Source organism: Limanda limanda, chromosome 1 (genome assembly GCF_963576545.1).
Source record: "Limanda limanda chromosome 1, fLimLim1.1, whole genome shotgun sequence".
NCBI lineage: Eukaryota > Metazoa > Chordata > Actinopteri > Pleuronectiformes > Pleuronectidae > Limanda > Limanda limanda.
Window position 1 is genome coordinate 10426706 of NC_083636.1, and position 264913 is coordinate 10691618.

General features: G+C 40.9%; 11 protein-coding genes across 12 annotated transcripts in view; 4 read left to right on the forward strand and 7 right to left on the reverse strand.

Moving 5' to 3' along the window:
- Window positions 1-16418, reverse strand: part of etnk1 (ethanolamine kinase 1) — a 17246-nt gene extending 828 nt beyond the window's left edge. The window contains exons 1-8 of the mRNA XM_061076116.1: window positions 16091-16418; window positions 14272-14531; window positions 13785-13925; window positions 8548-8690; window positions 3640-3723; window positions 3379-3539; window positions 2170-2243; window positions 1-1958 (exon numbers count right to left, since the gene is read on the reverse strand). The exon at window positions 1-1958 is cut by the window's left edge and continues 828 nt beyond it. Coding sequence (XP_060932099.1) covers window positions 1886-1958; window positions 2170-2243; window positions 3379-3539; window positions 3640-3723; window positions 8548-8690; window positions 13785-13925; window positions 14272-14531; window positions 16091-16237 — 1083 coding nt within the window. The 5' untranslated portion in view covers window positions 16238-16418 and the 3' untranslated portion in view covers window positions 1-1885. The remainder of the gene's footprint in view (window positions 1959-2169; window positions 2244-3378; window positions 3540-3639; window positions 3724-8547; window positions 8691-13784; window positions 13926-14271; window positions 14532-16090) is intronic.
- Window positions 16419-18261: 1843 nt separating this feature from the next.
- pyroxd1 (pyridine nucleotide-disulphide oxidoreductase domain 1) lies at window positions 18262-25313 on the reverse strand. The gene is made up of 13 exons (XM_061073181.1): window positions 25001-25313; window positions 24796-24876; window positions 24071-24190; window positions 23450-23578; window positions 22735-22808; window positions 22326-22522; window positions 22149-22246; window positions 21930-22032; window positions 21732-21847; window positions 20994-21116; window positions 20001-20138; window positions 19711-19800; window positions 18262-19272 (listed from the first exon to the last, which is right to left on the reverse strand). Exons 1-13 carry the CDS (start codon window positions 25076-25078, stop codon window positions 19114-19116), a joined length of 1506 nt encoding a protein of 501 aa, XP_060929164.1. The 5' UTR covers window positions 25079-25313; the 3' UTR covers window positions 18262-19113.
- A 5862-nt stretch (window positions 25314-31175) lies between these two features.
- Window positions 31176-33253, reverse strand: LOC133012994 (calcitonin gene-related peptide 2). The gene is made up of 4 exons (XM_061080361.1): window positions 33241-33253; window positions 32264-32359; window positions 31728-31868; window positions 31176-31644 (listed from the first exon to the last, which is right to left on the reverse strand). The coding sequence occupies exons 2-4, from the start codon at window positions 32341-32343 to the stop codon at window positions 31470-31472; spliced, it is 396 nt and encodes a 131-aa protein (XP_060936344.1). The 5' UTR covers window positions 32344-32359; window positions 33241-33253; the 3' UTR covers window positions 31176-31469.
- A 1840-nt stretch (window positions 33254-35093) lies between these two features.
- LOC133001893 (solute carrier organic anion transporter family member 1C1-like) lies at window positions 35094-45355 on the reverse strand. The gene is made up of 16 exons (XM_061071606.1): window positions 45197-45355; window positions 44592-44792; window positions 43652-43837; window positions 42544-42685; window positions 42275-42407; window positions 42065-42183; window positions 41139-41285; window positions 40892-40990; window positions 39631-39873; window positions 39364-39528; window positions 38882-39077; window positions 38585-38750; window positions 37332-37516; window positions 37135-37199; window positions 36860-36977; window positions 35094-36740 (listed from the first exon to the last, which is right to left on the reverse strand). Exons 3-16 carry the CDS (start codon window positions 43742-43744, stop codon window positions 36248-36250), a joined length of 2364 nt encoding a protein of 787 aa, XP_060927589.1. The 5' UTR covers window positions 43745-43837; window positions 44592-44792; window positions 45197-45355; the 3' UTR covers window positions 35094-36247.
- An 845-nt stretch (window positions 45356-46200) lies between these two features.
- On the reverse strand, window positions 46201-59818 carry LOC133001904 (solute carrier organic anion transporter family member 1C1-like). Its single transcript, XM_061071617.1, has 15 exons — window positions 58809-59818; window positions 58187-58288; window positions 56304-56445; window positions 55596-55728; window positions 54561-54685; window positions 54249-54395; window positions 54009-54107; window positions 53610-53870; window positions 52662-52826; window positions 51278-51473; window positions 51011-51176; window positions 49960-50144; window positions 49344-49408; window positions 49145-49262; window positions 46201-48634 (listed from the first exon to the last, which is right to left on the reverse strand). The coding sequence occupies exons 2-15, from the start codon at window positions 58235-58237 to the stop codon at window positions 48421-48423; spliced, it is 2067 nt and encodes a 688-aa protein (XP_060927600.1). The 5' UTR covers window positions 58238-58288; window positions 58809-59818; the 3' UTR covers window positions 46201-48420.
- Window positions 59819-59848: 30 nt separating this feature from the next.
- LOC133013230 (mucin-19-like) lies at window positions 59849-78128 on the reverse strand. The gene is made up of 42 exons (XM_061080378.1): window positions 78080-78128; window positions 76752-76977; window positions 76171-76294; window positions 75991-76060; window positions 75646-75728; window positions 74298-74493; window positions 74080-74205; window positions 73878-73998; window positions 73648-73783; window positions 73273-73350; window positions 73106-73175; window positions 72850-72987; window positions 72535-72684; window positions 72331-72425; window positions 72105-72237; window positions 71615-71858; window positions 71410-71450; window positions 71114-71202; window positions 70737-70891; window positions 70512-70650; window positions 70087-70191; window positions 69704-69898; window positions 69490-69562; window positions 69230-69399; window positions 68814-68970; window positions 68382-68492; window positions 68096-68237; window positions 67640-67791; window positions 65199-65423; window positions 64646-64887; window positions 64361-64547; window positions 63864-64074; window positions 62761-62933; window positions 62540-62609; window positions 62173-62282; window positions 62051-62082; window positions 61834-61948; window positions 61548-61585; window positions 61328-61435; window positions 61017-61056; window positions 60295-60403; window positions 59849-60201 (listed from the first exon to the last, which is right to left on the reverse strand). Exons 1-42 carry the CDS (start codon window positions 78126-78128, stop codon window positions 60033-60035), a joined length of 5397 nt encoding a protein of 1798 aa, XP_060936361.1. The 3' UTR covers window positions 59849-60032.
- Window positions 78129-85017: 6889 nt separating this feature from the next.
- LOC133011717 (proton myo-inositol cotransporter-like) lies at window positions 85018-140442 on the forward strand. Its single transcript, XM_061079555.1, has 10 exons — window positions 85018-85663; window positions 96409-96568; window positions 97862-98070; window positions 117591-117699; window positions 133377-133540; window positions 133633-133753; window positions 136828-136953; window positions 137102-137220; window positions 138448-138600; window positions 140216-140442. The coding sequence occupies exons 1-10, from the start codon at window positions 85060-85062 to the stop codon at window positions 140440-140442; spliced, it is 1992 nt and encodes a 663-aa protein (XP_060935538.1). The 5' UTR covers window positions 85018-85059.
- Window positions 140443-143644: 3202 nt separating this feature from the next.
- Window positions 143645-148685, reverse strand: LOC133013262 (uncharacterized). The gene is made up of 16 exons (XM_061080380.1): window positions 148663-148685; window positions 148516-148555; window positions 148271-148424; window positions 147413-147542; window positions 147250-147316; window positions 146923-147037; window positions 146689-146783; window positions 145778-145905; window positions 145522-145691; window positions 145374-145446; window positions 145227-145260; window positions 145114-145141; window positions 144909-145000; window positions 144558-144735; window positions 144069-144461; window positions 143645-143992 (listed from the first exon to the last, which is right to left on the reverse strand). Exons 1-16 carry the CDS (start codon window positions 148683-148685, stop codon window positions 143817-143819), a joined length of 1896 nt encoding a protein of 631 aa, XP_060936363.1. The 3' UTR covers window positions 143645-143816.
- Window positions 148686-150616: 1931 nt separating this feature from the next.
- On the forward strand, window positions 150617-166047 carry LOC133001566 (ATP-binding cassette sub-family D member 2-like). The gene is made up of 10 exons (XM_061071176.1): window positions 150617-151699; window positions 152331-152511; window positions 153022-153143; window positions 155953-156115; window positions 156880-156974; window positions 157728-157873; window positions 158808-158953; window positions 160442-160526; window positions 160962-161087; window positions 161170-166047. The coding sequence occupies exons 1-10, from the start codon at window positions 150758-150760 to the stop codon at window positions 161372-161374; spliced, it is 2211 nt and encodes a 736-aa protein (XP_060927159.1). The 5' UTR covers window positions 150617-150757; the 3' UTR covers window positions 161375-166047.
- A 3086-nt stretch (window positions 166048-169133) lies between these two features.
- LOC133001548 (kinesin-like protein KIF21A) lies at window positions 169134-205646 on the forward strand. 2 transcript variants are annotated; one of them, XM_061071157.1, is made up of 37 exons: window positions 169134-169236; window positions 181392-181614; window positions 182978-183154; window positions 183597-183746; window positions 184283-184417; window positions 184548-184712; window positions 185069-185184; window positions 185521-185716; window positions 185793-185982; window positions 186573-186636; window positions 186805-187002; window positions 187389-187436; window positions 188521-188581; window positions 188672-188783; window positions 188886-189074; window positions 189184-189383; window positions 189486-189593; window positions 189875-189943; window positions 190048-190193; window positions 190296-190440; window positions 190576-190770; window positions 191448-191549; window positions 192069-192234; window positions 193843-193900; window positions 194794-194848; window positions 195018-195226; window positions 195378-195551; window positions 196519-196551; window positions 196669-196805; window positions 196937-197021; window positions 197138-197227; window positions 197320-197478; window positions 197584-197701; window positions 198315-198485; window positions 198627-198826; window positions 199009-199102; window positions 205463-205646. In XM_061071157.1, the coding sequence occupies exons 1-36, from the start codon at window positions 169193-169195 to the stop codon at window positions 199064-199066; spliced, it is 4746 nt and encodes a 1581-aa protein (XP_060927140.1). In that variant the 5' UTR covers window positions 169134-169192; the 3' UTR covers window positions 199067-199102; window positions 205463-205646. The 2 variants fall into 2 exon arrangements, with proteins under 2 accessions (XP_060927140.1, XP_060927148.1); XM_061071165.1 differs by lacking the exons at window positions 187389-187436; window positions 205463-205646 and having other exon boundaries at window positions 199009-201599.
- Window positions 205647-208614: 2968 nt separating this feature from the next.
- Window positions 208615-240980, forward strand: LOC133001576 (copine-8-like). Its single transcript, XM_061071187.1, has 6 exons — window positions 208615-208790; window positions 226853-226893; window positions 230335-230381; window positions 232475-232578; window positions 237570-237609; window positions 240900-240980. Exons 1-6 carry the CDS (start codon window positions 208693-208695, stop codon window positions 240978-240980), a joined length of 411 nt encoding a protein of 136 aa, XP_060927170.1. The 5' UTR covers window positions 208615-208692.
- The last annotated feature ends 23933 nt before the right edge of the window (window positions 240981-264913 follow it).

A 264913-nucleotide genomic window follows, 5' to 3' on the forward strand; every position in this document is an offset into this window, starting at 1 on the left:
GCTTTGCAAACTTGTTACAGCAGCAGGCACCTGAGCAAATGTGTTATAAGCAAATTAGTTTTTCACATTTTACATCATGTTGCCCTTTTCACACCTAACATTTTTAAACTCTTTACTAAAAACACTATATGCCCAGATGCCACGTGTAACTGCACCATCAAACATCCACACACTCTCAAAGACCTCAACCCTAACATTTCCATTTAAATAAGTATAAAAAGTCATTTTTAATAAGTCTATATAAAAGTCTGTCTAGTCCTCTTTGTGCTATATGGAAAACGATACTGTGTGCATTATGTACAAGCAAAAAAACAAGTCAGCACTTTGGTGTAGGCTTGTAAGGGGCTCCTAAAGCTTTTTTATAAACCTAATATGAATATCAAGAAAGACTGACAGCAGCTTTCTTTTTACACTCCAACAGATGGCGCTATTGCTCATTGGGTCCCACTAACAGCTGACTTCCATTCATATATATATATATATATATATATATATATATGTATATATATATATATATACACACTCACACATCATTTCAACCTATATGCACCAACTTCAACGTCACTTTCTTTTTAGCCCAAATTCCACTTGTCTACAGACTTTTATGTTGAAATTGGATGCTTCAGATGGTGAGTGCTGTCAATGCAATCTGGCATAGGAGCAAGGCCATAATAACATTCATTTGTGAATGAAAACTGGTCTAGAGATGTAAAATGGTCAGGCCTAAGTTCAATGAACACGGTGTAATATGTAGGTGATTTCCTGACTTTCCCTGACATGGAGTGGACAGTATAATGGTTTGGTCTCTTTCTAGTCCAGCATGGTTTACAGTTGAGGTCACAGTGAAAAACTGACACTGCTAACGTATCATGTGACCTACAACCACATTCCCCGTCTAGCGTTATGAACATGGAATGTTCAAATTACAGTGAGTTGCCTTTTTGTCCCCAGTTAGAATGTAGACAAAAAAAACTTAAATAACAGTGAAAGTCTCTCTCAAGTAAAACGGCTGCTCAGTGATACTGCCATTTCAGCTCGAGGGAGAGGTTAGTATGTAAACACAAGATGCTTTACTACAACTTTGTGTCGCTACCTTCAGCCTAGAAAGCCAAAACACAAACCCTTAGCGCACACTACGCAGCAACAACAATGAGATGGCTATTCTGGTGCACCACCCATGCACAGTATGCTGGAGGAAAATAAGGGTGAAAACAAGAGTCACAAGGCAGGCCACAAGTATTTGTTCCTCTTGTGGTGTGGCTCGTATCACATGGGACTGAAAGGATAGCACTGGCCTTTTCCATCTCGACTTTTTCATCTTGGTTTCTTGGTAAACAAAGTGGGCTTTGTTTCGATATCATATTAATTTGATCATTTGAAGGGCAGGCTCTCAAGGGGTTTCCCCATGAATGTGCATATGAGAAAGGGGGATCTCCCGGCGATCAGATTAGTGTTTGGGCCACTTGTCAGTCATGTTGAGTTGTTGCTATGTAATGGTTTATAAATGAGGCATTACTGCTTTACTATTTATAGTTATTTGACCCTAACCCTAAAGCTGTTAATACATATGCTGATTTCATGTTAATATCATAATTGATATTAGAACTGAAATCACCACAATAATGTGAACTTCACATGAAACCCATCATATTAATTTGTTTTACAAAGATGTGACTGCATATGATGACCAAGACTATGGTTCCTTCAATCTCTAAGGGTTAAGGGCCCTGGAGGGGACCTGCAGGCACTGAACGGGACAGACTGTCAGTCTGGCTCTTCCCCAAACAGACCCCTAGACGGCGCTCAACTGTTGGTACGAGAGGCGCAGAGGAGGTTGGAAGGGAGGACGGGCGGGGCGGAAGAGAACATGAGGTGGCGAGGGCTTTTACTCAGGTAAGGTCAACTCAAGAACCTCAGGTTTCATCTTTAAGTACTGGTTGAACCGCAGGACGGCATATCTGAGAGAAGGGACACACAGATAAATGGCACGATAAGATACATGAAATGTTATCCGAAAAAAAGTATTAAGACTACTCAGGCACACTATGTACTGATGACACACCTATTAATCTGCATGCTTAACATTTTGTTCTTAAACATATGATTAAATGGCTAAAGGCTGAGCAGACTTAGATAGTTCATGATAAAGTTTGCTTGTTGGCTACATACCCCAAGAAGTCAAAGTCGATGGTTGAGAACTTGGCCTGAATCAGAGCCCAGAGACCCCAGACGAAATGAGACGCCTTGAAACAGGGGGGAAAGCAACAGGGAGGATTAGCAGGTACTCACGACTAAATGTTAAATTGTGCTAATTGCCCAACACAGCACAAGCATGTAATAAGCCGCCCGCAGCCCTATAGCAACAACAACAAACACACAGGTGCTTCACTCGCCCATCCTCCACAATGCCCTCCTTTCCTCTTGACAGTAAACAAGGCAGCCTGCTGCCCAGGGGAGAGTGCCCTGGTCCCAATGTTGTCATAAAGCGTGACTCCCTTATACAGGTATGCATCAGTGAGCGCATCACAAATATCCCTCTCAGAGCAGGTAGCACAGGTTATAGCAAGTCACTCGGTGCTCTGTTTAACCCACATCACATTGTAAGTGGTGTTTGCTGGGCCAACACCTGTGGCAGCAGGGATGGAAAAGTCTGCTCATAAAAAGCCCAGGCGCTCATACTCTTACAAGTGTTACTTTTTCACAGTGCAGCAGTTATGGAATGGGACCGAATGGACAGCGTAGAGCAATACCTTAAAATCACTGTATATATTAACGCCAAAATATATCTTACTTGTTAACTAACTTTAGCTATGATTATTTACTTTTCATCAGCCTTCACTATGTCACAGTACATCAAGTAGGCAAATAGAAAGATAAAAAGACGTAATCGGACAATATTTTTGCATCAAAAAGGTCAACTCGACTTGGTTGTAGACGTTTCGCCTGTCTTGCCTGGCCAAAATGTGGACATTGTTGTCTTCAAATGAATGTCCTTTGTCCTTTAGATGTAGGTGGACTGCTGATCCCTGACATGAGGAGCTGGCTTTCCTGTACTGTGCCATGCGTTTGTAAAGGGGTTGTTTAGTTTCTCTAATGTACAGGTCTAAGCATTCCTCACTACATTCAACTGCATATACCAAATAGCTCTGCTCTTGGATGAGAGGCAACACATTGAAACTCAACAAAGTCCAGTTGACCAGTATTTAGCATTTGGATATTGATTTGGATTATTTGGACATGACTAAGAATCTCCACATACATAATCATACAACCCATAAGTCAAGGCTCTTTTCCTGACAAATATTTAACATAAAAATTATCGAAGTATATATATTCTTTATCATGTGGGATTTAAAAATAAACATGTCTTATGCTCACCAGTGCAAATCGGTTTACTTGGACGTAAAGGATCTCCACCTCTCTGTCAGTCACGTCGATGCCCTGGGCTTTGTGGTCCTTATAGGCCTCCAAGTAGGAGCGGAGCCACTGCAGCTGAAAGGCCCGATCTGGGTAGTGACTATAATCCACCTCATTCAGACCTGAAACCAATAAAACACACACACACAAGTTGAAAGACTCATATTTCTGTGGACATTGCACACGTTTTTTTCATTGATGTGTACCAGGAAGTGTTCTTACCAGCAAACTCATTGAAATGGTTCCCAATGTCGTAGGCTTGGTAATTGTACCCAGCATATTCGTAGTCAATGAACTTTACATTGCCTGGAAAGAGAAGCGGAATTGTTTAGACAAAGACACGGGCAGCAGACCAAATGATTATGTTGAGTTTTCCCTTTTGATAACTGAGAATATCAAGGCTAAATTATTCCTAACTTTCTTCCTGTCTGACTGGACTGACTCGCGAGGTAGCCGATTGCGGGGCAAGGAGTAAGAGTTTGCATTTTGAGGGAAGTAGACTATAGAGAATTTAGCACGGGGAAAAAATAAAATAAGGGGAATTACAGAGAAACACATTTAGACTAGAGATACACTTCCAAAAACAATTACTGGCAAACCTATAATAAGCATGCAGTTGAGAAAAAAGATTCAATACATATGTTTAGAAATAAAGCTGTTAATCAAAGGAGAGAATTGCTATGACTTCTATGTTTTTAAATTAGATATATCTAGGGACTACATGAAAAGCAATCCAGATAGCTTGCACATCTTCATTGGGTTTGAGCAGTCCGCATCCAATGGTATCTTAACAGTGGATTTACGAGTAACTGAGTTAACAGCCTTTATCCAAGCAACCACAAAATAGGCAGCTGGGATATATTAGCAAAGATGAAAATGTGCAAAGCCTGATGCAAGACATGGAGCACATACAAGCATGAAGGGGTAAAAAGAAGTGCAGATGTCTTTTCAAAGAATGTTTTGAACACATGCAAAGAATAAATGGAAACAAAATTCTGTTAAAGTTCCTTTTTGGAGGGATGGAGGAAAGGTGAAAAGGTAAAATGAGGAGAAAGCAGAGGGGCCACGAACAGAAGATAGTGATATACAAAGTGGATTTTAGAAAAGTAAAGTTCCAAAACAGATGTACAGCAACACACTCTTTATTGACTTACATTTAACAATGCACCTGATGCTAAGAGTAAGTGACAGCCAACTGGAGATAGAGTTCTTGGCTACAGATTGTAAAATACATTCTAAGCAACCATGAGTCTCTAAGTGCCGCTGAAATTTGAGTGCAGATTAAAGCCGACCATTTCCTTGTAACTTCAAATCCGATGTTAAAGTACAGCGAGGAAAGGTCCAAGAATGTGTTGCTGTCCGACTTCCTTTGTAGGTCTATGACTGGATTTACACCGGGCATTGAAATGTGTTTTTATATACAGTTTGTATCCAGATGAATTTAATCTAATTACATATATGAATATGCATTAATTAGCAGCTGCAGTGTCCAGATCCTGTTAAAATCTGTCAAGCTCACATCACACCCTCCACTCATTTGCACTATTCCAAAAGATAAACTAAAAATAGAGGAAGGGTAAAAGGACATGGTAGCCATTTGTGATGCTCAAGGTCGGCTTATAATATAACCATGGGACAGAATTTGTTTTCTTGCTCGTCTGATAAACCGGGTTACAATCAGTCCTCAGTGCATCTTGGGTACATTAACACCTGTATTTTCATGTTGTCAAGCGATTTGCGATTGCAATCTTAATACCAAAAATGCATTTTAATGCCAGGTGTAAATGGGGTAAATAAAAAAAAACAAGAGGTACCTGTGGGAAGCACAGAAAAAGTGGTTGAAGAGGTTGACCTCAAAATACAAACCCTTACGTTTACAAGCCCGATTCTTAGTGGCATTAACACAAACAAGGGATTTTGAAGAAATATTTATTAAATTAAATGTTTTTATTTTGGCCTTAGCTAACTTCTTTTCCCTTACATATGAAACATTATTTTTTTAAGGTGTTGCTTGACTACAAGAAAGACACTTTGAGGTGGGTTACCAGCCGGCGTGTAGGTCCTAGCGGGACACAACTGAACACCTCCGGACAGTGGCTATAGCCCCCCTGTGCAGCAGATGAAAAGGTTGGGGCAAACACATCTTTCACACATGCTAACTCTCTCACTGACACATTTGTCTTTTATCCATTCTTGCTCCCACGCACAATGGCGAAACATCAGGCCTGCAGCCAATCTCCAATGCCTTTTCTCTCCCCCCGCCTCCACCCTCACACATGCAACCTCACATCCCCTTCGCGCAACACTCCCCTTCAATGCTCCCTTCCCATTGGTCAGCTGTGAACCCAATAGCGTGACAACTCTGCTGCTTCTGCAAATGAAAGAAACTTTGAGCGGCTTCCTGGCTGCTGACCTGCAGATTTTGTGGCTCTTGGGACCAAGTAAAATGAGTGCAGATTTTGTTTTTCTTTTCTTTGCAAACAGCTGAGTAAGTGAGATGGAAGAAGGCAAACTTAGTCTGTGATTGAGGCTGCTAGTTTAGACAGAAGAAAAGTAATGCAGCACTTTGTTGGCAGTGTTTTTTTTAACAGAAAGTAAGAAAACTAAGAATAATAATTGAGCTTCAACCACCTCTGTTGACAGTTTAATCAATACAGGAAGTGGTGGCTTCTCTTCGCAGGGTAGCGGTTTTAACTCAGCTGACAAAGCTGAGCAGAAGTGACAGGAAGAAGTGTTGTAGCTTTTTACTTTCTTTTCCTGCCTAGTCTGTTTTCAACAAAACACTGTAAGTGCTGGGTACTACAAGGATTACTACGACGATGGTTCAGACAGCCTGAGTGGACAGTCAGAAATGTAGTGATCAAGACTTAAAGCTGAAGTGCCTAGACTCTTCTGTGGGTTTCCTTCCACTGTGGTTGTCAGTTGAAAGCATGGTGTTAAAAGTGTGTGAGATTACAGTTGATGCACTGGAATATTGGAAAGTCCCTTTCTATCCTTGCTCTTAATAATACAATAGATGTACAGATAACCACTGTCTTGTTTATTGAAGCATGAAACATGATTCTGCAAGTCTGCAAACTATTTAATTTCCTACAGAGAATTACGTGTCTGTACATGGGATATATTCTATACATTAACTCTGTAAAATGCTACAGTTTCAAAGGACTTGGTGTAAAGGTAAGAATGCGAGCCTCACAGTGGGCGATGGCCCACTCTTACTGACACTAAATACATGTTTTCTTGCTGAAGCAGTCAGAACTTGTTTGCTATACTATAGATTCAAATGAGATTTTGCAGTTGTGCATGTCAAATTCAAATACCAAATACTCCTGGTCTGTGTGCTAAGGCAAAAAGCTTTCCCTGCATTTTGGCAGAAGCATGTTTCGGCTTTGAAAAGAATAAGGCTGATGATCTTCTATATGATTGTTAATGTCAACAAATCCAATGAAATAACCTAAACCAACATGTTAGTTTATCTTGTACTTCCCAAAAACTGTGCCATTCATTCTTAAAGGGTCATATTTTATTTAAAATAAATGATGAATATCCCTTGTATGTTTGATGGTCTTCTAGATTTCTCGGATCACCAGCAGCTGTTAGCGACCACTAGCAGACCACATCATCAGCTGTGTACCTTAATGACAACCTCAATGTATTCTTTTAATTGAAAAAAAGAATTATTCAATTTAATGGTTATCAAAGGTTACTTCAACAGGAGTTAAAAGTGACTATGTCTTCATCATAATGTAATAGTCACATATCACCCTGTGAAACTGGCGGACTGGTGCATTTTTAATAGTTACACAACACTCTTTTGCTCAGAGGAAATAGCTGTATGAAGCAATATTTGTTAGTTGAATATATTCATTGTTGGTTTTGGATCGATTTTTGGACAATTAAAAGCCTAAAGAATATCATCAGACATATCATTTCACTCATATTGTCTGCCAAGAGAAAGATATTGGTGCTTTGAAATGGAAAATTGCAGCGTAAGGAGAAGTGACGAAAAGTAGCTTTGTATTTAAGGCATTTGAATGGCGCTCAGAGTGACTCAAAGCAAATGCAAATCATAAAAAGAAACAGTTGTAAACAGTATTGTAAGGAGCCTAGCAACAAGAAGTCAGAGGGAACTGGTGGCCAGGTAGCATTGGAGGGTGATAAGTAGATACGTGGCTCCTACTGATGCCATGAACTCATCCCGATTAGCCTGAGCAGTGGGCAGACTACGTGAGGGCCCTCACAGCCGACTGTGCGTGAGGTTTGTCTCCCTCCATTGCCTCCCCAGGGGCAGGGCGGCGCAGGGCAGCCACAGCCTCGGCTGTCATTCCTAGGGGAGAAAGGCTAGACACAAGGAGCTGTGAGAAGGGCCCCGCCCCTCGCCGCACACCGACGAGGGGGCTGACAGCTCTAAACCCCCCCATAAACACCCACACCCCACCTCCCACATTCATAATATATACCCTATACTTTCACCCCTTTGCTTTGTGTTTCTCACCCATTTCACCCCACCATTCCTCCGTTATAGTTTTCACTCAAGGACCGCTACAATTAAAGTCACTTAGAGCAAAAGTAAGCTAACAAGTTTGCCTGAGGACATGGTGCTAAAGCACCAAACACATGTGCTATCAATAAGACTTGGTATGATGTAATGGCATTGTCTGTTGTTGGTTTTCCTTCTTTCAGGTTTCAGCACAGAATTAGAACGACAGATCAGAAAGAAAAATTTGGAAATGAATAAAATCCAAATTAAAAAAGTTTTAACTGAGAACTAATTTACAAACAACAATGGTTAGGATCTAACATGTAATTACTGAAATCTGTGACAAATGCAATGTTTCAATCCATCTTTGTGTTCACAAATATTACTGCGGTGAAGTTTATTGGTGGTTTATATGTGTTGTGTTGGCCTTATTTCAAATAAGAATTCTATCTGGAGCATTAGCAGAACATCCAAATGATAGGACTGTCTGACTGTTCTAATTCTATGCCTGCAGCCCGATGCAAACACTGACAATGAGAGAAGCATGTCAACTAAGGTTTAGGAAGTGCACATAATGCAATCCTACCTGAGCGTAGGGACCAAATGCAGATAACACTACAACACAGTACAGGCATATATGGGATACTCACCTTCGTCCTGGTTGAAGATTATATTTTTGCAGAGCAGGTCGTTGTGGCAGAAAACTACAGGGGAGCCCAGCACCGACAGACTCTGCTGAAGCCACACCAGCTCTTCTCTGAGGGAGCGGGGGCTGGGCACCTCAGTGTGCAACCTGGAGGGGGCAGAGAGTTACAGAGGGTGAGGATATTGAAAAGAAGTAGGAGTTATAATTCTAAGAGAGATGGAGGTAGTCAGTATGGGCAACTTAAAAGTAAACACAAAACAAAAGATTAATCCACGGAGAGTGCGTACAATTCTTAGTCTTTAAGTTAAATAAACCACATTTCCCCAAAGATGCCTCACATATCATTGACCTGAGCAAAAGATTGAGTCAACCCAAACTCTCCTTATTTCACTAATAGAAATATAGTTATTAAGTATTATTACAGTTGTTCAACATAAAATGACACAAACTGGGTTGTGTGAGGGACATTTTTGTCTATTTCAATTTTCTTTAGACTGCCTTTATTAAAAACTATCCAAAACAACTTCAAAAATATGTATTTTTTCCTGGCTGCACCATTAAGTTTAATTCAATTACTATATTTGTCAGGTTATGCTCACATTCAGTCATACCAGACAATTACGATAAAGTTAACTATCCTTACTCGGTTCTAATCAGGTGATGACGTAATGTGAAAAATAATATTGGAAATGAAAAGAATCAGTCCTCATTTATACTTCACGTATTTTTGACTTCAATATACAAGAACCCTGAGATACTGCAGGTGTCACTGTCTCACAGGCATCAGCATTTCTGGCACTGTGTTCATTTGAATGTCAACCATGGAAATAAAAACAGGTTGAAAAAGTCCATGTTTGTTTTGGATTCATTTGGGCACCGCGATACCTGAAGGTAGTTGTTATTGGCAATGCAACTGTCAGTCCAGTGTTTCCCCTACCATTCTATTAGGGGGGCGCTGCGCCACCCAACGGCACCTCTCGCCCCCCCTGGAAGGTCAAGTTAATTATTTTTTTTATTTTTTATTTTTTAATATAGCGCCAGATCTCTATATAAATCATTTTAAGGTTACATTTCCTATAAAACAGGTCTATAGCTTGCATTTGTCTCGACATGGTCGCGCGGTTAGAGTTCTCCTCTGCTTTCTGTATCGCGCACAGCGGAGTTCCATCCAAATGTGCGCACACACAGGTGAGCAACCTCCCACCAGCGGACAGAGAGCATCCATCTGAAAACATGTCGTATGAACCACCTGAGAAGCAGTTAAAAATATTCGCGTTTTTTAAACGCTCCCAGGTGGATGAGGATGGTAACACCCACTCTCCTGCGAGTAGCAGCCGGAGCAGCTCGTCCAAGTTCAGAGAAGAGTCCACGTGTTGCACGCCCTGCCCCAGACAAGCATCGGTTCAGTCACCACTGGATGACAGGTTCTGACCCAGCTTGGCTGTCAGAGGGGAAATACTCCCCCCTGGTTTTACAAGACTGATCTTGGTAACTTAAATATTACACCAGACGCCGAAGCTCCGCGCCACGCATTTCTCTAGCGCGCATGCGCCTGGCTGTTCTCACGGGACGCACATTTCTCAGCGCCGGTCAGCCCGCGATTCTGCTTTCTCTGCTTGTTGTATTTAACCGTGAACGCACCTTGCCTCTCAACCTCAGCCTTAACCATTATTAACTGATTATTAACCCCGCTGCGTCCCTTCCTTCTATCACTGTTTAATCTATTTTCGTCGGACCATTGTTCAAAACCGGCAAATCTGACGTGAAAAGATTTTTATTATAGACGGAAGTTTCCAAACGGTAACTTAACACAAACGAGGGTTATGGCGAGGTGCTCTATTCTAACTAGTCCTGTTTGATTGCTGTGGTAACAGTGATTTCAGGTGGTAGAGAAGTCGTTACTGGAAGATAGCTAGTAAGATCTCGACTTTAGTCTTCTTTCACTTTAAGCGCATGCTCCATAATGTCTTTACAGCGATTTCAACCACTCCGCTGCAGCGTTTCCTTGTTTTCGTGACAGGGCTTCGTGTAGACGCAATAAACGTACAGGATCCAAAACATTTTCCGGATTCCGGCAATCCAGGTTACTTATGGAAGTCAGTAAATACATACATTACATACATACATATATACATGCATGCATGGATAAATAGATAGCCAGATAGATAGATAGATAAATTACAGTTCATAGAGAATGAATAGGGGATTATTTCAGTTTTCTTTTTGGTTTTAGGCAGTGGTGGGAAGTAACAAAGTAGAAATACTTCGTTACTGTACTTAAGTAGATTTTTCACATATCTGTACTTTACTTGAGTATTTATTTTCCTGACCACTTTTAACTTTTACTCGCTACATTTGAGCACAAATATCTGTACTTTATACTTCTTACATTCTCAAAACTGGCTCGTTACTTGAGCAGCGGAGGTTGGCGGAACGTGCACCTTTAAACACGGCGCACCTCTCTCTCGCCTTCTCGCTCCTGCAGGAGCTCGGTTCAGATTTTATTATTAGGGCCCGAGCACTGACAGACGTGAGGCCCTATTGAAATTGTAAGGATTATTATTCAGGCAAATTAATTTTCTTTTTCTTTTTGGGCTTTTATTAGGTGACTTAACATAATTTTTTGAAGGTATTCCTTTTTCGATTCACATTCGTTTACCCTTTCCTGCTTCGTGTCAACATCTGCACATAAATACATAGCTCGAAGCAGCAAGTGGTTAACTTTTCTTAAAGAAAATATTGGAAGTAGTTGGTTTAAACAAAAACTGTTGGCAAATAGACTATCAATGATAAATAAACAGGCTTACATGTAGATACGTGGACAAGCTGGCGGGCAGGTATACAGGCAGGTAACCACCCAGGCAATTACAAAATACAGCTAATAGACACAAAAGGTTAATTTGGTCTATTAGTGTTCTTAGGTAGAATAAAGAGGCACTTGTGTTGATTTTCTGTTGATTCTTTGTTGTCTCTAGAAGTTCAGATGCACTTGTCCAATACTATTTTAACCTCAGCATCTCGGGTTCAAAATTTGTAAAATTATACATTATATATATAGTGTTGTTATAATTTTTCAGTCAGTTGAAATAAATCCTGAACTGAACAATTTTGCGTTGTTTTGTGTCTGTATAGGCCTACTATAAAAAGCACTTAGCATTTTAAATGTTGGTACTTGTGCTTTTACTTTTGATACTTAAGTTCATTTCAACACCAGATACTTTTGATACTTAAGTACATTTAATATGAGCAACTCTAAGACTTTTTACTCAAGTCATTTTGACGGGTGAATTTTACTTTAACCGGAGTCACTTTCAAGTAAGATATCTGTACTTTTACTCAAGTATGGCTTTTAAGTACTTAATACACCACTGGTTTTAGGAATGTTCTGTCGAATACGTAGACAGCATAAACAGGCAGTTGTGAGGGGAAACCAGACCCGGCCATTTATAGAGTCTCCCTGCCAGTCCTACAGAAGGGACAAACTGGACAAACACATGACGTCTGAGCATCACAGAATAGCCTGTCAGCGCCGGTCAGAAATCCAATGTACAGTTAATCACTAAAAGAAACACATTAACATCATGATTCATTTAATTTTTTTTAAGCTTTATAGACAAGTCAGTGAAAACCTTTCAAATCCATTCTGAAGGGGGCAAGTAGTCTGAGCAGTGTCTTACACAGTGGGGTAGTATGATCCTTTTCTTTGTTTTGGTGAAGACTAGCATATTGAGCTGAGTTTGTTTCGTAGTTTTTTCCGTAAGACTTTACAGTGAAAAGGGAACTACAATAATCAAAAAAATCTGGTAACAAAGATGTAATGAGCATTTCTATATCGTTACAATGAAAAATGGGATGTTTTAATGACCTTGTTAAAGAGTTAAATGAAGTTCTGAGTCTAAAATCACTCCTATTACTTTCAAAGTATTTTCCCCATCTATGTATTTTTTCAGGGAGAAATGTGAGCAACAGAGAACTAGTTTTTTTTTTTAGATAATAGATACAAAGCTGTTTTGTCATGACCATACAAATTTGGAGTTGACACCCAAGTAGGAGCATATATAATACAAACAAAAGTGGATCAAGAATGCCTCTTTGAGGAATGCCCAAAAATTCTACTCTGATATTCGGATGAAATGTAATGGACATTTAATAATGAAAAACACTTTAAGAAAACTATTTAGGCTTACATAAGAGTGATGCAAGAAATTTAGAGTCATGGTGCTGACTAGCTGAGGTGGTATTTACAACCCCCTCCCCTGGTAGCAAGTATGAAGTAACAATCTCTCACATTTCCAAGGTGCTGCTCTTTAAGTTTTCACTGTTTCACTGAGAAAGCATCATAAACTCTTACATTATCTCTTTGGAATGCAATAGCTACAGTAGTAAACACGTGTGTCAAGACGGTTGAGAACATGAAAGGGATTCCATGCACTTCCTCAGTCATGTGAGGCATGTCGAACACTGATAATGAATACTCTTGTGTTGTGCCATTGAACCTTGCGGTTGTTAAGATAATTTATGACACTGAGGTTGGGGGTCATAATTCTATATGGAGGTAACTGAGAACAGATACACAAGACAGAGTCAAATGTCAATTTATCTATTTTTTTGAGCAATTAGAAGTAAAGTATTGTAAAAGGTCTAAAAACAAAATTCCTTTGATTATATAGTCCATCGGATCCATTCATTGTAGGGCTTGATTTAGCATTTGCAATCCATGTCAATGACAATAATATTATTATTAATTTCATCCCTTCCAAATTCATATTTCAAATCACTACACTTTGGTTATGACAGCTGTTACTAAAGTGTGTTTTGTTCATCTATTAAATTGAATTGGTGAGGAATTCAGAGCTTACTTCTGTTATACTTTTTTATCAGTCCGTATTATTGGGATATAAAACCTACAGATAACCTGTAGTTGAGTCATGTTGGAAAAGTGACTGATACAAATTTCCATGATCTTTATGAGCTCCAACACATACTATAAAATAAAAACTGGATGAGACTTGAAGAAGTACTGAACCTCTCTCTCTCTCTGAGAGGCATAATTTGCATACATATTTGTTTATTTAAGAGGGCCTTTATAGGAAAGCTGCCTTCATACATTACTTCCCTGTTAGTTTGCTTCAAAGGTACGCAATAATAATTTATCTAGGGAAGAAAATGTTTTAAAAATGCTAATCGGCCACATAGGTGGGCCTGGCAGTTTTCAATAACCATTATACTAAAGGGTCTCACCTGGCGTTCCGCTCAGGGTCCTTGAAGTGCTTGGGGATGAGAGCAAAGTACTTGCCCATCTTTAGCCACATGTCCGACTGGGGCACCCAGCCATTGTGGGCATGAATGGCATGGTACTTGGCCAGCTGCCTGGCAATGAGCCTGTAAGTACAGCAAGCAAAATGGGAAAATTTGAGTTAGAGCATGAAGCGATAAGGTGGAAGGTGAGTCCAGGCTTCAGTCGTCATAAACTAAAAGTTATAATCTTGTCAAGAAGTGAAATCTGAACAAGACTCAGGTTACAGCCAAAAACCTTTATTTAGGTCATACTTTTGTGGATTAAGGGAAGAAAGGGAAAGCAGAAATAGAAAGGATAGTGGAGCAGGAGAAAAATAAATGCAGGTAAAACTCTTGAGTATATTTGTGTTTGTGTCTGTAAAGGATACGTGAGTAGGGCGTAGACAAACCGATGCATTAAGTCATATGACTTGCCAACAATGTGTTTTACCTGAAAACAGGTTTGCTGCGAATGTGTTCAGGCTCCAGGGCAGTTCCTTGCAGAAATTCATAACACAAGCCATTATTGAAGGTACAGAAGAGGCGCGGGGCACAGCGATGTGCTTGTAGTACTCTGAAGCTTTTAATCTCATTCTCCCGGTCCACCAGCAGTTCGGTTTTGTTGCCGTAAATACGGACCAGCACCACATCCAGCATGACTGGACCCACATAGCAGCCCAGCAGCTTATTGGTTATTCCATCTGTGAAAAACTGTGTGTACAAATAGAAGAAAGAGTGAATACATATTCTGGCCAGTGTTTTTTTAAGTATGTCACTTGAGGCCTATGGTTTGACGATAATGGGACCATCCTATGCCTAAGCTCAAAGAGATTCAGTGTCTGGCAAACAACAGGAAAAAGAGGAGGACTTCATGTTGCCCTAAAAAAGCTGGGGGTGTCTGTCTCTGTTGTGAAGCCAGGGACATTTCTGTATTGAGTGAGGACCCAACATACCAGCCCTAATTGTTCACTCTCGGAGGGATTGGCTGAGAACGACAGGATCGTGAGGAATTTTATTTTTTGCGTGATGAAGCAATGGCTGGCATTTCGCTGAGTTCTCACTTTGCTCCCATTGACGAGAGTAGGCAAGGGTTGCGGAGCATGTGATCGTCCTCGGTATGTTTACCAAGCAAAGCCACACACCCTAGTTTGTTTTGGGGAACTGGAAGTACTGAGCTTTCAGGGGATTCAAGGAATCCAGAAACTTTAATCTTTTCGGCTTAACACGTGTATTATTAAGGAAGCGCAGTGTCAAATTTAGTGTGATTTAATGGATTCGATTACATTTCACTGGGCTTTAAAGAATCCTCAAAGACAATTTACAGTGGTTAAATAACAGAGAAAGGAAATATAAACTAATAAATAACAATACAAAATGTCTTCCATAAACACACATTAAATCCTTTCAAATACAAAATACACGTCAGAAATCGGTAAAATTTCCACATTAATATCAACATTTTGAATACGTCATAATCATACATTTGAATATAAATAGGCACCATGACAGACACACATTAAAAGCAGCTGTGAAGAGGTGGGTATTAACTCATGTGACCTTACTTGACACAGGGACTGGAAATACTGTTCCCTTTGTTCCCTTCTCAGTTTGTTTCACTGTCATGTTCCTCATCCCAAAAGTAAATAGTCTATAGGTCATGTTATATAAAACAAACATGTGGAATCTTTATGTCAGTCAGTGTGGGAGGTTCCCCAAGTTGTCATCAAACTCTAGTCTAGAAGAACATTAGAAATTAGGAGGGGGGTGGGGACTGCTGCATGATTATGATATAAACTGACGGACCCCCCCCCCCCTTAATAAAGCTGTGTAACCCCCCCAGCCAAGTCGCAGCACGGGTCGGTCGTTTCCCCACCGACACCGACATTACGTAAGGTTCAGGTTAAGTATAGCGTAGACTAGGAAGCTGCGCCACAAGCGTAGAGACTCGGAGCTGACGCAGACGTAATTTTTTTTTTTTAAACACCGTATTACCTTACAGGAGATAGTTAGCTAACACCTGTTCGGAAATATCCTCTGCGCATCTGCTACGGCTGCTAGCTGTCCGCGACATTACACCCCGGGAGGTCCTTCTGCGTGAGAATAAGCTTACTCGACTGTGGGGGGGGGGGTGGGGGTGGGCACCTTGCTAGCTTAACTTGTAGCTACGCAGAGATGAATGTTGAAGCTAGGGGCAACACGGAGGCGTGTCGCACCGGGCGGACAGGCTGTAACAACACCATCAATCACACGAATAAAGACATGAACCGCACCTTTATTTTAACCTCCGCCGGCTTCCAGCTGGGCCGCAGCTCCTTGAGCAGTGCCAGGGCTCCGGGGCGGTAGTCCGCCTCGTCGACTGTCACGGCTATTTTGGGTACAGCTGGAGCCTCGTCCGGGACGTGGATGTAGTTGGCCATGTTGCTTTCTCTGGAGTGCTCGGGAAGCGGAGTGATACTCGGGCGGTGTTTGAGTCGGTGGTGGTGTTTGAGTCGGTGTTGGTGCACACAGCGGCAGGAGATGTGCGCAGTGTGTGGAGTGCTTGAGCGGCGGCGGGTGTCTGATCCTCAAGTGTTCGATCCCTCCTCTGCTGCTGCTGCTGCTGCTGGTTTGCGACAACGCCCTCTCGACAAGCCACACCCACCTGGAACACCAGGTCAGCCCCGATGCATGCCGGTCGCCGGATGACTCACTGAAACCACGTGTTGGTTTATTCCATCGTTGCACACCGCCGGCAGAAGCAATTAAAAGGGCTTTATGTACATTTCCATTAGTATTCTATGAATGCCCATTTCCGCCACAGTGATGAAGGAAAAAAAAAATCTGTATCTCATAATTATGACTTAGCATCTCATTATTATAAGATAGTATCTCATTATAATGACAGTATCTCCTAATTATGAGATACTTAGTCATAATAAGGAGATACTGTAGTATTCCCTGTGCAGAATATGTTTGGTTTTAGGTTCAGTTTTCTTCATTTGAGCTTTAGTGTTTTATATAATAATATAATAACTAACATCCATCCATCTTTCTTATTTGAACATGCATTTTTACATGCATACTGTTTTGTCATTCCATTCTGTTCACTGTTCTTGTCCTAGTCCTGCAAAGTTAAATAAAATAGAATAGAATCAAACAACACAAGAATAGCTCTACGCCTAAAATAACTGATTACATCCATCCAACTACAAAGAAACATTTAAATTCCTGAGACATAAAATTCATTTAAACGTCTGTGTGCCCTGGTGACTACAAACCAAAAAAAACACCTGCCAGCATCCACAGCACACTATGCTGCTGACGTCACGTCAGCAGCCCGTCTGGAATGAAATGAGCTTTGTGTCACGACTGAATTGTAAGTGTCGGAGAGTAGATCCACTCAGACTCCAGTTAATCCACTTCTCTGCTCTCAGACACACACAGGGGTATAAGCTTGTTGTAAAAATGGAAACCGAGACAGTAGCTGATTAAGCCGCCTCTATTAGTGGTTGAGATCTGCTCTCTCTTTTATCCCTTAGTCGATTTCTCTCAGCAGTCCCTAGTCTTTTTTCAAAGGCCACATATTAGAAGAAGCCCGTACTCACCACAAAATAAAGCTAGACGTTGATTTTGAAGGGTAATGTGACTTCTGTATTCTGCACATTTGTTTCTCCATACATGCGAAACCTGTAAGGAATTAGCCTTAGGCTATAGTCACTCAAGTGAGGAAACACTCCCTCACCTCAGGGAAAGACACAAGGCGTAGTCCCTCTAAATAAACGGGTGACCAATTGAAACAAAGTAAAAATAAACAAGTAGTGCAACGGGAAACCAGACGTGCAAGGGAGGACAAAAAACATTTAACTACGATGCAGATATGGTGGAACTGTGAAAAAAGGAGTGCAGAGTGCAAAGATGCTCAAACAAATATAGATCATAAACGCACAGGCTGCTCACTTTGACTTTCTGCTACTGTAACAAGTCAATTTCACCAGTGTGGGATCCATAAAGTTGATCTTATCCAATCTTATCTTGCTTTTAGCTTTGTATACAATTCATGCCAGTTCCGACTTTTTGCTTGCCTGTTTGAAATCAGCGCATGGGATCTCATTGCACCAGCTGCCCTGCCTTCTTTTCTAGCAGCAGCCACCATATCCAGCTGGGATTTTGAATTTTATCTCAATGCATGTGCTGCTCTGTCCTGCCTGGATTCACCCAGTAAATAATGCCTTTGCTCTCCACCCACACAGGTACATGCACAATACCCAGTGCAATCAGTCAGCCACACAGATGTTTCCTGCTGACCACTGGTCCAGTTGAATTAAATGGAAGGTGTCATCTTGCACAGGCGAACCTTATCAGCAGCTCTTAAGGAAAAAGCCTTTCTTCTCTCTCTACAGTCGTAAATAAGGTGAAAGAAGGGCAGCACGTCCCAGTTTCCCCCAACTCTGCTATGGTGGTTTATTGCAGTTTAGTTGCTTTGCACACACACACACACACATTGTTGATTTTACTAATTTTGCACAACGCTCAGTGAGTAAAACCAAAAAGTTGCCATAACAACATTACCTGACGTGAGAAGCTGAATCCAGGTTGGGAGGCTCATGTGGGTCAGCCCACTGGCCCAAATAAAACACAAATCTATAAAGCACAAACCACAATTTGAAATGGGAGGTTGACTTCTTTTATCATTAGATATCTCTTTTACACTTCTAATGTTTCGTGTCCTTACAAAAGGTGGGTTTGCAAATAGCAGCATCCCCAAGAGCAACGAGTCCTCGGGAAAATAGACGGCATTATGTGAGCTCCACAATGTCTATTGTTGTTACGTCTTCTGCGCACAGGAGGAGCCGTGTGTGCTGTTGAGATGGAAACTTGATCGAGAGTCACTAAGACAACGTGGCAACAAAAGGATGTTCCCTTTTTTTCACAAGCAAGTATCGCTGACCAGATCCCATTCTTCTGCACAGACGACTGTGTTTGCCTATCAAAACAGTGGGTCACTTTGACAGTGTCTTATTGTATTGCATAGCCTCCTCTAATCATACCAATCATATGCCTGGTTTTGAAAATAATTTAATTGAAAGCATAAATAAAGTCTTAAATGTACATGTACATTAGTAAAAAACAAAATCTCTTTGTATCTTCTCTTCATTGCCAAGACAAACAAATCTAACACAGCCAACAGTTTGTGCATTATAGAATGCTGGGCCCCACCCATACACATTCCAATGGCATTACTTCTACATCTCTCTACTTGAATGATTTTTGCGCTTGAACCGGTTAGTGTTCTCCAAAGTCTCAACCCCTGTCCTCAGTCAAAGTAGTCCTCGATATCAACATCGGGGTTGAGCAGATCCTCTCCGTACCGAGTCAGATCCATCTGGTTGAGTATTAGGTTCTCAAATGTCTCCTCTAGGTCCGTTTCCCCGATCAGCACCGCTCCTACCATCCTGCCTCCGCTGAGAACGACCTGGCACAAAGAAGGAGGAATCAGCGCAAGAAAACTAAATTAAAAGTGAGGATGTTGTCTCCCCCAATTTTCACAACTCATCAAAAATGTTGAAGTCATCCCAAGCTCCTGCCTCAAACCCAGGAGCACATACATAATGCATAGTTCTTACACATACAGGAACAGTGGCTCTTTTCATACACTGACAAAAGTATGTATCACATGGAATATTTTCAAAATGCCAGCGGCAATACAAGAATGTCCCACAGCTTTCTAACTGCTGGACTTTTTGATACCATTCACAAAGAAGTGAATGTGCAGAATAGCAAATCCTTTGTTTTCTTGAGTGGATCAGCGTTTGGTTATGAGTCACCAGTAGAAAATAGACTGACACACTATACACTGGAAGAATCAACACAAATTACATTTACACTGTACGATCTTGTTCTACTTATTCACCTTCACATACTCGTGACCTTTAGTGCAGCGGACCAGCAGTTCCTGGTTGGACCCCAACCCCTGCCCATTAAACTTCCCCAGCAGGACCACCTGTGGAATAACCAGCATACAGGAAATGGTTTCAATGCAGAGCTCAGAGTGAGAGAGAGGATAACGCCATGCAGCACTGTGGGAAATGACCTTGAACCCTCCTGAAGGTAATGGAAACCAGCTATAATTTGCATAGTAGATTATTAACATATTGGTTATCATTAAACAACTTCACTCCGCTGCAGTACGATATCACGCACCTTGAAGTTGAAGAATTTAGTGATGTGAGAGAAGAGCTCGAAGCAGAAGTCCAGCTCGATTGGTTCTGACAGGACATGCGCCGCCATGCAGCGGCCAGCGTACCAGCCCATCTGACGGGCCTGGGTCCACAAACGCATCTGAACACAACCCACAAGTACAAAACTCAAAATTATAACGGAAAAAAACTGTATGGCCTCTACATGGACCCTTATGGCTCATTGTCTAATCTTTAACTGCAGTCAGGAAATATTTTTGAATAGTACACAGAATAAATCAGGCAAACAGGATTCTCAAAGGCAAAATTATGTTAGAGGCTGTGTGGTAAATCAACGGCAGATAATTTCCATATGTTTTGGGACTGTCTCCTTATTACTTCACTGTGAAGGAGAATGCAAAAGATCAAGGATAGTTTAAGGAACGAAATCATTTGCTCTTTTGTCGGGCTACATCCTGGCCAAAACCTGGAAATCTCATGGTCCAAGATGAAAATATTTAAGTTTCTTTGATTGCAGGCAGAGAGATATCACACAGAAGTGGCAACAGGCAAACCTGGCATCGAAGAACAACTGGATCGTACTTGTCAACGTGTATGGAAATGGCCCTTTACCTTAAGACTTGATAGATACAAGATTCTGGCTAAAAATGGACTTTGTCTGTTTCTTGTTTTAAAAATACTAATAAAATGAAAGTTAAACAAAAGAAAATATCAGGCACCAGGACAGAATCCTTTGTTATATTGTATATGTATCCTCATTTCAAGGAAATCAAAACGAGCTTTAGTAAAATTATTACAGAGCATGTGTTTCATTATTGATGACAGGATGAGTTTATATACATGGAGCTCTGATAGCTGTTAAATGTTGTTTTCAGTATAAAAGAAGTGATGATGATCAGATGTGGACGCAGACATGATTCGGTGTGAGGGAAGAATCCTTCACAAAGAAAACAAAGTCATTCTCCAGACTGATGCAAACATTTGTCAGTCTGTTTACCTGCTGCCAAAGTGCACTGTGTTCCCAGCATGCTGTGCACACATCTCCTGCGGCGTAGACGTCTGGCTCTGAAGTCATCATGTGTTCATCCACTCGCAGGCCAGCATCATCTGCCAGTGCAAACTGAACAGATACAAATAAGGATTAAAACCAAAATTGGAGTCATATTTGCTGTTCTGCTCATTTTGATGAGGTGGTTTTACAGTGAAAAACCAATAAGACGAAAGTAAATATGTACTTTATTGACACCTAGAGCCATTAGTTACCAGTAGTTTACTTTTCGCTTTTAACATCAAACAGAGGGACTCAGTACCAACAGTTATACATAACCACATCAGTAATTCTCAATCTGGGGGGCCCAACCCTCAAAGGGGTTGCAAGATAATATCTGGGGGTTGTCAGATGGTTGTGGAGAAACAAATAACACAATATATTATATATATATATATATATAACTATTACACATGATAAATACATTTCAACAATGGTGGTACTTTTTGAGGTGAGACTTTTTAAGAGTTGCTCAGAACCTACAGGCATCTATATGATGTTACTTTGCCTGTGCACAGGGACAAACAACTGAATCTGTGCTGCCCTCTAGTGGATATATTGTTTTACACCCACACCAAGATACCAGCTACCTTGCTTGAAACAGACTCATCTCTTTTCGTACGTAAAGGCTGGATAAATGAGCCTTTGCAGCTGTCACTTAATTTGCATACGGATGAGTTTACTTACTTTGTTGCCATGGAGAAATGGCTCTGTGTTTGGCACAACCCCGGTTGCGCTGACGACAAAATCGCAGCCAAAAGTCTTGCCATTGGTCAGCTGGATGTAAACTGGCCAGGCTCCAGCTGAGAGGGGAAGAAAAGCTGAAGCAATGAAAAGGTGGGAGGAAGAAAAGGAAGAAGGTTGAGCAGCAAATCTAGTTCTCACCATTCTCAGGTTTGAGTGTTTGCTGTTGGGAATTGAGCAGCTCCTCAGAGGTGAAGATCTTTTCCACCTCACACTGGTATTCCACTGAAACTCTGCGGGACACCTGAGCACACGCCAGCAAAGAGAGAAGAGACTCAGGAGAACACAAACAGCATCGCGGTGGATTTTTCCCACACCAGCCGACCTTCAGGTTTAAAGCAACAAAAGGTGCAGCCTCACCTGTTCTCCTCCTCTGAGAGCTATTCCTTCATGCCAGTCTGGACCGAGGGCACTACCAGACTCTGTGGGCCCAACACCATGCCCTCGCGGATTTCTATCTGATAACAGATGAACAGATTAACACATCCGTAATGTCTGAGTTGCAATAAAACAAGAGCCAAACTCCGGGATGTAGACCTGCGGTGAAGGTGTGTGACGTCCCGACTGCCGGTTCCTCTGTGGTGTAGCGCGACCTCTTAACCAGAGCGTCTCTCTCAGGTTTGTCAGCCTCCAGCGACGGGATGAGGAACTGGGCCGCCCCCGCGTCAAAAAACGTGTTTCCTATGGCCTTGTCCTTCACAGCCCAGATCACCTCGCAGCCTTCCACCTCATATCTGCACGGTTTACATGTATTAACACAGAATGGACGAATGTGAATAATGAGTCTGACTAAACACTGAGCATTTTGGTAAGATCAAATGTAGGGGTTTCATACTGTAAAGGTTTATCGTTCTTCGGTTGGTGTGTCAAAGAAATAACAATAAACTCTATATTGCCCCAGATCAATTAAATGTATCCCTCAACTTTCTTGCGATACTTTACTCACACTAATTCCAAGGCAATTCCACCATTTCCAACAACGATGATTCTCTTGGCATTGGATAACCGCTTCTGAAGCTCCTGAAATACAAGCACAAGCATCAATGAAAAAAATATTTTTAAACTTAGCAGCTTATGTTTTAAGTGCATCCACAGTATCCTAAAAATGACCAATGATTTCAGTGGTGGAAACTTAGGCCATGTGAAAAGGAGCAGGAATAGATTATTGTGTCCAGAATTTAGTTTACTTCACAAGGTGAAGCCAATTGGAACATTTCACAATGTTATACTTAAACATACACTCAGTGGTCATTATATAAGATACAAGTGTACAATCTGCTACAACAGGCCTCCAACAAATTCCACCTTTACATGGATACAGTGATCGGGTTTCCATGACACTTTAAATTCAATTATAGGTTTACATCTCAGGTCATCGTTAAAAGGTTGTTTTATACTGAGATACACTATATAATCCTTTTGTCCTTCACTTTTACAAATATGTTGGAGGCGGAAGGGGAAATATAGGGCTGGATATTATTGAAAAAATGAACATCGATGGGTGGATGACACATTTAAAAAAAAAAACATAATGTGAGGATGATCCTTCTCTTGGATAAATCGTTTCTTCTTGAAGTGTGAAGGTCTTGCTGGTTCAATGTCAGCATGAACTTTGGACCACCTTGTCAATAAGAGAAACATCCAGAGGGATGTGGTCATACCTGGGCACTGTCTGTATCCCTTATCCCCAACACATGAGGGTTTTCCTGGGTTAGGAGCTTAGGTCTGCCCCCGCTGCAGATACACAGCTTCTCATAGCCAAACACCCGGCCATCTGCAGTTTCCACACTCTGAGAGGAAATAATGTGAAACAGAGATTCATTGAAACACCCAATTTTAATAGTTAAATAGCTAACTCACCTCTTATTTTGAGAAAAAATTGTGTTTTTATAAACTGAGGTTATGGTTTTCAGCATTAAGGCACATTTTTATGTCTTAATCTTCAAAGTATTACATTGTTTTCAGACTACATGCTGTAGCCACATGTCCACAGGGTGGCAGTAGTAGACAGACAGTAACAGTCACCAAACAGCATATATTGAGCTCTGTTGCAAGGAATCACTGTCCACTTTCAAATATGATGTAATTACCAGTGAGTAAAGAGCGAATTAGAATTTTGTGCCGTTACCTACAGTAGATACAGGATTGCTTTTTACAAGCAGTCATAAATGAAATGTCCTTCCCTGTAAAACACAGTATTTACCAACAATTCTAAGTAACTTTCTTAATGTACCTCTTTAAAGTCAATGTATTTAAACTACTCTCTGCAAACAACTACTTACATGTGACTGTGTGTGAAGGGATTTGACAGCAGACTGGATAACAGTCAGGTTGGGAAACTTCTCCTCCAGAACACTGGATGGACGCTCCTCCACATCAAACTCTTCCAGCGTCTGTGACACCTTCCCAAGAACGACAAAGAACAATGATGAAGGATTCAGTTGCTGACACTCAATTTAAAATGACTAATGTTTGTCAAATGAACATAAATATGGACCGTCAAAGCTCTTATGACAAAGCTGTTGGCTGCATGTAAGAAAAACCGTAACTTGTATGTGACTGAAGCCCCAAGCTCCCTCGATTGAGAACTGTATGGACAAAGTTAATTAAATTTAATAATGGAGAAGTTGAAACATTCCCAAAGAATGCACCAAGAGAAGTTTGTGGTCGGGGTGGATTGACTTTATCCGGCCGCTAAAACAAGATTTAATTTGAGAGAGATTCATTACTTGAATTCTACTACTCCCCCCAGTGATATATGCAACTGTTGTGGTGTATAATTGTATACAGGCACAAACTTAAACATCTGTAATTTTCTTTTGTAAAATCTCTGGCAAATGAAAAAACAAAATACAAAGCAAAATATGTTATTTTTCTGAGTGGCACTTTTGATCTTGCAATTGTTGTTGGCATATCGCCTCAAATACATGAGTGCATGTGGAGGTGGAGACTCAGTAGAAAAACAAAACCATATCACTTTCATCATCCTCCTCATCCTCATGCTGACCTGTTTAAAGTTGGTCACTGCCTTGATCTGAGGACCTGCTGTGATCAGAGCCACCTCAGCTGACGGGATCTGGGATGACAGCTGTCAATAGAGGATAGATTTGTGTTATGTAGCTACATTACGTTCATTAAGGCGATGGAGCATCGGTACACACGTTAATAAACAACACATCTATTCAGCACAGAGCTGAGTTGTTTCTTTTCACCTGCTCAACACACGTCACACCCGCGATGCCTCCGCCCACGATCACGAACTGAAACGTTTTCGCCACTGTAGCTGCCATTCCACTAAGCTAAGCTAAAGGGCTAAGCTACCTAGCTAACACTGGCTGCCAGGCACTCTCCAACAGCAAAAACACTCCTCTTGAACAATACACTGTGTCTGTGTGTCAACATAGACACGCTAATAAACAGGTAAGACCCAGATATTTGTAGTTTAGTCTACATGCTGACAGGGAATTCTTTTGAGAGCGTGTTAGCTAAATGTTTCTGAGGCACATGAGGGTGAGGAGTGAAGGAGCCGTTTACTTCCGTGTTTACAATTAGCTACGGCAAGCAGCAGGGATATAAACCGCACAACTCTGCAGGTCCATCTTTATATACAGTCCATGGTTCATCTTCTGCTCTTCAGAATAATCTGATCTGTTTTTCAGAATTAACTATGAGATTATGAAATCGTTTATTCAGATAAACAGAGCAGATTTCTTTCTCAAGTGAATGTAATACACTTCCGTACAAAGCTGCAAGTAGACCGTAAAAGCATGAATATGATATCAAGTCAAACAATTGTTTCCAAGGTCAATAATTTCCACTGTCATATTCAATTGTTTTTTTTCAAGTGCTAATTTAGTATTTTCTTTAACCTGTCAGCAAGGCTGGTGGGGTTTCTCAAATACCAGACAGTGCTCTTTGATTTATCATTAGTAATAATTACAATGCAGTAAGTTTATTCCCTCTGTTCTCACACTACTTATGCAGACCCATAAGAAATTAGAATCACTGTCCCTGTTTTCACTCCACATCAAAGCTAAACATATAATGTCCCAGTTGTCACGATGGGGGAAAAAAAACAGCCTTCTGTGTCATTAATAATTGAAAATATTGATATGTTCAACCAATACAAACAGAATCAGACTTACTGGACACTAGGCCAATCCATATTACATTACATTACATTACATTTCATTTAGCTGACGCTGTTATCCAAAGCGACTTACAATAAGTGCATTCAACCCTGAGGGTACAAACCAAGAACAACAAGAATCAAGACAGTAAAATTTCTTCGAAATAAAGCAAAACTACAAAGCGCTATAAGTAAGTGCCATTTTAGTGCTACCAAAGTGTTAGTTTTCAAAAGTGGTTAGTAGTTTTTTTTTAATTTTTTTTTTATTATTTTTATTATTTTTATTTTTTATTCAAGGTACAGTCGGAAGAGGTGTGTTTTTAGTTTTCGGCGAAAGATGTGTAAACTTTCAGATGTCCGGATGTCGAGTGGGAGCTCATTCCACCATTTAGGAGCTAGGACAGCAAACAGTCGTGATTTTGATGAGTGTTTAGCTCGCAGTGAAGGAGCAACGAGTCGTTTAGCTGAAGCAGAGCGGAGTGAACGTGCTGGTGTGTAGTGTTTGACCATGTCCTGGATGTAAACTGGACCTGATCTGTTTACAGCATGGTATGCGAGTACTAGTGTTTTGAACCGGATGCGGGCAGCCACTGGTAGCCAGTGTAGGGAGCGGAGGAGCGGAGTAGTGCGAGTGAATTTAGGTTGGTTAAAAACCAGTCGAGCTGCTGCATTCTGGATGAGCTGCAAAGGTCGGATGGCAGTAGCAGGTAGACCTGCCAGGAGGGAGTTACAGTAGTCGAGGCGTGAGATGACCAGGGCCTGGACCAGAACCTGCACCGCCTTCTGAGTGAGAAGGGGGCGTATTCTCCGGATGTTGTAAAGCATGAATCTACAGGACCGCGTTGTTGCAGTAATGTTGGCAGAAAGGGAGAGTTGGCAGTCGAGTGTCACACCCAGATTCCTAGCAGTCTGAGTGGGGGTCAGCACGGAGTTGTCAAAGTTAATAGTCAGGTCATGGGTGGGAGAGTTTGTCCCTTGAAGGAAAAGTATTTCAGTCTTGTCAAGATTAATCTGCTGCTGCAGCTCTAGCAGTGTGAAGCTGCTCAGAGACAGCAAGGAGGGCAGTCTCAGTTGAGTGACCTGCCTTGAAACCAGACTGGCGAGGGTCAAGAAGATTATTGTGGTTCAGATAGGAGGAGAGTTGATTAAAGATTGCTCGCTCGAGAGTTTTGGAAACAAAGGGAAGAAGAGAGACAGGTCTGTAGTTATTTACTGCAGACGGGTCGAGGATGGGTTTCTTCAGGAGAGGATTTACTCTTGCCTCCTTCAGAGAATTAGGGAAACAACCATTTGAGAGGGAAGTGTTGATAAGATGAGTAAGAAAAGGAAGAAGGTCAGGAGCAATAAACTGGAGAATGTGAGAAGGGATGGGGTCAAGGGGGCAGGTGGTCGGGCGGGCAGAGGTTACCAAGGTCAGAACTTGATTGGGAGACAGAGGGCTGAAAGAGGAGAGCGAAGGGGATGAAGATGAAGTTGATGGAAGTGTGGTTCTAGAAGGGGGATCAGAAAAAGAAGATCGTATGTCATCAATCTTTTTTGTAAAGTAGTTGACAAAGTGGCTTGGTAGAAGGGAGGAGGGAGGAGGGGGACTGGGGGGGTCGAGGAGGTTTGAAAAGATGGAGAAGAGTTTTTTGGGGTTAGAAAATGAGGATTGAATAGTAGTTTGGTAAAAAGTGCTTTTGGCTGTGGAGATAGAGGCAGAAAAAGAGGAGAGAAGAGACTGATAGGCGAGCAGGTCGTCCAGGTGTTTAGATTTCCGCCATTTCCTTTCTGATGCTCGCATAGTGGCTCTGTCGGCACGCACCGAGTCAGTCAACCACGGAGCTGGGGAGGACTGGCGGACCTGTCGTGACATAAGAGGGCAGAGAAAGTCAAGAGAGGAGGACAGAGTAGAAAGGAGAATGTCTGTGGCAGAGTTAGGATGCATGAGTGAGAAGGAGTCAGTGGAAGGGAGAGCTGACAAAACACAGGATGCTAGAGAGGCAGGAGAGAGGGAACGAATGTTGCGACGGACAGGAACAGACTCTGTTGATGTGGTAGGATTGTTGTTTTGAGACAGTGGGAGAGAGTAGGAGATAAAGAAGTGGTCGGAGACATGAAGTGGAGTTACAGTGAGGTTAGATGTTGAGCATTTTCTGGTGAAAATATAGTCAAGGTGGTTACCGGCTTTGTGAGTAGGAGGGGAAGGACTGAGTGAGAGAGCAAAAGAAGACATTAAAAGTAAAAGATCAGATGACTTGTCTGTCTGGATGTTAAAGTCACCCAGGAGGATGAGTGCAGGGCCATTTTCTGGGAAGTTTGAAAGGAGAATGTCTAATTCCTCCAAGAAATCTCCCAAAGAACCTGGTGGACGGTAGAGAACAACAATAGTTAATTGTACCGGATGAGAAACTGTCACAGCATGAAATTCAAAAGACGTTGGGGTAAAAAGTGGAAGCGAGTAGACAGAAGAAGTCCATTTGCGGGAAATTAGTAAACCTGTGCCACCACCCCTACCAGTGGGTCTGGGTGTGTGGGTGAAGGAGAAGGCAGAGGAGAGAGCAGCTGGGGTGGAGGTGTTGTCAGCTGTGATCCAAGTCTCAGTGAGAGCAAGGAAGTCAAGCGATTGCTGTGTAGCAAAGCCCGAGATGAAGTCTGCCTTGCGGGTAGCTGACTGGCAGTTCCATAGGCCCCCTGTGACAAGGTGTTGGGTATGTGTGGAACGGGTGGGATAGATAAGAGAGGAAAGGTTACGGTGTCTGTGTGACCGAGTGCAAGGCCTATAGTATCTACGAGAAGAAATTCGCACGGAAACTTTACATATTCAAAAATTAAAAATAAAAAAAATAAAAAATAAAAATCATATATAGCTCCTAATACTGAATGTAGCGTATGAAGAGACTGTATGTATAATAAATATATATATATATAACCAGGATTTTGGCCTCATTTCAGGATAGTTGCAGGAAATGGAGACTTGTGGTCCATCTTTACATACAGTCTATGATACAGAGGATGTTATAGTAAAGTTTAGTCCGTTGGAGGAATGTTAAAGGCTGTTATATACATTGAGCCGTCAGTATCACAGAGCATTGCTAGCTTGAGTTGACTCAGTTGTTGTCTAGTGTATGTCGGTTTGTCAGTGAGAGCAGGTTACAGTGCTCTGTTTTGAATTTAGCTGGCAGGGACGACCTTTTTGTCATTATTTAGATCACAACTGTACCTTAAATGTCAAAGATTAACGGGGTCATCCGGCCATGAATCAGACCCAAAATTCCATCAAAACATGCATCAGACATCATTACCGTGGTGATAAACAACTCGACACTGGATAACAGCTGAAGTACAGAGCCATTTGTTATTGTACATGAAATAATCGACAGATCTTGATCCCCCGTTCGCTGTCACGGCGTTGTTGCGCATAATGGCTGCATTGTTTTTGGATTCGTCAGCAAGAGCCGGCACTCGTTCTATTTTTGAAAAACCTTTTATGAAGGTTTTCAGCATGCATGGGAGTATTGATGTCAATGTCTGAGATGATCAGGTCACAGGTAATTAAAGTCAGGTTAATGGCGTGCGTCATACTTCCCCTCTTGATTTCCATAACATTACCGATTGACAGCAAGACAACACAAGAATACTGATCTGTAATCAAAATTTTGTCTCAAAAAGGAGGAAAAGGTGTTTTTGTAAATTAATCATATAGTTTTTTCTTTACTCTAATTGAAATCCGACCAAAGGACCCATTCAATTGTTACAACACATGTAACCAGGTGCTGGAAGAGGAAACTTCACATTCTCAACTTAACAGCTTCTGTTGTTGATCACATAGAATTAAACTTTACTACGTTTATGTGGGAGTAAAAGCTAAGGGTTTTAATGAACTGATGTAACATGTGAAATATAAAAAGAACCATAACTTTAAAAAGCATACTTCATCATAGAAAACAATTGAGGAAACTACAGTTTTCATAATGCAACATTGAGAAAAAGATAAGTGAAAAAAATCATAAAACAACAAAGAAGTATTGCTGATATCTGCTCTCCACCAACGGGGAGTTATCAGTTAATGATTCCGTGTGAACAACATCTAAACTTTCTTATTTCAGTCACAGTTTAACCACTTATACTGTAAGGTGCTGCAAGATAATATGATAAATACGTTACGTAACCTTAGTCTGTCTAATGATAACATGAATGCCCTGAAATCCTATTTTCTTAATCAGCCTCTTTTTAAGGTTGAAGGAAGCATTTACATGAACTTAACATAGTAACAGGATATACAGAGATAGATGTTTGATATTTTATAGCAAACTGTATTTGAAAGCCAATTCATTTCAACATTGAATTTCAAAACTATAGATTTTTGAACAGTTTCAGTTTAGCTCTGAAATAATTTAGGAAGTATTTTATACATTCACATACAAAATGTAAGAAAATGACATGAAGCCTCACCAGCAGCTGGTTAACTTAGCAAGTGAAAACAGGGGAAACAGCCAACCTGCTCCGATTGCTACAGAATCCTCCAACCAGCACTTCTTAAAAGCGTCATTTAAATGATTACATATCTTTGGTTCAGGACCTTGCACTTTGGGGGGCAGGTGCTCAAGTTAAAAAAAGTACACCCCTTTCATAACTATTTATAAAAGCTAGTCCAGTACCCATTCTAAACCTGCCTGTTTGGAATGGTCTGTTTGCGTGTCCTGTGGTAATAGTCACTTGTCATTAGCGAGTGTTCCTCAAACAGTTCTACAACATACTGTCACTTTTTTATTGTTTGTGTGCTGGATGTTGTGCCCAGAGCTTTTTATAGTAACAGTATATGGTGCAGAATAAAGTTATCTGGTTTATCTGCAGTTTTCTTGTTTTTTTTTTAAAATTTAATTACACCAAAATCAACACTGCATTTTTTCAAGCTATTTGCAATACACATGCAATATGTAAAACTGATTAGATGAACCGGTCAAATTAAACACAGTAGCGGATCTTTTAACCCCTTGAAACCCAGCTGGCTACTGGTGACCTCCGAGCAGAGCAAGGAAAAGTTAGCCTGGAGCTGATTAAAAAGGAAAAGATTTTTAACCGTTTTAATGAACATTTCCTTCAGGATTATTCTGATGGAACCCATCAAATAGATGCTCATAGCTCACAGCCCCTGCATGGAGCTGTCATGATAATCAATAATGTGGCTTGAAACAAATGAAGAGTTTTAAAAACATACTTTTTTCAAATTTTATTATCAAAAACACAGATTAATACATTTATTCAGCATGGCTTTACATCTGTTTCATTTTATTTATTGTTTTATTACTACTTTTATATTCACATCATGCCATAGTGGGATAACACACATAAATAACAGAGCCACAACGCAAAGAACTGACATTAACTTTGATCTGTCAAATTAAAGGCACTGTTTCTTAAAGTATAAAATAAACAAGAACATGGTGATGCTCATAATCATTACCATCATTTTCATCCTTAACACCATTCTCACAGCCGTTGTTACATAAGATGACTGGTTATATCACCAGAGCACTGGGAGTGCTAGTGTGAGGAGTCCACATTTGTTACTAGAGAGGCAGATAGCTGGGCGGCTGCAGTAGGTCCCTCTTGCCGTAAGTGGCAGATCCCACGTTGGTCGGGGCGTAGACGGTACCGATGGTGTTACTGGAGCGCACCAAGAAGTCTGCTAGCCTCTGGGTAACGCAGGTGGCTGTGTTGCACTTCCTCTTCTCTATGCGGTGGCTGGGAAAACACGAGAAACTGAGAGGTGACGTCAAGACAACATATTCATAGGTGATCATACAGATTTCTGTCCATGCTGTTACCTGTTCATAGCTGTGAGCCCCCTTCGTAGCCTCGCACCCATGAAGTCGAGGAATGGGTTAGACATTAGCCCCGGTGCTAACCAGCCTTCACCGTATGGGAGAGCACTTTCCTGCTCGCTGGATGAGCTGGGACTGAAGTACCTGAATCACACAGGGGAGAAGGGGCCAAAGCGTTTTACACTGATAACTGATGATACCCTCTTCAAAGATCCACTAGTCCTGAGAGCAAGAAGAAAAAGTGGCCACTTGGCTGCCCCCTGACATGAACATGAAGCACTCTCACAACTGGCTTCTATCTCCAGAGTTGCCCTGATGCTCTTCTCAGAGATGAACCTTTCTTATTGCACAATTTCCATGATATTCAGCTACTTGTCTGCAGGTTAACCTAAGGTTAAATATTGGTTTCCTTGCTGTCGAGACAATACGATTCAAGAAATAACTATCCCTACTGGTATCCAATCTGATATCATCAACAGTTTTACGTAATGAAACTTGCAAATACACATATTTTATACGTTGCAGTCATTGCAGTTTACCTGTGGCTTGGGGCAGTGGTGACACAGCGCAGCAACACAAGCAGCATGAGGACGAGCCCAGGCACCCTCAGGTGATACATAGTGAATGGTGTTAACCTGAATCAACACAGTAGATAGAATAAAATTAAGTATTTAGCTTCAGACACTTACTGGGCAAAACAGTAAATGCATTTGGTTTTAATTTGTCCTTTTTCATTTTTATCTCAATAGAAAGATATGACCAAAACAACAGCACAATAGAAACTTACTGTTCATATGTGCATAATATAAACATAGAGTTTCATTTATGAGAAAAATTATGAATATCAAGTCATCAATCTGAAAAAAAAGTGTTAAATATACAATATTTGTTTCTAATTTCAGTAATTAGTCATCCGCACACCCCTACCAGGCATTATTCAGCTTCAATTAATAGGCTATTTATTTTCAATTAATATTCTAGTCAATGAAATGTCAGAGGACAGTGAAAATAATTCTCAGACTCCCTGCAGACTGAAATTTATTTACTGATCTATTTACATAACAGGACAAAGAAAAGCAAATCCCACAGATATTTGTTCTATTCCATTGTGCTTCACTAATAATTTATTGCAATAAATCATAGTTCTTATTAACATTTTTATGTGTGCATCCTCAATACAAAAAAATGAAATAATAACAACATATTAAAACACAATAGAAATTAAGTAGAAATAACCCATATCACTTCTGCATCATTTTGTGCCCTTGATCCCTGTAATGCAGCCATAGTGTATGATCTTCAATTAAGAAAATACAAAAGTAACATTTATTTAAACACCAAAGTTGAGTCGTCAAGTTTGGCGGAATATAAAATCAGAAAGATACAAGACAACTATTGTCATTCAAACTAAAACCATTATCCATCTATAGCTCCCCTTCGGTTTAAATGTAACTCTCAGTCATGGATACTGTCCTGTGATAAAGATACTAAAGCCCTGAAGTGAAAGCATACTTACTTTCCGTTTTGTTGGCAGCAGATCCCGTCTGTCGGTGCAGCAGTGCAGGGTTTGTCCGACTGTCACACAAACCGACTCCAACAGTTATAGGCTCCCTGCTCAAACCACTTGTGACATCAGCTCCATCCAAATATAGCCTTGCATTTTCATTTACACCCAATGGAGAGGGGTGGGGGTGTAAGGAAATAACTGGAGAGTCTTATCTACTGTATGTCGCACACACCCTCTGCAATGTGGACTCGTAAATCAGTACACGCACACACAAAAAATTAAAACTTTGACGCTTACATAAATACACACACACACATTTTTGTTCGTCACCACCCTCATCATCGCCTTCGTCATCATTGTCATCAACATCCGTGATGGACCTGACCCGTCGTAAACCCACGCCCGGGAGAGGAGCACTGTCAAAGAGGAAAACTGTCTTCGTATTTACCTTGAGACACTTAATGAAGTTTGAGGTCGTCAAACTTCTGGCCTTGGTTCCTCCCGACGGGTTTTAATGGTGATGAATAATAAATCTGAGGATGAATTATTATCAATAATAAATGGTGTCTCATTAGTTTGCTGGGACACGTCACAAACAATTTAGAAAGTGCTAATTAATGAAGTGATGGTAAAACACGAGAGTTAACAAGCATGTGACCTGGGAATGTGACTAATTCAAAAGTGGATTAGCTAACACGTCTCTTTGCGATTGTTTCCTGAAAACTTGATTTCAAGTGTTGAATATTTCCCCCGTAACATTAATATAATAATTATATCGTGAAGCTGGATTTGTTCAACCAATCATGAATCAGTCTTTTATACTGTATTTATATAAATAACTAATTTAAGACAAGACTTATCCATCAGCTAACATGGAGGACGCAGGGTTTATGATCTATACTGTAACCAGCCACCAGGGGCTGGTCAAGATGCTTTGGCTTCACTTATGGGAAGATAATAGGTTGTTCGGGGCATTATCTGTTGTTTTCAGTTTGATGTGTAGCTAGAAATACCCTCTGTTATATGGTATATGATGTGTTCTCAACAGAAACTGGGACTTGGTTGGAGTGAAAAGAAGATGAACAGTTCATTGGATATATTCTATAGATGCAGTGGTAATAAGAAAGGTGCTCATAAAAATGTATTTACGGGAGAAGGCATGAGAAAAACACCACACGTAATTCAAATTGATGACTATGACTGTAGCTTTCATAACATCACAAGCCATGCTTCTTAATGTCGTGATGATTTGTGTCCATCGAGATCATCCCACTGGCTCACTGGGGGAAATGCCACCACAGGCTGCTGGTAAGTGCAGGTGGTTTTCACCACAGCTTTGAGCTAACAGATGCAGTGCAGTCCTAATGGATGTGTAACACCCCCAAAACCACCAAGGTCCAACCAACACCTCCCTGTGTTTCCTGGAAACTCCACAAGGACGTCTGCAGCAATTTAAAGCATCACACAACTATAACTTTTAAATATACACAGTCAAGGACACACTTAATACTCCAACATTTGCGAAGACCCCTATGGCTAAGACTCTTATTTGTCATTTTAAACCTGATTTCTACTGATGAACACTTAACAAACAATACTTAATATTTAATTGCAGTAATGCCGTAATTGCCAGTGCATAATATATAATAAACCCATTAAATATTTAACCTCATTGGATGTGATGAGGATCTTTAGATATGTTAATATGCAGAAATTTGGAATAACAAGGTGGACAAGGTGGAAAGAAAAAGGAAAAGAGAAATAATACAGTGGGTGATGTCAACGACTAGGCCGTCGTAGGCACGTACAGGACTCAAAAGTCTATTTCTGTAAGTTATAGTCAAGGGAAAATCAACCCTGTGTCACATGCCTTGATTTATTTTACTAATTGCAACGAAACAGATTTTGCATCACAGTTTAATTTGCTGCCTCGTGTCACAGAGATAAAACCATTTATACCACAGAGGATAAAGGATAAAGTCTGGTCTGAATGAGACTTCACGAGGAACAGCTCCTGCCCTATTGGTTTCATGCTCCTCCATTTACAATGGCAGCATTGCCTCTGTTTACATTCAGTGATGCTGAATTTCTGTTCCTCGAGCTTTGGACATAAGAGGGATCAAATGTTAGCAGTGATTTGATTAACAGACATGTGGTCAGTGTCTGTAAAGGGGATCGGTGCTTTGACCTGTAAATGACGGCTCATACTGAAAGCATCCACACCTGGAGGGTAACAGTGTTTGCACTTAACCAGAAATGTGTCCAAAGGGTCAAAAGCACAGTAACACACTGAGCTGAAAAAGTCTGTTCAGTACAGAGAGGCAATAGATTCCAGTCGTTAATGAAATGCATGGAAATGATAAACTCTTTGGTCAGAGATGCTGGTGGTGTGTTTCATTGTTTCATATTGTACTATTTTCCCTCCAGATTAACATATATAAAGTATTTTGAAAGCTTGTAAACGTTATGTGTATTCAGTAACAGAACTGGTTGGAAGAAAGCGATTCTCTATATAAACATCATTTTGAATGCCTCGTGCAACAAGTGAATTACATCGATTTTTAAAATTTGCACTTAAGTACATGACACTTGATATGAAGGAACTTGACAAAAATTATACATTCCATCTTATTTTGTTGTAATTTTACGATGAAGAGCTGAGCGTGAGTCTGACACTGCACGCCCACCTACAAATGCGACCTAGTAGCTTTCAATCACACGGTATCCAGGCCCCAATGCCGATTGTCCTATATTGTCTTCTCTAAACGGGATCATCTTTTACAAATTGATCATCACACTGTGTCGAAGAAGACTTGAAAGTAGAAAATGCGATCATAAAGTCCGTATGAAAATGTTTAATGACGTTACAAATCAAGTGAGACGTCATTTTCTCATCGACTTCTTTTTGCAACCAGTGGAGTTTGAGAGAATGCAGGTTTCAGGCACTTCCACGCCGGCTTTACTCTCTGAACCTTGAGTCTACGTCCATTTTCATATGCAGTTGATGGTGAACACTTTATCCTTGTGGTCCATCAGCTTCTTTGCCATGTTGTGTCTCGTCCTTGTCCTCTGCGCTCTCTTTATCCACCTGTATATTTGACTCAGAGGAGACCTCGTCTTTCTGCTCTCTCTCCTCCTCCTCGGACTGAGGCCCTAACATTGCTCCATTAGCAGGAGAAGGAGAGGGTTCTACTGTGGCCTCTGTCAGGCAGAGGGACTGTTGCTGTCCGCCATCTTTGGCAAGCTGCTCTGTTCTCTGAATGTCCCCTTCCTCTTCCAGCTCTGACGCCATCCTCACCAAAACTCTTGGGATGTGACTTTTGGGAGCGTTGAGCTGGTCCTCAGTGGCGCTCGATGAGGTCTTAAGTTCGATTTCCTTACCTTTCGATTGCTGTCTCTCTGTTTCCCGCTCTGGCTTTCGAAACTGTCTTCTGAGGAGGAGGATGACGGCGATGATGAATATGTATGAGGAGCCACTGAGACAAGTGATCAGACCCAGGAAGATGACCCTGAAAATACAGACAAAAGATGCACAGAGGGCGACACAGAAATAAATACGTGCTGCTGTGTAAGGTGGTGCTGATGGATAATTATGTTCTATTTCCACATTTCATCCAGTGACATATACCTGTACATGTTAGAGTCATAAATGCGGCAGGCTCCTCTGCCGCCGCACTTCTTGATCGACCACTTCAGGCACGTAGAATCAATCAGGGCCCCAAAATACATCGGTGCAGGAATTCCACCTAAAAGGTATCAGCCAGATGTGAACTCTTACTATTATTACCAAATAAATGAGATTCAGATCAGGATCTAACAGATCAAACTTAAACAAATCAAAATCAAATCAATAAAACTACTACTAAAGCTACTTTTCATGAAACGGGCAGTAATGAGGCTCACCAAGAGTCCTGGTTGCCAAGGTTTGAATACCCAGAGCAAGTGATTTGAGCTCTGGTGTGATGCATCTGTAAATAGAAAACAGCACCAGGTCACTCATATCAATCATCCTGCAAGATGCTGCCAATACCATCAAAAGAATGGTATATATGCAGATCTAAAATGGTTAGGAAGAATATTTCCGTCCGGGGTGCACAGACCGTATGATGACCATGTAGCCGGGTGTTGCTCCCAGAGAGTTGATGAAGGAGCTGATCACAGACACGGCCATGTAGGAGATGAAGCTACGGCTGCAGTCCTGGGCATGGGGACACCGACCCAGCTTCACCGATGTACTGCTGCCTGTTGGGAAGGAGGCGGACACGCAACTGCAGTTCTGAAAAACCTGGGAGAAAAAAAACAGAGATAAGTAAAGTAACATCCAGTTATACTGTAATTTCAAACTCCAGTCAGGCTGATATATATTTTTTCAGGGATTTCTTACGTTTTGCATAAAGAAATTCTAGGAACAACTAATTAGATCTCTAGATTGGCTATTTACACACTCACAAAGTAACACTGCATATTTTTGACCCAGATATTAGATGTATATATCTTGACTGTAATGTAAAGCAAGTTGATTCTCATAGGCTACAGTATTTGGATAAAAGGGTCACAGGATAACATTTTTTAAAATGGAGGAACAACAACAAGCAACAAATGTGATAAGGACTGTTTATTTGCTGTATGAAGACGAGAGAGCTGCAGCTGGGAGCTGTAATAGACGACCTTTGACCTTAGTTTATTTTGGTACACACAGTGAACCTAACGTGTGTTGCTGAACCCATTAGCTGCTGTTGTCAAACGTATATATGTTTCAGAGAATAATAGGAAAATAGCTTCCCCTTCATATGTGTACATATGAATATAGTATTATATTGATTTACATGATGTCAGCCCTTAAACAAATAAAAATGAATACAATGATTCGACTTTTATGTTATAAGGTATAATGGATTTTGTAAAAAAAAAAACTGAATTCAACTCCACATTTGGAACTGCACCAAAATTGGATGGATTATTTCCTGACCCAAACCACATCCTTTCCCCAAGTTCCATGGTAATCTGTCCAATAGTTTTTGCATAATTCTGCTAACAAACAAACAAACGCAAATGAAAACCTGACCTCCTTGGCGGCGGTCATTGACAGTGAAGGTAAACTGGATTTTTCCCTGAGAGAGAGAGCATAAATTAATTCTGAGATAAAATAATATATAACTGGTTACTTTATTTAGCTGACATGCAGGAAAAACCTGTCGAGTGAGTTTACTGCAGGTTGCTCAGGCTCAAATAAGTTTTGCATTATTTAAATTGTGAAACCTCAGTAGCCAAGTAACTCATCAAACCCAAATATCTCCAGCTTCTTGTCTGATAAAGGTGAACAGTGTACATTTGTGTGTTCTTGTAGCCCTACTGTGTTTTTGCCGTATCCACTGGAGCCGAGGCAGCCAGCCAAACACGGAGAGATGTAGGTGATGCCGCTGTCTGAGCACACGGGATCCCACTCCTCTGCCGAACACGAGCAGTCTCTGTTACACTCTGAGATGAGCATCTCTCTGTCGTGTGCGACACTCTGCGTCCTGTAGGGAAAATATCACCTATATTTTAGACTCAGAATGAAAATATCCAAACAAGATGGAGAAAATACACATTTACATTTATTCTTTTAAAGCTGAAGTCGTCTTTATCTTTCCACATGTTCATGTCTGACCCGTTGTATGAAATGGTGAGCCCAGCCACGGGAATGTTGTCGCACTTGGTGCCGAACTGCAGCAGCAGGAGGAGGTAGGCCATGAAGGAGGTGGCGAAGGAGAGCTGAGCCCCCGCCACCACGCTCAGTTTGTAGCGCTTCATCAGCAGCCCTCCCAAGAAGATCCCCAACGCCACCACGGGCAGGTTCAACACACCTGGAAGAGAAAGTCCAAGGGGTGTGGACACTGTTGATGCCTAGTTATAGACTTTCTTACAGAATATGTATAAATATATTTATCAATGTTTTTTTATGTATTTGAGCACTTTTCTCAATGGTTTTGGTGGCCTTGTCTTCTGTCTGTGTGTTTATAATTTTGTACTGTTTTGGATGGATGCCTTCTCTTTCTGTTGCTGCAAAAAAAATCTACCTATGGGTTCATATAAAGTAAGCTTAACCTAACCTTGTCTCTAACTGTGAGTTTGAAGTCGTTTTTATTTTACCTATGAGGAAGTTGGCTCTGGATGCAGACTGTCCGAATTGCTGCTCCATGTATTTGGCTTTGAAGGTGAAGAGGCCGATGAAGGAGTTGAACTTCAGGACGCTGCCACAAAGCAGCAAGAAGTAAGCAGGAGTTCCCAACAGGCGCTTCAGCGACGGAACAAACCCTGTGACAGGACATCATCCAGCAAAGTAAAACACCTAATCTGTATCGAGCAGGAAACTAAATGTCTACAGTGCCACAAAGAGGACGATTTTCTCCACTGTACCTTTGGCGATTTCGGTCAACTTGAGGTTGTGGTGGTTGTTGTTGTTACTGTTGTTGAGGGCGACGTCTGTCCCACCCGGGGTTGAGCTGGCCGGCGGGCCCTCGTCTCCCTCCTGCTCGGGCAGAGAGCGGGGCAGGAACCAGAAGGGGACGCTGGAGACCAGCAGGAGAGCAGAGGACACCATGAAGCCCATCCACCAGGCGCCCACCCAGCGGGCGTCTTGAGGAGTGATGGTCACACTGTCTATGAAGAACAAGCGTAAAATGTGTGTGCTTCAATTTTGATCTGCTACTTCCTTTGTGTGTAGTCAACATATTAGACACCAGAGTTTATCTGGAAGACAGTTCCTCACAGGGACAGTTAAAGACCTCCTCACCTGTTAATGTCAAACCTTTGGACTATGAGCAGCAGGGCTGGTCCAAATGAAGCAGAACCAAAGCTCCAGCCTTGGTCACAAGCTCAAAAAAATAAAAGTTCCAAAAACAACATTTTCTGAGAAGCTTTTAGAGTCCAACCCAAATTTGTACAGCAACTTTAACTGAACAGGCAAATGACCCTCCGACCACTAGTGCCTGCATATTTGTTTTGTATGTTAGCTTTTATAATAACAAGGTGGTTAAACATTTTACTTAAGCAAGAGTCGAATATGTTCACATATATCAATATTCAACCACATCAATATGGCTGAGTCTGGACGTTGGCAAATCTAATGGAGCCTGTCCACTCTGATTGGATCATTGAACCAAATCCCCTCTCGTTGTTTATAATCTTTAAACATTTTAAAAACAAGTAATATGTATGGGCATGTAACACATTGCATTGTAAAACTGTAGTGGAGAGGTGAGGTGAGATATTTGAGGATATTTGTGATGGAGTAAAAGTAAAAGGTCCCAAAAAGTATATACTGTACATAAGTAAAGTACAAATACATGAACAATGTTATGAAGTGCAGTGTAAGGTAAATGTATTAATTGTTTTTTTTATGTTAGAATACTAGATCAGACTAGATCAGACTTTAGAAGAGAGCATTGATGGATTAGCATGAAATCAAGATGCAATAAGCCCCCCCCCCCCCCGCTGTTATGCTGTATATAAAGATTGAAAGATTGATTAGATATTTGATGCTATGAAAAAGAGGTGAAACTTTATGATTGACAGCTAAGACCGACTCTCAATTGGTCAACACATTAGGGCAACATGGACGTGATGTAATGAATTTATGCTCTGTATACTTATTGCAAAAGCAACGCATTAAACTTACCCATATCAACATATCCAATGTCAACATACAGTCTGGCACAGTAGGAGCCCAGGAGGAAACCGAACATGGGGCCCAGGAGAGTAATGGTCTGGAGACATGCTGCAAAAACAATCACAAGATTAACATTTTGTATGAAGTTGAAGTGAGGGTAAGAGTCAACTGCATCTTCATTCAATTTAATTTCATCACTACATCTAGTGTTTCTTCAAATGCCACTGGAGACCCAGAAGCAGCCATAATGTCTCACCTATATAGAATGGAGAGTTTTCAGCTTTAGCAAAGTCATCGATGTAGGAGATGCCCAGAGGTGTGACCGGGGTTTCTCCTATGCCGCGCAGAGCGTTCCCCAGGAACACGTAGATCCACATGTGGGAGCCGGACTCCCTCACACAGGCTGCAAAGTCACACACCATACACATCAACTAGTGTGTGACACTAGTTCTAAACAAAAATAGATACATCAAACTTATAAAACCACTCTCTTGACTGTCCTTGTATTTCATTCAGAAAGAGGAAAATAATGTCCGCTACCTCACACTCTGAATAATAGGATTGGTTTTAGCTTTGCATACCACTGCATTGTTCTCCATGAATACATCTCATCTGAACAGCCTAGATCAATATATTGCATTCTCTGGTTGCATGATATGTCTTTTTTCTGTGAGAATAAGATCGAATTATGGCTCAACTATAGAAAGGCTAAAGATACATTTCATCTCAAGGAAACCAGAATTAATAAGATAAAAAAGTGGCATCTCAACATGGTGAAAAACACACGAATAGATGACTAAACTGGATCTGTTACCATTATTATCCCAGACGTCGGCACACACATTCTCAGCTCTTGCTCTGTTTGCTCCGCCGTCTGCATACAGAGTGATCATTGGCTCGGTTGAAAACTGCGTCTGACTTTTCCTATTACAAGGGCCACCATTTTCCAAAAGCAGCTCACCAACAAGGGGAGCTTTGGATTTGATATTTTCTGAAGCTGCTGCACGGGAGGCAAGTTGCTTTAAAGGTCAGACCGGGATCAGTGCATTCCAGGGCCGGTTGAGAGGAAGCCGGTGACTGAAGGGTTTTAACCCGGTTTTATGTTAAATTAGACTCTTTGTTTACGCCACCTCTTTGTGTTTATGTGTTTTACTAAGGTCACCATAGTTATTAGAGTCTCACCTTTCTTGTCCTCTAAAGAAGGTTCTACTAGAATTGCAGGTTCTTCCGGTGGACCCACACAGGCAGCGATGTTTACGCTGTCGTTCTGGAAAAGCTTTATGACCGTGTCATACTTGTAGCTGCAGAAGAAAAGGGTGCCACACTCAGACATTAAACATGTTTTTTTACAAAAGTTTTTAAAATCGAGTGTTGTTCTTTTTTGACATCTACCTGCCCATGAAGAAGTGGGTGAGGCCGGTGAGAAAGGCCCCCACTGCCATGAGCATACAGCCCATGGCAATGAGTCTGGGCCGATGCAGCTTGGCACCAAAATGGCTGACCACAGCGAGGAACAGCAGGTTGCCTGCGTCCAGAGGAAGGGAAACCCAAGAGAGCAAGTGGAGGAAGAGAAGCGTCATAGAAAATCTGCAGCTATAAAATATCCAGAACAGAAGTGAGGCCTGATCGGTGAGGATTAGAGTGAGAGTTGTAGACGGTACCCATCTCGAAACTGCCATCGATGAGTCCGATGTGCGTGCTGGAGAGGTCGAAGCGTCTCTCGATCTGAGTGATGGAGCTCTTCATGTAGGTCCCTGTAAGGGCCTTGGAGAAATAGGCGAAGGACAGCGCCACAATAAACAACTAGGAGACAAAAAGGAAGAAGGAGAATTAATAGATTTTTTTTTTTTAAATGCAACACACAATGGCATGGATCTAATCCTGAGCTCTGACTGTGGGTACGGATGTGATTACAAACCACCACAGGATATTCATCTAAACTTTGAAACTGCTCCACCTCCTCCACCCGCTGTGTGGGGGGGCACCCTGGAGGTTCTTTATTACGAAATTCATTCCCATCAGGGGTTACTGCAGTGCTCCTGCATGGTTTTCATGGACTGTATTTAATATATAATGTCTAATGGCTTTGATACTGCATATGTATGAATAGGAGAGCTCAAATAAATATTGCTCGGGTGTATTTGTTGTGGAGTGTCACTTTACACCCCGACATCTCCACACTGAAATAAACCTACGTAGAGAGAGAAAGTATAAATGTGTTTTGGATGCTCCATTAACTTGCGGGTGATGATGACTTCTGTGCTGTGCTGCAATCAGTCTGAGTCCAAGCTCACTGTCTGATACCGAAGTGTTCCCCACACTGTGATGTGTTGACCTGGAGTGGGATTTATAGATGGGCAACATTTTCCAAAACAACTTCAGATTGGCTCTTGGCTTGATTCTATCTACTTTTGGGGAAATAAACAGATTTTCTCTCCATCATCTATACCAGGGTCAAAGGGGGGGACTGGTGAAAGGTTGTCAGTCTGTAGAACGGGGCTGACACACACAACAAGTAACACCAACAGGGTATTAACAATCAATCAATTTACTTCTCTTGCATGTAAACTTTCAATCAAATCTGCTCAGTAGTTTTTGCATAATCATGCTCAGAGACACACAACAATGAAAACGTAACAACTGCACCACTGCACCGTCTCTTTAGCATCCGTGATGTTCATATCAGTAGAACGAACTTCAGCCCTTAAAGAAATGTAAGTGTTCATAACCAGGCCTGAGAGAAGGGTTGATTAGTCGCAGCTTCAGCACCTTGAGAGTGGAGATTCTGGGCCGTTTGCTGGTCGTCTCGTCTGGGACACAGAGAGCCTGCTGGGAGGTCATCTTGTCTATGTCCTCTTCCATCCTACTGTATGGTCGCACTGCACTGTACTGTACTGTAGTGCACTTTATTGTACTGTACTGCCGGTGTATGCGCAGGTATCAGCTCTCAGGCCACTGCAAGACAAGCGTGTACAGACAAAGATAGACAGCATTAATAGATCTGCTAAGATATAGGACAGATCTGAGGTTCCTGTACTGTATTTGATTATTTCTGCTTTATGTTACCTCATACTTCATGAGTAAGTATGAGCAATGAGTAACAGCAATGATTAATTTGACTTTAGATACTTGAAGTACAAGTTTTTATTTTCCCAGCTCAAACATGAATAGACGATATCTCTGCAACCACAGGGTCTACATGAATAATCTTGGTATAAGGTAACATGAGTTTTCTACAAATACATCACTACTAACATTTCATTCCGTAACAATAACAAAAAATATTGAACTCGAAATTATCCAAAACACTTAAACCTAATAACCCAAGTCAGAACATTAACCAATTACTAAAATAACATCTAAAACAGCTTTATTTAATTTAAACAATCCCATGAATCTTTGGGCACATATTGTCTAGTTCATGTTTATTCTTAAAGATTTATTGTATACCTTATGTCTTTAAGAATTAAGCTGGAGTGTAGAGTGGAACCATTTGATTGATAATTAACCCTTGTTAGGTATCACAGATTAAAACTTCAGACAAAGAAAAACAAGAATATGCGTCAAAATGGGTTAGGACTTAAATTCATCGACCGTTTCTCTGTTTGAACTGAAACATTTCATCAGGTGCCAACGTAAAAGGCAGAGTCTCTCACTTTGTAAAATCACACCTGAGGGGAAACAGAGGGCCGACAGTATGAGACAGTACCTGTGTGAACTCCACCAGTGTCCTCTCGTCACCGTGCTCTCAGCTCAGTAAACGTCAGGAGCTGCTTGTCGAGTCCATGTCACAGAGAAAACCTGATTCCAGTAACTTCATTTGTTCTGAGAGAAAGTTTTCAGCTCCTACAATATCAACAACCAGGTCTGTCCAGGTTACAGCTCCCACTCAGAGTCAGAGGCAAACATCCTGCCACCACAAGAAATAGAAAAGTCACGACTGCAAAGCCCCCGCTGAGGAAGTTTTTTTTAAGCACCTGCTGCATCTCCAGGCTCGGGGAGCTGGAGTCTCCCCTCTCCCTCTATTTCTCCCGTCTGGGTTTAGAGCTGTTCCTCGACTCCAGTGGGACAAAAGGCCTCACACATTTCTATTCTACACACATGCCAGCCAGGAGGGGCACAGCAACAAGAGAACAGCAGGGAGGGTAGAAGTGAAGAATGATTAATAATTCCTAACAAAGGCCTGTGGTATTTTTTTTTTCTCTCTCACAAGGTAAAATATAACTTCCTGTTGCTTTTACATAGGATTTAAAGAAAGGTTTTATTTTGATAAGTCAAGTGTCATGAATGTCCTATCCACCTCTCGTGCATCACCTGATTCTGGACTGGATGTGTTGGTCTAGTAACCCGTGGGGAGCGTTCAGGCAGCCAAGCAACAGGTCATGCAATCAAGCTTTGGCCCCCGCAAATTCCAAAGATTAAGATTTAGCGTCGTCACATTCCTGTACAGAAACAGCAAAGGACGTATTTACCACTTTCCCTCTGTGAGAAACTCAGTGCAGGTCTGTTGTGACTGGATGTGGTTCCAGGTACATCTAGAGACAGGTTTGTATCACAGCAGTTCACCATCACTTTGAAGTGACCTCATGTGATTTGTTTAAAACTCTACAAGACATATTTGCTGATTCTGACTGACTATAATAATAAACGTATGCAACGATAGAGTCTTGGTGGCCTTGCAGTGATATTTTGTTGTGTTGTGCACAGCCCGCTGGAGAAATCAGTCACTGCACTGAATGCTCACATGTTCATCAATGACAAGACATTTTGTAAAAAATAAATGAGTGTTTTGATAATAAAATAAATGCAAAGGAGATAATGTCATTTCCATTTCAAGCTTAGAACAGGCACGTTAACAGCTTGTTCGATCTTATCTACAAAAAGCAAATCTTAATCATGAAAGCAATAAAAGTGACTACCAATTATAAAATATCATAAACACAGCTCATAACTGTTGTAATAAATTATATGACATGCTAAAAGTTTGTTTAAGGAAAAGGAACCATCACTTTTGGTTTAGTTTTTTTCAGAGGAGAAAACCTATATCACAGAGTAATCACACAAAGTTTGATCAGGTCAGGTTATGTAATCGGCTACAACCTTCAACTTTGAGCCTGCATGTGCTGGCGTGAATATCCACATGTGCAAATAGTATGTAACACAGGGAATCTGTGTATTAAAGGGGTGAGTGTGTTTTCGTGGGGTGGCACAAAGTTAAGTGGAAGCATGGAGCATATTGAAACTCTATAACTTGCCATAGTGAGACAACATGATAACAGGTGTAATGCAGCATCAACGGAACACGTTAAAAAAGAAAATGCATAAAAACGGTTTATTGTGAATATTTGGCTTACATATATTTTCAAGGACAATCAATAAAATTGTAAAAATGCAAAGATGAAGATGAAACAAAAATACAACAATATGCATTTTTTCGTATTAACAGTTGTTAATAGTACATATAAATTGGTTTCTCTACAACTATACGGTCAGTGTCTAACAGAGTTAAAACTTACAGTAGCAGAGCGACAATGCACCGGCTCTTAGACCACTGTGCAAACTTTAGTGAACTTTCCAAAACAAACAGCGGAGACTCAGAGGATTGTGTGAATGTTGACCTCTTGTTTTTGTGTTAAATGATGTGATGTAACAAGAAGTGTGTGACAGGACATCCCATAATAGGCATCTCAAATATGCACAACGATTCATGAAGATGATTCCATATGGTTTATTCAAAACCTTTAGGAAAATATAGTATGAGTGAGTTTAAACTAAGGAAAAGGTTGAGCCAACATTTCCTGAAAGATTTGAAATATATTTCAGTGCCTGTATTGATTAGAAAAATGTAAATACAGGGTTCAGTGCCCGAGTTGATCAATGTTGTGTTACAGTCAGAATAATCCTCCTGACATCTGGTGCAATGGACTCAATTCCTCCATTTATATGAGTATATGTGTGTGTGTGTGTGTCTGTGCTTTTTAGAAGAATGTCAGATTTCCTTTACAAAGAACATTTTGAGAATAAATCAACTTGGCTTCCTCCTTAAACACTGTACCAACGACAATGTATCCACCCTTCAAATTTTTACCAGACATGTACACCGATCTATCCTTATGTTTTATTCATTTTAGCAAAGTTTCCGGGTACATTTTCATGAGGGATTCTGTTACAGACTTCGGGAATGTGGTGTAGAGGGCAAATAAATGAATATTTGTAAAAAAGGTGAGCTGTTCAAAGTGGAGACAAACAAACTGAACTGTTCATCCTGAGATAAGGTGTTCATTGGGATTGCAATTTAAGTCTGACATTATTTAATATGAGTTTAAATAAAATTGCTATTATTGTTTTTAACCTTAATGCCAATAAAGCAGATTTCTCTGAATTAATAAATCCCACCAAACATCATGTCCTTTTTTTCCAGAGGCCAAAGCTATCACAGGGGACTCAGCTAATATCCATAGAAAAGTAGTTTGGAAAACACAACTAGATATTTTTAAACCTAATTTTTTCAATTAATTACAAAGATAACCCACCATCCATCCACTATGAGTGATTTCTTACTTCCCTACTGGTCGAGTTGTGTACATTGTACATCACAAGTCTGACGCTCCCTATTCAACACGTTACATACATTCTACGACATGAACAAAGTTTTTACAATTGACTTTTTGAGCAGACTAAACAAACTAACCAGTGTTGAGCCTCTGTGTGCTAAGCTGAGCTGAGCTAACAAATGGCAGTCTGTAGTTGCATTTGTCTTAATCCTCCAGCAGAAGTATTCGTTTTTAGGTGACCCATATATGGGTACCGACTAAAGTGGGATTGAGCTGTAAATATAAAATGGTGATTTAAAAAGATGTGTCTGGATCTCCTCCTCCTTGTTCAAGTATTACACATCTGGTCAATATTCTTTAATAATAAACTAAATATATTTCATTTTTGTGTTGCCTTCAAGGACTGGATCGTTCTTCAGCAATCACAGACTTCACTTACTCTGATGGGTACATGTACCATCTATAATAACTGAATGTACAGTAAGTGATGTTTTTTTCTTAAAACAAAAATAATCATCTGTATGGGAAATCAAATATCTGCCTCTTATAGTGATCCTTGTGAATTTAAGCCGCTTCATTTACTCATCTTGTCTAAACTGGACGCTTTTACTAAACTATCACACATGATTCCCTCAACCACCCTCAGTGTCTTCATTATAGTATAGTTCATTGAAGACAAAGCAGAGGGATCCATAATCCCACAAAGTGTCGGCCGTATATTCAAAAATACTTTGTCAGTAACTCATAACAACACTTTTGTCTTGAACTAGTATTTAAAACAATGTACTGTACATACACTATACTGAGCATATACTGCATGTATGAATACAGCATCTATACACATACTACATAGAAAAAGAGGTATACAATTCTGACACTGTACCATTACTGCATCTGGTCCAGTCCGGGTGCAGCACAGTAGTTAAGTAATGGGAAATACTGCATGTGTCATTCAACTGTATTATGGTTTGATGTCATACCAGCTTAAATGGTGCTCTCCTTGTCTGCGTCCTCTTTGTCTTTGGCGATGCTGATGGTGGCGTGTCCGTTGACCTGTCCGTTCGCCTCTAGTCCGTTCTCTTTAGCCTGATTCCTCAACGCTAACTTCTTCTGTCGCTTGACAATTCGGAGGTAGAGACCCACCCACAGCATGTTGGACAGGAAGTAGAGTCCATTTATCAAGCCCATGTATGTCACCCTGGGGAAGAAGTATGTTGGAACAGGTGAGGTGAAACAGTGTCAATGTCACTTCTTTTATTTGTCTTTCCTTGTAAATCTCTTCAAAACACTAATGTAGGAGCTGAACCCCCGACTGAAGAATCAGTTGCCATTATCGTGAACATGCTGTTGTTGTGATCGTCAACAGTCGCCTGTCTATTCAAAGTTTATTCATATTGAAAGGGTCCAAATCGCACCAAATTTGATGCTGCACTCCCTTGGGCGCTGAAAAATACACTTGTGTGCATCTAAATTTACGTTTGAATAATCCATAAACTTAAATTTTATATTTAAGTAGGTGATGATGAAAAAAGACCCAAGATGATAGAAGATATTGAGTTCCATAAGATGCATAAATGTAAATGCAACAAAAGTAATTTGACACAAACTTTTGGACACACTTGACAAATATAAATATCCTGCTTAAATATGAATACTAGGTTGGTCTAGCAGGAAAATAAAAGATCATAAAATAAAAGCTTCACTGTACCTAAAGGCGTTAGCATCATAGAGCCTACAAGCTCCTCGACCTCCACACTGCTTGGTACCCCACTTCAGACAGGTTCGGTCGATGAGTGCCCCGAAGTAAATAGGAGGAGGGATCCCACCTGGAAGGACACAGAGTCATGCGTACTTACACTTGAACACATGGGATGAATATGATGTTTATCACTCTGTCCTGTACTCACCCAGACTTCTTACGATCAGTGTCTGCATTCCCAATGCCAGGGATTTCAGGTCTTGCTGTATGGATCTGGAACATGTGATGAAAGTCATATTAAAGACTGATGTCAATGTATGTCCCCTTTAACCTTAATTATAACTTAACACAACATATGTTCGATGTCTAAATCCAACAACCTTGGACACTTGAATTCCCCATAGCTAAAGTGGCACGACACTGTTTACATCATATCACTCCACCAATGTTACACATCACTCATATTTCATGCATGTAAGGTGCGCCACATTAAACTGCCATATATAAATTAAATAAAAGAGTTCAATATGTTTACTTTATATTATATATATAAAAACCATTGATTAAATTATTTAAATTGGATAAATTGGGGAATCTACAAAATAAATCTCCACAAAAATTAATAAAGTTTATATTCTTAATGTTTTTTTTTACAAGGTAATCAGACGGTAAAACTAAGCAGCCATGAAAACCACTGTTCTCTATTCACTTCATGAGTTTTGTGTCTCATCGTCTAAAGTGGACTTAGATACATGACATACGTATAAAATGATGAATGTAATGACAGGAGAAATATTAGCTCCTTCAGATTTAGAGTCTCTGACCTGAGCAGCACTATATATCCTGGCGTTGCCCCGCATGCAGAGATGAAGGATCCAATCACAGACAGAGCCATGTAGATTTTAAACATGCCGTCACAGTCACTTCTCCTGGGGCACTGGCCCAGCACTGCAGACATGTTCACAGCTGATGTCATCTTGTCTTCGACACAGCTACAGTTATGAAACATCTGAAGAACCAGAGAAAAGAGAGGAAATGTGAGTTGTTCTATGTTTATGAGTTAGTAATGATCCTGTGGCCCGAACATCACCAACTAGACAAACTTCTGGTGAGGCTTTAACAACATTATAAGCAGGTTATTCATTCCATTCCAACAGCCTTGACAGTTTGTTCAATTTAGCTTGTTATCTCTCCCAAGGAGGTTAACTCCTGTCTGTTAGTTTGTTTGTAAGCAGGATTACACAATAAAGGCCTGAACTGCTTACTATTTAACTTGGTGGAAGGATGAGGTTTGAGTTAAGGAAGAACCCATTCAATTTTGATGAAGAACAAGATCAGAAGAATTTTAACACTTTCTTTAACATCATGGGATTTTCATTTTTGTTGCCTTCTCATAGATTAATTAATGGATCTTGATGGAAAAAAATCTGTCATGTGTATGGGTCTGACATTTCAGAGTGTGAGCAATTTTCTCCAGATCTAGTGACTTTAAATCTGGTTTTACAGGGGGAATTTTGGTCATTTTGTTTTCAAAATTTTCTCGAAACTAAGAAGAGTGCGCTTGAATCAAATGTGGGTTTGTGACAAGAGATAGACACACACATGAAGTGTAATCCTCATGTCTGGTCACATTGCGTTCTGGACTGTGGAGCCAGTGTCGGTGCAGAAAACAGTATCTGTGATGTCTCTCTGCCCTTTTTCGTGCTCTTTTCCTCTGTGACTACTCAGTGTCACTGAAAAATGGTCAGAGTATCATCACAGAACCACAATGATATCAAGCTTATACATCTTGTAAAAGTGATCTCTTGTCATTTCCATTTTGCAAGGTTGTTTGTTTTCCCTCTACAAGTTGCATCACTTCTGTGAGGGTCTCACCATGTCCCTGCCAATGCCAGTGGAGGTCTGGCAGCCGGCCAGGCATGGCGAGGTGTACGTCATCCCGTTGTAGGCACACACCGGGTCCCAGTGCTTCACCGAGCAGGAGCAGCCCACATTGCACTGCGACAGCAAAGTCTGATGGTCGTGTGACACCTGAGGAGCCCTGGTGCACACGCAAACACAGACATGGATCAAATTAAACATACTGTTAAGAATCTTTATTACAATCATACAGCATTGAGAGATGGTTAGTGCTCTACTCACCCCTGATATGAGACAGTGAGACCAGCCACGTCTGCTTGTCCACAGTGCATGAAGACCTGCATGGAAAGCAGACAGAAGGACACCATGGTGGCAGTAATGGACACCCTGGCTGCTCCGACGATGCCCAGCTTGAAGCGTTTCAACACAAACCCTCCGGTGATGATGCCCATGGCTACAGCCGGCAGGTTCAGGATACCTGGAGGGATCAACACGTTGGAATTACTTAAGCATGAAATGGTACTACTGGTCATGTAATTTACACTGGGCAACACATAAACCTGTGAACTGTAGGAGATTAGAAATCTAAAGGGAACCGTAGAGTTTTAAGACCTTTGAAGGTATTTTAGCTTAGGTCCCACCATTATTTGACAGATGAGCATCATCACAAAAGTTGAATAATTGCATCTAGATGTCTTTAACACTATAGAGATGATATAAGATGGATATGGTTTAAATGTTTTTTATATTTTCCGTGACAAGGTCGGTTTGGTGTTTGCATCTGAAGTGGCAGACGCTAGATGCTTGTCTAGGTGGTTTTATGTCGCTTTTACAATTTGTCATCATATATTTGTAGAGTACTTTGAATTGCCTTGTTAAAATGGGTTATACAAATAAACTTTATAACAAGCCTTTTACTAGCAATCCATTTCTCAGAGCAGCATGTTCTCTCCATCATAATCACTTTTCTATTTTTGCATTGGTTTTATCTAACTATTCTGACAGTGCTCTAATGGTTTTTGGTTTATTATAAATACATTAATCAATGAATTAATGATTTATTCAATCTTTTAACAACTCTTAAATTACCTATATCTCCCTATTTGAATAAATACTTTTCATTTTCTTTGATAATTTGATTTTATGTTGCGCTTCACCACAATCTTTCCACATTACAACAGCAGAAGTACTCCATGGAATCTTAGTAATTATGGTTGGTATATAGCTCAGATAAATTACTTCATGCAGGCTCATTAACAATGTTAAAATACCGTGTGTTGCGTTCATGTGTCAGTAAGACGTTCCAGTGAGATAACACTACATATAAGAGCTGTGTTTCAAAGGATTTTTCATTCAAACCTGTTCAGCTGTTCTTCCTGCTACTTTTCATAATCAAGGGTAATTGAACGACAATGGATCTAAATCTATAAATGTTCAAACAGCTAACAGTGTTTACTTGCCTTGCAGGTAAACAGTCATAAAAAGTTAATCATAGCTCAAGCTGATACTTTACAGACACACTCACACACACAAAAGGAGAGTCCACAGTGGGCTACTTGGTTCTCACATTCCACGTTAGCTTTGTCTCTCAAAATCACACTTCCCTTCAATAACATCATTGTTTCAGTCGCCTCTGGCTACAAAGTGCAGAGTTATGGCTCCGTACCTATGAGGAAAGTGGCCCTGGAGGCGGATTGGCCAAAGACTTGCTCCAAGTACTTGGGCTTGAAGGTGATGAGGCCCATGAAGCCATTGACGGCCACGAGGTGCGTTAGGATCATCAGTACGTAGATGCTGTTCCTGAAGAGTCGTCTCAGAGACGGTATGAAATCTGGTGAAGGACAAAGCACAGCGAAAGGTGATGGAAAAGTTTTACTAAGATGTACAATGGTTTCCTTACTATGACTGCGAGAGTAGAAATGTATGATTCTGGTAGAGCAGCCTTTGGAAGGTGTCACATCAATCAAAATTCGTATTATTCTATATATTACAGCTGTATGTCTGTATATTTGTATGGTAACACATTTAGAAATACCTTTATCTATACATACTCAAGTCATACATTTATATACATATAAATCTACTATAGCCTAAAATAATAATAAATATATTAAATCTTTTAATTTAACAGCTGCCCTTATTTCCTCTGACATATGGATGTTGTTAACCTATTGAAATTCAGCAACATAGATTGATTTCACACACATTAAACAGCATCATTAAAAGTATAACTTTTATATTTCCTTTTCCATGGGTTTGTTTGTCATAATTTACCTTTTTGCTGCAAAAAAAACCTCTTCAAATATTGTCATTGTAATATATTGAATAGCATGTTTGCCTTTGCTTTAGCAGCAGGTCCCACATCATTATCTTGACTCTTGCTCAGGTTTCAGGTATCAGGGTTATTGGTCTGGGTTGAGGTTTTACTGGGCTTTACCTTGTTAATGATTCAATGCTTTTATTCCTAAACCTGTTAATATAGTGACACAATTCTCATAAGTCTGAGACTTGGTTTATGCTCATTGTAGGTGAAGCCTTATCTGAAATAACATTCCTACATTCTTGCTAAAATGTTAAGGTAACTACAAGTTAGATGGGGCAGGCTACATGTTACCTTTAGCCATCTCGTGGAACGAGACCGGCTTCTCTTTCTCGTCCTGCTCCTGGTTTTCCTCTGCCAGGAATTTCTCCTGCTCTCCCACTGTGGCCAGCTCGGTACTCTTACTCTGACTCTCCTCCTGGCCCTGCTTGGGCAGAGACTTGGGCAGGAACCAGAATGGGATACTGGACAGCAGCAGCACGATGCCGGTCACTATGAAGCCCAGCCACCAGGCCCCCACCCAGCGGGAGTCCTTGTGGTTAATGCTGATGCTGTCTGTGAGAAGGAGAAGGGAGATAACAGCAGCTTTTGAAAGACGGTTCGAGCTTTCAGACCTCTTGATCAGTGACTGTCAGAAGTTCTAATGTGATGTCGTCCGGCTATGCAATGTCGTAACACCACATGAACACATACCTAAATCCACAGATCCAATGTCTACATAGATCTTTGCCAGGAAGGAGCCAAGCATGTACCCAAACATAGGTCCTAAGATTCCCACTGTGTGGATACAAGCTGGAACAATGGAGAAACAGAAAGGTTAAATATTCCTGTACTGTGACATTAATGGAGCAGGAAGAAGATCAGAGTGTTATAAGATGGAAGATGATGTAGCTAAGATCCACAGCAGAGTATAAATCAACAAAAGAAACTAACCCAAATAGAAAGGAGTGTTCTCCTCTCTGGAGAAATCATCCAGGTAGGACACACCCAGAGGCATGATGGGAGTCTCGCCAATCCCCCGCAGCATGTTTCCCAGGAAAATGTAGATCCACATGGACGAGCCAGCTGCCTTCTCACAAGCTAAGGGAGGTGGACTTAGAATGTGAACTGAAATCTCATGTAAGGTCCAACATACTTATCTTTAAGTGTTTTTAAAACAATGTTCATCCTCGGCTCACGTAAATGTATTGATTTGAACTTATGACTCATGTTAAGGATGCTTAACAGACGGGAGTTGACTTGTACCTGCTTGAGGCCCTAAATCAACCGTCTCATCTGCTTCAGGGATGCTGTGGTTGGACAAGCAGGGCAGGATGTTCTCGGTGCTGTTTATGTCTTTGCTGTGAGTCATACTTGTCTCATATTTATACCTGGAAAACATTGAGGATTATTAAACAACTGTTCAGTTAAGTTCAGTAAACACACTGTAAAACAGTTTTAACTGAATTGAAAGCATTCAGGGTTTGTGCATAAGGTAAACCCTGTGCTCACATGCTACATAGGCACATTGTTGTTGAGTACATATTTGTATATTATCTTATCTGTTGGTTTAAGCTCTTTAAATTTGGGTGACAGTGCAGATCTTATAACTGGAGTTAAACTGGGGCAGGAAAGTAGCATGACCTCTGTCAAGCCACATGCAATGTATTGTCTTCATAGATTTAATATCTTCTTAACAACAATATAATACAACATATAATACTAATTCAAGGCTGGATTATGAATAAGGTGACTGGTGCAGGGCCTCTGACCTCCAGGGGCCCAAACGCCCCTGCGTGTAAATTTAATGAACAGCATGTTTGTCAAGGGATTACTTCACTAAAGCAGAATAACAACTTATGTGGGTCATGCATGATGTCTGACCCTGTCTTATTAAATCTGATTGTTGTGTCAACATCTAATTTTAGTGTCATGTTAACATGTTTGTTTGAAAAATAATTGCATTAATGTGGGACAATTTAAATTATGCACGAGAGGTACAAACGGGGTCCCAAACAAGTTAATCCTGCAGTGCAATTTAAACTCTAATAAATTATATTTCGCTACAGTTTTTTATATTTCGCTTCAGTTTAACAAACAAATAATAACTCATTATTGGATCCAGGCCAATGTGGTTTAATATTACTTTATTTCTGCCTCCACAGCAGCTCTGCCTCCAAGAGCTGGCGTCGCTGCTATATTATTCTAACTGATGTGTATGATTACTGCAGGATATACCTTGATAAGTCTTAACTGTGTAAAAGTCGAATATCGAGAATGAAAAGCAAACTGTGTTCTTACAATCCCTGGAAGAAGTGGGGCATGGCGATGAGGAAAGATCCAGCAGCCATGATCAGACAGCCGATACCGATCAGCCGTGGACGATGGAGCTTCGCACCGAAGTAGCTCACAACGGCTATGACCAACAGGTTGCCTGGGAATGAGATGAATGAATTGTTGGCTGAACAAAGTGCTTTGACATTTTGGCAAAAATGCTTTTTCGCACTTTCTTGCTGAGAGTTTGATGATTCAGCAGATGTGATTGTCACGTTTGTAGTTTAAATTTGTTACTGCACTACCAGCTAGCCGAGCTTAGCAGGCTCAAATGAAACATATCCTGCCTACCACCACCTCTAAAGCTCACTAATTAAAAAAAAATTATTTATTATTATTTGTTCAATTCCTATAAAAACCAGAGCAGAGGACAACATGCTGTGGTTTTACAGGAGTTATGAGACAGTTCTTCTCTTATTTCTCTATATCGTAAACAAACAAACAAAGAGTATATTCACTGTTAATTAGTGAGCTTGAGTAGCTTGATGTTCTGCTGCCATACAGACACAGTGGTATAGATCTAACTCGTGGCAAGAAAGCAAATAAGCTCATGTCTCGATACATCAAATTATTCTTTTAAGAGGGACATTTAGTGGCTTCATCCCCCAATATTTTCACTTTTTATAAAAATTTTATTCAACAAACAAAACATCCCATATCTAACATTGCACATACCCATTTCAAAGCTGCCATCGATAACCCCGATGAGGGAGCTCGGGATGTCGAAGCGTCTCTCAATCTGAGTGATGGAGCTCTTCATGTAGGCTCCACAAAAGGCTTTGGCAAAATACACAAATGCAAGCGAGGCTAGGAAGAGCTGAAAAACACACAAGGAGTTGATGGATGAACCTTTTTTCCAGTGAAACATGTTCAGTGGAAGCAAATTAAATAAGGATAAGAGAAAAGACTACTCAATATACTTAGAATAATGACTGTTGTAAAATGACTATCTTAAAAATAATCTCTCGGCTAAGGATTTTGAGTGAGAGGAGTAAACTACTTTTTTGCAGTTACACTAATCAAATCAGAGGATTTCTTTTCTAAACAAAGTCTCAAAGGTTGTAACTCCCACAGTGAAAGGATCAATGTTGTATTATCACGTGGACGCTTCCCTTCCTTTGATTGATTCCTTGATTGACTAGACTCGTCTATTAATCTATTTATCTTCATCCATGTCTAAGCCATTTGTCTTTGATTTGCAATGATGGCCAAATATCAGCTTGTTGAAATTTCTTATTAGTTTCCCATTTGTCATTTTTACTTGAACACTGACATGTTGTAGAGTCATTAATTGAAGAAAAATGTTTTGCTCTGAGAGACACAGCTCACTAAGTGTTTATTGTGTGGATCAAAACAACAACCACCATCATGAATGGCCGAGGCCTTAGCCACTATATCACAGATTTTTGACAATATGACAAGTTCACAATAAATAAAAGGATTTATTGGAATTTTAATGTTCAGCTCAAACACCAGGTCAATGTTGGCCTTCCATCATGGATGAAATTAATCCATAGGTATCTTCCAATATCTGGCTTTACAATAGGCCACTTCAGAATTGGCTTCAACATTGATCTGATTACCCTCATTTACATTAGAATAAGCCTTTTAAAGATAGAAACCATTAGCGTAATTAAAGAGTAATTACTCAATCACTAAACAGGGGCAATCATAGCCTGACATGTTGCATACTGTCTGTCTAAAAGTTAAGAGTTTTCAGGCTCAAATCTTCTACAGTTATCTTACTAAAAACAGGAATTTCCAACAAGTTATTATTTAACAGCAGCTTAAAACTTTAACATTAGTCACACGATTATATTTTGTGATGGACAAATGAAGAGGGTTTTGGATCGCATTGGACAAATACAATCACCCGGTATTTTTGTGGTTAATTTGCTTTACCAGTACAAATACGGCTTGCGTGCAGTCGTATCCTTGCCCCCAACAAAGTTAAAAATTGAAAGGGACTCACTCTGGGCTGTAGGTCATGGACTAGTGTGTTATATATAGATATGTGCCACTACTTACCTAAGAGTTAACGTTCCCAGAGTTAAGCAACATGGAAGGCTTTGTACTTGAGGATGACTGGGAATTTCCTCCAAGAAATCAACATCATCAACAACTCTAAAATAAATATTTAAAGAATGTCCCCCTTCACTTGTATAGTTAGTCGGATATTATAGAGTGTCTTGTAAACATTCATCATACTGACAAAGAAGTCAATGATATGAATCCAGGTCAAAACAACCATTTCACTGTTATTTTTTTCCCATTTACCAACTATCTGCCTTATCTATTGTCGGAGATTAACCTGCATTTTAGTGACTTTACTGTGTTAATGCTTTACTTTTTTACTGCCCAATCAGGTGCAGCATTAGTAGGACACAGACAATAAAGACAAAGAAATACCACACAGAGACAAGATGGAAATCAACACATTTGGCTTGGTTAGTTTTTTTGTCATTGCACGGTCTCAACACTGATTAGGACGCGAATATGAAGCAGTGAGTGATCAACCTAAAGGTTTCAACACAGGGAGAGGGTGACATTTCACCTACCTTGAGCTTGGAGCAGCAGGCCTCACGTGTTTTTTTGGACTCTACACTCATGATGCTGTTCTCGATAGATGCGAGGAGGCAGAAAACACAACTCTGAGAGGCCTGCAGAAACAGACACAAGGAGATTAGGAGCAAACTCATTTCTATGTTGTGATAAATCTGGGAACTGGAAACACACAAAGACACAAATTAAACACAAAGTAAATAAGTGAAGTTGATTCATATACCACTTTTCAAAGACAAGAGTCACAAGTGGATACGCAGGGCCAAATAATTTAAAAACAGAGTTAGAAAAATACTAATGTAAAAAAAGAAACAAACAAACACAAGAACTAAAAAGAAAAATACAGAGTCCAGTAAAGTGCATAAAGAGACAGACCTGGTACACATACCTCACCTTAATGCCTGTTTAAAGATGTTGATTGATGAAGATTCGTTGATTGCTCACACACACTTTAAGATGCTAAACAAATTAACTTTTGCACTCGGTTTACTGATCATAATACACATATTACACTAAATCAATCCTTTTATATAACAATGTTTCCTCATTGAGTGTAAAAGAAAAATGTGCAGATTTAAAAAGGAATAAAAAGGAATAAAAAGTAGAGTCAGTATTTACCTGAGCAGCAGCAGTGGTCCTGAGAGGGATGGGTGGGATGTGCTGAAGTAACCGATGGCTTGTTATACCTGACAGGACTTTGTTCTCAAAGCGAGAGTCTTATCACAAACAAACTACAGCATCACCTGTAATGAGTAACCCGGCTACTAATGTGCACTTGTTGGTCATGTCAATAAAAAGTCATGAAACCCCTAAAGCCACTGAGCACATAGGCACGCGCACACGCACACCCTGCACTGGTTGGCTAACGTCCAACAGGAGATGTGTGTCCGACCAGCACCGGAAGCCTCAGGAGGTTCACTGAACGCAAACGCACACGCAGACAATCACGACTCGCTTGCACTCGTACATCCTCCTCTGTGAACATCACAATGCCTCCAGAGTATCCATCCTTTTGAACGCACAACAAACAGCAGCAGCGTGAAGCTGGTCAAAGCTTATTTTACAAGCCCACTGTTCCTGGTAGTTTGCTGTTTTCAAAGAGTGAAATGCTTTCCTCTCCTGAAGAAAGTCAGCTTTTGTAAGACTGGGTGTTTCCTAAGCCTGATCAAAGTCTTCCTGTCCTATTGATAGTTGCTAACAATGGCTTTCTCTCTGAGACCCTATGGCTGATAAACTCACATCAACTCACCTGATTAGACTTGCTAAGAGTATACAAGATATTCAGTCATTGATTTACATTTATACTTAATGATACAACACAAGAGAAATGTCCTATAAAGATAATAGACACGTATTAAAAACATTTTCACCATGTCAACACCGAATACCCATATAACATGATCATTTTATGGTGAAATGGTAAGTAGAGGTGAAGGGGCAATTTTGGGTTCAGTATCTTAATAACAAATGACAAATAAACCTCAAACAAATGAAACGAATGAAACAAACATGACCCTTTACCCTCTAGAAACAGGCCACTTGCATAAAAATGAGAGCGATCAATCCAGAGCTGACTTGCTGCCAACAGGTACTTAAGGTGAAAAAGTTGGTAGTTTTATAACATTAAACTTGAAAAATGATACAAACAGCCAGCAAACTTTGGTGATTATGATGATTCATTTTATTTGATAGAAAACAGATTCTGTTATTCTTTAAAATCCCAAAACATTGTTTTGTGGAATTATCTATTGAATTAAAAAATAGACAAATTGTATCCGGAGATCAAATGGATATTTTCCCTAATGATTCACTCCTGGTTTTGGTGTGTGCTGTCTGTCCTCCTCAGTACACTACACTACAGGCTCTACACTCACAGCTGGTGATATGCTTGTAGTGGTAGCGTCTGGTGGTGAGGCCGAGGCACTGCAGGGTTAATGATCTCCTCTCTGCGCTCTGCTCCAGACAGCATCGGCTATTATGCTCCACCTGAAGGTCACTGTGTAGCACCACCCTGAGCGAGTCAAAGAACAAATAAACACATGAGTCCAGCATTGTCATAATCATTTCTATTGATCAGTGATAGATACAATGGAATTATTCTCACCTGGGCTGAGACACACACAGGCCCTGGCACACAGGCATCTCTATGATCGTGGTGCAGTTTTCGATGGTGATGTTGAAGCTGGACAGCTTAGGAGCACAAATCTGATTACCTGGAGTTGAAGGAGATACATTTGCAAGTCAGTTAATGTGTGCAATTCAAATTATTTGAATCAAAAATGTCAAGTAATCTTTGATTTATAGGCTGATTCCTCAATGTTTGTTCCATTCTTTGGCTGTTATTTCCGCATTGATAAACAGTAAAAATTCAAAATGTACAGCAAAATAATCGTTCTACAATTGACAGTGTTGTTTTATACTTACAGCATTTATAGCTGACAGATTTTATTCATCTGGAGTATGGTTAGGTGGTTATTATTTATAATTTAACTTATTGTTTTAGTGTTTATGTGTTTTGTTTAATCGTTTATGTGCTTTTGCTTGATAAGTCTGTCTTTACATTGTTTCAATTATCACTTGTACTTTCATGGGCTACATGGCTTTTTCCATGTTTTCATTTGACATTGATTTATAATGTCTTTCTATGTTTTTCATACATGCTTCTATATGTCATTGAATGTTTGGTTACCATCAACCTGCCAGGGACTGCAGATGAAACAGGCCTGTGTGGCAAAATCTGGCCTATTTACATGTTGGACCTGAGTACAAATCTGCATTGTCCCTAAAATAAACAAACATACATAAATATATTTCATCTCAACTCACACGTAAAGCAGCAGTGCTGGTCGTCCCAAACTCTGTCGCCCTGTAGAACAACAGATGGAGTTCATGGGTAAAGAAGTACTTCACTATTATTATCATCATGTCCTTGCATCAGCTTTCTAAGTGTATTATTGGAAAAAAAAAACATTCTTCATTTATAATAAACAGTTGTCATTTTACAGGAGAAGCCTTCCTCCCTGTGCAGTTTTTTCAGTTGTACTATTAAAAACTGTTCATAATACATAATCACCCTCAATTAAATCGTATATGATGTTACAGGTATTAGTTTAGATGAGAGATGAGGGGTCCAGTACCTCAGAACAGTTTTCTTTGGGACAGTTTCTTCTCTCAGTCTGAATGCCCTCAATGCTACAGCTGAATGACATGCAGGGATGGGCAGCGTCTTTCCATGTGTCCCCCACCTACACACACAAAGACAGATATCATGACAAGTGACAAATCAAATAATTGATCGATGTCAGAGACTCTTATACAGGACCTACAGTATAATAACATGAGATCCACTCATCATACCTTGTATGTCTTTTCATTGTAACTGCAATTCTTCTCAGCTGAAAAACATCAAAATAAGACACAGAGGGTTAAATATTTACTAGTATTCAAGGAAAGTCTGATTTAAGCATTAAATCTTTAAAAAAAAATCTTTAAAACTGACTAAGATTATCAACTTAATGTGTCAAAGATCCTCTTGGTGGGAAAAATAAGTTTACTCAGCAAGTATGTTGCAAAAGCAAATACTATACATAAAGCAACTTTCTACAACCTCTATTTTGAAACGTGATGAAAGGCCAGTACTCACGACCACAATTGTAACAACGAGGCGCCAACAAGGGTAATTTTGGAAAACACTCCTCTGTCCAAGTCTGGTTGTTACATGAACACTGGTGACAGTTGGACTGCCACACCTCACCAGGCTGGACGACAGGTCAAAGAAATACATTTATATGAAAATAAATTAAATCTAAAGTTACCGATATGACTGTTTATTTTTCCATTGACGAGACAACCATTCTTACCAGTCTGGGCTCTCCGAGAGGTCCTTTACAATCTGTGGAAGAGATTATAAAACATATAATTTACCTGTTTAAGAGTTGAAATGAAAATATTCTAGAGGTCTCTTATAGACCATGTTACTCACATCGACAGTCAGACACACAGTTGTTTGAGTGATTTCCTGCCCTGAAGAGGCTGCTGGGACAGAAACAACCTATGGTGTTTTTTTCGAGGGAGGCTCCTGTATATCGTACTCTGTGCAGTCAAAGCAGAGAAGAGGAGATGTGAGGATGGAAATAATCAACATCTTGACAATCTCAAATATTCTGGGTAATGTGAAATTAATGTGAAAGGACATTATTACTTCTGCCAAGCAGGTTATGTTTTCATATTTTTTCTCTTTGCACAATCTTTTCTGCTGCCTGATTCAATTTAAGTGGACTGTTGGGCCTTGGCAGAGGTATTCACATTACTGAGTATCATTCCAGTGTGTAAGAGTAAAGTCTCCAAACCCTCCATAGCAGAAGTCATCCAGCTTGTCATGACATTCTCTGTAAACCAATCCTTCTGGACATTGCACATCTGAAACATGAAGAATGAAACGTCAGGATCTGTCAGAGCAATCAGGTCCATAAAACAGAAAAGTGTGAAATACATCAAGTCAACAATTCATCTCCTGCTTTGACTGGCTTTGCTTTAAAGAGGATGATTAAATTTAAAAAAAGATAAATACCACAAGTTCCATTAGTCAGTTCTCTCCAGTTAATGCAGATACCGGCTTTCTTGCATTCCTCAGCAGCTTGCTCTAGTGAAGAGCAAGGACTGCTTTTGCTCCCGCATGAATCAAACTCACAGTTCTTCTTTTTAAGTTGCAGATTGACATATGTCCTGCAGTTCTGAAAGACTCTAAGGAAACAGATTAGACCAGATTTCAGTCAATAGATAAGAATATACGAGTCAAAATGTACCTTACAAGAAAATCAGCTACCTCCATTCAACCAATGAGATGTTACAACAGCTACACTGCTGATTAATTATTGGACCAACCGCAGGTTGGGTTAATCCAACACACCAGGATTGGTTGCTGGTTCAACACCATAAGACGTGTGAAATATTGTACAAAGAGTTGATTCATATTAACTCAAATGTTGGGTTCATTCAACCTCAGAAATAGGTTAATATAATTTAATTTAGTTATAGGTTTAACCTTAATCTTCAATTCAAAGTCACCCATTCAATCACACATCATTCATATATGGCACAACTGTCAGGGGCAGTCTGTGCTGCAGTGCCTAAGGACACGTATGCAGACTGGAGAAAGCATGGATTAAACCAACAACTCTTGAGGTAACTCATCTCCTGGTTCAAAGCTGCCCATTTCAGACTTCACCCTAGTGAACTGATAAATGACTTGTACTAATGTACTCATCTATACAAAATACACCCAAGGTTCAGTGAAAAACACAAGTTTTAAAACATGGTGGAAGCTTTTAATCATTTTTTTCTCAAAAAGCTTCTGAACTATGCAGAAGAGAACACTGCAGCTGGCTGTAGATCTGCTACACCAGCATTTGGGTCAAAAGCTACCCACCCCCCGATTCATGACCCAGAAAAATTGCCAAACATGCTTAATCCAGTATTTTTGCACAAGATGAGAAGCTATGAAGACTCATTGTTTGATATTATGTATCAGCATTAGTCACAAAGGTAGTTCTTGAGTAAAGAAAAAGCTTTGGGACTCACTTCCATACCATATATTTTCACCCAGAATTCTCTTATTAGCATTTCTGACATCAAGCTCCTGATAAGAAGTGTGTAGTAGTGTGTAGAGCTTACGGGTGGTCTAGCAGGTCACATGGTGGGCTCGGAGGGCCCCTGGTGGGGGGTACCGGAGGTGGCCCATCAAGACAGGTTACATCCCTCGGCTGAGAAACACATGCTGAGTTCAGAGGGTCTGCAAACACCCAGTCATAGGCCGTCTTATCACAGCAATTGTTGTCCTCGATCTGCCCTCCTCTGCGGATACACGATCCACCGCCACATACACCTAGAGAGGAGATGGAGAGTAGAGTCAACAAAGAAGATCCTTGATCTGCTAACTAAAACATTTAAATACACATTTAATAAACGCAGGTTTGTATTTACATCTTTTTTTTAGTAGTTTGATGTCTGAGAGGAGACAACTCAATTAAACCTTCATTAATTATAACACTGGATCGAAGGACTCTAAAAATATCAACACCATCTAAGCTTAACATGTTTTTGGTTCCCTGGCTCCTACTTAGAATAGTTGTATTACCCTTTTCCATTATAATTTTCAATATGGTACCTACCACATTGTCCCTGGGTGTTGTTGAGGAAATGTTCCATTGCTAGATTGACCACCAAGGTATAAGACGGACTGAGGGAGACATAAGAGCGAACCTCAGGGAGATAGATTGACACAGCGTACCCTGTGGTTTCAAACCTCAACCCCTGCTCCTCGTATGGTGGCTGTATGGTCACATTGTTCAGAGTGGCCTAAGGAAGATTAGATTGGTATCAAACCAACTGTATTTGAAACAAACATGTCCTATATCACAGAAAAGCCTTACATACATGCTTTATATTGTATCTACCTTTACTGCATTCATTTCTGGGACCTTACTAAGTGTAGCCACATTGTCCTGATATTTGAGGATGATGCCTTTAGCACAGGACCCATGGAGGCCTGGGACACAGTAGAAGTTGTCCACAGCTATGGACAGAAGATGTTGTGGTGACTGCTCCTCTACCAGGATGTAGGTGCATTCGTCAAGGAAATCAAAGGTTACACCTGCAAAGGAGATGTAGTGGGGGTCCCCATATAGCTCACAGCGACCTGGGGATATGGGAAATGATCAAATATGATTTTAGTAGATATTGGTCACAAACAAGACATAGAGGCTGAACCCGAGAGATCGAGATCGTCCCTCCATCAATCACTCTCCTGGTCATGAGCATGTTAGCATTTGGGTTAAAGCAGCCTTACAGGGGCACAAACTTAGCATAGACAGCCTATTTAACAGGACAAATGGCTTCTTTTGGATTGTTTTAAGGGAACTGAAAAGGAACAATATATATGTATAACGACATGTTACTGTAAACACAAATGAAAGCAAAAGACAAGGAAAGTCGTTGAGATACACTTACAGTCACATTTCCATGTTTCGCAGCATCCGTCGGAGACTTTTGTGACTTGACCTCTGGGGCAGATGGGAGATGTAGGCTCTGGACAAACCACCGGGGTCAACTCTATCTTGCCATTATGACAGGTGCTGTGGAAACAGTCCTCTGTCCACGTCTCACCACAAGCCCAGGTTTTGTTCCTTTTGAGGTCGGTACAGTCAATGCAGGCTGATGAAGTTGTAACAACAACTGCAGAGGACAGTGGACATAGACAGGAGATAAAACATAATTACTTCCAGAATAATTCCAAAAAAGACATGGTATGCACCTTGTGCTGTGCTGTGATATGCTGTTGATGGTGCACCTGTCTCAACTACATCAGTTGTTGATTCTGTACAGGGTGTGACAGATGTAGTCAGTTTTGGTGGCACTACCGTAAATGTATATGTCACTCCATTAGAACTTGACTCTGAGGAAGTGGGAGAAGATTGAGTGCTTGTAAACAAGGTTTCAGTGGAAGTTTCTCTCATGATAATTTGATTCTTACCTGAGGTTGTTGTCCATGCTTCAGTAGTAGTTGAGGCAGTGGTAGTTGGTGCAGGGGTGGTTGATGATGTTGTTGGCCATGTTTCAGTGGTAGTTGAGGCTGTTGTAGTTGGTGTGGGGGTAGTTATTGATGTTGTTGTAGATGTTTCAGTGGTAGTTGAGGATTTTGTAGTTGGTGCAGGGGTGGTTGATGATGTTGTTGTCAATGGTTCAGTGGTAGTTGAGGCAGTTGTAGTTGGTGCAGGGTCGGTTGATGACGTTGTTGTCAATGGTTCAGTGGTAGTTGAGGCTGTTATAGTTGGTGTGGGGGTAGTTATTGATGTTGTTGTAGATGTTTCAGTGGTAGTTGAGGATTTTGTAGTTGGTGCAGGGGTGGTTGATGATGTTGTTGTCAATGGTTCAGTGGTAGTTGAGGCTGTTGTAGTTGGTGTAGGGGTGGTTGATGATGTTGTTGGCCATGTTTCAGTGGTAGCTGAGGCTGTTGTAGTTGGTGCGGGGGTAGTTATTGATGTTGTTGTAGATGTTTCAGTGGTAGTTGAGGATTTTGTAGTTGGTGCATGGGTGGTTGATGATGTTGTTGTCAATGATTCAGTGGTAGTTGAGGCAGTTGTAGTTGGTGTAGGGGTGGTTGCTGATGTTGTTGTAGATGTTTCAGTGGTAGTTGAGGCTGTTGTAGTTGGTGTGGGGGTAGTTATTGATGTTGTTGTCAATGGTTCAGTGGTAGTTGAGGACTTTGTAGTTGGTGCAGGGGTGGTTGATGATGTTGTTGGCCATGTTTCAGTGGTAGCTGAGGCTGTTGTAGTTGGTGTGGGGGTAGTTGATGATGTTGTTGTCAATGGTTCAGTGGTAGTTGAGGATTTTGTAGTTGGTGCAGGGGTGGTTGATGATGTTGTTGTCAATGGTTCAGTGGTAGTTGAGGCAGTTGTAGTTGAAGTAGGGGTGGTTGATGATGTTGGCCATGTTTCAGTGGTAGTTGAGGCTGTTGTAGTTGGTGTGGGGGTAGTTATTGATGTTGTTGTAGATGTATCAGTGGTAGTTGAGGATTTTGTAGTTGGTGTAGGGGTGGTTGATGATGTTGTCAATGATTCAGTGGTAGTTGAGGCAGTTGTAGTTGGTGTAGGGGTGGTTGATGATGTTGTTGTCCATGTTTCAGTGGTAGCTGAGGCTATTGTAGTTGGTGTGGGGGTAGTAATTGATGTTGTTGTAGATGTATCAGTGGTAGTTGAGGATTTTGTAGTTGGTGCAGGGTCGGTTGATGACGTTGTTGTCAATGGTTCAGTGGTAGTTGAGGATTTTGTAGTTGGTGCAGGGGTGGTTGATGATGTTGTTGTCAATGGTTCAGTGGTAGTTGAGGCAGTTGTAGTTGGTGTAGGGGTGGTTGATGATGTTGTTATCCATGCTTCAGTGGTAGTTGAGGCAGTTGTAGTTGGTGTAGGGGTGGTTGATGATGTTGTTGTCAATGGTTCAGTGGTAGTTGAGGCTGTTGTAGTTGGTGTAGGGGTGGTTGATGTTGTATTTGTACACGCTTCAGTGGTAGTTGAGGCTGTTGTAGTTGGTGTAGGGGTGGTTGATGACGTTGTTGTCCATGCTTCAGTGGTAGTTGAGGCAGTTATAGTTGGTGTAGGGGTGGTTGATGATGTTGTCCATGTTTCAGTGGTAGTTGAGGCTGTTGTAGTTGGTGTAGGGGTGGTTGATGACGTTGTTGTAGATGTTTCAGTGGTAGTTGAGGCTGTTGTAGTTGGTGTAGGGGTGGTTGATGACGTTGTTGTCAATAGTTCAGTGGTAGTTGAGGAGGTTGTAGTTGGTGTAGGGATTGTTGAGGATGTTGGTGTCCATGTTTTCGTGGTAGTTGAGGATGTTGTAGTTGGTGTAGGGATAGTGGATAAAGTTGTTGTCAATGTTTCTGAGGTAGTGGAGACATTGGTAATGGCTGTCGTGGGTGTTGAGGTGGCTGTAGTTAGTGTAGGGGTTGTTGATGACGTAGGTGTCCATGTTTCCCTTGTGGTTGAAGAAGTTGTAGTTGGAATGCTTGAGGTAGAGGTGGTGGGTGATATTGTTGTGGGCAAAGGAGCTGTTGGGGCAGAGGTGGTAGTAAGGTGTGGTGTTTTTAACGAAGGCTCTGTAAAATCTGTAATCTAAAACCGCAGAACATCTTTTTTTCAAATTATTTACACATTTGTTAATTGACACATCGAATAGTAAATATGATTCACACTTACGACAGGTAATTGTTCCATTTTCACAAGGGCTGACAAGAAGAATAAAGAAGTAAGGAGTATGTTAATTTAACATCTTAATTAATGTTAAGAGTAAAATTTCTCTTAATATTTACACTAAATTACAGTGTTAATATATAGAAATACTATTAATCTTACCACTTAATAGACTCTAGCATCACCACTGCCCCAGGCTGAATGATAGTGTCGTTGAAAAAGCATGTGCAGTTCCTCAATTTGGTGCATTCCCCAGTATTTTCATCATAGAACTGTGCATCTTTTGGACATCTGGGGTAGCAGCCTTTCACAAAGAGAAACCCAATGTTTATTTTTATGTTGATGTTTGTGTTTATTAACATTAAACCATATTTCAATTGACAGATTCTGCAGAGCACAAATCAAGTTTAGCTGTTATATTTGAATACAACCCAGAAAGCCTAATTACCTTCCAGTTTGTCGGTGAAATAGTGGCCTTTGCCGCAGGTGAGCACCTCACCACAGGCTTCATAGTGCCAGCTACACTGGCCCTGCTCGTTGTAGTAGTCACAGTAGACCGCTATGAGTGAAGGCATTACAAGTGAGATTATTATAGACTGACTCATAGTACAATGAAAAGAACCACATTTTTCTACATATCGATTTCTGGCTGCAAAGGTTGATTCTCTGATATGTTTCCTCGCAGTTCTTTGTGTGTGAAGTGTGTCAAATTAAAAAAAAAGTACCCTAAACAAAACATCATGTGTCTTTGGTTTTCCTTACATAGCTCACTAAAAAGCAGGCTTTGTTAAAATGTCTCCTGGTATTTACAATTGGCCACATTACTGTTAATTCTTTTAAGTAAAACTTTTGTGTTGTAGGAAAAAGGGTCTTAACCTACGGCACAAATCAGGTGTCCTCCATTTGACACACACGTCCTGCTCGCTGCAGGCCTCTGCGTATGCTGCCACAGCTGTGCAGAAGCCCAGAAACTTCCCCTCAAACTCACAGGAGCAGGACTCCTGCACACAGGCGTGGTAGTAGGGCTCTGGGTCCACCTGGGGAGGGTAGATTTTCCAGCAGAATGGGGCTTAAGGTGACATGTTTAGGTGCTCAGAAATCTATCCATGTCCATAAAATAGCTACAGGGGACAATTATTTCAATATTATAGTGTTGACTGTTAACTCGTATCTGTTATTGGCTCATTAACAGTCTGACTATACCCTCATTCCCTGGTCACTACTGCACAGACTTGGATCTTGAATGTGAGATGATCGTGAATGTTAGTGCCATGCTAAATATATAAATATACACACTTTTAGATGGCAGTCTTTGAAGGTGTCTGCTGTAATGATCATACAGCGCCGCTGAGCCCAAGCTGAGCAGTAGGAGTTGCGTTCACATGGGAATATCTCAGTGGTAACATCAGAACAAGGAGGTGAGGTGGCCTTCCAGTTGTTGCCAAAGGCCATCGGACTAGACACCACTAAAAAGAGATTTTTATAATTATGATGTTATTTTGACTATGATGACAAAAGTATTTCTGCACCATGAAAGACAGAGACCATTAATTTACCTGCTGAGCCACTTATCTGTAGGTCATTCATCTCACTGGAGTCAAAATTCCCACAGAGGCCACACACTCGGTTCTATATGAGAGATAAGGAAAATTTCAATTTAAAAACTTTCAAAATGGACAGTACATAATTATAGTAAATGTGCAGTGAGGAGGTGTGTTAGACACGAGAAAAAGTACGTTCTAAATCCAAATTAACCTCCTAATCACTCACTCTCCAGTATGGATGCAGCTCTACGGTGATCCTGGTGTGTTTGTCCCAGATGAGTGTTATGCCTCTGCTCGGCACAGATATAACGATGTAGAGTCCCACAGTGTGAGTGGTGTAAAATGAATCTTCTTGCAGAGTCCAGCCTTTTTGGAGACGTCTGGTCACCCTCATATCGCTCAGTGTCAGGGTGACTGTGCCCTGAATGGTATAAGAAATGAAAGAAGTCATGGAACAAGATTATTCAAACATTTTGATGAACCAATTTATTGTCCGAAAGATGAGTTGATGAAAAGGACGAAACAATAGAATAAGTAGATGATAAATGAATAGAACACAGTCAGCAGATTGAGTGAAGAGAAATTGGAATCATAGAACAAATCATCAACCTGCAGATCCAGGACGATGGAGCGAGAGCAGGTCAGTGCTTCATCACAGCAGGGTACACTTTCCACTCTGACAGAGAAGGAACCGTTTTGGTTTCCGCAGTAATCCTGAAATAAAAAGAGCAGATTATGAAAAATAGTTCTGAAATACAAGGAGAAAAAGAAATATTACAAACTATTGCCTGTATGTAAAAAATGCCACATTTTAAACACAAAATCATGCTATTGAGTAAAGTACCCTGCAACATGAGGGCAATTTACATTGATTGTGTTATTGATTTAGGATTTCTTTAAATGTTTACTTGTGAAAACAAAGTAGATGTAAATATTAAATATATATGAACAAATAATAAATATTTGTGAATTATTCCTCATTTGAGAATTATGCTAAACAATACACACATGTCATATCACCAGTTTGGTCTCACCTCAACCAGTGTGTACTGGCAGTGTCCATTAAAGCGGTACCATTTAGAGTCAAATGTCTGGTAATGCCCATTTCCATACACTTGACACTTCCTAGTACATGGCTCGTCTTTGCAGTGCCACTGACCTTGACCACAAACACTGTGAGACAGAGGTTACTGTTAATAGTATATACAGTAGGAAAGTAAAAGGGTACAGCAGTAAAGGAGCATGCATGCAGATGTTACCATGTTTTACAGTTGGTTTTGACATGCTGTCCTGCACTGAACATTTTGCCACTGTACACACAGGTGCAGTTGTCCAGAGAAACACAGTTTCCATGGTGATCCTCATACTGGTCATGTGGACAGTGACAGCCACTCTCACAGGTCAAACTGGAACCCTGGAAATCACAGAGAGAGAAAACGTTAAAGCTCAACTTTAGATTTCACAATTAGATACATATATATAAGTTAAAGGTTCAAAGACAAAAAAGTATAAAAAAAGAAATATGCTCCATAATAAAATAATAAATGGGGTGCATTATATAGCTAGTTAGGTAAATACTACTTCCAAATGAAGAATGAATAATACAAATACATGAATAGATAATCTATTGACTCACCAGTGGTTTGCTGAGACTGTCACAGGTTTTCTGAGCTGTGTTCACTAGGTACTCTGAGCAGTGAACACAAACCTTACCATTTCTGCAACCTGACAAAAAAAAAATGAAAACATATTAGTGTCATACGTCTTATTCAGACATTTTACTAAGTGACAAAATGTTGTGAAAATGTCAAAATTGTATAAATAACACAAATCAATGTAGATTATTTTTAAACTGAAATTGGTAGAGGTTAGTTAGTTGCATATTCATGTTTAGAAAATATGGTTTTAAAATATATAAAATAGTTTATTTACCACAATCCTTCGAACAGTGCAGTTCTCCATTCTCACAGAGGCTTAAGAAGACAGGATATTGAATTTGAGATGAGAAGCAATAGCTTTTGCTGACTAATATCTACACTTTAGATTAAGTTGGGCTGTCAGTCACAAAACGAAGATGTTAACATCAAATGTATTGGAGAAGTTAAAATGGCTGCAATCCCTTCCATTTTCAACTTACCACTGTCTTCCGTCAATAACAACAGGTCCCGGCGGCGTTGTACCGCCATAGTGGTGACAGACACACTCTCCCTTCGGGGTGCATACTTGTCCTTGGTTCAGGTGAGTTCCTTCAGGACAACCACAGCCCTCCAGAGGAGCATCATCCAACCAACACCGAGGGTCAGGGCCAGACAGTAAACGGCATGTGTGGTTGCAGGCCCGCACGTCGTAGGAGAACTCTTGGTTTCTTTGACAATTCAGAGCTGGGACATAACACTTTGATCAACATTAAACATACAACTACACTTTGTTATTATTGAAGTGATTAAAGTGATTTGCTACTTCATATTTGCTGCGTGGTGTCTCTGCTGCCAAAATAAAAACAATGATAAATAGTTGGAAGCAGCGATGATCTAATTTCAGCTTTAGATAATTATGACTTGGATAGTTGGATCATAAGTCACGTGGTGGCAGTTGACAGATTGTATATTCATTATTGCTGAACTCACTGCAGTTGGTCGCTTTCCTCCAGTCGCCAACTGCAACACCCAGACTGGCGCAGGCTTTGGCGTAGCTGCCCAGAGCAACACATAAGCACTGCTGCAGATTGTTGCCACAGTTACAGGTTCTTTGGATGCAAGCCTGAAAGTAATAATCAATTTCATGTAAACATGAATCAACCAGTGCTGAAATTTAATTGAGAACTTTGATTTGGTTGATATGAAAAAGTCTTACGGTGTGGAAATTATCAGTTGGGATATGAATGTGGCACGTAGCAAATATCCCAGTTGCTTCATTCAAAACAGAACACCCTTCATCTGCAAATATTTCTGTAAAATACATATAAATAAAAATGGAATATATATTTTTTTAAACAACATCTTGTCATTCATTTGTCCAGAACTGATGTTTCATTTGGACTGTATCAATGACTGGTACCACTGTCTGTGCTGCTGCAGATGGGGGGTATGTTCACTACACAAATGCCAGCACTCCAGGACAGAGCGAAAGCTTGAGGTGAGTTCTCGATGATGCCGCTGCTGGTGGTGAAGTCATCGGTGGTGTCATTGTTGCTGTTGCCACAAAGACCTGAAAGAAAGATTGACTCTAATAAAAAAAATCCAACTTCATCATATAACAGAGCATACAGAAATATTTCTTTTAATGTTTTAGTATTGACTGCTCAACAAAAACTCAACGTGAAAAATGATCCCTTGTTTGACCTTGTGCATTAGGAGAAGTTGATGTGCTGACCTGATATAACATCAGTGTGGTTTTGGGGTAGGGTGATGTAGAGCTGAATTTCAGGAGACATCTGGACTTGGATGTTCATACCAAAGGATGTCTGGACTTGGATGTACATGGAGGACTGCCAGAAAACCAGGGCGTGATCTGACATGTGAAAGAAATCAGTAAGCGACAGAGGTACATGAGTAAATAAATCATTACAAATCCATTACATTGGAATATGCTTAATGCAGATGTTTAGTTGTTTTAGTTTGCTTTTTACCAGACTGATGAAGTTCAGTTATCTCCTTCTCTCCCAGTTTAACACTGTTGTATGAGAATGTATACATGTCCTAAAAAACAACCATATAATATTTTCATTCAATCATGAAACTCTTTCTTGACATTTGATTGCATAGATCAGATGGTTTTGAAGTCACTACTCTGTACCTGAAAAAGCTGCAGGACAGCTGTTTGGAGGGATACCCTTTGTGTCGAAAACTGAACAATTATTTTCCAGTTGTGACCCTGAAAAAATAGAAGTCAGATAGAATAGTCAGTATCAGAGAAAGATAACATAATTAAATTGAAATAAAGCTTGACATATGTTCAATCAATCAATTTTCTTTGATCCGTTCATTCACTCTCTCCGGCTTTTAATAATCAGCTGACTGCAGCGGTTTTTGGCAAAGTTCTTATACTATGCACAGCCTCAACCCCTTTCAACCATGATGACTTCACGAGGGGTCTAAACAACAAATTGACCTCTTCATATCACATCACTCTCCTTAATTTTCAATTGTTGGTGTAGGAGTGAACATTTACCTGTGATACCACATATGTGCATTTACCAGGGACGACATATTGTTTTCCATCGAATGTTGTCACAAACTGTCCTTCCATGAGACATCTGGCTGGGCAGGAGTTTTCAGAGCAATGCCACTTCCCACCCTCACACACACTAAGAAAAGATACGACAATTCAATTTTAAGGAAAAACTTCAAATAGAAATTTGCAGGTAATCAGTATAAAGAAAGTTTTTTCCGACTCCTCACCACGACTGACACTTGGTGCTACGTATGTGTCCGGTGCTGTAGCTTCTCCCAGCGAACACACAGGGGCAGTCGGACTCTTTCACACAGTGGATGCCCTCTGCTTGGTCATTAACCACCGTACCTACACAGAATGTACAGTATAAACTCAACATGCAGCTTATAAAAAACTGTCTTCTAAATCACACAGTCAGATGTTGCTCACCCTCTGGGCACACACAGGAGCTTGTGAGGTCCTGGTTGGAGAATCTGGGGTTGGGGTTAGAGCAGCTGGGGACAAAGGCAGGGCCCTGTTCCACAAAAACTAGGTCACCTGGACAACTCGGTTGAGCTGCAGTCACACAAAGAAACACAAGAAAATGTCGATTCAAATGTATTAAATTGTTGATTAACAATATTAAGTGCTAGTCAAAGATCACCTACCACAGCCGGTTACTCTTCTCCATTTGTTCCAGATGTAGCTGTTATTTCCACACTCCTGGACAACTTCTTTGAAGAAAGCACAGCTGATGTCTTTGCTGCTTTCAAAGCTGTAAATGTTCTCTTCACAGAGTTCGATATATTGAGGAATCCCGACTTGCAGGCAATCCAAGGTGTGGGAAAAGAACTCTCTGCACGGCTGCAAAAATCACAAGAGAGACAATCTGAACATCGATGGACCAGAAGCATACTGCAAAGTGTGAGCATGGCTGTTCAATCTGAGATATGTTTTCTTCCATTATATGTAAGAAAATGTGACATCTGTGTATTAGTACTTTAAAATGTATATGGTATCCTGTCAAGGTCATGCAACACTATGCAACTTTTTTGCTTAATATTGCAGCTTTGCACTTAGTTTGATGGTGACTTGGAATAAAGGGAATGGTGCCACTTTCTCTATGTAACGTTGGTGAGAGGGTGCAATCTCCTGTGAGAAGTGTGTAAGTCATGCTGAACTGCACGTCAGTTGCAAAGACTTTGATACCATTAAGAACTGTTGTAAAAAACGCCAACAGTGCTCAAAACAAAATATACTTGTAATATAGAAATCACAATATACAAAATATAATTTAACTGTACAAAACTTAAACTACAAACCTGCATAATATAAGAAATTATAAAACCAACATGATTATTTAACTATACACACAAACTCTGCATAATGGGTCTTACAAATATCTACTATATTCAGTGAAGAAACTTAAAATATAAATAATTGTAAACTGAGTTTGGTGTATTTGTTATAGCCGCAGATCTTCTGATACAGGAAGCTGGGGATCATGGGAAATATCCCCAACTCGGTTGTGTTTCAGTTCAGTGAGTAGGATTACATATTCAGTGCAAAAGATTGATAGGCTTGGCTTTGTTTTAGTTTCTATAGAGACTGAAACCCACTTAATTGCTTGATCACAGAGCCCAACATAATGAATCCCCATGTAAGGCTGCAGAGGGAGCTGTTGCTTAGTAAAAGTTACATGGTGTTTTTCTAGCGTCAGTTATTGTCTGTCTGTCTTACTGTGAGACTGTATGTGTCTGTCTGTCTGTCTGTCTGTCTGTCTGTCTGTCTGTCTGTCTGTCTGTCTGTCTGTCTGTCTGTCTGTCTGTCTGTCTGTCTGTCTGTCTGTCTGTCTGTCTGTCTGTCTGTCTGTCTGTCTGTCTGTCTGTCTGTCTGTCTGTCTGTATCTCTATCAGTGTCAGTGATTTTTTTCAGTGTTCAGTGAAAACCTCATCACCACGTCCTGTTAATACATGTGTTTTTAAAGTGATACACTTCCCTAAAAATAAAACTTACCATGTTCACAGCAGAGACAGGATCTCGGGTTTGACATGTGTCCTCAGTGAGCACGCTCGCCGCAATCAACTGCTGCTTGTTGCCTAATTTCATGAACAGTGCATTTATAAGGCAAGTTGTAACAAAAGATGTATATTACAAATTTTAATCATTCAAATTTAGCAGATTGCTTAAAGTGAAATTTTAAGAACCTTTTAGCTGCACTTCTTATTAACATCTAACATCCCCATAATACTCAACAAAGGCAAAATACATGACATTTGCTTAAGTTTAATTTAATGGATCCACTGCTGCATGCAACTAGTAGTACTAATAGTACATCTACTACTAATTTAGCGGCCATACTTGGAACATTCAGTTTCCCACACAATCCGGTCATGTCAATGTTCAGCTCCTTCTCCAGCTCCAGCTCCACCTTGACAGCAAGTCAACAGAAAAGCAGAAGGGGTAAGGTTGATGGCCTGCGGTTTTAAATTGGATGATACACCCAGAAATATACAGTATGGAGAGTCCTCTTACCCTCACAAAGTCGATTCCTCCAGATACATTGTGCCAGGTGACGGACAAAGGAAGCAGTGAGCTCCTTAGTTTAATGTAGGTACCATACTGAAAAATATGCTGGTAGGTGTGGTCGTATGGAAGGGCAATACTGTTAACAAATAAACATAAAGAGGTCTCAGTGCAGAAACTGTGTAATTCACAAAAGATTCATTAAAAAATAATAAATGATTACACTGGTAACTCTCCCAAAAATGTCACCTTGCAAACATTGATGACCTCCAGTAAAAACCCCATAGTATGTTGTAAATGAATCATGCACATTGTCAAAGCTAATAATGAACTAATAATGATGCCATTAAGGAAATATAAATATGCCAAACCTAACTTGTGTCACTGATTATGATAGCCATTAGAGTGAATGATCTGAAATGCAACAATTCATGACTGCTGTCTCACCCTCTTACTGTGATTGTTTTGGCAGAATAACATGATTTAGCGAGGTTATAATCTTTTATCTGAAGGAAATTCAGACTCTGAGGATGAGTGATAAGATTTAATAATCAGTAATTAAGGTTCTCATGGTGAGTTAGGATTTGGGTCCAAACCTTTTCTTCTCCACCTCGATGCTTCCACCCTGAACGATCGTCCTGACTTTATTGACGGTGATCTCGAGTTGGGTCAGCAGCCCGCTGTTGCCTCGCCGTGTGGTGATGTCATATTCAACCCGGTTGTGTGTGAAGCGGGTGAGGGTGAACGGGCAGTTTGATCGCACATGGAAACCTGAACCGTTGAAAGGCTGCATAACCCCGCTGCCCAAAGTCTTGCAAACGTCTGACCAAAGAAAAAAACTACAATTAGGAATACTTTATTCAATAAATTGTTTTGTTATCAGAATTTAAAATCAATAACATTAATGAGTAATTATAATTTCTAAATATTAATTAAACTGATCATAATCCATCACTGATTTACTTATACTCACATCTCAGAGTTTCTGCTGTTGATAGTGTTGAGACTGACTGAGATTCACCTGTCCCTAAAACTACAAAAGAAATATAACATACATTTTCATAAATTATACATTCATTTTTATTTGGTTTGCTCAAATGGATGAAAAAGTAATTCATAATCCAGATATAACTATTTTAAGACATTCAGCTTCATAATGAAAACATTATTAATAATCACATTCTTCAGGAATATCAAGAAGCCTATTGCCATATAGACACACAGTATTTGATCAAATTGACATGTAATACCTATCAATGGTGGAGAGGTAATACTAGTAAAACTGCAAATATTTAATATATTTAATATATAATGTAATAAAATGTCACGAAAGTTACCTCACCATTATAAGCAAATAAAAATGTATGAGGTTCTATACCCACACGTCTAAAATATTGATTTGCTGATTTATATTTACTGATTAATTGTAAGGAGCATTTTATTGTTGTAGTTCAGTTGCAGCGGAGTCAATATAAACTGATTTATCCTGTTTCATAAAAAGTTGAGTGGATTTAATCAACACGCTAATATTCTATAAGCTCATGAATTTTTTACGGGGCTAGATTTAAATTTGTGCATTAACTAGCAGCTGATTATAGTAAAACAAACAAGAATAGTAGAGTAAAAATAAGAAGATTATTTAAAGGGCTAGTTCTTAAAAGTCTGCCAAATTTGATTAAAGGCTCCAATTCAACATGTGGTTACAACTAGAAAATGTATAAATGAAAAGGTGAAGAGAAGAACAATGGAAACAACAGTAAAAAGGCCCAAATAATTTTTTATAGAATATGACAAATTTGAACATATTGTATCTTGACCTTTTTCTAAATCTAATTTTTGGTCAACTTTCTTGTGATATAATAGATTAATAAATCCATAAGAGTTTATCCTTATTCAGATAATTAAATTTAAGATTGTTTGGTACCTGAGACCAGTGAAAAGCAGAAAGCCAGCGTCCATCTGTGTGGGGTCATGTTGCCTGATGTTCCCTTGCTGCAGGAGAGCAGGTTAAACCAGGAGGAACTGCACAAACACACTACAGGGGCTTATATATGCAGTGTCCATACACACACAATGCCTAAATCATCACCTCTTGCACACACATGCACACACACACACACACACACACACACGCACACACGCACACACACACACACACACACACACACACACACACACACACACACACACACACACACACACACACACACACACACACACACACACACACACATGCACATCTTTCAATGAAAAGACCAGGAAACAAAAATCAGGGGGGGCGGGTTGCATTAAACATTAATCTAGACGTTAATTAAGCAGTGACATGGAAATTATCCTACATTGTTGGAAAAACAAACCTACTTTTATCCTGCTTTAATGTTGTATTTACAGTTAAACTATTGTATGGTAACAACAGTCCCTGTGATATATATTCTGGTTGAAATGTGAGTGTGTTCATGTTTAAGCAAGAAACCCACACACAAATGGATACAACAAAAAAAAACAAAAGTTTGAAAAAAAGTTTGAAACTTCATGTTTACTTGCACAAAAATCATCAGAAGTTAAAACATCTTGTAAAAACTGTGGGTTTGTAAAGTGTTTTGCTCATATTTAATTTTTTACCATAAAACACTAAGTAAAAGTAAGAGAATCAACTAAAAGAAAGTCAATATTCCAAAGTCATCAACCTCGCCCTTAATGGGTAAAATATTAAGTATTGTATTATGAAGTGAGAGGGATGCTGACTTTTGGTAAACAAACGGTGACCCAGACAATGTCTTGCATGTTGGGAAAGGACAAAGGACAAATGACAAAGTGAGGCTCGGTAAATGATCAGGGTGCATGAACCAGGATATAGGTTAGTTATTTCTGAGTTTGAGAGCTGAAAGAAAAAGCCACACGATATCTAAGACAGATGTATTCCGATACGCACCAGGGTTAGTTACAACAAAGACAAGCCCTGGATCCTAGCAAAACTCAAAAGGCTTAGTTTAGAGAAAGAGGTTTGGACTGATTAAACTGATTAAACTGATAATAAGACTGGTTCAGAAGCTGGAACCACAGTTTGCAGCCAACGACTCCTCGTCAGTCTGGAAAGGCCTTCCGGTGATCACCGGCTGCAAAACCAAATCCCCCCACTCCGTGGAAGACCTCAAACTAGCAAACTACCTAAATTACTTTTACTACAGATTCGACAATTAATGGACCAGGTCTAAAGGCCGGTGCATGCTTCTGCGTTTTCACGGGCCTGCAAGCACAAGACCCCTTGCAGGCCCCTTACCTGCTTACGTATCCCTTCTTACGTGCTTACGTGCTTACGTGCGTTGCCCAATTTTTCTAACTAAACGGCAAAGCTCCGCAAGCCACCTGCAGGCGGATCACTGACTTCCTGACTGACAGGAAACAGCGCGTGAGGCTGGGCAAGCTTGTCTCTTAGTCCTGGTCCATCATCACTAGAGCCCCACATGGTTGTGTGCTCTCCCCTCTTCTCTTCTCCCTCTACACCCACAACTGCACATCCAGCCACCCCTCTGTCAAACTCCTGAAGTTTGCTGACGACACAACCCTTATTGGATTAATCTCCAATGGGGACGAGGCCGCCTACAGAGAGGAAGTTGACAGCCTGGCTTCCTGGTGCAGCCAGAACCACCTGGAGCTGAACGCTTTAAAAACTGTAGAGATGGTAGCAGACTTCAGAAGAAGCCCAGCCCAAACCGCCCCCCTCACCCTGTGCGACTCCCCAGTTAAAACAGTGGAGTCTTTCAGATTCCTGGGGACGATCATTGCACAGGACCTGAGGTGGACGGAGAACATCACCTCCACCATCAAGAAGATCTATACAGCCATCATTGAGTCCATCCTCACCGCATCAATTACCGTCTGGTTTGCTGCCTCTTCTACCAAGGACAAGGGCAGACTGCAGCGGATCATACGGTCAGCTGAGAAGGTTCTCGGCTGCGACCTGCCGGCTCTCCTAGACCTGTTCCTCTCCAGGACCAGTAAGAGAGCAGGCAAGATCATTGCTGATCCTTCCCATCCCGGTCACCACCTTTTTCAGAGACTTCCATCCGGAAAAAGGTTCCGGGCTATCACCTAAAACCTCAAGCCACCTGAACAGTTTTTTCCCATGGCAGTGGGGCTCACAAACAAGCTCCCTGCATCACACTGACTCTGCAGCCCCCCTCGCACATAATTTATCTCCATAACTTATTGTTTTGTTTGTATGTACAGTGCGCCAACCACACCATGGCAATTTCCAATATATGTGGCAATAAAAATAATTCTGATTCTGATTCTGATGGATGCGTTCTGCAGCTATTCAGATTTCTTTTCAGGCAAATATATTTAGAGTAGGAAACTGGGTCAAATGATATTAGCTAAAAATCTCTGAGGTTGTAGAGGGGGTCTACATTAAACCAGAGATCTTTTACCAGAATTCCCCTCCTGTCACTCAAGACAAGTATTAATTCTCAGTGTGTGTTTATAGAACCAAAGAGTAAATTCACTGCATAAAACGTAACAAAAAGCAAATAATAATAAACTATGACTTGACATGTTGAGCTATCTTGTATGTGGTATCTTGCGAATTCAGAAAAACTAAATTTGATTTATTTTTCTCACAAAAACCTTTCTCATAATTATGTGATTCAGAAAAAACAAAGCGATTTAAGACTTTCACTCACTATTCACTCACCTTTCAGACGCTGCTAACTTGCTAGCTTCCTTCCTTCCTCCGCTTGTTGCTAACTGCCTCCTGTTTGCTGCAGGTCAGTGGGTTTCTCAGAGGTTTGTCTTCATGGCTACATTGATGGTTGTTTTCCTCGCTATTGAAGAAGAAGAGCTCCAAAGCAAGCTAACACGCACACACAGCCCTGACAATACATTGCCTTAAAACCCAAGCTAGTTAGTGTCAAATACCAAGCAAACAGTTATCTACTCCTTTTTGCTCTGACTTGGTCTCTGCAAATTTGTTTTTAAAGGTTATTTGGATAAATTGTATAAAAAATTGCTGTTTAGCTTTGTCCACCAGCTCTGTGTTGCTAACATTGCTGCTTGTTAAAAGTGCAACTTGCTAAAAATGCTAGCTGGCATTTGCTAGCATTTGGAAGGCTCATTAAAGATTACTGTACTTTACGATCATATCAAAAGTGTTCTGCGACCGAAACAGTAACCTGAAAAAGTCTAACATAGCCTAGCATAAAATAGCATAGCATAATTAGGGCTCCTTTCCATGTATAAAGGACCCTGCTGAATGGTATTATAGTTAAACTTGTGTTGCTCTCGTCAAAATAGCTGCTGTGATTTTGCACGTCTGGTTGGAAATCAATAAACAAATAAAATTCTGCTTCCTCAATTATTACAAAGGGGATTTTTATCCTCCCTAGCCTACTTATAATTTTTTACTGGAGCTAAACTTCCCTGACACTGATTCAAGTATTTCCTTATGGCGCTGCACATGTTCATGGTGGTGGTTTGTTTGATTAAGGTTTATAAAGGTTGAGGTTAAGCCCGATTATGAAGTCTGGGTTAAGGGAGGAAATTATTAAGTTCTAGTGTAAAAGTAAAAAGTAAAAAAACTGTAAAATAGCCCTTGTGCTGAAACAACACTTCAGATTATGGAAAGGGAGGACAACAGAAACACTTGTTTAGAGGGTGTACAGAACTCTCCACGCTGTGCCTCTGTGAGTTACATAGGACGGCATTATCTGAATATCTTATCATATCAAAGCTGTGTGTTTTTAGGGCCTTTAGTACGAAGCATGTTCAACATACCTACGACATATTTAGATTATCTGGATTTCCTTCACAACATTGTCCTTCCTGGATAACCTTTACTACGAAGCTCATTATCAGCTGTCTCCATTTTCAGCTGTCTCAATTTTCAGCTGTCTCCACTTTCTCTACTTTCAAATTGACAGATGTGACCTTACTTGTTCAAACTTTTTAAACTGTCAGAGACTACCAGTGGGGGGAGCTCTCTAGTCTTTAAATAATGGTCAGTAACAGATGTTTCCTGGGTGGATGTATAAAGTATAGGAGAGCAGCATCTGTGCGTGCTTCCCCTTACACATTTAGTTAGATCAGTGTACAGTTTATTTGTTATCCATTTGAGACAAAAATGTGATCATCAACAAATCTCAGAGCAGGAAGGTTTATGAGGTTATGTGAAATCAAGTGATGCAGCTGATGTGGAAATAGTTTTCTTCAACCTCTGAGGATTTTCAGTGTTTAGAAAAATCTATGGGATTCTGCATGAACATTTTTAGTATTCCTTGTGTATGACTGAAGTGGAAACTGTTGTCTGATATGGTTGTATGATGGAACAATTTAAGCCTACAATTGTTACCACATACCACATAGATCAACATCAATTCCCTTGGTCCCTGCAATCAGTGCCCCCAAAACTGGAGTCACAAGGTTAATTTGCCAACATCATAGGTTTTCCCCATAAAACCTTGTGCACCACTGTGTGTGTAAAAACCCTCCTCCACTATTTCCCTCCTTCTCTAATGGCCTCAACAATGGGCCATTATCAGGCCAATCCTCATTCTCCACATTGTGTGACACCACTGTCCACATATTGATCCACTCTGTACATGAATGCACATGAGTGCATTTACAACCATGACATTTCTCTGGGCTGCAACCGTACAGAACATTCACAGAGATTACTTTTTGTCTTTAAGTGTGATCAATAATGGAGGAGGTAGGCAGTGATAATGGTTCAATGTGTGAAGAGAGTTCTGGAGAGATGAGAGATGAAGGTTGTTACTGATCGGTTTTGTGCTTTAACAGTCCGTAGCTAAGGAGAGTGAGGCGTTTTTACAACATTTTTCAAGGCTCCCTACATTGCATATAGTTCAAGGTTCTCATGTTATAGTAAATGGAGTATTCTGAGTTGTGTGGTGTTGGTTGGACAAAACATACAATTTGAAAACAGTGGGTTTGGGGAAATTATGATTCTTCACCATTGTATATTACGTTTTATTGACGATAGTAAAAATTGTAAAAAATAAACACACAGCAGTTTAATACAAATAACCATTAGTTGCAGTGCAAATAAAAATGACTCAGTAAACTGTTTCATCTACTATGTGCTTTTTGGCTCTATGTTCACAAACCAAAACTAATATTAGCAGTTTGAATATGTCTGCTTCGCCTTTTAGAAAATCACAATAGGCATTTTTTCATTATTTTCTGACATTTTATAGTCCAAACAATCAATCGATCAATCAATAAAGTCATCTAAGGGAAGCCAGTAAAGTATTTATGTCTCATAGTGAACCTCCCAGCAGTGATCATAAAGGTGATCATGAGGGAAGGAGTCGTTTAATGCAATAATGCCACTTAAGTAAATGTGAATCAGTTGCTCAAGTAACTGCAAATCTTTTCGATGTGAGATTACTGCATTATCTTTATGAATGCATAAAATGGAGGAGACCAGTCGAGTGTGACTCCATCCCCTTTATGCACGGTCGACTTTAATGTTTCAGGGGAGAGAAATCCTTCTCCAGCTCATCTGTTGTTGTAGATTTGCAAGTTAAACCTACCAGAATTAATTTTTGCGGGCCTATGTTTAACAGCTGAAATCTTCAATACAAACCTGGAGCCAAATCTATAATTTCCTCATTTAAAATCACTGATCTATAATATGCATGTCTGGTTCTTTTCTGATCATCAGTTATTATGTTAAGAAAAGTGTGTGATGATTTTTACTCCTTTAGCAGAGAAACGTTGACCTGAAATACTTTAATAAATCCTGCAGAGGGCAGATGATTTCCTATTTGGCAAGACACAGCCTGCAACATAATGACAGGAAGACTGTCTGAAATGTCTTTTATCATTGCGAATCTTTATTTATATTAATATAAACAAATGGTCATTTTATTCAGTGGTTGTATTGCATATCTATATTTCTAAGTAGGGCTGAGCAATAATACAATATCAAGAGAGTTTTCATCAATAGCAATATAATAAAGGTCAATTTATATTGATATACTGCTAAAACAGTAAGGAGGTATAACACATAATTGATATACTGATTTGTGAAGATTTGTTAAATGCTTTGCTGGTAATCGAGTGTCATTCTCTGCTCATATAGAAGATTGTTAAAGCCACGACCTTCACTCAGGAGAAAAAGTCAGTCTTTAAACTTAACATAAATAATAATGTGGATGTTGCTTGTGCCCCCAAAATGAAATCCTGGCATGCATCCTAATGAGCTCACGTTACAACAGTCAACTATCCCTTTAACTCTACCCAGATGCATTTTAGCCATTGTTTCCAAATACCCATATAGCCTATATGTAATTCTTGCATATTCTTGAATGAGATTCTTAATCTTCTTTGCCCCTAAATATGTAAAGCATCCTTGGTTCCCCTTGCAAGGCGCTATTATAATCTGTATCATTGTGAGTTTTTTTATATTTCCGACATCTACTTCCCACATTTCATTTGTATCCTATGAGACTAAAGCCTCACCACAATCGCTCCACACTCTCCACTCCAGCATCATGCTTCCAAAACAACATTTCTTTCTTTGCGTCATGCCGACGTTGGTGGTGACGAGCTGCTCCAGCACCACACTCCTCCTCCTCCTGTCTTACCTTTGCTCCCCAGTCTCCTCCAGATCTCCCAGCAGGACCACATGATGTGGATGTGATGCTCTGACACTCACACACACACACACACACACCAGGCTGCAGGACAACTTTACCCAGCAGCCAGTGTCTTTGGGAGTGTGTTGTGTTTGGGAAGTACCGGGCAGTAACTCCAGACTGAGATCGGGGGTCGCATTAGTTTAGTGGGCGAGTGTGATTTTGTTCTTTTACTTTTCTTTTCTCAGTTTTCTCCCTGAAGCACCAGACACAAGCCAGCCGCCCTGTCCCGTCTTGTGTTTCCCACATGTCGCGAAAGCAGGTGGATCATGACTACAGCCTCCGTAGCATGAGCAACCTGATGGGCGAGCGCTGGAAGAAAGTGGATGATGGAGGAGAGAGGAGTCTCATCAAGGCTCCGTCCAGCGCCAGCATGAGCAGCCAGGGCGCCGCCGCCGCCGCCGGAGGGTCCGCTGCCGGAGGGTCCTCCGCCGGGGCCCCTGGAGCTGCTGCCGGGGGAGCCTCCACTTCCTCCGCCGTGGACCTGGAGAGGGCTGCCCGCAAGCAGTTCCAGCAGGATGTCACGCCGGGCTTCGTCTACGTCCTGGCCGCGTTCTCCGCGCTGGGGGGCTTCCTGTTCGGCTACGACACCGGGGTGATCTCCGGGGCGATGCTCCTGCTGAAGCGGGAGCTGGAGCTCAGCGCCCTGTGGCAGGAGCTGCTCATCTCCTGCACGGTGGCCGCGGCCGCCCTGTCCGCGCTGCTGGGCGGCTTCCTCAACGGGCTCTTCGGCCGCAGGGTGTGCATCCTGCTGGCCAGCTTCTCCTTCACACTCGGGGGGATCGTGCTGAGCACCGCCCCCGGGAAAGAGGTGCTGCTGACGGGGAGGCTCATCGTGGGAGTCGGGCTCGGTAAGACTTGTGTTCCACCTGCTCTCTCTGTCCCTTCAGTCGTAATTAAACTATTAGATGCTTGTTGTGAACTCCCACTTTAGTCTTTCAGAACATGCATTGAATTATAATCAATCCTACAGGCAGTTTGGTCTTGATTTTCTAAAATGTCACTGGGTCAAACACTGAAACTAGTTTTAAATAGCATTTTAAAAAGACTCGACTGTCACAGAACTCAAATTAGTTTAATCATCACCCTTCATGCTGGTAACACTAATAACAATGTGATATTGATTTTTTTGCTTTAACCTTTCCCCTGCACGTTTTCTCAATTAGAAAGTTCAAAGGTCAGGACCATCAGAGCCATATAGGTCTTAAATCCTGTTTTGGTTCACAGTGGTTTGGTTCGTCACTCTCTGTCTTCCCTCGGCCTCCGGCTTGATATTTGGAAATTACTCACAGCTTGTGATTGCACAGCATGTCCCCTCTGCTCACTGGGGCTGCACGCCACTGGCTGGTAGACAACTTACTGTCTATGTTATTATAGCGAAATTGTGATTATGATTTGATTTGGTTCAGTACCATTAAGTGATTAAGTCAGTCTGACTGATGGATAAGAGGCGGATATTATCCCAGCATGTCTTAAGGAAGGCAAGATCAAACCACAAAGTAAGCTGGAGACTTTAATTGTCAGTAAAACCCCCATCATTGGACATTAATGTTAGAATTACAGTGATCTGATCAGCTGCCACTTCATTTCTTCTTCCCCTAAACCCATACTTTTGCACTATACCTTCCTACTACTTCCTCTCAGCTTCCTTGAATCACCCCTCTCTTTGCATATCCCTCCAACTGCTGCATAAAGGCTTTTTCATGAGACATGCCTGTTGTTCGGTATTCAATGTTTCTCATGAGTCACATCCTCTGTGCAAAGGGCTGTTAAAACTGGCTTTCCAGGCTGAGAGCCACATGCTGATGGCACTTGTCCGCCACCGCCTCGTTTGAGAGTATATATTCTCTGTGATTCGTGGAGGCATTTCATTCCAGTTTCTTACCTCAATCAGTCTCTGGAATGGAAGAGGAAGGTGACCAAAGTGAAGAGTTCTGTGTTTCTTCCTCTACAAGCCCTCTAGTATTAATGTTTGAATCAAGATTTGCTTCAGAGATGTTTCAGTCGCATTTCTAATTTTGATTTTTGTTGCATGACATATAATCCTTCCACATCCTAATTAGCATATGTTTGTTTTTCTGGCATCAGGAATATGCAGATGGTGAGTGTTTCTAGGTTAATTTTCCACTATAGGTTGGAAGATGTGAGGGGGTTACAGCTTTATAAATGGCTATATGGGGAAAGCAGGAGATGATAATTGAAAGCAGAATACCAGAAATACTCATGATTTCGGGCTCTAGCAATCCCTTTAACTTCAATCAAGACCGCAATGTTATGTAATCGATGTTTGATCAGGAGCCGCACCAAAATTGAATGGGCTCCTCCCTGAGCCAAGTTTCCATCAAGTTGCGTGGAAATCCATTCAGTTGCTTTTGTCTAATCTCGCTCACAAACAAACAAATGGACAGGGGTGAAAAAATAACCTTCTAGCAGTAGGTAAATATCCCATCTAAAGCATGGCCATTCCTCTGGCCTTCTTTAAGTAAAGACAAGTAATTGATCAAGATGTTAAAATCCAACTAGACCAGTTCTGAATCAATGGCCATTAGTGACAGCATGTTTAGCGGTCACTGCGTCATCCTGATCCTTATATTTCATTTTTAATCCTGGACATTTGTGAGGGCCACTGTCAATCGAAAGTGGCAGGAAGCGTGGTTGGAACTAGAAAGCATCACATACCATGTACACACAATGTAATCTTTGTAACATCACATGATTTAATCTGCTAATTTACAACATTCAAACAATTTCATAATCATGCAACACTTTCAAAATCACATCAGAAAAAGAGCCTAATAATTCATCTGCGTTTCGCTTTATACTAAAACAGTTCTTAGGCAAAGGTAGCTTTGTAAAGACAGCTACTCAGGCTGCTGCTCTCTTTCTTCTTTCTTATTGTCACTTTGCTGTAAGTGAATTCTTCAGAAGTATTTTCTCGGTGCAATCAATCAGAGCAATTACAGGGCATTTCACAAAGCAAGCTTTCTCCTGTTCGAGAACTGGTGCACTTTATTCAACCAAACTGCTGCCACTTTTTCTGTCGAAAGTTGTTAAAATAGTGAATTAGACAGATGGCTTGGATCAGTCTAATTCTACCAGTTGTCTGGAATACAGAGATGTGAACATGTTTACAAAATTCTCCATCTCGTACTTGAATCTGCCCACCCCTTGAATCCCATCCATGGTGTTCTCTTGCACTTTCCATCCATTTCAATTTGCACATATTGAATCAGAATGAAGCCTTATGAAGTGCAGTTTACTTTTCATGGGGAGGACTACATTACATTACCTGCAAATCTGATATAGTGATTGTTGATGTTAAAAAATTATAAAGTATAAACCTTCTCAAACTTTTTGTGTACCCATTGCAAGCGGAAACACTTCCTCAAATATATATTCCAGAAGATTTTAATATTAAAAACATAATAAGTGAGGAAATTATGCAGCCATTTCCCAAGCAAACACAGGAAATGAGTTTTGAAAATGCTGCTATCACTTACACACACACGTTCTGATTGCTAATACAGCGTGAACCTAATCACCCGTGTCATTTGGGCTGTAACATTATAATTGGCTGTTTCATTATAAGTGTGTCCTCCCCTTTATGCCATCAAAATCTTTTCCCGTACAGTAATCTTCATTACACAAGTATGCACGAGCCAGGCCCTGATAGATTATCAAACACATTCTGGCACCACAATTAGTCAACGAAGATGCTTATAAGGCGGCACTTTTTCATTGCACGCAATTATTCCGGCTTGTCACTCGCACTCGCACACTCACATCAACATGACTGCCTCAGGAAAGCCAAACTGCTTAGCATGTCTGAGCTGAACTTGCCAAAAAGGTCATCAGAGCTGTTTGTCAGACCAGTAAAGGCCATTTACCCATAGCCTGCCTCCCTGTATTTCTACACATACGCCTCTAGTATGTCTGCTCCTGGCCAGTTGTTGTTGATCTGACCTTTGCCTGAGCGCAGGGACTGTTGCTTGTCTCAGCAGACAGAAGGAATCGAACCAGACTGTTAGGATTGACATGGATTTATGACTTGACATGGCAACTGCAATCAAATTAAGAGGTTTTCTAGCTGCACTGAGTATTTGTGGAAAGATGTTTCAATCTTAAAGTGGAAATCTGCTCTTGTTTGCCATCTTGGAAGCGTTACCTTGTCTTATGCATCATTATTGATTCCAAAAAAAACATCTCTACATCCATTTCATCATTCCTCTTACTCAAACTGAATAGATTATGACAATTTTAATGAACATTATCATCACAACCGGATCATATTTCTCTATGCAGATGTTTCAAAATAAGTTTGTTCTGGAAAACAGACCCATGTAGGTTTACTACAGCAACCCCACTGCAGCTACTATGGTGTAAAACTCATACTCTTTTAATTAAGAAATCAAAACATATTTGCAACCATGATCTACATTTTTTGTAATTGATCATGGTCAATGCTAACTGTATTGACCTGGCTGCTTTACAATACAAGGCAGCCCCTGCTCCACCATTTGAGCGTTTTTATATTGACCCAGCAGTAGTAGGACCAATTCAGTATAGATACCCTAAAAAAAATTTAAAGTATTTGATTAAACATTCTGTGATAATACAAGAAAATTGTACTAAGAGATTCTCAGACAGGACTCCCAAGATTTTTAAATGAATAAATATGAAGGGTGTAAAGTGGAGGGAGGTTATAGCCTACTTTTTGACGATATGATTGATAATAATAATAATAATAATGTGATTTATCTGGACAGAACTTATAACAATGCTCAAAGAGGCTTTCCATAAAGATTAAAAACAGAAAAAAGGTAACAAACTAGAAATATAAAAAGCAAATACACATTTATCTGGTTAGCTTCGCTTATATATATTTTTTTAATTTATTACATTTGGATTACGATGATTAGGGACTGATTTGTTGGATCTAAGTGGAGTTGAAATAAAATGATTAACAACATTACTAGTTCTTCAATGTTATATATACAGTATATATAATAGTTATATTGTGTGACCGTTTACCTTCCTTTTGTGCAAGTCAACAAGGTAGTTCCTTTAAGAATCTCCCCTTAAAACACTGGACTCTGTGTGAGCTGTTTGGCGGAGTGAAAAATTAAAGGGTTACATTTGTTTTTGTTAAAAAGAAATCGGCTCTGCCTCTGATCCCTGCAGCTTCATTTGGTCATAATCCATTCCCTCAGACACAAACACACTAAAGCATTCATAGTCACGCTCACTGTGTGTGTAATCAGGTTTTCCAGCGAAATTATCCAGCAGTTGAAAATGTTGAATTGTTTTGTCCTTGGAAACAGCACATGAAGGGTCTGCATTACAATAGTGCTGTTAATTACATTGTGATAACATTTAATTATTACCTGGAGGCTTGCTAATTAATTGGTTGGTTTATATAATTAAGTCAAAATTTTTGCACTAACTCGACAGGAGTTAAGTGCAGACTCAATGCAGAGTTTTTGTTTGAGTGCATATTTGTTTTGTAATGTGCAAACAGCATCACTAAAATGTCAAGTGTTTAGGAAATTAGTTGTTTTTGGCTTAACATTTGTCCACCTTCCTCTTTTTCCACCACAAAATGGTTGCATAAGAGCAGGAAGTAACTGAGGATGTGAAAGTTACAAAACTCAGTCACTATATCTACAGGCAAACAAATTTGTTGACAGAATCCAATGGGAAATGAGGCAGACGTTACTGAATTTAATTAAGAGAGGGTACAACCTCTCCTGCTTCTACCACTGAATCAAATCACCGCTCCCACCACTTACCCATTTAAATGGCAATAGCAGCTTTATCTGGTGGAGTTTTCTCTTTTTCTCTGTCTGCATTTTCAAGGATCCTCCATTAGCCTTTAATTATCTTCCTCCATCACAACCAGCTACTTAGCAGCAGAAAATCTCCTGCCGGTGTCTTTACTACATCACAGTGACGGAGGAGCAAGTGAAGTGTCTGCCTTGTACTCTGATCAAGTGAGTCAGTCCCGAGCTTTGTACTCTGCGCCTAGAGGCTGCTTTCACAAGACCAGACAGACCCTTTGTTTAAAGGGACTCTTACCTTTGTTGCATTTTTACACTTTTTTTGGATAAGGTTAAATTGGTATTAATAAGGTAATGACACTCTAAAATGCAAGACAGACCCACCAGGAGTAAAAACAAACAATTATTTCACTCTCATAATATTTAGTGAAAACTTCAACCAATAAAATTCTTCGGACCGAAGGACCTTATTGGCCGACAGACCTGTCTGTTTGCTGCATGGACATGCAGGTTTTCCGTCTGCTTCTTGTGGCGCATTCGGGCCCGCGTCATCAAGGCATGTGAATGTAAATGTATATAACTTACCGAATCCATTGCTTTGGTAAACAAAAACTCACGTACGTGCGCGGAGGCAGTAGCTTGTAAGTCTGCTTGTAAATAAAGTGTATTCAAAAAAACACCGTGGATGGGAACGAGGGGGTGGGGCATTGGAGGAAGGCGGGATGATTTGAATGTGCTGTAATTCTCAAATGCAACAAAGGTAAGAGTCCCTTTAAGTGTGCTATGCTGCTTTGAGGCTGATCCTGACCAGACAATGACTTATTTTGTGTGTTTGGTGTGTGTGTGTGTGTGTGTGAGAGAGAGAGGGAGAGATAGAGAGAGAGAGAGAGAGAGAGAGAGAGAGAGAGAGAGAGAGAGAGAGAGAGAGAGGGTGCTGGGAGCTCTCCGTGGTTCTGAAAAGAGAACTCATTAATGAGAAAGGATGCAACTGTGTTTTGGAGGGATTGAGGCAAGCTAGGAAACTAAGCCTTTATTCAAGGCAATTCTGCTTGTTTTTAGTGCAGCTCCATTTCCAGCGGAGAACTTCAGAGGGATATGAAGTCTCTAGTTTTTTATCAAAATGATGCTACTTAACCCAGGTTATGTTCTCTGTGCAGTAATAGTGAGGTAGGACAAGAGCAACTCCTGTTGAAACTAGTTTGCTTATTTGAGCTGCCACTATCTCCTTGGACTGTTGAATCAAAGTTCAGCTATTGTATGACTAATAAAACATACATTTACACTACACAATATGTGATTCAGCAAATTCATTATAATGGTCAAAAACAATTGCAGCTCTGGAAAAGAAAGATGAAATCTACATCTAGTGATGATCTGGTTCTTTTTACTTAATAAAAAAGGAAAACGCTGCTGTTTTCAATTTGATGAAGGTCCTATTGTCTCAATGGTTTCCATTTGGTTCATGCATTTTCTTAGACAGAATTTGTGTCACCTGTTGCTTGATCCTAGCTTAAGGTCTGCTACAGATCCATTTAAACACAGAAACCCCTGGGCATGACTCAATACAAATATACGACATAAATCTATAAAAAAACGTTATATATGATATAATCCGCTTGTGAACTATAAATAACATGCAAAATAAAATAAATGAGAGCTAAATAAATTTCAATTTTGCTTAAACCATTAAACCATTTGTTTGTGAGTAGACACAAAATTTCCTCATGGATTAGCAATTTTTTGCTAATGTCTGATTAAGAACAATCATCACTCATTTCATTTGCAGAATGATGCTATTTCAGTAGACATGAAAAATACTAGACATGTCAAAACAAGACACTCCTGCAATAGCAGCTTAAAAAATAATAAATACTTACTTTAAAAATCCAATACAAAATAAAATGACATTGTTGGACTCTAGAGACTCTAGCCAAACATATTACATTTTAGATAGCAACTGTAAAGTATTGAATTTGACCTTTTTACTGGCCTGTAATGGTATTAGCTTTGATGGGCTGCACCATACTTTCTCTGTCACCACCTGCAGCAAGATGTGAAATGGAAATGATTCATTACTCAGTAGATGCATTAACATCAGTGTCGTATCTCACTAACAGGCATACAGGCTGCCTGTAGCAGCACACGTGGCTTGCATGGAGACAAGCTGCTGATGCATATTGCCAAAGTAGATACTACAAAGGTAACAAGGAGGGAAAAGGTGGAGGAGGAAGAGGGGATTACAGATAGAGACAGTGCAGCTGATGAAGATCTTGAGGACTTGTTTGTGTGATTTCACGCTGAAATCTGTGCATATGTCTGTGTGTGTGTGCATCTGCTTAATGTGACACAAGGTGGATGAACATAGAATGCAAAAGCACAGTTACAATTCATCAGGCTGATAGAAAGGAGTGAAAATTGAAATATTTATCTGATACTTTTGTGTCTCTAACTCAATGTTGCATTAACTGTCGATTGGTGTTGGTAGAAAATGCGATTGCAAGTTTTAACAGGTAGTTTCTACAGTTCTGTGACATTTTATTGTCCAAGTCATTTTTGAGTTGATAACAAAATTCTCTGCGGATTAATCTTGAATCCAAGAATATCACCTGCAATTTAGGATATGCTTCACAGCAGTCAGAGTAATCAAGCAATTCTTTAGTAATTTCCCCTCAATATAAATACACACATTATATAATCTTTTGATGCTATCATGTTCTTCCTTTGTACTACAATACACAAGAGGCAGATATAACCATGTATGTATTGAAAGATGATGCTCACTTCGGAATGAAACTTGCCCACCTGGTGCATGAGTCAAAAAAGTGTTCTAGCTTCTGGGCTTGCTTCTGCTGTGATTCCCCTGTTGACCCCTGTTGGTCCCTGCAAGCCCTGAGGTATCTTTCCAACAGCTGTCAAACAGATGTCTCATTTACAGTGGTGGTCTATGGGGCTTTTTTGGGGGGGGCCGCAGGATATTTTTTTGTTGCAACACCACAAAACAAACTGGCAACAAGGCTGAGTGGTGACGCCACATCCAGCGGTCTTCAGAAATCCATAGATGCATGAAGATGCTCCTTACTTGTTGGGAATATTCCTCATGTTCACGGCACATGGAACAGAATTTTAAGGTCTATGTTTGGATGTTGTTGTTTTTTAAACCAAACTGCACCTTTGAAGTTGTAGTTGACTTTTTCCCTTATGTTTTTATACATACTGGCTTCTTCCTTTTTAAAAATAATAAACATTTTTGTAACATATGTATTTCATGTTCATTTAAGCCTTGGGAGGTTTCCAACTGCCTGTAACCTAACATTAGGCAAAGCAAGTTTATTTGTATACCACATTTTAACAACAAAGCAATTCAATGTGCTTAGCATAAAATAGTCAAAGTCATTAGACAATACAAAAATACATATTTCAAAATAGATTAAAAAGAGTTACAATGCAGAGATTGAATGAAAGCACAGAGGAGATTGTGACTATCACAGCTCTAGTTGAAGCTGTTCTCCTAAATACTCAACAATAAATGTTGTTTCCTAAAATGTCTAAGATTATAGATGCTGTCACAGATGCTGCATGCGCTGAACAAATGACGGAAATATTCTGCATTTATTACAAAAATGTGTCCTAGCTCAATTGTAAACTTCCGTCACAGAGGTTATGGTTTTCCTGTGTGTCTTTCACCCGCTTGTCTCAAAAGCACATCAATGGCTTTCCCTCACATTGCCCTAAGCAGACAGACTTCATGCCAGATAGCAGTTGATTTGATTCTGGCGATGATCTGCATCTTGGATTTCCGCCATCAGATGATAATCCTTTTTTAGCCATAACTAAGATAAAGACTTGACTCTAAACCTTTGGGGTAAGTTTACACGGTCAATGAATTGATTTGGAAATTTTAAAAAAATGTAAGGGACTTGATTGATATCTCGGAGTGTAACAGCAGACAGGGAAACTGGTTTAGGTCGAGGAGTGCCTCTTGTCTGATCACTCAGCACTGAACGCTAGACTATGCAGAGACATGACCACAGGGCTTTGAACCATGACTTTACTGTGTCGTTGGAGAAATTTGTCTTTTTTTAGACAATGTTTTTTTATGCCACAATTCTTTTTAACCAAACCCAAACCAAACTTTAATGAAAAAATAAAATAAATCCTTTTCTCTCCCGGTTATCGATCAGTCTTCTGAGGGCTGCCACAGTGTGGTGCCCGCTCAGTGACAGCGCGGCCGGTTTCCCAGCAAGTGGTTTCCATAGCAACAGGTAGCCATGTAGCCATGGCGGCCGCTTAGGGCAGGGAGGCAGCAGAGAGCGGAGTGGAGGGGAGGGCAGGTGTGTGTGTGTTTGTGTGTGGGTCTGGGTGTGTGTTTGTACGTGTGTGTATATGTGTGTGTGTGTGTGTGTGTGTGTGTGTGTGTGTGTGTGTGTGTGTAGAAAGCAGTGGCAGACTATTAATAGAGCTTATCAGGAGCCAGCTGCAGAACGCTGCGGTCTCACAGTACCTCGTCAGATTCATCCTGGGCAAACACACACAGTTTGTTCTGCGTGTGTTTGAGTACACGTGTGCAAGTGACTGTGAGTGTGTGTTGTTACGAGTGTGTGTGTGTGTGTGTGTGTGTGTGTGTGTGTGTGTGTGTGTGTGTGTGTGTGTGTGTGTGTGTGTGTGTGTGTGTGTGTGTGTGTGTGTTTGTGTGAGAGAGAAAGAAAAAAGAGAGAGACAGAGAGAGAGTGTGAGACTGGATGGTTGCCTGAGTAGTGCACCACCCATTACTGAGATGGGCCATAGTATTTCTCTGTGTCTGTTTACTCTACATCTACATGACGTGAATGCTGCTGCTGTGCATGTTATGGTCAAAGGTAAAAGTAATTTACCTTTTGGCTAAAGTAATAACAAAAGAGAAAGACGTAACAAGAATTTGATTATGACTCATAGTGTATTTTTACTGTGGTTTTTATGACATCAAATCCCATATCCTGAGATAATAATGTTATTATCTCTACTTGTATCATGTATAATGTCTACAAGCTCTGTAAAATTGCCATATTATCCGAGCTTAGTTTAGTTTTTCGACCAATTGTGGGATAAAATATCCAATATTCTCTCTGCTTTTAGCTTCTTTGCTATCAACAGATTCCTTCCTAAATGGTGCCTACTCCATGTTAGCGGATGGATGGAACTAAAAAGTCAAAAGTAAACATCAAATTAAGATGGTTTCTGTTTTTTTAGGTAGTTCTTATTACACTGCCGTTTGTTTAAGTGTTCATGATTCTGATTGGTTTTAGTTGGTTTCGATTCTTTAAAAACTTGGTGATCGACACAGCATCCGTATCCGAGATAACAGTTTTGTACAATGTGAGAAAATGGAGTTGTGTCGTCCATCTTTATATGTAGTCATTGGTTTAGACTGAATATGAACGGTGAAGTTGCAGCCATAAAACCACAACTAAAGGCTAAAAGATACTAAAAGAATACAAGTACAGCAAAGATTATAAGAATTCTCTGTGGGTTTGTTTAATTCAAATGATCCTTCTCACATTACACATGGTTATTTCATCCATCCTTTTGTAAAACGATTGCTTCTAGCAGCTTTGAATTAAGCCTGTTTATGGGTTTAACATTAGGATTTAGTGGTGGATTCGTTTTTAAATCTGCTGTGGTAGGTTCATAAGTTTTACATCGCATAGAGTTCAAATAAAATAAAGCAATCTTCTTACATGTAGCTCTGTATTTCCACTGAGAACAAGAACATATACGCCACTTCAGAAATGTGTAAGAGGACCGCTTGCTAACCCTACCCTCTCCTTCCCCCCGCTGCGCAGGCATTGCTTCGATGACAGTGCCCGTGTACATCGCTGAGGCCTCTCCGCCCCACCTCAGGGGTCAGCTGGTGACCGTCAACACCCTCTTCATCACCGGGGGACAGTTCACTGCCAGCCTCATCGACGGCGCCTTCAGCTACCTGCAGCGCGATGGGTGGAGGTGAGACACACACACACCACGTGCAAAAACTTTGAAGATACAATTTAGCCCAAAAAACTAAAGAAATCACTGCATTTTGTCTGTGCCAATACACACACTTGAGATAAGTCTGCAAGGAGCCTCATCTTCATACATGATAGTCATATGGTGAGATATGATATCTTTTATTTAAGTTATTATCATATCAAATGCCAGGAAAAGTCGCCATGGCTTACACCCTCATTTCAAATGTCACCACATGCACGGGTGAGCCACTATCATTTGCTGAGAGCAGCCAATCTTGGCGTTAAAAAGATACAGTATGCTTCCCTCTCTCTGTCCTCTTTTATCTGCTGCATCTTTTTTCTGCACTGTTTGCGTCCTTTTTAGCCGTAACACAGGACGCTGGTTCACAGCCTCCAGGGTGGTTGAATATTGTGCTTTGAGAGGATGCAGATACGAATCGTCCTTTTCACGAGGATTTGCTTCAGCTGCAGTTCTGACGGAGATTGCGTCGATCAAGATACCGTAGATTTGTGTGATTCAGACCAGCTTTCCGAAGCAATTTTTGAGTCAAGATGATGAAGGTTGTTTTATTAACGTCTTTGAGGGCGCAACAGAAGAATGGCCTTGGTAGTTCACACAGTATAAATATATATATTTCTTCCACTCCTTGGAGTTGTATTAAATGACTGCCTGCTGCGTCTCCACTTCTTCTTCTTCTACATATTAGGCTTTCATTATGGTCCACTCCTCACTTGTTCACCTCTCTTATACCCTTTTGTGCTTCGCTGTCCTAACACATAATTTGGGGGATTCATAGAGTGAGCCTTTTTACAGAATGATTTGGACCCTGTCTCTTACTGTGCATGAGTGGATCCAGAGAAGCAATTTTCCTCTCTACAAAATAGTTCAGTGTATCCGAGCTTCTATTTGGGCAAAGTTATTCTGTCATGATATCAGAAATCGTGGCTTAATAGTTTTGGTTTGTTGTCAGAAATGCAATACCTCATATGTGTTCAGGGTTCAAATTAAATACTAACTAAATATAAATACAGTATGAAAAAAATATTTTAAGCAGATAAAGATGAATAAAGCCTTGATATTTTTTCCAGTCTATACTTTAAATGAATTATACCACCTGATGCTTGCTTGCTATAAGCGCAACATAAAAATAATACATATATATATATATATACACACAGAAATAATACAGTCAAACCCCAACTTACAAAATTTGTAGTTAGCTAAAGGAAAAGGAAAATCGGAAAATGTGATGATGTAGGTTCTCTCCTTCCCTCTCAACCTCCTCAGGTACATGTTGGGTCTGTCAGTGGTTCCCGCTGTGCTCCAGTTCATTGGATTCCTGTTCCTGCCGGAGAGTCCTCGCTGGCTAATCCAGCGCGGACTGACCCAGAAGGCCCGCCGCGTGCTCAGTCAGATCCGAGGCAACCAGAACATCGACGAGGAGTACGACAGCATCAAGAACAGCATCGAAGAGGAGGAGAAGGACAGCGGAGGAAGTGAGTGGACGAAGGAGGATTGGTTCAGGGGTTTGGCAGTAATTATTAATATGTCTTTTATTAATTTATTTATAACCATTGAAACAGCTGTCTAGCAGGTGTGTCCTCTTTGCAAGCCAATGCAGAGGGTTTGATAATTCATCAACAATCATTGAGCAGCTTTCCTGACTCAAATCCTACTGATTTGATTCTCTTGTCCAAAAATTCCAAAAAGGTCTGAGGACGAGTGTGAGACGTCTTCCATCGTAAATAGCTTGTCCGGCTTCAAAACTGGGATTTGAATTCATGAAAATAATTTACAGCCTTATACTATTTCCTTATCAAGTCATGCGTCATGCAAAACACAACAAAGTGAATCCAGCAAATCTGCAGATTTCTATTGATTAGGTAAGTGCTACAGTTTAGAGGTCATTGATCATTTTTCAACAAACTTACGACCTCCTCCACTGAGAACAGTGACTTGGGCATTGAGTGAGACTTGGAAGTATGTTTGAAAGGAAGTGACTTTTTCATGATCTCCTATTCTTAACACCTGACAGCTAAAAGAGTCACAACCCGGGGCCTTGAATGCAGCAGCCTCCCTTTCAGTAACTTTTATTTCTTCAGTGAGGCTGATTAGTAGGTTCATTTCCACCTCCTGCTGTGTGACAAAGTCTTCGCCGACTGAAGAAACAGCAAGTCTTTCACTTGCTCTCTAACATTCCCTTGATTCCTAGGCTGACCTGTCATTAATGCAGTGTGAGTACGGCGGCTGCTGTAGTTTGAGTTTCTGTGGGTAAAGATATTATATTCACAGTTTCCTGTGGTAGCCAAGATAACTTTGTTGTAGTTATTCATAAACACCTGCCACAGCAAGAAATGACAATGCTTTCTGTACAACAGTGAATGTTTCAGTAGCATATTGTTGAGTCTTCTTCTACCATTCAAAAATATCAGAGATTAATACTTTGAGTTTAATTATATTTTCAATTATTGCTTTTATAGTGCTACACCATAGGTGCATCGGCCCTGTAGATAGAGACCTATGGTAGAAAGCGGCTAAATGGTAGGATGAGGTTTATGTTACAGAGCGCGTAGAAATGTTCTTCCTCATGGTCATCTACTGTGTGAGCTGACCTTTCCCCGACTGCCTGGATTCTGCTGTTTGATTTAAGGCTTTGGTGTGAGTGGACGTATTGAGAGAAGTTGTCAAAATGATGGCTGATTGAGCTTTATTATCTAATGTTGCTGGTTCATTTCCAGCAAATTCCTGAGAGACCGTGTGTATCCTTGTTCAAACCAGTCTTACCAACACAATTTATGATCTTTGATGACCACTCAAAGCGCTTTACAGTTCAGCTTTTTCCCCTTCACATACACATTGCATCAATGTGCAGCACTCTTTTCTATGGGGTTTCTTCCCCTTTGTAATATTGAAGACGCTTCAGTCCATGTAAGTGAAAATGTATTTGAGGCTCTTTTGATCTGCTGGTTGGTGTAAAGAGGCAGAGAACAAACATGTATCCTTGTTTTAGACAGAGCTTGTTGACATGAAACCAGTGAATGAACGCTATGAATCAAATACTGAATTTCATTCATGTGAGAGTTGAATACACAAAATCAGAGCCTTTCATCTCTATTCAATTTTACTATGAGGGTATAAATGCAATTAGATCCTCTCTTACGCTGCATCATGTAACACATCACGTTTTGCAAGCACCTCACTAAAAAAAACAAATTTTCAAAAGGAGTTTCAGCAAAATGGTCCAACTGTGTCCGTTAAACTGCAGATGCGAAATGATAAAACATTACATGACCTCCAGCCAGCTGATTCAAATTGAAAACACATTACTTTTGAGAACTAAAACTGCCAAAAACTTAAGTACTAAAAGATAAATAAATGGTTATTATATATCAGTATAGATATAGATACAATAATGTATAATGGAATTAAGAAATATACGAGTTAATACAGACTGAAATATACAGTTTGGTTTGGAAGAAGGTTATATATGTATTTCTATATATGTATATTATCTATTAATTTATATACTTTTGGCCATTTCAGTGCTCCATACAGTATATTACATGATGAATCAGCTGTTTCTAGAATATTGCTGTATGTTCAACTTACCGCAGTTCAGACCAATATATAAAGTCTGAGGAGGTTTGTAATATGAAAATAAAATCGGGAACATTTTTAAACATTTGACAGATCTAACTTTGTGAGGAACCAGCCAGAAAGGTCAGAGAGTACATGACACGTTACTTGACCTTTTCAATTTATTGTAGATTCCCCCACTCTCTGCAGAACTAAAAGTCTGCTCATGTCTCATCCTTTTTTCTAAATTCACTGTAGTTCTAACCTTTTGTATTTGTTGTGCACATATGTGCAGATCCATTGTAGCACAACTTGGTAACGAAACAGCTTGTGTTTGGTGTTTGCTTTTTGTGAGGTCTCAAGGTCTCTCACGACTAAATCCCAAGTGAAAATTCTTCTAATGTGTGACCACCATCTGCGCCGCATCATTTCATGGCTCCACAGCCAGTACGTTTTGCAATTTACATGCTCTTTTTTAGGGCCGACATATGACCTGGAGACCAGCTGTCGCCTAGCAACCAGACAGCCATGCAGATGGAGAGGACAGAGATTGTTAGACGGATGAAGTAAAGAAAAAAACAGATTTCTCATATTTGTATTTTTTATTAAAGAAGGTCCTCTGCCCCCATTTCCAGATAATAATCTCTGGAGTTAGAATGTTTCTGCGGAGCCCTTTTATTCCAACATGCATTTCCTCATATTTCGTATCGTGTCATGCATATAATAACATGGAGCAATTCAAAAGAGGGAGTGCTTGTTCATGTCATTACGGGATTCCTAATGTCAGCATTCTTATCATCTGATCATATCTGGCTTAAGCATATGTCTTGGGTGATCTGATCACAAGCACACCTCTCTAAGTAGGCGTGAACAACAACATCCAAAGTCTGTCTGCACTTTGATGAGCCCAGGAGAGAGAGATTTTATAAATGTAAATAAGAATGATTAGAGCTGTCACATTTTTTTTCCAGATATACTTAGATCAAAAATCGATGATGTGTCTCAACTTTCTTCTCTTCTTCTTCAAAAATTAAGCTAAATGATCTTATATACTTTATACGAACGCTGCCATCTTCTGCTTTTGACAGAGAGAAACTAAATACTTTTTACTTGCAGGGTAAAGAATCTTCTGTCAAGCTAAGTATTAAGGGTTGGAAGGTAATGTGAAGGCCAGAACAGCATAGATAAACGAGTGAAAAGAAGAGCAGGCCGTCCATCATCTTGTCTCTGCTACCCTTTAGAATACTTGTTAAGTCTGCTGTTACTGTTAAGTCTGAGGACTCTCGCTGAAACCTGGATCAAACCTTACGCCCCATGATTATTCTTTCCCCTGAGAGAAAATACTCCTTCGTGATTGGCCCTTGGTCTTTCTAACTTGTGGTCTGTGGCCCCCAGCATTGAAATATGTGTGAGGTGTGTGTGCGTGTGTGTGCTTGTGTGTGTGTGTGTGTGTGTGAGTGCGTGCGTGCGTGTGTGCGTGCGTGTTCTCACCTAGAAAAACAAAGGCGTACCATGCTCCTTCGCTGACATGTCAGTTACCATGGAAACAACACTCACTTCCCTTTTTCCTCTCACCTCCGACGTAACACTGATTATGGTGTGTGTATACCTCCCATCTTCCCTGTCGCACTCACACACTTTGACACAAAATTAATTTGCACATTTTCCCAAGTCCCAGTGGTCAGAAAGCAGATAATAATAGAGGCATTATTATAGATATAGATAATAGGGAGCAGATAACACACATAACTTTTTCTCCTGTCAAAGTGCAGCCAGTATCCTATTAAAGGCACATTTATATGTGGTACAATTTTCAAACAAGCATGTGCTGACATTAACAAAGCATGACCTTTAAATACTAATCCAAAAGCACATTGTTGATATTTTGTCCTATTCTTCTAGAAATTGTTGATTATTACTAAATATAAAATATAATGTATGTAAATACAACTAAGTAGTGTAGGTTGTGGCCTTTATTTTTTCTGAATTATTTTCCAGTGATTCAAGTATTTCTTCTTGGGGGTTTAATTTTCAGCATGTCACATTCAAAGCTGATTATTTCTTTGTTTCTATGATTGATTTGTTGTATTTTGGGCGCTAAAATGTCAGGGTTAGCTGGAAGCATAATGAAAAGAGCTGTGAGTGCCTACTTCATCCTTTGAAACCAACTCAAAGTAGTGATGATGATGTGGTGTCACCCTCGAGTCAATGAGCTACGATCATGTCCTTTCAGCCTGAGAGGTGCACAGGCGAGGAGGAGGAGCGGGAGGGGGAAGTCTGGTGGGAGGAGAGGTCGAAGACAAAGAGAGAGTGAAGTGGAAAATTGAAGTGATGGGGCAGCAATTATGACGGAGAAGCAATATTGTGGCAATATCGCAGGCCAGTGCTGTCAGCCATTATATTGCCATTCTTCATGAGAAACTTCACAGTACACCCTATTGCGCACATTGATTTCGTGTTCATAACAATCCTTGTTTCGAGCAACACTGAGCCGACAGATGTAACCTCACAAAAACAAAGGGCGTGGATGGTCGCTGAGTGATGGGGCAGCTTCAAGCAGTAGATCATTCTTAATAGAACTATGGGAAGGTCCGTTTTCATTTCTGTAACAAAACCATATGGAGTGTATTTTTAAAAGAGGAAAGCAGTAAGCATTTAAGTGAATGTAAGTCTGAATACATTTAGTTCTATCTTTGGGAGATGATTATTGTTGATTCCATTTAAATTCGCAGACTGGAACCAGCTTATTGAGCTTGTTTTCTATGTATTATTAAGGGCCTTTTACACACCTGGTATTAACATGTGGTTGAACATGTTTGTTTGTTTAGAGCGGGGAGGGGAAATCCGATGTGAGATCCGATTACGAGACTCATGTTGAGTCACATTTTAATGAAGACACGCTCACTCAGAGTCTGTCTACTTGTGATAGGATCACGAGCACCACATGTTAATATAATGTAATATGTTTAATGTAATATAATATAATCTGTGTTCAGGATCAAAGCCTCACAGTTTGCTGCTTGAATTTATGAATCGAGGATGTAATCAAGGAAGTTCTAATGGATTCTATAATGCCCAGTTTTCACAGTACATACATATTATGTAGAAAATGAGCATTCAATTGACTTTTGAGCTTCAGCAGATGATAAAATGTATTACCACATGGATGCAGAAACCATAGAACTTAGGGAAAGCCGAAACATACTTACTGGATCTTAATGAAAACATCTACATTGATTTGTTCTGTTTTGAGGAGCATGCACAGGTGTTGGGTGGAGTATTCCTTTAAAGCTGGATGACTTTCAGTCTCCTCACTCAGTCTCCATAAATCAGCTTTGGTTTGAAAAGGAGAGATGAAAGAAATCTCTCAATGTCAAGTCCATTGAACTCAATTTAGCAGAGCACAGACGCTGCTTTATATAAGACAGGTTGGTAGGCAAACAGACACAGCCAGTAATCAGGATGAATGGAAATATTGTTTAAAACAAATAAAGCTCCATTTGAAGGTCATATAAGCAGAGAGTTTGATTCAAAGTAGAGACTACCATTACGCGCATAACCACAATATCAGCTGAAGTGTAGGGATTCAAATAAGTGTATTAATGAGCCTGTTTTATGTATTTTCCTCATTGTAGCTCAAATATTTTCATTGCTATTCATTATTTGCTTTTCTCTCATATATTTGTGGTCCAAAGTCATCTCTTACACCTGCCTCTCTGTTTAACTTGTGATTGTTTTAACCATCTGTTTCCAGGTTATTAAACAGTACACTGTGTTAGTAGTCTGCATTTATGTTTCTGCTGCGAGTTTCTAAGTGTTATATGCTTTTATTACCTCTGCACACATACTGTTCCTGATTTATATCTGAAGGAGTTTCAGGTTCTACCTCCATCACAGGCCTAATTCTCCCGCTGATCTTTAATAATTTATCATATTTAAACATTTTATGAAACTCCACTGCTGCTCTGAGTCTGTTTAAAACCCACGAAGAAATCGTAATGAGGCCGGGGCCTTTCTTTTCGTGCAGGAAAAAAAGTATTTGAAGTCAGGGTACAACAAATTTAAGAATTATGAATTTAAAATTAAGTTCATACATTTCTCCTTTGGTCAAAATAATCTTAACACGGCTCTACAGATAAAAGACTCGAGGGTCCCTATTTGATAAGTTCAACTGGCTTCAAAGTTTGTAGCAGTCGGCTCACATCAATGCATCGCTATTTCCTGACATGATCTGGGTTGACGGCCATGCTCTTCAATCAAGATTTAATTGAATCCAAACCTTCCAAAAGGCACTGTGTCCTCTGCTAATATACTTTTCAATAAATATGCTTTCTGCTCCCTTGTTCTTGTGTTAAATAACCCAAATGGGCCGCACGCCTGACAAATAGGGTCACGAGGGGAATATGAGCAAATATTTAGATTAGTTATAAGAGTGGAAAAGACACATTTCTGCCCGTGTTGCCGTCAGTCTGATGAACAATGAGCTGATGGCAAAATGAGCAGCAGGGTGGAGTGCAGGGAAATTAAACCAGCGTCCCATGTGGGATATTATTGCAGAGACTGCATTAGCAGAAGATGCAAAGCAAGGCAAGCGGCTTCTGATGAAAGCAAAGAGAGGGAGATTAGGGAATTATCTTTATCTTTACTGCAGTAATTGGTTTCTATCGAGGCCTACAAAGTCTAAAAAAAACAAAGGTAGCCCATGAATGCATTAAACTCCAGATTCAATTTATCCATTATTATATTCCTCTTGCAAATTATTAATTCACCATCCATCAGCTGGAGTATTTTATTGATCTTTAAATAACTAGCAGGCGCTTGTAGTTGTTCACAGTATTCATTGCGGTTTTATTGAAAAATCAATGAGGAGCATGGAGATTGTTTTTGTTTTTTTCTGAAAGTTAAGAGCAGAGTTAGATAAATGTTAAGCATCTTACAGATTAGATAGTTACCGGCATGAGAGAGGTTGCCGAGGATACAGGGAATGGGAGCTTTTTTTGTAGTTTTCACTTTTGTACTTTTCACTTTTGTATTTATCGTAGCAAAAGAACCAGAAATACTTAAACCCACAGCCAATTCATTTCTCTCTGGTTCTTGTATGAATTATATAAGATGAAACAATCTTTGAATGAGTGAGTTTTGGAGGTGCCATTCTGCTCCGATAAAATCACTTGGAGCAATACTGTGCAATAGAGAGGGGGCCTCCATGGAGTTGGATTTAAAGACTTTGTCACTAGTAGAGAAATAAGTAAAATGGGTCTGAAAGTTTGAGGTGATTTTCAGTGTATTGCAGGAGGAGGAAAAAGTAAAGATTATTAATAGCACCTCCAGGGGTTTTCACTTATTTGAATTGCAGAGCACCATGTGATTAAAATAAAGGCCACTCTAATGTGCAGCCATATTCTTCTAAAGATGCTTTTCCATGGCCTCAGTATCCTCATGCAGCGACGGCAGAGAAGCAGTGACTCATCCCGGAAATGCCGTGTTCAATTAAATACCGCTTGTTGAATGTTTATGTATTCGGTACAGAAACTCCAATGAGCCCTGACTGAAATTAACAAGCACAATAATGGTTATGACTCAAATTGTCTTTCGGTAGATGTGGGTTTATTATCCAGTAAATTATTTTGGCAAAATGATTATACAAATAGGCTTTTATTGGGAAACAGGGAAATGAGAATTTCAGATGACATAGGTAACGGCACCTAGGTTTTCTTTCTCCCTCCCCCAAGCCTATCCAGCTCTCGCATACTTGTGTGTGTGTGTGTGTGTGTGTGTGTGTGTGTGTGTGTGTGTGTGTGTCTGCTGCGTGTCTGTGTATGTGTGTGTGTTCCCCTAAGGAAGATTCCTTTCATATATATATAGGGCAGGTGTGCAGCTGGGATGTCATGTATCTCAATAACTCTTTTAGATTAATTACCAGCAGACTGACTGAATGACCCCAGAGATTTCATTACAGGCTAAAACTCATACATGGGAAGGGGTAGATAGATGAAGATATGTGCCTTTGTTTGGTTGCAGCTTTTGCAGAATGCACAGTGATGATGCATTTAGAGTTATCACGTTTGGAGAAGTTTTCTCCAAACCAAGGAGAATTTCCTCTGACCCCGTTTATTTTACCTGCAGTTATAAACTTGGTGGCATCATTAATCAAACAAGTGCAGCGAAAAAATGACCTCAATGTTTCATGTAAGCTGTAAGTGGAAGCCTTAACCTAAACCACCTCCACTGCAGGTTTCATTATGGAATCACGATCTTTGGCGCAGTGTTAGCTGCAGAGTCTCCCTCAGCTAATTAACTTTATGTTGTCGCAGTAGATGCATCTATTAAGAACAGTTATTACCAATATAATTGCCTGAATGCTAAGAGCATTATTCGTAACCGCTCCCTTCCACTGTACACTGTACAAAATACACCAGAGATATGCTGTTATTTGGACAATAAGAAACTCTTATTAATATCAAATTACCAGATGCATGGACACATAAACATACATCAGTGTTATAAGAACCACCTGAAATAAAAATAACTATTTTGATGGAAGTTTTCTGTCCTCATGTCTTGCCACTGGTCTAATATGCAAAAGAGATGGACGTGTGCCTCTTTGTCTTGGGGATCTCAGTTAGATATGAAAGTCCATGAGCGTAGACACTACAATATACTGCTAGTTGGTAGTATAGTATCTGTATCGACAACTACATTTTTGGTATCATGACATTCCTTGTGGGTAGCCTATCTGCTGACATCGAGGGGGTGGGGTTTATGACCTATACTGCATTTAGCCACTAGGGGGCAATCAAGATATTTTGGCTTCACTTTTGGAGATGTCATGTGATCCATCTTTATATAAAGTTATTAGGTATGAGTTGATTTATTAACAACTATATCATAGACATTTTTTTCCCCTCATATGATCTGGAATAATCAGCTTGTTGCACAATAATAAGCCCACATGTCATGAAAAAAAAACTGCACTGAACTTCTGTCAATCTCATTTATTGCATCTCATACAGACAGCTGATGGTAAAAAGAACCTTGACTTTGGCGGAACGAATGCGTAAAGGTTTGCACGACCTAGGAAATGTCTTGAAAATGCTGCCCGGTGTACTTATTGAAAATTCAAGTCAAACTCTACTGTGCACTCTGATTTTGATGAAGCAATATTCACATTAGGGCAGCACCCTTCTCTAATCGCCTTGAGGAGACGAATCTGGGACATCTGTCTCTTCAACACACATTTATTTCCTTGCTTCACAGTGAAATGTGCCTCTGGCCGTCTCAAATAACTGCGCCAGCATTGTGGAGGTATGATAAGAATTTTATCGACCTCCTATCTGGCTGTTACAGCATGTATCTTTCCCCTGAAATGAACCTTTCTGGTGGTTCATCTTGGGTCTTCAAACGCCTCCTTTTTCCTCCTATTCATTTGTCAATTTGTCTGAATCACAGAATATTCAGAGTATTTAGTTTCCTTGAATGTGTCAATCAGACATTGATTTGTTTACCAAACTTTCTTTTCTGTGCTTTGTTTTGAGCAAGGCTGTCTCGGCACATCATGAACCGCTGCCTCTCCGCTGTGTGCTACAATTGTTATAAGTGTAAACTGGTGTAAGCCCACTCCGTCTGCCTCGAGGCTGCTCAGACAAGAAGTGTGAAGTGACTCATGCAGAGAGGAGACGACATTTAAAAAGATTTTGACAAGCTCGAAGGTGAGAAGCTCTTTGCCAGTAAACTCTTCTCTGTTTTGAAGGAGAAGGTTGAACTTTTTACTTGAATTTACTGTGTGCCAATATAGACGTTCTCTAATGGTGTTTGGATATATGTCTACATTAATTAAATAACATCTGTTGAAGCTGTCGGAGTTATTTCAACTTAACAGTGCATCAGTGTGCCGCGACAGTTAAAACACCAGTGGGTTAAATATGGATGGCCCCCAGGTGACTGCTGTTTCCACTGACAACAGTTCCTTTCCCCCCCGTGGTTTTCCTCTCACCTCCTCTTAATTGTGTGACAGCAGCTTTTTATTTCCCTTTCTTTTCATTTCCTCTCCTCTCATTGTTCCCATTTATTATTTATTTTAGTTTTTTTCATTCATTTTTCTTTTTCATTCACCTCCTTTTCTTTTATAATTTGCTTCTCTGTATTCATGTACACTGGGCATGCATGTAGCCAATGGACTCACAGATTCTTTGAATATTAGCCATATTCTTGTGATTGTAGGAAGTCGAGTACTTGCCATTTATTTCTTCCAGAAAAGATCACATGAATCAGGAAGTGAACGTTGCTGTCTATATAAGTTATACACAGGTTTTTCAAATGTGGATAAACACGCAAGGAAACAGCACACAACAGGAGAAAGCAGGGGCAATTTTACAGGGGTTACACTTTTATATATATAACTTTAGCCCCTCAATATTAAACTCAACATTGATTGGACGTCTTGCCAGTGTAGCATATTGCATGATTCAAAGAAAAAAAGCGCTATTGCACATAAGATGTAAAAAGAAATAAGTACACAGTTTAACATGGTTATTAATGCTGAAGTCCAATACACATCATAGCGTTATGCCAGGCAATGTTTACTGTCAGCATCTAGACTGGCAAAATAAAGAAGAGAAGAAAATGCAGTGCATTCACCCGATTGTCATGCTTCAATTTTTTTGATTGTTCGATCAGAGTCAGGTTGTGGCCATACCAACCACACAATATTCAAACTAAAACAGGGACAGCAGAGTTTCCAAATATCTCAATTTCAGGGATTCGAAAACTCCAAATGCATTTTAAAAGTAAAACGTGATTGTCTGGATGTAGCCTTTAGATCAGCAACCACATCACCCATCAGGCATGAAGGTCATCGCTGTACCTTTTGAAATGCAGATCCAGTCCTCTCCCCTGCGGCGGAACAGACTCTTTTACCAATGAGTCTCTTGGAAATGCTGATGTCGCCAATCACTCTGCGTTTGTGAGTCATGTTTGCTGTTACTCATCCTCTACACAGATTGGGGTGCAGATTGAACCCACTGTCTGCATTCAGAGTGTGTGCCATCTGTTTAGTGATTGACTCTTGACTTGAGTGGAATGTGACTGAGCATTCATATCGTCCTGTCAGTATTAGCTTGATTTAAATTCTATTGTATTCCATTTTGTATTCAGCCTGGCTTGTCTAGCATTAGCGTTTATGGCCATGCTCTGCAGTACAGGAAACAATTATAAAATTCTGAAATCCACATGTCAGCTATACAAGGTTAAAGTTAGTCTAATCAGCAGTAATTCACTTTTTTCACAGGACATGTTGTCAACCCAAGTTTTAAAAAGTGCCTCAATCAGAGTAGACTTCTAGAGAAACAAGGGAAAATAGACTTTGGCGCTGAGACTCCAGTAGGAAGTAGATCACCATGGCAGCAGCTTCTATGAAGTAGGTGCTTCGGATATGAGGGAGACTTCCCACCCAGAGATCAGACACTGGTGGTGGTGATGAAGAATGGAGCACGAAGTTGGGACGTCTGACGAAGGGCTTGTGGGTGTTTGAGGTGGTGCAGGGGTGGAGGTGGATCACTCAGTGATCGTGGTATTGAAATGACAATGAATGACAGGAGGGAGAGGGAACATTACAGCGTAGAACGTACAACAACAGCAACGCAACATTACTGACTTATTCTGCCGATAGGTCGAGAGGACATGCAGCAGGTCAAGCTGATAGTGAGCGCCCTCCTCTGGATCCCGGGGCAAACCTTAGATGGTCTGATGCACTTCTACACTGACTATTTTATTCATAGTAGTCTGAATATGAATAAAATGCTAATTATATGAACAAATAGTGACAGCCCAATTGAAAATGACTGATAAACACAGGTTTCCCTGAGTTTGTCTGGTACAACATATTTATCCTCTAAATACAATCTGAAAACAAACGGTCCTCTAACCCACACTCAGTTGTGCCTTGATAAGAAACCATAGGATCATAGGATAAAATACTGATGTCATAGAGTCAAGATAGGAATGATAGTGTTTAGCCATTAGAGTTGTTGACGCTCCTGTGAACCGTGTGTCAACCACTAACAGTGAATAGTCTGTCATGCGGGTCATCGTGTTGCTGAAAAAGCAGCAAGGAAAAGCAAAAGTGACAAACAGAGAACAAAAGAGCTTCTTCCTCCGAGCCCTTCACTCCTCTGTCCCCCCCTAGGTTTAAAGCAGGTCATTAATAATTGAGCGAGGGGAGTTTTGCGGTGGCAGATCTATCATGAATCCTCCTCTGCGCCTGTCACTGCAAGGATAGTCGATGGATACTGGACCAGCCTCTTTCACATCCCCACATGGCAGATAAAGACAGGGTGTGGAAAAAAGAAATACAGGACTTCGCTGTGCAATATGTTGTTCAAATGCAGTTTTTACTCAACACTGTTTTTCACACGTGTTAAGGTAAAGTGTACATGACACACAACACCATAACATGTCAACATTATATATGGGACTTGTGATTACAAGCTGTGTATGGATGTGATTGGTATGTATAGACTGTAGTATATAAAAATGAATGTCGTTTCTAGGTCCGGCAAGTGAACCCAAAGTGGAAGTTACTGAAACATTAATCCTGTCATAGACCAGCATGGGGCGGCTTCATTTCAAAATGGCAAACTCACCTCTCGAAAATGGCAGTTCACAAGCCAATGGATGAGTTTCCACTTGGTTGTCGGTCTGTTCTATGACTGCTGATAATGCCTCTTTGAAAATCTAAATGGGAATCATTCTGAAGATGCCAGGTGTTGAGCACCCACCATTATGCGTCAAACTGGCAATGGCAGCGGCTGATTGTTGAGCAAAATTCGCAAGCGAGGTTGGAGTTCACCCACTGAGCTGTCATCAAGAGGCCGGAAATTATTTCTGTAGAGAAAGTGAAAAGCAGTAACATCCTTGAACTTTTAGCAGTGTCACCTTCCATGTGATGATGGACAGCGTGTCTGCAGGGAGAGCTGCCTTACCGCGGAATAATAGAAATCTCAGCTGGAAAATCAAATGGAGTTTAAAAATGTATGCACCTTTGTGTCGCTTCCTCTGCTCAGCTGCAGGTGCCTCTGCTGGTATGATTCTAATTCAGCCAGAGACCTTTCCAACATGTCTCAAACCCAAAATGGAAAAAGTTACACTGCCTGGCTCAGTTGTTGTTTCCATTTCTATCCCTGACTTTTGCTGTATCTGCCTTGGTGCAAGTTTGAGACTGATGGGAAAACCTCCTTCCCTCTATTCATCAATTACTTTAATTGAATTTATTTCAAACAGGAGCCATGGTGGTTTAGTTGTCATGAACACTGGGACTCCGGAGCTCTCAGAACCACTGCTACTCTAGCCTCAGTTGTGACAGCAGCTCCCCTGCATACAAGGGTTGCAACATTTACTGTAGCTGCTTGTTTTTTCACATGAAAGTACCACACTTATGATTCTTTCAGCGTTAAGAAGTACAGGCATGATTTGGAGTCATGGAACATGTCTAAATTTTAGCCAGAAAGTCACATGGCATAACAGCTTGATTTATTACATCATCCAAGGACGATTGTTGACGTTTTTCTTTGTTTTTGTGGGATTTAGAATAGAAATGTGTTTATTTTGGAACTTTTAGTCAGATATACTCACTGCAGTAAAACAAAACAAATTAGAAGTTGGGGACTTTCATTTTATGCGTATTTTGACTTTTTTGCTTGGTCCATATTGACTTCACTTTTTGGAGCTATCATCTCGTCCATCCTTATATTAGCTTTTATCTAACTAAATCTACTATTAAATTAATCTGAAGCTGACATAATTATCTTGTATTAGTGTCAGGTCCAACCACCCTTTTGTGTATTTGTCTGTGTCAGTCCCTATATGTCTGATGCTTGTCTCCTGGCAACCGCTGGCCCCTCAGTGCCCTCAGATGGACACAGCTGCTGCGCTGCACCTGCAGACAGGAGTCATTTACACAGGCAAGATCTGATCCGATCCGCTTATAATGCTGTTTCTATGTGACGCTACATCCTTAGTTATCCAGGAAAGAACTGATTAAGATTCATGCTCACATGTAGTTTCTTCTTAGCAATATCTGAACAACAGACAGCACGTGACCAAAAGCATATACAGTATGTCAGCTCTATAGGGGACTTATTGACACAAGAATTGCCTCTTACACGTACTTGACAGCCTCTTCTTTAGCAGGTTTGATTTCCACTTCTCCCTTTCGACATACCTCCACTTTGAGTTCAGTTGTGGATAATAAAGGCTGCTATTGAAATTCAAAGAGTACAGATATATAGGTTTCCTCAAGTGCTGAAGAGGAGAAACATTGATAAGGCTCCTACATGTCTGAAAATCCCTTGCCTCCAGGATCCCCACTGTTCTTAAGACCATTTGTTTCAGACTTTCAGAGCTGTGGAACCACGGTGCCAAAAATCATGTGATTCAACAGCTCAGAGCTTTTCCAGCATACATGCAACACTTTTCAGATCTCCAATTACAGGGTTTCAAACCCAGTAAACAAATGGATGCACTGGAAGAACATTGCAAGGTTGAAACCCTGAAAGTAGGTTGAAGAAACACTGTAAAAAGAGCTCTGCAGGTTTGAAGAAGGAAACTTGAATACAAAATACCTTATTAAAACATTATACAAGGCTTCTAAACTTCATTTCAATCATGCAAAGCCTTTTTTTATTATTTGATCTCAAGCTTTCAAACACCCAGACCCTTTTTTCTGTTTCAGAATTTGGTATTAATTGATATTTATCCCATATTGCTATAACCTCACTTTATTTCTTTAAACACTACATATTACAGGACATTGTAATATTTACCCACACACAGATTAAACATTTAGATGGTCAATTTGAGCATGGAGATATTCTATTATTAATAGTTGTAATATTAACATTAAGAAAACATGATTTCTTTTGTAATTTAGTGAAATACAAAGAATGCTGCACTGTGGTTTTATAAAACAGGGCAATTCCTAGTTTCCATTTTCTCTTAGTCCCGACCTTCTCTTCTAAACTCGAGTGTGAGGAGTGCGAGGTGTCGTGATCCTGCTCTGATGAAGAGGTGAGAAAGGGGAGAAGCGGGGAAGTATGTGGAAGAAATAATTAGAGGAGAGGTGGAGGGGTTAGGCAGTAAGGCTGCATGTCGCCTGCCCATGGCTACACTCTTTGATTGCAGCCCGCTCGCTGATACAAGCGAAGCCCAATTGAACCCACTCACTTCCTCGGGACGCGATGATTGGACGGATAGAAAGTGCTATTCCTGTCAACCTTAACACTTTGAACTCTGCAATGGAAATTACCAGTGCAGATATTGGTATTTTCGCATACTGTGATGTATCTTCAAATGCCTCATATCACTGATCCCAACCTAAGCTAAAAGAATATTTAAGTCAATAAACTATCAGAAATTATTTAAGTAATGGATTATAACAAAAATCCCAAATCTGACAGGTTTTTGCTAACTAAATGCATACATCATACTGTTGTAACAGATTTCTAAATATAGAAATTTAAACAATATGTATCTTAACACTTCATATGTTATTTGAACGATTTTTCTCTACTCCTCGCTCTTTTTCCACCTCACATTCTCAACACTTATTTCACCGCATGTAATGAAACATAATGACATCATCAAGATCAGACAACTGCTGCAAAAACAAGGAATGTTCTAAGTATTGTAGTTTCTATTTTATATAGATTACAAGAGTGTTAGAGGCAGTGGCATTTCTCTTTAATGTACAACTTCTGTCTGTATAATTCCCCCTCTGCTTTCACCGCTTTACAAAAAATGTTGTAAATCATTGTAGGAATCACTTATCATGAGTTCTGCGAATAGATTCCCACCAGTGTTTCTGGAAAGAGAGCTTCCATCTGATTCTTTGTTCCTCTTTTTGCCTCTCTTCTCTCCCTGCTGTATATTTCATGAAGCTGTGGCACGTGTTTGCTGAGTGAATAATAAGAAATATCTTCACGGGGCTAACCATGCTAAACGGGCACTGTAATTGGCCGCGGGGGTTGCTACACGGAGAAGTCAGGGCTTTTCCCGCTATCAAAGCAGGTAGCCAAACAGGAGAGCTAATTGGAGATTCCATTGCTGAATATCAAGAGGAAAAGGGTGACGGATCTGGATCTCATTAAAAGCACAGCCCCGTCTTCCCCTGCGCGCTACACAAACAAACTCTTTTAACGGTCTGAGAGTGATGCTGTCTGGAATGAGTGCTGATAAGACGGGGAATCAAAGTGGATCTGTGCAGGTAGAATGATCACAGAGCTCATGTGGGTAGATTGATATAGGAAAAGAGTCTTTGTAGTGACCTTCGCCTATGTGTGTGTGTGTGTGTGTGTGTGTGTGTGTGTGTGTGTGTGTGTGTGTGTGTGTGTGTGTGTGTGTGTGTGTGTGCGTGCTGTCTTCATTTGAATCTGTGTGTTTCACATTCACTGCTCATCTCTCATAATCCTAGTGATGCCTTTACTTGTGTGTTTCATCTAAATTGTAAGAATTGTTGTTTTCTTTACCCTAAAACATTTTAATTTACATCAGGAGCAGGTCCTCTCTACGGAGGCCGACATGTTTTTTTCCAGTTGCCCAAACTGAGTTTTTATGACAACTGAGAACTGAAGACTACCACAGGTTCTCTTTCAATAAAATTCAATAAATGAGATATAAAAATACATAAAAAGAGATATTGGTTGAAAGCATCAGCGTGAATGCTGCAATTACTGCAGCACCGCAAGGCATAATCAGTGTTCTTGTGGCTTGCTGGTGGCTCACTCACATGTTTTTTCTGTGCCATCCTTTTTCAATATCTCATCTGATTAAATTACAGTTGGGTGGCGTTCAGCTTGAGGAAATGAAGCTGTGTGTTTATGCGTGTACGTGCAACTGAGTCTCTACACATGCACTGTATGAGGGGGTGTGAACAGGCTTTGGAAAACATTTGATCAGCCCCTTACTTGTACTGTTTCTTTCGTCTTTTGTAAGTCTGTGTGGGGAAAACAGAGTAAAAGAGAAAAAGATCTGCTTCTATGATTGATTGCATCATAAATGTGTCTTGGGGCGAGTAAATGTAGCTCTTCTTCTTCTGCTTCTTCAGGCAGCCATCAGGTCTCATGATAGTTGATTCGGCCCATGAATCTTCCCTGTTGACTAATCAGATTAAGAGTCCTCTGCTCTGGTCTCTTGGGCTCAACCAATCTCGCTCCACCTGGTTAGTGAGATGGAAATGGCTCAGCCCATTAATTACTCACTTCCTCTTCACTGTTTCAGGTTAGATTTTAAACATTGACTAAATCCGAGTCTAAACACAGCTCCTGGAAAACTACAGTAGCTCATTGAGAATCCAATAATACCAAAAATAACCTTTCAAGGTACATGTCCCTTCTGATGACATGGAGGATTTATGACATCTGCTGCAGCCTGCCACCAGGGGGAGATACAGGTGTTTTGGCCTTATTTGATCCATATTTATATACAGTACAGTTTATGGTCAAATCTAAATCCTTTAGTAGTTTGTTTATTGGTGAATGAAGACATTGGTTAAAAAACTTTTTTATTTGACTAAGCGCATTAACCAACCCTTTGTGCAAGCAAAGGTATTAAATAATCTAGGTCCTTCGAATCACCCTAATAACACAATCTGATAGAGCTGATTGGTTGTCCTAACTGCTGGGAGGGAAATCAATGTTTTTCTTCCTGCTGCAGCTGCATAGGCTGCAGAAGCTTAAGTAAAATTAACACTGCGATTAGCCGTTTTCTTTTCAATGCTGAAAATCTTAACATGAATGATACATTTTGTTTATTATATTGCCCAGTTGAATAACAGGAACCTTGTGGAAATAATTTCAGAACGGCAATTTTATCTTATGCTTATACAAGATACAAAGAAATATACAAGAAGGAAAAGTATGTGTTCAATAAAGTAATTATAAAAGTTATGTTACTGTGTCAGAGTGTGCTCTGAAAATAGCTTCTCATTTCTTAAAAAGAATGTGAAGTGGCATCTGCGGCGAAAATTTCCAACAACAAGTGAAAGTTACAAAGCCTCTTTCAGCGTCTTAGAATCGAAAAAGGAATTGAAGGTGATAGTGAAGCTCAGAGCCTGACGGAGCAGCCATCAAAAGGTGTGTGTCAGCCGGGGCGTCTGGTCTGGTCTGCTCGTCAAACAGCTAAAGGAGATGACCACTGGTCCAGAGCCCTCCCACACACAGCTGCTCCCACATAATCAGCCTGCATCTATGTGTGTGTGTGTGTGTGTGCGTATGTGCGTGTGTGTTTGTGTCATTTCGTATGTGCAGGATCATGTCATGCTTGTTTATGATAATATGTATGTTCTTGTGTATCCTGGCCCGACCTGTGTGTTTTCTTTGTGTGTGTACTCAGGCTTGTTGTCTGATCTCTCTGCCCTGGGTGTGTCTCCCTCATTATTTGACAGCTCCATGCCTGACCCTCATCCCATTAAGATGTTCTCATCCCAGAGGGGAATCGCTTCCCTCTGTGTGTGTTGGAGATCACAGTCTGGCTCAGCTGCTGCGAAGTGGGACTCAGTGAGGCCAAAGCTGGCATCCAATATTTCTTTCATCCCAAACTTGAGATATCCTTCTATTGAAAAAGCATCAGAAAGCTTCTCCTCAGGAGAGATATTTAGTTTTTACACTTTTCCAGCAGCACAGGGAGGTCAGAGTCAGCCACAGAACAGTATCACATGGAGCTCACAAAGCCTCAGCATAATGTTAAGGAAACCTCAGTGAGGCAGATGGTTGCTATCAAAGGAGATTGAATATGGCTTAAAGGTCTTTATATTAACCCAATGCCCAAATCATTAATATGCTTTGAATATGGGAATTTATTTGCTAACAGAGGTGACAAAATGAGCTATTACTTCACCTGGATTTGTTAGGGGGAGAGCCATAATAGCCCCTATAGGCGTGTATTATGCAGGGGTTTGTGATGTAAAGTGACATCATAATGGTCCAGAGGTATCTGTTGGACTGATAAAACAGTTTAGGAGCTTCAGCAGTAGTATTTTCTGTGAGGGTGAGGAGGTCCCTTTACTCTTAGCTTTTCAACTTTGCAAAGCTTTTTACACAAAAATAAACCTGTAACATAGATGACAGAAAAACTAAATTAAATAGGCTCTATGTTAAGAGAGTAGTTTCGCATTTTACGGACATTGCTTATTCAGATATTTGGCAAGAATTACAGTGGATGAGGAGATCACTATGTTTGTATGAATCAAAAATATTAAGGTACAGCCAGTAACTGCAAGAAATCTGGTTTCACAGTTGTGATGACCTTAATTTTGTAGCAGCCAGGGTCTTTTTTTTTCCTATGATCTGTATTTATTTTTTGATTGAACTCTCCTAAACCCAGGTGTTTTGCAGTGAAGTCCAGTGGAGTTTGAAATTAATTTTTGCTGTGCCTCTGCTTGTGCCTCCAGATGGCCCGGTGATCTGGCGGATGCTGACCTACCCGCCGACTCGGCGCGCCCTCCTGGTGGGCTGTGGTCTTCAAATGTTCCAACAGCTTTCAGGGATCAACACCATCATGTGAGTCAAAACTCTCTTTCTTAATTGTCGCGGAAGTATGTCAGCTTCTGGGATTCAAAGGTGGCCTGTCCAGTCTGCCTTGAGGGAATTTCTATAAATTTTGACCAGTTGGCACTTGGACTCAAAGACAAACTGATTTGATTCCAGCGGTCAGTATAGTCAGAAATAAAAAATGTACTGGTTGGCAGAGGCACACAACTGCAGGTTAATTCAAAACATTCAATATTAATCTGATAAAACATACTTAAACACACTTAATAAATATATATAAATTCCGCTAAAGAAAATGTACCTGAGCTACTTGAAGATATGTGCCTCTGTCATTTCTCTTAACCACAGGTCAAAGACTCCATCTCTTCCTCTCTCTGGGGATTAATCAGAATAATGACAATACTTGACACTGAATCTGCGTGTCGCCTGCCTCTCCTTCCAACACAAAAGCGGCCATCCAGACAGATGTATTTCAGTTATGCAGCACTGTATTAAATCACAAAACATTTCTTTCATCTTTCATAACACAGCGTACACTCAGGAGCAGGAGCCTCATTGCATTACTGCCCACTTCCCTCTTTTACTCTTCTTTATCTTTCCATCTGAGGAGATTGGGTCATCCGTCTCCGTCTCACCCCCCTCCTCGGAGATGAACTATATTCCAGGCTCTGTAAACAATCTGTGGATATGTGCTGTTGCTTAGCAACCGGTGGAGGTGAGAGTAATAGGATAAGTATGTGTGTGTATGTGTGAGGGAGAGATAGTGTGTGTATGTGTGTGTGCATCTGCATGCATCTGTGATTTAATTTGGCACTTTAGTATCTGCGCATGTGCACCTGATGGACGTGTGTCCGACATATGTGTGGTCATGTGTGTACGTGTGAGGCTGAAGGTTTGACTGTTTGCATATGTGTGCACATGTTTTGAGAAATTCAGCAGCAGTGACAGTGTCGATCTGTCACCCATCTCTTTACGCCTCACTGAATGTCTCACCATTGACTGTCTGCCCCTCTCACTGTATATCCATCTTCCTCTCCTGCTGCTGACAGCAGAGGGGACAAACTGACTCCGTCCCCGTCCCCCTTCTCTCTGAATCTCTGACAGTCTTCCAGTATTTCTGAAAAGCCTTCACCTGCTAATTTATCTGTGTCAGCAGTGACCCACTTACACTGAGCATGAACACCTTTTCCACGTCTTCTAAACGGTGCCAGAATTGTTTTCTGTTCACACTTGGCATTAGAATGTGTCCCTGGTCGACAAATTGAAATCTGATTGTCCTTTTATTTGGAAAAACACAAGCTTCCCTTGGTGATAATTACTTCTTTCAGAAATGACCTCATCATGCTAATAATCCATTTTTGACAGTGTCTCAGTTTGAGTCGCTTGCTGTTTTGTATGCTGTGGTTGGTTCAAGTATTAGAAGTATATCAGAAAAACAATTCTGTGTTAAAGACAATCAACTCAGTGACTCAGTTCAAGTCAATGTACATTATATGTCTTATCCTAACAAATACAGCTAAAAACATTGACCTGTCCTAACTAAAGCAACACAATTAACAGGAAAGTATGGAACATGTTAAACAAGGTGAACAGTTCTTACATGCACACACAGTGCTGAGTTATCATAGTTACAGATACAAACTAGAATGAAACTTTTTAGAGAGCATACCTCTGCAGTCCCTTTAAATTTCATCAATAAGCACCAAATTATACACCTATAGATATCAGTGACCTAAATATATAAAAAAAATTTCTTCAAGATCCATGTATCATTTCCTGGTAAAATGTAAAGAATGTAGCAAATACAAAATTCTTCCTTGGCCCAAGTCTCATAATTCTAACAAGTTTCTCTGGAAATCTGTTCAGTAGTTTTTAAGACCGTTGTTAAGACAAAACTTCTGTGGTTGTTTAACATATAGCTTTAGTATCTGCAAAAGAAATGCGTACAGCGGACACCTCACAGGAACAATGATAAGACACTTTACTTCTAGATAAGGTTATAATTTATACAGGATGATAGGAGCAGCAATAGACAGACTGGTCATAAAAACAACAGGCAGCCATGAATAGAAGGACGAGCAGAAGCACTTGTACAACCCAGTGATTCAGGTGACCCAGGGCGCTAATAGGGTAACAAGGAAACAAGGAGCAGCTGTGGAGGCAGCAGCAGGTCAGACCTATTCGTTGAATGTGTTAAAGGTCCACAGCACAGAGAACTTTCCACTGTATGTGACACATAAGCAGCTCTGAGTGTATAATGTGTCCAGAGATTGAAGAATATCTTCAAAAATGAAAAACATTAGTATAAAGTATTGAGAACAGCAGTTTATTTGGCAGGAACACTCTTAAGTCACAGTCTAAGTTAAATTCAGAAGATGAATGTTGGCTGCTGAGAACGATTTACTGGTTGAAATTTGCCATCTGACACACTATGCTTTCTTTTTACTTTTTATTTCTTTGTGTGGGGATTAACAAAGAAGTGTTTTTAAACAGGGAGGGTGTCTGGCAGATGGGTGAGGAAAGACTGGGTCAGAGAGACACAACACATGGACAACAGGCACAGGGAGAGAGAGAAAAGGGAGAAGCCATGGCTGTTATTCAATAATGAACAATATTAAGATATTTAATCATGGCTGAATCCAAATGGAACCCGTGAGCCCACGGTTACGAGTCAAGTAGAAGGTGGGTTTGTCATTAAAGTGTTGAGAAGACTCCTCCAGGGCAAGAGCAAAATGAACACTAATATTAACAGTGCTGTCGGTGTCGAGAAGCCACAAAGATCACTTTAGCAACTTAGCCAGTGGGTAACCTAATACAGGAAGTGCAAAGACCTAATGACGGAGCAAAGAGATAAGGCTGTTGGAAATATTACCATTTACCTCAGACGTTTTATTCAGATAAACTTTATAGGATTAAAATTACAACGTATTAACTCATCATGCAATAAAAAAATTAACTCTCATGGCCCGCACCATGAACGTTCTGGAAACACATCAAAGCGCATAGAATTTCCATGGCGAACGTCACAAGGAGGAGTTCGGCAACCGCTATCCCATTTCGAAAGCTTCTTAACGTGGCTGACTTATGTGTCCTTCCATTCCCGAGCAACGAAGGCTCCGACAGGTGGATCCAAACCGACCTATCCCAGGATTCATTGCCTTATGTGCAGCTGTTCAGAGGGTGCAACAAGCTGGTGACGTAAATAGGAAATCAATCAGAGGGATTTACGAGGGGTTGGGACACAGCTATGGACTCATATAAATGCAGCAATTGATTCAATTTTCAAATTGGATAGATTATCAATAACTTCCTGTCTTCCAGCCTTCTTATTGTTCTTTCTTTATGGAGATTGCAGTCCTTGTCTGTGCAGTGTGTACCTGTGTTTTTTCCCCCAGCTCTGATGTGTCTCATCCTGTGTGCTTCTTATCTCTGTTTACTTTCCCAGCTGTCTGTCTCCTACCTGGCTTTTTTTTCTTTTCTTTTTTGTTACCTTGCGAAGCTGCCAGGACAGCCCTATTAGCCGGGGAGATGTAAAGGAGGTGTGGGGAGCCAGTAAATCAGCCGGGCTTAGAGACAAGCTCCTCTCCCCCTGTCCCCAGCTGCTTTCCCTGATTAAAACAACTGGGCTGCACAGAGAAAGAAGCAAAAGGGCAGCAAGGGAAGCCGGCAGACAAAAATAAACAAATGCAGGCCAGTCCAGAAAAGCACATATCGTCCGTCACTCTGCTCAAACAGTCCACTCTCTCAAGTCGGGAACTTAGCGGGCTTAACGGGTTGGTGGCATACACCGATTTTTCTTGTGAGGGAAATATGCTCCGACGGAGAGTACATTTGAGTCCTCCTCAGCACATTAGATTAGATTAGATTCAACTTTATTGTCATTGCACAGTACAAGTACTGATACAACGAAATGCAGTTTAGCATCTAACCAGAAGTGCAAATAAAAGCAGTAAAAGTGCAGAGTATGTGCATATTTAGAGTGGAATATGTAAATAAATAAGATATGTACAGTGAGAAAAAATATGGAATATGAACAGTATTAGGAGGTATGGTATGATATAAGTACGATGAATACACTATGAGCAAGATAAATATATAAATATATATAAATATGAATACACTATGGGTGGAATAATACAGTAGTTAAAAAAAATAACAGTCTAGTGCAAATATTCAAATGTTCAGTGGCTGGAGGAGGGTGTGTGGCAGTCCAAGCATCAGAGGTCAACTCTTCAGAGAGCCTTAAAATCAAAGTTTGGAAAAACAGAGCCGTACTCCTCAGCAGTGGAATAATAATCGAGTGGATTCCTAGTTTGTTATTTGTTCAGCGTTTTTAATCAATAACTCATCTTGCTGATCAAAAATGTTTTCACAGCAATATCATCAAAAGAATTTGGCCTGAGTCAAATGATCACTCCACTTGTGAGAGGCAGAGGTGCTGCGACTGTCAGGAAGAGAAAATGGTCACAGAGAAGCTGTAAAATGGAGCAGGGATCTGATAGAGTCTGGTCACTTTCAAGGGAGTTATGGAGTCCAGGAGTCGTTCATCTAACAGTGTCCCCCTGAGATCCTTCCTTTCTTCCTTTCTGTTAAAGCTAGGGTCACACTGCAAGATATCTTTATTCGTTAAAATGGTCCCCGTGTCAGATTAGAGTCATAAATTCTTGCCGTGTCATCAAACTGTCCAACCAATCGGCAGCTTTGCGCGATGTCTCTGGAAAGGATGTGCTCTCGACTTATTTCTGTGGAAAAGAATGTATCCATAAACATGGTGTCCCAAGCAGTGTAAATATACTGGCTGTCTTTTGCTCAGTAAAGCCTAAAAGCCTAATTCCTCTTGCACATGCGTCACCATGTTTAAATCAAACATGTTTGTCTTTCTGTCAGTATGTCGTGAGATGTCCCAGATGCAGCATCAGTTGTCATCCTTTATGACACACAACACAAAATAATAAAATTGATTGTGGCACCCAGTGGCCACATCTTCCAGGTCAGGCTAATCAGGCGGATATTATGTTGTCTGATATGTATTATGCCAAAGGGAAATTCTACAAGGTTGAAGCTGGTCCAGTCACTCTTCCAAATTATAATCCTACTTTCCATATAGTCAATGTGAAAAGTGACGCAGAGGCATGGTACAGACAGCTGCTATTAGAGGCTATTAGATTAACTTCATCCAAGCTCTCGGTTCAGCATAACACACAACAGGCTGAATACGGTGGTAAGGACCTACAATCATTGTCGATATTCAGTCCGATTAAAGAGATGAGCCCATAGACAGCTGCACTGTGGGACTATGATACAAACTATAATTTCATGGTTATCAAACACAAATACTGAGCTGATACGTGGGTCAATGGCCTTCTGTATATTGGCTGATTTAATGTAAAAGATCTTTATTGGTTTCCATCACTTTTGTTAGACATGCAGTATATTACCTACAGGGAACTATGAACATGCACCTACAGTGTAAACCTTAGACTATATATGTAAATAAAGATGGACAACATGAGGGCTCCCCAAAAGGGAAGACAGCATCTCAATCGCCACCAGGTGGCTGGCTAAAGTATAGGTCATAAGACCTACCTCATCCATGTTATTGGATGAGACATGGACCAAATGAATGGGTCTAATAGTTTTTTCTCAAATATAGTTTTAATCATTTTAATTTGTTATTATCACATGTCCCAGTGTTATTTTTATATGTTTATATTTGATTGGTTTTTGATGCTATAAAATTGATCGATAGCTGAGACCAACTCAAGATTGGATCAGGTAATGCAATGCCATCCCCTGATCACTACTTTGCAGACTCTTGCTCCAAATGTGCAGGATGGGGTGATCGTATCAGGGATATTTTGGCTTCATGGATAGTGGGAGGAGGTGGAGATGCCTGGTCCCCATGTAATGCGGTGCACTCTATATCAGCATTCTCAATACAGTGCATATATAATTCCATGCAGTGCTTATTACAAGCTTATTTGGATTTTGTCAAGTCACATCCACACAATATAGTCATACACATACAACTCAGTCACCCACAAAGAAAACATAATCAGCATTGATAGTTGATAGTCTAACAATTGTTGTTCTGTGCTCAGCAGCCCTGTCTACACAGCAGCACAATATGTGTTCAAAATTTCATGGCAATAAATATAATAGAGCTACCCCACATGCAAGGGTAATAACACTGCAATATGACAGGTTTGAATTATGTGACCTCTGACTCAAAATTGCAAAAGACGCTTTGTGACAGACACAAGCACATGTTCGCACACCGAACACGGTCTTGTTACAGCAGGCTGATTTGAACTCGTATGTCATACCCCCCCCCCCCCCCCCCTCTCTCTCTGGACTCTGGTTGTTATATGAATAACCTCCCTGCCCTAACACACCCTCAGGCCTGTGAGAGAAGAGTCTGAGATGTGTTTGTCAATAATACCTCTCTCTGGAACCAAAGATGTGTCAGGTGCTGTATCAACACCACTCAACTTGTGGCCCGCATGCGATGCGTCCCTGAGTATCTCCCTGCTGGACTGTCAGCAGATGAAGGGATGGACGGCTGTATAGTTTACTCATATAGACAGATGCATGAACTCTATGCTATTGCACTGCTGGGTGTTTCCTCTTCTTCATCCTCCTCTGTTTTTCAGTCACAATAGCAGAACAGTGCGGTACAGCAGTGGTTCAAATTAGATATCATCTCTCCCCATTAGCAATTGGATCATTTTGATTCAATTAGTCACATGATCTAACATGCAAAGGTCACTGCGGGCTGGTGGGGACTGCTGTGTGTGCTTATGTCTCATCGGGTAATCGGACTGTGTTGAAAAGACAGGCGAAGAGGGTGGATGGAGAGTAGATGTTGATGGTGAGGATGTGGAGAAAGGTGCGGAGGGGGATCTGAGGCTGATGACATCTCCAGTGAGGAAAGATGGATTTATAAAGTCGGGCAGGGAGGAGGAACAAGACATACTGAGCACAGCAGCTGTGAGAGAAAAACCCTGTGTTCTCTCATTCTTTTTTTTGTTGTTCCCTGGGTACATTTTGTGACAAGCAATGTGACAAAGTCCAGACTTCTCAAAGAAGTAGCCAAGGCTCAGACAGTCTCAATACCCGTACACTCATAAACAAAGGCTCGATAAATACAAAAAAAACTGAATCATTGGTTGCATATTCAAAATGGCAAATGGCAAGAACACAAACAGCAAATTAGGAGAAATTTGGAATGTGGAAAGGTGTTTTCACTGAACTCAGTAGCTAGTTGTTTCTGCTCTCAGGCGCTACAAGGACATCAAGCATTTACCTTATGAATACCTGGACAATAAATGTCCTATACATTGAGTCACACTGCAAACTTTCCCCATGCTTCTTGTGGTCCTGTTACTTTTTATCATCCGCAGTCTTAGCAAACAAGATAAGAAACAACAATGTGATTCAGCTGTTTTTTAGAGAATAACCCAGAGCAAAATTCAGATATTTCAACAAAAACATCATTATTATTTATTCATTACTTATGCATCATCTATATCATACTATATACAATGATATAGACATTGGGTATCATTTCCACCTGGGTTAGTTAGCTAGTTGGATGTGTTGGAAGGAACATTGCTAAGTACTGGCAGAGACATGTGGTATTTCAATTAAATAACAGTGAAATTAATCTAATAAACAAGTACAGATTTGATATGAATCAAAAAGATATGATATGATGTGATATGTGTTTCTGTCGGTAGGCAAGTGGAGATTTTGTTGTTGACTCAGGCCAGTTGGCCCTCACAGATGGTCCCTGAGACAAATGTCATATTGGAAATGTCCCAAAATGCCAGTTTTACATGGTCACTCTGCTGGCAGGCCTGCAAGGAGCTGGCAGAGTCCTCCCTGTTACGTGTGTTTGTGTGTTTTTTGCGTGTGTTAAGAGAAATGCCAAAATCCAAAGCAGAAATAGTTGTTGTTGAAAGTTTTTTTTTTTATTTCTATGTGAGCCAGTGTGTGTTAGTATGTTTTCTAATGTTCCAAATCATGCCAACCTCCTCCACTGTCTCCAATGGAGTCGCAGCCAGACCTCTTTAATAGGAAATATTCAAATTCTTCTTCTAATCAAACACACACAGCCACACTTTACACACTCCTCACAGCAAGATACCATTTACAAAGTGGCATTTAATATGTGTACAAAACAAAAGCAGATATTAAGCACAGACTTCACGACACTCACGCAGTCACGACACTACTGTATAATAGTGTTGTGAATAACACAAAAGATTTAAGCTCACTTACCTACTCAGTATTTTCTCTTACTTTGCCTCATTGGACATTTGTCAGGACTGTGTTTTTAACCAATGACCGTATATAAAGAATAGATTGTACTGGCGACGTCATTTGGAGACAGAGTCCACTACAGAGTTTAGTTGTTTAGTAATGAGGATCTTGTGGAAAATACAATATTAAAGGGACTCTCACCTTTGTTGCATTTTTACACTTTTTTTGGATAAGGTTAAATTGGTATTAATAAGGTAATGACACTCTAAAATGCAAGACAGACCCACCAGGAGTAAAAACAAACAATTATTTCACTCTCATAATATTTAGTGAAAACTTCAACCAATAAAATTCTTCGGACCGAAGGACCTTATTGGCCGACAGACCTGTCTGTTTGCTGCAGACCGGTGCTTCTGAATCCGAATCCATTGCTTTGGTAAACAAAAACTCATGTGCGTGCGCGGAGGCAGTAGGTTGTAAGTCTGCTTGTAAATAAAGTTTCTTCAAAAAAATAAAAACACCGGAATGGTTGTAAGTCTGCTTGTGTAAATAAAGTTTCTTAAATAAAACACCGCGGATGGGAACGAGGGGGTGGGGCATTGGAGGAAGGCGGGATGATTTGAATGTGCTGTAATTCTCAAATGCAACAAAGGTGAGAGTCCCTTTAAGGTCTCACCGATACATTGCCTCGACCAATCTTTAGTCAGTCTCAGCTGTCTGTTGTGCTGTTTTTCATAGCTTTTATAGCATCAAGTAACTAATTTCAACCAAACTTATCGTACCAGATGCTTTGTTAATGCTTTGTTGTGTGTGTGTGTGTGTGTGTGTGTGTGTGTGTGTGTGTGTGTGTGTGTGTTTGTGTGTGTGTGTGTTTGTGTGTGTGTGTGTGTGTGTTTGTGTGTGTGTGTGTGTGTGTGTGTTTGTGTGTGTGTGTGTCTGTGTTTGTGTTTGTGGTTCAGAATCAGAACATCCAATCTACGTTCGTATCTATTTGGGTTTCACTTTCCCTTTTTTTATTCCACAGCATAAATGTGGTACAGCTCTGGTGTTCATATGCATTCATTTGAAAAATAGGCCAGTTCCCAAGAGATTCTCCATCTCTCTCTCCCTCTCACACACACTCTCCGTCTCTCGTTCTGTCTGTCCATTTTGTTCTGGTTTTTCACAACCACATACATCCTTCTGTGTTTTCTCCAACCATTCATTCATTCTCCTTCTCGCCTTTCAATCCTTTTCTCACTTCCTTCCTGCTCTCTCTCTCTATCTCTCTCTCTCTCTCTCTCTCTCTCTCTCTCTCTCTCTCTCTCTCTCTCTCTCTCTCTCTCTTCATGCTGCCTCCTTCTGTTTCTCTGCTCTCACACCTCATCACTAACTCTCTTTCTCACCGTGTCAGTCACTCGTTCAATCGCACCCACTCACTCACTACTTGCCCGCTCACACACACACACACACACTCACTTGTTTGTCCGTCTCCCTCACTGTTGCCGTACAGTCAATCCTTCCCTTGATCCCCTCGCTTTAAATCCATACTATTAGGTCACATAATTAGGTCAGTGCTCTGTCAATAAGTAGCACTCTGTCTGAGCGTTTTGTCTTGTAGTCGAGGGAAACCTCTGAAGTCGTCTTTCACACCCTAATGCACATATACAGGTTTTTTTCATTGCTCATCATGAACCGCTTCAGCAGCATCATGACCCTCTGTCAGTAAGGCGGCGTTCTTTTTCTCCTCTGAGATGAAAAGGGAGGTTTTGTTGGATGTAACGTACGAGCGAGTCAAGTTTACTGAGTTTGTATCACTAAACTGTCTCAGCAGTGAGAGCACGCAGCTCCAGTAAACCCTGAGAGGAAAACAGGACTTAGTGAGTCACCACCTACACTGTTTAAAGCACAATATAAACTTTGTCAAACGCTGTTGAAGTTAGGAACAATGATTAAAGCCGTAATTCTTTCATTAATATGGTTGGCGCTTGGCAGTTAGTCTATACTTGAAAAAGCAGGGTGTGGGAGAATCTGTACGGTAACAAATTCAGCTACAAACCTGTACCATTTGAGGCTGAGTTCACATGATTCAACAGTTTGTATGTAATTTAAATAATTTTGGAAATTATGTCCAAACAAACATGATGAACATGAACATCATTGTTAAGTATCATCTGGCTCTAACTTCTCGAGTGTGATGATTAACAGCTTTCTTGTGTTATATAAGACAGAAAGGTGAATATCTTCAGATTTGAGACAGATTTGCCTAGAACAAGTAATTTCAACATATTTCCTTGTGGGAAAATCTCATTACTATGTTCTAACATTTTATTAAGTAAATTTTGAATTCATTAATCAAGAAAGTAATGTACAGATGTATTGATAGTGAAAACTTGATGGAAATATTGCCTTTATACAGTATTAGTTTTACTGATCTGCACTTCAACCAATTATGTCCGGCATTTCCAGCTTCATTTTGACTAGAAATGTAATACAACATTTGCCTCCAAACAGATGGAAAGAAACACACATGCGTAGATCATGAAAGTTCTGAATCATGGCAGGGATTTATCAGAAGAATAGTCATTAAAATATTTGTGTGTTGCATCAACTACAGAAGCAAAACCAATTGAGCTTTCCTCTTTGTTTCCATGAAAATGAATCTTCTCAGCAACTTTTTGACTCTGTAAGAAATAAAACAATAAAAACATCTGGCATGTCTAAAGTGAGAACACATCTCTGTGTGTAAGGTGGATAAACAACCTGGAAACTTTGGAAAGTGGTTGGTAAAAAAGACATCCTCAGAGAGCAGCACTTAATGAGTAAAAGCATGCAAAGCCTCCTTTTGGTCCTTTCAGACCAGATGTTGTGTACTCCCAGGAGTCGGCATCCTCTGAGGCGATCCCGTGTCAGTGAATGTCAAGCATGAGTCAGCGGCGTCCTCGCACCACCAGCCATGTGAGATAGGCTAAGAACAGCAGGGAGAGATCGAATGCAAGAGGGAGAGGAGAGTCGAGAGAATAAACACGTCTATTATCCATCAAATTAAATCCGCTCCATTGGAAACAGATTTCAGGCCTGAATCAATGTTTTGCTCCTGATGGAAATACATTGGCAGACACCCTTGAAAACCTCTCTATATTTGGAGTTTGGTTCAGTGAGATAATGTATTTCACTTATGTTGATAGATGTAAATGACAACCTGACAAAGTGGTGACAAGCTGTAGGACAACTAAAACGGGTGAATAAAAATACCTTCTTTCGTGTATTTTTTCTCTTTTACCTGTCACTCTCTTCACCCATACTAGCTCCCCACGACTGTCATCATCCACCACCCATCCCTCTTTTCTCCTCCTTCCTTCCTGTGTGTGTCTCCCCCTTTCCTCTCTCAACATTTGTCTCTCTCCCCCTTTTACTGATGTCTCACTCTTTATGTTGCTGAGTGAGAGGGGGTTTGGAATTGAAGCGTGACTGACGTGTAGATCAATGTTTCCATTTTCAGACTGCCGGTCAGGGCCAGATCTCACCTTGTCTTGTTTTTCTTCGCATCGGAGCTCCGCAGGGCCTCTTCTGTAAAAGACAGTTGGTGTGGGACAGTTCATGATCATTTGTGCGTTAAAAAAGAGTGAGACTCTTCTTACAACAGCTTTCCTTACACTTTTGTTTGCCTAGGTCCTGAAAAGCACAATATGCAGGTTTTAACAATCAACCTACAATTATTTCATTACAATGTGGTCATTCTTTAATATTACTCTCTTGCGTTCTTTGGTTCTGACCTTTGTACATGTTATTACTGGCTGTGGGTAAGAATGGGGAACCGGGGCTGAAAGGTTATTCTTCTACCAGTGAATGGCTGTCGATAATAGATGCTCTCATTCAGGCCTGTTTTACATATAAAATGAAAAATGTGTGAGGTTGTGCTTAATAACTTTGGTTAGAGAGATACAGTACATTCTTTATTCAGGGCCATTCGCTCACCCTTGTGAAAGTGTTAAAGGGATAGTTTACCCAAAAATGAAAATTCCCTCATTCACCACTATGCTGATGGAGGGGTGTGTGAAGAGTTTGAGTCCACAAAACACTTTTGGAGTTTCAGGGATAAACAGCGTTACAGCCAAATCCAATACAGGTGAAGTAAATGGTGAGCACGTCTTCAAATGTAAAAAAACAACAGAAAAGAAATATGTCTCCATATTGCTCCTGTGGTGTCATCCAAGTGTTTGTAAGACCCAACATTCTTATTCAATGTGAACGCAGTTCCAGGGTTGCAAGATGCAAGTTCACCAAAGTTTAGTGAGAGCAGGCCTGCAGTCAACAGATTGATTCCTTTTTTAGCCTTCGACTTTTCCTTCCAACCACACCCAGCAGCAGCAGCAAAAGAAAACTATTCTGTGAAATGTTCTATTCTTCTGAAAGAAATCAACCTTGATTTTAATGAATATTATATGGAGGCTCTTCCTAAAAAAAATAGTTCAAAGGCACAGAATGGCTGAATCATTTGCTGCATTTTTTTCAGTAAAAACCTAACTTCTGGATATTATCAACTTCAACAAAAATATGAAATAAAAATTTATAGTGAAAGAAGTTTTACTTATTTCCTGTCTGCATTACTCAAAATAAAAAAAATAGTTATTGTCAGTCAGACCGGATTCCATTCACAAGTAAATTAACTGGCTCATTACAATGCAACCACCATCATGTTCATGCATCTCTTCCAGCAGAGAAACACAAACAAGACGGACTCCCAGAAATGAACAAGATGCCACTCTGAAGGATTTTTAATGACACGCCAAAGTAAACACTGAACAGCCTCTCTACCCCGATGTTCTGTGTGTACCCATTAAAATGATTCACTCTCATCTAGGGAGGAATTTCCATGACACTTATGGAAGCGGCGCTTCACTGTGTATTGATCTCCAGCACCAAAGTTTCGCTTTGTCTCACAACTCTGTTTCCCCTTGAGCTCTGAGATGAGGCTGAGCTGCACACACGAGGATTCGGCACAAGCAGAAATGAAACTATATCATACATTATATATACTTAAACTCTAAACTTTCCCATCTCCTGCTCTTCATTGCTGCCTGCACTTATTAACAACTTGACAATTTACACAGGAGGATGGATAATCACAGTTATTAGACTTTACAGGAACAAGTTCACCTGTGAGCATAAAAAATCGGAACATTGGGGGCTTTTAAAAAATCTGAGATGTGTCTGAGATGCTTTTAACATTTAACACACATCCAGTTGGAGTTATCACTTTGTTTCTGCATGCTGTGTGTGTGTGTGTGTGTGTGTGTGTGTGTGTGTGTGTGTGTGTGTGTGTGTTTTTGTGTGTGTGTGTGATTTTGTGTGTGTGTGTGTGTGTGTGTGTGTTTTTGTGTGTGTGTGTGATTTTGTGTGTGTGTGTGTGTGTGTGTGTGTGTGTGTGTGTGTGTATGTACGCCGTAATCAGTAAGATGCAGGGACAGGAATACAGGGAGATGGAACACAGCATGCTGCATTGCTGACATTAGCAATAGGGCTTTTATTCCTGCTGCCACATATATCTATGTCTATGTGTGTCCATTCAACATACTTTAGCCCTTATGACTTTGTACCAGGCTCTGCACTTCAGAATTAGTCCTTGTCATTAGTAAGCCCTCATCAAACAGATGTACAATATACTGTCACTTTTTATTGTTTGTGTGCTGGATGTTGTGTGCAGAGCTTTCTATACACAGTCGATGGTGCAGAGTGAATTTAGAAAACTTTGATTACAGTCTGTGTGTGGTTCTAAGATAAGATAGATTAAGATACATTTATTTGTCCCAAACACATGCACAGACATGCACAAGCACACTCATGCAAGGAGGGAAATTTAACCTCTGCTTTTAACCCATCTGGTGCAGGACACACAGAGCAGTGAGCAGCCATGTACCGCGCCCGGGGAGCAGATGTTGCTGGAGTAAGGTGCCTTGCTCAGGGGCACTAGACAGGGTAGGGAGAATCCTCTTGGATTTTTTGACAGATCAATCCAGGTTCGTCTTTTTGTTCTTTCTCCGTGGAGTCGAACCAGAGACGAACCAGAGACCTTTTCTGCCCATAGTCCAAGTTTCTGCCAATAGTCCACCGCCTCTCCTATTCATATATACATTTGCTTGATTTACTTAATATGTTAAGTCACCATGACGTAGATCAGCACCCGTAGTGGATCAGTCCATCTGTGTCTGTGTCCCGATATGCTGAAACAAAATAATCAGATTATCGAAATAATCTGGCGTCGATTTTGACCCATGTTTTGACGACCACTGCTGTAGTTTATCTGATGAGGTAAAATAGATATGCATTCCACATACATGCAGACAGAAAAACATTTGTGGAATTAGTGGGTAGATGTATTTGCAGGCATAAATCTAAGTTTCAGTCTGTAACTCCTTATCCTGCAGCAGGTCAGTTTTTTAATCCACAACTTTCTGCCTTTGTTCTGTCTGAATGAAAACCATGATGGCAGGGAAGTAAATGTGTTATTATGCAAATCAATTGTGCGTCTTTGTTTTGGGGAAAGAGCGAGAGAGCACAAGCACGGGAGAGATAACAATGCTTTTGAAGCTGAATGCCAATTCTGAGTTGCCTGTAGAGACGCACAGAGGGAAATAGTGTGTTGTTTTTTTTGTCCGTCTCTGTGGAGTTTTTATTAGTTTGGATTTTTCTTTTTAACGAGTATTACCTCCTTTGTGTTCGTATTCTCTAAGGGGTTTTGAATTCTTATCTGCTGTATGTGTATTTATACAGTTTGTGTGCATGTGCATAGCTGAAATAATTTTTCCCACCCAGTTTCCATCCTGACACTGAATTCTTACAGGTGTTTGTGTTTCAGTTGCCATCATCTGAGCACTCCTCCATTGTTTTTTCCTCCGTCTTACTGGCATGATATCATAATAGAAATGGGGGTGTGGACCACATGCAAGAGTCTGCATTGTTGACCGCAGCCAGTTTAGAACCTTGTTGATGATGATTGGAGGTAATTTGACTACGTGCAGCAACATGGTGCCAGGATAAGAATATAATTATACTGTATGAGAACAAAAGAAGGTGGGGGGGGGAGAGAAGAGAGAGAAAGTAAAATTGAGAGGATTGAAAGTGGCTGTTGCTGCTGAGAAACTATTTATAGCTGATTCTAACCGATCAGCGGCTGGTAGAGAGGCCGTGATTGGTTGCTGAGTGGCTGGCTCTCAAGATGAAAGGTTGTGGTTGGTTTGTTGGGTTGACTCATGATTGTTTTTTTTATATATTTGATGATGGCGATATTGTTCTGTGGCCTGTGTATTATTTCAGCTATTACAAATCAGGATAAATCTTTATCTGCTATTAAAAATTGATAACTTTCAGTCGACAGATTGTAATTTTGGTTTCTCCACAACAATTATTTCGTCATTTTCCTTTGTGTTGTCATCTGGCAGGTACTACAGCGCCACCATCCTGCAGATGTCCGGAGTGCGGAATGACAGGCTGGCAATCTGGTTGTCCGGACTCACCACCCTCACCAACTTCCTGTTCACCCTGCTGGGAGTGTGGCTGGTGGAGAGAGTGGGACGCAGGAAGCTCACTCTGGGCAGCATCATAGGCACGTCACTCAAATTGACCACATCAGGGTGTGAAGTGTTCAAATCTCAAAGAGTGTTTTTTGTAATGTCACAAACATTACTTTTTTAACAGGCACAAGTTTGAGTTTGAGTCTGTTGGCCACCGGTTTTCTGATATCTGCCCAGCACAGTCCTCCCGTCACCTTCCACCCGTTAGACCCCGCCATGGCCAACTCTACTTGCTCCAAGTACCAGTGAGTACACACACACACACACACACACACACAAAAGTGCTCAGTGAGCCACATTGGGCCCTGAAATTCTGCCTCAACTCCCTTTATTACCAACCAGAAGCAAAAATTACTGAGCAGCTGCAGCAACGATCTCAAATATCCTGATGTTATGATCCAACCAAGAGTATTTTAAAACTGTATGAGAGTGTTATGGGAAGTAGGTGTGAGAGCAGATCTTTGTTTGATCACTGAAATGATTCCCTCAGCTAACAGCTATACCCAAAGATATGAAAGACTAAATGTGAAAAAGAGCGTTTACAGTTTTTTATGTGGAATAACTCAACAATCAGGTGCCATTTGAGGATTAAGGTGTACACATGTGATATATTACTTTAATAATTAGATATTTTTAAATATGCTGTTGGCCATGTGGTGCACATATATAGATTTAAAGACTAGAATTATGGTAGTAATAAAATGTAACCCACAATTTTCTAAGTTGAACTTACTGAGCCAACAACTGTAATGTAAAGGCAATTTGTGTTTGTGATTCAAGTTCAAAAAGAGGGCCAACATATTGTACATGATGCAGACCCATGACTTAATACAAAGATGGACGATGTTTCTCCACTTCCTCCCGTAGAACACAAAGGAAGCTGAAATATCTCAGATACGGCTGCTGCCATGTTGCGCTGGTGAGATCATGTGAAGCCGGAGACTCCATTCATGGTCTTCCGCGTATATGAAATTGGGTAGTGGGTAATTCAGATATTCCTCTCCCCAGCAGAGGCATGGATGGGATCTTTTGTCCCTTCAGTGAGTTAAGTCACAGAATTAACACATTCTTGTCCAATCGCACTTGAACAAACATCATTGTGATAAGAATCACCTTAAATGTCAGAAACCAATTTGGAAACATTTAGCATGTATTTGGACTTTTTAGCTTGGCCTATGTCTAAAATGTTGACATGAAGCTGTAATCTTATCCATCTAACATGACTAAGCCCTATGAGACAAGTTGTGATTTGTTAACATGGGTTATGCAAATAATACCTTGATTGATTGATTGACGACTTTGATCATTGCCCAAATGATGACTAAATCATTAGCAACAAAGGCAAATGCGCACTTACAAACACACACACACACACACACAAACACACACACATACACCGTCACAAACACATACACACACACACACACACTGAGTGTGTCTGCATGCGAGTCAGAGATCACACTCGACTTGCACAGACACGAGATGGATCTCATGTGTAGCTGCAGTCTTTCATCATAACAACAAACAAGGACTAATGGACTCATTCTCCAGCACCCACACACAGTAACAAGCAGCCACACACACACAATCACAGGAGGCAATTTGAAGAGATGAATGCTTTTACCACACTGTAGTGGCTTCATTGAGTTCACTTTACTCCACATGAGCCCACATATTAGACAGCATTAGAGCAATAGCTTTACCACCACAGGCCTCCCATAGTCATTGTGGATGGGACGTCCCGTTAAATCATATACTTTTAACATGTATATAAGTAGCTAAATAAAAAATCTCTTGAATATGTTCAATTTAAATTAAAAAATTGCTCATTCTTTAAGCCCCTGCACAATTATATTAGACTACGGTGATATTAGTAATATACAAAGGATGTGTCGAGAATAAAGTCATAATATAACAAGAATAAAGTCGTAACTGAGCAGAAACTCGTAATTTTATGAGAAAAATGAGTTTTTTACACAATCTTTCCAAAGCCCTGATACTTTTGATAATGTGGTGCTGATATGACCAAAGATCATGTTATATTTGTGAAACATATACTAAGGTATAATTCAACAAGATGTTTATTTTTCCCTATCAGGCTGATCTTCTGATATTCTCCGTCTAAAATGACATGTAACCTAAAATTGTTCCAATTATGACGTTTTCTCTAAATATTACGAATCCTTTCTCATAATATTACGACTTTAATCTTGAAATCTCTTTTTTCAACATATCCCGAATACTTCTTCACCTCCCTACAGTGTTTACTTTTACTTCAGAGGACATGGTTTTAATTTCATGTAACTGACCTCTGTGTGTTATTTGAGCATTTTCCCCCTGACACAGAGAGTCGGCTCACTACAAAAATAGACTTAGGAAACAAAACACACATTCCATACACTTCCATCAGGCACGACGACAACAAACCTGATGATGCTCCATGAAAAAGATAGTGTATCCTTATGAAGATTTGGTTTGCCAGCATTTAGAAGCCTCTTACATGGGGACAGCTACATAGCTGACTTGACAAGATAGACTTTTAATTAGCAGAGATGTAACAGAGGGACGAGCCAGGATTAAGAGATAATGATGGTGAATCACACACCATTTGTTTTTGGTTCTTCATTTTAATTCAACGCTTCCGGTATCTAGGGAACAGTCCATACATTTATTTAATTTGGGTAATGAGGCAAGTCGCAATTACAGGGGATGGAATGGTGCTCTCTGTACATAAAGGATTCACAACCCTTCACCCTTTTCACCTTTTGTTATGTGGCAGCCTTATGCTAAAATTGTTTAAATGTTTATGTTTTACCATAATTAGTGTACACCCACCTCCACCACACAAGACAAGGCAAAGCAAAACATCCAAATTATTTTTTCACGTTACTTTACAAATATATTCTTGAAGTTACTTTTCGTGTTAATCGTATTAAAAAAATGTCTTCATCTATAACTGAATAATCGTGCGAAAAATTGCACTGCACACAGGCATAGTGTGTTTACAGAGTTATGGCAATTTGTGACTTGTAATTCACTTATATACAACAATAAATGTTGTGTATGATAAACCTCAAAGAAATGCATTGGATTAGGATGTTTTCTGTTTGTTTTCCCAAACTTGTCGTCTGCTCCCTCCCATTTAGTTTAATTCTGAAATGTTTCGATTGTATTTTCATTGACTGTTCACTTGCACACTGGACTGAGAAGATTTCTTTTTAATATATATCATACATTCCAACTGAGGAGAGTACTGTAAATGATTGTGCTCATTAGGAATTATAGTTAATCTGTGCTGTGTCTGCCGTGTGGCCTGCAGGCTGTGTGAGCCGTGCATGCTGGACCCTGGGTGTGGCTTCTGTTACCGTGAGAATGGCTCGGCACTCCTCGCCTCCTCCTGTGTTGCAGTCAATAAGGCCTCCACCGAGCGAGCCGCATGGGGCAGGTGAGTCACAGGATGCAGGGATGAGCAATCTAGGATTCAGCAGAGAGGAAGTTCTGCTGTGGCAGGAGGATACTTGTTAATAACATAGGATTAGTACATGAATTAAATCGCTGTATGCGAAATGACATCTATTAAACATATCTTCCAGATGCTCCAACTCCAGCCTGATGAGAGATCAGACGTACTGGGCCTACAACTACTGTCCCACCTCCTACTCCTGGCTGGTTCTGCTGGGTCTGGTGCTCTACCTGGCTGCTTTCGCTCCAGGTAATGCTTCTACGTCCCACCGGCTAACCTCTTCCACCTAATCCTCTCTGCATGCAGTGGGTGTATAAGCATGAATTTACCCTTCAGCCATGTTTGGTCCTCTCCAGTTGTCGAGTGTCAGGGGGATGAGGGAGGATGCGGTCCCCTTTAAACCTAAAAGACCTAATAAACATGCCACTTTAACAGCCTGCCAATTTTGCCATCTCCTCTCAGCCATCCCCCTATCACCTATTAGCGAAAACGACATCACAGGATCCGCAGTTAATTATTTGAAAGTTGAAACCGAAAGCTTCAAAAAGAGGACAGGGATTTTTGCTTCGCTCGACCTCTTACTGTTACAGTCACACCGACCATTAGTATTGAGAGAAATCCTACCGGCGTCAGTGATCACTGGGGCACCGAAACCATCAGGACCATTCCTCATGGTATCAATTAACACATTTCTTACTGGTCATCTCTAAATTAAGGTTTACTCTTATAATCAATAAAAAGACACCCACTACGACATAGTGCACAATGAGTGTGTGTCCTCACTTGGATCTGGCTCCTTTCACTCTGCTCGATCAGGTCATCGGCAACACGAAACCACTGAAACAGCATGGAGGTTATGTTTTCACCCTCATCCATTTGTTTATTGGTTTGTTTGTTTGTAAGCAGGACTACACAAATACAACTGACTGGATTTTCACAAAACTTGTTGTAAGCATGATACATGGGACAAGAAAGAATCCATTTAATGTTAGCATGCTTTAGAACAAAGGTGCAGAATAAGGGATATTTTAGCACTGTCTTTAATGTGTGAGGTGTTGTTGTTTTTTACATTTTCACAGGAAATAATGATGAAAATCTTGATAAAAAAAATCAGGCATATGAAGGACACTGACGTCTCTGAATGTGTGGAATTTGGTGCTGCTTGATTGAATTTAAAGGGGACTGTTTGGCCCTGCTGGATGTACAGTTTGCAATTGTAGATTATAACTGCTTTGCACTATGGCTGCTTTTATTGTGAGTCTGGCAGAAAGTGTACACGCCTCATGTACAAACATAATAATTTTAATTAATTCCAGGAGATTAAATGTTCCAAATAGACACCGGTTTTTGATCGGCGAGTGTGGACATACCAGAATTTAATCTCAATATGTACACAGCATACACAGTCATACTCCATCTGTTCTTCTGCTGTAACTTCACCACCACCAGGCCTCACCTCTTATCTCTTCCTCTCAGGGATGGGTCCAATGCCTTGGACCATCAACTCAGAGATCTACCCGCTGTGGGCGAGGAGCACAGGGAACGCCTGCGCCGCCGGAGTCAACTGGACCTTCAACATTCTGGTGTCTGTCACCTTCCTCCACCTGGCTCAGTACATCACCTACTATGGTCAGTACCAATTATTCGAGTTCGCATATGTGTTTATATATTACCCAAAATAATTATCAAGCTCGACATATTTTGTTTTATTTGTATTTTCTTTTTATTCACAGTTATTCATAATAATGATTATGGCTAAACTTTAAAATATCAAGTTTCAGTTAAATTTATTTGTCATAAACATGAAACAAAATCATTACTAAATTAGTTTTAGTATATATTTTTGCTGATATATCCAAAAATATATTTTTTATACCTAATATGACCTCACCTTTTCTAAAAGCTGAACTCAGAGTGTAATTTCAATCAGACTAAAAGCTTCTTTCAGGAACAGTTGCTCCTCAACATCAGTGCTATCAGTGTGTACACAACCCAATGAGCAGATCTTGTGTAACATCCCTTCATCTTCACCTTACTGCAACACCATCGAGGAAGTAAAAGCTAATTCACACTAAGGCGTCCCCCCCCTCCCCCTCCAACGCTCTTCCACACCTCCTCAGTCGATGTGGCTCAACAGCAGGTTTCTCCTCAGCCAGGAAGAAACTGACCTTTCGTGACGCTGGGCGAATTGATCCATCAGGCGCGATCGCGGAGGCATCCTGAGATGCGGCGTGTCAACGATCGATCTGAGTCGTTCATACATTTATCCGGTTTATAATAATCGTTCACCGAGAAACTAAACACACACGTGGATGCTGTTGTCATACAAATGTTACTGGTATTTATTATAATGCAGCCGTGTCTGTTCATTTAAAATGTAATTGTGCCTTGAGAAGAGGAATAATAGAAATTGCAGTTGGCAAGAAATCTCATTAATCCTCTGTCAGTGTTTCCTTTAGAAGGCTTATTTTTCCATGTGTATTTGTGTCTCTATGCAGTTATTTCCTCCCCCTGTTAACCTGCTGTAATGTCACTCTGACAGGGGCATGTTACTTCTACCTCACATTTATCGTATGGTGACTAGCAGCCTGAAAGCAACGCGATAAAACATTGGCACGCACATACGCAGGCGGTCAAGATCTAATATTAGCTGCCCTCTGGGTCTGCTGTCACTATCGCAGGCTCTTTCTCCAGGATGATAAACGACAGCAAGCCAACGTGTTCAGGAAAAAAAAGGTGGCAGCTCTCTAAGTCATGGCGATGTGTTAGTCGCCATTCTCTCTTATAGCATTGATTTGTTTTGTATGATTAACACTTGATTTGCAAACTCAACACAGAGAGGAACTTAAAAAAAATGCATAAACACCAAATACAAATATACATCAGAATAAATGAGCGAGAAAATAAATAAATCATTGGAAATAAACAAATACCTAAATGATTAATAAATAGACAGATAATAGAAAATAGAAATTAAATAGAAATATAAGGGTTACAGTAGGAATGAATAACTAAAAAAATGTCCAAGGGAAGGGGTTCAGGGCCATTGCAATATGGAGCATATTTGATTTATGGAAGAGATTTCAAGGTCTTTTAATATGATTTGGTTTCTTTGGGCAATTTCTAACTACATCTATCCACCTGACTATCAATCCTAAAAGACAGTGTCTCTAATAGTAGGCTGTTCTCTCTCTAAACTGAGAGAACGATGCAGTGACAGTGTGTTTTTCATCCCCCTCCCCAGGAGCTTTCTTCCTCTACTCCAGTATGGCCCTACTGGGTTTCATCTTCATCTACGGATGCCTGCCGGAGACCAAAGGCCGGCGTCTGGAGGAGATCGAGGCGCTGTTCGAGAACCAGCTCTGCTCGTGTGGCGCCACCGATTCTGACGAGGGACGGCAGGTCGAGTACATCCGGGTCAAAGGCTCAAACTATCATCTATCGGACAACGACGCATCTGACGTGGACTAGGGAGAGTTTTGGGTGTTGTTGTATTTTCCCTCTGCAGAGATGTTGGGTGTGTAATATTTATAATTTTTTTAAACTTGAGCTAAGGAGTACCTGATTTCCCTCCCTGCTGCTTGATAACAGCTAAAAAGTCATTTTGCTTATATCAGCAATGTGAGTTCACTTTCAAATCAGTCAATTCAGGAAGCCAAAAATCAACGACGAAGCTTGAGTTTGAGTGTGAACGTTTTGTTTTCAGATAATCTCTGGACTGAGGGTAAGCTGACAACACGCTGCTTTAGTCAACGGCTGAATTCTCAACCATGCACGTAGAAAAGACAAAAACATTCTCTTTTCCACACATAAAGAGATTTTACATAAATACACAGAGATCCAGTGTCAGGAAACATGACATATATTCATGTATAAGGGACGTCCAGCCATGATGACGTATTTTACAAAAGGAGCTGTGGCACAAATGTTTCTTTTTCTTTGAGTATATACCAGTTAGGATTTATATATAATGTTGTACATACAGTACAGTACAAGAAGAATAACGACATAGCCATCCTTACAGCGCCATGTCGTTAATAGTGATCGTAGTCTCGGAAACCTGGACGTGTGTGTCCACAATGTTGCTGTTGGTGTGACTGCTGTTGTAACTCATCGTCGATCTGTAGAACCATTCTGCCTTTCTATATGAAACACGTCTCAGTTACTTGTCGTTTTAAGCTTGTAGCATCGCACATTAAAGCAGCACTATGTAACATTTACTGATGAACAGCGCCCTCTGCAGCCACTCATGGTGATTCATTATGTTGGGCTCAGTGTCCGAGCAATTGTATTTTTAACGTAGAGAACAAAACAAAGCCTTTCAATGTGTTAACCAGAGTTCTGAATGTGTGGGCCCTCTCACTGAACTGAATATTAACTGAACGGTGGATATTACCCATGATCCCCAGCTCCCCGAGCCACAAGAGCTGCTGCTGTAACAAAAACACAACTCTTAATGTTTTAAATGTTTACTCTCTGAATAAGGGAGATAAACTCTGGTTTGAAATTACTTCTAAGTCATTCAACATTAATCTTGGACTTGCTGGAACTGATTCTGGCAATTTAAACTGCGACTGTCAGTCAGTGACACACTTTTCACAGAAACACACAACCCACCAAAGTTATACAGAATAATAACAGACGTTCAGAGTAAAGAGTGGGAATGAAAGAGGCTCCATTCTCCCTATTACAAGTCAGTGTAGCATCAAACTAATTTTTTAGCCACTATTTTAAGTAAGAAAAAGTTGCATAGTGATGCTTAAACGTCAGCTCCTCCTAGACTAGTCTCAGCTTGTGTTTACTCTCATATTTTTTATGAAAGGCAAACACGAGAGATGTACAGTATGTTGTTTAAAAATTAGCAACCTTTATTGTCAGTGGGTGCACAAACAAAGACACCACTGCAGTAGCACTGAGAGGAAATGGAACTTATAAGGACCATTTATGTTTATTTATTTATTTAGAATTATTTAGAATTTTTATACAAATGATGAATATCTCTTCAGCATAATTTGTTTTTCTGTTTGGTTCTGTTTCCTATCTGCGTCTCAAAAAAGGCAGTTTGAACATAACACTATGGAGACTACAGTTTAATCTGCAATCTGATTCATTCTGTCTCTATGACCCGATGCTATAAACCATAGCAACTCACCACTGCTGGATATATTCTCCGTTTAATAATATTTCAAACAAAGACAACCAGTGTCCTCTATCCGTGTTGGTGAATTAAAAACTATTAGTTTTATCTTAACACGATGATATTAGTGCCTGTGTATCGTGAAGGTGCCTAATGGCCATTTTTCAGTGGACTTGTATGTGTTTCGTCATGTTATAAGTCTACATAGCTATTTTTAATGTGACATGTACATATTTGCCTCTCACCTATGGCGGAATTTTATTTTTTTATTATTATTATTATGGTTTAATGTATTTCTATTTTTCGTCTTCCTCCATAGCCTTATGTACAAAATAGCACAGCTTACCAGTTACCGTGTGTGGTTCTCGTGTCAACACTTCGAGGAGTAGGACTTAGCGTAATTTGCCAGTGTTGTTTTGTAGAAGTAAAAGTGCGTGAGGTTCTTAGTCACATACACATAAGTTTCAGTGTATCGAATACTGTCAGAAAGTTAACAACGGATTCACTTTAACAAAACTGATTAATGAGTCTTCAACAGGTTGAGCTGTTTCTGTGTTCTATGAAAAGGGTTCTCATGGCAGATAAAGGACAGTCCATGGTATTAACCCATAATGAATTCATGATTTTTAAATTTCAAGCTATCACATTTAGACATGACTGCTATGTTAGATCTATATAAACATTAGTCCTCTAATAAAAGTAAAACAGTCATCACATAGCATTCAGCGCCTTCATTTTGAAACCCAATAACTCTCCTTCAAACACACTTTGAAAAAGTTTACATAGATATCATTCACAGCACATTTTTTACTAATTGTAGATTTTATCTTCTGATCAGTTTCCAAAGCATGCTCTACATTTCAAATTGATTGATTTTTATTCTTGAAACTTGCAAGCAGCTGCTGATACGTATTCCATTCTTTTCAACAAGCAATGAAAAATTAAAAAAACTAAATTATAATGTATCGAATTTTTTTCCTGTCTTTATTCACGAGATTTCAAAGATTTCCCTTTCAGATTTTGTAATTCTCCCTCTCAAAACCTTGAGCTTGTAGTCATACAGCCCCTGCTTATATCGTTTTTACAGGTTTAAAAGCAAAGAAAATAATCAGTCCCCAAGTGACGATATCGTTTTAACTAAAAACAACACAAACTAATTTTATACCGAGAGTATTATTACAAATAAAGCATACATCCATGACACAGATTATGTAACAAAAAGCTAATGTTGACCAAATATCTAACACCGTCCCCCACCTCACTGGGGAACTTTTCATGTGTTCTTATGGTGAAATGGTTGTAATTTTTTTCCTATGTGAACCAACTATGTGTGTTTCTAGTTTACGAGGAACTACAGAATACAAATACAATTAAAAAAAAAGTGATGTATAGTTTATTTGACTATTGTTAAAGCTGTAAATGTTTTGCTAGAGTTTATATTCTATAAAATAAAACTATCTTAATGAAATCTTAACACTTGAATATGTATACAGGGAAAGAAATAAAGTGATGAATCAGAGAAAGGCTTTTCTGGGCTTTATTTCACTGTCTTCGTGAACAAACACTGAATACTACATGTGGTTTTAAACCTTCAAACTCATTTTGAACAATACTTTGAAATGTAAAAATCAAATGCACAGAACAGGCATACTTTTCGATTCTTGCCTCCTTCCATCCAGCTTCTTTTTGTCCAGCTGCGTCACCTCTCCTAAGTCTTCCTCTCGTTGAGCAGGACCAAAATATCTGCAATTTCCTGAGGAGCTCTGACCTCCTCATCGATGGCAGATGTGACCTCCTCCCTCGCACTCTCCGAGAGGCCTGTCATCATCGCATGGTCCGTTTCGTGTCCCTCTCTCTCATCGCTGTCCTCTTCACTCTCCTCACCTACATCAGAAAACACAATTAGGAGTTGGGGAAATCAGTGTTATTCGTTTCTTTCTGACGTATCTCACTGTTATACCTCTGGCATCAGTTGCGTTTGCAGCATTTGGAAAGCAGTTGATGGGTAGCTTCAGGAATGTTTTCCCATTGTTGCCTGGTGGAGAATCAGCCTTAGGTTTCTTCTTGCTCCAGGGCGTGTTCTTCCCTCCATTCCCTGTTGAAGCCGAGTGTGTGTTCGGCTGAGCAGCGGTGTCAGTCTGCCTCCCTGTGGCTGCATGTTGCATCGACAGGCCGACAGGTGGAAGGTGCACGCTGAACACAGGATGTCGGGACATACCGTCTGCAGTTAAGATGCACTGAGTGGAGGTGTCGCACATCTCTGCAGCGGGAATGGCGACAGTTTGAGTTCCTGCATCTCGAGTTCTGCTGGATGGTTTTTGGCACTTGCATACCTCTGGGTTCAGAGGTTCAACTAGAGGGTAAGAAGATGCAGATTGAGCTGGCGTGTTTTTTCTCTGTGGCCCGTTATTTCCTGAGGATGTGTCTGGGTAGGCCAACCTCTCCATACCTTTCTCGTCAACTGTGACGTTTGTTTTGGGTTTTATGCAGGGAGTAAGAGGCCTGGGCTGGGGTTGACCTTGTTTCGGTTTAACCTGTGAGCCCTGGTTTGAGGTGTCTACACAACAGGCTCGTTCCACACATGAAGAAGCAGAAGGCTGGAGACATGGTGGGCAGTAATCTTCGTCCTAATACAGTTAGAGTAGGAAAACACAACAGAGTTCATGTGAAATATTATGTCTTAAGAGAAAAGTGGTGCTTGATGTTTGGCCTTGAAGAATCTTTTTAAATAAAGTCTGAGATGACTATACAAATACAGTGCAGCAGCAGGTTGGACACAACCTCATGCAACTTCACTTACGTCAGTAGAGTCTGAACTGAGGTAACATCCTGTAGAAGAGAAACTTGGTAAATATCCACAGTCATTCAGGGAGCTACTGTGTCCAGGACATGCTTAGGGATTAAGAAAAATAAGGCATCGATTAATTTTCATCTTTCTCCCTCCAGCATATACAGTAGATCATAGGCCATTAGTTACCACAGATAATACAACTTCAGAAACTTACAAAAGTTCGTGACACCAGAGTTGGAGAGCTGTCAAGGAAAAATAATTGACAGTTACAAACTCTACCACTTGGTGGCAGTGAATAGCTACTTCTAACATAAGACTCTTTTTTACCTCCATTTCCATGCACTGTGATTCTGGTACAGTTCTGACAGTAAAGATTAAGAAAGAAAAAAAACAACAACATCAGAACACATTAAAAATACAAATCCTGTCAGTAATAATCATTTAAATGTTTATATATGAGGTGTAAACACTTACTGTGGTGCTGAGGATTTGAGTGGTGTTTCATTTTTGAGATAGATCTTTGATTTTAAGCTCCCAGTATGAAAAGCTGCAATTAGATGTGATGTTAATCTGAGGATAAAAGACTCATGGTGCCAATATAAAGGTTTACAGCTCAATTTACCTTCTTTTTCGTTGTCTTCATTAACAAAGCCCCTGAAGAGGTCCTCCTCAAACTGCTGCTCGCACTCTGACTGGTTCAGTATGAAGTCCATCATGGGCTCCTCCTCCTCTGGTTGGTTATTGAGGGAGACGTTGACCTCGTGTCTTGCAGGCCCTCTTACCTCTGTGTCGCTGTCAAAACACACAAGCCTTGAGCCGTTACAAAATAAAAGAAAGCAAATAGTCCATCTAGCTCCTAGTGGTTTGTGTGGCCTCACTCTGGTTCTGGACTTCCAAACAGGACTTGCTCAACTGTGGGTGTCTCCAGTTGGTAGAGGGGAGGATTTGATCCACAGGACCAGGGCATGTTGTCCGTCATACCTCTGGGGTGGGATAAAGGCTGGAACTAACAAAGTAAATTTAGAATAGATTTTTAGAAAGAACCATATTTGAGAAAACACCTTCTGGCAGTACATCAGCCACTAGTCTAAAATACTATTTCTGACACACCTGCAGACACGGAGAATTATGTCTCACCCCTATATATTTGTTTTCCAGATAAAAGTAATGTTTCAAATACATTATTTTGCTTTGTTCTATCAAACAGTAATTTCACACATGTGTTTTGAACACTTGAATAAAAATTGATTAATGGTTATTACCATTATTCAGTTCTATGCATGGGATCACACTATTTAAAAATGTGCCAGTTCTGAAACGATATAAAAGATATGCTAAAAAACAAAAGCTTCCATCTGGTGAAATGTGATGTAGCAGCTTGTTATCTTGCTTTACTTAAGGTGTGCATTCTTGAATCATGAACGTTTTTGAACTGAAGCAAAATATTACTATAACTGGAAATGCAAAGTGGGATTCTCATAGGTTCAATGCAAATGCTTCAACTAATATTGTGCATTTTCGAGCAATCTTTCACTGGATCTTTACACGATAGTAGAGAATTTTATGCAAAGCTAGTTTGGTATAGGTTTGGTATATTATAAGGCTATGGGGTTTTCTTGATTTTGATACTATGTCCTTAAAGGAGCTAAAACAGATTTGGTGATGACGCCATTTTGGTTGTGATGAATTAAAAAGTTGTTATTTAACGGCCATAGAGGTGAGAATGCTGCTGTCTGATTCAATCCAGTTTCCCTTTCAACTTGAAACTATAATATTCTCTTTGCAGCACCTTGATCTGCTCCTGGCCTGAAGTGTCCCAGGGTGGAGGTTCCTGTGTCTGTGACTGACCTCTCTGCCGAAGGTTCAGCTTCAGTGGGAAAATTCCTGTGGAGAGCAATGGGATTAGGACTTAACTGTCCGATTGTGTAATAATATTCTTATGCAATGTTTAAAAAAAGCACAATTAACATTATGAAATTGTATTTCATGCATGTCTGATCTACAGAATACTTCACAGCACCACCTTGGCCTGAAGAGGCTGTTGAAGTGGAGGAGAAGGGGCTGAGGGGGTTGCTCACGCTCTGCCGGTAGTCAGACGCACTGTTGTCTGAGAAAGCTGACTCCAGCACCGGTGACAACTGGTGAGACAGAAAAATAAATCCCTTTTAATCTAAGATAGGAAATGCTTAAAAAGTACAATATGAATAACTGGAGGGAAACTAACCTGCCGACAGTTGAAGCCTTGTGGAACAGCATGACTTTTCTGTCTTGTTCCATTACCACTATATATAGATATAGAAGATAGAGTGTAGATGACCTGTCATTAATCAAGTATTCATCATTTATTTACCAAGTACTCTGACAGCTCCTGCAGCCTCAGAAGTTTGCTCAATGAACGTGATCTAACTGCGATTAAACTGTCCGATATTGACAAAATCAAATGACAGAGTATTCTTAAATGCATCCACCGCTATAGTGTAAAAGATCTGGCTGAGACGATTCTCCACCTGTACCTGCACTGTGAATGGCTCTCGACCAGACTGAGCTGTGATGGAGAGCAGGGGCTCATCGGGAGAACCAGGGGATGATTTTGCTTTCTTGATCCTATCCTGCCGCTGCCGAGGACTGCCACTTTAGGAAGATCTGACAATAAAAAAATATTTAAAATAATTTTTACTGCCATCAATGGTCACCATCCTATCCTTACTACTGTCCAAAACAGATGGTTTCTCTCACATGACAACTATTTTGTAGACGAAAGAGTCTCTTTTGTAATTCATGTTGAAATATTTTTGATCACTTACAAAGCCATAAATGATCCGCCAGTATGTCTTCTAACTGTTTGAGTCCAGGTTAGAGACTAAAGGTGATTGAGCCTCTGCAGTTCTGGCTGCTTAGATCTGCAACAGCCTTCCACAGACTGATACACCAGCTCCCTCTGTTGCTAGCACTTCCAAGAAATGCTTTACCAACAGGTAGATCCATAACAGATCAATTCTGCAGTCTTGTGAGATGTTGATTTTATATTTTGGGGTTGCTTTTACCGAATCTTTTTTTACTGTATGAATGTTTGTGTTTCTGCATACCTGTATAATTTTGTTAATTCATTTGATGCTCTTAATGTTGCATGCTTTATTTTCTCCTTGGAAAGCAAGCGGTTGCTTTAAATGTGCAATGTAAACACAATAGTTAACGTTATTATCATTATTATTATTATTATAAGGCATTTATGAAGCTACATAGAGGTAGAGACAAGTCTTAAATCTTATATAATCTGAACCACAGAGGATTCATAATGCAAAACAGTATGTATTATCTTACTAACTACTTTTAAAAACTACTTTCAGATGTTTAAAGAAGTTGTTTCTTACCTTTAGTTTCCTTTTTAGCAGCAATCTGGTTGACAATGAACAGGGTGACCAGGTCCATGCTGCCTGAACCAGCGGAGGTGTCTCCGGGGGATGATGGCAGAGCTCTCCCCGACTTTATTAGCCTCTTCTGCATTTTCCTCCTTTCAAAGAACTCCTGGCAGAGAGAAAAACAACATGTCTTCAATATTCCGCTGGACACACAGAATGGAAAAGCGTGTAAAAACACATTTGTTTGAGTGAGTCACCCTCTGCTTCTTAGTATCGCTCTTCATCACCAATCTGCTCCTGCAAAGAAAAGAGAGGTCTTCGCGTTAGCATTAGCTAACTTGGCTCTGCTAACATTTTTCTGATATTAGCCAGACAGCTAGCTAAATCATTAGCTCGTCTCTTACCTGGAACCCCCGACCCAGTTCATCTTCAGCGGCTGTACGTGTCACCGTGGACGGCAGAGAGGTGAGTGTGAACACAACAAAGATAGTGTTTGTGTCTGAGAGAGGTAAGCTAACCTGAGCTAAAGCTAAACACCACTATCCATCCGCACGCAGGTCACAAACGTTCAGGAATTTGAATGATGTATTTTTCAATGAGTAATGTCACATCGTTCATTTTACTGGAAACAAACGTGTTTTCTTCTGTGACATTTTGTGACCATGACAGAAATTACACTGAGTGGTGTGGCCACATTATTACAACAAGTTAATTGTCCTACTGTGTGAATGCGAGGAGACAAGGTTGCCAGGCAACGCGGGACAGAAAAGTAGACCGTGTTCAATGTGATGGATGGGGAGAAAAAATGCTGTTTTAAATCATATAACTGGACCCAATTATTGACTGACCTCAAACTTCAAGACAAAATGGTGAATATCCCTTGTACATGTGAAGGTCTTCTACACAATGACAGTTCAGTAGATCAGGCATCATTTACCTCTAATGTCTCTTTAAACCAAACGCTGTCTTATTTTAGAACATATGACAAGATGGAAAAAATGTCCCTTGTACATCCTACCGCACTAATTAAAGCCTACAACCAGTTGATTTTATCTGATATCAGTGACATTTCTTCAGTTGTGTACCTGAGCTAAGTAGATTCAAAAATAATTGCTAATGTTTATGTATCTTCTTAGTTTGGTTAAACTACATAACCCTTTTAGTCTATACAATCCAGAGGTGAAATCTATCACCTTTTATCCCACTACACTGACCTGACATGTGTAGGCGCATGCTGTTGATTTAGAAATTGACATGAGTGCATTGTGAACACACAAGTGACAACAGTGCTCTGCTCTTATCACAGGTTAACTCTCTTAATTGTGCAATATTCATTCTGTCTGTGCAATACAATGGTTCATGTGCAATAAATTCACTGTACATATTGTATGTACTGTGTACTGGTTTTTATTCCATTCATATTTGTCAATATTATTATATTTAATATTATATTACTGATGCCTATTTTTACTTTTGAATTTCTAATTATCTTATGTTATCTTATCTTATCTGAATGCTCTGACTAAATATTAGTGTGTGAACTAGTGGTGAATGTGTCGCATTTATAAACTCACTTCATTAAAAATATAAATATGTGGTTTAAAGTAAATAATTTAGACTACTTGCATTGCCTGGTCTGTAAAATATACATTTAAATGATTCCTTTCAGGTAAAATTTGTTGTTATTATTATTAGAAACGGAATCCGGTTTTAAGTAGGTTTACACATATAATGAAATTGCTTCGGTTTATTTTTGCAAGTATAAATATTAAACAAATTGAAATAGAAAACATAATTAAATATAAAATAATACATCAAAGATGAGAGTGTCTGTGATATGCTTTTATCTTTTAACATCTGTTTGTTCTCAATATACAATACAATAAAATATAATATAACTTTAGCATCCCAATTGTAATTTGGTATAGGGCAAGTAAAAGGAGACAGAAACAAGATAAAGACATGCACTGACCAAAACCATAACACTTTTTAAAATTGCTTTATTAGTGTATTGTATTTATTGGCTTGTATTTCCCTCCTGTATTTTATTAAGGAGTTTTGCATGCAGCAAACTTACACCCATTCAACTTCCTGTTCACAGTGAATTTGTTTACGTCCGTCACGCAACCAATCGAGTGCTGCCGGGGGCGCGACCAATAAAAACAGCCGATGTGAACGCGTAGGACGAAAATAAGTTGCGTCAAGGTGGCGGAAACGAACCGGGGAAGTGAGCAGGCTGTGGGATGTCACTTTAAAATGATGCAGCTCACACATGGTTGGTGAAATAGTGAAGTTGAAGTTGAGGGTTTTATTTTGACAGGTGGGACCGGAAGTGCAGTGGGTGTACCCCCCTGGATTTGACAGGTGCTACAAAGAGCAGGATGTAACGGTGCAGGAACAGTCAGGAGTCCTCGCTGGGTTCATGTCGACGCGGAGGGTCGGCCTCGGGTGATGGCTGGTGTGTGCACCGTCGGCAGGCTCCACTAACGGTTCAGCAACATGTCCACCATCCTCCAGGCGGCGGCCGGAGTCAGGTGGGACCGCACGGCCGCGGCCAAGCGAGCCGTGCTCCTCGCCGCAGCCGCGTACGGCATCAAAACCCTGTACCCCATCATCTGCAGGCAGCTGGGCAAAGGAGCCGATCCCGGGAGGAGCCGGCTCTCCAAGGCGGAGAATGGCTCGACGTGCTCGGGGAAAGAGCAGCCGGGTACGGTGGCTCTCAGGAAGACATCGCCCGCGGTGAACGCGGCGTTTTTCAAGCAGATCCTCGAACTCGGTAAAATCCTCTTCCCCAAGCTCGTCTCCAAAGAGCTGGCTCTGCTTTCTCTGCACTCGCTGGCGCTGGTGTCCAGGACGTTTCTGTCCATCTACGTGGCGAGCCTGGACGGGAAGATCGTGAAGACCATCGTGGAGAAGGAGCCCCGGAGCTTCATCCTGCAGCTGATCAAATGGCTCCTCATCGCTATCCCGGCCACGTTCGTCAACAGCGCCATCCGGTTCCTCGAGTGCAAGCTGGCTCTGGCCTTCCGCACCCGGCTGGTGAACCATGCCTACCAGACCTACTTCACCGACCAGACCTACTACCGAGTCAGCAACATGGACGGCAGGCTGGCCAATCCGGACCAGTCCCTCACCGAGGACGTGATGATGTTCTCCCAGTCGGTGGCTCACCTCTACTCCAACCTCACCAAGCCCATCCTGGATGTGGTGCTCACCTCCTACACGCTGATCCAGACCGCCAGGTCCCGGGGGGCCAACGCCAGCGGGCCCACCCTGCTGGCCGGGCTGGTGGTGTTCGCCACGGCGAAGGTGCTGCGCGCCTGCTCGCCCAAGTTCGGGAAGCTGGTGGCCGAGGAGGCTCACAGGAAGGGCTACCTGCGCTACGTGCACTCCAGGATCATCGCGAATGCTGAGGAGATCGCTTTCTACAGGGGTCACAAGGTAGGCAAGGGGGGGTGAGGACATGTGGAGTACAGAGGTTGCTGTACAAAATAAAATTACATTACAATAACATAAGATGATCCTTTATTATTCCCACTAAAAGCAACACATTAGGGAACATGTAATATAAATACAAGGAGATATATCTAATAGAAAAATTATAAATAGCAATTATATATGCAGTGAAAGCAGAATATATACAGTGTACTTGGATTGCACATTAGCCATTGAATTAGACTGATAGAAATTAGTATTGCACAGTTAAATTAGTTAAACGTGAGTGCATTTATAGTGTAGTCCCAGAATTGGTGCATGTGGTCTACTGGGAGCAGATTGCCATAGATAGATGAAAAAGATGAAATAAAGTATGAATCGGATCAATCAAAGTGCATTACTAAATACATTAAGTGTGAGGATGCATGGTCAAAACCAACGTATCAAGTATGCATTTGCACAATCCTGAAATCTTTTCAGGTAAAATCTCATTCAACCAACACTGTGGTCAGATAGCAAAGAGATCAGCTGGTGACTTCAGTCAATACAGGTTCAAGCTAAGATTCATTAAATAGTCACTTCCCACACCATTTCCCATCATTTTCTGCTGTATGCTGTAATAAAATGTCTGTTGTAGGTGGAGATGCGTCAGCTGCAGAAGTGCTACCAGGCTCTGGCCGACCAGATGAACCTGATCCTCTCCAAGCGTCTCTGGTACATCATGATCGAGCAGTTCCTCATGAAGTATGTGTGGAGCAGCTGCGGCCTCGTCATGGTCGCCGTGCCCATCATCACAGCCACCGGCTTTGCTGACAATCGTAAGGACTTTTAGTATGTATAAAACGTAAACAGTCATAACTAAAAGCTGAAGCCTGACTTAAAATTTAAAACAAAACCCAGGTCACACATCTTCCTAGCATCTGAAGTGTTAGTGATGTTAATGCTTTTCACAGTGAGGTCCTTAGCGTCTCAGAACCAACAGCTAGTGCTTCCTCCTCAAATGAGCTGATTAGCATGTGTGAAACCGTAAGTGCCTCCCACTCCTCCCTGATGACATTTCAGCTGCATCGAAAGTGTCTGAGTCCCTTTGTTTACTGTACTACCATCGAATGTGAGCACAGCTATTTGTAGAGCTTATTTCCATGGTATTGTAAAGCTCACCGGCACAAGTGTGGGACTGTGGTGTGAACAGGCTCACACGAGGAAGACGTGACACGTTCAGTCACAGTGAACCACGTTTTTGCAGAACATTGCTGTAGTTTTCAGTTTTGTTAAACCACATACTTCCCCCTGTCGCTCTGTCTGTTTCCTCCATGTCCGTCCTCAAGAAACAGCCGACGGTCAGAGGCATGTGAGAGTGAGTGAGAGGACGGAGGCTTTCACCACGGCGCGTAACCTCCTGGCCTCAGGGGCCGATGCCATCGAGAGGATCATGTCCTCCTACAAAGAGGTGAGGACACAGGGATGCTGAAGTTGGTGTAGCATTGCTGAAGCTCAGTGTCAGATGGACTCTCTCTATATCTCTTCATGGGGTTCCGGCATTCTGTTGCCCTCTCATTCTCCCTGTTTTCTATTAAAAGTTATGAATAAAAGACACTAGCTTTTATAGGAAATGCCTAAACAAAAGCAACTTAAAGATAGTTGCATCTAATTTAATTAATTACCATATATAGGCTGTAAAATAAGGTACATGGCCCTATGTACGGATGCTTGAGTTATCCTGCAAGGGACACAGATTCCATTCAAACCCAGCCCTGAGCTGCATGTTATCCTCCGCTCACTCTCCCCATTTTACACTTGACTCTGTCCTTGATAATAAAAGGCTTGATAGTGAAAAAACAACTCAAAATAAACAAGGTTTGAGTAAATGGATATATTCCCTCACAGAAACTTGTTATTTTGAATTGGTCCTGCCCAATCTCTGGTTGTAGCCATTCTCCCCACCTCATGCCCAGATAACTGCACTTCAAAAATATTTTGATAAAAGTAGTTTAGCGACTATTTTGATGATCGTTAAATTTCATTATTCAAGCGGCAATGTCAAACAGACTCTGAATTCAGCGCCCACAGATATTCACATGATCAGCAGATGCATCAGCACGAGTGGTTGAGTCATTTGATTGACCCGTGTGGACAGATGGACGGGTTGCATGGAGTGATTGACAGCTGCGTGCTGATTATCCATCTTTGTCCTTTCCTTCTCCACTAACTGACCACACATGCACGGGAAAGTGTTTGAGTCCAGAGACTAAAAAAAGCAGAGAAAGAAAAAGAAGTCAATGAATGAAAGGCCTTGTTCACTCGGGGCCAAATCCCTGATCTCCTGTTGCATTTTAATCCCCCCCCCCTAAAAAAATAGCAAGACCCATTCATGCATTCTCTCTCTCTACGGCTACATTTTAAGTTCCATAAGAGGATTTAGCAGAGGCATGTTAGTGATGAAGCTGTATTGCATTGCAGATGGTTCCTACTTGTCTCCTTTTTACCGTAGGCCCGACCTACCCTGTTTTTTGGCTTGTATTTATTCTCAATCCATCCTTTAATTCCCTTTGTAAAGTATGAAGCTTTTGGGCATGAGACAAGTCGCGTCCAGTGTGTTGATCTGTGTCTGTGAAGAGTCGTAGATGACTGCGCTTGTGGTGATAAAGAGGAGGAATTGAAACTTTTTTTAAGTGGAGCAGGTTCCTTTACTGTGAGTCATCTCTTAGAATCTTCCCATTGTAACACTTGTCTCCAACACACACAAAGCTGAGTTCCACAAACACACAGGAGGTTTAAACTGCTGTGACACTTTTAGAACACACATCACAAGTAAGACATTTTATTCCAGTGATGTGCAAGTCTGTGGCTGAGCAGATTTGCCTTTTTACATTGCAACTATCTGGTGCTAAGCACCTCCTGGAAGATTCAAGTTTTAGCCTGCACGCAGCTCTGGTTGGTGAGTGCCATTTGCCAACAGCAGCAAGCCGCTGCCTGTCAGGCCGAGTGACGTGTGAGCGTGTGTGCGATTTAACAGGCAGCAGGGATAGAGCACATTCCTCAATCGCCTCTAAACACACATGGCTGTTGATACGACAGTGTGAATTTGTTTGTTGTGCGTGTGTGTGGGTGAGTGGTCAGATAGACCTATGACACGTCCCAGCGTGTTGTAGTTGGTTACTCATCTTGTAGACTCAGCTTTGTTTCCCCTTTTGGTTCTTCGCAGGTCTGTTCCATCCCAATATAGAAATCAAACCTGAATTTTTTTCCTCATCTGAAATGTCTTCAGATTTCTTTTCCTGAAAATTCATGCTGAATAATCCAGGTGATTGGTTAGATCCATAGGTTGGATCAGATTGGTCTTGTGACTGCATTCGATTGAACAGAGGAATCATTAATAGGAATCAATTCCTCAAGATTGAATGTAATGCCTTTCATGTCACTGCAGGACAACTGTGTGTGTGTGTGTTTGTGTGTGTGTCTCTGTGTGTCTGTGTGTCTGTGTGTCCGTCCAGAGCTCCTTCTCTCAGGGCTTAACCAGGCTGTGAATAATCCTCCATCTGTTGATCTTCCAGCCCACACTTCAGCATCTCTTCCTCACTTTCCTTCTCTTTCTCTCCAGCGCTCACACGCTCTGTCAAATATTATGTTCTTTGGCAAATGAGAAAAGACTAATAACAGATGGACTGGCCTGTTTGAACAAGAACATCAGCAGTGGGCACTTGATCACTATACTAGCCTCTTTTTTTGAGCAATAAGGACTTCAGTTTTGTCCAGCACACTTTTTGCTAAAGAGAATATATATTGATTCATTGTTTACCTACTTGCTCCCAATTGCTTAATTAATACACAGGTCACCCTTTTACATGAGTCCAGTCTTTCCCTCCTTATTTCTTCCATCTCTGCAGGCCCATGTGGTGCCTGTGAATTCCCAGAATTAGTGTTTTGTTAATACAGTCAAGCTGTGTAAACAGCCAGCATTGTCTCGCTGCAGGGTGCAGAACCAAATACAAAGCAAGAGGGTGATTCTTCTGTATATTCTGTCCCCCTATTTTTTTAAGTTTCAGTTTATTTATTTCAATTTTAATCTTTAAGGTATTTGTTTTTTTGAGTGTATCTTATTACATATTCTTTCAGTGAAAACGATTACAATTGCTCTCCTACATCCTCTTAATCATCTTACTTACTCTATTGATCAATTCATTCTTTCTGACCTCTGTCACAGTCACCTTAACATCCCTCAGAATGTGACCGTTGACCCTGTGTGTGTTTTGGCACAGATCACCGAGTTGGCAGGTTACACCGCACGGGTCCACAACATGTTTGAGGTGTTCGAGGACGTCCAGAGGGGGGTTTACAAGCGCTCTACGCTATCGCTCACAACTGGAGCAGAGAAAAAGAGCAAGCCTGAGATGCACATAGATGGACCGCTGGAGATAAAGGGTAGGTCTGTTCTGCTGCACACACAAATGCACCTCCTGCCAAAATAAAATATGCAGAAAAGATGTGTGCGGTAGTTGCCAGCCCCATCCTTGTTGGGCAAATCATAACCACTTCTTCTGTCTGCAGTACAGTATGAAGGACAAACAATTATATAATCCTGAATAAATAAATAATTATAGTTTGCGATGTAAAAATACAAATAAATGTATGTGTTTAGTTATTGCGACCACTATTTTCTATAGATTTGATTGGCTTGAGAAAACATCAACACTGAGTTAAGGGACAATTGTTTAAATGTTTAGTTTAATCATCTGGATCAGAGCCCTTCATATATTCAGTCTTGTAGCAGCCACTCTCTTATACCTACCAAGAGATGGACTTTGCACGCTGACTACAGGCTACAATTTCCCTTTCAATTTTTATGCATGTTGCAAAACCCTTATGTGGGGCACCCTGCGTAAGCAGAATAAATTCCTTGATCAACAACGTGCAACAAGCAACAGCATCAAGGTCAAAGGTCAGATTTATTGCTTAAAGAGCATTTGATCCTGGAATGAATATCCAGTAAGAGGGCACTGTTAAGCAAACAGTTAAATGGTAAAAGGGGATATAACCCTATAATTCCTGCTTTGAAGGAATTATCCCTTCTGTACTATACTTGCCTTGGCTGTGAGAGTCTAATCCTCCTATACACATGCACTCACACATTTACACAAGCATTTTTGTGTTCCTCATCTATGTCTTTCTTTCCTTTGTGTCTCAAGGTGAAGTAATAGATGTGGACCAAGGCATTGTGTGTGAAAATGTACCAATCATCACACCCAACGGGGATGTAGTGGTGTCTTGTTTGAATTTTAAGGTGAGTCGGCTCTTAGCCATATTTTTGCTTAAGTCCTTTCAGTTAAATTGAAAATGCACCAGATTTGTCCATTATTCAAGCATCAAAATTCATGTTATATAACATATTAAAATGAGATAATACATTTGTATTCAAGACTTTCAGCTTTTTTCTGAACATGACTTCTTCATCAAACCCCTGGAGATTTTGGTCAAGGTGGCATTTATTAGAATTTTAGAAAAATCCTCTGGTCTCATTAGGAAAGAGATTCTTCCTCTGGGTGTCAGGGTGTCGGCTGCTGTAATGAGCAGAAAAAAACACTTCAAATGTTATTAGGATATACATACCTTTCCTCTACATGCGGTATATAATGCAATATTTGTGGATTAAATAGAGCTGCTCAATAGTTATAAAGAATTTTGCATTTTTATCTATGCATTCAGTGCATGTTCTGCATATTTCTGACTTAAACAAAGAGGCTGATGGTCTGCTGATCCTAGTGCTATGTTCTTCAGGTGTGGATAAATCAGTTATATTGATTTCACTGCAAAGTAGAATGGCAAACAGAAATGTGGACGCATACAGTAACAGTTACAGATTTTATGCTTTAGATTTTCTAATTGAAATGTGAATAAGATACATGCTGCAGATGTAGAGCCACATACCCACTGATGCTTCCTATCTCTCCACAACTTTATTTACTAATGACTTCCTCTAATGAGGCTGACCTCTGACTCCACTCCAGGAGGATTAATACATTGTTGTCTGTTTCAGGTGGAGGAGGCCATGCACCTATTGATCACGGGGCCTAACGGCTGCGGGAAGAGCTCTCTGTTCAGGATCCTCAGCGGCCTGTGGCCTGTTTACGGCGGCCGACTATACAAACCATCTCCTCAGCATATGTTCTACATACCTCAGAGGTACACACACAAGCACACACACTCTCACACATCAATGTGTCATACTAAAACAGCTGTTAGGGTTTGATCATTGTACCGGTGAACCGACAAGTAACTTAATCTAATTGTAACAGGACCTGTGTGTGTGTTACTGCGTGTGAGGCTGGTAAAGCGATACTAGAGCACTTGCCACTGTGAAATATTTACAACCCAGACAAGACTTGAAATAAAGACTTTAAATACTTCCAGTAACATTTTTGTCATTTTACTCCTTCGAGTAGAAAAATAAAGGAACATTTTGTTAAATACTACAAGGTGAAACTATTTTAGAGTTTTGTTTATCTTTATAGACAGTTTTGCAGTTGATAGTAAATATCAGTGCACTGTCTCCTTGAGGTGAGACTCTACATCAATAAAGAAATGAGCCATTGTCCAGTGCATCATTTGCTCCAGTGATCTATGAAAACAGTTGAATGATTAAGGGTAACTGGAAATGTTGGATCGACTGACCATTTGGAATAAAAGGTACCTTATACGTTATATTATTCAATCATAGAATGATAATATCAAAATATTGCATTAAGTCAAGCTGCTTTCAGACATGCCCTTTGTTTTTCAAAATTTAGAACAGTTTTGTGTAAATATTCAAGTAGGAGCCCTGCAGTCATGTAATCCTACACTGGGCTTCTTAGATCTGCTGACTCAGCAGAATCCCTCCTGCAGCGCGGTAAATATTTTATACATAGGATGAAGCAGGCACCTGGCCGCTGTAACACAATCCCATACATTATCCACAATAGAAACAGCAGAAGCATAACACACACATTCTTGATCAGCTCATTATTTTCTGTAGTGTAAGAAGCACTTAATGAAACAAGGGGTTAACAAAGAAACACTGTGTGTGTGTGCGTTTGTGTGTGTGTGCGTGTGCGTGTGTGTGCGTGTGCTTCTCCAGGCCCTACATGTCCATGGGTTCACTGCGGGACCAGGTGATCTACCCAGACTCCGTGGAGGACATGGCTGCCAGGGGCATGAGTGACAAAGACATAGAGGCCATCTTGGACATCGTCAACCTCAACCAGATTGTCACCAGAGAGGGAGGTAGGATAAATAATAACGGCAGCTTTACAAATATGTGAGCTGTGTGTTTGTGAAAGGCTGAAGAAAACAGCTGGAGCTTAAATAGCTCAGGCAATGTGACCCCCCGCTTCATACTAACTACAGACCTATTTTCAAAGAAAAAATAGTTTATAACTGCAACTTGTAAACGTCCTTATCTTCGATAAATTCCAGTCTGGTTTTCGTTCGAGACGTAGCAATGAAACTGCCCCACTCAGGGTTACAAATGATTTTTTAATGCATTCCGATGCTGGGGAATGTTCACTTCTGTTGCTGCTTAACCTTAGTGTAGCTTACAACACTGTAGACTACTCTATCCTCTTTAGTAGGCTTCAGCAAAGGGCTGGTGTAACAGGGACTGCTCTTGACTGGTGGAGTTTCTCTGTTGCCATTGATAATTTTGTGTCCTCATCGGCTCGGCTGCAGTGACTCAGGGAGCTTTTTCCCTGTACACGCTCCCCCTTAGTCAATTCAAGTATATTTCTAATCAGTGTTATGCGGATGATATGCAGCTGTACCTTTCCTTCCAACCCAACAAACTCTACCATATCATTGCCTGATAGCTATCAAGGACTGGATGTCTGACAATTTCCTCCAACTGAACCAGGATAAAACAACAGTTTTGAGTGTGAGTCTTACAAAACAGTGTCTTGGCCATTTAGCTGGAAATGTTAAGCTAGGGGTTAGCAGGATATTTTGGCCTCATTTCTGGCCAGTGGGAGGAAGTGAGACATCATACGTTGCCTTAATTTAAGATTTTCTATCTTATTTAGATCTTTATTTATTCAGTGTAGCTGAAGCATTGTCTTCTCTCTCTTTTTCTCTTGATGGAGGACCACTGGTAGTTGCAGACATTTCCCCTGAGGGATCTTGATAAAATAAGTCAGGGAACTCTTAGGACTGATGTCTATGAGTGTGTGAAATTTGGTTCATATTTGCATCCTGTAACTACACTGAGCCGCTCTCACCTCTCACTGCCACGAACAAACAAACAGGCCTATTGTTGAAAACCAACTACTGTTTAGAGCTTAGAGGGTTTAATGTATGAATGGCCGCACTGTGGAAATGTTAGGAAATGTCCTTATGATGCACACGGATCAATTCACGCAAATGCAATCACGCATATGGGCACGCATGCAGTTTAAGTGGGGGGACCTGGGTCTGTTTCATCTGTGAACATGTTTTCAGGAGGGAACAGTCCAACTGTGACACAGTGCACCTCGACTGGTTCAACCTTTTGGCAAACATCACATATCAGTCTTCCAGTCCTTTGTTTAAACAACCACACAAAACCACTCTGTACAACCGGTCTGTTTGCATTTTAATTATGTTATGACATCACTAAAAACACATGGTTGATTGACTATGTGAAGGTTTAATGCAGCCCAGTGTCTTTTGTGTCCCATTATGCTCTACATGCTGCTCCACACACCTTAAGAGTGTACAACGCCCTTTTTTTGTGTTGACCAGGTTGGGATGCTGAGCTGGACTGGAAAGATGTGCTGTCAGGAGGCGAGAAGCAGAGGATGGGCATGGCTCGCATGTTTTACCACAGGTAAGGAGGAGCACACTGGGCATTCTACATTCTACTCAGCTGACGTCTCTGCTACACTTTGACAATTAATCAAACGTATTTTTACACTTTTTGTTTGTAGTCGTTGTCATAGTATCAGCACTGATTATAGTGACTTCTTTTCTTAAATTGCTAAAATCAAAGCACAGCTGCACAAGATTCATTCAGCCCCTCCCAACTCCTTTCTCTCTCTACCTGTCTCTCTGTTGTTGGTGTTCGACTGTATGTCAGGGACTTGTTTTGTGCTTGGAGTCGCCACCCTGTCTCTGGCATTGGGATAACATGGACCTTGAGTCTCTATCTTTCATAAAACAATAATAATCTTGACATGACTTGGTGACCCAGACATGTTATCTGCATGAGTTTTCATCTGAATGAAGAACAATTATTTAATTTGACCCCCCCTGTGTGCGTCAGGCCGAAATATGCCCTTCTGGATGAGTGCACCAGCGCTGTGAGCATTGACGTGGAGGGAAAGATTTTCCAGGCTGCCAAGGACGCCGGCATCTCCCTGCTCTCCATCACGCACAGACCCTCCCTGTGGTGAGACAGAGTATATGTTCCAGTGTCTTTTGTGAGATGAGATATTGTAGTTTTTCTTGACATTGCTCCTCTCCACCTCCAGGAAGTACCACACCCACCTGCTGCAGTTTGACGGCGAGGGAGGCTGGCGCTTCGAGCAGCTGGACACGGCGACGCGCCTCACCCTCACCGAGGAGAAGCAGCGGCTGGAGTCGCAGCTGGCCGGCATTCCCAAGATGCAGCACCGGCTCAACGAGCTCTGCAAGATCCTGGGAGACGACTCTGTCCTTAAAACAACCGAGGAGTGAGAGAGTGAGACAAATGAAAGAGGGGAGGCAGGGGCCCAGAGGGGACAAAGACACAAGGGTGGGAGCGGAAGACGAAGTGGAGGGAGACCGGGGAGAGGAGAGTGTGTGAGATGGAGAGGCAGTGAATGAAAAAAGAAATCTGGAGGGGGTTGGTTAGTGGGTTATTCTGCTTGTTAGATTTTTTTTTCTTTAGCTCCGAGCCCCTTCTGACAAAGCAGGGGAGCTTTTAATGCCAACTCCTCTTTCGGCTCTCAGCTCTCCCTCTTCTTCTTTTTCATCTTTCCACTCAGAGAAGTGGAAGGGGGAGGGGCGTGTTGAAGCAGATTCATGATGGTCTTAGCCTACATATATATATATATACACATATATACATCAACTGCAAGATGATTTAGCAGAACGGTCACATCTAAGTTTGTTTTACAGCACTTTACTCTGCTTCTAGAGAGCTTTTGTGTTTGTTGTGGTCGCTCGCTGTGAAATAAGTTGATCGCTTTATTTAGCTGGAAAACGTTTTAACATAGAGCCACTAAATGTTGTCCGAAGCAGTATTCCAATCCACGGCCAGTACGCCGAGCTGTGCAGGATCCACGTTTGTTTTTCCTTCTAGGTAGATTTTTAACGTGACCTCTTTGTTGTCGAGGGGTTCACAAGAGACTATCCTTAGAAAGGTCACAATAGGCCTTTGCTTGGTTTGTGTACAATCCTCCTCAACACATCGTTGTAGCCCCTGGTAACTTAACGTACAAGACCCCCTGAACTACTCGTTTGGGCCTAGTTGCAGACTTACACAAGGCCAGCAAAGAATAAGAGCAGAGGTCTGATTAAAGAGCTCCAAACCTATAGCTCTGTGGTTTATTCAACAAAGGGCAGAAGAGGTATTCTGCTGTGAACACTCACACTAAACACCGCACGCGAGCAGGTAGCCTTTCAGACAGTGTAAGTGTCAGATGCACAAATAAGCAATGGCCACCTGCTGAAGTTCACCCTCCTCCTCCTCCTCCTCCTCCTCGTGTTGACACAAAGCACGCTCACGTGTCCGCTGCGTGTCACACGCCTGCTGGGACTCCACCTCATGCTCTGCGAGTTCTCCTGAGGACCCGGGAGCACATGAACACACAGTGATACTCGACCATGAACTGATAACCAATCAGCAGCCTCTGCAGTGAACAGAGCTCTCATATACATTTTGATATAATGTAAAAAAAAAAGGACTTTATTTCTCAACTCTCTGCAATGTAAGCAGATGAATCGCTAAATATCAAGAAGTGTATGGTGACATGCACGTAAATATTCCAGTTTATACTCCACATGTTATTATCTTATATTATAAGAGGCCTAATTGGCTGCACTAGATTTGCATATTTCATTATTTGGCTGATATACAGTGATGAAGAGCGAGGATCAGGCTGGTCTAGACTGAAGCGTTCTAATGGCTTACGTGAGGTACTGCTGGTTTTCCTGCTGCTGTCAGAGTTCCGTTGTTTTTCCTTCTCGTTGTTGCCAGCAACTTACCTGAAGTTGTGATACTGTGAAAGTAGTGATTTATTACATTAACATTATTTGTGTTTTCTTGATGAGAAAACACTGTTTTTTCTTTCTTGTAGTGCTTCTAAGCTGTGTCTGCTCATGTTACGTACAAGGTGTTCTTTTATTTTCATGGTTCCAACACGTGCACCTGCTTCCTAGTTTTGTAAATCAGGACCCTACATCCACACTGCTCATTTTGGTTTGAAAACCCAACACTGTTCTCTCCCTCATTCATTCAGCTGCAGAGTAGACAATCTGCCTTCTGTTCACATTTGCACAGCCACGTCCAGTGCACATAAATTGACACGGATTATTTATGATTTGGAGCCAAAAGGTCGTTTTAGTTTAAAAACCAACACATATTAGCACGGTAGTAGCCTCAGATAGTTCTGGGTTCAGTGGGACAGCGGATCATGTGCTCCATTGTCCCATTCCTTCATCGTCCTCAGATTTCACTATAGACACATGGATAGATATAGACCAATGCGTGCTGTCGTTCATCCTGATTCTAAATCAAAACAAGTGATTCAAATGATCAGCAAAACCCACGCTTGACATTTTTTGTTTTTGTTCACTTTTAATTCTACGTTGATTCCGTAGAATTCATTAACATGTGATTTGGCACATTAGAAACATGTTGTGGTGAAATCTGTATATATATTCATGACATCATCCAGATGTTGCAGGACACACAGGATTTTTTTTTAGAGATGTTCCTCTACCATTTTTTTCTCCTCTGCAGATTCCAATATCTGGACTCTGCCGATACTAACACGATTCATATTAAGAGCGTGAAAAATTGCCAAATTGCTGATATTTAGTTGAGCTCTGGCAAACGCTACACTACTGGAAATCAAAACGATTCTTGTCTGTAGCACAACTTCTGTTTTGGAGCAGCAGAGGAGTAGGGATCTGGGGACAGGGAAAAAACCTGCAGGTTTATCTGTGTGAGATAATATTGTTAGGATGGTTGGTATCAGTGACCCAGTATGAGTCTTTTCCTGGAACATTGACAACATCTTTATCTTAATGTCACACTGTACTGATTACATCACTCAGCCCATGTCACTGGCAAGGCGCAGGGGTGCGCACGGTGTGATTATATGAAGTCCTGTCACTGGTTAGAGTGCCGCTGTTTATTTAACGTGCACGCCGCTGCCACCATGTGGGTGTCTCTTCAAAGAGATTGGACAATCGGTTACATCACCAGTGGACTCCTGTTTCCAACACTACGGCTTATTATTGTAATTCAGAGAAATGCTTAATGACAACTAATTTAACTCCACCTTCATCCTCTGATTTGCTGGAACCTGTAGTGAACGCTGTTTGGTATGCACGTCAAAGTTTAATGACTCCCTAGGGCCTCTTCTCCAGCCTGAGCTCGGACTGCATCCAAGAATCCAGCAGTGCCACATCCCTCCTCCATTGAGATTCTTTTTTTTAAAGCTTTGAAACCTCCTCTTTTGGCTTTTAGTTCAGGAGGAAAGAATTTCAGAGCATTTGAATGCAGCTCTGGTCCGATCGGGACGACGGCTGCGGGGTCACTGAAGGACAAACTGAGACTTTGGTTCCCCTGAAATGTGACTGAAGACAAAATGTCAAATGAATTCCTTTAACATCTAAAGGAACAGTAGCTTGAATGCTTTTAAAGATAATAATTACGCTTTTAGTTGGTATTGAAATGAGCGCCTTGGGCATTACGTACAGAACCAGTCAGTCAGACTCTGTTGACAGGAGGACAGACGAGCCGCTGAATGACGCAGAGTCTGCAAAGACACACTGGAACACAAGGTCAGCTCCAGAGCAGATAGTTCCTGAAACACATAGCAATGAATTATAGGCAGTAATTGGGCTTGAATCACTTTGAAAGGATGGGATAAGAAAAGATGAGGTGTCCATTTATTGCAGTCTTCTTTCGGTTCTGAAATCATGTGTCAAAGTGCTTTTTCACCAAAACTTGTCACACTACATATATTGTCACTATCAGGCAAAGAGGGGACTGTGGGTTTAGAAGAGTGAACCCTACGTGTGCATTGGAAATGATTAAATCAGGGCTTAACTGTTATCCAAATGATCGCACAGGATAAACTACAATAGAGCAAGGCCCCAAAATCCTGCATCAAGATTCAAATGTTATTAATCCTGACTGATGAATTAAATAATACATCAATGCATGTTGGAAAATGTAAAAAGTTACAAGGCATTTTGTCCGAGTCAGAACCGAAAGTGGATGCTGCAGAAGACTCCAGCCTCCACATGCTCAAAGCCCCCCTGCTAAGGAAAGTGATGAGAAGGATACGTTACTGTGTAATCCTGCTAAACAAAGAGGGTGAAAAGTGGTGATAATTGTCCATGGGTGAGGTTGTCAGGGATTAAAACGTCTATATCACTTAACATGGCACCTCATCAGTTATTGTCCCCCCCAGGCCACAAGTACAGAAAGCTCACTACTCCGTGTGACCCTGCTGTGTACAGTAATGACATCCTTACTAACAACACGTTGACACTGAAACCCTGATTCTCTGTTTGTAAGTAAGAGATTGAATGTGTCCATTATGTATGAGAAGACAATGAATACATGTGGTCTACATACAGGTTTTATTTTTGTTGTTTGACAATGAAGAGTTTTATAAATGTGTTCCTAGTGCATGTAGAGCTTTCAGAGCGTCGGATTGACTGGACATGTGATGTGTGACCTGAGATCACGAGACGGGAAAATGCTTCTCAATCTGAACTGTCATTCCAGTGGTGCGGGAAAGTCCGATCAATACTTACGAAAGTTTGATCGTTTCTGAGTTATTGATGCGAGTGCCTGGAACACAGAACGTGGAGCGATTCTCCCTCAAAGCCAGGGATTATTACAGTTTATATCTCACACATAGTTACTTTCAGAAGAGCTCTGTTTGCAATCAAACTCCAATATGTAGAAATATTTTATATTATGAATTGCTGTAATATTAGTGCAGACCTCCTCTACTGAAATCTCATTGTGCATGTGTAGTGATCTGTCTTCTTTAATCTTAGACTCGGGAGGTACATTGACGTACGGGGCATCAGTTCAAAGAATCATGTGCTGAACCACTTTACGTTGAAAAATGAAGATGTTTTTTCATGTAAATAAAATGATACAATGCAGCTTTGAAAAATTAGTTGTTGTGTATTCATTGCCTCCGTTGGTCATCCACCCACCCTCTTCAATAATGTCCATCAAATATAGGCTTGTCTGCTGTTAATATGTGAATGATAAATAAATGACATGTCAAGTAATTGTTGAACTGTTGATATGCTTCTAATAGCTCTTTTATTTCATAAGATAAGATACAACACTACTTTAACGATGTTCATTAATTAACAATAAAAGTAAGATAATTCCATAAAGATAAAAAAGATACTACAAACTGGAAGAGGTAGTGTCCACAAAACTGTCCATTGTCAAAAACACATACTAGAGGCAAGTTTTCAGTTTGTAGTATATTCAAACTGGAATGAACTGCCTTGTGTTATATTATTAGTGTTGTGTAATATTCTTAAAAAACACTTAAACATCTACTGTAGTACTGCACATACTGCATGCAAGTGTGTAGTGAGACTGGGACACAACAGTGAAATATGACCAAGTTGGCAGCACGTCAAAGAATCCACCAGTGCAGTAACATAAATTGACCACAAGAGGGCACGTCCATGAATCCAACAGTGCAGTAATATAAATTGACGACAAGAGGCAGGCACATCCAATAATCCAGCAGTGCAGTAACATAAATTGACCACAAGAGGCAGGCACGTCAAAGAATCCAGCAGTGCAGTAACATAGGTTGACCACAAGATGGCAAAATAATCCACCAGTGCAGTAACATAGGTTGACCACAAGAGGCAGGCACGTCCATGAATCCACCAGTGCAGTAAAATAGGTTGACCACAAGAGGGCACGTCCATGAATCAAACAGTGCAGTAACATAAGTTGACCACAAGAGGCAGGCACGTCCATGAATCCACCAGTGCAGTAACATAAATTGACCACAAGAGGGCACGTCCATGAATCCAACAGTGCTGTGAATTAGGTTGACCACAAGAGGGCAGCATGTCCATGAATCCAACAGTGCAGTAACATAAATTGACGACAAGAGGCAGGCACGTCCAATAATCCAGCAGTGCAGTAACATAAATTGACCACAAGAGGCAGGCACGTCAAAGATCCAGCAGTGCAGTAACATAGGTTGACCACAAGATAGCAAAATAAATAATCCACCAGTGTAGTAACATAAATTGACCACAAGAGGCAGGCACGTCCATGAATCCACCAGTGCAGTAACATAAATTGACCACAAGAGGGCACGTCCATGAATCCAACAGTGCAGTAACATAAATTGACCACAAGAGGCAGGCACGTCCATGAATCCACCAGTGCAGTAAAATAGGTTGACCACAAGATGGCAAAATAATCCACCAGTGCAATAACATAGGTTGACCACAAGAGGCAGGCACGTCCATGAATCCACCAGTGCAGTAAAATAGGTTGACCACAAGAGGGCACGTCCATGAATCCAACAGTGCAGTAACATAAGTTGACCACAAGAGGCAGGCACGTCCATGAATCCACCAGTGCAGTAAAATAGGTTGACCACAAGATGGCACGTCCATGAATCAAACAGTGCAGTAACATAAGTTGACCACAAGAGGCAGGCACGTCCATGAATCCACCAGTGCAGTAACATAAATTGACCACAAGAGGGCACGTCCATGAATCCAACAGTGCTGTGAATTAGGTTGACCACAAGAGGGCAGCATGTCCATGAATCCAACAGTGCAGTAACATAAATTGACGACAAGAGGCAGGCACGTCCAATAATCCAGCAGTGCAGTAACATAAATTGACCACAAGAGGCAGGCACGTCAAAGATCCAGCAGTGCAGTAACATAAATTGACCACAAGAGGCAGGCACGTCCATGAATCCACCAGTGCAGTAACATAAATTGACCACAAGAGGGCACGTCCATGAATCCAACAGTGCTGTGAATTAGGTTGACCACAAGAGGCAGGCACGTCAAAGATCCAGCAGTGCAGTAACATAGGTTGACCACAAGATGGCAAAATAATCCACCAGTGCAGTAACATAGGTTGACCACAAAAGGGCACGTCCATGAATCCACCAGTGCAGTTACATAAATTGACCACGAGAGGCAGGCACGTCCATGAATCCACCAGTGCAGTAACATAAATTGACCACAAGAGGGCACGTCCATGAATCCAACAGTGCTGTGAATTAGGTTGACCACAAGAGGGCAGCATGTCCATGAATCCAACATTGCAGTAACATAAATTGACCACAAGAGGGCACGTCCATGAATCCAACAATGCAGTAACATAAATTGACCACAAGAGGACTCCTCACACAGACACACAAACCTGCTGATTGCAGTCAAAGTTATACACAAACAGAATATAAATTGTTTAAATTCATAAAGTTTGAATGATTATTAGTTAATTGTTGATGCATTAATGATTCCTAATAGCTGAAATGTTTGAAGGTAAAAGGCTGCTGTCTCTCCAAGTCCAATGAATAATTTTCTCTCACACAACTTCACTCAAGGAAGAGAGAGTTTAATTTTGAATTAATAATCTAACTCAATAATATATTAGTATATCAGTGTGTGATATTTCGTTTTGACTGAAGCTATTTTAAAGGTGTAATTTCAATATATTTCACATATTATTATTATTAATATTATTATTATTATGAAGAGTAGAAGTAGTAGAAGCCTTTTATACATAATAACTTATTAAATCCTTTTTTTATTTTTACATTTTATACATATAGTAGGCCTTATGTTCAAAATATTATTATTATTATTTGGTACTAGGGCTTTGTGTGTGTGTTTGTGTGTGTGTGTGTGTGTGTGTGTGTGTGTGTCTGTGGGTGTGTGTTGGGGGCTCAGCTCAGGGGGAGGAGTCTGGTGACGTCCTGCTGCATCTTGGGAATCACACGCCCGGCTCTTGACGCACGGTGGCCGCTCACTGCCGCTCGGACCGGAGACTGAGAGCATGACTGTGGAGCCGCGGATCACTACGAGCTCCAGACGAAATAGATCCCACCGTAATCTGTAGTGTAAAACAACATGGCTGTTATTTCCAGGCGGGTTAAGAGGAGGAGGAGGAGGAGGTGAAGGAGGAGGAGGCGGCTCAGGATAAGACGGTGAAGGTAGAGAAGGAAGGAGGAGGCTCTCTCTCTCTCTTCTTCTAAGAGGATAAAAAGAGGAAAAGGGGGAAATCAGGCTGTACTTACGCGGAGCAAGATGAGCATCGCGCCGGATGAGAGCTCGGTGCGCGTGGCCCTGAGGTAAGGATGCTCCCTGCGCGTGTCACACCTGCTCCAGCGCGCACGTGTTGTTCCTGCTGCACCACACGCACGATCTGATCCCCCCCCCCCTCTGTGTACCCCGACCCTCCTTTCTCTCACTTTGCTTTTATTTTGAAGCTGCAGTGGAATCCTCTGTGATCAGACTGCATGATTCTTTTGTTCATACACATGTTCCCTGCAGGTGGATTTATGAATGGAGATCCAGCAGCTGAGGGATTATCGACCAATGACGAGCACGTTACTCATCCCCATGCATTGTGTCCCCTGCAGGGGTGGAGCTAGCATTTTGTATATTGGGGGCCATGTAGTGGGGGGGCACAATTTAAACAATTACATTTCAGACATCAGAACACAATTCCTGATTCAGTAAGGTGCACATTTACACAGGGGAGGTAGAGCGGGCTCGATCCTCGTCTCCCCCATTACGCCTGCCGAGGTGTCCTTGGGCAAGGCACCAAACCCAAATTGCCCCTGACGTGATGATGTGTGTATGACTGTGTGTGTGAATGAGGTCATCATTGAAAATCTCTATAATAATACAGAATGTTGCTTGTTGGCTCTATAGCTTTCATTCAAAGCCAGAGGTCATAGAATATATTTATAAAATTGTTCCTTGTTCGGGCTCACTGTGTGTACTTCAAAACTTCATCACAGTTATTGTTAGTTTTGTTAATAAGCGAGTAGTTTTTTTTGACAAAAACAAAAAACATCAACTATGGAAACCAATGACAGGACAGGGGCCAATCAGATTTCGTCTGGGGCCAGTACCCCTATCCTTCTTTCTCGAAATGTGCTTTTATTTTGAAGCTGCAGGGTAAAGCTGATTTTATGATTGACATACATTTATGGATTTATGAATGAAGATCCAGCGTCTGAGGGACTTGGCCAATAAACAACACGTTTCTTTTTCCCACATTGTTTCTCCTGCACAGCACACAGAGGCTGATACAGTCAGGATTTAACTACGCTCTCCTCATGTGACATGTTCATAGAAAGATACGTGTCATCCGAGGCGCTTTGTGTCGTATGTGTCGACGTGTGGTTTTGTTGTCCGTCAGTGTGGCTTTATTTGCTGTATCATGCTGATCTGACCTTTGTCCCCTGAGCCAATCCTTGCTGCCACTTACACAACAGACTAACAGACAGTCAGCGTCAGGTCAGCGGCCGAATCAGTGCTTCTCAGCTTTATGGGTCATACTCTCATATTTAACAACATGAGACACTTAGGATGCATTATCCATGTAATAGTGTTCACCCAGAGTCTGCCTTGCACACGTGCACAACACAGCGGGGGGTTGGAGGTGGAGCAGCTGGGTGCAGCAGGCAGGAACAGGGAGTGACGTGTTAACACAGGTGTGTCACTCACTCAGACACACAGCTTTTATCATCACAAATTCTCTTGACATATTTGTCGGTGTCATGCTTTTTTTCACTGGGAGATATTTGTTTTCTTTTTTGCAACTGTCTTGTGTTCGAAGCATCAACAGCACTGACACAAGCCGTGCAATAAAATACACAACAAATCAATAAAAAACATCAATACACTGACATGATAGGGCTGCAGCTGGAGATGTGGGGCAGGCGCTTGTCTGTATGTGTGTGTGTGTGTCTGTGTGCGTGAGCGTCAGTGTGTGTGTGTGCGTGAGTGTTTTGTGCGACGTCATGTGAACTGGATCAGTGGAAGAGAAGGGGACAAAAGCTCGTTCCTCTCATGTTTCTCATCTCTGTCCTCTCTCTCTCTCTCTCTCTCTCTCTCTCTCTCTCTCTCTCTCTCTCTCTCTCTCTCTCTCTCTCTCTCTCTCTCTCGCTCTCGTTATTGTGCGTTCAGACTTTGACCCAGAAATGTGTTTACTGAGCCAACTCACTTTACCGGCTCCGTCCCTCCGCTGTACTGATGGTAAATAATCTGTCAGAGGTTCCCATCATGCTCTCTGGTTGTGCAGCGCTGTAAGAGTCTTGTGAGCAAGATGATGATCTCAGTTTTATTGTCTGGTTTCCTCACCTTCATTTTTTAATGTTCAGCTTTGTAAGGCACAAAATAACACACAAACACACAAATATGCAAACGTGCATATAAGTATCAGCTCATATACTAACTACCTGCCATTGTATCTTGTTGAAAAGCTCAGGTGACATAATTATGTGGTCCCTGTTGTCTTGTGTCTTTTCACCTTTATTCCGATTTATGGCCATTTTGAAAAGTATGTATCGGCAAATATATTTTGTATTTTTTACTTCTTAATATCGGTATCAGGCAGGTTTTTGTCCTGTCGCTGCCCCCAAGCCCTGAAGGAGTCTCCTGCCCCAAATCTTCAATTTAAATGGTCTGACTTCAATTTGATTTGAAGTCAGACCATTTTAATCTAATTTCAGCCTGATTCTCTCTTATGATTCTGTTAATGTCTCTTTGCCTGCATCTTTTTTTGAATCTATCATCGTTTTTTCCCGTGTTACATAAATGCATCTGACTTGACGTAACCCGAATCACATCAATTCTATCTTCGCCGAACAATCACTGCTGGTGACACCTTATTTTCATCTGCTTCCAAATCATCAGACCACAGCTTCACGTTGTTGATTTCAGCTTGGTTAGTCGCCGTGGCAACATCCTAATTATTTGGGGGGTTTATATTTGTGGTTGAGCGAGAACTTCTTAAAGATTTTGACTGACAGCTTCTCACCGCTCTGTCGCAGTTTAGGGAGCTGTGCGTGTGTGCGTGCGAGTGCGTGTGCGTGTGTGTGTGTCTGTGTGTGTCTGTGTGTATAAATATGGCCGGTACCTGCCTCAGCCTGTGAGTCTAACACTGTCTGTTAGCAGGTTCCTAATCCCCCAGCCCAACATTTCCAGAGTGATGAAACACAACTTTATCATCCTCTTTCTGTTTTGTTTTTTTAGAAGACGCCTGGAGCTTGAACAGAGAGACGACATTTCATTCTCTTCTTTTACATTTTGATTTATTACTGGAAAGATGATGTAACAGGGAAGTTTATTTGCTCTTTGGAAATACACTTTCCTCTTAATGGAGCTTCAGTGAGGCTATTTAAACATGAGATCTGTCATCTGTGGTTTTAAATATTGCTGTTTCACACCTGACAGCACACAGATGCACAGTATTACTCCTTTAGCAAACACACTCAGTATTTGCTATCAATATCCTTGTTCTCTAGTGTGTCTGTGTGTGTAGGCACAGTCATGCACATGTTTTTCTTTTCCATCATCAATGACAAAGCAACACAAGAAGTTAACGATTTATCCAAGTTGCGGTACAGACTTTGCCTGAAGGAGCCACAGTAAAGGGACTGATTGGTTTGTCAATATCCTTGAAGTGCATCCTTGAATAATTCAGAGTCCGAATTGTTCAACAGCGAGGGATTCAGGTTTCTTACGGCTAAATTTAGAAGAGCTTCTTCTTCCTCCTTAATTAGAAAGGATGGAGTGAGCGCTCTTGTTGGCAGGAAACTGGAAATGTATTTTTTAATCCTCTTCAATCCGTCCACATGACAAGTGAAAGTTGCGTTGGGCAATAAGGATAACATTGAATAACGTTCATGGCAGTGTTGATATGTATGATTGGATTGAAAGCCTTGCTCAACTAAGGCCTGGAGCAGAAATGATGAACTACTTTGATTCAAGTCATTTTTCTAAAGTGACATATGATGATAATTTGCTGAAACAAGCGATTCAATAACTCATTCTGGGGGGAAAAAAAGATCAACATTGTTCAGTGTTTTCTGATATTTTATAGACCAAACGATTAATATTCTCCGGATGAAGTGACAACAAAATGATTGTTGTGACAGTCATCAAAGGGATATTAATCTAGTAAAAGCAATAAAAATATTTTTTTGGGAAACCCTCATTTCCCTCATTAGGCCAAATGCATCACATAACAAATAGAAACAAGAAATAAGGAAACCCCCGGCAGCTATGATCTTTTACTTATATCCAAATAGTCTCCTGTTGGCTCCTCTGAGTGCCTGTCAAACACAGGGGCCTCCCCTCTGACCTCTGTGGATTATGTTTGAGGGCAAAGGCTATGGGCCTGCTGCCATGATACAAAAGCTGTGTGTATGTGTGTCTTTGTGTTTGTGCGTGTGTGTGTGTGCACATGCATAAACCTGTGTTTTTCCAGGCATATTCATGATAAATATTCATGAAGCAACTCAAGTGAACTGAGACGCGAAGCTGCAAACCATCTGCCAGCTGCTGCCATGTGATAGTTGAGACATTCAATAACTTCCGTCTCAGCAGCACAGGCAAAGGTTGATTCTATAATACATGGATTTTGAAACATGATATTGCTTTTTATTTAGTGCAGCTATATTTAGACCCAAATAGTGGTTCTTGTTTTTTATGGTCACACAACTTAACTTTTGCATATTTCAATGTGCCATAAATGTGTCCAAACCATTTTTCTGCTATGATCTGCCTGCATTTCTAGATTTATTGTCAATTCGTGTGTGTGTGTGTGTGTGTGTGTGTGTGTGTGTGTGTGTGTGTGTGTGTGTGTGTGTGTGTGTGTGTGTGTGTGTGTGTGTGTGTGTGTGTGTGTGTGTGTGTGTGTGTGTGTGTGTGTGTGTGTGTGTGTGTGTGTGTGTGAGATAGCAGCCGCCCTCCTCTGCCACCTCTCTCTCTCTTTCCTCCCTAGCGACCTTTGACCCAGGAAGCAGTCAGAGCTGATCACAGAGCCCTTCCCCATTTCAGCTTGTTTTAGCCATCACCATGGCGACGGGGAGTCCTTTCCCAGATCAGGGTTCGCAGCAGTGATCCTCTGAATGAATGTCATTGTCACCACATGAAGGTCCAAGCTGTGGTTGGGACTAAAACGCTGAGTCAGCTCTTTGTCTCCCCCGGCCCCTTTGTCCCCACACTCAAGCGCCCTTTGGTGACATCACCATCTTGCTGTTTTTACATCAGAACCTGTTCTCCACACGTCTTCATTACATCACATGGACTGGTCAAATATCAAGGATGCATCCTTTATCGGGAATAAGAGGAAATCCATCCTTACTGGGGCATAAAGCAGTTTAACTGAGTCTGGGTCTGGCTGCACTCACTTGTGCTCTCAGAGGCTCGCTGAAGAGAGAGCTCCAGTGAATTGACTCTTGATGTCAAGCGCAGCTGCTCCACAATGTAAAGACTGTTACTATAAAAACACTATTGTTGTTCTGCTGGTGCTTTAAACTGCAGCAGCTCTTTGTGCCATTTCCACTGTCCATAAAGACTTTTACTCTTATCTATCCTTCCATCATTTCTCTCTTCTCATTCATCCTCTTGCTCAGGGCGGCCATTAGCTGGTCGACACACAAACACACACCATAGGAAATACAAATACACACATGCACCTGCTGGCTTTTGCTATAAAACACTGTGCTGTTTATTTGTGCATATTGTTATATAAGAACATTATGTAAGTGTACCTGAAGGCATCCCTGAAACACACACACACACACACACACACACACACACACACACACACATTTAAAAGGATGTGAATGAACGCTGTGGAAGGATCATTTTTCTGTCACACAGTCTTGAAGAATAGAGAGAGGAGCTTTTCAGTATCAACATTTCAACAAAGGCCTTTGACTTAGAAGAAAGGTTGTAATAGCTTTTATGTGTGCGTGTGTGTGTGTGCATGTGTGTGTGTGTGTGGGGGTCTGTGTCACTGAAATCGGAGTGTTTGCTGTTACATGAGCAGGACAGGGCCAGCAGAACGTGTGTGTGTGTGTGTGTGTGTGTGTGTGTGTGTGTGTGTGTGTGTGTGTGTGTGTGTGTGTGTGTGTGTGTGTGTGTGTGTGTGTGTGTGTGTGTGTGTGTGTGTGTGTGTGTGTGTGTGTGTGTGTGTGTGTGTGTGTGTGTGTGTGTGTGTGTGTGTGTGTGTGTGTGTGTTGCAGAGCAGCGTGGTCCCTCATTAACCTCTGCTGGTCGGCATCTCTGTCATCAGTCCACGGTACGATCACATCTTCGTCAGAACACTCGGACATTCTTCAGCTGCTTAGTCTCAGTTGTTGTTGAGGCCTGTGTGCAGCCACTCTGTTCAGCCAGTGTTCCATCTCTACACACAGGGGCAATAATATAGTTGGCAGGGTATCGTGTTTAGTGGAGTTTGCTTAAGTGTTTGTTTGTGTTGAGTTCAGCCTGTGACTGATCTCAAAACTCTGCACTTCCACCTGAGATTTACTCACATGCTCATTCCAAGGCATTACTCTGGCTGTGGGACTATCACTGGGTGTTTATTAAGTAGATTATAAGTATCTGCAGATCTCCAACCTGGTCGGACAAGTCTTATTTTTCATTTATTTTATTTATAAAGTGAGTTTTTAAAGGCACAAACAGCAGCAGAAGGTCTTCCTTATGTTTGGCTCAATGTGGTGTTTCTTGATTTATTCTAAGATCCAGAGATTTGTGACTTTACATGATGATGTCAGGTGATGAGTCAGACTGAAGTGATGATGATGATGATGTTGGCTGCCTGGGCTCAGATCTTCCTCTCTGTTTGTGCAGGCTCACTGGGTGCAGCTGTGACACAGCGACTGAAGTGAAACCACAAAACTAAACCAAAAATGAGATTACTGCAGATTAGATTATATGTGTGTAGGCAGAAATGAAGCATCTGGCTTTGTCACTGTGTCACAATGGTCGGCTGAATCCCTGCAGGAGAGTAAATTGATTGGATGAGGGCTGATGAGGGCAGCATGTGATTTGATTGGCTGGGTTTAAAGAAGGATTAGATCAGCAGCACGGTGGTGTAAGGCTGACTCATCTCTTTTTTTATCAGTGTCTTATATTACTTGTTTCCTCACATCACATTCTGCTGCTCATTTGAACAGCACAGTTGTAACGCTGATGGTCATCATTTCTCTTTATAGGCTTTTGTATAGGCTATAATTCTATTGATTATATATTCTTTACATAATATGAATCTGTTTTCTTTGCCACGATCAGATCCAAAAATTTGTTTATTATAATGTCAGATTTAGCCAGGAGGTGGTATCCAGTAAACTAATCTTTCTTCTTAATGTGTTTCTGTGTTGTGGAGACGCTTATGCTGCAAACAGTCTCAATTAGAACATTAACTAAAATACATTTTGTGTTTAAACTGGTAAAGATTTTTGAACTTCCATTATATTTTCTTTCCACTGAACTTAAAACATCAAAAAGTGTGTGTGTGTGGGGGTGGGTGTGTGGGTGGGTGTGCACTTGAGGAGTAAGTACACTGTTTCTCAGGCTGTCTCTGTAATCGCGGTAATGAGACTAAGAGCAGGAGACTAACAAGATTTGTCACGTGGGGAAAGGCTGACAAAGCCCCTCTGTGTGTGTGTGTGTGTGTGTGCGCCTATAATGTGTGTGTATTGTTTGAAGAGGTATATGAACTGACCATATGTGACAGTGCCCCAAAAGTGAAGCCAAAGTCTCTCAATGGCCACCTGCTGGCTGGCTGCAGTGTAGGACATGTATACTGCTTCCTCCAATTGGTGAATGGGACATGGACCAAAACAAAAAAGTCAAAAGAAGGTTTCTGTCATTTTAGGCACTGATATTTTTCATCTCTCATTTAAGCAACAACAAACCTTTTTGTTATAAAGTAATGTGCCTGGTGATCAAATTCACTAGTTAAATGTAACCCTTTAATCCCTTACACTCAGGAACTTCTTAGCAGTTTTCTTCTTAGTGTTCCAGCCATCGGGCCAAAACTGTCACAGTAGATTTATGCTTTGAGCAGTTAATCACACACAGGTTTTGACAATTCCTATGGGGCCCCTGATCTGTGTATGAGTGTGTGTGTGTGTGTGTGTGTGTGTGTGTGAGTGTCTGTGTGTGTGTGAGTCTGTGTGTGTGTGTAGCTACCTGTGAATGGGGGTTTTCACATTTGACATTCAATAACAATTTTAGATGTTTCTTGATTTGAAACTGAATATGAAACGTGAAAGAACCAACGAGTTGCTGAACAGTGCAGATGTACGCTTGTGCACAAGTGATCGAATGTGCACCTTTAAGAAGCGGCTGGGTTGAGTTTCCCGGAGACGCAGCCCGAGTGGAGCCTGCGTGTGTCACCCTAGAAGGTGGATTAGTGCTGTAAGTCTCCAGCGCTGAAGGGTAGCCCTTATTCAGCCACCAGGAAAAAAAGTGTTTTGGTTTGAACCACAGACCGAATCCTGCCAGATCCTGCTAAAGTCTATCAGTCAGTCATACTAATGATACAGCAGCGGGACGTTCTTCCCACCTTGCGTATCCCTCACCTGTTTGTGTTTAAGGGAGGTGTTTGATGCCAGAGCTCGTGTGAGTTGTGCATATATACACACCCAAGAATATAGTCAAAATAGAGGTCCGTTGTTCCACAGTACTCGAACATCATGTACAGCGAGGCTAAGAAACATGAACTCTTATCTATTTGAGATATGTGACACACCATCAGAAATCGAACAATGTAAGATAGCGGTAGTCGGCACGAGGCAACCTAGTATGTTTTGTGTCTTCTGTCCTACTACAAGCTGCCTCCTTACGCGTAGATTGCCATCGTCGTTTTGGTCTGGGATGTTCCCATCATGTCTCGCCTGTGTCCCTCTCTTTATGTGTCTCTCTGCTGACATTTTGTCCGACATATCTTTTCCTCTCCGGCCAATCCATTGTTCCTTTATGAATGGACGGCCCTGGGGATGTCGTAGAACCCGATCACTGCTTTGTGGAGACGGACACAGTCAGATTGACTTGACATTTGTTCTGAAAGGGGCTGCACTGATACAGACCTGATCTAGTTCCATTTCAGCAGCTATTGAGTGCCACCAGGGTATTTTCACTGAATCAGACATTTTCCAAATTTTACATCTATTTTGTTACACTTATTGCAAACTGTGAACAATAACCCAGTGACTATACACCCTTGCTGTAAGTAGCAGTGAGTGCCTACATTGTTGTGTGGGATTACAGAAATGACTCGAGTTTTGGGAAAGTGGCCAAAGGGATTAATGCAGATTGACTCCTAAACCATGCTACCATTAAGTCTGATGACGTCAGATGACGGGAAGCCTCTGACTGTAACACTGACATCAGTTTCTCTTAATCTCTATCACCGTGCACATAGATTAATGAGCATTTACGACAAACATAAATCAGCACCAATCGATGTTGTTATATTATCAATGGAGCCAGTGCTTTTGTGTCTCAGCAGTGTGTGTAGTTCTTCTTATCAGTTATGCAGAGTGTTTCACTTTCAGCCACCACTTCAAAGTCTGCTCCCTTTAATTTGAAAGATATTTTCAAATGTATAATGTTCTAGTAATTCCCCTTTCCTTAAATAATCCAGTATAGTCAATAATATGCACAGAATCCGAATGATTTTCTTTTACTTACCTGTGTTCTTAGGTTGTCTTAGTACAATTCTTGTTGGAGCATATCATAAAATCCATAACATTTGTATTCTACCATATTGCTCAATCTATTCTCTAAACCAGGGGTTCTCAAAGTGGGGTCAGGGGACCACTAAGGGGGTGTTTGAGGGGCTCCGTGGGGACCCGGCAAAAATAGGAATAACTTAACCCTCAAAGCTTGTAGAGTGGGAGTGTGTGGTTTAGTTTGTGTCACTTAAGGTGACCTTGAAGTGTAAGAGTCTGAAAACCATGACTCAGTTAACTGGCTCCAAACTGGACAGACTTTAAATGAAAAATAACAATCATGAATTGCATTTTTCCCCCTCTCATTCTTAATAAAATAAATAATTCTCCTTTACTGACAACTCAATGGGGTAGGATTTTCAAAATAATGGTATGATTGGGGTCGCGTGGTGGTATAGTGGTCAGTACTGTCACCTCACAACAAGGGATCTTTCTCTGTGTCATGCAGGTAACGTTGATTGGAGACTCTAAATTGCCTGTAGGTTGTTTGTCTCTGTATGTTGGCCCTGTGATTGGCTGGGGAGCTGTACCTCGCCTCTCATCCAATGTTAGCTGGTATTGGCTCCAGCCTCCCCATGGCTACATAAAGACCAGCTGACTGTAACAGGAGCAACTGTAAAGACAATAGAACCAATAGAAGAACCACACACTGCTGCCCCTATAGTTGTCAAAGGATTCTCTACGTAATATGTACGTATTTGACATTTGACTAGATTCATAGCTTCAACTTTCAATAATAAAAGCTAATGCCCACATAACACACATCTTCCGTTGTGTAAACTGCCATTTCTATTGGACATTGTGTTGTTCTGCTGCTCACAACAGAAGCTGACAGAGCTAATCCTCTGGTCTGGTCTCTAGGTGTTCAGTTACTGCAGGAAGGTTTGTGTTTCTCCTCAAACCTGCATCAGGCGGCCTGTAATCCCAGAGAGCGTCTGCTAAATAGCTGGGATCTGATGACACACACACACACACACACACACACACACACACACACACACACACACCTCTGTGGTAGTTTGCTGTTACCACAACTTCACTTGCCTCTCTACTTTTTATTTATTTCTCTCTTGTGCTTTTTATGTGTGTCTCTCCCTCCGTTACCCTCTGAATGTGTTTCCAAGCCATTCAGACGTTCCATAGACTCTTGCTGTGACAGATGGGACTGTCTTTTAATGGAAACACATGCACACACAATGAGCACACACTAGTATTGCAAACAGAATGCAAACTGAATGCAAAACGCCACATACCCCCTCTCTCGCTCTCTCTTACACACACACACACACACACACACACACACACACACACACACACTCTGAGTTAATGCCTGCAAGCAGAAAGCAATAAAAAAGCAGCCATTTATAAAAAGATTCTTCTGAGATTCTCAGGTGTCTGAGGTTTATCTGGGTTAATTTTGACTGTAGCCTAGCAGAAATTAATCTAATCCATACAAAAGGACATTTCCAGTATTTTTTCCTTTTCAAATACCTTTCCAATATTATAACAGGGTATTTCAGTGTTATCTCAAACATTTTGCTGTTTATTTCCCTGGTAAACCCTCATATATTTCCCTGTTCTGCCTCCCATATTCCACTTCCTCTCTAGTCGGACAGTGAGTGCAGTGAAGAGAGGCACAGGGGCATCTTGGGAGGAAATGATGTCATAACAGTGTGTTTTCTCTGCTCTAAAACAAACATAAGCGATTCCTTAATGAAATCCAGGGTGGGACTGTTTACCCAGAGCTCTCTCACTCTCACCCCATGAACAGTGAGGGCACTGTACAGTGCACTGGCACTGCATGGTCCTGCACACACACACACACACACACACACACACACACACACACACACACACACACACACACACACACACACACACACACACACAGACACTTTGCACACACACTTTGCACAGCAGTCACCCTCATCTGCAGCTCTTTTTTTTTTTTAAATCAAACCTGCAATGATCAATCACGTAAGGCAAATTCTTGATCAGGCTGCTGATGCATGTTCGGACAGCTCCACTCTGCCTCTTTCTTACACACACACTAACACACATCCACAGAAACGAGGGCATTGAAAATGTCTGAATTTAACAATGAAACTTAAAATTCAATCTTGTTAAGGTTCAGGATTGAGCTTGATTTATGGCCATGCTACATAGAGATACACTCGGGAACTATTGTATCTAGTACTTTAATTTAACAGAACAGCTTAAGGCCATTTAATGGCAATATCCTATTTTTAAGTGCCAATCAGGGCTTTATTAGGGTTTTAACGTTGTGTTTACTGCTTGAAAGGCCCCTGGTTCTCCTGAAAATCTATCCTTATCGTTATGGAAAGTTTTCTTCTTTTTAACTTAGCATGCATTGTCTTATTTTTGGGCCTCTCCATCCCAGGATGACTGTTCAAACAGGGAAATCGGAGGAATATTTTTGTTGTAATACAGAGTCCAGTTTTCTCTATTGCAGTATTTGTAGGCCTACAGTGGATTTAGGAAGCCACAAGTATAACAACTGGAGGACGATACATAATATCTCTGCTGGAACAGAAGACACAAAAATAGTTTGGCGTAATGAACCAAGATTTAGATATTTGTCCTATAGAGTAGCTCTGATGCATCCGCTACTGAGAATAAATACTTCTGATTAAGACGTCATCCGTCTCCAGAAAACACTTCATTCCTTCACCCTGTTATATGTCCTTCACACTTACTCTCTTTGTCTCCCCTACCAGGATTCGTCCTCAGCTGGCCAAAGAAAAGATCGAGGGATGCCACATCTGTACGTACGTGATGCCTGGCGAGCCCCAGGTGGTGCTGGGTAAGGATAAGGCCTTCACTTATGACTACGTCTTCGACATGGACACCCAGCAGGATGCCATCTACACCCACTGCACAGAGAGCCTCATCGACGGCTGCTTAGAGGGCTACAACGCCACCATCTTCGCTTACGGACAGGTTGTTCAACACAAAGTTGCACAGCACACACACAAAAATCTAATTTGTGCATGTTTTGACTTTCCACCGCTTGAGGGGAGGGAGCTGCGTCCACAATTAAAAGATTGTGATATGGAGATGATTTCATCTCATATCATTAGAGGGAGTGAGCAGCCTCACAGCCACACCGGCTCTGTCAATACACGATCAGCGGACATGTTCAGACCTGCTTTATATCGGGCGTGATAGATCAGCCCGAGAGGGAGAGACACTAACAGAGCATTTAGTGTTTGGGATTTTGGCAGCACCCCCCCAAAAATATCATCAGAGGATCAGAATGCAAACCACATACATATATATATATATATATACACACACATTTATTCTGTTTAAATTAATTTCCAATGCCACTGATGTATAAACATGTAACAATAAATACTCAGTACTTTTTCTCAGCATTCTGAGTTGGCATTCAAATACATGAAGGGAACTAATAAATGAAAGTCATGAGGCAAAATAAAGGAGCAGCCAAGCAAAGACATCATCTGGACTTGAACATTTGTCTACATCAAATCAGTATGAGTTTGAATAAAATAAGACATGATGGCAACTCATCTCTCTTTCCCGCAGGAAAATTATGTCACAACTTGCGTCTCCACCCTTTTTTTTCAATTTATTTTTAGAAAATGTTGGGAGTAGGTGAAGTTTTGTAATTGTCTGTCTATCAGAAGTAAAATGCACATAGAGAAGAGACTGTTCACTCTCTCACAGGACAGTGCCTCTCATGCTGCGGCTGACGCTCTTGGGCCGAACGACAGTAGTTAAACTTTCCCTCTCTTTTTTTAATGTCTTCCCCTCCGCTCCTCTTCTCTCTGTCCGATATTCTCTCCCCTCATTGTCCCTGCCGCCGTTGTATTCCTATCAAAAAGCCTTTCACGGTGTGCAGCGGAGGCCACACACACACACACACATGCACGACAAAAGCACGTGCGGACACATGATCACATAGGTGCAATCTCATACAATAAAGAAGAAAAACACTCTCATTCACATTCACACACACACACACTCCTGCCAGGGTGTCTTTCAGGCGTTTCAGCGGGGAGGAGTGGAGTGATGTGTGGATCTGAGTTCAATGTTGCATTCCTCTTTTTGCTACCATGGCGACCACACCATGGTAACAAACTGGTTCTCTCTGACTCCCCTAAACTACTCAGAGCTGCTCCCCTACCCCTTCCTTCAGTGATGCCATACCGTTTAGTGCAGAGACACCACATGGACACACAGATGAAATGTCACCAGAAACACACATGATAAGATCAGGAATAAACTTTATCCTTATTCTGTGATGTAACATGTGTCTTGTCTTCCTCCCTGCATCCAGACGGGTTCGGGGAAGACCTACACCATGGGAACCGGCTTCAACGTGGACGAGGACCAGCCGGGTATCATTCCCCGGGCCGTCAACCACCTGTTCAAGGGGATCGAGGAGCGCAGACAGGCCGCCACCGAGCAGGGCAAGCCGGTGCCCGAGTTCAAGATCAACGCGCAGTTCCTGGAGGTGCAGAAAATGAGAAAACACACAAGCGGAAAGTCTGATTAGCTCATGAGATTTAAACCTTGAAATGAAGGTGCATTCATCCGTCTAAACCTAAACATCCAATTGACTCAAGCTCCATTAGTTTGATGGATCCAGAACATGCAGACAGTAAGAGGTCAAAGGTTGCTGGAGGGTGAAAGGTTCAGGTCGTTAAAGTGACCCTGCAGCCATTAAACTGTCATTAGTCTGTGTCTCCAGGGTCTGGGTCCCACCTTTATTTTTAACTGTGGCTGTTAGCAGCTGGTGAGGAAGCAGCTGAGGGAGAAGAAGACGAGGCCGGGAAGCGATGACAGTAAACGACTGACCAATGATAGTATTGATGACGTAGCAGTTGATGAGTTTCCCTGCGGTACCCTGTGTTCAATAACAACTGTCTGTTTTTTTTATTGTTTTCTTTCTCCAGTTGTACAATGAAGAGGTGCTGGACTTGTTTGACTCCACTCGAGACATCGAGGCGCGGAAGCAGAGGTCCAATGTCAAAATCCATGAGGACGCCAACGGGGGCATCTACACCGTTGGGGTCACGACCCGCACCGTGACCTCTGCAGCTGAGGTCAGCTTTAGTACCGGACCACGTCCCCGCAGCAGTTATATATTGGACTAATACAAAATTTTCTATATTTACTAAGCCATGGCATTAAATGACCTGCTATATTATTTTATGTCCAAGTTTTCTGACTCCACCCTAATATTGTGGCAGTGAATTGAATCTAAAGTTTTGTTCACAGCATTGAGAAATAGTTTAGTAATTTATTCTCAGATAAAAACAATTTCCCTTATCCACAGGAATCCATTCAGATAATCCACATGACTCAATCTGTTTTACTCCTCTACGTTGCTGCTGAGAGTTGAGAGTTGATTATGACAAGATTTTTGATTTATCCTGTGATGGGATGATTACATTTTCTTCTCTCTTTGTCCCTGTGTTTGTTGTAAATTAAACCTGTGCTCTATATGCATCAGTTTCTATCCTAATATCATGTTACAGACTTCCTGAGTAGGTTGAAACTCAAACCAAAAATCCCCCTGAAATGAAAATATAAACTTTTTGTCATCATTTATTTCTCCCCTCCATCCCTCGTGGAACAGATGATTCAGTGTCTAAAGCTGGGCGCTCTGTGTCGAACCACCGCCAGCACCCAGATGAACGTCACGAGTTCACGCTCGCACGCCATCTTCACCATCCACCTGTGCCAAGTCCGAGTCTGCTCTCCAGATAATGACGTAAGTGCTCTAAAAAACAGCAGTGGGCATCGTCTAACAAGGGGCATCAGATGTACCAGTTTAAATTACAGCTCTAGCCAAAAAAGCCATATTTACGTTGTTGTATTTGCTGTTGTTAATTCTCCTGCAGGATAACGTGACGGACAATCGTCTAGCTAACGACTCAGATATCAATGAGTTTGAGACGCTGACGGCCAAATTCCACTTTGTGGACCTGGCTGGCTCCGAGAGACTGAAGAGAACTGGAGCCACAGGAGACCGAGCCAAAGAGGGCATCTCCATCAACTGTGGGCTGGTGAGGGGGCTGAGAGAGCAACTATTTCTGAAATGAGAATTTAGGCTTTTAATGATACATTACCGATCAGAAAGTTTACCTTTACTGGGGTAATAATGCATGAAGAAACCTGTCACATTGCATTATCAGTGTTCACTAACATGGTGATTTTTTTTTCCTGGAGCATTAGAGCCCCCACGTGGCCAAAACATAAAGTGCACTCTTTTTTTTTTATATATATACACAAGAGTTGTTTATTTTCTATTTTTGCCAGTTTAGACATTCTCACTAACAACCTTTCCATTGCAGTCCTGCCGTTTTGAAAAACCTTATCTTACGCTCATTCCTCTTTGCGTTTCTGTCGTCTGTGACACCAGCTCGCCCTGGGAAACGTCATCAGTGCTCTGGGAGACCGGAGTAAACGCTCCACCCATGTGCCTTACAGAGACTCCAAACTGACACGGCTGCTGCAGGACTCGCTCGGTGGAAACAGGTCTGTGAATATTACCAGAATATAGGAAATACTGTCAGACCATAGAGAAGAGAGATGTTCTAATATCTAACTGAAATCTAAATCTTCTTTTGGACAAAGTAGTTGCCTAATTACTCCTTACGTGATTTGGCAATGAAAATGTTGCAAAAATGGTAAATACTTATATTATTAAGCAATCTTTAAATTCTTATTATGGCACTGATATATAAAACTATGATTTCAAATTTGAGTATGGAAGATGTGCCCTGTAAACCTGTTTAGTTGTTTTATTCATTCATACAATTTCCTAATGATCCCCTTGGACTGATCATCGTTTCTCGTCCCTGTGTTCTCCAGTCAAACTGTGATGATCGCCTGCATAAGCCCGTCGGATCGGGACTTCATGGAGACGTTGAACACTCTGAAGTACGCTAACCGGGCGCGGAACATCAAGAACAAGGTGATGGTGAACCAGGACAAAGCCAGCCAGCAGATCAGCGCTCTGAGGACCGAGATAGCCCGGCTGCAGATGGAGCTGATGGAGTACAAGACAGTAAGAGCACGCAAATAGAGGCTGGAATAAGAAATGAAAAATAATAGTAATACCAACCTGCCTGTGTGGGTCCCAGGGAAAGCGAATGGTGGGTGAAGATGGGATGGAGGGCATCAACGACTTGGTCCATGAGAACTCAATGCTGCAGACGGAGAACAACCACCTGAGGGTGAGGGTGAAGGCCATGCAGGAGACCATCGACGCTCAGAAGGCCCGACTCACACAGATCCTCAGTGACCAGGCCAACCAGGCTCTGGCTAAAGCAGGTGGGCCACAACAGATCCAAAAAGCACTTCTGAGACAGCTAGTTTTGCTTATTCTGGAGAATCACCCAGATAATAAGATGTATCATTTTTACAGAGGTAGTTGTTGTTATTGCTCCATTTACAGGTGCTTCCTCAACATTCACACTTTTATTTTCCCTGGCAGCAATGATTTTTTTTTTTTCACCTGACACCAGAATGAAACATTGAGAAAATGTTTATATTTAAAAAGTTGTCTTTTACGTTTGGTTTATTATTTGGTGTGTTTTATATATTTATTTATTATATTTCCTTTGTCCTTGAGCCAGATTTTGACCATTAACCCTTATTAATTTTGAACGTAATATTTATTTTCTAATACTAATTAGGGGAATATGTGTACTGTTTAAACAGGAGTCAACCATGGTCTTGTCGTACTCCAGTGTACTTCGACTGAAAGAATAAAAAAAACACTTATTTGTGGCTACTGTTCATTCTACAAATCAAGTCTACATAGTCCATAATAAATATGGCAAATTGTGACTTGTGACATGGGCTATACAAAAAATATTATATTGATTTAAATAAAGCTAAAGTGATGTTTCTGTTTTTAGGTGAAGGTAATGAAGAAATCGGAAACATGATTCAGAATTACATCAAAGAAATCGAGGATCTCAGGTATGTATCCTGACATTGTTTTAATTTAGAATTTATTTGTTATATTTAGCATCATTAAAAACAAGTGCCAACACTATTGACTGATTTCTTCATATTAATGTCTACAGGTTTAGTTGCTGTTTGATAGCACTGGAATAGCTTATTGATAATAATTTTTGCCTCCCTCAGAGCTAAACTTCTTGAAAGCGAGGCGGTGAGCGAGAACCTCAGGAAGAACCTGTCCCGAGCCTCCACTCGCTCCTCGCTGTACGGAGGCCCCGGCTCCTTCTCCATGCTCGCCCCTGAGAACGAGGCCAGTGACGTCATCACGATGGCCAAGAAGGACTTGGAGAAACTCAAGAAGAAGGAGAGGAAGAAGAAGAAGAGGTATTGTGTAGTTTGATATGAAATTCAGTGCAGTGGTCGTATTAACCCTGCCAAAAACAATCACACTTGCAATAAGGCTTATAACATTATATGGAGGTGAATCAGAATGACACAATCATTGGAACAAAAATGCCAGGGTCTTGATGTTTGTCTGTTTTCGGGCTAAGTCTGTGAAATCTGTCTTTGTCAACTACATCTCCAAACACAGACGTCTTCATTTGAACGCACTGTATTTCTCTTGCGCTCTATCTCACTCACTGCCTTTCTCCCATCTTGCAATATTCCCTCACTTGCTCCGTCATCTTCCACGAACCCGTCTTCCCCACCTCTACCTCCTCCTCTCCTCCACACCTCACCCTCCTCCTCCTCCTCATCCCTCTCTGAAGGCTGAGGCGAGACGAAGAGCATCACCGCCAAGATGTTGAACCCGCCAGGTTTGCTAAGGCCTCATCCAGGATTGGGTCAAATACACATATTCTGAAATCCATTTAACCACCAGCTGGTTTGGACCAGCGGTGCACTTCATGTCCTTGAAATGCACCAAGTGGTTGAAAGGATTTCAGTTGTTTCTTCCCAGATGAACTAATCTCTAACTTGTTCTGCACCTACAGCGGGTTTTCACTCCTGGGGGGGGGGGGAACGCAGATCTCTAACCCAAGTTCTACCTTTTTCCCTTTAACCCCCTGTTTTTATCGCACACTGCAAGATACTGATCGGATATTATCAGTTACAAGGGAAGCTGGAAGCCAGGCAGAGTTGGGGGGGTGCTGAGATCAATCTAGTATAATGTCTATTCCTATCGATTTTAATGACGAACTACAAATTATACCAGCTTTAGAAAAGCAAACAATCGGCAGACTTGACTATTTGAGACGCATTCCACCCACTATTACCAAACACAAATCCACACTCCATTTTCGTTCACAATTGTGCATCCAATAGGCTCCACTGAAAATACATTGAATGTTCTCAAATTAAAGAAAAAATTATGAAAATTATAAAATATTACATACAAATATTATATTATTATTATTATTACGTTAGACCTGTTAATATGCTAAAACTCTCCAAATTTAGCACTCTAGAAAATGTAATGAAAGCTTCTTGCAGTGAATTTTAGAAAAGTTTGCCTTGCAGCCCCGTCAGACCCCTCACTTCCAGCGTCCTTGTCAGTAAATTAAAAATTGAGTGGATTCGGGGAAAGCACAAACTTGTTTTTAAGTCATATCTGATGTATTTGGTCAACAGATCTTCGCAGTGTGTTGTAGAACTTCTTACAGTGAAATTAGTTTGTAATTACTGTGAATCAGCATAATTTAATCCTGTTATTATTCCCTGTGAATCATTAATCTTCCTCCACATGCAATCACAGTGAAATCCTTCATTAATCGTCCTTGCTCCTGATCCAGTGAAGTGTGTCATCATTTGCATGTGACCTTTACTCATTGTTGTATTTAAAAATGCTGTTAATCTAAGTCAGACCTACAGCATTAATGCTTTTATTTTTTCCACCTTCAGCGTCATCAAAGAAGAAGGCCCCGACAATGACCAGGAGCAGGGAAATGAGGAGGCAGATGTGGTAGGTGGCGAAAGAAAATTTTTAGTTTATAACACATTACTCTGTGTTTATTTTGTTGTCCTCATCCTGTGTGTACCGTTACGTCACAAGGAGGGCAGCGATCACGAAGAAGGCGAGGAGGCCGACGGAGAGGAGGAGGACTTTGAGATGGCAGGAGAGGAGACGTCCGATGAGTCTGACTCTGAGGAGCTGGAAGAGAAAGGTAAACATATGGTCATGATGCACGGCCTCTTTTCTTTATAGGAACTTTATAGGAACGGGACGGAAACGGCATCAAGCTCTAATGGTGTGTGTTTGTGTGCAGAAAACGTCCAGGCCGACCTGGCCAACATCACCTGCGAAATCGCCATCAAGCAAAAGCTGATCGACGAGCTGGAGAACAGCCAGCGGCGACTTCACACGCTCAAACAGCAGTACGAGCAGAAGCTGACGATGCTGCAGAACAAGATCAGAGACACGCAGCTGGAGCGGGACAAGGTGCTGCACAACATGGGTAAGACGCACATTCACTTAGATACTTGACTTTAGCTGTAGTTGGCACCTAAATACACAATCAATTCAAATTAAAAGTCGCTTAATCTTTTCCCTTTGTCCCTCTGCAGGTTCGGTGGAGTCGGGTACCGAGGAGAAGGCCAAGAAAATCAAAACCGAGTACGAGAAGCGGCTGAGCTCCATGAACAAGGAGCTGCAGAAGCTCCAGTCGGCTCAGAAGGAGCACGCCCGGCTGCTGAAGAACCAGTCGCAGTATGAGAAGCAGCTCAGGAAACTCCAGCAGGACGTGACCGAGATGAAGAAGACCAAGGTACGTTTTTATATTTAACTGCCTCTTTCTTTCCTTCTTTTTTACTGTCTCGTTTCAGAGCTGATTTTATCTCCTGCCACGTCGTGTGTGTCTGTCCACCAGGTGGTGCTCATGCGTCAGATGAAGGAGCAGCAGGAGAGGAACAGGGCCTCAGAGTGCAGGAGGAACAGGGAGATCGCCACTCTGAAGAAAGACCAGCGCAGAGCAGAGGTACGAGGGATGGAAACACTTTCTCAGACCTTTTTATTTCTAATTGTATCATTACTTAAGTTTTTTTTCATGTAACTGATAAGCAAAACTTTATCCAAACTAAATCCACCTCATCTCCAACTTTCTAGGCTGGAAAAACACATTTAAGTTTTTGTTTGGAAAAAGATTTATAATTTATGCTTTTTGGAAAGAAGAAAAGTTATTTTGTTGATGATCAGAGGCTGTTAATCAAAAATGACCATGAATCAAGTTTCGTCTTCATATAATGTTTTTCCACACAGCTCCAACTGAGGCAACTGGAGGCGCAGAAGAGACAACAGGAGTTGATTTTGCGCAGGAAGAACGAGGAGGTAAGACACTCAGGACTGGTTTGGAAATAAATCTCTGGATAATATATTTATTTTGTGTATACTCCCATTTGCGGAATTAGTGACTGTTAATTTATCTGTGTCAGGTGACAGCTCTCAGGCGGCAGGTGAGGCCCGTGTCTGGAAAGGTAAACAGGAAGGTGAACTCACATGAGCCTCCACAGGAGCCGTCACATCGAGCCACACCGGGGAGGCTGCAGACCTCTGGAGCGTCACAATCCAACGGAGCCAGGTAGAACATCAGATGTGATCTGTGGACAGCATGTGGTAGGTGGTGTGTTAAAAACAGGCAATTGTGTATTTGAATATAAAACTGCATTGTTTCCTTCTTAAGGAGTTCCCCAGTGCGGATGGGAAGTATCTACCTAAACAGAACAGCAAGGCAGAAATGGCAGTCACTGGAGAGACGCGTCAGTGACATCATCATGCAGAGGATGACCATCTCTAACATGGAGATAGAGATGAACCGCCTGCTAAAGGTAACGCTGAGTTATCATGGACATGAACGAAGAAAACAAGCCTATAAAGGAAGAATTCACTTGTTTCCTGTCCTGGAAAATAAACCAATTCCGTTTTGTCCCCCCTGTTCCTCGTTAACTCCCCCACCATCGCAGCAACGCGAGGAGCTGACCAGACGGAGGGAGAGAGTGTCCAGAAAGAGAGAGAAGACGGCGGTGGACGGTGCAGACGCTGACCGCTCCCTGGCCTCCATGAACGAGGAGCTGGAGTCTCTGAGCGCCAACATCGACTACATCAATGACAGCATCGCCGACTGCCAGGCTAACATCATGCAGATGGAGGAGGCCAAGGTGAGAGAACATCAGGAGATATGTCCAATTCCTCCTTGGTACTAATGATAATTTATAGCTAAAAGGCCATCAACTCTGTGCAATATAAAAGTATTTAAAGTATTTTAATAATAATATATATAAAAATTAACTTTCTAACTGTTAGTATGACTGAAAATATGGTTCAGAGTTGGTAGTATTCATACAGTACAATATCTGCTGGTAGCCTTATATTTAAGTTGGAAATATAACAGTAGTCTCAAATTATTTTGTCGAACTCTTGGCAAGTAAGCAAAGTAGTGCATTTTTCCCAAATCTCAAACTATTCCTATAAATAAGAAGATAAGCTAATCTTTATGAGTCCCACTATTGGGACATTTGCTGTGTTACATTTGCAAAGGGGAGAGTATGAAATAAGAAACATCAGTACAACAGAATGCAGTCTTTCCCATTGTGGAAACTGTTTCTCAAAAATAATATAAGGCCTCTGCCTTGAGATAATGTTTGTTATGATGTATGAGCGCTATACAAATAAAATTGAATTGAATATACAGTGTTAACAAGATTTTACGTATGAAGACGCTGAGATGGCACAGATAGAAAATGAGAATTGCACCTGTTGCACAACAGCTGAACATATTGTCTGGTGACTCTACAGTGACATTGAATGATTAAGTTGTTATTCCTCTGGGCTGCAGGAGGAAGGAGACACTGTGGACGTCACGGCTGTGATCAGCTCCTGTAACTTATCCGAGGCTCGCTTCCTGCTGGACCATTTCCTGACGATGGCCATCAATAAGGTACCTACCCCTCTCACTGACTTCCTGTTATCATGTGACTCTGTGTTCACGTGCTGACAAGAGTTAAAGTCTCTGTTACCCTTATTTAAACAGCCTCAGTTTGACCTTTTTATGAGTCATTGTGAGTTTTGCACCTGCCTCCCCAGCATTGTAATCTAACACGATGTACTGCTTTTTTTAAATAACTGTGACACATTTAATTTTAACGCTAGTGCTTATTCTCAGGTTGACGTGGCAACATGTTTATCTGTCGTTCTCCTCATAGCAACTTCTTCAAGCTTGAGTTCAATGAGACCTTAAATCGAACGACTTGTTTGAATTAGGTTTCAATTAGATTAGATACGATTAGATTTGATGATACCTAATTGCTCCGGTGCGGAAATGTGGTTCAATGGCCCGGATCGACGGAAGCAGTGGAAGTAATTAAAACAACATCGGTGAACATGGAGCCTTCATTATGTTTTGTGGATAAACAAGCAGAGGAAAATAACTTTGCGCTGTGTGTTTGTGCATCGCCAGGGTCTGCAGGCGGCGCAGAAGGATTCCCAGCTGAAGGTCATGGAGGGCAGGCTGAAGCAGACGGAGATCAACAGCGCCACCCAGAACCAGCTGCTGTTCCACATGTTGAAAGAGAAAGCTGAGATCAACCCGGAGCTGGACGCCCTGCTGGGCAGTGCTCTGCAAGGTGGGAAACGCTGATCACATCAAAACTGGACTGCATGACGAGCACAATCACTTTTTCGTGCCTCTTTCATCATGTGGCTACAATTTATTTGACAGGCTCCATTTTCCTTTCTGAGATTTCGTACCTCTTTAACTGATGCACTCCAAATTTTCTGTGAATGAACACATTGAGACTGTCAAATAAAGAATATGGCCGTCTTTTTTTCATTTTTTGGGTTGGAATTTGATTTGGTTTCTGCTTGTTTCTTCTGTTGTGTTTGGTGTGAACTCAGAGTTAGGCTACCTGTCGCCAGGTGAGTACGAGATGCACAGAGACGTAACCGTGTCTCAGAGAGAGCGCGGCACATGCACACCGCAACATTTCTCCTCTGGATTTACTCCCGCAAGAGGAGAGAAGAGAGATAGAGTAACTGAGTCAGTTGGTCAAATTGAAATATTTAGATTGTGCACTCGAGGTTGCTGGAAGTGTATTCTTTAATAGTCTTAAAGCAGAGTTTCCTCGCTGCTGTTGTGCAAAATGTTCTATAAGTCATCTAAACTCTTTGGCCATTCAAATTGATATAAAACCTCATGAATTTTGTTGCAACACTGCTTTTAATATGTTAACATATTTACTTGCTCTCAGCACACACCAACTCTGACTGACTTCCAGCGTCCCTGACTGCACCATGGATTATTTAGGTGTTTTTAGTAGGATATGCCTAAGGGCTACTTGTTATCCGGCACCCAAATTGATGTATTTAGACATATATATACTGTACTCAACCATTTTCATCTTGTTTTCAAAAAAAGCACAAAAAAATATATTTGTACAAGATATCACTTGATTATAAAGTTTTTGGCAAATTTGACGTTTCATTATTCTAAAAATGAGTAACTTTGATTAAGAAGCCAAATATCAATTGTGTTTCTTCAGCAGATGAAGGAATATTGTGGTGTGCATCATCCAACTTCTTTTTTTTAAACTAACCAAGCAGAAGTAACGCTGTAATGCAGTGACGTGCATGGCGTGTTGTTTTAAGTCCCCTCCCTCAGTGACCCAGTCTGCTAGTCAGTCCCATTTAATCAAGCTGTTGTTACTAAAACTGAACAGCAGTAGAAACCCACACTGCAGCAGAAGTGAACATTGAAGTTGTGTGTACATGACATTTTGTGTGTCTTCATGTGTTTATAGCTATCTGTCTCTTCTCTGCTTTTTCCATTATCCCTTTATCAGAGATGCTGTGTCTCAGATCGTGTACTTCCATATTTTGAGTGCAACAGTGCATTCACACAGACAAATATGGCGACGTTCAAAATACCCCAATAGTGCACTAGCAATAGTGACAACGGTCAAATAAAAGTTGTGTGTAAAACCATAACTCACCCTCGATGGTCGCCATCTTGCAGAGGGACCACCAGGTTTATATAACCTTTGGTCTTCAGTACGGCTGGCGACATCAGCTGTCAACTTGCAATGCCTCAAGTTTTGCTTTTTGTTCAGCGCCATCTTGTTTTTTTGTAACTGCAATACTCCAGCACTGTAGCTGCAGAGTAGTATTACTGTATTTTGCCAAAACCTTGAACCGTGTGCGTGTGTGTGTGTGTGTTTCCTTTTCCCGAGGTGCAGAAAATGGAGATGACAGCAGTAGTGATGAATCTACGCCAAGCCCAGCAACAGAGGGCAGGTAAATACCATTTTTTATAGGAAGACCTTGGGTGAAATTAATAAAACTAGTTCAGGCGTGTTGTTACACATGCCCGCTCAGTCAGCTGGGACACTTTATCATTGCTTTCTCTGCTATGCTTAGTCAGAATGTATCCTGTGAAAAAGCCATATTATATTTAAGGAGTAAATGGTATTGTTGGGCTTTAAATGTGCTTGCATGCACTGTATTTCTGTGGATTCATAATGGTTTAATACAGGAATTCAATTTTTCTCATAGTGGAAAACATGGTTAAAATGTAATGGAGCAAAACTTAAGAACAGTAAATGTTAATGTCAATCACAGAGGATTTAAATTACAACACAACATCAAGAAAGGACCCGCCATTATGACAGCTGATCAAACCACTGGAATTAATTAATAATTGTATCTTTATTTATATAGCAGTCTCTCAAAGATACATTATTCAAAATATTACAAAATAATAAATGTGTGAGAGAAATTTAAGCAGGACCGTCCGTTACAATAATGGAAAATAGAATAAGGGAAAATCCGGAAATGCGGTGCGATTTAAATATGTTTAAACATTTATTTGAAAGGAAGCTACTGACTCAGCCTGTCGTATTTCCACAGGTGTCCCAGAGTCCCTGAGCTCTTATTTCAAATGCTCCGTCCCCCTTAGTCTTTAGCTGAGAATATGGAACAGTTGAAAGGCTCCTGCCAGATGATCTCAAAGTGAGAGTAGAGTTATATGAGGATAAAATATCTGCAATATACTGAGGAGTCAGACCATTATGTGTAAGTAATTTAAAGGGCCTTAAAATCAAGTAGGGGTGCAGAAGAGGCTGTTTTGTTGTGTTTTTAATTCTGTAAGACTTAGCATAACTGCATAACATTTCCTGACTATGTTGCAGTTCACTTGCATCGGATCTGTTGAAGTTATGTGGTGAATCCAGACCGAGGAATAAGGTACTATACAGCTTGTTTCTCCAGGTTTGAGATTACAGATGAATGTCTTTTCGGTAAAACAGTTTACTCTCTGTTTGCCATTCCACAGTGTTTATTTTTAGGATTTGGAATAATTACTAACTGGTCCATAAACTTGTGAGTCAGCTCAAACGTCCCCTGCTCCCCTTAGGCTCGAAGGCGGACCACTACGCAGATGGAGCTGCTCTATGCCAGCAGTGGGGATCTGTCCCATGAATCTCCCACCGGAGACTTCCCGGCCCCCTTGCTGCCCCTTACAGAGGGTCTGGAAGGGCCGCTGGACATGCAGGGTCGTGCGGGAGGTCAAACCCCTGACCGCGAGCAAACCCCATTTGCACCGTCTGCCAGGCCAGCTGGCATGTAAGTGTTAAACAAAGGATTTCTCCACATTTTACAAATACCATAGCTCAAGATTTCTACTCTGAAATATGGTGTATCTACTTCATTATTTAGTCAGCAATTCTACCCTGCCAAACTATCCTTGAGCAAATTCCTTTTTCCGTTATTGTAGATCTGGGTCTAGGTCACCCACAAGGACCGAGAGGAGGCAGCTGGAGCGCTCGCCCCTCAACCGAAGGAAGATGCCAGACAAAGGATTGACAGCAACACACATCCCAGCACCTGCACACACACCTCCTGTCAGCACGGCAGAAACCAAACCCAAAGGCAGCGACTACAAAACCCTGTAAGTCATTTTAAATGACCAGTAATCAACATAACAGCTTTTTGTTTTATAGTCATGCATGAGGCGTGTTACTGCGTTAGTCACTGCATCTGTTTGGACTAAAACACCTTGACAACTACGACATGGATCGATTTTAAATAAGGCGCACATATTCATTATACTCACACAGTGAATTTCTAATGACTTTCTTATTGTCAATAATGTTGATTTACACTTCTCATTCCTTGGCAGATTAAAAAATAGAGAATGTGATTCAGACACCAGTACACTCATTACATTCAAGTCTAAATTAGTGGTGTAGTGGTCAAGTGGTAACAGCTCTGGTTTGCCATGGAAATTGTTTGAGATGAGTCTTCCAAGTGGGATATGTAGTAGATCATTTCAATATTTGCTTCCATTCAGTGTGTCCAAATGCTTTGCACCTACATAGCACCATACTGTCCCGTTTTGTAGCTGCACTAGTATGTGAATGTTACCATTGTCCGTTTTTTATTCAAACTATTTATGGAGGAGCATGTTCCTGCTAACTTTATTCATGAAACAAGCATTTTTAAAATATATGAAGTAGGGTGAGGGTTAAATTCAATAAACTGTTTTTACAGCAAAATGAAGGAATGATAGTGGCTTTTTATCAAAACATTCTATCAGGTTGTTGAAAGGTAAATTTCCCTTTCATGATAAACTCTAATACTGATGCAGAGTTTCACCCCAATTAAGATTTTTGAAAATTCGATCCTCTTAACATTTGGATTACCTTCAAAACTAATAACTGTCCCATCAGTTTCTGCTGTGCTTTTATGTAATGCATTACCCCTGACAAAAAACTGCATCTTAGCATTGTCATTGTAAGAGTAACATTACCAACATTAACAGAGTACAGCCTCACCGAGTTGCAAACATGACATGAGACTTTTCTATTGTGTAATCTCCGAACAATCTCTGATTTTAACTTTAACTATTTTTGCAGGTTGGACGAGTCGCCTATATTTGAAGGCCATAGGTATAAGCTCATCTCTTTATTCAATTTTATTCAATGCTTTAGATACAAAGTTAAATGCATTGTTTTATGTACAATAATTGAATAGGTTCAGTTTCGATTGTATCATGTGTATTGTAGGGGTGTGATCAACCCAATGACGGCCTCTAAGAACAGCCGGGGGGCCAAACTTCAGTGTGTGTTCGTAGCTGAGGGCCACACCAAGCCAGTCCTCTGTGTGGATGCTACTGATGATCTGCTCTTCACGGGATCCAAAGGTAAAAAACATGATTGTTTCCAACTCAGAAAACCTTTTAACCTTCTTTAAAAACGCTACCTTTAAATGTTTCCTCAAACTGATCCACCCACTCTAACACATGTGTTTGTGCTTGTGTGTGTGTATTTTCAGATCGGACATGTAAAGTCTGGAACTTGGTGACTGGTCAGGAGATCATGTCTCTTGCAGATCATCCCAGCAGTGTTGTCTCAGTCAAGTACGAGTACACAGCAAGCTAAATAGCAGTAACCGTAGTATTTACTGTAACTAAATGTAATTAAATGTACTTTCGATTAATTATTTATTCATCCTGGTTTTGTCGTTATATTACAGGTACTCCTCTAGTCTCGTCTTCACTGTTTCCACTGCTTACATCAAAGTCTGGGACATTCGGGATTCTGCCAAGTGTATTCGCACGCTTACGTAAGAGCACCAACCCGACTTTTAACATCCACGCAGCTCGAACAGTGTGGGGCCTCTAATGCTGATCTGTTGTACATGTGCGTGTGTGTCAGGTCCTCAGGCCAGGTGGGTCCAGGCGACACCTGTTCCTCAGTCAGGAGTTTAACCATCCCACCAGGAGAGAGCCAGATCAACCAGATCGCTCTCAACCCGTCCGGCTCCTTCCTTTACGCTGCTGCAGGCAACTCTGTACGCATGTGGGACCTCCGCAAGTACGTTTAAACACAGATTAGATTAGTTTTGGCTGTGCAATCCATTTCTGAGATGCAGACAAAATGAATCTCATGTTCTCCCCCCCCCCCCCCCTCTTTCTTCAGGTTTGTGTCCACAGGGAAGCTGACTGGACATTTGGGACCTGTCATGTGTCTGACTGTTGATAAGTTGGGTAATGGACAGGATGTTGTGCTCACTGGATCCAAAGACCATCATGTTAAAGTAAGAGACACAAACAGCAGCAATCACATATGCTGACATGTACTGGTTTTTTATCTCTCGAGAATCAAGGTGCTGGAACCTCAGCTCAAACCAGTCCTTAAAAAAGTCATATAAGATTATCAGTGACTCCATACTTGTCGTCTACGACTTTCAGTTGTTGCCATCAGGAATTAGTGTTAGATTGCCTGTATGTTAACCTTATACGTTCTTAAGTAGGAATTTTATAATGGGACATATTTTCATTTCAGTGTATTTTCTCAACTTCAAACCGATTTTTTGATTTGAAGTTTAGTCTTGTTTATTATGTGTGTGGATGAATTGACTGTCCCCTCATGTCTGCTCCTCTGAAATAAATGCCCACTCTTATCTATGCAGTAAAAATATACGATAGCAGCTAATTCACAGAAGGCAAGTGGGCGTGTTGATAATGTTTTTAACATGCAACGCACGCAAAAGTGGAAGAATACAAATATCTCAGTATGAAAAACAGGAGCTGTAGACGAATAAAAGGCAAACTCAGGAAAAATGGCCACATCCAATCCTCTGGACATTTTCTGGAGTTCATGTCTGAAAACAGCTTATGCATAGAGGGCACATGTGCTTCTTCCTCCAGATGTTTGAGGTGGCAGAAGGGGCTCAGGGCAGTATCAGCTCCAGCCACACGTTTGAGCCCACTCATCAGGATGGCGTGGAGTCCTTAGCCGTGCACAGAGATGTCTTCTACAGCGGCTCCAGGGACTATTATATCAAAAAGTGGGACTTAGCAAGTAAACAGCTGCTGCAGGTAAACTGATATAACCTCGGGAATCCGCTCTCCATCAAGCGTGACGTCCCCAGATTTAAAACTTTTAATATATATTGAGATTTCGAAAGAAATAAAAAGCCAAATGTCCTCTGATTAACTGTGCTCTGCTGTTTCCTCCAGCAGTCGGCCAGCGCTCAGGCAGACTGGGTTAGCGCTCTGGGCGTGGTGCCAGGCTCCCCGGTGCTGCTCAGCGGATGCAGGGGGGGGCTCCTGCGCCTCTGGCACGCCAACACACTAGCACCCCTCGGCGAGGTCCGGGGACACGACAGTCCCATTAATGGCCTGGCCACCAACAGCAGCCAACTGTTTACTGCCTCCGAGTGAGTCACAAAACGTGCACATATGAAATGTTATGCTTCTTTCTTTCTTTATGACTCTCAGGTGTGTCATGATGCTGGGCTGTGGCTCGAGCAAAACACACTCAATCTTGTAAAAGAAGTACAATTTTGAAGACAGCAAGGATTTTCATGACTTGGTGTTTGTTGTTTTGTTTTTGTGACAGTGACCGCACAGTGAAAATTTGGGAAGCTAAAGGATCTCTGGAGGAAGGAGTCCACTGACATCTGCTTCCTGATAATCAAGACGTGGCCCTGCTTGTGGGTAATGTCCGCTGGCCTCCTTCCCATCAAAATCAAGCCTGCAAACTGTGGATTGGATCCCAAAGTGGGTCAAGGGAGTGATTTTTTTTTCAGGTCAAGATAGAGCTCCGAGGATCACAGGGCAGCCGCAGTGAGCTGCACCTTTCATAACTGTGACAGAAGATAATGACAACCAATTTATGGATTTTATGGATCCGTTCTTATTGATCCAGGAGTCTGTCCTCAGCTTTCAACATTCCTCTCCTCAGTTCAGCTCAACACAACATGGATACTGTCTATTCTGACACAGAATTTTCTGTACAGCTGCTGTTTCCTCGCACCAATTGTTGAACATAAAAAACTGCGACTGCTGGAAAAAGCTTTTGAATCATCTGTTCACCAGCAGTGTGAGTCTGTACCCGTGTTGAAGGTGTCTATTTGTGTGTGTATTTGCTGTAACCAAGGACAAAATAACTACTGAAACTACATTTGTACGTGTTCTTTAGCTGTTACTGCCGAAGAATGAACCCTTAGTAGGACAAAAATGGCCTCAACAAATATTGTAATTTCCATATTTTCCAAATCAAAGTTCCTTTTTTTTATCAGGGTTAACTCAGACGTGTTTATGGACACAAACATTCTGATATTAATTAAATTAAATATCAAAAAAGCCAGTCACCTTTTATGGGTTTACCTGTGTTTAAAAACCTGCATACCCCCACTAGATTAGGTGTCAAAGTGGAGTGAGACACTACTATGTAAACAGCATTTCTTAATTACCTTTAAGGTCATACTGGGAATAGGCAATAACCGGATTAGGACGATAATTCTGACTGGTCGTATTATAAAGACATTTGTACGTCTTTATCGCTGGAAAACATCCTATTGAAGTTTTCACATTTAATAATTTGTGACACTCATATAGTAGTTACAAGCTTCTTGATGAAGCATGTCCTGGGTTCAAATTTTTGAGGTTTTGAAAAGAGGAAAAGTTGACGCTTTATCGTATTTGGCATATGGTTGCATAGTGCATTATACTTCTTTAGGCAGGGGTAAAATAATGGTAGGAATTTCAGAGTCATAATCAGACTCTGCTCTGTAACAAGAGCAATTATATGAATGGAATATTCAATTAGTAATTATGTAAACGTCATAATCAGAAAAATGTCTAATTCAGAATAAGGTCAATAATCAGCTTATTAGTGTCAATGTAAACGTAGTCACTGTGTTACCCTGCTGACTGACAGGGTCGCTATAAAAAATGTGTATTACGGTCAAGCAATATTCCTACATGCTTCCAAGCAGTGACTACAGAAAAGACTGGAAGATCCGTCTGGGCTTTTCTAAGAAAAACCTCTTCCAAGTCAACCCGCTTTTTATCTGCAAATTGTCTTATCGTTAAAACGCAGATAGTTGCTGCTCCATCCAGATTCAAATGTGTTTCCCCAGCTTTTGTACCTCGGAGCAAGGTAAACACTGTTTTCCTCTTTGTCAGCAGTGTGTTGTCATCAGTCGGCTGGGCTTCTGCCCTCAGTATTCTCTGGTTGATGCACACACAGTTTTTGTACCTTTTCCATATGTTTAAGTAGTGTTTACTTTCCCTGTGCTCTCCCGTCTGCTCACTCCCCTCTGGCGTCTCGGAGTTGCGTCATAAGCCCACATACTCTCCCCTCCTGGGTTTTGATTCATCAAACATAAAGATTACCTGCTGAATTTTTAAGTTCTCAAAACTGAAGTACAGCCATGGCAGCAAGTGCTTTTAGGAAGACGTTTGCTGGATTCATATATCACGTAGATTGACGAGCAGCTGTTAAAAATCTGAATAATGTGAATGTAAATCATTCGCGTTGTTTTAACCAAGCACCTTGTAACTCCTAAATGTCATGGAGTATATTTGTATTTTGTGAAAGCATCTGTCCGTGAAAGGTGTGTGTTGGTGTGTTTGTGTGTGTGTTTCAATCCAAATGATGTGATAAGTTCTGTCCGTGTAGAGCGGCTTCTCACCTCTTCTGTCCTTGTGTCTCTAACAGCTGAGCAGCTCAAAACATCAGTCTTTCAATTTGAGTTTAAAAAAAAAAAAGAAACCCTACTATTTATTTATTTTTTGTCATTGATTATTGATTTTTGCTTCTTGCTGTTGTGTCTTCCTCATCATTCAGAGATCTCATTCCCATCCAATGCCTCTGGTATCAAAGCATCGTAGACATCACAGCAATTATGGGATGGGCTTCTCCATAATCAGAAGTGAATTATCCAGTGCCTGTCGTAAATCCTAAATTGTAGGAATGTAGAAATGTGCTACAGTAATTATCCCAGTGAGAACAAATGGGTTAAAAGTATTCTTAATTCATGATGAAAATTAATGATCCTTCGAATTGCAGTTATGTCTTATTATGAAATTTGTAAATCTTGGCTTGTGTGTAAATACAATTGTGTTAATTTCCTGCTGATTCTGTTTCAATCTAATTGTTTTTTTTGAAATATCAGCTGCAGTGTGAAAATAGATTTTAAAATAAACCGGTTTTACAAGCGTTAAGTCTTCTCTTCGTTTTCTTCATGTATTAATGGCTTCTGACCACATGGTGGTAGTAATGTATAATAGCACGTGATTATGCTACTGGATAAATCATCATCTTGAATGTTGAGATTCTGGCAAAGTTTGTAGTCGGTTCTATTGTGTTTCCTATAACTTTTGATTGATTCCCTTAAACTTTGTTAATTAAATTCCAGGCGGTATCCATATCCACAACCCAGCCCATAAATGACAAAACATCTAATGAAGCAGATTGATCATATGGAGATGGTAGAAACCCCTATGAATATTATAACTATTTAATAAAGTGCTTTGTGAGAAAACAATAAAAGTAATCGTTGCTCTACAATTATTATAGCAGTTCTGTACTGTCTGTAAAAGGGAGAATAAGGTCCCTTACTTAAAACCACAATCCATCACCACAATTTACATAAGCTATTGATCCCATCTGCCCTCACTAAACCATCATTTATCTACAAACACACTTTCTTCCACAGCTCAATGTACTTGCAGACAGGAATAGGTGTGTCCTTTGATCAACTCCGGAGCACAATGACAGTGAGAGGTGGACAAAAAAGAAGGGAGTTAGAAACCCCCCTGAAGATACAAGTTAATGTGAACAGTGATGGAAGGATCAATATTTAATGTTCGGCGGCACTGAGAGCAGCAGAGTGTTAATTGGCCTAGCAGGAGTGGAGTATCGACTCAGGGCGGTATCACACCGCCTCATGTGCTCTGCGTTCAACTTCTCCTCTGTTGTACTTTATTGTGTTCTAATAAGTGCTTTGCAATGACATAACGCACTCCCACACTGCATCTTGCAACCCAATTAACTCGACATAACTTATTTGTTCGCTCTCCTGGGTTTGACAGGGAAATTCTTATTTCTCATTCTGAGCAGTGTGATGGATCCTCGCTGTAACTACGCCAATATGATTCATACATAAGCCACTAATGTATTTAATGTGAGAGCCTCATATGCTAACTTTCCAATATTTCTTCTTAAATGCAGTGGTTCCAAAGCTTGAGGTCAGGATGCCTAAAAGTTGTCGGCACATTCACAAAATAAAAAAATTGTGCGGCCATTTGTGTGTGTGTGTGTGTGTGTGTGTGTGTGTGTGTGTGTGTGTGTGTGTGTGTGTGTGTGTGTGTGTGTGTGTGTGTGTGTGTGTGTGTGTGTGTGTGTGTGTGTGTGTGTGTGTGTGTGTGTGTGTGTGTGTGTGTGTGTGTGTGTGTGTGTGTTTGTGTGTGTTTGTTTTGTTGTTTGGTTAAGATTAGGGTTAGGCAAATAGCAGTTGCAGTTGAGGTGATGATTTAATCTTCAGGAAATGAATGTAAGTCTATGTAGGGTCCTCAAATATAATTAATGGTCACAGAAAAATGTTATGAGATAAGTGGGAGAGACAAATTTTGAGGACTTTGAGTGTGTGTGGCTCACTACTCTCACTATTTGTTGTACGCATAATTATGTGCTGTATGCTTCACAGCATCCTCTCAGTATTATTTTCCCATTATCATTTGGTCATTAGTTAGTGCTTTTGAGAATCATTGTTTTTTTACCTGAGGATTAAATCATGAAATAAATATGAGCATAATCAGCGGCAAAGTCTAACATTCGGCAAGATATATTCGCCTCAACCTGCCAGGTCTGAAAAAAAGCACATCCTATTTGCATTTTATGTATTTGACAGCTACATGTAACCAAACCCGGGGAAGAAATCGTGGGGGAAGTCGTGTCGTAGTTAGAAAAAGAAACAAAGGAAGAGGGAAGACATATGGTGTGTGTGTGTGTGGGGGGGGGGGGGGGGGGGGGGGTTAGGGGGGGACAGGTGGAGAAAGCCAAATGGTAGTTAAAGCCTTTTTTCTGAGCAGCAATGAGGCTCAGGAGGAGCAAGGTCAATATTCATCGCCCCTGCATCCGCAAAAGAGCATCCTCCAGCTAAAAATACCAGCGCGGCTGCTTTATGACCAGAACTGATGAGCTGTGATACTGCTATTTGCTCTTTGAACGTGTCTGCAGAGAACCACCTAGTACCCTCTCAGTGTGTCTGAGTTATGAAGCCAAACACACAGGGTAGAATAACAGTTTTTAACATGCCAGTGAAAGCAATTTAGCATGAAATTAGAAGGTTGTACTTGTTTATTTCATCCACTGAATAACTTTGATTTTATTTCTCGGTAAAGGGAGAAACATGCAGAGGTGGAGATTAGCAAAAACTAAAGGACAGACCCAATTTCAGAGCCCATTGACTATCACCTTACAACAGATTTCCCTCTAGGGGAAAAGACCTATATTTTGGGGCTTCTGATGTAGACAGGATATCTGGGCCAGATCTTCCGTTTACAGTCCGTCTTTGTTTGTTTCATCACAAAGGTTTAACGTGTTTTAGGTTCAGGCCACATTTTTGCTAATCTCTATTAATAGCTGTCATATGAATGGAGATAGATGAAAAGCAGACAGTGTTCTGCCTCTTTTGCTCTTTGCATTTGGACTGTTTACCTGCGAGCAACCAAAGCCTGTGTTGGCCAATAGAGCTCAACCTACTGCAAATTAAAAAAACAACTTCATCAATTTCACGACACATGCACTGCAAATATGCAGCAGAAATGTTTCCAGGGGACCATAAAAAGTGATTAACTTGGCTGTGGTTCAATGCTTTGTGAAGCTCAATCCCCACTGAGGAGGAGCCGACTTCAATAACATCACAAAGCATTGAACCACAGCCAGGTTCATCACTTGTTCGGGTCCCCTGTAAACATTGTTTTTTCTATTTGCAGCGCTTTTTGTATTTGCATGTGTTGCACTGAACGTGTCGTCAAATTGATAAAGTTGTTTTCTTAATTTGCCCGTGTTTTTGTCTATTTGCATGTGTTTTGTCAATGTGCAGTGCATTGAGCTCTCTCTGCCACTGTAAAAGCGTTTTCCCTTTCCTACAGATTTTGCAGATTTGCATGCAGAATCTGTTCATAAAGAGAAGGAAGGACCAAACACCAACAAGTGATGTTCGGTGCGGCTGGCACAGGGTGATTGAACTGATAGTAACAGCCACAGGGAGCAGATAAAGCGTGTGTGCTCTGCTATATACATTTACATTTGACAGAAGAAAGCTCTTTACGTTTAATCACCTGCGAGATCTCTCCATGTAAGTGCAGGTCAGTGTCAGTTGTGTGTTTAGTGGCTGAGTGTCAGTGACTATTAAACCCAGAGAGCTCTCCAGTTGAACCCTGTGCAGTGGAGAGTAAATTAGCACATTAGAGATCATAACTACCTGAGCCCTCAACAGTGCGGCAACATGACATTTAGCCATGACTGAGCCGAAAGAGCCAGGGGGACATTTCATGAAATATATTATTTATTGTGACAAATGAGACCTGGTCTAATATTTGAACTAATTGATATCTGCTGGGAATTTCCTACAGTAAATGTTTGGTTATTTGTGCATTCAGAGAGATTTTTTATTAAAACTAGCATTGTGGCTCTCAGGAGGGCAGTACCAGCCAATTAAACTATGGGCGTGGTCCAACACCTGTCACTCTTAACTATTGATGGAATTGCCATCAAATTTAATACAGACATTCCCTGTTCCCAGAGGATGAACCCTGTTGATGATCATGTATCTTTTTTATCTTGTGCCACTTGCAGGTCATAGTTTTCATTCATATCAAATCATTTATGCGATGGACTGGTGCAACATTTTGTGCAGCTGTTCATGGTTTCTAGATGAAGAACCTTCATGGTTTTATTAAGTGAAAGGTGTCAACAACTCGCCTGGGTGGATTGCTGTGATATTCTGTACATATATTCAACTAAGGAAAACATTTACTAACCTTATTGATCCCTACAGATCAAGAAGAGAAGGATCAGATGGCTCGGTCGTCTCCTGAGCACATCCAGTGACGGGATCTCTAAGGTTAAATCTGAGGTTGACTCAAGCTGGCAAAAGAAAGAGGGGCAGGCCATAGGCAACCTGATGATGGCTGAGCTGGAGGAGAAGGGGAGATGGACTGTGACGTGCGGAAGAAGGTTATTGCAGCCAAATATCCTACAGGGGTCCATGTGGACAGGTAAGTGGGTCAAGTTGGTGATGCTTTAAATTTACATCTACATGGAAGAGAAGATCTGAAGTTCTTGGAAACCAAAATTGGCCTTGTGGCGTGTTTTTATAAAAATATATAATGATTGTGCGCGGAAAGCCTGGATCCAATTGTTTGAATCCAGTTTGTGGAAATGTAAGTGAATTAATTGATGTTCGAAATTTGTGCACAGCTGAATTACCTAATAAATATTCAGCATAAAATACAGCATCTTCTCTTATTCTGTTATTTGTTTTGTCTTTAACATATAACAGAGATCATAATTTATACATAAAAGCAAAAGTAAACTGTGTTGTTGGTAAAAGATATGCCCACTAGTAATTCATATAAACACATTATGATGAATTTTAGAAATGTTTTTTTTTAATATAGATACATGAAATTGCTACCAGGACAGTGAATTAATTATGCCGCAGTTTATTCGTAAAAAAACAAAACTATATTGATTTATAATGCATGAGCACTAATTATGCTGTTTTAGCTTTATTGTGATTAATGGTTATAAATCTTAAATCTCTGGTGTTGTTTTGTGTAGTACAATAGTAGAAATTTGCTTTTCTGTCTGTCTGTGGCTGTGTGTGTGTGTGTGTGTGTGTGTGTGTGTGTGTGTGTGTGTGTGTGTGTGTGTGTGTGTGTGTGTGTGTGTGTCAGTGCATATCCATTATATTAGCCCCTGTATCTGCATGAACCCATCCCCCCCCAAGCCACCGCTGTGGACGTGGGGCAGAGGCACGATGTTTGCCCAAAGGTGCTGTAATGGTTTTTGCCACCATGCCACACATCCAGCCCAGGGTGTGTTGTGCGTGTGCATGACTGTGTGTGTGCGTGTGTGCATGTGTGTATAAGACTGCTATATTTAGACATGTGGTCAGCCAGTAAACACAATGAGTAATACAGAGATGCGTCATTTTAAGATCCTATGACTCCATTATCTAAACATAATTCTTACACCCACATTGATGCAGCCTGTAGCAAAAGGGGAGTGGGAAAAGAGAATTGGAGAATTGTGATTTTTGTATCGATGTATAGGATACTTGAGTGCAAACACATATGCAGTTTTAAAACACAAATGAACAAGCTTTCTATACAAGCTCTAACAAACATACTTTTAATATTCTTTAGGTCTCTTTTGGGGACACGCACACAAACGCACAATGTCCTTATACTGTGACTCTCCTTATCCCTTCACATTTGTCATGCTGTCATTCCATTCTCTGCCTGCGGAGGGTCTCCCTTTCAGTTAATTAAATCAGATGCTTATCCTCATCGCTCAGAGAGAGAGAGAGGGAGAAAAAGAGAGGGAGGAAAGAGGGAGAGAATTATTAGTGTTTCTATACAAACGCTAATAATAATACCAATAGAATAATCACTCGCTGGCAGCTGAGACTACAGAAACAGTGTATGTATCTATATATACACATGTACTTTTGGTAGTTTAGCACATTACAGAAGCGCTTACAAGAGACAGATGGAAAAAATTGATTGTTAATAATCAACACAGCAGACTTTTAGAGGGCAAGTACATAAAACACTAGAGCTTCCGTTTACCAGAATGCAAATCAGCGCTATTCTTCATTTGGACTCTTGACCATGAATTTCTAACCCACAGTCTGAAACTGTGTCTCAATTCATGCATCCCTTCGGGGCTGCAATTTGAAGGCCGATTGCGTCTCCGCGGCGCGACTGGGCCGTCCCATTTAGAAGGCTTCTCCAAATCCGGCGACAAATCGTCGTCCATCCAGGGCTTCAACAGGTAGATCCTTCTTGGCCCCAACCTCTCCAAGGATTCACTGCGCTTCATTGTCAAACGGCTTTTTAAAACAGGTAGCACAGGGTCGTCTGATGCTTGAGTATCACTCTTCAACTCAACCTAACAGCTGTCAATTCACATGTTAAAATAAAAATAATTAGCTAGGCACCATCAATAAGAGCGGGACGAGGTGGTGACACCCAGGACAGAAAGCATCTCTAGAACCCACTCGTTTCGGTTCAGCCTCCTCAGGCAGCTCACCCCACGAAGGACGCAGCTCCTAAATTGAGACACAGCTTGTAAGACGGGCTTTCTGCTAAAAATAGTACATTACACGCGAGATTTAATAAACCCCATGACATCATCAGGGGGCCCAACGGTTTGTTTTTGCCCCCCCGGGGACCTCCAAACAGGTTAATCCGGCCATGCAAGAGGGAGCATGAGGGGGTGTTTCATGCCAATGCCTCACACTGAACTGAACTGAATCACACTGAAATGAGCTGATGAGAATGGGGGTATTGAGGGGAGAGGAAACGCGTGACACACACACACACACACACACACACACACACACACACACACACACACACACACACACACACACACACACACACACACACACACACACACACACACACTCACACACACACACACAAATACTTTTCAGGACGAGATCTATTCCATTTTCCATTTTTTCTTGATGATTGTATCATTGTCACCACTTCCATGCCAGTAAATGTGAGCGTAAATGAAATGAACAGAAGTCAGCTGAATTTACACAGACAGAAAGAGAGGGGGGGATGAGATGGGAGGGAAGAGAGAGAGAGACACACACACACACACATAGAGGAGGAGAATGATAAATGACATCACATCTCTCTCCCACTCTCACATTTCTCTCTCTCTCTCTCTTTCTCACATTTCTCTCTCTCTCACATTTCTCTCTCTCTCTCTCTCTCACATTTCTCTCTCTCTCTCTCTCTCTCTCCCTCTCTCTCTCTCTCTCTCTCTCTCTCTCTCACATTTCTCCCTCTCTCTCTCTCTCTCTCACATTTCTCCCTCTCTCTCTCTCTAGCACCTTTGCTCCATTTCTCGTCGGGGAGGCGCTCACACACTTTCTCCTCCTCTTCCTCCTCCTCCTTCTCTCTCGTCGCTCGTATAAAGCCGCCGGACTGTACGGGGGGAGAACAACCCGGAGGAGAAGCATTGTTTTCCTTTTTTTTTGACAGGATGAACAACAGTTTCATAAACATGGCGTCGATAGGCGACTTCGACCCGCTCAACGCGTCTATCCCTGCCACCAAAGTTGAAATCACGGTGTCCTGCAGGTAGGCGAACGTGTTTCTCTTTCACCTGTGTGTGTGTATCGTTATCTTCAGACCGGGTTTACTGGAAATCCACCGAGCAGCCGGAACTTCCGCCTGTTCACTTCCAACTCCGTCCAAGTTTCTGCTCACCGACCAAACTGTCACGTTATCGCTACTTAATCTCAAATACTGTCGTGCTGTCAAAACTATTTATTAATGACAGCATGTCCACCTGACTTTCACAGGAAAGAATGCACTTCTTCTGTTGATATTTGGCCAATGCTGACACAACCAAAACGTCAACACAAACTTAGTTAAGAGTACCAAAGCTGCTTTGGCTTTTTTGCTTAGGTTAGCTACACGTTCAAGGAGATGCCCGCAGAAAACAAAATACATACTTAAAGTATGAAAATGAGCATTGTGAGCACTGACGAGCTCAGTAGTTCGGCATTTTCAAGCTGTGTTGCTCTGGCATGGACTGTTTATAAACATTGAAGACATGACAGCTGCAGAAGTGAAGCCAAGAGTGTCTCCATCGCCCCCTGGTGGCTGGCTGCAATATAGGTCATTAACTCTGTCTCCTTAATCGCCTCCTGGTCGCTGGCTTCAGTATGGGTCATTAATCCCCCCTCCTTCATGTCAGTGGAGGGGTTTGGGATCTTCAACTGTAAATAAAGATGGCCAAATCGATGTAATTCCAGGTAGATCTTACTGCAGTGATTTATATACAACTGCTAATTTGTATCGTAAATTTGGTTTTGATTTGTTATTTGATGCTGTTAAACAGTGGGGTTTCATTCCCCCGATTCTGCACAGACTTTGGCTCCGCAAAATGTCATCACAGCGAGATTGACAGCATTCGTACGTTGGAAATGTTGTCCTTAGCAGTGGGAGCAAGTTAAGATGTGTCATCCATCATTATGTGCCATTGCAGTGCGCGACTGATGATGCTGTTGTTGTCGTTGTTGGTGTCCCCCCCCCCCCGTCAAAAGAGGCCATATTTTGGCCTCTTTGCATATAAAACATGTCTAGTGTACCAAGGAGTTGTGTTGTGTTAGGGTGCATCTGTGTGTGTGCAAGTATCATGATGTGATAGAAACAGACAGGGAAAGGCTGGGCACCAGGCTGGAGTGTATTTAACCCCCTTTGAAGGGGGTCTTCCCCTCTCATTCAGCGGGGGATTGTGTTCTCTGCGTATGAGCAGGGGTGAGAAATGTAGAGTGTGGTATTTTTCCTGCCACACTGGTGACCCACAGGCTGTATTCTTCACAGGTTCAGCCACACGTTTTGAGAAGATAATCTTATAAATGTGTTGCCTCCATCAAATGAAAGAGGTAATATTTTACACAAGCTTTCTGTGACGTCTTTTACCACAACTGTTGCCTTTAATACACCTGTAAATGTTCAGAATGGACAACACTCACAACCATGTGAAAATAATGTTTTTTCTCATAAACACTTGGCGTTGCGTCACAACCCTGAGGCGGCACTGTCATGGTTAAATAGGTTAAGGTGTTTGTGGTAAGCAGTGATATCATCACTAGTGTTATATTTCTACAGGCTTTAAAAACATCCTCCAATAAGCTGAGGTTTGGTGACACACAGTATGAAGAGTATGTGATGATGTGAATATTGATTATGCCTGCAGTTATTCAAATGTTGAACAGAAAAATGAATCTAGAATTTCTTTCCCGGGTGTTGCCATGCTGTCAGTGCATTGTTGTGTTGGTCTGTTTTGATGAAAACATGAATCTCAATCACTACTGATCAGTATCTTATTCCACTGAGGGAGTTTGAGCAGTGTACAAAATGCTATATCTTACACTTGAACATAAATTCACATAAATAAACATTCAACATAAATCTATCTATCCTTTTAATCTCCTTTACTGTGATACTTTTGGCAAACTATCACAGAAGTCAGTCATGTGATTATGATTTATGTTTAACACAGGAAACTGTGCATGTTGGCACTGCTTTTATTTGGCCTGATTGTGACGCAGTTCAAAGATAAACTTTATGTCTTAATGGCATGTAGATGCCTTTCCTGCTCGACTCCCTCAGATACTGCAGTTGCTGTGTTTCCAGTAGATTACAGCTTCATCTCCTTAGTAACATAGTGCTCATGTCATCTTCCAGTTGAATATATGAACATGCTCAGGAAAGTTTTTTAATGTCTGAGTCACCTAGCTCCCCAGTGACCGAGTGTGTTTTGGTGGTGGTTGCCCTCCCACCTTCAACTTGAGGGAGAGTGGCAATGCCTAGGTTACGGGTAGGTATGTGTTTGTGTGCACTTACTGTACACATTTGTGACGCTTAGCATATAGGTTGTGTGTATTTTTATATATGCAGTCTTTTTAAGTGGACACAATGGGCAGTGCATAATATCACCATGGTTACTACTTTTTTAGGTTTCCCCTCTGTGTGTGTGTGTGTGTGTGTGTGTGTGTGTATGTAGGGGGTTGTTAAAGTGCAAAAATTAACTGAATAGACAATAGCCTGAGAGTGAGCAATGTTGTGCGTTGTGGCTGCAATGATTGTTGCTGTCATTCACAATTGATCGAGGATGACAGAGAGAGGGAGCTCGGACAAAAATCCATCTTCACAGGTCAGTAAGTGGAGTCCAAATTGAAATGAGTGTAAAAATCTGCAGCGATGAGTTAATTTGGCTTATTTCCAATGCAAATCAGTGTTCTTGAAACACTTAAAGTGTGCGTTCTGGGTTTTAAGATGTTTCAACCTGTTAGGGGAGAAACTGTAACTGGCAATTTGCGAACAAGTGACACATAATCATCTCTTGTTTTCCTTTAATTTCGATATTCATACTTATTCATTATTTTTAAGAACTGAATGACTTATCATGATCGAGAGCAAAGAAGACAAGAAAAAAAAAAGTTCGAGAGCCTTTGAGCATGCGCTCTCAGTCCGCAAAGCTCCTCCTGTGTAATTGTTGTGAAGTATGTGGTGATAAAAATCAGATCCTGTGAGTCTGCAGCTTATTGAGCTAATGCCCTGATAGTAAGAGCTGGGCTTGGACTAAGCAGTTAGCTGGAGACATTTTGCTGATTGATGGGGGAGTCTGTGGAATCAGCATGGATCGATAACGGTACTCAGCTCTGCCCACTGCGTTGAACAAAAGCACACATGCACCAAAGTATGTTCACACCTACTGTATGCTGCCGGCGCTACATATATGAATGAGTGGACACATAAGCCATTCCTCACCTGAACGCAGTCACAGAAGGATGAATTACTCCCTGATGCTCTTTAGCGTCACCACCTACATGTTGGAGCAAGGAGACTCTGTGATGAATGGCCCCAAGTCCAAATATTCTATTATCGCCATTGATCCGGCCAGCACACAGGCTGTTACCTGTTATTTCACACTCACACACAAGCACACACACACACGCGCACTCTCTCACACACACACACACACATTCATTTTGAAATCAGCTTTACACAGTTTGCAGCTAAGACTTAATTGTGAAGTGTTGGCATGTTCACACATTAGCGGCATTTGTCTCCACCCTTTTTTCAAACCTTTACCCTTAGAGAGGAGACATCATGTGAGCTACGCAAGGCATGGGATAGGCTGGTTTAATGCCCCAACCTCAGAAGATGCTGCTCAGTGTGTGCCCAGCATTATATCAGACCCGACTAATTGATTACTTAATTAGTCGCCAACTATTTTTGTAATCGATTAAATCGATAAGTTGTTGCAGCCTTGGTTCCAGCATCTTAAAGGAGACATATGATGCTTTTTCAGTTTTTCCCTGTCCTCCAGTATGTTATTTATAATGTGATCTGCAAAGTTACAGAAAACACTGCTCATCAAATGCCTCCTCTGTTGTCCCGGCATTGCACGCCCCTTAACAAAGCCAGGTAAAGCGAGAGTATGAGGAGAGTTATGTGTTTTCTGAACATTGGAGCATATAAACCTTTAAAAAGGAATAACCCAATGTAAAATGATGAACCTGAATGTGAGCATAATATACCTTCTTTAGAGCTGGCACTCAGCTTGATAGAAAAGTCAGAAATAACACATGCACACACAAAACCAGCCTGCCTGGGAGAGATGAGGAAGGGACGGGCTTCTGAGTAGGACCTAAGTAGGTTTTTTTTCTTCAGAATTTATTTCATTGTCAGCAAACCTCAAGACTATCGACAGCAATAATTCCCACACTCCCTCTTGTGTCTACCTCCTCTGTGCTGTCGAGCCATGACGAGAATAAAAACATAAGTCTGGATCTAGTTTTCCCTGTTGCCACAACATGTGCCGGCTTAGTCATGCATCTAATATCGTGCGTTGCAAATATTTCCTGACTGACTTCAGCAAAGGCTCGTTTTGAAATATGAAAGGAAGCTAAATTTGAAAACAAGGTCATATTTGTTCAGGCCTGAAGGCTGGGACACGCGAATGCCCTGATCCTAATAGGTTCACTCAAAAATATGTCATCACATCAGTTTCAAACCACAAGTGGTCCTGTAGTTGTTCTTGTCTTATCAAGTATTTTTTGGCAATTACAATTTTTTTCCTTAAAATTGATTGTTGATATTTGCTGAGGACAAAGTCTAAAGTCAGTGATTGGAAACTTCCCCACACAGCCTGGTGTCACAATCAGCTGGCTGTTGGCAGACTAGGTCATCACATGCTTGTCATGGTTTTAAAGCGGTCCATTGTATTCTGTCTCCTAGTGGAAAACCTGGCCTTTGTCTAATTTTGAATGGGCTCACTTGGCAGTGTGATAGTCTGTGTTGGCAGGCGCATACTGACAGTGTGAAGCTGGAAAACTCCCATTGAGTTCAAGTCGTGGTGTGCTTGTAACCTCTCGTTCTACTCTCTTCCTTTCTCTAAACGCTGGTGTTGAGCGCAGCAGGACTACATGAAGAGGGATGAAACTGTTGACACCACGTTGTCATTTGCATTATATAGCCTCCTACAAGTTCTATTAGTTCTTCAAAAATCCATATTTTATGTCAGCCATTTGGATGAAAACCGGACTTAGCCCAGCTAGTTTCAAAGCTGCTCATGTAATACGTTTTAAACTTGGATGCTGAATGTGATTAATTATGTATTAGGACAGAAAAGCAGCAGTGATCTATGACCGGACAACCAGCATTATGGTAAAATTGTGATACACGGTACTGTGGGTTGTTTTGGCCTCTGCCAGCCCTGCAGCCATTCTGTCACTTGTCCGGTCTGATTTACTAATGTTTACCCAGAGAATAGTCAGTTGTCTATGTTGCCAACACAAACAGCAGCACAGTCAATCATTTAACAACATCTTGTTTTTCATTTAGTCGTCTTTGGTATGTTAGTGAATTACCATTGTAGTATTTCTACATTGATTTCTTTTCTAAAGGAATTTGTTCCGATGAAAATCTCAATGCTCTTTAAGCACAGTTATAGGTCTAAAAAACAACGGAATGGCCTTAAGCCAGTGCTCAGTGTAGGTTTGATGGAATACTTTTAATACGCGGTTGCCGCAAAACAATATATTTATAATTTCTTTTACTGTAAATCTTTCACCATAACTCCAAATTACACACAGGCACGTGTTCCTTAAATAGTGGAAAAGTTAAGTAAATTAAATTCAGGTGGCCTTTTTTTGGATGGTTGCACAAAACAATATTTAAACCAATTTTAATCATCAGCTTTTTGATTGATTTCGGTGAGGAGAAGATGTAGAATAGAGTTGATGGACTATTGAGCCCTCAGTCCTCAATCAATTTAGCCCTCCCCAAACCATATTGATATTCGAGATACTATGAATTGCATCCTCCACTAGAGCAGTGTAATGTACATGCAATCAATAGAACACACTGTAAAAACCACTGCAACTACCAGATGTGAGAGTTCATATGAAAACATTTTGTGAATTTGGTGGAATGTCAGCCCGTGGAGCAGATAGTGGGAGGACACTTCAGGTTATTGGACTACTGCCAAGAAAAGGTTACAAAGTAGGTTGGATAAATAGGTTGTGTAAGGTTGTATCTTAGAAAAACAGAGACTTAGGACTATTGAAACAAGATATTACTATTATTTGGACTTCAGGCCCCTGCTGAAAAAAATGATAAATGTTTAGGTTGAAAAGTGATTTTATCTATGCTTGTTTTATTGATATTATCCATTGTTTACTCCACGAGATACTGCTAGCATCAAGTATTTAATTTCCAGGAATTTTAAGTGACTCAAAAGATCACAAGCTCCAGATTGCATCCAGTTGACTTCACACCATTGATTTTTACCAATTCACATTTTAAATCTTGCTATTTATTAATCCTGCCATTTCTCTCATTAAAACAGTGACAGCAGATCTTTCATCACCTGCCTCATATTTTTGTTCCAATGAACCACTTACCCTGCAACACCGTCCTTTAAAATTGTCATGACCAAGCTGCTATCTATTTTGAGGTTGCTCACTCTTTTCCGTCTACGGGGAGTGATTGCGTTGACCTTTTTGGTCCCGTGGAGCTAACATAATGGTCCTCTTATTGAAGACACCGCTGACAACCGTCACTTTGAAGGGAAGACGGGGTCGCCCGCTGCGCGCTGGTTCAATGCCAGCCAAAAGCACAAAAGGGATGTGTTCGCGTGTGCGCAGTGACACGACGGCTAATAACTTTTCCTGTGTGTTTACACATGGTTGTGAACTGCAGGGGGTGCAAATGATTTTGGATGACAACACAGTGGTGCTGGCAATCAGGGAGACAAAGATATATTGAAAGAAAAAACCCTTTCTGAGCTTGGATTGATGCCTTTGTCTTGTCCATGGTACACTATCTCTGTTCATGAGTGTGTTGGTGCCTTTAGTGTTGGAGGTCCTGTTCTGTAATCAGGTTTGGGTTTCTTCTAGTCAGGTCAGTAAAGATTAATGCGTGGGAGGAAATTACTATTGACCTCCTTGCTTCTGTTGTTCATTCGCTGCGGGTGGTTTTTCTACATAAGTTACCAGACAGTATGTGCACTGTGAGTCTCTGTGGGTTTAATTGCACACTAGACACACTTTGAGAACACACACACACGAACCACACACTGATACAATGCCCACACTCCATACATCAAGTTGTATAGCTGCAGGGAGAAAATAGATTGATAAAGATCTGATGAAGAGGGAGAGCATGTCATTGGCAAAGGTCAAGGGCTATGTGTCCACTAACATACACACACAACGCAACAGTGAGTTCTGCACATTCAGATAAAGTAAGTAGTGGGGTAATAGGTAACGCCATTGGCCTTACTCTCAAGGTTGGACAGCTGTGGAGTTATTTTAAAATGCAGGTGATAAAACATGGACTCAAGGACACACAGACACACACGAATGCCTTTCACATCAGCAACGTAACCTGAGCAGAGTGAGTGGGATACTTGCAAATAATAAACTGTAACATTACTGTATTTGTTGAAGGACAGTCACAGAGTGTGGGAGCTAGAAGTGTAGTTGTGAATTTGTGTGGTATGTGTGATATTTCTGCATAGCTTTGTCTGTCAGAAGAATTTGTTTAGATGACAATCTCACCTGTCTACAAGCGCAGCCGTACACTTGTGTCGTATACCTATGCTTTTACTTTAAAAATGATCATATATCCCATTTTATTAATCAAGGCACTGTGTGCCACATATATAGAGTGTATGTTCAGTGCTCCGATTTTACTCAATGACAAGGAATGTGTGCCAACCTGTTTTTATTCTCTCATGTACATGCTGCAGCTTTCATGGTGACAAAATCATAGGCATGGCTACAAATACAAGTGCTTTTGCACACAGTTCACTGCTTTTAAAATATTATTTTGCCTACAGGGTTATTGCTGCATAGAGAATAGCGACGTGGCTCCCTCAGTCAAATTTCGTGCTGCCTCCCCCTCCCCACAAATTCTAGTACAGTGGAAAAAACTTATAGTGATCAAGTTTGCCAAATTCATCAATATTAGCGGTTGATAACTATAAAATAGTTGTGTAGCTTCTGTATGATGACACACACACACACACACTTTACTTCAGAGATCCGCTTTCATGTATTTTTCTTTACATATTTTAATAGATATATTTAGACGTATTGGATTTGTTGTGTGAGAAATGATTTTATCAGAGCGGGTGGTTCTTTAGAGTTATTTTTAAAACATTCCTGTAAAAAAAATAAGCACTGAGACTGTTTGACCTCTCTGGTTCAAACAGGCGTTAAAAGCTATGCTCAATGGACCATCGCTGAAGGTGCCGGAGCCCTAGTAGCAAATTAAATCATCAATGGGTGCATAGATGTACAACAGAAAGCCCTGGAGAGCAATTCAAGTGAAGGACTGCATGAGGGCTGACACATGCAGACCAATAGAGTACATAATCCTCACGGCATGCGCACACATGCATTTAAAGCCATCACTTAAGCATTCACTTACACTCACAGGTAGTTGTGCTGCTGCACAGCCCATCAGTCAGTCAGTTAATGACATTTTCAGCATGAGACACACACACACATACACACACATAGAGCTCTCATTTCAACACAGATTCAGACTGTTTGACAGGCAAGATTACTTGACATACAGTAAATCACCCCAACAGCTGTATTTACAGCCAGGGATGCTGCCTCCCTCCCTTCTTGTCTCCCTTTGTCTCTCATTTAAAAGCCCCTAGCCTCACAAGCATGCCTCTAACATGAGCAAACGTACTCTCGACATCCTGTTGATAACGTCGTCCAAAGGCCACAGCGCACTCATAATGCAGGAAAAAGAAAGATATGGAGGTTAACACTGTATGAAGGGAGTCAGAGAGGGAGAGAAATAAAAATACCCCCTGTCTTCATCCCTCTCTCCCCCCCTCCATCCCTCCCTCATCCTCTTGCCCTGTTGTCGCCCACGGTAGCTCTGAGTAGCCTCATCACAACAGTTATACAAACATGCATGAGTGCTTACACACTCGCCCTGTCTGTCAGTCTGTAACAGTTATTCACAGAGACAGGCATGGGCAGACACAATCGCAAACCAACCATACGCACAGACAAACACAGACACACTTTCACGACTTGAGAAACATCTGATGTCCGATTTTTCTCATGTTCAGTGTGTACAACTGCAAAGACTTGGCTTTTGTTAGTACTGAGCAGTTGCAGGCTGTGTGTGTGTGTGTGTGTGTGTGTGTGTGTGTGTGTGTGTGTGTGTGTGTGTGTGTGTGTGTGTGTGTGTGTGTGTGTGTGTGTGTGTGTGTGTGTGTGTGTGTGTGTGTGTGTGTGTGTGTGTGTGTGTGTGTGTGTGTGTGTGTGTGTGTGTGTGTGTGTGTGTGTGTGGGTGGGTGGGTGGGTGGGTGGGTGGGTGGGTGGGTGCCGTGTCTGTGTCTGTGTGTTGATGCAGGAAACTAGGCGAGGTTGACTAGACTGCACTGAAAGCAGTGACAAAGGCAATTAAGGTAAAATGCCACTGGCACAGATGTTTGGCTGTGTGTTGCCCATCACTGATGTGTATTTTGTTGCACATGTCTGTGTATAAATGGATAGTGGCATGGCATATTTTATTGTGTGTGTGTGTGTACTGAGATGTTCTCTTGGCTCTTCCAGCCCTTGTCAAGAAGAATTAGGGCAGCCCTCTTAGAGAAGCACAGAGAGAATACAAGCTGCTGATGCTCCCCTTCAGTATGTGTAAGTGTGTGTGAGAGACTGGGGTTGTGTGGGAGCATGAGCTTTTCATCATGCTCTGTTGCAAATTAACAATACTGAATAGATCATTTAAATTGAAGAGGAAAAGATGTGATGAGATAAAAAAAACACATGCACAAAGAGAAGCAGGCACCTGTAACATTTGGCTCAATAACCTGTTGAGATCATCTGAGCTTCACACACGGACAGAAAATTCCCTTTCTGGCCATATTTCATTATCTGCAAACCACTGTCTTTCTGCCGATTTATTGTACTAATATCTGGTATTTTTATGTCATTAGCATCAGCCAATGACTATGCTCATGACGCCGGCAAATGAAAAATGCCTGCTGACAAATCTGCAGATATTTCAACAGTTTTGGTTTTTGATTACTTTTGGGCATTTTTTGTTTTCTTTCAACATTGTGAGAGGGCATTTTTCAAGATCTGCTTTGATTTCTCAAAGAAATTAGAATTATGTGTGAATGTTGATATAAAGAATCCAGACATATTTAGGTGGTTGGTATCGATGAGTGTGTGTAAATTCGTGCGGGTGCAAATCTGGATATAGTGGATTTAAGTCTATTTTTCATTGGGTAGGCTTTTTTCAGCTGCTGTGTGTGTATGGACTTCTTGCTAGCAAGAATCCATCTTGCCAGGCTTTAGGGTATCCACTCGTGGCCAAACCACCTATCTATATGTTCTATGAGGGAGGAGCTATTTGCAGACGCAGCCCTGTCTTAGGTGTGACGACAGCGAGAAGCGACTATTAGTTAACAATAATGTTGGCCCTTAATTCATTTTGCATACTTGCCTCTGGAGCTTTGGTATATCAGAAAATAAAGCTATTTCTTCATTGAAAGAAGAGCAAGGAGCATTACTAAAGGCTTTTCTCAATGGAAAGAATTTTTTCTCAATCTCCTTCCGCCTGGGATCAAACATAATGATGGATAGATGGTTCATCAAATCACCTGCCTACTAACTTACCCCAAATGGTTGTGTGTAATAAACCATCTGGCTCCTCAGGTTAGCAGCTCTCACCTTCATAGTAAGGTATATTGCATACTCTTACTTTACTCTTACTTTCTGTTGCAACTAATAACCCATTGATCAGAGAATTAAATTCGGAAGGAATTGCTTGAGAGAATTGTCTCTTAGGGAATCTGTTGTCATTCACAGATCCGCTTTAATGTCTGATTAGTATCTTTGTTTTTCCATCCAGTGTTATTGTTTGCATATATGTATAAAGTTTATTAGATCTGGAATACTGGACCATATACTATATTGCCTGAGCAGTTTGTATTCACTTGTTTGTGTACATGTGTGACATGGGGGACAACAGGGTTCGCTGAACTGGAAAATCATTGGAGCATGCACAGGGTGCTCCATGTGGTTTTTGCGTCTCTCTATATGTGTGTAACTGTATCTAGTTCATTGAGATGTTTCAGTCTTCAGAGACCCTATTCAGGTCACGGTCAAAGAGAAAGAGTCATACAGAGAGAGGGAGAAAGAGAGAGAGTGAGGAATGGAGGAAGAAGGAAGTAAAACAGAGGGCACAATTGGATTTAATGCTCTGCGCTCCTAGTGAGAAAACCCCCTTTCTCCTCTAAAAGGAGGACAGAACAATAGAAAGGAAATAAACAAACACTAAAGGTGTTTAAAGGCTTGGATAATAATCAAGGTATTTGAAAAGAGAACACAAGAACCAGGGAGGTTTGAGGAAACAGATGTGAAGCCAAAGAAATGTGATGAGAAGACGCAACACTGCATGCGCTGAGCTCAGCAGCAGCAAATTCCAAGGGGAGTTTTGGGCGACGAGGATGGTACATCTGAGGTGAGGCCGATTAAGAATTGGTTTTGGGACAAGATGCTGGTACTAAAGCAGCATCTACTGGAGCTCAATATTGCATTAAATAAACTGTAAGAAGACTCCATCATTACTTTAAGCCCTGCATACAAAATCATATTAATTACATTAAAACATATCAAATATATATGTACTAATTCATGTGCTTGAAAATGGCCCTTTATTAATAGTTGCCAATGCTGATGCTTCAAACTATAAGCATAATTTCTTATCTTTTATTTTTGCCATAGAGGTTGAGCTAGTTTCTACGTAAGCGTAAGCGTAGAAACTAGTAAATACATGCTAACCCGACATTACTAAAGAGAGTAAATGAAAAATATGAAGAAATTACACCATGTGTTCTTTTTACAATACAATACATGGTCTTTCTGTGTGTTTATCAGAAGATGGCTGCAAAGGGGATTTCAAAAATATATAAAAACTGTTTTAAGATCTTGCCATGCTTTACTTATCAATAATGATTAATTATATTAGCAACAGCAGCAGCAGCAGCAGCAGCAGCAGCAGCAGCAGCAGCAGCAGCATAACCACACTTGTACGGCTATAATTCTTAACCTAGAAAAGCACACACAGCCTCTAAACTCTGCACCTCCGTGTTATGTGGCTTTTAAACTCCCTCGTCTTTTTCACGCTCTCACTCTCAACTTTTCTCTCTTTCTCTGCACCAATGGTTAAACCTGGACTCCCAATACCGCCTGCATTGACAGAAATAGAGCAGCAACACACACGCACACACACCCAAAGTTTGGGACTGATAATTAGGGAGCCTGCCTCTCTATATGTGTAACTCTCTTTTACTCAACACTTGAATCATTTTCTTCTCCTCTCCTCTCCTCCAGTGGGCTAAAACCCCAATTTGTTTCTGTGGCGAAAGGGGAGGGTTGTGAGGGTTCCCTGTAGATGGGAGGGTTTACTGTTGTGTCGTCAAGGTAGCACGCAGCGACGCGACACGGACTAGAGCCAGTCCAAAAATCATTGTGGAAATATTCATTAATTTGAACAGGGAGAAACAAGAGGAGGGGAAAGGGAAGAGAGGGATAAACAGCATGAAAAGGAAGGAACTGAGGAGTGAAGAAGGGAAAGTGGGGTGGAAGAGGAGAGGATAGGAGACATAGAGAAGGAAAAAGAGGAAAGAAGTGAAAAGGTGAGCGTTTAAAAAACAACAACACAACAGCGATGGTGGCATGCTTTTTGAGTCGGCTTGAAAAAAAGCTCACGCGTGTGCCGCAACTGTCAGTCAAGTCCTTCAAGTAGCCTCAATTGGATGTCAGCAGTTGCCATGGTTACTGTCCCCATACTTCTGTTATCGTTTGGCTCTACTTGTTGACACGGAGGTGTGTCTCCAGTCCGTGTGTGTTTGTGTGAAAGAAAGAGAGACAACCCCCCCTCTGACCTCTGTTGACCTCTGAACATTTCACATAAATAGAGAATTGCTTTATCAGATGAAGATACTGCATCACCATCTGTCTGCCTTACTGTCCGTCTCTTCATGGACCTCCACCGTCTATCTATTGTCCCAATGTTTCACTTTTTTATTCCTTCTTCCTCCAGTGTGTGAATGTGTGTGCATACATGTGTGTTTTCTGCCCATCTGGTATCTGATTTCACTTCCTGTGGCTGTGAGTGACAGCTGTCAGAGGTGATGCGTCAGAGGTAGGGCCAGGATGGCAGGAGATTGCACTGGTATACGTGGGTCGACCTTAGGGATGAGGAAGTCTAGCTTGACAGCAGTCTGAGATCAGCACTGTCATATCTGCCTCATGACTTTTTGTATTGTGGTGAGTGTGAGTCTGTGTGTGCGTATGTGCAGTGCCGGGGCTAAGGATACTGCATCTTTGTGAGCGTGTATTCATATCACTTCCTATTGGAAATATGGAACGATATAAGCAACTGAATAATATTTTGACATTTATTCACAAATGCAAATTGCTTCTGTATTGATTTCTGATGTTGATTATGTGGCTTGTAACTCACCTCATCTGCTCAAATCTGGAACTGTCAGTGTTCACAGAAAAGTGATAACCAGCCTAATGATATCAATCATCCAGGATCACCAATGTTTGCAGGGGTCTTTTATTTTGTGGCAAATTCATAAAAGATTTGAGGCAGTTTTAATTCATATGAATGAAATATAATAAATACATTAAACCCCCCATTCCTGTGGACATGATCCTGGTCCTGTTCACCCAAAATAACTGCGCAGGAGCATTGCCAAGATGACTTCTGAGTGGTGACACCTCCCAATAAGGACTTACATAGACCCTGCACCCATATGTGTATCAAATATATAAATAAACTTGCAGTTTTTTAAAAGCTACCTTCTCAGTCAGAGGAAGTTGTTTGTCTCAGGCGTTTGTAATCATTTAATGGGGGTGCTTGGCCTCGTGCATGGTGTCAGTTCTTGTTGCACTAATTGCCTTAAAAGCCCAGTAAGTGTATTATTGAAAAGGAGTGCCTGCATTTGAGTTGCCCTTTGGCAGTGAAATTGTGTTTTGCATGTGCAATTTCATTTGCACATGGTCATAGCTTCATGTGTCGATTATTTCCTTTAAGCCATCATTTTGTATTTCATTTGAACGTCTGATAGCGGCTAGAATATATTAGAATACTTGGAGAAAAGTATATAATCCACCCAGTTAAGGCTGAGTGGATCACTTAGGGTTACGTTTAATAATTTGGAGTGTCCTCCAGTTAGACGTGGCAGCACATTCAAAGAGAGAAACTATCATGAAGTGATTAAGCAGCGAGTGAATTGGAGATGATGCACTGAGCAAGACGTTTTCTTGTGTGAATGAGCGAGCGTGCACCAGAGAGAGTGAGAGCCAGCAGAGAAGCCAAAGATGGCATTTTTGTATGGAAGGATGAGAGGAAGAGATCGAGAGGGAGAGGGATGGAGAGAGAGTCTCATCTAAACATAGCAAAGCTGAAAGCCTGAGGGAAATCCATGGAAGAAATCAATATTCTCAGAGACTAAGAGGAAACTGTCTCTTCCACAGCAGGATTCCCTTGCTTGTCTTCAGAGTTGATCAGCTGATTGATGTCCTGCCTGATATTTATGTGACAAATATGCACAAATTACAGTCAAAATTACACATTAACAACAGAATATAAGAAGATATTTTTTTTTTGTTCAGGAACTCAGCTAAAAATACTTTAACTATTTTAGTCTGGTACCTTTTCTTCCTGCAGACTTCTCTGTGACTCGGATGGCAGCTTTTAGCTTTCCGCTGTCTGCCTCTGGATGAAAGGAAGGAAAGGAGCGAGAGAAAAACGAGAGAGCCATGACTCATACACATCATCCTCTGAAGTGGAAATCCTGAAAACGTGTTTCTCACACACGCACATACATACACACACACACACACACACACTCACACACACACAGTATTGCGCGCAGGGGGAGCCCAGGAGCCCATTTGGAGTGCCACCATGTGTGATATGCTTTGAGCAGCAGCCAGTCACTGCGGATCCTTAAATTCTCTCTCAAAGGGAGAAAGTGTATTTTAACTGGTGTCCCTAACTGTACCCCCAACGCAGAGCAAGGGAAATACTCCTCGTCTTCAGCCAGATGCTGCCACATAGCTCTTTGTACTCTGTCTGAAATATAGAGGTGTGCATATATCTTCTATTGTCCTGATTTATTCATAGATTGTGATGGACAGTGGCCTGACAACAGATGGTCTGCAAATATGATTTTATTTTTGTGGGGAAATATTAAGCATCCCAAAACTTGACCACAGAGCAAACCATTTATTATTCATTACACCATATGGCTACAGAGAATACTCAGTTGTGTTTGTTTGAACGCATAGCTTTAAGGATAAAGGTGGTGATATTGATGTTCTTATTTTATTTCCCTTTATTCTATCCCTGGTTACTTCCTGAAGACCTTTCCAAGCTGATTCATGAACAAGGAAGTACCCAATAAATCTAGATCCAGGATTTTTAAAAATTAAAAATTGTAATCATTTACATTTTGAAAGAATGTCTATGATTTCTCAGATAACAATTATGGATCATGGGGTATGGACATGAAAATAGTTTTTTAGGTGACAGATATTCACAGATATTTATGTTTAAATTTGGTGCTGATCCAAATACAAATACGGATCTAGTTTATTAAGATATTGATACAAGTTATTTACTCAAACACTAGAATACTAAAGTAGCATTACTCAAACAGGCGCTGAAACAGTTCCATCAATAAAGTATAGATTGACAGAAAATTAGCAACTGTTTACAAATAATTGAGTCATCGTTATCATAATTTTCTAAAGCAGTTTCTTTGGTTGAAGGATTGGCTGCGTTTTCTCTATTGTAAACTAAATAAAGTTTGATATTCAGATAAAACAAGATATTGATACACGTTCGGTGCATATGCAGACATTTTTCAGAATAAGAGCTAAGCTGGAAGATTCACCATTCTCCCTATGACACATCAGCCTCAAAACCATTTAGAGGCTGTTATTTCAAGGTGATTGCATAAGGTTGTTTAAACCAGGTTTTTCTTTTAAGCATGTAAACAGGAATGTCAATGGAAATGTTTGTTAGATGGATTATGTGTCCATCAGTGTTTTTGTTGCCAAGGACAGACAACACAATGGGCAAACAGACAAACATACCAATGGGTAATCTAGTAATTTAGTTTCTGTGCATCGGCATTGTGTGTTTTGAGATAAAGGAAGGAAACTCAAACACTCCAAACTGAACTGGAACATGAAATCTGAGACAAATGACAACAACTTGTTTTGCAAAGGGTCTTGACATGAAGCAGTGACCTATCACTATAAGCGATGCTATAGAGTGAATAAGATGATTAATGAGCAGAAATAACCAAGTTGATACTAAAGGTGTGTTTGGCTTGAGAACAAACACATGAGCTTGAGATGGAGAGAAAAATGCCATAGGTGGTGTTGATGAGAAAAGAAGAAAAGCAGAGAGAAGAGCATTTAGAAACAAAAAAAAGCTACTGATGGTTTTAGGGCTTTGTCTGACAGCCTTTCACAGTCTCTTACAATTCCAGGGATAGAAAGGATAACCGAAAGCATTACCTCCACGCTGAAGGCTTCTCTGCAACCAGCAAACGTCAGGGTACATTAAATGGAAGGAATAAAGTGGATGGAAGAGTAGATTTAAAATTCTGATCGTGGCCTATATGCTTAGAGAGTGATTTAACCTCATCGAAGTTTTTGACCTGTCCTCTTCTCTCCTCCTTCACACTCATTCTCTCATAATTCTCCAATCAGAATTAGGTCTTATACCGCTTCTATACCAGCCCATTTAATTTTCTCCAGCCTTCCCCCTTTTCTTTTTGGGGAACATAAATTCTTCGCCATTTCATTAATGTCCATCTCTGATGAAACACAATGGTTTGCTGAGACAGAGGACTGCACAATGTGTCGCTGGTCCCAGGAGAATAGGAGCTTAGACCTCAGTGTTTCCCAAGCATGAAATTAAAATCCATAAAAATCTGGATTCCCATAAATAATAAGAGTCTATAAGTTGAAACCTCTCCAACCTGAAGATAGTGTTGTTTATGGTGAAAGTAATTGCAGGATGTTTGTGGCGGTTCATCTGGCTGTTTATATGCAACACGGGAGTTGAGAGATTTTTTGTTGTGAAGTGATGTGAATGACGAAGTCAAAGCTTACTCTCTGTTTGAACTGCGAAGGTTCTGTTTGAGCACAAATAAACTCAAACATGTGAAGATAAGATAATATGTTGCAATTTTTTGCAGTTATTTCTCCAATAGTGTATAGTCTTTTTGCTATAGTGAGTATTTATGGCTGCAAGATAGTGTGTTGGAGATTGATGCAATTCAAAGTGTTTAAGGGTGATATGACAAAATACAAGATGTTAAAAACAAATTAAAAAAGAAATTAACATAATTAACATTTGAATGCAAGTAATTCATTGAAAAACTACAATAAAAGAAAGTTTTAGCAAATCAAAATAGAATTATTAAAAATATCCAGGATATAGGTGCCACCATTTTTTGTCTAGCATGACTTTTGCCCCTGTTTTTACAGCGTAAAATAATAATAATTTAGATTTTTAGTTGGTTTGTTTGATCCATTTCACATCCACTATCCTGGGAGGAGGCAGTTGTTTGTGAGATATTCTGCAGACCACCCGAAGGGGACAATCAAGATGATTTGTCTGAAATGTTGTCCATCATTATGGAAGTACCATCAGGATATAGTTACACAGGCAACACCTGAATCAATTTATGTTGGTTTTGATCTGTTCATGGAATTTATTGTTGAAGAAAAGTATGGACAGGCATTGGTAGGATAACCCTTTAATAAATATGTATAAGAGGTGATATTTGTCATATTGTAATTTACACCCGCAGCTCATACGCCTCAGTATCATGGCTGTGGTCCATCTAGTACTTTAAATATTGTTTGTGTCTTCACACCACAGGGATACTGTAAACAGAATGTGATGGTTATGACTCATGCCCAGCGCACTACATAAATAGTTGTTTTTAAAATGCACTCAGTGACACATTCGGCCGCTAATGATTTTCTTTCTCACCAAGGAAACTATGTTTATAACTACTTTATCCCCTTGTGTCTTTACAGGAACCTGCTGGACAGGGACACCTTCTCCAAATCAGACCCAAGTAAGATCAACCACCACAAATCTGTTCAAGCCACCGTTAATGATTTTTAAATTCAGAGAGCAAAAGATCTTTTCTCCTTATCATTTCCAAGCTTCACAATGAGGAGAAAAGTAATGAAGAAAGTAAAAGGCAAAGAGAAGGGAAAATAATTTCAATTAAATATAGTCAGTTTGCCAACATAACGAAAAGAAAGTAGGGAATGAGGCAAGAAGCAAGAACATGAAGGTGTAAATGGAAGAAAATGATTGGATTTAAATGAGTGTATAGGAGAATTAAATGAATTTGTGACTAAATAAGGGTATTTTCTTTAGTTTTCTTTAGTTTGTATTTAAGTTGTGAGTCACTCTAAGTCAGGGGTTCTCAAACTTTTGCAAGCTGGGCCCCCCCAAAGCTGGTTGGGACCCCAATTGCAACGTCGTGGTCTTGTGAATGTGTTTGTATGTGTAGCTGTGAGCTACTTGCACAGGAATAATGAATAAGGCTGTGCTAGGCAATGGTTCCTAACAAAACGAACAGTACACAATGTAGACAGGGACAGCACAGAATAGTATTCAAGTGCTGGTGTTTTATTTGTTGCAACACGGTGGATGATTGAAGATGTAAAGGTAGGTGTTAAGGAGAAAAGGGCTAGCTGCAGTTGGAAGAAGTTAGCTCTTGGGGCTACGAGCTTTCTAAAAAGACTGTGGAGCAAATTACTCCTTAGATCAGGTTACGAATAAGCCTACTGCAGGTGCAGGAAGGTATTACTCAGGAAGGAGTGTCTTTAAAAAGACTGTTTATAAATCAATGAATAAAAAATAATATTATTATTGTTTTTTTATTGTTTTTTTCTCCGTCTGTGACTTCGCGCCCCCCCTGTAGAGTGCCCCCCCCCCAGGGGGTTGCTCCCCCCACTTTGAGAACCACTGCTCTAAGTGTTTAAGAAGCTTTGAAGCTTTTCCCTATAGATTGATAGAATGGCTGGCAATCCACCTCCTCTCTCCTCACAGTTGAAATCATTATGATACTTTTAGTTCCAGGGCGGTACGTTGATGTTCTCGGAAATTTGCCTACTTGCGTACTGTCCAAGAATTAGAGCAGAGCAAACCCTATCTACTCTATGACAGACTCTTATGAGACTTTTCATATTTGAGACCTGACAACTTGACTTTACTTTAGACTGAACATATATTCATGAACTGGTTTTAACTTTTTAGCTATTGAAATATTTTTATGAATGTATTGTAATGTGATGAACCTCTTTCATTGGCTCCCAAACATTTTTTATTATCATTACTAATGTCATCTCATTTGTCTGCAACATCAAGGATTAGGAAAACTAATGCAACGAATTGTCCTCTCATCTGCTAAAAATGAAAACAGTGGATGGTGGAGAACTGGTTATCAAAATGTTTAATGGCATGTGTTTGTATCAATGCTTCCACAGCTGAATGGAATAGTTCTTCAGAAAATTCTTATTTGCTTTCTTGCAGAGACAGAGAGAAGATTGATAACACTCATATGTCTAAACAGTAAATATAAGAGCTCAGCTAGGCAGGCTAACAGAATGATTGCCCATTAGATGGCTGTGCCGATTGGCCAAATTATATTACATGTCTCTATCCAAAGAAAGACTTAGGGCCTGATCTACTAAAGGTAAACCACTGCAAACTTGATTGCGTGCAGAATAACATGCGCTGTCAATTTAGTACAATTGCCTTAATTAATATGCAATAACGGGTGTTTCTACCCGAGTGCGCAAAATATTGGGAGGAATGGATGCAAATACTTAAATTTAACACACGCAATGTGATTCACAGAGCCTGAAAAAAATTGCGGTGGTTGTGACTGTATCTATATTTAGTATGTTTGAAAGGTAGGTGCAACTGTAAAGGGGAGGAGACGGCTTGGAAGAAGACTGAGAGAACTGTTTTTTCCTGCTCGTGTTAGCATGTTTGGATTGAAGGAAGCAAAAATAATGACCCTCATGCCAGGGCACTGACGGCCATCGTCACACCAGATAAGCGTTGACAAGCTGCTCTGGTGTGCGCTCCGTTTGCGCTACAACGGCCCGAGTGTCTCGCCTGAGCGCCCGTGCCACAAGGGACACAACTCTCATCTCCTCTGCAATATTGTTCAGAGGCATCTCTTCAACCAGCCCCCACCTGTTTTATTTACCGAGGTTTTATTATGAGCAATTTTTTCTATTGTTCTTATTCATATGTCCTGCCATCTTCTTTTAATTTTATTGTTTTTTGTTTTACCCAAAGGATTAACATCCTAGCAGATACTCTCCCATATCGTGTTTCTTTGAGTTGTTTGTATATTTCTTTGAACATGGGTGGGAGTTTGTTCAAGGGAATGTGAGTAGTATGGGATCAAAGTTAAGATCACTGTTATCAAAGACGGTGTTTGCCATCTCGAGCTGTGTCTGAATTTGGGATTATGATACCAGGAGCCACTTTTGGTGCTCTATACTGACTCACCCACACAGATACAGTCTCTCTCTCTCTCTCTCTCTCTCTCTCTCTCTCTCTCTCTCTCTCTCTCTCTCTCTCTCTCTCTCTCTCTCTCTCTCTCTCTCTCTCTCTCTCTCTCTTTCTCTCTCTTTCTCTCTTTCTCTCTTTCTCTCTCTCTCTCTCTCTCTCTCACACACAAACACACATACACACACACACACACACACACACACGTGCTGTCTTTGCAAAACAAAGTATGTCAGCACATTTATAGAATGTTGGTGGATAAAAATGACTCAACCTGGTCGTGATGACAGTTGATGAATATGATGACGAGGATGACAGTGATTAGGAGGGTGAGAGGATGGAAGAGGACGCTCAGGCCTCAGCCATACATTTAGGCAGGCTTTTATGCTGAGTAGCACTTGTGATTATGCTGAGCATGGCCACTTCAGTGTGCTAATATGAAACTGCCCGACAAGGGAAAAGAGTGAGGATGGAAAGGAGGGAGAAAAAAGAAGAGTCTTAAGATGATGGAAATATATAGATATGTCTCTTTAATCCCTAATAAATTTGTGAAATATTTTCATATGTTTCCGCTCTCTTATCTGAAAAGCTGTGGGAAGACTGAGCTCAGTATTTTGACTTAAATATTACTTTCCTGTTTTGGAAAATTGCATAATAGCCTCAAGTAATGTCTTTCATCTTCTGAAGGAAATATAATATCTAGTGTTAAGCTTCATAAATAAAACCACTACAGGCTTTGATATCATTTACTTACTCTGAATCATACATTTTTTGTTTGCAATCTTGTCATATTCTAACAAACACAATACCTTGAGATTTACCATTCCCCTTAGTTACAAATAAAACAGCTACAAAGTCTTTGTACAGATGTGTGGAAAATACTTGGATAACTACTATAGATATTAGTGTGAGTTTTGAGCATGTATAGTTAATGGTGTGTTGTGATATTAATGTTATATGTCTCTGTTCTTCACAGTTTGTGTTCTCTACGCACAAGGCATGGGTAACAAGGAGTGGAGAGAGGTGAGTCTGTTTACCACAGAATATGTGTGTGGCCAGTGGCCACGTCATGTTGCATCACCTTTCTTTCAAATAGACTTAAAGCATCATTATTGACAAATATACATGTTGGAGACAAGTTTCAAAACATCCACAGAGAATTCTCAAACTAATTCTGCAGCGTAATCCAAATTTCTTTATGTCTACTCAGTATTGGATGGGTCACGAACTTAAACATCACAGAGACACTACTTTATGACTTAAATGGTAAGACATTTGACCAAGAATTTTATGTATATTCAATACATGCAGGGTTACTGCCAGAACGAGTAACCATGTTTTATAGAAATTACCGTTTAATTATCCTAAACTGTGTAACTTTGGTTAAATATAAATAAGCATGTGTCTGAAGTGACTCTGGACTTTCTTTGTATTAAATCAGAACACAATCTTTTTCTGACCTGGACCAAGTGCTGACAGTCTAAACCGGACCATAGATAAATCTGTAATCACTACAGTTGATGTTTCATTTCAAGATCAGGTGTTTTAACAGAAGACAAACACATCAACCATTTTGATGTTACTTTCAATATCAACATATTTGCTACTTGTGTATATGCACAAGTTAACATTTTCTCAGTACATTATATTGACTTGATTCATTAATTTAACTTAATTAACTTAATTGACAATTGTATTTGCTGTTGTAAATGTGTCATTTCTAAACATCATTTCTAGCAGACCAGCTTTGTACGACACGATTTAGCAAAGTAAAACAGAGACACCCAGTTACGTTATCAGTTTCAGAGCAGGAGAAAGATCTGCACACCAAATTCCATAAGCTCTGTTTGTGTTTAGGACAATGCACCAGCCTGATTATCTGCGGAGAACTGGTTGCTCATGTTAGCTACCTGGGAGGTAGGGACAGGCTGAATAAACTACAATCCACACAATGTTCACTCGCCTCCGTGGCTTCACCTCTTGTAAAGCCTCATCAACAAACACAAACATAGGGCTCAGGTCTTTTTTCCGCCTGTTTGTCTTGTGGATATGGCCACTGTTGATTCACTATGAGATTACAGGCTCTGCATATGGAGTCAGCAGTGTCATAAGAGTTAAAAAGCTGAAAAATGTTTTACTGAAATTTATTGTAATAATAATAATGATATATCAACTGATTTGAAATCTTTTATCTTTATAAAATTGTTGTTGATATTGCCCATGCTAAGTGAAAGACTTACCAAAGATATTGGGGTTTATCCTCTGGGAAGCATGAAAGCATGAAGGTAGTTCTGTGTAGACCAATAAGGTGAACCGACCCAAAGACCAATATTGACATCATGAACAACAGTGAAAGCAAAGCAAAAATACATATATTAAATGGTGACATTCAATATGTGTTTATATATTAATAAATCTAGCAGAAAAGTTCGAAATTACTATTCAAGGTATCTTTTGAAACATAATGTGAAAACAAATATGTTGATTGTATTATTCTATTAAAATTTCATTTAATTGATTAATCTGGGCTAATTATGATCAGAAACCCTACTTTGATCATTAAATGCAACCTCTCTGTGAGTATGTGTGCAACCTAACACGTCTGAACTGCAATCAATGCAAAATAACGAATATTCATGAATGTAAATGAGGGGGCAGATCTCAAAGCCCTAATCATTCCCAGTTATTCATATTTCTGAGTAGCCCATCATCTGCATGCATTATTAACAAGCTGAGTTAAATGGCAAACTGGGACCTACCTGACCCCCATTGACTTGATACTTAGGTAGCTCTGCATTCATTACTCTGAAGCTGTACCAAATCATCTGTAACTAGTCGCTCCCCTGATGAGTCTCCTGAGGAAAAACCTGCTGGCGATTAGTCACTCACTTGAATCAAAGCTTTTACATAGTGTTATGTTGAAGCCTTAACGTTTGACAGACTTCATCCTGGACATTTGTTTTCATCAATGTATGTAGATGTTGGGCATCGAACAATCTCAATTTAATGGTCTTCTATACAGAAAAGCACAATCACTAAGTATTGAATAAAAATGTCCTTGCAATATCCCCAGGAAAGTTTACTTATTTGTCTTTTATCTTGATTTTTATGTCTAGTTTGGAAGAACAGAGGTGATTGACAATACGCTAAACCCAGACTTTGTGCGGAAATTCATTTTGGACTACTTCTTTGAAGAGCGGCAGAACCTCCGATTTGACTTGTAAGTAATTTCTTCTTCATCTGTGTGTGGGTTTGAGTGTGTGTGTATGTGTGTGACAGATCGCAATATTAATATTTGCTGAGATTAGAATTTGTTCTGCCACTAGACACTGTAAAGGTTAAACGACATTTAAGGCGCTGGAGTTAAACTTTCATTTACTGTTAGAGGACTCTTCCAGAAACTTTTTCTTTTACACGATCATTTCCTAAAATATGGATTTGGTCTCAATGCAAAGTCTTGTTAATTCCACATTTCACCTGCAAAATGAAAAAAAAAATTGTATGTAGCTTCATTCAAATATAATATTTTGTTTATTTATCTTTTAGTGGCCATAAACCAGTTTTTCCTACTCAACTCTACTAATTTATTTGTAAACTGAGAGAAGGTTAAGAAGAAGAAGATACACTTTATTTATCCCACACACATGTACAAACATGCATAGACACACTCATGCAATGGGGAAATTAGTCCTCTGCATTTATCCCATCTGGTGTGATCTTTGAACAGACACACAGAGCAGAGCATTGGGCAGCCATGTACAGCGCCCTGGGAGCAGATGTTGGGGGAGTAAGGTGCCTTGCTCAGGGGCACTAGACAGGGTAGGGAGAATAGTCTTTTGATCTTTTGGACAGATCCAGGTTCGTCTTTATGTTGTTATTCTATCCAGGTAAGTTTTTGTTGAAACACCGTGGAATCGAACCAGCATCGAACCAGAGACCTTTTTCTGCCAGAAGTCCAAGTTTCTGCCACTAGTCTACCGCCTCTCCAAGTTAAGTAGATTCTACGGAACAAGAGTCACTTAATTGACATTCAATAGCATCACTTGGTATTTGGCCTTTTTTGTTAATCAATTACAAGAACAAGAGCTAAACTCGATACAAACAGAGTGGACATTGGCCAAAACAGTAATGGCCTTTTTTCACCAACTGCATTTCATTATTGTTTTAAAGCTGTTTTCAGACAATTAGCTGCATTATCTTACAGGCTGACAATACGTTTTTGAAATAGTATTTTAATTAGGATGGCTAATTTACCTGGGTACCTTGCCCTCAACTTTAAAAGCTGTATTGGTATTGGTCCAGTATAAGTTTTACTGCAGATCTGTGTCCAATAGATGGATTAATTACTTCCAAAAAAGTAAAAAGCTGAAACTGCTTTGCATCTGATTTATAGCTGCTTCACCAGACCGTCATCTCAATCAAGAGAGACTTAAAGAGAAACAAATAAAAAAGTAAATTATAATAAATTTAAATTTATTGTGAACGAGAGGAAAATACTTTGGTGCTTTGACCCCGGAAGGAAGTAGAAGCAGTTCCTGTGAATTTGGAGCTTTGGATATGAAAGAGACTTTTCACCCAGAGCTTTGACACTGTTGGTGATGATAAGGAATGGAACATCATGGAGGCAGCATACTGCCTGTAGGTGACAATATTCTCTTTCTCAATTTGCTCTAAGATTGCATTTCTCATTGAATTACAGAGGGGATTTCAGTGGCTTTATTGTATTAGATGGAGACTAATTACATTATAATACAGTATATGAACCAGGGAGCCCAACCGACTACCTAATAGGGATCTGTAAGTTGGATTGTGTGCAGAGGGAGAGAGTGTGTGTGCACACATGGTCCAGTGTTAGAGGATCTCAGCTGGTGGTCACGACACGACAAGCATATGTGTTGTCATCTAACAGAAGAACAGGGTCACATGGACCGATCGCTCTTAGACTAAAGCAACAATGATGTGTGCATCTTGTGTGGGCGTTCCAGCATACTGTGTGAAGCCTATGTGAAAATGTTGCGTGTGTATGTATGCTATTTTTGAGGTGTGGATGGAGATGGTGGCCATAACAACCAGTTAAATTTGTGTTTATACCTGAATAACCTTTTTTGTTATTTGAGTAGGTGTAGATTCTTCAGAACAGTTGACATACACACACATACACAAAATTGTGATATTTTCACACACAGGACATATGAGGACATGCATGTTATGTGCCCTCTCATTTGTCGGTAGCTGGATGACATATTTTAAAAAACATGCCTTTTGAGTGGTTTTCTGAATGAAACTCATTATCTGAGGATCCAAACACCCCACTGGCTTTTTTGTTGGTCTTTTATGTGTGTTGATGTTTGTTCACATGCTCGTATGTTTTGCTGCTATCATTCAGGGTCTGCGTCGCATTAAAAGTCATGCATATGCCTTTTGTGGGTGTATCAATGTGTTTGAATCTGCAGTCCGCCACTTTATGTGGGTGTTTTGTACATGTGTCCATGTGGATGTAGCTGACTGCTCTTCTCATGTGTAACAGTTGAAGAGAGAGTTAGTGCAGAGGGGAGCAGTGTCTGATAATAGCAGATTAAGCCCGTTTCCTCCCTCAGAACTGTGAAGATGGGATCTGTGTGAAAAAGCAGCACAGGTTCTGAAACACTACAGTTTATAAATTATGAAACTGCACCACGTGTAATATACCCCTCTGCAAGTGGTTTATTTTACAGTCTTAATCATTCTGCAATTGTCAGTTGTTTTGCAATTACTGCAACAACTAGTAATTAAGTAGAATGGCTTAACTATCCAGTACGTATTTATTTACATATAATATACAGCCTTGTGTTGTCTCAGTGAAACTCAGGGTCTTATATGATAAGTTCACATGGGAAGAAGGAGATTTGTGTGATTTGAACATTTTAAGTGTTATGCTTCCCCTAGCGAGATTAAAAAAATATTAGTGTTCGACTAACATGGATTCGGGGGACCAATACAGTTACTAGCAAGTAAATAATGTTTGACATTGCCAGAATTGGCAATGGTTCTCTAGGATGTTGGGATCAAACTCTTATGACAAAGAAATGTAATTGAGGCCTGATATTTTTATCGTTTTACCAGAAACTTTATTATTAATAACAATAACAATCAAAAAAAAAAATAATTCTGTAAAATTAAAATGTTCACATTGGAACATGTCAGCACACATGAACAAAGAAATGTCTGTGAATGCCTCATATCAATTAACATTTTGGCCAATTGATAAATTGAAATTTAAAAATATTAGGATGAGAATATGAAAACTACATACACTACATGAAAGTCTGGATTTATAGCGTATGTGTGGTAAGACCATTTAGATGGTTGAGGCAGTTGAAAGCATAAAAAAAAGAGCCTGAAAATAGGTGCTGATATCACATGTGGTTATTCGGTCATGCTTTATATTCATATTAATTTAAAATGTAATTTTCTCAGTGTGCTGAACACTCATCAACCAACAAATACAGGGCATGCATTATTCAGAACATTCTTGTGAAGTAACAGGGTTTCCCCAAGTGCTGTATAGGCCTGGCGGGCCGCCAGGCTTTACTCCCCCCCCGCCAGGCTAAGCGTCGCATGTTTTTTTAATTTAAAAAAAAAAAAAAAATCCGTCACTCGCGCACATCAACAACACTTCACTTCCTCATTGAGCCCCGATCCCCAAGCAACCATCCTATTGGTCCAAACAGTCACATGTCCCACCCAGACGCCTTCACTGACCCTCGGACATCAGAACGCTCCTTCAACACAGTGTTTTACTGAACATACGTTGCCTTCACTGACCCTCAGACATCAGAACGCTCCTTCAACACAGTGTTTTACTGAACATAAGTCAAAACCGAACATAAACATAAACCTAGTCCGTTACACGATTAGGCTGCAGCTATTTGGTTTTATTTATTTAAAAATAGGGTATTTTCCACAAATATGAGGAGGACTCAAATAGCCCTACAAAGTTCTGTGTTTAATTTATTTCTAAGTAGGCCGACACTTGCCTGTGTATTTTGTTTGTTTGTTATTTTGTTGCTTGTCTGTTTGAGTAGCTGGCTGAAAGCAAAGAAGTAGTACGCTTATCTTTTATTGGTAACCAAACTGTTACGGTTCATTGTTTCTGAAATAAGAGGCCTGACTGCTATGTTCACAGCAAACTTGAATTTTTTTTAATATTAAGTAGGGCTGCCACTAAAGACTATTTTTCTATCGATTAATCTGACGACTATTTTATCGATTAGTCGATTAATCTAAACGATTAATTTTCCTCCAAAAAAATCAAATTGACCATTTCAATTCAGTTAATTTTATTTTGATAACAACAAACTGTTAAAAATAAATAAAAAAGAGGGCTTATAAGTTAAGTCAGCAGTGCAACTCAAAAAGATATCAAAGTATCTATTTAACCCCTTATCAAAATAAAAAAGTTAGGTGTGCATATTAAACAAAGTGCAACATGTTTAGAGTATAAGAAACAATGGTGTCCAGCTCAAAATCCGACTCAACAACCCCCCCCCCCCCCCCCCCCCGCGGGTGCCTTCTAGCAGCCCTACCACCAGGCTTAGCAAGTTTTCTGGGGGAAACCCTGAACTAAATTTGCCCTCTTCACTTCGCCCCAAAATATCACCCGGCAAAGAGCGGTACAGTTTTAGTAGCTGGTGAAATGACCTGAGCTGTGAAATGATCTGAAATTGCTGAGTGAATGACTTGTCTGATTGCCTCTCATTCCTCAGAGCAGCCTCTACATTGGAGGGGCCATTTTTGTATGATTTTTTGTCTCTGAAGATACGAGAGGCCTGCTGTTGTAATAATAGAGGAATTAAGTATGAACGGTTTTCAAACATATCAAAAAACAGCCGCTTACGAGCAGAGACATATACCCAAAGGAGGGAAGCTTATATTTGTATTTACTCACTAGCACAATATTTCTCAGTTGATGCATATTTCTCTCACAATCATATGTGTGAATGCCAATTAGTCAGTTTGTGTCAGTTTATTGGAGGACGCCTGTAAGCCTTTGGTGTTGGGAAGTGAACCACCAGGAGCCTCTGGTGAGATCGTCACTAACAAGCTGCTGGGCCCCACTACTGATTTACCCTGTCTGTTATCCCTGTTGTGCTGCCAGCTGAGCTCCCGTCACCCTCCATCGCTTCCTAGTGCACTCACTCACTCCCTTGCTCTCTCTTTTTTTTTCTGTAGGTACGATGTTGACTCCAAGAGCGCCAACCTATCAAAACACGTGAGTACAAAAACTCGTCACAATTCCGTATGTTTTAGTGCACACATGGAGGCATGCATGTTCCCATTTTTTTTCAGTTTCTGTTAATTCAATTGTGTGAGAATGATTGCTGTTCTTGTCGTTACCTCCCATCAGCCTCATTTAAGCCACAGAACTGGAATTCCTGGAACTGCCTGTAAATCATTTAGAAATTAAACAAACACAGATTTTCTTAGTCCACCCTGCTTTTGCCATTTACAGCAGTGAGCATAACAGTAATTAGAACCAACAGTGTGACAACTTGGTATTTGTCGGCAAAAAATAATAGCGTCCCTGTCTACTGCATCATGGGAATACTAGTTCAAAAGGGAAGAAGCAGCTTGTACCCTTGCAATGTTCATCTTAATTTGAATCTTGGGAACAAGTGATATAACAGTCGTCATTTTGATGAATCGGCATGTATTTGAGACCATTTAACCATTTTTAACATATCAATATTTTAGCATGTGCAACATTTTAGAATTTTGCAATTACACTCTGAGGAGGATTAGAGGGTTGATAATTCTTTATCCTTCTTCTCATCCTGTAAATATAAAGTTGCCACAATTAGCCTGACTCTCTACATATGTAACAAACCACCCACCAGCACCTCCGTCCTGAGAGATCTGGGGTCTCATTTATAACTGTTGCGTAGGCACAAGACAAATAAAGAAAAACTATTCACTTTCCAAATAATATCCCAGAGTGGAACAGCTGTCTCTGCATTTAATAATCCTGCAGTTTTGGATGATAAAAATACCAACAGGCGATTCAACAAGTTCCCTCACATTCAGTGTGTGCGATTCTTTTTTTGCCTCCACCTTTGAATTTGATATTTTTTTTATTTCAGGCGCCTTTCTCTATCGTTCTCACTATCACTCACGGTGTTAACAGCAGCAGCAGTGTATACGTTTATTTCCTTTATTAGTGACATCACAGCTGTCCCGTAAAATCGCACTTCACCTCCACCTCACTAACAAATATGTCGATGTCAGCCTCAGAAAGTTTTGCTTCCTCTACTCATCGCTTGATGTTGTGACTCCATTGGTCAGGAGGATAATTTAATATTCATTAGGTGCCTTGCTTTTGTCCTGAGTATTCTCTAAATGGCTAAATGTCATTTGATGTCTACCCTGGATGTTTTCTATTCCTCTTGCGTTTCACTTATCGGTTTTCCTGTCTCATCCTCTCACTCTGGCATTCTGTCTTCTTTTTTCTGTCATACCCTTGTTATTTCACTTTCTCTCAATCTACTTATTCCCCGTTTCTTTCCCTCCCTCCCTACCTCTGTCTCCCCTTCCACCTTGCCTCACTCTCCTGAAATCAATAATCTCATACAAGAAGAGACAGACGTGTTGCCTAGGAGGCAGCGTACTCTCTAATCCGCCTCCATGCAGGTCTCAGGAGGGAAAGCCGGAGACCCAATCCATTATATGGTGTTTTAGCTTGGGAGCTGTAGGCTGCAGATATACCTGAGAACCGGGTGAGAATGAGTGTGGAATATTGGGGGAAAGTGGAGGGAGTGAGGTAAAACAGAGGTAAAATAAAATGCTAAGAAATGTATCACAAATCACAGGAAATGTAATTTATCTGAAAAAGGTTGTCAGTTTATTCAAATGCATCACCTGTAAAACCTCTTGGTGAAACTTCTGGGGAATCTGATTCTTCAGCTTCCATAACGGGTTTGTAGGTTGCAACTGAAGGCAATGTCAATGGTTTAAACAGTGGATAAAAATTCCAAAACAGCATTATTACCATTCTAACCGCCAATGCATGCTCAGTCAGCTGATGCTGCATACCTATCAAAGTCAGCTCGGCCAACCTGTCCTACCTGGTGTCGCTACGTAAAAGACGATAAGCTGACAAGGAAAGCAAATGGAAACAAACAAATAGTGTAGGGTAAACAAGTGGCTAGCATTTCTTTGAAATCAGATATTTCCAATATTGCAGTTGATTTGACTCTACATAAACTAAGTCATATGATTGTGGGACCAGTTCTGACTGATGTTCGAGAAAATATATTAGTATTGACTTCCCAGTATATAAAAGTGCCCGTATATTGCTTCAGGTTCTTCTCTGTCCTGCAGAGGAAAGGCCACAGTCTGCAAGGGTCATTTGTAGCTCCCATAGAAAATTCCTGATACTAAAGAGTCTGAAAAGGCCTAATTAGCACTGCTGCCTTTTTTCCGTAAAGCCTTTTACGTCATTAAGTAACACTTAACATGTCCATCTATAGTTTGGCACGAATTGGTACGGCAGAATCAACGCCATTGTTACTTTGTTTTTTTAACTTGGAAAATTAAGGACTACTGTATCTTTTTCACAGTAACTCCTTTTCTAGCCCATGCTGTGATATATTTAGCCATTAGCTGCACACAGCCAATGTTCCGATGGACCTCATGCTGGCAACAGCCGCAGTTGCTAGGAGATGTGTGAGTTCGCTGCACAGCTCCTACATCAGAGACGGGGGCAAAATATCATTGCTTTAAAAACCCATTTTTAAGTGTGATTTCAGCACCCATTAAGGCAAAGACAAAAGAATTGAAGGCAAAGTAAAGTCATGTGACTGTGCACGCATCATTGTTGCGATAGACAAGCTACACGGGCTGCAATAGATCTGGGGAGATGGATCGAGACAGAAGAAGAGAAGAGGCTAATCGACAAAGCAAAGAAAATCCATTATGTTAGTGCTGCTGGAGGTGCTCCAGACATTAGAGACATTGTCCAATAATGAAAAATGTTTCCAACCGTGTGCCCCCTGGTGAAAGAGGGATGGCGATGTGGTGTTTCCATAATAGCTTCCATACATAAGTAATTTTGTTCATATTTGCCTGTTTTTGAAGGCATATATTTTGCACTTTGGAATTGATTATTATTCTTTGCTGCTGACGGACGACTTAGCAACCGTTCCCAGGTCAGATGCCAGTAGATTTTGTGTACCTTCTCTTCTCTCCATCCCTCTGCCTTTCTGTCAGAATCAGCAGTAAAGTTTTATTATGTGACTGTGATTTAATTTACCAGGAAAGTGGAATGGGAGCAGCGTTGGGCAGGTGAGAGGGCTTGTGGGAGGAAGGCTCAATCTTCTTGCCGGTGATATCTGTCATTGGGGAATGCAGAGGTGTTTGAAAGGGTTTGGGCCTGCAGGGCTTTCTCTCATGTGGAGAACAAGCCGGGGCGGGGGGGCGATTTTGTGGCTCTATGTGTGTGAGCGATTTAATGTTAGTTTTGTTTTATTGATTTAATTATATGTGTTTATTTTTGTATCTCTGCAGGATTTCCTGGGCCAGGCCTACTGTACTCTCGGAGAGGTGGTTGGTTCGTTGGGCAGTCGCTTGGAGAAAGCTCTTGGGTGAGTATGTGCACTCATTGCTGCCAATATATCAATGACTATCTAACCAATGTTGATTGAAAATAAAATGAAGTGACTAGCAAGGCAGTCGGAGATGTGTTTCCCTACAAAGAATAGAAACCATACATTTCATTTGGGAGTCACTATGTTTAAGAGCTGGTTTGTGCAAGTTGTTTTACATCACCATTTGTTTCACAAAGATTGTTGTCTGTATCAGCTTCAGCCTTTATGAAAGCTCTCTGCTACATACTGAAAAAAAAAAGATCACTGAGGGAATTGTGTTTCCTTAGAGAACGTCCCTTAAGCAGTTACTACTCTCGACATTGGTCTTGGCAGTTCTCTACAGATACAGTTCTGTGATAATGGTTGAAAAGTGCGGTGATGTGAGAAGCCAGTTTTCATTGTATTGTCTGGATGTGAGATTGGTGTCATTTTCTTCCAGTGTAAATTTCAAATGATTCCTTTATTGATATTCACAGAGTAAAGGCATATACTGCTACAGGTTCTTCAAACATGTTTTTCATTTTATTTCATTTAAAACTATTTTTAATGTTATTTTATGAAATGTAGCATTTCATAACAAAGAATATTCAATCCGGTGTGCACCACTTGATTTCTGATTCATGTAAAGTTTGTGTTCATGCTCTGCGAAGTTTATTCAATGACAACCATCTGTGAGACTGCTAATGTAAACCCAGCTGACTTACAACCAGGGGGCCTTGTTAAGAGGCAGTGTGAAAGTCCCTATATCCACGTGAAAATGAAGAAAATCTGAGTCACATAAGAAACAGTTGCAGTTCAGTGGATGGAAGCGGGGAGAAGATGTCAGGCAGCATGCTGTGAGATGTTTACATTTACTCAGTAATGAATACCTGCTGCTTGGTAATTGGAACGATTCAAGCAGCATCAAGGGTGCATCCCTGGCCTCTGTTACCGGGGAAACGAAACCGAGGAACAGTGCATACCCACAGTAGTTGCTCATGAACATGCATGCATGTTTGAGTTTGATATGTGTACCTGTTTGTGTATGTATATACATATGTGTACCTGCATGTATGTCCACAAAGGTGTGAGTATAATTATACTGCTGAACACCTTTTTAATTATTGTTGTTCCAGCTGTCAGTGCAGCGGCATTTGCAGAGTTTTAAAGTGTTGTTATTGGACACAAAGCTATTTGAAGTTAATGATGTCAGTGATGCCTGAGAAAGGGTAGTAAATGTCCCTTTTGTTTCAAAGTAATACTCTGGAACTCCAATTGTCATTGCCATGGTGATTGCAGTAGAAGGGGGGGGGGGCGGGAGAGAGAGAGAGCACCCACCTCTCTGTGCATGTTTGTGTGTACAGATGCTTATCTGTGCACCGCAGACAGCAACAAAGTGCAAAATGATGTATACCCATCATCAGTAGAAAGGTCTACTCAAGAAACCCCTCCTTCTACTCCCCTCTTCATCACACTCAAATAGACACACACACACGAACAAACACACACACACACACGCACACACACATCCTATACGGGTACCACCTTCTTAATGGTGTGTGTGACACTGCTCCTCAGTTTAAAAGTGTTAAAAAGGGATTAATTCAATCATGAAAGATCTCACATTTTAAGACAATAATTCAAACGGATCAAAGAGGACAGAAAAGGATTTGCAGCTTCTCATTTTAATATGATATGTTTTATTCCTCAGTCTTGATCAAGTCTATTTCCTTTCTAATCTTGGCAACTGTTCTTTTGATTTTCCTCAAAACTAAAAGGATTAAGAAAATAAACAAATTCTAAGAAGATTTTTATGATGTTAAACAGGGGCTTTATGCAAAGGAGTATTTTCAGGAGTTAAGGACATCTAAATATTTAGCCACATTACTGGAAATATACAAAGCCAAAAAATTATAGTCAGCCTTGTATCAAATGCCGCAGGTGCATATGGATCATTTGCACAAGGTGTTGCCAAAGTCATCAGTGATTTGGTGCAGAAATAGAAACACTGTCAACAATAATTAAAAAACAAAGGTACTGAGGCTACAGCTGTTGAAGTCATTGTCTTCTTGAGGTTGTGTCAGTTTACATGTATGTATGTCAGTGCGTGTGTGTTTCTATGTGTGTGTATTAGAATTAGTCAGACACACACCTGCAGCCTGACACGGCAGTCGGAATCTTGAACTATTTGTTAATTACAGGTAATTGCACTGTTCAATCAAACTCCAGTGGGCATTCAGGTGTGTATGTGTGTGTATGTTTGTGTGTGTGCACATCAAAGAGGAAATGCCCTGTATTTGTTCCTATCGCTGACCAGACGTTTGTGTGTATTATATTTGCCTCTGTGTTGTTTGATTCTCACATTTGAACTGGTGTCCCACATCATGTTAATCTGTACACATGACTACTACCTTGTGCAATCATCAATGTTCCACAAAATGAAATTTCAGTATTTAGCGTTAAGACCTCCAAAGTTTAGGTCCAGCACCATTGCTGTTGTTTTATAACAGAGACAAGATAATAAGGGTTTGAAACCTTAATTAATTTAAAGTTCAAAATGAGCTCAGCCTTCTGCAGTTTGTAGCTAATAAATCCCTTGAAGACTCTTTTAAACTCTTAACCTCAAAACTTTATGAAGGTGTGAGCCTGACTCACTGGTTGGTAAAATTAGCATGAGAGCACTGTAGTTCAGCGAAAACCACCTGAGATGTTTGGTTATGTTTTTGTCAATTTGCATTTTATGACTGATAACACTTTTACCTTAAATGCTGCCGCTAGCGTTCCCTTTTTAAGTCTCTTGAATATTTAAGGCAGTTTGTGAATTCCTCTCTCTTTCAATCTTTCTGTTTTCTTACTATTTTCTCCTTTCATGTTCCCTCTCTCCAGGAACACACACAAACACACACACGCAGGCTGAGAGATGTGAATTAAATGGACGACAAAAAATCTCAATCTACCTCTGATTCAAAAATAATTTGGTTTCAATGATACATTTTATCATGAATTTTGTACTATGCACTTATTGTGTACTGTGTAGGTGTGTGTCAGGGCATGACCAGAACTAGAGAGACTCTTATGGATTTATAATGATAATTGATATCTTATTCATATTTTCTTCCTTCATCACACACAATTATGATTGAAGGTGTGTGTGTGTGTGTGTGTGTGTGTGTGTGTGTGTGTGTGTGTGTACGTGTATGTCAGCAGGCATGTTGCTGCCCAGAAGTGGCCCAGACTTAATTACCAGTCACTTGCCAGACGTTGATTGCATGTCCATGAGTCTTGATTAGAGGATTCACAGTTTTTCCTCGCTCTTCCTCTCTCTATCCCACGTACGCACACACGCACGCACGCACGCACGGGAAGAGACAGATTGAGAAATTCCTGAAGCACTTCCCAACTTCAAAGTGCTTTTCTATGTCATGAATGGGCTAAGATGAGGAAAGCCATTTACTTGAGGGGGGAGGATGCATCGCATTTTTAGAACTCAGGTATTTTTATAAGCTCTTGTTTTTATTCAAAACACATTAAAATGATTTATAAATGCTACAAAGAAAAATAACAGTTAAAAATAATAACATAATATACATTTTTATTCACATCTAGTATTAGGCTGTTGGTCTCTATTTTAGTGTAATTACATTACATTACATGTCACTTGGCAGACGCTTTTATCCAAAGCAACTTTCAATAAGTACATTCAATAGTGAACAGGACAGGTGTTCAGTAATAACAAGACTAGTTCTAATATATGGCTGGACTGTGAATAGTAAAGGTGCAAAACAGTGTGTATTTGATAACTACAGTAAACATACATTTGTTATTCATCACATCTGCTTTCTACTTAATCTCTGCCCAATTTCAGCCCTTTATCTGTTTGTACATTGGCTCATATCAAATGTCCAACTTTCTAGTCGGGAGCTGGCAGTTTAATGTCTGATTCAGACACATGCAGTTCCTCTGGGTAAAGTCTGGAAATACTCAGGGTTGCAGTGCATTTGTTAAAGCAGTTTTTATGGGTCACTTAGTGCGAAGCCACTGTCTGGGTGACAAACTGAATATGACTCTTTTTTCAGGGGGGCTAGCTTGTTTGTGCCAATTAGTTTTGAAAGACCTACAGTAAGTAAGTAAGTAAGTAAGTAAAGCTTATTTATATAGCACTTTTCCTAGACAAGAGTCAAGATAAAGTGCTTCACAGGGTCATAAAAAGTTAAAAACACAGTTACATAAGCTCATACAAACTGCAAAACACAAAACATGCACACACACACACACACACACACACACACACACACACACACACACACACACACACACACACACACACACACACACACACTCCTGTGTGGAAATAATCAAGAAAGTGCACAAGAGTCAGACATGGTACACATAAATTAGCTGTTTCAAAAGGTATGTCTTTAACTGTTTTGATTTATTCCACAAAATCAGGAACTAATAAGTGTTGGTCAAAACATTCCCAAAATTTGGTGCTACACATGAATAAGAAATTGAACGAAAGTGCCATAACATTTGTTGTGCAAACACTTTTAACATCAGCATTTAATACAGTAGCAGTTAAATAAAATATTCAGTGTAAATCTCAACTTAACAATGTTATCAAAGCAAATACAAAATTAAAGCTCAATGCCACTGCCAGGGCATTAATGTTATCCTCTTCGTTATGAAAAATGTATACTCCTCCCTGCGTCTAACGTAGTCTGCCGAAGCCTCGCTCCGCTCGCTGTTTCGTTGAGTGATTTGCTGATATCAACTGTGTGTTTTGCATTTAGGTGATATTTTAGACTGGAAGTACTCCTGTGATAAGAAAATTCACCTTGGCAGTGGCTACAAATTACTTTGGTTCTGTCGACTCCGCCGTCTGGAAGAACTTTAAAATGAAAATGGCCATGTAAAAGCTCCGTACCCTTATCCATGGTTGTTTATCCGCCAATTATTTTCTTTTTTCCGGTTCAAAATAAAAGCCTGACTTTCACAATAAATAATCAAACCTGAGTTAATGCGAGATAAAATAATTGTCTGAGTTAAATAAGTGTTGAGTTAACTCGATTAAAACGAGTTAACTTGCCCAGCCCTAATATAATGTCATTACTGCTGGTGTCAATAACATGTCTTAGCTTAAGTATAACAGTATGGCCTTATTCATTATTTTGCTCTGGCCCTCTCTCACCACCTCCTGTAAGGCTAATGCTATCTGCAAAGGTATTTCTGTAATTGCTCCTGAGATCAGTGATATCTTATTGGCATTGTGCTGGTCAGGGTTAGATAGAGTTTATCTGTATATAACAGTGCTGAGGGTTTATTCTGAAACTCTGCACTTATAGCCGTGCGTAGTACACAAGGAATCAAAGAGACTATTTTGTGCCTGTCCAGTCACGGAAACTAAGTGGTTAATGGATCTCTGAAGTGGGAGACATTAATTATATCTGTGTTTTAGGCTGGTGAATAAGGTCTGTCTCGCTTTCGACCGTCCCTTCTGGCATTTTGTCACAGTCTAGTCTTAATTAGTCTCAATCAGTCTTGCTCTCCATATCTTCTACTCACCTAATTTATACAAATCATTTGACCCAGTCTGCATGTGCTATGTATGAAAAAAAGAAAGAAAGAAGACGAGAGAGAAAGTCCTCTTGCTTTTATTCTCATCATTAGTTTTCTGAAGAAGTTTGAAAAGAGACAAAAAGGCTTTCTCTCAGCTCTTCAATGCAAGGCATCGGTTCAGGGATCTATTTCATTTTGATAAATCTGCCATTTCAAAAGCACTTTCCCCCCACTTCCTCGTGCTGGAGTAAAAAGGAGACTTGAATTACATTCACACAGAGGTCTTCAACCTCAATTCTGGGCTGTCTAAATGACTGCCTTGGTCGATTTCTGCCAGGTGGTTTTCTCAGAGTGGAGCTCATCAGACAACAGGCCTCTTTGTCAGATTGCAAAACCTCTCAAAAGTTAAAGTCAAATTACGTCATCCTGCTCTTCCTCTTACACACGGGCACCTTCTTTAAACTAATTAGTCTGGTATGAGCATTGTAATTGGAGGAGATACATTTCTATATTCAGATGTAGAATATACTGTTCATGTTAGAAAGAATATAATTTCAGGGGAAAACAAATATTTTTACATTTTAATGTAATTTAATGATATTTCTCTGTACATTTCATTGCTATGAAATCTACCTTATGATTCTGTAAAAACATTGTACAAATTTTTTTCCATGTAGGCAAGACAAGCACATAAAATAATCCAAAGAATACATTTATACCAGTTTCAAAGTATTTAAAGGTGCTTTAATCTGCATGTTCATATTAACTATGTATAAAATTATTGTATATAATAAGAAAGCACTCAATCACAAGCCCTTCTCACACATGAACTCTGTGTATGCTGCTAATGTGTGAATGATGTGTCAAGCGCTTTGAGTGGTCATTAAGACTAGAAAAGTGCTAGATAAATAGAGACCATTTAGATAACAGGTTAAATACTTAATTTCTGCCCCATTTCATTAATAATAAAACCTTTATTAGAGTAGATGAGATTTAATGGGGGAAGCCATGGTGGTAATGATTGCATTTGATTACCAGTAAAAAAAGATAACAGCCTTGTCTTTGTGCCTGTGGGTTTGCAGATAAAATGTGTGAGTTGGGCTGGTTAAAGGACTGAATGTCAGAACTGGACAGTTCGACTTCAAAATATAGTCAAATAATTCTGTATTTGCACATAATGAAGTAAGTCAGGTGTGTGTGTGTGCACGTGCACGGGAGAAGGAGGTGCTGTAAATAATGTTCTTTAATGATCCAAATGTTTATTTAGAGAAAGGGCTTACACAAAAATACACATCCGTCACATACATATTCCCACTTTTACATAAGCTGCTACAGTTGCCCATAAAAACACGAGCAACTCAACAGCCCGCTCATATGCACAAAGACAAATGGACACACTTTTCCGAATACACAAACATAAACACCCCTCTCTCAACAGTGTTTCTTTTGTGTCTTGGAAATGTAATGAGTTAGTGGGTAGTCGTTAAAATTTTCCATGGGGTGTTTTCTTGACCTGAGTCTGAAAAGAGTTCTGCTCATGAATGCAACATTTTCCAGTGGTGTAGACATTGTATATCCGGGCCTAGAGTCCACCTACCATTTGCTCTACAACTGTTTCAGATGAACTTCATATTGAACACATGCTGTGAGAAGATCACTGAACATCATCTCATAACTATAGGTCCAGTGTCACACTGTACACAATGTTTGTATTGACTCCTCTTCTAGAGTGCACACCGTTTTTTAAATTCAAGATAGGGATACCAGTAAGGAAATGTGAGATTTCACCCGATTACACCATATCCTCAACTCCTTGACCCAAAGTGCAAAGAAGAGTAGAGATGTAGGAGGGAACATACACATGAACAATGCGGTACTGCCATGTATACTATGCACCACGTGACTGTGACCTCTTAACCTTTTGCTGTGCTGTGTCGCCTGCAGAGGGATCCCTGGGAAGAAATGCGGGACCATTATTGTGAAAGCAGAGGAGCTGAACAACTGCAGGGTGAGGATGGATAAGCACATTATTTGTCTCTCTGTCTTTTCTAAGCAAATTTGAGCAGGACAGATGTACCGGAGGATCCAGGACATAAAATTAGGTCTGAATGTGTATGTATATCTTAATACTTTAAAAGCTGTTTTTACTTATAAGTCATTATCTTTTTAGTACAGCATAAGGGTACATACTGAAAGCAGGACAATCCCTCGGATCAGGGTTCACCAAAGTTGAACCCCACGCCACTGATTTGCTTCGCCACAGAAAGCGAATGTTTTATCCGACCCCCCCCTCTCACTGTTTGGAAGTCAACAGGAGTTGAAGATTCACCACTGTTACATATGTGTATTGGTGGCCGTGCCCCTAAAGAAACAACGTTCTCCTGAGTTACCAATTCAGCATTCAATAAAATTGAGATAAGCCCACTGGACAAGTGACAGCCTCCGTAGAACAGGAATCAGGGTAAATCCCACTAACTAAAAAGTGAACTTGTCATCCAAAAGGAGATTTCTCCCTCTAGCTCTCTCTCAGGATAGATGGATGGTCTTCACAGATCAACAGATAATCCAGTTACAAACCATTAAAAATAAAAGGTATGCGTTGCTTTCTTATTCTGCTTCCTCTTGTGCCTGTCTCTGCTTGTCAGGAATCGGTGATGATGCAGTTCTGTGGGAACAAGCTTGACAAAAAGGATTTCTTCGGCAAATCTGATCCTTTCCTGGTCTTCTACCGGAGCAACGAGGACGGCACGTGAGTCCTCCTCAACCCCATTTCCTTTCTTTCCTTCTCCCCTTTCATGTTTGGTTTAATCTTTCCCTGCATCCAAAGGAAATTGCTTTCATTGATTTGCCTCCGAACAAAAGCTGGGATGCCTGTTAAAGCATGTGGGGAAAATACAATTGAAGAGGTTTGAGCACAGATGAGTGTGTGAGTGTGTGGAAGCAGGAGGCATTGAACAAGTGTGTGTGTGTGTGTGTGTGTGTGTGAGTGTGTGTGAGTGTGTGTGTGTGTGTGTGTGTGTGTGTGTGTGTGTGTGTGTGTGTGTGTGTGTGTGTGTGAGTATTCGATCCAGCTCTGTGGGCTCTCTTTACTATCCTGCAGTGTGTGACAAGTAAGATAAGACCTTGTGGCCCTGAGGGAGGAAGATACCAAGTCCACCTACTAGCCACAGTGTGTGTGTGCATGCAGGCTTGCGTGTGCGTGTGTGTGACACAGGGCAGCCCTATAGCGCCCACAGACCTACAGCTTTACTTTCAGTGATTCCCCACTCAAGTACATACTTCTCAATCTCTTTTTCCCTTCATCTCACTTGTCTTCTTTTCTCTTCCTCCCCCATCTCTCCCTTGGTTTCTCCCTACAGGTTTACCATCTGCCATAAGACCGAGGTGGTGAAGAACACGTTGAACCCTGTGTGGCAGGCCTTTAAGATCTCTGTTCGGGCTCTTTGCAACGGGGATTATGACAGGTAAGCCTGATATCTATGTTAGATTTCACTAGATATCAATGTTAAAAATAAGAATCAACAACCCACACAACCATCTGCGTCATTTATGCTGAGGATGTCATTCTAGGTAAGATGGGCAACTCCAGGGATTTGATGGATGCTCCTATGTGTGTAATGGCCTCTACAGGCTTCTGCACACACAACAAATCACAGCATGTAGATCAAAAAAAGTGTTTTCACACTGCAAACAAACAGAACCATTGTTCAGTTTGATCCAAACTGTGACTCTTTTTTTTCAGACTATGTTGTGGTCCATTGGTCTGGAACATTATCTGAGGCACCTTTCACAGCTGTTATTTTAAATCACACTGAACTGAAAAGTCAGAAGGTCCGGACCAATCAAGAAGGTGTCAAATGCTTAAATATTTGGAGAAATGAAAATGACATTTTTTAAGATTCTGAATATTTCTAGCATTAAAGGAAACAGCACACAACATATTCATAGTAATCTATATTATTTTTTACCATTGAATGTTTGTAGATATATGATCTTGTTTTTTGTCTAGAAACATATTTGACATTCTCCTGCTTCTAACTTACCTACAGTAAAACAAAAAACAACAATAGCAAACTGACAGACAATCACACAGCAAGTCAGAAGTTATATATAATATTATATCATCTGCTTCATTTTTTGGCAAAGCAGCATACATTCTCAGAATAGACCCTTGAAGAGATCTTTTCATCTTCTTGAGCTTGAGTTGCTTTGTAACCTATTTGATCAAGAGAGAATACGTAAGGGGGGACAGGGTCTTTTCATCTGAAGAGTGTTACGTGGGCAACAAAGGGCAAAAGAACAGCGTGTTGCAATTACTATTACCAACATCATATGAAGCAATAAGACTGAATGCATCCCTTGGCTCCTCTTTGACTATTCTAAATTGCACTAAAGATATCATCTTGTAAATGTCCTGAACATATTCATACGTTTGCAGGAACCTGTTAGCATCTGTCGCACATAGGATGTAACTGTAATACATGACAACCGACATTTTGACCAGTGAAGTCATTGATTAATGGATGATTAGTCATCTTTTAAATAATTTTAACTAGCATCTTAGATTTATTTATTTATTTATCCTCTTATTTGTTTTTTTAAATTGTCTAAAGCATAAACTGTACATAACGATGGACGAGGCATCTCCATTTCCTCAGAATATCTAGAAATCAAGCCGAAATACAGTATAATGTATATAAACACTGCCAACTTTTGCGTCTGGAGCCAGAGTCTGTGCAGTAGGGATTGGGGAATTGAGCTTGAAATGGGAGGTACCACCCACAAACGTACATCATGACGTTTTACCCTGTTTTTGTAGCATCAAATAACTAATTAAAGCCAAACTTACCAGAAAAATTAACACAAACATCAGTGTGATATGACCCACCTAGAAAAACAGAAACCATATTTGAGAAACATTTATTTGACATGTACTCTGAATTTGATACATATCCAATCCACTAACATGGAAGAGGGAGGGTTAAAGACCTATACTGCAGCCAGTTACTAGTGGGACAGTTTTGGAGAGCTGTCATGTCTTAAAATTGGTTGTCTCAGTCGTGTGTCTGCATTGGTGCCCCCATGTGTCGATAGTGGTCATGTAGTGAAAAAGACACAAAAACGCAGACAATGGGGTTTTGGTTTAGCTTAGTTTAGCTAGCAGACATCAGCATCGATCCAAAGTTCGGTCCAGTAAGCTTATTAGGCGATGTTGCGTTAAGTCACACCATGTCTTATCAGCAAGAGACTGAGGAAGCCCACACTTGTTCACACACACACACACACACACACACACACACACACACACACACACACACACACACACACACACACACACACACACACACACACACACACACACACACACACACACACACACACACACACACAAACATTGCATCTGCCTCTGTGCAGCCTGAGAAAAGAGATAAGGATGAGCCCATGCTGGCAAACAATAGAGCGCTGTGTGTTACTGCTCACAGGTGCTCTGATAGGCCTGCTTTCTCTCTCTCTCACAGACACACACACACACACAAACAGTAAAGCCATAAGATTAACAAGCAAAATCATCAATTCCCTGTCACCTCATCAAAGCCCAAAGTGTTTGGATGGCTGGACATTTCCTACTGAGATTGTGGCAAAACACACACATAATAAGACAGACACCTATAAACACACACACACACACACACACATACACACACACACATTTATTCTGAAAGCTCTGCGCACACTGGTTCCTCTTGAGGTGAAAGTGTTACACCGACCAGGAAACACACTCATCTCCAGAGTGCCTATCACTATCATCCAGACACTTCCCACTCCTTGCTCTCATTGCCTGCTTTCCTCTAATGTGCATCCTACTTTCTGAGCAGCTCTGAAGCCCATTAATTACGGCTCAAATTTCCACTTTCTCATATCGAAAGCTAAGTAGGATGGAAAAGTGGAGTTCTTTCTGTGGTTTTAAATTAGATACAGCTTGTTTTAGAAAGCCTGTCCAAGTTGTAAAGCGATTACAGGAAGTTTAGATGAAAGTCATACAAAATGTATAATTCCACTGTCGCAGACTTTTGCACAGTAATAGTTCAGACTCCAAAATGTATGTTTCTCTGCTTCCTACAGTGCAGAAGACAAACCTAATTGACTGAGAAAGGAAAAGCGCTGCATATTTTTGTCGCTCTGATTGTCTTTAATTTAGTTTCTGTCAGTTTTTAGTCTTTCTACGCAATCTTATCGTCACCCCTGTCTGCTCGCCGCCTTCATGTTGTCAAGCAGAGGGCCTTTTGCTATCACTGCCTTAATTTGGTCTCTCCTCTATTATAATTTGCCTCGCTCCCCTCCTCCGTCTAACGCTCTCCTGCTTTTGTTAGAGTGAAACTGACCCTCCTGTCGAAAATATTGATAGATGTTGTTGAAGGCGTAACGCATCGGTCTCTCGTAGACTATTCTTTTTCTTTTCCCATTTCCTTGTAAACTATAATGGGAGGCTGGTTGGTTCAAAAACCCTCAATGAATATCGTTACAAGAGGAGATGGGACCCAGCCCGGAGGAAGCCCGGGGCCCCCGTCTGGAGCTAGGCCCAGACGGAGGGCTCGATGGCGAGCGCCTGGTGGCCGGGTTTGCCACGGAGCCCGGTCGGGCACAGCCCGAACAAACTACGTGGCACCCCCCCTCTCTTCATCTCATGGGCCCACCACCTGTGGGAAGACCCGTTGGGGTCGGGTGCGCAGCCACATGGGTGGCAGCGAAGGTCAGGGGTCTCGACGGACCAGACCCGGGCGGCAGAAGCTGGCTCTGGGGACGTGGAACGTCACCTCGCTGTGGGGAAAGGAGCCGGAGCTTGTGAGAGAGGTGGAGCGCTACCAGTTAGATCTGGTGGGGCTTACCTCCACGCACAGTCTCGGCTCTGGTACCGTACTCCTGGATAAGGGTTGGACTCTATTCTTCTCCGGAGTTGCCAAGGGCGTGAGGCGCCGGGCGGGTGTGGGGATACTCATAAATCCCCGGCTGAGCGCCGCGGTGTTGGAGTTTACCCCGGTAGACGAGAGGGTCGCCTCCCTGCGCCTAAGGGTTGTAGGGGGGAAAACTCTGACTGTTGTTTGTGCGTATGCACCAAACAGCAGCTCAGAGTACTCGGCCTTCTTGGAGACCCTGAATGGAGTCCTGCATGGGGCTCCAGTAGGGGACTCCGTAGTTCTGCTGGGTGACTTCAACGCCCACGTGGGCAACGATGGAGATACCTGGAGAGGCGTGGTGGGGAGGAACGGCCTCCCTGATCTGAACCCGAGCGGTCGTTTGTTATTGGACTTCTGTGCTAGTCATGGATTATCCATAACAAACACCATGTTCGAACATAAGGGTGCTCATAAGTGTACCTGGTACCAGAGTACCCTAGGCCGAAGATCAATGATCGATTTTGTGATCGTGTCATCTGATCTGAGGCCGCATGTTTTGGACACTCGGGTAAAGAGAGGGGCGGAACTGTCAACCGACCACCATCTGGTTGTGAGTTGGATCAGGGAATGGGGGAAATTTCCGGATAGACCTGGTAAGCCCAAACGAGTAGTGCGGGTGAACTGGGAACGTCTGGAGGAGGCCCCCGTCCTAGGTATCTTCAACTCACACCTCCGGCGGAGTTTTTCTGGCATTCCTGTGGAGGTTGGGGACATTGAGCCGGAGTGGGCGGTGTTCAAAGCCTCCATTGCTGAAGCTGCGGCGGCTAGCTGTGGCCTCAGGGTCTTAGGTTCCTCAAGGGGCGGTAACCCTCGGACACCGTGGTGGACACCGGTGGTCAGGGAAGCCGTCCGATTGAAGAAGGAGGCCTTCCGGGATATGATATCCTGGAGGACTCCTGACTCGGTTGCAGGGTACCGACAGGCCCGAAGGGCTGCAGCTGCTGCCGTGTCGGAGGCTAAGCAGCGGGTGTGGGAGAAGTTCGGAGAGGTCATGGAGAAGGACTTTCGGTCGGCACCAAAGTGTTTCTGGAAGACCATCCGGCACCTCAGGAGGGGGAAACGGGGAACCATCCAAGCTGTGTACAGTAAGGATGGGACTCTGTTGACCTCAACTGAGGAGGTCGTCGGACGTTGGAAGGAACACTTTGAGGAACTCCTGAATCCGAATAACACGCCCTCTATGTTGGAGGCAGAGCTCGAGGTTGATGGTGTTTCGTCGTCAATTTCCCTGGTGGAGGTCACTGAGGTAGTCAAACATCTCCGCAGTGGCAAAGCCCCAGGGATTGATGAGATCCAGCCAGAAATGCTAAAGGCTCTGGGTGTTGAGGGGCTGTCATGGTTGACACGCCTATTCAACATCGCGTGGGAGTCGGGTACAGTGCCAAAGGAGTGGCAAACCGGGGTGGTGGTTCCCCTGTTCAAAAAGGGGGACCAGAGAGTGTGTACCAATTATCGGGGTATCACACTTCTCAGCCTCCCTGGTAAAGTCTACTCCAAGGTGCTGGAAAGGAGGGTTCGGCCGATCGTCGAACCTCAGATTGAAGAGGAACAATGCGGTTTTCGCCCCGGACGTGGAACTACGGACCAGCTCTTCACTCTCGCAAGGATCCTGGAGGGGGCCTGGGAGTATGCCCATCCGGTCCACTTGTGTTTTGTGGATCTGGAGAAGGCGTATGACCGGGTCCCCCGGGAGAAACTGTGGGAGGTGCTGCGGGAGTATGGGGTAAGGGGGTCTCTCCTCAGGGCCATCCAATCCCTGTACTCCCAAAGCGAGAGCTGTGTTCGGGTCCTCGGTAGCCAGTCAGTTTCGTTCTCAGTGGGTGCTGGTCTCCGCCAGGGCTGCGCCTTGTCACCAATCCTGTTTGTGATATACATGGACAGGATATCGAGGCGTAGTCGTGGTGGGGAGGGGTTGCAGTTCGGTGGTCTGAGGATCTCGTCACTGCTTTTTGCGGATGATGTGGTCCTCATTGGATCATCGGCTTGTGACCTTCAGCACTCACTGGATCGGCTGGCGGCCGAGTGTGAAGCGGCTGGGATGAGGATCAGCACCACTAAATCTGAGGCCATGACTCTTAGCAGGAAACCGATGGATTGCTTACTCCGGGTAGGAAATGAGTCCTTAGCCCAAGTGAAGGAGTTCAAGTACCTCGGGGTCTTGTTCGCGAGTGAGGGTACTATGGAGCGTGAGATTGGCCGGAGAATCGGAGCAGCGGGGGCGGTATTGCGTTCGCTTTACCGCACCGTTGTAACGAAAAGAGAGCTGAGCCGCAAGGCAAAGCTCTCGATCTACCGGTCGATCTTCGTTCCTATCCTCACCTATGGTCATGAGGGCTGGGTGATGACCGAAAGGACGAGATCGCGGGTACAAGCGGCCGAGATGAGTTTTCTCAGAAGGGTGGCTGGCGTCTCCCTTAGAGATAGGGTGAGAAGCTCAGTCATCCGTGAGGGACTCGGATTAGAGCCGCTGCTCCTTTACTTAGAAAGGAGTCAGCTGAGGTGGTTCGGGCATCTGGTAAGGATGCCCACTGGGCGCCTCCCTTGGGAGGTGTTTCAGGCACGTCCAGTGGGGAGGAGACCTCGGGGAAGACCCAGGACTAGGTGGAGAGATTATATCTCAACACTGGCCTGGGAACGCCTCGGGATCCCCCCGTCAGAGCTGGTCAATGTGGCCCGGGAAAGGGAAGTCTGGGGCCCCCTGCTTGAGCTGCTCCCCCCGCGACCCGACCCCGGATAAGCGGATGAAGATGAGATGAGATGATGAGATGAGAGACTATAATGGGAGGCTGAAATAGATGCACTTGGAGATTAGGGGGAGCACACCACTGGATGCAAATACAGTGTCAAAATAAGAGCAGATAGGGGGCTGAGGTAAAGATAAGCTGCAGAACGGACCCTATTATCCTAACAGCTCCACAACAATGAGAAAAAACACGAAAATCATAAATGTTTAATTTATAATTATTAAATCCTGGATGTTAGCCTCCTAACATATTGTTATTTGTTTTTATTCTGGAGATAAAAATAACAAGTTTTTTTTCTTTTATTGAACTTTTTTTGTATTCTTTTTTTCCCCCTCTTCCCAACAGAACCATAAAGGTTGAGGTGTATGACTGGGACAGAGATGGCAGGTAACTCCTCACCTTCAGTCATATTTTTAAATCACATAATCTGTACAATAAAATGTTTTTTTATAAAATATAATACTATATGTATATATATATATATATATATATATATATATATAATACAGTAATACAATACAATAATTAAAACACAAATATAAAATCAAATCTATACAATTAATGTATACATAATTAGATTAAAGAATATATTACTTTCTTATTTATCGGTTCAATCAAGGGATAATTACTTTACAAACATAGAGTAGTTACCGAACAAAGATTTTGGCTAACAATTATAAAGTATCACCAGGGCCTGACATCAATTAAATATTTTATTGTGTTTTATTGTTAAAAATATGCTATTTTGTAGGAAAGAGTCATGACTCATGATTTATGTATGATTTATAAAACATCAGGCATTTTTCAGTGATAAAAAATAAATGTATGTAACACTCTAAACCAGCAGGGCAGCAGAGAAACTAAACTAAACTAAAATAGAATACAATGAGGAATTGGTTGACTTGTTCTCAAACTTAACTTGCTGGATGAGATTTCCATTTTCTAAGGACCTGAAGCCGTTTCTTTTAAGTGATACATCTGAAATTCCTTTACTGTGTACAAGGCCTGATAACACTAGTCTGCTGTATGTTTTCAGAAGGTAAGGAAGCTGGGTGCAGGATTGTCACAAATTGACTGCTTAATAAAGAGTCTGGTTTCTGGCTGTTGACAGCCGTACAAAGAAAGAGGAGTTACATTTGTCAAGCTGTATTTTAAAAGGGAGTCATTTCTTGATTCTTTATACTCTTTATACGGATGGGAGCACCATGACATTCAATGGGACAAAGACACGTTCAAGTTTTTTAACATGCTGTTGTGGGTCTGCAGAGTTTTTTGTAATCATTTCTACTATATGTCTGCTCCCTTTTTTAACTCACAGTGATTAAATACTCACAAATCCCCTCACTGGTATCCACACTTGAAATCAAACAAGCTGTCTTTTATTTGGATATGAAGTGTTTCAGTTGGCTTTTAAAAGTCACAACACATGACGAGACCTTGTCAAAATGTCAACATTTTCCCTGTGTGCCTCTTGTGTTTTAAGTTCTTTTACCTCACACGTTTGGATTGCCACTACATTTTGCTCTGTACAATAAATAATGGAATATATTGTGGAAAACATATTATTATTTTTGTTCTGTCTCCCTGGCTGTAGTCATGACTTTATCGGAGAGTTCAGCACCAGCTATAGGGAACTGTCCAGAGGGCAGAGCCAGTTCAATGTCTATGAGGTGAGTATGTGTCTATACGTGTGTGTGAGCTCACATGTCTTTATGTGTTACAGTATTCAATTCCAAGCTCATATGTAGACCACTGTCATGTTATTGACATCTTTAAAATGTAGCAGCTAACCACATTAATAATTAAAAGACGAGCAAAGAGTGGATGCAAAGTGGCCAAGAAAACACAAGAGTCGTCCACTGATTTAGCAGTGGTCTCCTGTGATATTTTTGGACTCACAATGAACAGGATCAAGAAAGGATCAAATTTCATGCAGCACAAACCGTGACAGTGTGTTTTATTATCCCACACATTCTTCTTCTTCTAGCCCTCTCATATTTTCGTGTTTGAAATTTCATCCTGCTATGATGATGCAGATTCCTGCTACCACCAGTATCAGGCTAAATTCTGCATCCATTGCTGGAAACATTTGGGTCGGGTCTCGCTGGATTCCACAAATCCCAAACACAGTGTAGCTGTATTTTAGGTCATATTCTTTCAGGGCGAGTTGCTATGGGCTTGTCAAAAAATGCTTTTCAGCCTACAAACAAAATTCCATTCACCTTCATTGGGAAGGTCTAAAGTGGAGAATGTGTTTGTTTGTGATTAAGATGACCGATCCTTTGAAATAGGAGCCATTTTCAGATTATAGTGCGATACTTATCAATTTTTCTTTTTCTGGTGTGGCACCAATATGCTTCTGTAGTTACTGACACACAGTTAAAGCCAACCACAATCATACACAAAGGGATCCCACTGTACATTTCTTTATGCACCTTACTTACTCTCTCATGCACAGGCACACACACACAAACACACACATGAACACGAACATCTACTGTAATGATGGCTTATCTTCTCCCAGGAAGAGTCAACACTTCTTGATTAACAGAGCACCACACTGAGAGGAGAGAGTGCGTCATTTCAAACGCTGCTGTTTGTCAAAGCGCTCAGTTCGGCACATGCACAAAGTTGCACAGAGACGCTCAGACGTGAACACGCACAAAGTAACATACAAAACTTAAAGCAGTCAGTAACAGAGAGAATGGCTTTGCATTGCTGAAGGCACTTGGTGTGTGAATGTGTGAGGGTGTGTTGGTGTTACAACCACGTTTCAATCGCTGCACCCTGCCACCAGAGGAAAATGTGTCCTTGTGTGTACCTATTGCAATGTGAACCAAGGTGAAATGCATAAATCCACACATTTGTATGTTGTTACCCTGGAGGTCTACTCGTACTGTTTAACCTTGGCACAGTTTAATGAGATCATAAAGCTCAGATTTAAAAGCCCAAATACAGTGTTTGGGATTCAGACAGAGTTGCATGTCTGTTTCTGACTGGTCCCCAAATGACAGCATATTATAGGGATTTCTCATACTACTCCACTATAAAACCACTAGTCAACACTGTGCATTGTTGTTGGCTCCTTTTAGGGAATAGTTGACGACTACTAAAATGCAGTAGTCATGAAGGATGTTGGGATGATGTTTAGTCCACGGTTGAAAAAAAGTCTCTTTTCTCATCACTTCACAAACATAATAGCTACGGCTGTTTTAGATGCATAGAAATCTTCACTTATCCAAGGAAGGTTGACCGTGTACTCACTCTGTGCCGTTACATATTCATGAAGTCACACCACTCAGTTTAGAGCCACAACCCACCCCTGGGTTTTAACTGCTCCTCTGGAAATGTCGGGCTTTATTTGCATTACTCATAGGCATATTCATGGTGGTTACTGATTTATGATGGAGGCTTATTTGAGCATGGGGAGAGAGCAGAAGGAAGGGAAAGTACAGTGTGCAAATATGACTATGACGTCCACCACCACCACAGATGAATTTACTATACATTTTTGCTACAATTTAACTCACAATCAGAGGAATACAGGGTCAGGTTTTGTTTTAATTGTATTCAATCTCTTGTATTTACACTTGTAACACTGTTTACACTGTTTATGAAACCCTTTCAGTTATTGTATTTTACTGAAGAAAAAGTATGTAAAGTTATTATTGTTTTGTTTATGAAATGAAAGATTGAACTGAAAGATGTACGAATTAAGTGATGATGGAGTTAAAAAAGAGAATCCTGTCTGATTTTAGGTGGTTAATCCAAAGAAGAAAGGAAAGAAGAAAAAATACCTGAACTCTGGAACGGTAAGGCATAACTTCTGATCCTTTTTATTTAAAGTTGTGTTACCAAATGTAAAATGCAGTACAAGGTAGGTAGTATTAGGGCCATATTGAAGAAAAAAATCTGAGGTTTTGCAAAGAAAGTGATTAATTTATGGGAAAACTCATATTTCAAGAAGAGGAAAACAATGACAGACTTACTGTCCACCACTAACAAATATTCCTTCCTGCACTAGAAAGGGAATTTCCTTCAAGTTCATGTGGTTCTTTCTTTGAATAGACAAAGTTTCTTACACTTTTCAAAGTCCTTATGATGATATGGTGCTAAGGTAACCAAAACATTAAGTATTTCCATTATTCCATTTATGGGAAATCTAAATTAAATCATAAATTCTCCAAATTCCCCATTTTAATAAATAATGATTCTTGTATGACTTTATTTTAATATTTCAACATTATTCACAGAATATTATGCCACAGTTGGTTCAGCGAGGGAATCATTTTCCTAATACTTAATGTAATACTTTATGGAAATGTAATTGTTCTTTAAATATATTGTATTAGTAAGTATACAAAGCCGAATTTGAAGATTTTAATTGGTTGCCCTGTCACCCACAGGTGACACTACTGTCTTTCCTGGTGGACATTGAAGTCACCTTCCTCGACTACATCAAAGGAGGGTAAGTCAGTGACCACTCATTCATTGAACCTGCGTTGAGAGATGGGGGTTGTAGTACTTCAATGAGAAGTGACATGTGACACGAGTGTGCCGTTCACGATAGTAACCCCGTCATTACTCGGTGTCTGCAATACGCCAAAGATAATTATCCCTGTGTGAGTGGATCAGACAGTAAAGTGTAAATCTGCATGTGAGAGACATAATGTGAAAAGTGGAGAGAGAGAGATTTTTAGATTTTTAAAGGCTTTATTTTCAAAATTTTTACAAAACAACTGTTAATGTTTCAAATGCTAAAAGAATGGATCTGTACAGTACGTTTCAGAACAATACTAACACTTTCTTTACCTGAGACACCATCTTACCGTGTCTCGATAGTTCTCTTATTAGAGTCTCGTCTCTAATGAACGGGGGGGAACGTTGGACAGAGTCACTTTAACCGCCGGGGTGGCGAGAGGCTGAACAGATACGAACGTATCGTTCACTTCAATCCCGTTCGCAATGGAAAGTTACTTTGTTGTACAAACAACTTTACAAACTACCTTACTTTATATGTCTTGCTACTTAAACTTCTACATTACAATTCAGAGGGAAACTGGTATTTACTCAATTCAATTATACTATTGAATAAACTATACTATTCTGGTTTCTGGTCTTTTGGGGTTGTAACCTCAATATACAAAATACACTTGTTACATTTCAGACTTTCTCTTATATATCATTGTACAAGTTCTTAATATATAAATAAAACCAATTGTACAAAATGTAAGAAACATTGATTGTCTTGTGTTGCTGTGTTGTGTTGTTGTGAACAGTAGCACACTAAACCATTCACACTGATGTGTGTAACTCCAACACTGTGTTAATTGGTCAGGGCCATGAATCCTGTATCTATAATCAGAAAGACATACACAGGTAGATGTTATCTTACTTGTTATATTTATTTACAAAATTAAACATATTTACATCATTAAAATATTTAGGTAGGTCTGAAACAATCGATTCAAAGACAATGACAACTTTTTAAATCAACTATAAACCGTTAAAGCCCTTCTTCTCCAACAAAAAAACTTCAAACATCGCAGTTCTAACAGTCAAAATAAGAGGAATTGATGCTTCACTCTGTTTTATATCATTCACTAGGTTTTTATGAATTTAAGAAAGTATTCAGCAGATTAGTCAATCACGACAATAGTCAGTGTTAGCAGGCCTGAATGTGTACATTTACATAACAATGCAGTCACTAATACATCTTTAATAGCGTCTGAGTTTGAATTAACACTATGAACAATAAATTAAAGGGTTTAGTATCACAGTTACTGAACTAAAACAAGACTAATGCATATGGACCACACATCTTTTACGGTTTAGGTACACTGTTCACTGTGTTAAGGAGCACCAGCTTTGTGTTACACTGCTGTCAGCTCCAAGCAGGACTTATCGCCTCATTTATTATTGGTATTAATCAATAAGGACAACAAAATTTATAAAAATGAATATATATATATATATTTTCTTTTCTTCATGTTGAAAAGTAAGCTCGGCCATACCTTCAACCTAAACCTATAATGGTCTCCAGCTAAACATTTACATCATTAAAATATTTTGGACAAACCATTATCTTCACATCCCTCTCTTCTTTGTACATGTATTGTCTGCTGGTTCAGGAGTTTGTCTTTCTTCTAGACCTTCACTGTCCCTAGCTGCTGCTCCTCTCTCCTCCACATCCTGTCAACAAACTGCCTCCACCTTTCTGCAGCTCAGTCTCTCAGATGGAGTCTGCTGCAGCCTCACCTTGAGTGTCTCTGTCCGACCTTCGGCAGGTTGAGCTGCTCCTTGAGAAACCAGTTCTCCTTGTCCACCTCCACCTCTCTGCTCCAGATCGTCTCTGCCTCCACCATTCTGCAGCTCAGTCTCTTAGATCTAGTCTGCTGCAGCTTCACCTCCTGCCTCCTCTGGCCGACCTTCGGCAGGTTGACTTCCTCCTTCAGAACTTGGTTATCCTCCTCCAGCTCCACCTGTCTGCCGCAGCTCGTCTCTCGCTGAGGAGCCTTTTTCTCATGCATGGCTGCCTGACTCTTCTTCAGTTCCATTTCTTTAGCCGTGAGTAAGGCCAGGCAGTCAATATAAGCGCTGGTTTGAGCTCTTTTTTTCTCCTTAGCACTCATGATGAGCTGATTCTTGGTCATGAGCTCATCCTCCAGCCTCCTCTGTCCGACCTTCAGCAGATCGACCTCCTCCTTGAGAACCTGGTTCTCCTCCTCCACCTCCATCTGTCTGCCCCAACTTGTCTCTCGCTGAGGAGCCTTTTTCTCATCCATGGCTGCCTGACTCTTCTTCAGCTCCATTTCTTTAGCCGTGAGTAAGGCCAGGCAGTCAATATAAGCGCTGGTTTGAGCTCTTTTCTTCTCCTTAGCACTCATGATGAGCTGATTCTTGGTCATGAGCTCATCCTCCAGCCTCCTCTGTCCGACCTTCAGCAGGTGGACCTCCTCCTTGAGAACCTGGTTCTCCTCCTCCACCTCCATCTGTCTGCCCCAACTCGTCTCAGGCTGAGGTGGCTCCTGGTGCAGACCTGCCTCAAGTCTCTCACACTTGGCCTGACATGCAGTGAGCTCGTCAAGGCAGTCCACGTAGGCTCGAAAGCGATTACGTCGTTTCCTGGTCTCTTTTTTCAGCAGACAATCCTTTTCATTCAGCTGCTCCTGCTGCTGCTCCACCTGCTCCTTCAGAGACAAGGTTCCATCTTTGAGAGCCTTTATCTCTTCCATGGCTCTGATGAGTTTGGCTCTCAGGCTCGTCACACTGTCTTGTTTTTGCATATTTCCCAACGGACACAAGAACTATGTGATTAAGCTAGGAAGATACTCGAGTGCAAATAGTTGAATCAAAGTTTCCTTTCGTCTGTTTTGTTGGTTTTTGATTTCTTATTCAACAGTAGTTGTAGTAGTATTGAAGAGGATTTGTTCTCACAAGAATATTCTGCTGTCTTCTGGATCTGGATCTCTGGAAAACGATTGTCTGTAGGTGACAAAATGAAATAGTGTGTAAGATTAAGGTGAAATTGATCTATTGACAGACATTCAAAACAAAATAATTAGCAGTGAGTGAGTGAGTGAGTGAGTGAGTGAGTGAGTGAGTGAGTGAGTGAGTGAGTGAGTGAGTGAGTGAGTGAGTGAGTGAGTGAGTGAGTGAGTGAGTGAGTGAGTGAGTGAGTGAGTGAGTGAGTGAGTGAGTGAGCGAGCGAGCGAGTGAGTGAGATTAAAAAACTCTTTAAAGCTCACTAACTTAATGCACCTGTTCCCTCCCCACTGGGAACACTGAGTGCAGCACTCAAACAACTATAATTCAAAAACCATAAGTCCTATCTGTGAAATAAAGACACCGTGAGAATTCCAAGACTTTGCCGAACACACAGATATATTTGAGAGTCGTTAGAGTAAAAAAATGGGACCGTGGGAGCGAGTTATGCGAGTTGATGCTCCTTCCAGAAATGTTTTCATGAAATGACATTAGACCCAATGGAGAGGGATTGTTTTTTCCTTAAAGGAGCTACACACCTCATGCAATGTGCTCCTAGCATTAGCTTAAGCTACCCACAACTGGTCCTTAAACACATTCAAACTCCACATTAACCAAAAATAAATCACTAGTAAAAAAATGCATTTTTGGAAATAAATGACTGGGAAAGCTTCCCTCATCAATCACCATGGCAACCAGATGCTTTGATTTGAATTTGAATGTGAATTCGATTGGCAGTGATGGCAGTTGTTGTTTTTTTACTTTGTCTTACATACTAAAGTTAAACACCAAGGTTAATCTTCCCAATGTTACAAAAATCACATCGTTTGGTAGAATAAGATGTGAAATGTGAAAATATCCTGGTGCTACAGGTGTTTTTTCCACAATGCCTCGCTCTGCCTTGCCTAGGCGACTTGACGCTACTTAGCATCACGTTATCACGTATCACTCATTAAGATAAGCAGCACAAAACACAAAACAAGCCAGCAACAACATTCCCACACTTGTCATAAAACCAACACAACACAGCACATTATCAACATGTAACAGCAGCAGGTAGCAGCAGCAACTTCATATTATACAGTGGTTTCATTTCAAACTTAAATTATGAGCCTGAATTGTATTGGTTAGCATGCTGGGTAAATTTTACGGAGAAAGAGTGAGACCTGACTTACCTCAGTCAAGGTCAGAGTGCAACAGCAGCTGACTTAAAC

Bases quoted from the DNA above. Each gene is read 5' to 3' on its own strand.
- LOC133001576 (XM_061071187.1), top strand. From the start codon at position 208,693: ATGAACAACAGTTTCATAAACATGGCGTCGATAGGCGACTTCGACCCG. The intron at 226,894-230,334 runs GTAAGATCAACC...TGTTCTTCACAG, and splicing joins CTTCTCCAAATCAGACCCAA to TTTGTGTTCTCTACGCACAA. The intron at 237,610-240,899 runs GTGAGTACAAAA...GTATCTCTGCAG, and splicing joins GCGCCAACCTATCAAAACAC to GATTTCCTGGGCCAGGCCTA.
- LOC133011717 (XM_061079555.1), top strand. From the start codon at position 85,060: ATGTCGCGAAAGCAGGTGGATCATGACTACAGCCTCCGTAGCATGAGC. The intron at 136,954-137,101 runs GTGAGTCACAGG...CATATCTTCCAG, and splicing joins GAGCGAGCCGCATGGGGCAG to ATGCTCCAACTCCAGCCTGA. The intron at 137,221-138,447 runs GTAATGCTTCTA...TCTTCCTCTCAG, and splicing joins CCTGGCTGCTTTCGCTCCAG to GGATGGGTCCAATGCCTTGG.
- LOC133001566 (XM_061071176.1), top strand. From the start codon at position 150,758: ATGTCCACCATCCTCCAGGCGGCGGCCGGAGTCAGGTGGGACCGCACG. The intron at 152,512-153,021 runs GTAAGGACTTTT...TCCGTCCTCAAG, and splicing joins CACCGGCTTTGCTGACAATC to AAACAGCCGACGGTCAGAGG. The intron at 153,144-155,952 runs GTGAGGACACAG...GTTTTGGCACAG, and splicing joins TCATGTCCTCCTACAAAGAG to ATCACCGAGTTGGCAGGTTA.
- LOC133001548 (XM_061071157.1), top strand. From the start codon at position 169,193: ATGAGCATCGCGCCGGATGAGAGCTCGGTGCGCGTGGCCCTGAG. The intron at 184,713-185,068 runs GTGAGGGGGCTG...CTGTGACACCAG, and splicing joins TCTCCATCAACTGTGGGCTG to CTCGCCCTGGGAAACGTCAT. The intron at 196,806-196,936 runs GTAAAAAACATG...GTGTATTTTCAG, and splicing joins GCTCTTCACGGGATCCAAAG to ATCGGACATGTAAAGTCTGG.
- LOC133012994 (XM_061080361.1), bottom strand. From the start codon at position 32,343: ATGTATCACCTGAGGGTGCCTGGGCTCGTCCTCATGCTGCTTGTGTTG. The intron at 31,869-32,263 runs GTAAACTGCAAT...TGTGTGATTCAG, and splicing joins ACCACTGCCCCAAGCCACAG to GTACTTCAGTCCCAGCTCAT. The intron at 31,645-31,727 runs GTAACAGCATGG...GTGTTTTCCCAG, and splicing joins GGGCTCACAGCTATGAACAG to CCACCGCATAGAGAAGAGGA.
- LOC133013230 (XM_061080378.1), bottom strand. From the start codon at position 78,128: ATGACCCCACACAGATGGACGCTGGCTTTCTGCTTTTCACTGGTCTCA. The intron at 76,061-76,170 runs GTGAGGGTAAGA...CTTGCTGTCAAG, and splicing joins TATCTGGAGGAATCGACTTT to GTGGAGCTGGAGCTGGAGAA. The intron at 68,238-68,381 runs GTAATTAGGCTT...TCTTTGTGAAAG, and splicing joins TTTCACCGACAAACTGGAAG to GCTGCTACCCCAGATGTCCA.
- pyroxd1 (XM_061073181.1), bottom strand. From the start codon at position 25,078: ATGGCAGCTACAGTGGCGAAAACGTTTCAGTTCGTGATCGTGGGCGGA. The intron at 22,523-22,734 runs GTGAGTAAAGTA...TAAACCGTGCAG, and splicing joins GGAATTGCCTTGGAATTAGT to ATATGAGGTGGAAGGCTGCG. The intron at 19,273-19,710 runs GTGAATAAGTAG...TCTTTGTGCCAG, and splicing joins AAGGTCACGAGTATGTGAAG to GTCGTTCTCAGCGGAGGCAG.
- LOC133001904 (XM_061071617.1), bottom strand. From the start codon at position 58,237: ATGAGTGTAGAGTCCAAAAAAACACGTGAGGCCTGCTGCTCCAAGCTC. The intron at 54,396-54,560 runs GTACAAGTCAAC...CACCTCCCTTAG, and splicing joins TGATTTAGGGCCTCAAGCAG to CTTGTGAGAAGGCAGCTGGC. The intron at 50,145-51,010 runs GTGAGACCCTCA...CTGGTTCTTCAG, and splicing joins CTGGCATTGGCAGGGACATG to ATGTTTCATAACTGTAGCTG.
- LOC133013262 (XM_061080380.1), bottom strand. From the start codon at position 148,685: ATGAACTGGGTCGGGGGTTCCAG. The intron at 148,425-148,515 runs GTGACTCACTCA...TCTCTCTGCCAG, and splicing joins GCGATACTAAGAAGCAGAGG to GAGTTCTTTGAAAGGAGGAA. The intron at 147,038-147,249 runs GTAAATAAATGA...CTGTCTCACCAG, and splicing joins AGGAGCTGTCAGAGTACTTG to TTGTCACCGGTGCTGGAGTC.
- LOC133001893 (XM_061071606.1), bottom strand. From the start codon at position 43,744: ATGGAAGAGGACATAGACAAGATGACCTCCCAGCAGGCTCTCTGTGTC. The intron at 39,078-39,363 runs GTAAAATAAAAA...TTTCTCTTCCAG, and splicing joins CAGAGCCAACTTCCTCATAG to GTGTGTTGAACCTGCCCGTG. The intron at 37,517-38,584 runs GTAGGGCTACAA...TTTTTCTCCCAG, and splicing joins GTGGATACGGCAAAAACACA to GTTTTTCAGAACTGCAGTTG.